Genomic DNA, 288,358 nt, shown 5'->3' on the forward strand with positions numbered 1-288,358 from the left:
ACAATTGTTAGACAAGAATCTCGACAATGCCAGACTAATCTCTTCTGATTGGTGCTGTATTGATAGGGGTTGACAACATAAACCCATGCTGGAATATTCTAATCCATCACCTGGCATAAGTTGTATTTTACCTTGGGCTTTGTGGGAAGGTAATCCATTTGCATCTGTGTTTCAAAGTGAGTGTTTCTGGGGGCATGAATGTCCCAACTTGCTACCGTCTCTTTATAAGGAAGGATTACAACAGGCAATCTCGAAATTAAAGAAATAGCAACATGTCTCTATAGAGGTGTCTGTACTTTCATTCAGAACCACGTTTACCCTTGTTGTTATTGAAATCTGTCCTTTGTATTATGTTTCACAACGTGATCTGCATCACATGGAAAAATCTGGGCCTAGATAAAAATCTTCACACAATGACCCGTACCAGACTATTTTTCCTCTTTACCAGTCCTTTATATCTTTGTGGAAATGGAAGAAACCAGACATCATGAACTAGAGACGAGTCATCCCCCATGTGTCCTGTCAGAGGTTGTGACCTGCTGAATCCATGAGCGAAATACAGTGGTGGTGGTTTCATGCCACTAAGTGTGGGGAAGTTTGTTATGCAGCAACAGAGAAGTAGAACAGGTATTACAATGGGTACCCGGACAGTCATGGATAAGGAATCTACCATTATGAAGCTTATTTTTTTCATCTTTAAGCGGGCTTAATAATATTGATTATATGTTGACTACCTTTTACTTGCCAGATATTTGTATACACATACATACATATACTTACATACAGTGGGCCCTTGAACAACATTGGTTTGAAATCCACTTTCATGGGAACTTTTTTTTTTCTTCACTAAATATGTACTACAGTACTACTTGATCTGTGGTTGGATGAATCTGCAGTTGCAGAACCCCATGTACAGAGGGCTGGCTGTTAAGTTATATGTGGATTTTCAACTATGTAAATGGTGCATGCCTTTAACCCCAATGTTGTTTAAGGGCCAACTGTACAATGTGTATCCGTATCCATATATGCGTATATATCCATACATTATGGATATGTCGTCGATTCTCATTTTTCATGGCAGTTCTATAAAGTTGCTGAGAGCACTGAATTAGCAAATAGTAAAGCATTGTTGCTAGAGGGTTGGGTTCCTGTGAGTCTCTAGTCAAAATATTTTCACCAACCAATCAACATACACTCTGTTTCTGTTTAAAGACCCCTTATTTAATATATATAGTTGGTTGATCAACATTGAAGTCACAGCCAACGGCTGTCTAACATGTATTTCTGTGTAAGGCACACCATGGCCTTCCTGAACTTAGGAATACACGAGATAGCACTGCAGTGCTATGTTTTGGGGTGGGGGTGTGTGCCCATTTTAAACAGCAAAATCACAAACAAAAATGAGACAAGGCTGGCACTAAATAACCCTGAAAAGACACTTGTTTCCAGTATGAGAGCTGAAATAAGGCAGAGTTTGGCTTCAGCTGGGTCTGTGTGCGTGCGGTGGCTCATGTTTTTCATCGCTCTGTAAATGTGCATGAGTGACCGTGGAAGTGCCGTAAGTGTTGACTTTTCGGTTACGGATTCTAGAGCAGGAGAATCCGCAAATACGGGACCTGCGATAATGGGGACTGACAGACAGTACGTATGATCTCGTTTAATTCTCAGAATAGCTGTGTTCTTTTTTTTTTTTTTTTTTTTGCAGTGTCTCTGCCAGACTGATAAAGACTGTCAGTGGAGTAGGCTCTTGATGGAGAGAGAGAGAGAGAGAACGAGAGAGATAGAAGGGGGGAGAAACTGAGGAGGAGGGAAGGGAAAGGAAGAGAGTTTTGACAATGATGTTTTTGTTAACTTTTATTTTATATTGGAGTATAGTTGATTAACAACGTTGTGTTAATTTCAGGTGAACAGCAGAGTGATTCAGTTATACATATATCTATTCTTTTTCATATTCTTTTCCCATTTAGGTTATTACAGAGTATTGAGCAAAGCTCCCTATGCTGTACGATAGATACTTGCTGGTTATCTATTTTAAATATAGTAGTGTATATATGTCAATCCCAAACTCCCAATTTATCCCTCCCCCCTCCCACCTTTTCCCTTTGGTAACCATAAGTTTGTTTTCCAAGTCTGAGAGTCTATTTCTGTTTTGTAAATAAGTTCATTTGTGTCTCTTTTCTAGATTCCACATATAATTGGTATCATGTGATACTTGTCTTTCTCTCTCTGGCTTACTTCACTTAGTATGGTAATCTGTGGGTTCATCCATGTTGCTACAAATTAGATGCCTGTGTCCTCAGTTATTCCATCAGGCTGCTCCACCACTGACTTTTAACTTTTGAATGTTAAATGAAATGCGTGTAACAGAGAGATACTATTTGAAATATCCAATTCTCTTTTGCATTGTTTTGGGCATGGCTTCCCTCTGTTGTGCCAGAGGCATTCATGTGCCTCAGATGATAGGGAAGTTAGAGCAGAGACGCTATGTAGAGAAGAAAAAGCCGATGCAGGCATATTTCAGGGATATTACAGCTTTGGTTCCAGACCACAGCAATAAAGCAAGAATCACAATAAAGCGAGTTACACAATTTTTTTGGTTTCCCACTGCATATAAAAGTTATGTTTACACTATACTACAGTCTATTAATTATGTGATAGCATTATGTCTAAAAAAATCTATTACCTTAATTAAAAAATAGTTTATTGCTAAAAAATGTTACCTATCATCTGGCAGTGCAGGGTTGCCACAAACCTTCCATTTGTAAAAACTATGATGTCTGCAAAGCGTAATAAAGCAAAGCATCATCAAAGTCTGAGGTAGCAGCCACCACTTTTATAGTGCATAGCAGTTGGGAGGTACCGTTCTGGGTTTTATCTATGTTCATTCTGTCCTCACAATAGCTCTACAAGGTCGTACAATTATAAGAACCCTGGAAGGCAGGCCATGGTGTACTGCTTACCCTTATGCCTTAGGGTACCTTCCCACAGTCAGTTTTTTTTTTTTTTTTTTCTTTTTTTTACAGTGTGCGGGCCTCCTACTGTTGTGGCCTCTCCCGTTGCGGAGCACAGGCTCCAGATGCACAGGCTCAGCGTCCATGGCGCATGGGCCAAGACGCTCCGCGGCATGTGGGATCTTCCCGGACCGGGGCACGAACCCGTGTCCCCTGCATCGGCAGGCGGACTCTCAACCACTGCGCCACCAGGGAAGCCCCCACAGTCAGTTTTTGACAATGCAGAGTAAGATTTTATTAGTCCAGAACAAAACAATATGCTTAAATGAGGCAACATTAGAGAAGGAATTCCTGAATTTCCTTACTCTCAGAATAAGATCTAAGCATGATGATCATAGATTTCCTTTGTAATGTAGAAAAGCCACCTCTTTACTTTAAGGCTTAGTGTCTCCATGAAGAAATAGGATGCAAGGTAGCAGGGGAGTGCAGGCACATTGGAAGAAATAAAAAGCTTGTCCCTTCTTCCTTGCTGGTCTGTGGGGAAGGGAGACGGAAGGAGGCAGAAGCAGAACGGCATTTAATCACTTGGGTTATGGCTCTATGCTTATTGCCTCATTAGCAATCTAGGTCAAAATCCTGAAGAAGGGACATGTTATGTACTTTGAGAGGAAAACGGAAAGGAGGAGACTTGTAGGAAGCTGACATACCTACAGAGTGTATGCACAGGAAAGGGGATATGAGAGAATCTGGGCTCTCCAGGAATGAGTAGGATCCATTTCCTAGACGTAAAAGCAGTGCAGGAGTGCTTGGAGTTTGATGCTCTGTGGTCAGTGGTCTAGATATGCTTAGTAATCTTATCTTTGAATTTGTGTTTGGGAAGTGACGTTGATGGGACAATTGAGCATTTGCTAGGGGCTTGGAGGTGGCTTGCTCTTGGTCTCGCCTCCTATAGCCTCCCTAGAAGGGAATCTTGATCACCTGTTCCCCTTCTCCTGGCTCACAAGGCCCTGCCTTGTCTCCTTCTCCACTTCCTTCCTCTAGCTGGTGACCGCTGTCTCCCTCTGCCCCAGTGGGGGCCTCGGTGTTGGTGCCCAGAGGATTGGGGTAGATGCACATGTCCCACCACATCTTGGAGCAGAGCATGCTGGTGGTCATCCCTGCCCGGGGCTGGCAGCACCACAGGGCATTTTGCAGGTTACCTGGTGGGGGGGGAACCTCTTGACCATACCTGATCCAGATTCCCGTTATATTTTAGCCATGCCCACCTACCAGGGATGGAGGTAGCAGGTCCTGGGAAGGAGAAATGCCTGGCTTGACTTCTGAGACCAGTGCCAACACATAACGTCTCCATCCTGCTCTGGTGGAAGGGGAAACTGATAGCCAGGGGCTGCGCATGCTCCATGTCACCGTAACACCTGTGAGGGTTTGAATTCCCTGAAAGTATTCCCCTACCTGAGGGAGTACAACATTAAATAACAAAAAATAAAAACCCAGGCAGATCAAGAGAGATTGTGGGACACAAAATACCTTTTATTCCAGAACTTTTAATAATATCCCCCCCACTCCCACCTTTTTTTTAAAACAAGGGACCTGGCATTTTCACTTTGTACTAGGTTCCAGAAAGTCCTGGGTATAGGGGAATGAATGAGTGAATGAATGAATGGGAGGGGGCAGCTCTGAGTATAGTTCCCCAGCCACCACATCTTACTGTCCCCCATTTGGGTTTTAGGTGCTACTACTTCACAGGAACCCTCATTTCTCACTTTACAAATGAATAAGTTTCAGAACAATGATTCCAGTTCACCTGGAAAACTGATGAGAGAGCCAGTGTTAGAGGTCCCAGCTCCAGGATTAACCCTGCTTTTAACCCTGGAGGCACCTGCTCTTTCGTAATCCTCCATGGCCAGAGTGATGTAAAATAAAACAAAACAAACACAACAACAACCAAAACCAAATCAAACAATAAAACACAAGTTTAATGCAAAGGAAAAGGAGTACTGTTGATTTATTGCATCAGGAATGTGTTAAATCGTACCCTAGCGGCCTAAGAGTTAATACATCTTCCCAAGCAGGCAACTGAGAGAAAAAAATATGGGATCATAAGACATCAGCACAGGGGCCAGTGGTGGAGATGGGGAGTCTTTGAGCACACATAGCCCAACTGTTAACAAACAGTGAAACTGAGACTCAAGAGGTGAAATGACTCACCCAGAGTCACAAAGCTACTTCCTTCCAGGGCTGGACTTGACTCAGGTTCCCTGACCTCCAAGCCAATGCTTGTCTAGCTCCCCTGCCTTTGAGCCAAATAGCTAATAAAGGCGACCAGAAGTCTTACGGCAGTGAATTCATTTGTCATTTGTATAACACTTTTATAACTTCAGAGTGGTGTTTCTTTTTTCTTTTTTTCTTTTGTACAAGCAACTTCAGTGGCTTCCTATCTATGTAGACTAATGTTTTGACGATGAAATTTATTATAAAGCATATAAAATTGGCTCCTATCAGCAGGGATTCCTAGCCTGCATCCGAACACAGCTAATAAGAAATCCAGCCTGCTCATCTTGAAGTGTGACTGTCTCAATGTTGCAGAGGCAGCAGTACATTGACACAATGAGCCTGCTGGTGCCTTGAAGTAGGATGCAAGGGGTCAGCTGGTATGGGCCAGGTAAGAGCTGAGAAAATAGCATGGCTTCCTGGAATAACAGTGCAAAGAAAAAGATGTTCTAGCAACTAGTTCCCTCCCAATATGGTATATTTATTATAATGTGGGGTACTTTTGTTTGCTGTCTGGGGCCAATGTTTTCTCCCAGTAGGTCAAAGTAAATCTTTGACACTATGAGAACAGTCTCAGAAACCCCAACTGGAAAGAGTGGATGAATGATATGGCGGTAGCTCAGCACACTTGGCTAGGTGCTAAAGTGAGAAGTAACGAAGAATACATAATTTTTCCAAAAGAGTGGTTTTCTACCTGACAACTGTGTCAGTTAATAAAGCCCCGGCTACTTCTGGGAACTCAAATGAGGTGGACACACTTGCTTACACCTAAGAATATTCTTTCATTGTTGGACTAATTTCTGGGATGAGACTTGGAAGGAATTACGTGTCATGCCCCCAGTATGCTGACTTGGAGTTTTGGGGTTGGCTAGTTTCATTCTCAGCCCCAGCAGAGCTCCCTTGATCACTTTCTATCATTTAACATCCTGTGCTGACTGTATGTATTGCACCCTAGATAGAAGTTTTTTGACTTGGAGGAGACTTTGGGTCCTGTCAATCAAGCTCCTCATTTTATAGATGGGGAAATAGGGAACCAGAGAAGTTTAGTCACTTATTCCAAATGACCCAGTTTGTTAGTGGCAGGTCTGGGAGTAGAACCCAGATTTCTTTACACTATGCCATGCTACCTGGACAATGCTGAAAACATAAATTATAACAATTTCAGGAGAAACTCTTGAAACAGTAAACTTGGATTTCAGGAATAGGATTTACAATAATGTTTCGGAAGACTCTTTGCAATGGTTTCTCATTAACTGTGGTACCAGGTATCCGTAGTACCCTTTGGATCCATGTATGCTGTGATTATGAAAAGGACCGGTGGCTTGGCTTACGAATTCTTCAGTTAACAGGAAGAAGACAAATCTTCTCAAGGGCAGGACCTTGTCTTATTCATTATTAATATCCCAGTGCCTAGAATAGTGCCCAGCATAAAACAGCTACTCACAGGGTTCATGGATTTCTGGGGTGGGTCAGCAGAAACTTTTATCTATCACATTTTCACTAACTACTTAAATGCTGTTGACTAGAGGGCATGCTTTTGATCAGAGTATTTCAGAGTAAAGAGAACATCAGAGGAAAGATGGGTTTATTGCTTTTTGTTCTGGCAGAATTCATCTAACTCTTCTGAACCTCAGTTTCCTTATAAAAAAGAGTCAGACTAGATCACCAAATTTTCTTCCTGTGCTAACATTACTTGATCTCCCCCAACCCTCCCACAAAAGTATAAACTTTTCAACAATGCTTTTTAAAAAATTTTTTTTTTTAATTTATTTTTGGCTGTGTTGGATCTTCGCTGCTGCCTGCGGGCTTTCTCTAGTTGCGGCGAGCAGGGCCTACTCTTCGTTGCAGTGCACGGGCTTCTCATTAAGGTGGCTTCTCACTGCGGGGCATGGGCTCTAGGTGCGCGGGCTTCAGTAGTTGTGGTGCACGGGCTTAGTTGCTCCACGGCATGTGGTATCTTCCCGGCCCAGGGATTGAACCCATGTCCCGTGCATTGGCAGGTGGATTCTCAACCACTGCGCCACCAGGGAAGCCCTTAATAATGCTTCTGATTGAGACATTGTGTGTCTGTTTGTGTGTTAAGCTTGCTCTACTGTAGACATATTATATGGGAATGTGGTTTTTAGTTCTGAAAATCAAATGCACATGGGCTTAAATGAATCTCCAGTTCATTTAAGACTAATCATAGACTAATGATTAGTTCATAGACTAATCATTTCTTCTTGGTTTATTGAATAACAGTAATAATTACAGCATAAAAAAATCAAAAGTTTTTAGTAGCTTATAGAAAAGAAACCCCCAAATTAATCTTCAGTTAAATTAAAATGAAATTAGAGGGTGGTATTTATTTAGCTTTAAAGACACATTGCATCTATCTGTTTGGAAACCCCACCACTTATTCCTCTGTCTGCCATAAACCATTGTACAGTGACAAACAAGATACCATATTGCTTATTGTGCTAACTTGCATTCAGGGTGTTGGATTGGGCTCAGGTTCCAGGAGTTGATTTATAACTTGAGGTGAAACCATGAAACCACATGGACTGTTGTCTGGGAATAAGTATGGCCAATTGCACCTGTATTCCTCAAAGCAAAAGCTACTAAAATCTCAACTCGGCATACTTTTGCTCTCAGTGGTATTCAGAAGATATTAATCATGTACTGCTCCAAGGAAAGAATTCATTTAAGGAAAATTGACAACATTTTGATATATTTCTCCAAAGTATAAGCAGTAGGGGTCCAGGAATCAGACTTTTAAGAGTGGGAAGAGACCATTTAGTTCAACCTTCGTATTTGGTAGATAAGAACATTGAGAACTAGGGAGGTTAAGGGACTTGCTTAAGGGCACACAGCTAGTTTGAAACACAGTCAGAAATAAAACACGTCTCCTAACTCCCTAGTCCAGTACTGTTTACACCCCTGAACTCCTGAGGGTAACCATTACTTAAATCCTAAGGTTCATCTGCCATTTATTGTTTTCTATGTGCTGAGGGATATGCTGAGCATTTTACATGTTTCAAGTCATTTAATCCTCAAAATAACTCATTTTAACATTGAGGAAACTGGTTGTAGAGTGGTTCCTAACATTTAGTCGCATTTAGTGGTTGTAGAGTGGTTCCTAACATTTAGTCACATGGCTAATAAGCGGTGGGACCAGGTTACAAATACAGGCAAATTATTTTGGAGCCCAAGCTAGGGTATATAGGACCCTAAGCTAAATTTGAATTTCAGATGAGTAACACTGAACTTTTTTTAGTGCAAGAGATATGTCCCATATATTGCATGGGGCAATTGAAATTTAACTGATCATCCTATGTTTTCATTTGCTAAATATGGCAACTTTAGCTTAAGCTATCCCAGGGTTCTCTATCTCATGCTTGTTTCATCTCCTTGGCTTTGAGAAGTATAATAGGGTCATTTTCGTGCTGCCATTTCTCTGACCTTATCATATCTTGAAATTAAAAGCACGCTTTGTAACTAGTTTGTATTTTGATTTCTTACAGTTAGAGTTTGACCTAAGTCCATTGGGAGGTTGGGCTGAGAAGAGATTTCATTGGGAGTAAGATGGGGTAGAATGTTTCTGGGTGTAGGATTTCACAGGTACTGGTAGCAATACCGAGGGCAGCTGTGCAAGCAGTGTTCTAGGTTGGATGGTTTCTTTTCCTGGATAGGATTTGTTTAAGTTTTCCACTGGCTTTACTTTTCCCCTTGTTTCCCCAAGATAACACCATTTAATGGTAAACTAGGCACGTGACCTATTATGTCACTCAGTTTTACTCTGGGACATGGAGCTGGGAGTGTTAGTATAATAGAAATGTTTAGGTCAGGCAGTTGAAGACTCTGATTCTTTATTGTGTCCTGAGGAATGCATTTTCCCAAAGTGGGGAGAAGAATTTTCTCCTGATCTCTTTTTTTCAAGTCTACCTTGTACTGACATCTACATTGAGTCAGAAACCGATGAAAGCATATCCCGGGAATGCAGGGAAGGTTCACCATTAGGAAACTTCTTGACGGAATTCACTGTGTTTCCCTGCTGCGAGAGCATCTCAGTAGACATAAATAAGCATTTGTTAAAATTTAACACCCACTCCTATTAAAACAAACACTCAGTAATCTAAGAGCAGAAGGAAGTTTTCTTAACATGGAAAAGAATATATAAGAAACGTGTAATCAGCAACATACTTATTAATGAAATATTAGAAACATTCCAATTAAAGTTAAAAATAAAGCAAAGTTTCAACATTTTTCTGGAGGTACCAGTCAAGGTATTGAGTCGGGGGGTAAAGGTAATGAGAGAAAACTATGTTTACATATCAGCTAATTGTTTACCAAGAAAATCCTGGACAATCAATTGGAAATTATTAGAATTAATAAAAGGGAGTTCAGGGCTGTGTCCAGCAATAAGATTAATATGTGTAAAAGGATAACATTCTTATTTTTAAACAATTAACAGGAGAAAAGACCCATTCAAAATGGAAAAAAAAAGCTCAAATATCTTGGAATAAACTGGAGAGAGAATATAAGACTTTATATGAAGAAAATGGTAACTTTCCAGAAAAACAGCTGTAACAACAAAAGGCCTGAACGAAAGCAGACACACTTCCAGATGAGAATACTATATAGATATAAATATTCATTCTATACAAAGTAAACTTTCAAATCCCAACAAAAATCCTAACAGAGTTCTTTATGTAACATCATGAGCTGACATGAAAAACAAACTTCTACAAACCAATCTGTTTATCCATTGACAGACTCATAAGTTGTTTCCATGTCTTAGCTATTGTGAATAATGGTGCCATGAACTTGGGGGTGCAGATACCTCTTGAGGTTCCTGTTTTCGTTTCCTTTGGAGATACACACGCACACACACACACACACACACACACACGCACACACACACACACACACACACACACACACACCCTGAAATGGAACTGCAAGATCATATAGTAGTAGTAGTTTTAGTTTTTAAATTTTTTGAGCAATAAAGACATGTGTGTATGTATGTGTGTATATTTATATATTAAGTAATTGAATATATGTTTATGTACATATTAGTGTGTATGTATATGTGTATACACACACACATATATAATGGAATATTATTATTAATCATTTTGCAATATTTATGTATGTATCACACCACCACATTGTACACCGTAAACTTAAACAACATAGACCAATCATATCTTAATAAAGCTGGGGAAAAAACGTTCAACATAAAAATTCTTATTTTAAAATTTTATAAAAGATTTAAATGTGTGAGAGAAAACATAATACAGATGACAAGCATAGGAGCATCTGAAAAATAAGCATGCATTTATGTGTACAGTGTATGATAATGTATACATGCACACACAGGTACATGTGTAGAAAAAATATGGAAGAATACATTCTGAACTGTTTATCGTGGTTATTCTAAGAGTTTAGGAGACCAGAGTGATGAGACCCAGGGTTTTCTTCCTACATACTTCTACATTGTCGGAATTTTTTGTCATAAAAATATTAAAAAAATGGAATTCAAAATGAACTTGTATTTTAACATCTATATTTGTGGTTTCAAGGATTGGACTGAAATAAGGGGAATAGAATTAACACATGGCTAGTTTCTTTTAATACCTTTTGTCCTTGAACAATGAGAGAAGTATGAAGAACAGACCTGTTTTTAAATAATGACCATCCATTTGACATCACATACGTCTCTTTAGTGATAACTTCTTGCCAGAGCCTGGTAAATAAATGGGGGCTTCATGGATTCTTCTAGAAGCAGAGGAAGAAGGATCAGAGTTTCCCACAAACTCTTGGTGAACCTTGTAAAATTTTGTCTCTTCTGCAGGTTGAGAAAGTTGTGACTTCCATTTGTCTTTCATATTCTAAATATTTTCTGTGATTTAAAGCATTCATTGCTTCCCTTTGCTGTCAGGGAAATGAAGGAAATGCATTTCAGTAGCACTTTCCTGAATGCACTTATCTCTAGCTACTGCTATAAATATGTAGTGATCAGATTCTCCTAGTGCCCAATAAATCAAGATCTTTGGCCAGAACTTTACTGTGAAGAAATAGTCTCCTCCCCCTGTTATATTGTGAATTCTATAGTAACTTCTTTTCCCAGGGACAGAAAGGAACGAAAGGTAAATGTGGGTTTAAAAAATGCTAATTTCGTGGCTTGATTTACAACAGACTGTGGAACATCTGTGTGAACTGGAGGTTGGAGGATGCAATTATGTTTGAGAGTCACTTACTGAGCAGCAATTATGAGACAGGCTCTGTCTTTGATACAAAGATACGTGGAGTAACAAGTCATGGTTTTTGTTCTCAGGGAGATCAAAGTCTTGAGAGAAAAAAGACATATTTGGGTCAAGTCAGAGGGGTGGCAATGAGTAGGCTTAAATGGAGGAAATCAAGCTGATTAAGAGAACAAAAACTTGATTTAAAAATTTTGACTATTTCATGGCTTTCTCCAATTAAGATGGTAGAATGATGTTGCTGTTGATGTTTTATTCCCTTTGTGAGAGTTTGTTGACTTGAACTGTAGGCACCATATAAGGTCCTTGAGCACTGATGGGTACTGAGCTTCAGTTGCAAGCATTCTAGAAGACAGAGTACAGTAACTCCCTTTCTACATCCATCCCAAAGATTTCCATAGAAAATCCCTCTTAAACAGAATACGAGTCAGTTAAAAAAAAAAAAAAGTGTTCTCAGAAACAATGAGATAAGGGTACAAGTCTAGACATTTTTTTTTTTTTTTTTTTTTTTTTTTGCGGTACGTGGGCCTCTCACTGTCGTGGCCTCTCGTGTTGCGGAGCTCAGGCTCCGGACGCGCAGGCTCAGTGGCCATGGCTCACGGGCCCAGCCGCTCCGCGGGATGTGGGATCTTCCCAGACCGGGGCATGAACCCGTGTCCCCTGTATCGGCAGGCGGACTCTCAACCACTGTGCCACCAGGGAAGCCCAAACCATACATCTTAACGTGAGTGGGAAATCTACTCTTATAGAACCTTTCTGTCCCAATATACATTGTGGAGCCACAAGACCACTGGTATTCTTGAGGGGCCATGTCTGTAAACCTTATTTTTTTTTTTTAGTTTTTATTCATTTATTTACTTATTTTTTATTATTTTAATTTTTATTCTGCAAACCTTTCTAAAACTCTAAATTCACACTCGGGAGCAGGTTTTATAGATTCTCCATTTTTGGGGAATCGTCTTTCTGTTGAGAATCATTTGTTTTTTATGTATCTCCTCAGAGTCCAAGGAACTGATTTGCCAACTTTAACTGATGTTTAGAAGTTTCTAACTTATTGGCCGTTTTCTACAATAATGAAAACATTATTTTTCCTATTTTTTAATCACTACAGGGAGTTCTCTGAACACCCCTAAGTGGAGAGTGTTTTAAAATGTAGATTTTGTTATTATTCAGGTATCGTGAGAGCGACAGATCAGGGGATGGTTGAAAAGATACGCACAGTTCCCAAGAGGAGGGGGCACACCACTCCGTGAAGGGCTACACTGGGAAGCACCAGGGTTGGTCAGGAGGCAGAAGGAACAAGGAGAAACTGTGAGCTGCAGTTTCCCATGAAAAGCAAGGTAGTGTAAGCAGGTTCAGGGTTACCTAGTTTGAATAATTTTAGTGGGCTGTTGTGCAGAGGGGCTGTCTCTAGTAATCTGATACCTGGCCCCAGGGTAATTAGGGCAGGTGGATAGTGCTTGACTGTGAGAGCCCTAAAGGAGGTGGTTGGGGTTTGTGCTTTGGATGGGGTAGTTTGCATATGAAAGTTGTGTGCCCTGGTAAGCTGTTGGCTATCTCGAGGTATTACCTAACCCTGGGAGGGGTGGTCTCTCCCGAGTCACTGAGGCCCCAGAGCATCAAGTATACAGAAAATAAGAATATATAGTCAATACAAAGAAGGAGTGGCAAAGCCACTTTGAGGTGAGGCTGTTTGTGGGTGTCCCTCACTGGCTGGGTGACTCACACCTGCTCACCAGTATCTCAGGATCCACTCACTTGGTTCTTTGCCATTAGAGTCCTTCATGCCAGGGACCTCTGGAATAATTCAAATTCATATGGAACTGATAACGTTTCTTTACTAAGATCTATGAGGAAAGGGAGAGCATCTGTCTTTCCATTCCTCTTGTCAAGGATTGCTGAGTAAAATAGAGGATGCTCAGTTAACTTTGAATTTCAGATAAACAGTGAAAAAAATTTAGGCTAAGCATGTTCCAAATACTGAAAAAATATTTCTTGTTTATGTGAAGTTCAAATTTAACTAGACCTCCTACATGTTTATTTGCTAAATAGGGCAAGCCTACTCTCCTATTCTACCACCTATTCAGAGCTTGAAATACTTGTTGAATTGATCCAAAAATCCCATATTGGATTGAATAATTGTTTCACCTGTGCCTCAGTTGCATTCTCATTAAATATTGACCATTAATACCAATTTACGTATTTGTTCTTTTCTTCTGTTGACTTGTAGTTCCTTGTAGTCTTCCTTCTCTTATTTGAGTCTCCTCCCCAACTTCCATATCCCAATCCCAAGCCCAGATAGGACTGGGGAGTTTAAGGAGCTGTCGGGACTACATAGAAGTCTTGGCACTAAGTCAGGCTTGCAGCCCAAGTTTGTTAATTAAGATGATCTTAATAACCCTCCCCAAACCCCAGATTGTCTAAAGCTGAGAACTGAAATTCTCCTTGCAGAAGTTATCATAAACATTCATGTTTCCAAATCTAATAGCCATTTCTCCAACCTCATTTTTTTTTTAGAGCAATTGATTGGGACTTTAATGCATTTGTAGGAATTCACAGTTAGACAGCAATGACTGAGTGTTATCAAAAGAGGGCACTGACGGCTGCAGAACCATTTCACAGGCATTCCTATGTGATTCTAGTGTGAAGCCAGGTTGAGAACTTTGCTTTACCTTATGGGATTCCTTACAGATTGATCCTTAACTATATATTTTTCCCTCTTACTTCTCTCACCATGGTGGTCTTGTCCATACCATTTTAGACTAACACTAACATTTATATCATTAGCCAGACCTCTTATCGTAGCTCCAGATTCACAAATCTATTTCATATCTCTAGTTGGAGGCCTTACATATATCTCAAAGGTAGCATATCTGTTTTGCCCTTCAAATTTCTCTCATCCTTCTGGTGTTCTCCAACATGGAAATTGTTAGTTACAATTTTCTAGTTTTTCTGGCTTGAAATCTGGAACTCATCCCTAATTCTCCAACTCCCTAAGTCCTTACCTTCTATCCAGCAATAAGGTCTCAATTCAAACTCCAAAATATATCTTAAATTCATCCCTTTATCTCCATCTCCACCATTTCACTGGGTCTAATCTCCCACCATCTTTCTCCTAATTTGTTTTCCCACTTTTCTTCTTGCCCTCCTTTAATCACTTCTCTTCCTAACAGCCGAAGTGATACTCTCGTATTATAGGTGACATTGTATCCTTTTTATTCCATAAAAGGAATACCATTGAATGAATTTGGAATAAAATCCAAGCTTCTTACCATGCTTTACAAGACCCTTCATGAGCTGGTCTCTGCTGAACTAGCCAAACCACTTTTCCAATTTTCAGCCTGCCCGCCTATACTGATCTTATTTTATCTCTTCACACACCAACTACTTTCCTACCTTGGTGCCTTTGCACATGCTGCACCTCTGTCAAGAATGCTGTCCTTTCTCACGGCTAGCTCTTTCTCATCCTTTGCATTGCATCTTAAATGACACTGCCCCAGAGAACACGCCCTGACCATCAGTTCTAAATTAGGATCCTTTCCCATCACATTCTCTACCTCAGTGCCTTATTTGATGTTTTTCATAACACTAATGACAATTTATACTTATGTCTTTTTACTTACTTTTGTTCCCCTTAATGAGTATACATTTCTTAAAGGGAAGGGATCAATGCTTGTATTCTTCACTGCAGTACTTCAGGTCCTGGTACATAGCCCTGTACAGAATTGGCTCCAAAAATATTTTTGAATGAATGAATGATTTGGGACCTACTTTTACCACACCCTATCCAAAATCTGGAGTTTTGTCACTTAGCCAAACTTCGGCGCCTAGGTCCTTTATCTGCTTGCAGAACCTACCTGCTTACCTGCCTGCTTACCTAGATCTTTGCAGAGCGAGGACAGTAGTTCCTTCTCTGGGTTTAACCTGCTTACCTGTCAGATTGAGAGATTATTATATTCTGCTTACCAAGCTGAACTTTGTGAAACTAGATCTGCTCCCATTACCTAGACGTTTTTCCTCTAAAATATTTTTTCTCTTGGCCCTGCGCTGCTGCAATTCACTTTTCATGCCCAGTCGAGTCAGTGACAGATGAGATTCTTTTATTTTCCTGATACATTTGAAATTCATCTTCAAATGTCTAGGGCTGTAGGTTAACCGTCACCCTCCTTTTCCAGCTGGGCAAAGTGGTAGAATTATCGATAGAGTAGAACTTGAGGTCCCTTGTTATTGAGATGTTAACCTATATTCTTCTTAGTGACACTTTTTTAAACCAAAAAATTATGAGTGTCAACTGTGGCACAATGCGAGCCAGTTTGGACAGGACAACATGAAGCTGTTTAATAGGAAAGCAAGAAAAGTATGCCTTTGTGTTTATGCTGCCTTGAATTGTTCAGTCCTTGCTGGGATTTTTGTCATGCCTTCCCAGTGAGACCATAAACTTGAGAGTAAAAGCTGTATTACATAATTTGTTTTTCTAGAGCATTGACAGCAATACACTGGTACATTCTTATCTCCTTGACAGATATTTGAGGAGAGACTCCAGTCAATAAGAGATGCAGGCCATGTGTTAGAACAGATTATTGAAATAGCAAATTGTGGTGGAGGAGGGGCCTTATGGGGTGCCCAAAGTATGAATGGTACACTACTAATCTGTTGGTTTACGACAAGTTCTTAATAGGCAGATAAAATAATTACTTCCCCAAGAAGGATCAAGAATAACATAGAAGTGCTTCAAATCAATGATGGGACCTGCTGTTCATAAAAATAATGCAGAAAACACAGCCTTGTCATAAACCAACAGATGAAAGTTGGGAAGAGATATAAATAAATAAAAATGTAAAAAATAAAAACTGGTTTGTATTCTTCATTTATACTAGTCTTCCATGCCATTGTCCATTACTCTTTTGCCTGAAATGTTCTCCCCAGCTTGAAGCTGCCTTGTGAACTCTCATTTATTCTTAACCCCCATCCAAGAAAACTCTTCTCTCATAACCTTTAATGACCCTTTCTCCTCCCACAGATTTAGTTCGTTCTTCTCTGTACGTCCTTGTAGGGTACAAATATTAGGATATATACTGACAGAGAAAATCTGAGCCAGTTAACTTGGGTCTGTTTAAATCTGCCCAGCCTCAGGGACCCACTCAAAGGTGTGAGGGCAGAAATTAGCTTCGGAAGTCCCTGCCCTAAAAAACCTTTTGTCTCTGTCTTCAGGAGCATCCAATGTTCCCTTTTTGATGATGGATAGGTAGAGGGGGCAGTAAAAAGCATCTTAATGATAGCCATTTGGGGGTTACCGGATATAGGAAAAGAAGGTGGTTAAATATATATCTTATGAGACATCTGTGGTAGGTCAGACCTCCCGCTGGGCCTGTTTCTTGCTTGGAGGGTTCCAACAGGAAATTGGTTACTGTAGACTCACATAGCTGGAGAGCTCAAGGAGAGTTTTTAGTGCAGCTCCTTGACATGTGGTCGGAGGGCTCCTGAGCCCAGGTACTGCTCTGAGTCTCCCATTTCAGTGGCTCTTATGGCGTTGAAATGCAGCACTGGGTTTCCCCAAATTTGGAAGGCAACCTGTGGCTGCTTTCTTGGTGTTTGAAGGCAGTCAGCTGCTTCCGTATAATGGGAAGCAAAATGCTGTCAGCAGTAAGGGTATATCCGTCTCCTAAGCTCTCTGCAGACTATCATCATAGCACAGATCATATTCGTTTATAACTTTTATACTCAAGCTTCGTACTAAATCTGTGTGCTTCCTGGGTCTCTAGTACCAAAAGAATTCCTAACAAATCGTAAGCATTCAGTATACATTTGTTGACTTAAACATATAAATAATTGATAATGACTTACAGAGGAATTGTAATATATATATTGTGGGGTATGGTGTTAAAGTGAGCAAAAATTTCTTAAATCACCATGGGCACCATAAAGAATAACAGAGTATCTGCTATATAAACAGATACATGTCAATACATATCTTTCAGAAAAGTCTAGCACAGATATATTTTTTTCCTACATGTTTTAGACCAGTTCTACGAGTTGACAAAATGAAGTAGTTTGCTTATATTTTAGGGATATTTTACAGGGCGCATATGTTGTAGTTTTAAACATGAGGGTTGAACTTCGAGTGATAAGTTAACTCAGGGAGAAATACATAGGAACTAAGAGAGGAATTCTCATCCTCATTGTACACTTATTCTAGGACAACTCTTCAATGAAAGAAATTGTGGACAGAAGTGAACTTTAAAAATTGTTTCTCTTTTTCTCTCCTTAGCAAGTAAGTTGAAGTAGTAGTGTAAGCAAGAATGCACATAGATCTGCTATACCTTTCCTGAGGTATTTGCATTTCAAATTGCTCAAAATTTTGAGCTGAAAGAATTATCTTCTAATCATGGAATTGGGCTATTTCCTTATAAAACGCATTTATTGATTTTTGAATAGGCAGCATAGACGCTTGATTCAAAATTTGTAAGGTATGAAAAGGGAAAAGGGGGAGATACCAACAGTGACAAATGTGGCTGAGAAGTTGAAGGAGAAGATGGCTGAAAAGGATCATGTTGACTTAGCAAAATAGAGGTCATCGATGACTTTTGCCTTAGATTTTTTTGGTGGATCATTGAGGGAAAAGATGAGAGTGAGTCGAATTGTGAGTATGAGGTGAAGAAATGGACACCATAAATCTTTTAAAAGATAAGTGGTATCTAAAAGAATTTTGAGAGATTTGAGCTTTAAAAAATTCAGTGAAGAGACTTCTGGTAGTGATGTACAATCTGCTTTAGCCCTATAGTCCCACTTAGGACAACTAGAAAAGCTGTTCAAATCTTTAAAAATTCTTTTTTAAAGGCCTTTCAAATCTATAAGAAAGGCACTGAGATATTCCAGGGCCAGGATTTGGGAAAGAAGGCATGAAGAAGAGTGAGCATTTGGGACTGGTTTTACCCTGGAGGTATTTGCTTGTTTCACTTGATGATAAAGAGCTGAACAGAATTTTCAACAGGCTCATGTGTTTGTAATGCCAAAAGTTGGATTTCAGTGCCCTTCAGAGAGAAGGGGGCCAAGTAAACTGCAATCTTTGAGTCAAAACCACAGAGAGTTTAATATCACTATATGATTAAGGGTATCCAAGAAGTAGACCAGCCCTTGCAGAAGCTGAAGTTTAGTTTCTGAATAATCTCAAGCCCTAATTGGATTATGGTGATCTGGATTGCTAATGCCCCAATCTCCTTGCCTGCCAGTAGAAAATTCAATCCTCTCTAGAAAGCTAACATATTCACAGGTTCAGATCATCTCTACAGTTTTCAATAGTGTTAAAATTCCAACAAAAACAACCAGGCATAAAAGTAGACAAGACTTGACCATAAGTCAAAGGAGACAATAAGAAAATAGAAACAGCCTCCTAGGGCATCAGACAATGGGATTATCACACATAGACTTGTAAATAACCATGCATAAGGAATTAAGAGAGAGAATTAAAAATTTCAGAAAACCAGGACCTATGAAAAAGAACCAAATAGACATTCTAGGGATAAAAAATAATAACTGAAATTAAGCATGCAGTGGATTGAATTTAACAGCAGTTTAAAGCAAGCTGAGGAAAAACTTCAGTGAACTGGATGATAGGAAGATCTTTTAGACAAAACATGGAGAGACAAAAAGATGGAAAATAGATAAAAGAAACTAAACATTACATGGATCATCATGAAAAGCTGTAACACATCTGAAGCTGGAATTCCAAAAGGAGAAGAGAGTAGATGCAGCAGGAGCAATATTTGAAGAGATAATGGCTGTGGACTTTCCAAATACGATAAAACATGTGAAATCATAGATTTAAGAAATAATATAAACACCAAGCAGGATAAATAAAAATAAAACCACATCTTGGCACATTAGAGAGAAACTGCTAGAAACCAAAGACAAAGAAAAAAGTTTGAAAGACAGGCAAAGGGGGGAGAAAAGTTATATTACCATTAAAGGAGCAACCATGATCCCAACAGTTAATTTCTCAACAGAAGTGGAAAAATCAGAGAAGGGAATGATATCTTTAAAGTGCTGAAGGAAAATAACTGACCACTTAGAATTTTACGTTCTTAAAAATTCTTTCAAAATTGAAGAAGAAATAAAGATGCATATGCAATTAAAATAGCTGTCAAGTGAGTAGTAAATAGAGTTGAAGCGTTCTAAAGGCCTTGCATTGAGAAGTGGTAAAATATTTTAAGACATCAAAGATGTAATTGCTAAGGTAATCATTAAACAAATGACAGAAGAATGTATGTATGTAAAATTACATAATGGAGAGAGAAAGATGGAATAATATAAACCACTTAATCTAATAGAAGGGAAGAAAGGATAGAAACCAGAACACAGAACAGGTGAACTAATAAAGTGCAAATAGAAAGTTTATTTTAAAGCAAAAAGTATACTACAGATAAGAATATTGATAATGATAAAAAGTTTATTCACCAGGATATAATTCTAAATGTATATGTAACTAATAATTTAGCTTCAAAATATCACAAGCAAAAAAATGACAGAATTAAGAGAAATAGTCAAATTCACCATCATAGTGGGAGATTTTTAGTGTACTTTTTTCTTAGTAACTGATAGAACAATTAGAAAATTCAGTACAGATATAAAAGGTTTGAGCAACACAATGAAAGACGACAAAATAGGCGTACCCTTCATTGTACCCCGTGGCTGCAAAATCCGTTTTTTCTAAACGCACTTGAAAAATTCATCAAAGTTGAACATACGTTGTGTCATAAAATAAATGGGTCTCAACAAATTTTAAAGATTAAAATTATAGGAACTGTGTTATTTAAACCAGTGGAAAGAAATCATTAAACAAAAGAAAAGTAGAAAACCTCCAAATGTATGAAAGTTAAGTAGTACACTTCTAAAGATCTATGGGGCAAAGGCGAAATCACAGTATAAATTAGAATGTAACCACAATGTTCGTGGCAGCTCTATTTACAATAGCCAGGACATGGAAGCAACCTAAGTGTCCACTGACAGATGAATGGATAAAGAAGATGTGGCACATACATACAATGGAATATTACTCAGCCATAAAAAGAAACGAAATTGAGTTATTTGTAGTGAGGTGGATGGACCTAGAGTCTGTCATACAGAGTGCAGTAAGTCAGAAAGAGAAAAACAAATACCGTATGCTAACACATATATATGGAATCTAAAAAGAAAAAAAAAAGTCATGAAGAACCTAGGGGCAGGACGGGAATAAAGATGCAGACCTACTAGAGATGGACTTGAGGACACGGGGAGGGGGAAGGGTAAGATGGGACAAAGTGAGAGAGTGGCATGGACATATGTACACTACCAAACGTAAAATAGATAGCTAGTGGGAAGCAGCTGCATAGCACAGGGAGATCAGCTCGGTGCTTTGTGACCACCTAGAGGGGTGGGATAGGGAGGGTGGGAGGGAGGGAGACGCAAGAGGGAAGAGATATGGGCATATATGTATATGTACAGCTGATTCACTTTGTTATAAAGCAGAAACTAACACATCATGGTAAAGCAATTATACTCCAATAAAGATGTTAAAAAATGTATTTTCAACTGAATTAAAATGAAAATAGGACATTTTCATATGATGTATTGTGGGATACAGCTAAAGCTCTGCACAAAGAAGTTTATGGCCTTAGATGCATATATTATAAAAGAAAAATGTAAACATGATCTAAGCATCTATTAAAGTAAATGATTTAAGCATAAAAAGTAAGAGGAAAAAACAACAAACCCAAAGAAAAAAGAAAAAATAGTAAAAATTGGAGCAGATATTAATGAAAACATTTCCTAATGTACAATAGAGAAGATTATTGAAGCCCAAAGCTGGTTTGAATAATTAGTAATAAACACATTGGCCAAATTGAGCAACAATAAGGTAGTTATGAAAATGAGACTTTACTGTGTATCCTACAGACATTAAATGACATAAAAATATTATGAACAATATTAGGACAATGCATTAGAAAACTTAGATGAAATGGACAATTTACTAGAAATACGGAAGTACCAAATTTAGATGAAATGGAAAACCTACTAGAAAAACGCAACTTAACAAGACAAGAAGAAGACTGCTACAAGAATTAAAAAAAAAAAAAATCAGTAATTTAAAACCTTAACTCAAAGAAAACTCCAGGCTCAGATGGCTTCTCTTTTACTAATTACTTGAGAAAGAAACAATACCAGTTTTACACAGTCTCTTCTAGTAGGTAGGAAAGCGAAAACTTCCCAACTCAGTTTTTAAAAAAATCCACAAAGCAAATATCAATTCACTTGAATTTAAAACCTATCTTGTAGCTTTAACCTTCTGAAAAATTTTAAAATAAAGTCTGGGGTATTTAATTTTCCTTTTGGTTCTAGCACCTTTGATTTGCAAAACTAATTATTCTTCAAGTAAATTGATAGTAGACTAGGAACTTTTCATTGAACCAGTCATAAAATAATCTGATGTATAAGTTACTGCTTCCATTAAAGGTACAATTTTCCAATTTCAATAACTGAACAAGAGATAAATATTTCTTTAATAATGAATGCATCTTTCTCTATGTAGGAAGCCATTTATAACAACTAGTTCACTTGCTTTTTAGATAAGATACCTCATTGCTTAAAGAGACAAGATATTAACATTAGACACATTTCTCCATTAACCTATATAAAGTTGTGAGCCTCTCTGTTTTTGAGCAAAAGTAAAAACACTGATATATAAACTTAGTGACACATTCTGGAAGGTACTTAATTGAGCGCTATAACTTAGCAATTAATCTCCAAAATGAATACCCATTTAATTTACAGTGTTGGCAGTTTTTTTGTAGTATGAACTACAGCACTCCCTTGCCTTCACTCTAATAAAGGTCAGTGGTGAGACATTTTTATATAACAGAGACTCCATTCCTATATTCTTTAGAAATTATCATTTTATCTACTGAACACGAGTAAAGGCATTTACCTGCATAACTAAATTCTGCATTAAAAACATAGCTTAAAAGAAGAAAGTTGATAGAAGCATCAGTTAGTTCATTCTTTCTCTAAAACGTGGGATTGTTTAAAAAAGTTCATTAAGAACTTCAGAAATAACTTAAAGATGAGGAGATATATACAAGAAGGGGCTATCTTCTCCAAGAATAACCAGAGAAATCATAGAGTGTCATGAGCTTTGCAGCTAGTCTGTGAGGTTAAAGTTCAAGAAATATTGTCATCCACGGGGCTCTTTTGTTCCTATCTTGTTTACAGTCTCTTTCACAAAAATGGATTCAAAATAGAATGGAAAGTTTTCACTCTCAACAATTGTCTTTGAACACATGAGCAAGTTCAGTAATAAACTTTCATCTCTTATCGCTGTTGCTCTCAAAGGCAAGTTCATATTTCCAACCAAGAGTAATTTTATAATTTTTACAATAGATATCCACTACAGCATGTTCACCAGGGAGAGGGCCTGTCCTCTGCTGGGTCACAGCCCACATTCACCCAGAATTAAAGAGCTGGGCTTGATGTTGACTAACACGAAAGGACTTGGATATCAACACAGCATGATGCTAAATGAGCTTTGCAGTGGATATAGCAGTAAATTCAGTGAAGTTTGGCAGGTAACCTTGGAAAGTTACGGAGTTTGTCATTTTCATCATCTCTGCTGGAAGTTTTTTACTCAGAACTGCAACTCTGTTGGATTCTGTGAGAAAAGAAACCCTGGAATACTGAGGCAAAAGCTGTTATTTTGAAGGATGTATACAGATGAGCAGAGTAGAAGATGTCACAGTGCATGCTCAACTGTCTGTGGCCTGGCCAGCTCCCCTTCCCACAGTCCTAGCCCACAGCACCCATCTGGCCAGGTATGCACTGCCACCAGCTAGATCAACAGTCAGTCAGTTCACTGCATGTCTGGGTACTGCTTGCTCAGGCCATCACGCAGCCGGTGGCTGACGGCTCCTCCATGTGGCATGAAGCATTCTCCCTGTCATGGACCAAGCTCATTTGATAAGACCTGCTTAATCTTGATAACATCATCTGATGCGACTGTTATGGAAAAGTTAAATTACAGGCCAATCTCACTCATGAATATAGATTAAAAAATCCAAAATTAGTGTTAGAAAACTGAATCCAGCAATATATAAAAAGGCTACTATATCAGGGCTAAGTTTTTTTTTTTTTTTTTTTGGGGGGGTGGGTTTTTTTTTTTTTTGGTGCCAGAAATGTAAGGCTGGTTCAGAATTCAAATATCAAACAATGTAATACACTGTATGAAAGAACAAAGGAGGAAAATTATAAGATTATCTCCATAGATGCAGAAAGCCCATTAAAAATTAATATTTATGATAATAAACTCATGGAAAGCTGGCAATAGAATGAAACTTCCTTAATTTGATAGAGTACTCACAAGTAACCTCCTAGAAACTTTACCCTCATGTTGAAATACTGAAAGCTACGTCTCCTTTTTGAAATAAGAAACAAGACAAATATATCCACTATCACCATTGTCTATTCAACATTTGCATTAAAGAGCCTAGGCAGCCAGCACAATAAAGAACAAAAAAAAGAGAAAAGAATAATGTCTATAAAAGAAGAAATCAAACACTTGATACATCATAGAAAATCCAAAATACTTTATAGATAAATTATTTAGATTAGGCTAATTTAGCAAGCTTGCCAAATATATGGTCAATATACAAAATTATACATTGTATATATCAGCAATAATTTATGAGAAAATTATTCAGTTTTCAAAAAATCAACTCTATAGAACTATATCTAGCAAAAATTTGTGAGCTCTCTTCTCAGAAAATGAAAAATATTGAGAGAAAGCCTAAATAAATAGCTATATCATATTTCTGGATTGGAAGACTCAACAGTTTAAAGATGTAATTCCTATCAGTATGCCAGGTTTCTCTGTGTGTGTGTGTGTGTGTGTGTGTGTGTGTGTGTGTGTGTGTGTGTAGAAATTGACAAACTAATTGGAAAAAGTATATGGAAATGCAAAGGTCTAAGAATAGCCAAGACTTTGTTTAAGAATAAGGTTAGGAGATATCAAGGTTTGTTACAGTATATAGCTACGGAATTAAAGCAGTATGATATTGGTGTCACGATAGACATGTATCACTGGAACAGAATAGAACATCCAAAAAATACTCATGTGGTCATTTGATTTAGGGCAAAGGTGGCACTGAAGAGCAGTAGGGATAAGATAATCTTTTCATTAGCGCTTTTTTATTCTTTGATGCTTCTCTGGTTCCATATACAAAAGTTTTAGGTGCATCAAAGTCCTAAGTACAAAAAGTAAAGCAAAATGTCTACTAGAAGTTAACATCAGGAGAAGGTATTCTTGACTTTGGAGAATTATGTGACTTACCTGATAGATAAACTGAAAAGAATAACAGGTTCAGATTCTCCATTCTCTTTTTTCCCTTTTCCTGTCTTCTATTGGATAGCTGGAACTTATGTTTTTGTATTTGCTTGTTGAAAAGTTATTCTATATTTTTTGCTTCAGGTAGTTGCCTTCATCATAAGACTCATGTTTATTTATCTCCACTGATTCTTTAAACATGTCAATATTTATATACTGCCCTTAACAAGAGAACACTCACATTCTTTCTTACACTTCTTGTCTCCCCCACCAGCTCCATCATATTGATATTTTCTAGAATTTTATTTCTAGTTTATTAGAGTTATACATTCTCTTCTTCTTTGTCCTTTAAAATTGCTTGGATAGTAATATATCTTACCAAGAAATTTGATACACATTATTTCCCGTATTTCTTGTACTTCTGAATGTGTTTCAGAAGTACACAATCTTACTATTATGTTTGTGTGTAGCAAAAAAAAAAACTAGTGAAGACTGTGTGCCCAAGAATATTTATTATGTCTTCATATTTGAATGACAATTTGGTTGCTTGGAAAAAATCTAGTTTTGAATGTATCTTTCTTCAATACTTTAACTGCTCCATTAATTTCTTGTACCTTGTATTAGGGTTAATAGGTGTAATTACGATATGATTCTTATTCTTTTATAGGTGATCTTCTTCAATCCAGATGCTTTTAGAATTTTTGCTTTGTCTTTGCTAATCTTAAATTACACTTCTAGATAGAGGTGTACTTTACCTTATATCTTCTGTTTGAATTCTGTGGGTCTTTTAAATTTCAGATCTTTGATCTAGCTTTATTTCTAGGAAATTTATCCTCATTATTTCTTCAAATATTTTCTCCTCTTTATTTTTTGTGTTTCTTTCTAAGTCCCATTATCCAGATATACACAGTTTTCCCTTCTTCCACAGATCTAAAATGCTCTTATATATTTTCTATCTCTTTATTCTTCTGCCTCCTGGGAGAGTTGCTCAATTTGTACATTACAAATTTGTTCTGCAGCAGTACCTGTGAGCTCATATTTCCCTTGAGGTATAAGATACCCTGTCTGATGATGTGTCAGATAATATGTGTTGGGAGAGTTAAGGCAAAAGAAGAGGATGAATCTCAGGGCACTGAGACTCAGCCCAGTAGAACCATTGCCTGACACCCTTTTTTAAAAGATATCTTTTGTGTGTTATTTATTATTATTTTTTAAAAATTTATTTATTGAAGTATAGTTTGTACAATATTATGTTAGTTTCAGATGTACTACATAATGATTTGACATTTGCATACATTGTGAAATAACCACCACGATAAGTAACCATCTGTCCCCATACAAAATTATTGCAGTATTATTGACCATATTCCTTATGCTGTATACTACATTCCTGTGGTTTATTTATTTTATAACAGGAGGTTTTTACCTCTTAATCCCCTTTACCTATTTCTCATCCTTTCTAACCGTCTCCCCTGTGGCAACCACCTGTTTGTTCTCTGTATCTGTGAGTTTGTTTTGTTTATCCTGTTTTTTAGGTTGCACATAAAAGTGAGATCATATGACATTTGTCTTTTTCTTTTACAGTTGGTTTATTTAAATCAATAACCTTACAAGCTCCGCTCACTGTATTTTATTGTTTAGACCTAAAAGTTTTTTTTAATTAAAAAAACTTTATTTTTTAATTGAAGTATAGTTGATTTACAATATTATATTAATTTCAGGGGTACAACATAGTGATTTTTATAGATTATACTCCATTTAAAATTATGATAAAGTATTAGCCGTATTCCCTGTGCTGTACAATATATCCTTGTAGCTTATGTATTTTATACATAGAGTTTATACTTCTTATATAAACTTATATACTTCTTATATACCCTACCCCTATCTTGCCCTTCCTCTCTTCCATTTCCGCACTGGCAACCACTAGTTTGTTCTCTGTAAGTTCATTTCTGTTTTGTTACATTCATTTGTTTCATATTTTATATTCCACATGTAAGTGATAATATACAGTGTTTGTCTTTCTCTGTCAGACTAATTTCACTTAGCATAATACACTCTAGATCATCCATGTTGTCGCAAATGGCAAGATATCATGTTTTTAAATGGCTGAGTAATATTCCTGTGTGTGTGTGTGTGTGTGTGTGTGTGTGTGTGTGTTGTATCTTGATCCATTTGTCTGTCAATGGACACTTAGCTTGCTTCCATATCTTGGCTATTGTAAATAATGCTGCAATGAATATTGCTGTGCAAATACCTTTTCAAATTAGTGTTTTTGCTTTCTTTGGGTAAATGCTCAGAAGTGAAAGTTTTGACTTCTGTGGCAGTTCTATTTTCAAATTTTAAGGAATCTCCATACTATTTTCCATAGTGGCTGTATCAATTTACAATCCCACCAACAGTGTACTAGGGTTCCCTTTTCTCCACACCCTCACCAACACTTGTTATTTGTTGTCTTTTTGATGATAGCCATTCTGACAGTTGTGAGGTGGTATCTCATTGTGGTTTTGATTTGCATTTTCCTGATGATTAGTGATGTTGATCTTTTCATGTGTTGGCCTTCTGTATATTCTCTTTGAAAAAAGGTCTATTCAGGTCCTCTGCCCATTTTTATTATCAGGTTGTTTTTTTGTTTTGTTTTGTTTTTGACGTTGGATTGTATGAGTTCTTTGTATGTTTTGTTTTTTTGGTTTTTTTAAAAAAAAGCAGACATTATTTATTTATTTATGGCTGCATTGGGTCATCTTTGCTGTGCACGGGCTTTCTCTAGTTGCAGCCAGCGGGGGCTACTCTTTGTTGCGGTGTCCAGGCTTCTCATTGTGGTGGCTTCTCTTTGTTGCAAAGCACGGGCTCTAGGCACATGGGCTTCCATAGTTGTGGCATGCGGGCTCAGTAGTTGTGGCTCGTGGGCTCCAGAGCACAGGCTCAGTAGTTGTGGTGCACAGGCTTAGTTGCTCCATGGCATGTGGGATCTTCCTGGACCAGGGATCGAACCTGTGTCCCCTGCATTGGCAGGGAGATTCTTAACCACTGCATCACCAGGGAGGTCCTATAGTTTGCTTTTATTCTTTATTTTTTATTGGAATAAAGTTGATTTACAACGTTGTGTTTCAGGTGTACAGCAAAGTGAATCAGTTATATACATACAGATATCTGCTTTTTTTTTGATTCTTTTCCCATATAGGTCATTACAGAGTATTGAGTAGAGTTCCCTGTACTATACAATAGGTCCTTATTAGTTATCTATTTTATATATAGTGTGTATATGTCAATTCCAATCTCCCAAGTTATCCATCCCCTTTCTTCCCCCCTAGTAATCATAAGTTTGTTTTCTACATTTGTGACTCTATTTCTGTTTTGTAAATAAGTTCATTTGTACCATTTTTTTAGATTCCACATATAAGTGATATCATATGATATTTGTCTTTCTCTGACTTACTTCACTCAGTATGACTATCTCTAGGTCCATCCATGTTGCTGCAAATGGATTATTTTGTTCTTTTTTTTATAGCTGAGTAACATTCCATTGTATATATGTACCACATCTTCTTTATCCACTGCTCTGTTGATGGACATTTAGGTTGCTTCCGTGTCTTGGCTATTGTAAATAATGCTGCTATGAACATTAGGGTGCATGTATCCTTTTGAATTATGGTATTCTCTGGATATATGCCCAGGAGTGGGATTGCTGGATCATATTGTAGTTCTATATTTAGTTTTTTAAGGAACCCCCATACTGTTCTCCATAGTGGTTCTACCAATTTACATTCTCATCAACAGTGTAGGAGGGTTCCCTTTTCTCCACACCCTTGCCAGTTATTGTTTGTAGATTTTTTGATTACCATTCTGACTGGTGTGAAGTGGTACCTCATTGTATTGACAGTTTTGACTTGCACTTCTCTAATAATTAATGATGTTGAGCATCTTTTCATGTGCCTCTTGGCCATCTGTGTGTCTTCTTTGGAGAAATGCCTATTTAGGTCTTTTGCCCATTTTTTGATTGGGTTGTTTGGGGTTTTTTTGATATTGAGCTACATGAGCTGTTTGTATATTTTAGAGATTAATCTTGTTGGTTGCTTAATTTGTAAATATTTTCTCCCATTCTGTGGGTTGTCTTCTCATTTTGTTTATGGTTTCCTTTGCTGTGAAAAAGCTTTTAAGTTTAATTAGGTCCCATTTGTTTATTTTTGTTTTTATTTTCATTACTTTAAGAGGTGGATCAAAAAAAATATTGCTGTGATTTGTGTCAGAGTGTTCTGCCTGTGTTTTCCTCTAAGAGTTTTATGGCCTTACATTTAGGTCTTTAATCCATTTTGAGTTTATTTTTGTGTATGAGGTTAGGGAGTGTTCTAATTTCATTCTTTTACATGTAGCTGTTTAGTTTTCCCAGCACCACTTATTGAACACACTGCCTTTTCTCCATTATATATTCTTGCCTCCTTTGTCATAGATTAGTTGATCATAAGTGCTTGGGTTTATCTCTGGACTTTCTATCCTGTTCCATTGAGCTATATTTCTATTTTTCTGCCAGTACCATACTGTTTTGATGACTATAGCTTTGTAGTATAGTCTGAAGTCAGGGAGCCTGATTCCTCCAGCTCCGTTTTTCTCTCTCAAGATTGCTTTGGCTATTTGTGTTCTTTGGTGTTTCCATACAAATTTTAAACTTTTTGTTGTAATTCTGTGTAAAATGCCATTGGTAATTTGATAGGTATTGCATTGAATCTGTAGATTGCTTTGAGTAGTATAGTCATTTTGACAGTAGTGATTCTTCCAATCCAAGAACATGGTATATCTTTCCATCTGTTTGTATTGTCTTTGATTTCTTTCATCAGTGTCTTACAGTTTTCTGCATATAGGTCTTTTGCCTCCTTAGGTATTTTATTCTTTTTGATGCCATGATTAATGGGATTGTTTCCTTAATTTCTTTCTGAACTTTTGTTGTTAGTGTATAGAAATGCAAGAGATTTCTGTGTATTAATTCTGCATCCTGCAACTTTACTGAATTTATTGATGTGCTCTAGAAGTTCTCTGGTAGTGTCTTTAGAATTTTCTATGTATAGTATCATGTCATCTGAAAACAATGACAGTTTTACTTCTTTTCCAATTTGGATTCCTTTTATTTCTTTTTCTTCTCTGATTGCTGTGTCTAGAACATCTAAAACTATGTTGAATAAAAGTGGTAAGAGTGGACATTCTTATCTTTTTCTTGATCTTAGAGGAAATGCTTTCACTTTTCACCATTGAGAATGATGTTTGTCGTGGATTTTTCATACATGGATTTTATTATGTTGAGGTAGCTTCCCTCTATGCCCACTTCCTGGAGAGTTTTTGTCATAAATGGGTGTTGAGTTTGTCAAACACTTTTTCTGCATCTATTGAGATGATCATATGGTTTTTATTCTTCAGTTTATTAATATGGTGTATCACATTGTTTGATTTGCCTATATTGAAGAATCCTGCATCCCTGGCATAAATCCCACTTGACCATGCTGTCTGTTTGGCCTGGGGGTGGGGCTTTTGGCTGCTGCTAGTTTACTGGTGCGTGAGTAAACCCCCAGAGCTAATGGTTAGAGGGAGGATTCCAAGATGGTGCTTGCCAGTGCTAGTTTTATTGTGGTAGAATGAGGTCCCAGAAATGGCTGCCACCAGTGTCTCCATTACAGTTGCCTCCTGCCTCCCTAGGGGGCTCACCAGCAAGTGGGTTTGATCCAGGCTCCTTTCAAACTACTCCTCTACACTGGGACTTGGAGCCTGTGAGATTTTGCACCCACCCTTTAAGAGCATCTCTCTCTTTCCCACAGCCCTTCAACCCTCCTGAACATAAGCCCCCTTGGTTTTCAAAGTCAGACATTCTGGGGCCTTGTCTTCCCAGTGCAGGATCTCTGAGCTGTGGGGCTCAGACCACTTGCTCCTTGGGGAGAACCTCTGCAGTTGTAATTATCCTCTTGTTTGTGGGTCACCCAGCTGCGGCTATGGGTCTTGACTCTACTGCAAATCCACCCCTCCTACCCATCTTGTTGTGGTGGTTTCTTTATGTCTTTAGTTGTGGAAGATCTTTTATGCTAGATTTTGGTCTTTCTCATCAATAGTTGCTCTGTAAATAGTTATAATTTTGGTGTGCCCATGAGAGGAGATGAGTTCAGGGTCTTCCTACTCCACTATCTTGCCCACTTCTCCTGCCTGCCTAACACTCTTGTTGGCTGTCTTCTCACCAGGCAACTCCTTGTGCTAAGGTTTCACTTTTAAACCCTAGAGATGAAGCAGTTCTTGGAGGAAGGAGATTTCCTAGGTTGTAATTCGTAGCCTTCAGAGATGGGAAAGGCTGTGTGTTTCTTCCCTCTCTCAGGTCACCATACTTACCACAGGGCATTTCTTCAAAAACACTCCAATAAAAAATAACTACATCAAAATCAAACATAAAACACATGAAAAGCTGCAAGTTACTCAAAATGTTCAAACAAAAATTTGAACACACACATTCCTGGAATCTCAAACCAGTTGCAACATGAGAATTCTTTTACCATAAGCTGAATGTGTACAAGTTTGTGTCTGGTGCAGAAATCTTCCAAGAACAGTACATCCTCGGGTATGTACTTTATGGGTCTTGTTTCCAAGATCCAGGGCAGTGCCGTTTGCCACACTGGGTATGTGTTTAAGTTACTGGGGGATACCTGGCTGTGTAAAATGGGTGGGTTTTGCCGTTTAGGAGGGTATATTCTAGGCTGGTTAGTCTTATACGCCCTATCCCCACTTCTTGCTTCTTCCCCATCCTCTTAAAGAAAAACTAAACAACTCCCCTCCAAACAAAGAAACAATCAATCTCTAAATTCTAGAACTACTTGATGCACAATAGGCATTTTAGGATTTTTACAAAGGTAGTTTTTTATTTTTTAAAGAAGATGTTAGGGGTAGGAGTTTTTTATTAATTTATTTATTTTTGCTGTATTGGGTCTTCGTTTCTGTGCAAGGGCTTTCTCTAGTTGTGGCAAGTGGGGGCCACTCTTCATCGCAGTGCGCAGGCCTCTCATTATCGCGGCCTCTCATTGCGGAGCATAGGCTCCAGACGCACAGGCTCAGCAGTTGTGGCTCACAGGCCTAGTTGCTCCGCGTCATGTGGCATTCTCCCAGACCAGGGCTCGAACCCGTGTCCCCTGCATTAGCAGGCAGATTCTCAACCACTGCGCCACCAGGGAAGCCCTACAAAGGTAGTTTTTGATTCCAGTGGGCTTTTCCCACATTTCCACATCCCTGGTAATAAACATCCATCAAATCTTTCTATGACTCTAAGACTCAACTTACTAAATAGAGTTAAAAGCCTCAAAAATCAATGAAATCAAACCACAATAACAGAAGCAACAACAGCAAAAACACAAGAGACCAGACATGCAAAGTTCTAAGAATGGTAGAAGTCTGCAGAGGTCTTTCCAAGGGTTGAACCACAAACAGATGTCCCAGGGGCCTTCAGCTCAAGGTCATGGGTGCCATTTGGAAAAGTCTTGGGTATGTTCATCTTTGGTATCACTTGCAAGTAAGGGCTTTGCAATCGGGTGGAGTAGCCCTTCTGTCTTCATAGTATACTCCATCCTGTACAGCCCCGGGTGTTTCCTCTGTATGTTGCTCTATAACAGTGGTGTGATCTGTGGTTCTCCTGGCCCAGCCAGAGAGCCCTGTAGACACTGAACAGTTCTTTTGAAGGCAGTGTGGCAGAGTGGAAAGAGTCAGATGTGCTGGGCTAGAGATGTGTCTGACTTCCCGTAGGAAATTCATCAGGCTCAAGGCCTTGTGGAAAATTGCTGAGTAGTGACTTAGTGAAAGGCAGATTCTCTCTCTAGTAGAAGTTGGCAAACTTTTTCTGTAAAGGACCAGATAATAAATAATTTTGGCTTTGTGGACCATATGGGCTCTGTCCAAAATATTCAACTCTGGAATCATAGCTAAAGCAGCCATTAAAAATATGTAAATGAATGGATACCACTGTGTTTCAATAAAACTTTATTTATAAAACAGGTGCAGGGGGCTGACTTCGGCCTGTGGACCATAGTTTGACTACTTGTGTCTTTGAGCCTTGGGGAATCTTGTGTAAAATGGGGAGATGGATAGTAGTCCCTACCTAAGGTAACATGTTAGAATCCAGTTAGAATATAGGGATGAATATTTTATTTTTAAATAAACTATATGTGTAAGTGGTTGTGTCTGGGAGTTGATTTTTCATGTGAAATTCAAATACCTTGAGAGATACAATGGCCTTTCTATAGCTTAGGCAAGTCCAGTTTTCTGGGTGAGAGTAAAAATATTCATATATATTTTTTTCTGTCTATCCAATAGTCCTGATGGAAAGGGGCTTGCATGAGTCAACTGTCAATGAGTAAGAAACTTGCAGACTAAGTTTCTCCAGGAATGCGTGAGGAAGTGGGAGTGGAGAGAACTGAGAGGTGGGAGAAAGGAAAGGTCTTTGGCCGTATATGCCTGGACTTTGCTAAACTGCCTCTCTTAGCATAATGATTTGCACAAAGCCATTTGGCTTGGGAAATATCCTTCAGTTTCTCTGTCTCAAAGTGTGCACAGTAGCCTTTGGCTAGCTGTTAGGGAGGAGGGCTTAGCTAAGAATTAATTTCTCAGGAAGGCAGAGAGAAGAGAACCTTCCAGGAGGCTTGACCTGGGAAGTGGCAGAACTTCCAGGAGGGGAAGCTTGGCATGTGATAGTGCTGTCAGTCAAGGCTGTGCAGGGTGAGTGTGGGTGTCTGGGAGCAGCTGTGCTGTCTCCTGGGCTCAAATCCAGGAGACCTTCCTCATCCTGGGACCTACCCACAGAAAGAGAACCAGCAGCTGGTATTGACTGATTGGCTAGTCTTGTGTTGATTTGTCAGATTTAAATGAGAAATCTTTTTTTTCTAAAATGGCTGGTCAGCTTTTCCTTTTAAAGTAGGAAATAACAGTGCAGGACCAGAGGGTCACAAGCAGCTGGCTTCATTTTACTTACAACCCACGATCTAATTTTAGGAAGAAAGATTAGAAAGCTGCTTCTTTGCTTCTGTGTTTCACATATGTCCAGATATTAGCATTTAAGTGGTCAAAATGTGGTATCTCTCTTAAAAGCTGTGGCTAACATTTTTTTAAATTGAAGTGTAGTTGATTTACAATGTTGTTAGTTTCTGGTGTACAGCAAAGTGATTCAGTTTTATATATATATGCCTTATATATGTGTGTGTATATATATGTATATTCTTTTTCCTATTCTTTTTCATTATGGTTTATTACAGGATATTGACTATAATTCCCTGTGCTACACAGTAGCACCTTGCTGTTTATTCATTCTATATATAATAGTTCACATCTGCTAGTCTGAAACTCCCAATTCAACCCTCCTCATCTCCCCTCCCCCATGGCAACCACAAGTCTGTGAGTCTGTTTCTTTTCGTAGATAAGTTCATTTGTACCATTTTTTTAGATTTTACATATAAGTGATATCATATGGTATTTGTCTTTCTCTTTCTGATTTCACTTAGTACGATAATCTCTAGGTCCACCCATGTAGCTGCAAATGGCATTATTTCATTCTTTTTATGGCTGAGTGGTGTTCTATTGTATATATGTAGCACATCTTTATTCATTCATCTGTCAATGGACATTTAGGTTGTTTCAATGTCTCAGCTATTGTCCATGTCTAGGCTATGAACATAGGGGTGCATGTATCTCTTCAAATTATAGTTTTGTCCAGATATATGCCCAGGAGTGGGATTGCATATGGCAACTCTATTTTTAGCTTTTTGAGGAACCTCCATACTGTTCTCCATAGTGGCTGCACCAATTTACATTTCCACCAACAGTGTAGGAAGGTTCCCTTTTCTCCACACCCTCTCCAGCATTTGTTATTTGTAGACTTTTTGATGATGGCCATTCTGACTGGTGTGAGGTGGTACCTCATTGTAGTTTTGATTTGCATTTCTCTCATAATTAGCAATGTTGAGTATCTTTTTTTTTTTTTTTTTTTTTTTTTTTGCGGTACGCGGGCCTCTCACTGTTGTGGCCTCTCCCGTCGCGGAGCACAGGCTCCGGACGCGCAGGCCCAGCGGCCATGGCTCACGGGCCCAGCCGCTCTGCGGCATGTGGGATCTTCCCGGACTGGGGCACGAACCCACGTCCCCTGTGTCGGGAGGCGGACTCTCAACCACTGCGCCACCAGGGAAGCCCTGTTGAGTATCTTTTCATGCATGTGTTGGCCATCTGTATGTCTTCTTTGAAGAAATGCCAATTTAGGTCTTTTGCCCATTTTTTGATTGGGTTGTTTGTTTTTTTGTTATTGAGTTGTATGAGCTGTTGGTATATTTTGGAAACTAAGCCCTTATTGGTCGTATCATTTGCAGATATTTTCTCCCAGTCTGCAGGTTGTGCTTTCATTTTGTTTATGGTTTCCTTTGCTGTGCAATAGGTTATAAGTTTGATTAGGTCCCATTTGTTTATTTTTGCTTTAATTTCTATTGCGTGGCTAACATTTTTATATTGTTAAATGGCTCTACTAGAGTAAAGCAAATTGGCCCAATCTCAGAATATTAGACACAGATTCCCTAGAGATGTGTTTAGAGGATGTGAGAACATTTTTTTCTTTTTCTGTGACTTCAAAAGTCTACAGCTTTAAATTGCTTTGTGCATATCATACTTTATCTATTTAATAGACAGCCCAGTTGAAAGACACATCTCCTAGGTCTTGGGAACGAGTGTAAAGAATCTGAATCCTGCTTTCAATGGTGAGGAAATGATTGTGTGATGTCTACAGAACGTGTAGACACATCCAGACAAGCATGGGCACTGATAAAGGGAATCCCATTTATTACTGAAATGTATGCCACTTGGAAATGTTCTTTATTATTAATAATGATAAGTGGTTCAGAGACTTCTAATTTTCTCATTATCAAAAGCAAACAGAAGTAGTATCTTTCAAATAACAGCCTTGAGTTGAGCTGGGTGGGTGCTTCTGCTCCATTTGGTCATTTAGTTTTCCTCTATGCTGTTGCTCTACCTTCACCATCCTGTGATGTAACCCTCATCTGCTTGATGTAATCCTCATCTGTTTGGTGTGTGTTGTTTGTGTATGCATCATTATAAGAATATGCATTTATTCCATGGGGCTCTATAAAGCTATGTTAATTGTAAGTGGAAAAAAATGCAGCTCCATAACATTCTTTCCTGATATCTTTTCCAGGACAAACCTCTGATTTACACTGTCCTTCTTTAAGGGGTGAATCTTTTGTAGGCCCATCCTTACTGAGTCCTCACTTCCTCACAGCAAGCTACAAAGCTGGTGTTACAGAGGTTGGAGTTCTAAGGGGCTCAATGATGAGCCCACAATGCAGGGAAGGAGCTGGAAGTTGCTACGAATAATGAGAAAAGCAAATGGGATGAGAGTACCAGTGACAACAGATAGCTTGGTGTTCTGTAAATTAGGTTTGTCCAGAGCAACAGAAGCTAGGATAAACTCAAAGTGAAATTCCATCTTCAGGCTCATGTTACCTTCAGAAGCAATTGAAAAGGCTAAAAAGTAACCTAAGCCACTTTCTAATCAGGAATATTCTTTATGGGTAATGTCACCAGCGAGAGCTAAGACCTAAGCTGTTGCTTTCCGATGGTAGTAGTTGGCTTTGATCATGGGTACACCCACGGCCTGCCACCTCCTCATTTCTGAGTACCTTGGCTAGAGAAACTATCCATGATATTTTTCTATTTTTCTAGCAGAACCTCTGTGCTCTCTACTGCGCACATCTTTTTTTTTTTAACATCTTTATTGGACAATAATTGCTTTACAGTGGTGTTAGTTTCTGCTTTATAACAAAGTGAATCAGCTATACATATACATATTTCCCCATATCTCCTCCCTGTTGCATCTCCCTCCCACCCTCCCTATCCCACCCCTCTAGGTGGTCACAAAGCATCAAGCTGATCTCCCTGTGCTATGTGGCTGCTTCCCACTAGCTATCTATTTTACATTTGGTAGTGTATATATGTCCATGCCACTCTCTCACTTTGTCCCAGCTTACTGTTCCCCCTCCCCGTGTCCTCAAGTCCATTCTCTCCTTCTGCGTGTTTATTGCTGTCCTGCCCCTAGGTTCTTCAGAACTTTTTCTTTCTTTCTTTCTTTTTTTTTTTGCGGTACATGGGCCTCTCACTGTTGTGGCCTCACCCGTTGTGGAGCACAGGCTCCGGACGCGCAGGCCCAGCGGCCATGGCTAACGGGCCCAGCTGCTCCGCAGCATGTGGAATCTTCCCGGACTACGGCACGAACCCATGTCCCCTGCATCGGCAGGTGGACTCTCAACCACTGCGCCACCAGGGAAATCCCATTTTTTTTTTTTAAGATTCTGTATATATGTGCTAGCGTACGGTATTTGTTTTTCTCTTTCTGACTTACTTCACTCTGTAGGACAGACTCTAGGTCCATCCACTTCACCACAAATGACTCAATTTCACTTCTTTTTATGGCTGAGTAATATTCCATTGTATATATGTGCCACATCTTCTTTATCCATTCATCTGTCGATGGACACTTAGGTTGCTTCCATGTTCTGGCTATTGTAAATGGTGCTGCAATGAACATTGTGGTACATGACTCTTTTTGAATTATGGTTTTCTCAGGATATATGCCCAGTAGTGGGATTGCTGGGTCATATGGTAGTTCTATTTTTAGTTTTTCAAGGCACCTCCATACTGTTCTCCATAGTGGCTGTATCAATTTACATTCCCACCAACAGTGCAAGAGGGTTCCCTTTTCTCCACACCCTCTCCAGCAATTATTGTTTGTAGATTTTTTGATAGTGGCTATTCCGAATGGTGTGAGGTCCTACCTCGTTGTGGTTTTGATTTGTATTTCTCTAATGATTGGTGATGTTGAGCATCCTTTTATGTGTTTGTTGGCAATCTGTATATCTTCTTTGCAGAAATGTCTATTTAGGTCTTCTCCCCATTTTTGGATTGGGTTGTTTGTTTTTCTTGATATTGAGCTGCAGCAGCTGATTGTAAACTTTGGAGATTAATCCTTTGTCAGTTGCTTCATTGGCAAATATTTTGTCCCATTCTGAGGGTTGTCTTTTCGTCTTGTTTATGCTTTCCTTTGCTGTGCAAAAGCTTTTAAGTTTCATTAGGTCCCATTTGTTTATTTTCGTTTTTATTTCTATTTCTTTAGCAGGTGGGTCAAAAAGGATCTTGCTGTGATTCATATCATAGAATGTTCTGGCTATGTTTTCCTCTAAGAGTTTTATAGTGTCTGGCCATACATTTAGGTCCTTAATCCACTTGGAGTTTATTTTTGTGTATGGTGTTAGGGAGTGTTCTAATTTCATTCTTTTACATGTAGCTGTCCAGTTTTCCCAGCACCACTTATTGAAGAGGCTGTCTTTTCTCCACTGTATATTCTTGCCTCCTTTATCAAAAATAGGGTGACTGTATGTGCATGGGTTTATCTCTGGGCTTTCTATCCTGTTCCATTGATCTATATTTCTGTTTTTGTGCCAGTACCATACTGTCTTGATTACTATAGTTTTGTAGTATAGTCTGAAGTCCAGGAGCTTGATTCCTCCAGCTCCGTTTTTCTCAAGATTGCTTTGGTTATTTGGGGTCTTTTGTGTTTCCATACAAATTGTGAAATTTTTTGTTCTAGTTCTGTGAAAAATGCCATTGGTAGTTTGAAAGGGATTGCATCGAATCTGTAGATTGCTTTGGGCCTATAGTTATTTTCACAATGTTGATTCTTCCAATCCAAGAACATGGTATATCTCTCCATTTGTTTGTTTCATCTTTAATGTCTTTCATCAGTGTCTTATAGTTTTCTGCATACAGGTCTTTTGTCCCCTTGGGTAGATTTATTCCTAGGTATTTTATTCTTTTTGTTGCAGTGGTAAATGGGAGTGTTTCCTTTATTTCTCTTTGTATAAACATCACTATCTGAAGTTGACAGGCCTTGGGCTTCACTTCATACTCAAGAGGCACAACTCTCAGATTTTAAGTGAAAGGGTATAGTTTGTTTAAGCCTTATTCAGGATAAGTTGGAAGAAAAGGTGGTCTCTGGGTGTTTAAAATGGCTTGTTTTCCCTAAGATAAGCTCTGAGAAGCGTTTTCATTGGCTGACGTATTTCCTGGCAAAACAACACCAAAAAAAAATTAGTTCTAGGGGTGGGTAGCAAGGCATGGGGGGAGAAGTGTGGTCTTTAGAATCAGACAGAATTGGGTTCTGATCCTAACAGTTCCAAACACCAGCTATTCAATCGCTGGAGACAACGAAGTGTACCCAAGTATGCATTTCTCCTACCTTCTTTTGAAAATAGAGAATGGGACATCACTTTTCAGGTTGGGACTCTATTTCCCAAGCCCTTTGAATTTAGGTGTGGGCAAATAATTATGTGCTCCCAAAGGAATGTGAGTGGAAGTGGTATATCAGTATACCCTCCTTAAAGGAAATCACTAGTCCTTCATGACTTGTCTGTATTCATTCTGATGGGTTGATACACTGATGTGACCCTGAAGAGCCAACTCTCATCAGGCCAAGGAGCACTGCAATGTAGAGAAGCATAGAGCAACAATGTAGGAGGAACCTGGGTCCCTGAATGATCACATGGAACAGAGCTGATCACTGATGGTAGCCCACCTATCTCTGTACTGTTTGTTAACTGAGAGAAAATAGAACGGTCTTATCTTTGAGTCACTGTATTATTTAGTCTAGCTTATGTTCTAATGAATAATTTGACTGAGAAAGTTACTTGTCTGCCTCTCAGTTTTTTCATTTGCAAAATGAGGAAACTATATTGTTCATCTTATTTACAAGCTTATTGTGGGGATTACACAAATAAATGACTAGTAGTGTGTTTGTTGTATGTTCTGTGTTTGCCTAGTACTATTATTGTTTACACGTGCATGTTAAGTCTACCAGGAAAGCATAGAGTTTCAAGATGGATGAAATATAGGTCTATACTAGTTTTACTTTTTGTGCCATGACTAGGTTGACCAACCGTTCTTATTTTCCTAGGACTGATGGGGTTTCTGGGAGGTGGGACTTTCAGTGCTAAAACAAAGGCAGTCCTAGGAAAATCAGAAAGAACTGGTTACTCTATTCACAACACACCAACTGGAGAAGTTCTTTGCAATAAATCTGAATTTGAAGTAGCATGCATCCAAACTCTCTCTCTGGATCTGATGGGAATTTAACCCACTGATGCCGATTCTACAGTTTATATAATTTTCTTTTCTTTGAAACACTCATTATCATAGATAAGAAGTGCTTTGTACATACCTTTGACATTACTAAGTAGTGCATTGCCACCCTGAAGAAGTAGATGTTGTCATCCTTTTGTATTTAGGAAAGGTAGTGTGTAGCAAAAGGCAAATGGTGACACAGTCATTGAGTCCTTTGGGGAACTTTATGACCAAATCTAATTGACTACTAGGTGATCACATTGTTGGTTCCACACATTGAGAAGATAATAGAAATACTGATTTGCTTTGCTAGGGTAAATTTGTTTCTCTTATTATGAATATAGTTTCATTTAGAGGAGGAGAGGCCACAGTATAGCTTACTTATCCTTAAGACTGAGCTCACTGGTCCACTGTGCTTTGCTTATGCTGTATCTCAAATTGGAATTTAAATTTGCCTACTAATAAATTGACTTTGTGAGCTTTGACTTAGTGAGAGCCTAGAGGACAAAATCTAGGTTATTTTTTCTTAATGGGATTTCCTTCATATTTTACTCATTTCCCCCCCTCCTCCTGAGTATGAAGAAAATTACAGTTATATCCTAGGTCAGGTCTGAGCTCGTTCCTCCAAGCATGACTCAGTGTCTCCAGCAGTCACTTGAATACCAAGCACTTGCATCTTACATTCTGGAAGGGAGTGCACTGGGGCAGTGTGATGAACCAGGACCATGTGTCCTCTGGAATTGCTATTCACCTTTGATTCTGGAAGTTTTTTTTGTTGGTCTTTTTAACTGTTATAATAACTTGATAGTGATATTTTCCAGGATTTACTGGTATTATTTCTAGAAGTACCTGGAAGAAATCTTCATCTTAAGTGAAATCCTATGGGAACAGTAGCCCCTTTGGCAGCAGAAATGAATACTATGAAATCAACAGCAAGTGCAAGGCCAGTGTCACTGTGGGGTTGTGATGGTCACTGTTGTTCATTTCATTGGACTGGTCAGCTATCGGGGTGTCCCCCACCCCTCAACTTTCCCAAGCTTCGTGCTAGACCAAAAAGAATGCTATTTGCCAAATATAAGACAACCATGATTTGCCAAGGATATGAGTGCTGTACGTAGGGAGGCAGTTCATTTCTGTCTAGGGAAGGAGTTATCTGGCTTCACAAACTAAATTGCATTTTCATTGCCAAAAGCTATCACTTTCTTATCAAACAGATATTTGGGCTGTCTTTGCCAGAAAATCAACCTGATAAATGTTGCATACTTTTATAATGTTTCTTTCTGGCACCATAATGTTGTGACTTTAGCTTGTGCAATATTTATGTGAGGTGAAGTACAGGTCTGGGAACTAACTTTTTGGGTCAACAATCGGCAGACTGTTATTAACTAGAAAAGCAGAATGTAATTCCTCATAAACTTGCCTTCTCCATTTTTGATGGCAAGAGGATGCTCTTACACACACACACACACACACACATATACACATATAGTTTATGATTTATAAAGATCCCTATATGGCTAGAGACATGTTTTTCTTAAATTTGGGAGCTTAGGGCATTTCTGTTAAGTTTCCTGTATCAGAGAATTTGAAGTGAGATGAATCCCTTTGCTTCTAGCACTCTGATAATTTTGTAAAATTATTGAGAAGAAATATCTTAGAGGGTTGCATGTATTACCTTTGAGAATCTGAAAGAAAAATAGGTATTTTAATTTCATTGCAAAAGTTTATTAAGTAGATTTAAATATCTTGTTAGCGTTGTTTTCTATTGGAACTCAGTTTTCTTGTCTCCTGTATGTTTTATATGGTATTAATGCTATCATTGTTATCATTGCACTGTCTAAAAACTGGCGTGGAGCATAAAGAAAGAGCTACTATCAAAGAATTTATAATCTAGTTGGTAAGACAGGGCTTAAACTTGCAGCTTTTTCCGTAATATATTGGTAACATATGGGCCAAATTTCTGGTTCTATGTGAACTGTTAATATTGGACTGGGAAAGTCACATCTTAGCCTAGTGTGTGGACCAGAGAGCAGAGATTGAGAGATTAGGGGTAGAAGCGGACTACTCAGAAAGCAAATATGGATATTCGCAACCAGATTAAGCAATTGCGAGACCCAAAATTGAGGGAGCAGTCTATGGGGAAAACTGATAGAAGAAAATGAACAGCCTAGTCGGGGAACAAGACAGATTTACTGGAAAATTTAAATTGGACAGCTGTTTTTTTTTCCCCTTTTTGTGTTGCCTTTCTCCCTTCATAGAGCTAGAGATCCCCTTTTGGTCTTTGTCTTGTTGGCTACTGATAGCAAGTATATTGTGTGATTGGGAAAGGTTCCATAGAGGAAATGGGACTCTAACTTGAGTTTAATAGATTGGAAGAATTTAGACAGGATGAAGAAGAAACAGGGCTGCATATCAGATGGGAGGAAAGTGGGGACTAAGTGAAGGTGGGAAGAACATGTGCCTGGGGCCCAGTGATGAGGTTATAGTGGAGCAGCAGGGGATTTATGTAAGGGGGGTGGTGGGATAGGTGGGCTGGAGCCATATCGTGGTCAGCTTAAACAGTCAAGGCTGGATTTCATCACTCAGGCAGTGGAAAGTGTGGCTAAGTGTGAAGATTGACATGGTTCCTAGTTCATGTCTTTTATTAACTCTTATACAGTTACTTGCTTTCTGGTTTGTTGAGGCAGTAGCTCAGACAACATTTGACACAATAATGTGTGTCAAAGTGGATGACCATGAAAACTGCAGACCACCTTCATCTGAAGGACACTTCCAACAAAGGTGACTGATGTTGCCATTCTCATCCATCTTATAAGTATTTCAAGACAGCCAGCCCACTCTTCTTTCTTTTATACTTATTCTTTTAGGGAGTGGTATAAGAGTTATTCTTCCTTTTCTTCATACCACCACGAAGTCTCAACACAAGATGAAGGGTGCACTCCTTTTGAAGGCTGTAGTCAGAGTATGTTCAGTTTCCAGTTGCTTGCCAGTAAACTTTCAAATATGTAGTACGTCACCATGCTGTACATTACATCTCCATGATTTTATAATTGGAAGTTTATGCCTTTTGACCCCTTGTATCCCCCTGCCTGTGGCAACAACATATCTGTTCTCTGTATCTATGAGCTTGTTGTGTTTTTTAAAAAAACTCTACATACAAGTGAGATTATATGGTATTTGTCTTTGACTGATTTCACTTATCATAATGCTCTCAGTGTCCATCTATGTTGTTGCAAATGGCAAAATTTCATTCTTTTTCATGGCCGAATAATGTAATATTCCTCTGTGTGTATATTACATGTTATTTCTTTATTCATCTTTTGATAGTTTGTTTTCATATCCTGGCTATTATAAACATTGCTGCAATGAACATGGGGGTGCATATGTCTTTTTTTTAACATCTTGATTGGAGTATAATTGGTTTACAATGTTGTGTTAGTTTCCGCTGTACAACAACGTGAATCAGCTATATGTATACATATATCCCCATATCTCTTCCCTCTTGTGTCTCCCTCCCACCCTCCTTATCCCACCCCTCTAGGTGGTCACAAAGCACTGAGCTGATCTCCCTGTGCTATGTGGCTGCTTCCCACTAGCTATCTGTTTTACATTTGGTAGTGTATATATGTCCATGCCACTCTCTTCATCCCAGCTTACCCTTCCCCCTCCCCATATCCTCAAGCCCTTTCTCTACGTCTTTGTCTTTATTCCTGTCCCACCCATAGGTTCATCAGAACATTTTTTTTAAGATTCCATATATATGTGTTAGCATATAGTATTTGTTTTTCTCTTTCTGACTTACTTCACTCTGTATGACAGACTCTAGGTCCATCCACCTCACTACAAATAACTCAATTTCATTCCTTTTTATGGCTGAGTAATTTTCCATAGTATATATGTGCCACATCTTTATCCATTCATCTGTCGATGGACACTTAGGTTGCTTCCATGTCCTGGCTATTGTAAATAGTGCTGCAATGAACATTGTGGTACATGTCTCTTTTTGAATTATGGTTTTCTCAGGGTATATGCCCAGTAGTGGGATTGCTGGGTCATATGGTAGTTCTAGCTTTAGTTTTTTAAGGAATCTCCATACTGTTCTCCATAGTGGCTGTATCAATTTATATTCCCACCAACAGTGCAAGAGGGTTCCCTTTTCTCCACACCCTCTGCAGCATTTATTGTTTGTAGACTTTTTGTTGATAGCCTTTCTGACCGGTGTGAGGTGATACCTCATTGCAGTTTTGATTTGCATTTCTCTAATGATTAATGACGTTGAACATTCTTTCATATGTTTGTTGGCAATCTGTATGTCGTCTTTGGAGAAACGTCTATTTAGGTCTTATGCCCATTTTTGGATTGGGTTGTATTTTTGATATTGAGCTGAATGAGCTGCTTGTAAATTTTGGGGATTAATCCTTTGTCAGTTGCTTCATTGGCAAATATTTTGTCCCATTCTGAGGGTTGTCTTTTTGTCTTGTTTATGGTTTCCTTTGCTGTGCAAAAGCTTTTAAGTTTCATTAGGTTCCATTTGTTTATTTTTGTTTTTATTTCCATTTCTCCATGAGGTGGGTCAAAAAGGGTCTTGCTGTGATTTATGTTAGAGTGTTCTGCCTATGTTTTCCTCTGAGAGCAACATATATCTTTTTAAGTTAGTGTTTTTGTTTTCTTCAGATAAATACCCAGAAATGGAATTGCTGATTCACATGGTAGTTCTACTTTTAATTTTTTGAGCAACCTCCATATTGTTCTCCACAGTGGCTGCACCAATTTACATTCCCACCAACAGTGCAAAAGGGTCCATTTTCTCCACATCCTCACCAACACTTGTTATTTGTTGCCTTTTTGATAATAGCCTTTCTGACCGGCGCAAGGTGATATCTCGCAGTTTTGATTTGCATTTCCCTGATGATTAGTGATACTGAGCATCTTTTCATGTAACTGTTGGCCATCCATATGTCTTCTTTGGAAAAATATTCAGATTTCCCACTTTTTTTTAAGTCGAATTGATTGTTTTTTGGCTAATGAGTTGTTTGAGTTCTTTATATATTTTGGATATTAACCCCTTATTAGATACACGATTTGCAAATATTTTCTTCCATTCTGTAGGTTGCCTTTTCATTTTGTTGATGATTTCCTTTGCTGTGCAGAAGCACTTTAATTTGATGTAGTCCCACTTGTTTATTTTTGCTTTTGTTGCCTTTGTTTTTGGTGTCAGATCCAAAAAATTATCACCAAGACCAAAATCAAGGAGCTTATTGCCTATGTTTCCTTCTAGGAATTTTATGGTTGCAGGTCTGACATTCAAGTCTCTAATCTATTTCGAGTTTTTTTCCTATGTGTGGTGTAAGACAGTGATCCAGTTTCATTCTTTTCCATGTGGCTGTCCAGTTTTCCCAACATGATTTGTTGAAGAGACTGTCCCTTTTCCATTGTAAATTCTTGGCTCCTTTGTCATAAACTAATTGACCATATATGTGTAGGTATTTTTCTGGACTCTTTATTCTCTTCTGTTGATTTATGTGTTTGTTTTTATGCCAGTACTGTACTGTCTTGATTATTATAGTTTTGTAATATAGTGTGAAATAAGGGAGTGTAATACCTCTACTGTGTTATTCTTTCTTGAGTTGGCATTGGCTCTTTGAGGTCTTTTGTAGTTCCATATGAGTTTTAGGATTGTTTGTCCTATTTCTGTGAAAAATGCTGTTGGAATTTTGATGGGGATGGCATTGGATATCAATAGATGGCTTTGGGGAGTATGGACATTTTAATAGTGTTCTTCCAGTCCATGAGCATGGAATATCTTTCCATTTATTTGTGTCTTCTTCAGTTTCTTCCATTAACGTCATACAGTTTTCAGTAACACATGTATTTCTTTCCCACGATGTACATCACAACCTTAGGGACACTAAGCACTTCAGTGCTGTGGTTGGGGGGCATTTTAAACAGCAAGATCACCAAAGAAAAAGCACAGAAATAGAATGTGAAAAGAATACTTGTCTAAAGTTATGACAGATGAAACAAGAAGGCAGAGCACTGTTTTGTTTAACCTGAGGTAAGAACATGTGCTTTGAGTGACTCACAGTTTTCACTGGTCTGCACATCTGTTAATGACCATAAAGGCACTGTGAGTATTGATTCTGAGGTTACAAATAAATTTTATTGAGTAGGTGAATTCACAAATACAGAACCCACAAATAGTGAGAACCAATTGTATAACATTTATTGAGTACTTACTTGTAAGGCAAATACTGGGTTAAGAAACTAATTTTAGGTAAGCCCCATAATAAACTCATTTTATAGATAAGGAAGCTGACTAAAGGAAACACTGCTGGTAGGTGGTAGATTATGTACCCACACCTGTGGCTCTAGAGTGTGCTTATAAGCAATATGTTAGATGGAGGAGACTGAGACTAGAGGTGAAGTTATTCAAGCTGTCTCAAATAGGAAATGATAGGGCCAGGACTTAAATCCTTCCTCTAACTTAAAATCATGTTCATAACAGACTGTATCATGGATGGGATGGTGAATGGGAAGAAAGGAAAGGTTGTAAATATCAGAACACAGGGCTTATGCCAGTTGGAGTTTTGTCCCTGGAACTATGAGATGTAATCTAGCAGTTCTGCAGTTTGGCTTCTGGGTGTTGCTTTGTCAAGACTCTAATACACAAAGGTAAAAACACTCATTTTGATTTTTTAAAGTCAAAAGACATCTAATTTGAGTTGGTGTCTGAAGACATAGTGAAGTAGAACTGGGCATCTTGTTTTAAAATTTTTCTTTCTTAAAAATTTTTATTTATTTATGTTATACAGCAGATTCTTGGTATTTAGCTATTTTATACATGTTAGTGTATATATTGTCAACCCCAATCTCCCAATTCATCCCACCACCACCCCTGCTGCCCCCACTTTCCCCCTCTGGTGTCCATATGTTTGTTCTCTACATCTGTGTCTCTATTTCTGCCTTGCAGACTGGTTCATCTGTACCATTTTTCTAAATTCCACATACATGTGTTAATAAACGGTATTTGTTTTTCTCTTTCTGACTTACTTCACTCTGTATGACAGTCTGTAGGTCCAACCACGTCTTTACAAATGACCCAATTTCGTTCCTTTTTATGGCTGAGTAATATTCTATTGTACATATGTACCACATCTTCTTTATCCATTTGTCTGTTGATGGGCATTTAGGTTGCTTCCATGACCTGGCTTAAAATTTTTCTTGAAGGAGAAGGGGGTTTTATTCTTTTCTGTCCATTCTGTTGTGTCTCTTGCTTTTGACTCTTAAAAGTTTGGAGATACTAGAAGGGTTAAGTAAATCTGGTGACCTAGAAAATTCTCTGGATTTCCTCTTTAATTTGTGGACTTCCTCTTTCATTTGTGAACAGTGTTAAGGAAGATAATAACCTCTCCCTTTGAACAAGGAAAAATGGACACATTTCTTGTGGAAGAGCACATTTTTGTAGATATTTTGGGGGGTGATCTTGAAATAGGCATCAGATGTATTATATATACTAGGAAATGTAGCCCACGTACATAATCAAGGATATTCACCAATATTTGGCTCTAAGAATGTTCTTTGAAGAGAAATGTCATCTACATATCTGTATCTTAATATATCTCAAACACTGGAAACAACCAAAATGTCCAACAATAGTAGACTGGTTAAATAAACTATAAATGAAGCACCGTACGTATGATGTAATAGTAAATGCAAAGGCTTTTGTATTTACTTTACATATATTATCTCATTTAATCTTCATAGCAACTTTTGAGAACGTTTTAATGATATTAAAATATATTCATGATGTTTTTAAGAGAAAAAAGTTACAAAACATGTACATGTATTACAATTTTTATATAAAAATGTGTCTTTGCCTTTCTGAAAAAAACTAAAAGGTAAATGAATATTTAGTATGGTTTTCTCTGAGAAGTATGATCATAGATGAATTTTAGTTTTTCTTTTTACTAATATAATGGGTGAAAAATATAATTGCTTTCTTTTGCTTTAAAATCTGGTCTGCTAATCTTTGTCTTTTAATTGGAGCATATAGTTCATTTATTCAAATATTTGAATTTATTTGAATTTATATCATATTTGAATTTATACCATATTTTATAGCCTTTATTTGGTCTGTTAGTCTGATCTTTTATGTTTTTCTTCTTTATTTACTTTTTTCAGTTGATATTTTCATTTCTTTTTTCTTTTACTGGACTGTTTCTACTCCTTCAGTGATTACTTGTGAAATTAGTACATATACATCTCACTTATCAAAGTCTAAAATCAATCAGTATCTTCTTTTTAAACAAGACAAGGCCTTTAGAGATAATTTACTCCAGTTACCCTACTCTTGAATTATATAGTATCATTGTCATGTATTTTATTTTTATAACAAGACATTATCATTTTTATTTAATGTGGTCCATGTATGTTTTATTTACTCATGTATTTTTCATGTTCTTTGTTCTTCATTCTTTCTGTATCTTTAACCTGCTGTCTGTAATTATCCTTCCTCTGCTTGAAAGACATCCTTTAGAACTTCCTTCTGCTGGTGGCAAACTATCTTAGTTTTTGTTTGTGTCGAAGTATCTTTATTTCACTTTCATTCTTGAAGGATATTTTGCCAAATATGGACCTTGAGGTTACCAGCTTTCTTTCAGCACATTGAAGATATGGTACTTTTTTCTGGCTTCCATTATATCTTTCAGTCTAACAGACACCCCCTTGAATATAATTGTTTTGTTTGTCTCTGGTTACTTTCAAGATGTTCTTTTAGATTTAAGTGTTCTGCGGTATCTGTGTGATTTTCTTTTTAATTATCCTGCTTGGGATTTGTTGACCTTCAACATATGGATGACCTAAAAATAAACCTTTTCCCCAACCTACTTCCATTCTTCCAATCAGGACTGGAAGCAAAATGCTCAGCTGTTGAGTGGAGGAAGAAAAATAAAAGTTCTGAAAAAAAAAAAAGGGCATGATCATGGCACCGTTGAATCATGTTTGCAGCCAAACTACACACTACTTGAGTGGTCTGACAAAAACTAAGAAGTGAGTTTAAAGTAGTAGTAGACTGGTATCTCCCTCCTGCCTCCAGGCTCCTGACAGAAGCAAATGCAAATGCAGATCCCATCTGGAGGAAACCACTTTCATTCTATTCAGGAAAATAGGCAACTTACTGTCATGGTTCTCTAAACATTTTAGGGCAAAAAGTCATCCTAAGTGAGAACCAACAGAAACAACATGTAACAGAAATGGGTCCATAAAGACTACAGGTACTGGCATTCTTAGGCATAAAATATAACATTTATCGTATTTAAAGAAATAAAAGACAAATTTTAAAATTCATGGAGGGAAACCATAAAGAATATTAATCAGCTGTGTATTGAATCTGAAAGATGAATTATTTAAAAAAAATTAATCTGTTTAACACATTAAAGATCTGATGAGCACATATGTGCTCTTCTGTCTACTTGGATTCTAATTATATGGGAGTGGTGGTATTTGAGCCTACTTTCTATGAATGCCACTTAAAGAAAACTCATTGTATGTTACTTTGAAGAATGATAAACCATTTCACCCTTTTTCTGATATAATTCTAGAAATTGGGAGTCTTACATTGGCAAAACAATGTGCTAGGTACTTTAAGGGAATAAGTGAATATATGTGGTTTGTACTTGCAAGAAAACTCGAAACAATGAAAGAATAAGACACATATAAAAAGCTCAGATGAAAAATAGACTATATGTTATATGAGAATCAATGGCATGTAGGCATACAACATGGGGATTTTGGAGGGATATTAATTCCAAAGGCAATGCAATCGATAATAATGGTTTTTAGAGGAAATTTTTTTCAGGGTGAGTGCTGTTACTTTTTCAAAAGAAGTTTCTTGACAGATCATTGCAAGTGGAAGCTAAGATCCCAAGTGTCCTGAATGAATTGCCCTACTCAGGACAAAGCAAGAAAAAAATTTTTTTTTTTTGGTTGTAAGAGGGACAGAGAGAGAGAGAGGGAAGGAGAGAGGGAGGGAGGGAGGGAGGGAGGGAGGGAGAACTTGACATGGAGCTGGGAGGTGATGCAAGGTTGCTTACTTCTCAGTGTAATTCCTCCCTAAGAACTGCTAAATCTTCAGCAATGCCCAAAAAGATTCTTAAATGCTTAATATAAATAGATTTCCCTAGACTGAGTTGTATGTTCTGGCTCTAGTGAGGCAGAATGGAAATGTTTTGCCTACAGTGAAATGGGAAAATAAGTGACAGGGACTCATGGATATCAGTAGGTTAACTTCTCTGAGGAGAAGGAGACGCCAGATGACATCTGTGTATTTTAAGAAAGCTCTTGGGAGAGAGATGGTTTGAACTGGGACCTTGAAAGAGGGGTTGGACTTCAGCAGGAAGCTTATGGGGAGCAGTGGGGGATATTCCAGGAGGAAGAATGAGCATAAGCAAAGGCACCAAGGATGGAAGATGCAGGGAGTCGTTACCATAATCAGCAGCATGCCTGCTGTGTTATACAAATCAGTCTAAGGGAAAAGCAGAGACTGGCCAAACTTGACATGGGCTGGTTAGGACAGAACCCAGGACTCCAGTTCCCCTGCAGTCCACCTGTTACCGAGTCTAAGCTTATACTTCTTGCCACACGACAGGCCAATAAATCGAGAGATGAATTGTTGGGGCAAGGAATAGTGACTTTATTTGGAGAGCAAGCAGCAAGAAGATGATGGACTAGTGTCCTAAAGAACCATCTTGCTTGGGTTTGGGTTTCTTCTGTAGAGCAAAGAGGGGGAGGTGAGGAGGTATAGAGTAAAAAAGGTAGTCAGTTATTGCAGTATTTCCTGGTTCTGGCCAGACTCTGGAGGGGATGTGTTAATTTCCTTTTTTCTGCAACCATTCACAGGTGGGCCTGGTCAGGATGTTTCCTGTGAGCTAAACTAAAGTATTTCACATTAAGCTCAGGCATGGGAGGCAGGGTTCCTGGAGATAAGCCATTATCTATACTTTAAGCTATAGGCAACATCCCTTTAGTGATTACCTTGTAGCAAAAGCAATAGAATACAAATGTTAAAGTAAAAGAAAAAATCCAATATGGTGTCAGATTTGTTCTTCCCTTTTACACTCCTGGTGTGTAGGTGGTTCTTATCTTTCTTTTACACTTGGAACCTGGATCTTTGTGGCTTCTTCTTGTTAGGGCTGCTCCTAAAGGATTGCTTTCTGCCTCCTGCAAACAATAGCGACAGCAGACTGGGTTTCAGGAATGGGGTACCCACAGTGGCCCACCACGCCATGCCCCATCTCCTGGTTATGATTAAGTTATTGTTTGGCACATTTTTGCTTGGATATGGCTTTCTGGAGCACCTTGGGAGATGTCAAACTCCATAACTGAGCCCTGGAACCAAAGCACTCATGTACAAATAAATGAAAGCAGACCCGTCACTGGAGCCTGCCCCCTGAAATATGGCAGCCCACATCTATGAAAGTTACAAACCCCACTGTCTACCACCCGCCATAGACTCTCCATTGCTGCTGCTTGTCAGCTCATATGCAACCTGAATCGCTTGACACTGGGGAAAAGGTGAAGTAAAAGTGCAATAAAACCTTCTGTCGACTGGCATTGCCCTTGAACGTGATACTCCCTTTCAAAGAACAATGTTTGAAACAGCCTAGAGTTTCTGACAAACATGTAATTAATGACTATCAAATGCTTTTGATTAAAAAGAGCATGAATCTAAAGCCACATGGAAGGTGAATTTCTCTAGTTTTTTCCTTTTTAAGGCGAGGAAGTTGCTTGCATCTTTGAGGGTTATTTAATAACCCTAGAACTTTGGTTCAGGGCATTGGAAATTTTTCCAATGCTACATTGCAATCTATGTTTGATTTGCAAACATAGTTGCTCCTTCACCAAGTGGCCACTCAACTGAAGTCAAAAGTTATCTGATTACAGGAAACTAACTTGATCATTCTGGTTACTGTCAATATTTTGTAAGCTTGTTCCAACCAAACACCCTTGGAAAATTTTGGTTTTCATCTTACTGTGTATATACAACTTGGGTAATATTGCCTCAGTTTTGGAAAGAGTTGAAATTTGAGAAGATGTCTTTGAGGCCTTTCAAAGTGGTTTACAATTTTTTTTTCACTGTATGAAAGAGTTGCAGGCCGGCACACTATGGCCCCAGTCTAATATGATAAATTAGTGATGCATACTGTGTTTAGAGGCAAGATATAGAAAAGTTCCTTCATGCTAATTTCCTGCCCATTTGTAATCACTAGGTCTTAAAATTCCCCATATGTCTCTGTCAGGTAGATAAAAGGGCCCCGTTACTTAACTTCTGCTCAGACATTTCCCACACCTGGTTTTTGGTACAGTTCTAGAGTAGGAAGAGAGGAAGGTCTAAGGAAACAAAACAAGACAAAATGCTTCCAGTTTGCAACATCAAATTTCATTACACTGGATCATAAACAACCCCAATTATCAAAGTCTGTTCACAGTTAAAGTTACCTTTTGAAAAGCAGTTGTGTGTCCATTTCCCTGGGAGCAGATGGCAGTTGTGTGGAATCATTTCACTGTCCATTTTGGAGATTTATAAGAAGAGTGGGGTCATGTTTACAAAGCCTTTTGCTTTCCTCACCAAATCAATTCCTTGTCAGCTTCCAGCCAGATCTCTGGAAGGGGTTAAGTAGGAGTCCAGGGGGACCACTTGACATTTGCTCCACTTATGACTTTTTGATCTTGTTGTTTTTGGCTGTTGAAGGGCAGGCCCACATTGAAGTGTGTGTGTGTGTGTGTGTGTGTGTGTGTGTGTGTGTGTGTTAGAGAGAGAGAGAGAGAGAGAGATGGGGCTTGGTCGTTTGTGGAGGGGAGAGAGAGAGGGGGACTTGGTCCGCTTTGGTGTGGGAGAGAAAAGGAAAACAACCCCATGATAACAGGTCAGATGGAGTCAAAATAACTTATTTAAAAAATTTGAGTGGAATTACATGCTATGAAGTGATGATAATAGGCAGGAAAACACCAGGAGACTCATGTGTGAAACCCTTTGTGAATAGGAATGTAAACCTTGTGGGTGTTTTGCTATCATTAACCAACACTTTAACATGGGCATCAATGGAAACCAAATTACATAGTTCTTTCTGAGCCGTGGCCCAGTTAACTAAACCTCGGGCAGAGGTGGCAGATACTAATGCTAGTGGCTCTTGCCACTTACATCCTGTCTTTGTGCTTTCAGGCTGCTGTAACAAAAATACCATAGAGTAGGTGGCTTATAAACAACAGAGTTGTGTTTCTCACAGTCCTGGAGGGGAAGTCCAAAGTCAAGGTGCTGGCAGATTCAGTGTCTGGTGAGGCTGCACTTCCTGGTTCATAGACAATTGTCTTTTAACTGTGATATTTCTGGGGCTTCTTTTATAAGGGCACTAATCCCATTCATGAGGGCTCCACCTTAATGACCCAGTCACCTCCCGAAGGCCCACCTCCAAATACATCACATTGGGGATTAGATTTCAACATATGAATTTTCTGGGGAGAGGAAACACACATTTAGTTGATGGCACATCCCAAACTCAGGTCCTCATCTTCCCTGGTAGGGGGTGAGAAGAGAAATGAGGGAGAGGGAGTGGGGATGGGGAAAGAAAATTTGCCTAAAGCATTCCAAAGCCTAAGTGTGTTCTGAAGTACCTTGAAGAGTCGGGTAGAGAGAAGGTGACAAAGCAGTCATTGCTGCTGTAACATCGGGATTTGGGATGTCAGGGCAGCAGGCACCTCAGCCACTGCCTCGCCCGATACTGCCACTGGTTGACTGTACAGCCCTCCTCTTGATCCTGAAAGGATAAGATGAAGGCCTGGGTGTGATGAAGATGGTCTGGTTCACAAGTTTTGTTTTGTTTTGTTTTTTGGCATTAACAAGTCTCCCTGTCTTGACCACTCTCAAGTGCAGTCCCTGATTATGTTTTGTCCCTGACTTCTCTGAGGTTGAGATGTTCTCTTGGACTACAGTAAACATCCTATTCACTTATTCTCAGACATGAACAGAATTGGTTTATCTGAGTCTCCCCAGTACAACACCTAACCTAAGTGAGGGTGAGAAGCCATGTTTAGCTGTGGGGAGCAGGGAGAGTCAAGTCCAGGGTTTGGTAACAGGAAAGCTTGGATGGTGAAAAGGAGGATAGGATAACGCCACAGGCGGGCACATCATGTGGGCAACTGCAGTCCAACTTTTGCTGGGACTTGGATGGCGTAAGGGAATCTGATAGCTCCAACTATACCCTAGGACTTCACATTTATGCAATGTCTGCAGTAAGTAATTACCATTTATATACTGGTTTACAGATCATGAAGTTGGCTTGTCCTCGTCACAGGCCTAGAAAGTGGTCAAGGTGAGATTTTTTTTTTTTTTTTTTTTTGCGATACGCGGGCCTCTCACTGCTGTGGCCCCTCCCGTTGCGGAGCACAGGCTCCGGGCGCGCAGGCTCAGCGGCCATGGCTCACGGGCCCAGCTGCTCCGTGGCACATGGGATCTTCCCAGACCGGGGCACGAACCCGTGTCCCCTGCATCAGCAGGCGGACTCTCAACCACTGCGCCACCAGGGAAGCCCTCAAGGTGAGATTTGAACCCAGGTTACTCTAAGCGGGGAATCAGTATCCTAGATCCTTTTTCTTGGTCCCGAGGGACTTGTTGGCTGAGGAGTTTTTCAACATGTGCTTTAGAGGTCAGATTCCACCAGAGGCGGCGGCCTGGCCCTTTAATGACAATCCCATTTATACCTAGAGTTGAAAGGGTTTTGTTTTCCAGTGAATTTTCTTTTTTTTTTTGGTGGGGGAGGTATGTTATATGTGGCTGATTTAGGCAGAACCTGCCCTGGCTACATCTTCTTGATCCAGCTGCTGTGGACATCCATCTCCACACCCTGGGTTCTGAGTCCAGACATCCCGAGGGGGGGTGCCCCTCCTCTGCCTTTCATGTCACCTGGAATCTGCTCAGCAAGGTCTAGTGTGAGGGCTTAAAACTAATCTTCCATAGTTTACGAGCCCAAATCCATTTACAATGAGGAAGACCCCGGCTGACCAGCAGCTTAAACAAATGTCCGCCTCTATAGCATTCCTATGGCGAGACTCGAATTCCACATGCATGATGTAAGCAAGAGCCTGGGCAGGCCTTTCTCCCACACGTGGCTCAGAACTCACTTAGAAAGCAAACAGCAAAGACAGCGCTGGGCAGGCCACTGTTCCTTTTGCTCTGGGCCAGGCCTCAGCTCGCAGGCTGCTCCTGGAGGGCTCCTCTGATCTCAAGGTGCGATTGAAAACAGGTGTCTACCTAGTGCCTATAAAATATATACTGGCAATGGGGGAGATCCTTGGAGATTCTTTCAGCTGGTAGAAATATGGAGATAATTCCCAGCTCCGACTCTACCTAGATCCAGGCCTCCAGACCCATCTCTTTAAAAAAAAAAAAAATCCGAAAACTTTCAGGGAAACTGGGAGCATATGGTTCCACCATCCTGTTTTGTAGAAAGAAATGTGAAAAAGATTAGAGAGACTGTCAAAATGTCAGACTGGGCATGGCACTGCTGGGAAAGCGGCTCTCGTCCCTTGCCTTGTCCCCCCTCCTCCCCCGTCAGGGTGACCTAAGTGACCTTGGGCTGTACAGGCAAAGTGGTGACTGTGATTTGGATGCCAGATTTACCCGATTTCTATTTAGCAAATAAATCGAATGTACTGCTGCTCGTATTTGGGATAAATACCTGATTAGTCTCTTAAAATATGACTACTACTGCCCATAAATGAAAGGAATTTCAGCTGGGCAGTGTCTGTCCAGAGCGAGAGGATTGGGTTTCATCTTTATTTGTTGTCAGCAAGTGCTCCTGATGTTTCCTACCTTGCAAGCTCATTAAGCAGATGCTTGAACATCGGGATGCTGACAACGCAGCTGTATTTCATTTGTAGATAATTGATGCAATAAATGTAATAACAAACGAGATATGTTGACTCATGAGCTAATTTGGGTGTAGATGTTACAACACTTGTGCAGCTGGAAATGTTTCCATCACACAAATCTGTTTCAGATAAATGCACCCCATTCCTGTCCTCACTAAGACAGAACAGAACAGAAAAGAAAAATCAAGTCATCCTGTATATCTAAAAATACAAAAGTTCATAAGTTATGGTCGGTTTAACCGCTGTTTGAAAAAAAATTAATACTAGCAATTTATTACACAAACAGGTAACATTAACCCCTTACACATTGAGGGGGAGCAAATTGAGGTGCTTGGACCTGGTTTACTAGGCAATTTGGTCTCGGCACCTGAAAAACCTTGGTTGGAAATGTGTGGATCCAGTGTTTTTCTTCTGCTTTCGTTTACTGCAGGCAGAATTTCTTTTTCATGGTCCATATATTTCCTCACCTTTTATCTTCTCAGATATTTAGAGAAGGCAATCTGAGTAGTTCTGTGTGGGAGGCACGGTTCTGAGACTTTAAAACAGTGGCTCTTGGGATGGACAGCCTGAACAGAAAGGAGTTTGTAATATACGAGAAATACATGAGGAAGAAGCCATTATAATTAACCACTAATAGCCTAGGTCAGGGTTTGATATGCTATGGCCCCACTGCCTGTTCTTGTATAGCTCCGGAATTAAGAATGGTTTTTACATTTCTAAATGGTTGCAAAGAATCAAAAGAAGAATAATTTTTTTTGGTGACACATGAAAATCATGTGAAATTCAAATGTCAGTGTCTGTAAAGTCTTAGAACACAGCTACTCATTCATTTATTATTCTCTATGGCTGCCTTGGTGGTTAGTTGTAACATTTACCATCTAGCCCTTTACAGAAAAATTTGGCCAACCTCTGGCCTAGACTAAAACATGACTAATTCATGCAAGTGAGGAAAAGCTAGACTTGATTGCAGTGTATCTGAAATTGAAATGATCTTCCAGTTAAGTGCACAAAGGGGAAATAGGATAATCACCAGATGTTAGCAGAGGTCCTTCTCGAAGGAAGCGTTGTTATTAGCATATATCAGTAATAGCCTACCCTTTGTTCCTTATGCTGACATTTCAGTGGATCACACCCTTTGTATGCAGACACTATTTTTAATCTGCTTGAAAAATTTGGGTAATTCAAAATTTTATAATCTTATTTTTGTACTCAAACTGTTCAACAAATTGTTTTCTCAATAGATATTTTTAAAGGTCAGTTTCATGGAGGTATCATTTTCATATATTATATAGGTTTATAGTTCCTGAGTTTTGACAAAAAAGTTTATTTACTTCGTCACCACCACAATGAAGATATAGAACTGGTACATCACCTGAAGAAGTCCCCTCATGCCCCTTAGTGGTCAGTCACCTTTCCCCTTCCCTAGCCTCTGACTGTGACCGATGTATTTTCTGTTCTTGCAGTTTTACATGTTTCAGAATGTCCCAGGAATAGAATCGTACAGGATGTAATAGATATTTTAAAGTACATTTCAGCTCCCCCAACTGCAGTTTAGATGCCAATGAACTCTTAATTTTCCTTGGTTAATCTGGACAAGGAGTTAAGTTCATTATACTGTTGTCCGTATCGATACACTAAACTGGTGGGATTATGTTTCTGAAGTTAATATAAAATGTTCTTGCTAAGAAAGGAAGAAAATCTTGGTATCAGTTATACTGAATCTTCCTGGATGGATTTTTTTTTGTTTATATAATTTTAGACTTTTAATAGTCCCCAAATGATTTCTAAGATAGGTTTCTTTGTGAGTGAAAATGGAGAACAAATTGTTTTTACAGTCATAATCTGTCAGGCTAAACCTTTCTCTTCACTTTATACTTAAAAACAAAAAATTATTTCATGGAGTATAGGATTGTTCTCTAGGAATGGGGAGTTGAAGGAAATCTTTTTCACCATATGCATAAGCAAAAGAAGCAGAATACACGTGTATACATGTGCTTACACTAAGAAAAGAAAAAGTATTTCCTGTTTTTCTATATTGCACTGATTCTCTAGTCAGTTGAATGTGCTCTTTACAGGTAGCTGTTAATATGCTTATTTTCTTTCTAGACAATCCCACAACAAAGAGAGACGTTCCTATGTGCTGACAATGTTGTGTTAGTTCGTGTGAATAAACTTTAAGAGTACGTATTAAAAGTAATTAATATTCAAGATCATCGGCCCTAATCCAGCTTCTCCTTTCCTCTCTTCTTGCATTTTAGTGTCTAGTAGGGTCACATACTGTTGCCCTTAGGAGACCCTTTTCTAATTGTCTAGGATGGGGAAAATCCACAGGACTCCCTCAGTAGAAGCCAAGCATAAATTTGGGTAATGCAGTGGGTACTTAAATGCACCAAAGGTCTTGCTAGGTTTGATTCTCTACCTTAATATTTTTATGCTTTTGAATATTTTCCCTCCAGCTCCCAGAAGAGTATAAAAAATAAATTCAAGACACTATAAGTATCTTTCTCAGTGATAGGTTCTTATCCAACAGGACTAGAATTTTTGCCTTCTCTTTCTCGGTTGGGCTTTGGATTAAAACTCAAGGTAGCAAGTTCAAAAATTGGTCTTAAGTTTTCATTTTATTTCAAACTGAACTCATGTTACTCCTGTTGAAAATTGTACTGACAGGCCTATACATATAATTTATGATATTTCCAATCAAGATGTTTAGCTGAATTAGAAACATTTGTGAACAAGTCCTTCTGCAGTTGGTTAAAAGGCCTTTTTTGGCTGGGAAGGGAGGAGTGCGTGGAATGTAGACGTACAGAAAGAACCCAGCATACCTTTTATTTCAACAATTGTTGATCAAGTAATTGACCGTAAACTGTTTACAACTGTGACCCTTGTTGCAATCACAGAGGAGGTGTTTATGGATAGACATTAAGCCCTTTTTAAAGTTGTTTCACAAAGCGCTGTTTACAGAGCAAACTTCCCAAAACATCTTGTTTTTCTCTGAAACATTATGTAAAGTGGGTAACAAGGTTGGTCAGATAGCATCGAGAAGGAAAGGGAGATGAACAAGTGAAGCTTTGCTTGTATTTTGGGGAGAACCTGACTTTTTCAATAATAATTCCATTTTCACATTTCAGATCTTGGAAAAGGGAAATTTCAACATAAGGTCTGCTAGTAACATTTGAAAGAAAAAAAAACTCATCCTTTTAGATAGAGGCTATTGCATTGGCTTGTTAAATTGCTGAAAGAGAAAAATAAATTCAAGCAATAAATTCTCCCATGAAGAGAAATAATATGCCTGTGAGGGAGAAAATATATTTGCAACTCCATTTTCAGAGGGTTAAAATAAGATACAATAAGTTTACACAATGAGGTATCACCTCACACTGGTCAGAATCACCACCATGAAAAAATCGACAAACAATAAATGCTGGAGAGGGTGTGGAGAAAAGGGAACCCTCTTGCACTGTTGGTGGGAATGTAAATTGATACAGCCACTATGGAGAACAGCATGGAGGTGACTTAAAAAACTAAAAATAGAACTACCATACGACCCAGCAATCCCACTACTGGGCATATACCCTGAGAAAACCATAATTCAAAAAGAGTCATGTACCACAATGTTCACTGCAGCTCTATTTACAATAGCCAGGACATGGAAGCAACCTAAGTGCCCATCGACAGATGAATGGATAAAGAAGATGTGGCACATATATACAGTGGAATATTACTCAGCCATAAAAAGAAATGAAATTGAGTCATTTGTAGTGAGGTGGATGGACCTAGAGTCTGTCATACAGAGTGAAGTGAGTCAGAAAGAGAAAGACAAATACCGTATGCTAACACATATGTACGGAATAAAAAAATAAATGGTTCTGATGGACCTAGGGGCAGGACAGGAATAAAGATGCAGACATAGAGAATGGACTTGAAGACACGGGGAGGGGGAAGGGTAAGATGGGACAAAGTGAGAGAGTGGCATGGACATATATACACTACCAAATGTAAAATAGACAGCTAGTGGGAAGCAGCCACATAACACAGGGAGATCAGGTCGGTGCTTTGTGACCACCTAGAGCAGTGGGATAGAGAGGGTGGAAGGGAGACACAAGAGGGAGGGATATGTGGATATATGTATACATATAGCTGATTCACTTTGTTATAAAGCAGAAACTAACACAACATTGTAAAGCAATTATTCTCCAATAAAGATGTTAAAAAAAAGATACGACCAGTTTAAATCATACATTTACTAAAGAAAATACCAAGAGATTTTTATAAAGAGGTTATGTGAACTGTTAAATAAAAGAAAGGTACACTTATTTTTAAAAGAATGCATCTTTGGAAGGTGAAAAAACTTCTGGAACCAAATGCGTAGTACAAAGGGAAAGCACCGGTTCACATAAGAGCAGCACCCCAGTTGCCATGCATGGCTGACCTCACCTGGATGTAACAATGATGCAATTGATCTGGTATTTCTTGAGGACCCCATATGTGTCTGCACTTGCTAGTTGTAGAGAGAGACACTTTCCTTCCCTCTGATGAGGTTCAAAGAATTGAACTTGGTGAAGAGATAGCTGGCAAATTCAGGCATCACCACTAGCAAAGGAGTTAGGAAGCTTTGGCAACACTCTGTGTGTGAGGTGAAGGGAACCGAGGCTCAGGAGGTGGTTGAAGAAAATGAATAGACCAGGTAACTAAGACAGATTTGGGGAAGGGACGATTGGCAAAATTAGTGCCTGGGCTGGGAGAAAACACAAATGACTCTGTTTTTCAAATCAGAGGGACCAAAAGAAACAGGGTATTCCAGGGAAAGGGTTTTGATGAAGAGGATGCCAAGCTTAATTTCAGAGAAGGTGATTTTAAGAAGGTTCTGGAACATCCAAGGGAAAGTGCCCAGAGGTAGGAGTAATTAAACTATTGATGACTCTTAGGTTTATCTCAATAGTGTGTGGGTTTTGATGCTTAAAATATTAATCAGATGGGATGTTGAACTGAAAGGCAATCATTTTGACAGTATGATGCACTACTTAGGAGCTCAAGATCACAGTAAATCTCTGGAGAAAGAAAAGCAGATGGGGAAACAAATATTTCCCGAAGGATCTACCAACTACTGGGCAATAAGCCTTGTGTTTTTGCATGCTTTCTCATTTTCATCTTCAAGACACTTAACCCTCCTTTGATTTAGGTAAAGATATGAAGATTAGAAGTGCTCAAAAAAAGTGCTCAAGAAGGTATTATTCCTACTTCACAGGTGAGGAAAGAGAGGATCAGAGAGGTTCAGCAACTCATTCACAGACTGAGATAGAAAGTGAGGTCTCCCAGACCTCTGAAATCCACGTGCTTTTTCTCTGTACTCCGCAACTGGCCTGGCCTATATTTGCTTTCACCTCTCAGTTGTGGTATTTATGGCCTTCTCTATATCCAGAGTTGTTTTAATAATTGCTCACTAGGTTTAAGACTTGCAATCCCTATTGATGACATTGACTGGTACCCACAATTAAGTCCGAGAAAATGTGTTTCAAGGACCCAGTCATATCAAGTCTGAGAAAATGTGTTTCCAGGACCCAGTCATATCAAGCTGTCCATACCGTCTTCAGGCACTGTGCATACACTCCTCATTTCTCATGTGACTGAGCAAAACTTTCTTTTGGGCGACTTGCTCAATACCACAGGAAAGACATTTACTGAGCATACTATGTTCATGACCAGTTAGGTATGGAATATCAAAGTGTCTTCTGAGAGGGCTGGGAGCTTCTCCCTAGATGTGGACACGAGTCATACACGTGTAGCAGGAAACTTTATTAAGAGACTCATTTTCATCCCCTTATTGTATTTCTCCCTCACCTGATCTACGAAGGTAGTTAGGCCTTCATGGGCCCCTCCCACAAGTCTTGAAGCATAGGCTGACTTCAAGACCCATCTCTTGCTGACTTTTCTTAAAGTCTTGGCTCATTGGAGTGGATGGGGAAGAATTTTATACCTCATGACCTTGAAGGAAACAGTAGGGGGCAGGGAACTCAGAAATCCCTGACCCCACCCCAAAAATCAGAGGTGGGTAAAAGAAGAGTGGGGCCCATCTCTTGGTCTGTGGCAATGGAAAATGTCAGAGGGAAATAACTGCATCGTACCCTTAGTGAGGCTGGCTCTATGTTCTAGAACTCCTATCTCCGAGAATCCCTGTAGCCCACATGTGACTTGAATACAGAGCTTCCAACTCCAATGAAATAGACTGGGCTTGGACAATAAGGATGTTGGTGAGAACAGTGATGGGCTGGATGATTCATAATAACAGGCAAGTGTTCTGTCTTTGACTGTGACTTAGGAGTATCCTTCATTTCACATAATGACTGATGTCCACGGGGAACAAGCCACGAGTCAGATTCAGTGTTAAAGGAAATGGAGATATTATTTTATACATCAAGATTGTAGGTTGAAATTTACGTCTACTTTATATGTATGTAGATAAATCTCTATTAGATTCATGATTATGGATTGGACTTCCAGTGGGAGGAGCAGGGACAGTAAATGATGAAGGATTTTTACAGTGGGAGAGATCTTTATGGGAAAAAGGAGTTCAAAGCTTCATTGCAGATATTTGTGGCAGAAACTGTTAGTCGTCTATCCAATATCCTTTCCCCCAGTCTTTTGTTCTAGTCAATTCTAGCTAAAAAAACAAACAAACAAACTAGTCCCTTGCAGCTTAAGTGGTAAAATTGCATATTTCTGACCAATAGATGAACATAGCAGAGCTCCCGGGAAGCCTTTTTTGTTCTTTTTTTTTAAAAGAAAGATAACCAGACTTAGCATCGAAGACTTTTGCCTTTACTCCTCACCTCTGTCTTTTTGTTTGTAAGACACACGTGATGCTCATGGGTGGGATTAGCTATCTTACAACCTAGATGACAGAAGCCACATGCTAAGCAGGGTGGACCAGAGGAGGGAAGAGACCTGGGTCCTTGATCACATCCTTGAGCACTTGGACCAACTCTGGAAGGTACATTTCCAGACTTCTTTTTGGGTAAGAAAAGCCACAGCTTCTTGGGTTAAGCCATGGTTATTGGGTTTATGCTCTAGGTAGTCAAGTCCTAAGGATCCAGGAAAGCAGAGAGGAGAGGGGAGGGACATTCAGGGAGGCACAGAGGTGGGGTTGGATGTGGCATATCCGGGGAGCAAGGTGCAGAACAGTCTGAAGGGTTGTTCGTTCTGGCTGGAAAATGTCTAGTGAAAAGATGGGGAAGGACCAGGCCAGTATGGAACTGATTAAATATTACAGTGCTGTCCTTTTAAAATACTGAAAACAGGACTAACCAATATGTTTAGCGCTAATTGGGTTAGATCAGGCTTTCACTGATGATAGGCTGGTTATGGGAAAAATGGTTTAACTATCAATTATAAGAACTTGTCAAATATGCTTTCATAATGAAGATTCCACTGCATTATCCAACAACTGGCTGATGGGTTTATCAGGGGGTTGGGCCTGCAGATGTTATGCTACTGGCATGTGATATAGATTGTGTCTACACTACAGAAAACAAAGTGGAAACCTGGCGATGATTTTGACTGATGGAGTTTTTTCTCTCTGCTGACTTAAGCTTTATTATTCAGTTGAAATCATTCAAACAGAGGCGTGGTGAATCCCCAAGGAGCTTCAAGTAGCTTCCTTCATCTTTCTAGTGGTTCTTGGACTCGAGCAGGTGTCAGACTTACTGGGTGAATTTGTTCAATGCAGATTCCTGGGTCTGACCCTCAGAGATTGTGGTGTAACAGGTCTGAAATGGCTGTTGGGAATCTTTACTTTTAACAAGTGCCCCTGGTGACTCTGTTACGGATGGTTTTCTAAGTGTCGTTTGAGAAGCACGGATACATAGTCTGTTCTGTTCCCTTGTTTCCTTCTTCATACCAATGTTCTGATGATTTCCAGAAGGAAGGGAGTTTCTGAAGGAGAGGGTCTTATTTAATTTCCCATGACTTTATGTTAGTAGCTAGAAGGTGTCAGCACACTGTTTTTCAGATTCTCATGCCTCCTAAATATTTGTGTTGTTTCAAATTCCAAAAGAATGCTGTTTATTTCTTTATTAAAATAATTATGTTTATTAACTACTAAGCTTGTGAAAATTCAGGAAGGGTTAAATAAAAAGTACAAATCACCGCTATTGCTCTACTTAGAACCATTGCTAGTGATTTGGTATATTTTCTTTTCTTGTCCTTCACATAAAAGTTGGAATCAATATGCTTAAAGACATGTATGCTATTTTTCATATCCTTCATGTTTTATCTTCTCAGACTTACTGGTGTTAGGGTCCTGATTGCTAACATGGAAGTGAAGGTATTCTACTCTCTTCATGAATCTGCTGTTCATCATTACCTTATAAAACCTCTCTAGAATGTTTGTGCATACATCTTTGTTTTATAAGGATAAGATATACTTAATAAATGAATGAGGTCTTGTTGGTTTAAAATAAGCAGCATAGTCATTTTAGAAAAGACTCAGAAGTTACTTAATGCTTTTGTGTGAATCTAATTTATAAGCAGCTCTTCTTGTGTCATTTGCAGTTAAAGCCTTACCTCTTGTTGTGGAATAGGACACCCAAAGTACCAGGCCACCACATCTCTGTACATTTATGACAATAAATGGTGTTGTAGTGAGAGCCTAGATATTTGGCTCCTTGAATCAACTAGGAATCTTTGGTTGCAAGCAACAGAAACTGACCCTGGCTTATATAAAATGGGAAATTTACTGGCTGAATAGGAGCAGCTCATAGAATCAATGGGAATGCAGAAGAACTGGGCCTTAGTGAAGGTAGAAGGACAGTTCAGAAGCTTTAGGTGGCAGGTAATAAAGTGTGGTCTCTTTTGGGCACTCGTTCCAGAATGAGTCTGCACTGTTTTCCATCACTGGGTCCCTCCTCTAAAGAGACCACCGTGTTCATTGTTCATTCATCCATTCATCAGGTAATGGGTGCCAGGCACTCTTCTAGGTTTTATGGTTACAGCAGTGAACAAAACAGACAGAAGCCCTACCCTCATGGAGCTTGCATTCTAGTTGGGGGAGATGATAATAAACTAATAAGAAAAAAGGCCAAAAATATTTAGTATGTTAGGTAGCAGTAAGTGTTATGGAGTATAAATGAAGGAGGGTATAATGGGATAGGGACCTGCAGCAGGAGGGTGATGCAGTTTCAAATAGAGTGGTCAGAAAACGCCTGATCTAGAAGGTGAGGTTTGAGTCAAGACCTAGAGGAGATTGGTGTGGATGTTGGGAGATGACATTTCCTTGCAGAGGAATAGTGTTGACTTAATCCCGCTGGTTGCTCTGTTGCTAATATACTGAATATACCAAAAGCTGAATCATGGTCACTGATAAGAAAGCTTCTGCAATCATCCAGCGAGGAGATGATTTGGGCTTGGGCCAGAGTGATCTTAGTGGAGGTGATGATAAGAAGCGACCAGCTTCTGGATCTCTTGTGAAGGAAGAGCTGTCAGATTTGACGGCCGTCAGGATATGGAGTGTGAAAAGAAAGGGAAGAATCAATGATGACTCCCAAGTTTTTTCACCTGAGCAGTTCTTAAGATGGAAAAGACTGTAGGAAAGAGCAAGTCTGCAGGATTCAGGAGTGTGGTGTGGGCATGCTAAGGGTGAGATCAGGTGGAAGTATCAAGAGTTGGCAGTTGGACATGCAAGTGGGTGATCTGGAGTTCAGGGGCGAGATCTGTGATGGGGATATTAATTTAATTAAATTAAGTGAATGGTATTTAAAGCCATGAGGTTGGTTGAGATCACCTTGGGAGTGAATGTAGATGGGAAAGAGAAGAGGCCCGAGGCAGGTATATGGGGGAGGGGAATACTTGAAAAGGGGACTGAGAAGGAGTGATCTAATTGATTGGACCAACTTATGTCGTATGGCCATGCCTTGATCTGGGTTGGGAGCAGTCTTGCCTAGTTGACAGAGTCACCAAATAGACAGTCTCACCAAGACTGCAAGCAGTGGTGGAGGTGGTTCCCCAAAGTCATTATCAGAAGAAGGAATGGACTCTCTGCAAACATAAACAACACGTGGCCACATACTCCTCTTCCCAGAATTTATTAGATATGCATTTAGCTCTTTTCACAAAAGCATGTAATAGAAGTAAGTTGCGTCCTAAGTACTAAGGCACACTCGTCTGGATTATACGAAGTTGCTAGATACTTGTGCTAATCCATGCTATTTCATTTCTTAATAGAAATTCAAGAATCCTCATTATCCCTTGAGCTATTGAAACTGTGGATTTTGTTGCTAAATTGGATACTAGAATATAAAACCTTTAAGGCAAGGATTGTGTCCTATTTGTCTCTGTGTCCCTAACACCAAACATAGAGCTTGACATAGGTTAGGTATTCAATATGTATTTTACCATAAATCAATGTATGAATCATTTGGGACTGCTGATGCCTTTTATTTTCCTTAAGTTATTGGGCAGTGTATTTATCAGAGCTCTTTGTTTTCAAGAGAGAAGCCCAGCTAAAACTGTCTTGAGCAAGAAAGGAAATTTATTGGTTCTTATGATTAGAATGTGGCAGTGACTTCAGGCATGGCTGGATCCAGGTGTCAGACAATGTTATCGTGTATTTCTCTCACTTTTGACAGTGCTTCCTTCTGCAAGGGCACCATTTTCACATAGGATCTCCCCCACCCTCACCCTGTGGTAGCAAGATAGCCACCCTCAGATCCAGAGTTACATTTTACCAGCTTAGCAACCCCTGTGGAAAGGGATCATCTCTTTCTTAATTGTTCTTGAAGTTCTCAGATGTGGGTCACACGACTGTCACTGAATCAATCACTGTAGCCAGGGTGATGGAGTCTTCTCATTGACGAGGCCTGGTCAAATGTTCACCTTGAGTGCTAGGACCAAATGTTATGCACTAAGACGTGATCCTCCCAGGAGAAACTGAGGTACTAATAGCACAAGAAAAGGAATGACTATTGAGTGGGTTGAAGCAATACACAGCCACTGCAAGTATGAAGAATATCATAGGAATACTTGGAGGAAGCAGATTCTTTGACACTTCTATGGTATGTGTCTGTACAGAATCTGCCACAGATGGTTGTCTAACCATAGGTTGGAATGAGTTGGCAAATTGCAAGCGGTTGTGCTTGAATTTCATAAACCACAGAACCACTAGGATGCTGCTGATAGACTGTTTCCTGTCTCTCTCTGCACCTTGGGCCTGGGAGAGCAGCTCCAGGCATTGCCTGCCCCTCTGAAGGTTCGTAAGGCGGAGGCCACCTGGAGCCGTGCCCGGAGGACACCCTGTTAAATACAGAGATGAAGTTATCACAGGCTTGGCGAATCCTCTTCTTGCTGTTTTATGATAATACCCTCAGCCAAGGAGATGATCCAAGGTGTGGTGCTTCAGAACAATGAAGCCTCTTAGTGGAACACCACAGACCTTGGAAAAGAGAACTTCGATACCCCTTGGGGAAAGTTGCTGTAATTTTGAAGGTGTTTCACTCGGGAAAGGAGCCTGTGATTTGTGAAGCAAGACTAATCTGCTCATGGGAAGCTGCAGCATGAAATGAGACAAGGTGTGATAACCTGTCAAGTTCCAAAGGGAGATGATTTAGGGGGAGATAGCGGCTTGAAAACGTGAGGATGGGTGTTACTAACTTAATCCATATGATGCCTTCAAAACAAAAAGTATATTAGGGGAGAACGGCATGAAGCAGACATTATTCATTGTCTCCAGGTGATATTTCTCCCGTGAGTTTACAAGCAAGTGTTGGCATGCTGTGTGCAGACATTTGTACAATAGATTAGAGAGCCCAGATCACCACAGATGAAAAGTGGGGAGAGTGGGGGGGACACCTTTGACTCTTTCCCTTCCCCCTCTAATTTATCTATCTCATTTATTCCAGACAAGAGCTCCTTTGCTTTGTGAAAACTAGAGACATCTGTAGTTACACAACCTGAGTCGAGGATAATCAAAGCTCACGCTGCCAGGTGTGAACAGATTGCTTGTTGGGTCAGGAAGGTGGCGCTTTTCCTCCTTCCCCTCATCTCGGGCACCATCCACAATCATTAGGAGGTGTTTTCCAGGAGCAGATGGGGAAGAAGTATCCCTATTCTGGTGGGAGAAGCAGATGCCAGCTGGACCAGGATGACTGATGCAACCTGGCAATATGCTTCCACTTTTGTAAGACAGTTCCACAGACTTTCCTTGCTAATCTTGGGGCTCAGAGTGATGCTGTGGAGGGGGAGCATGGAGGTTTGAATGGTTCCATATTTGGGTGGTGTTCCAGCTGTAACAACTCACTTTTGCTAGGATGTTCATGTACATCCCCTCAACCGGGGAAAGGCTTTCCAAATCTAGGTAACAGATTCTCAGAATGGTCTTTTGCTCCTGGGAAGAAGGGACTATAAGAAGCCTCTAGTTAGAAAGAAATGACGACGAGGTTCTGTGGTGACCCCCATATGATTTTTGTTTTGAATTTTATTTATTTTTAGCTAATTTAAACTTAAAAACTGATAGGCAAGTACGTCATTGGAGAACTTTTAAGTATGTTTGGAACAACTTGAGTATGTGAACCTACTTTTTTGTTTTTTAAATAGACTTTTTTTAGAGTAGTTTTAGGTTCATAGCAAAATTGAACAGACGGTACAGAGATTTCCCATATAAACTCTGATTCTGCACATGTACACCTCTCCCACCATCAATATTTCCCATTAGAGTTGTACCTTTGTTCCATTTGATGAATCTGCATTGATGCATCGCCACTCAAAGTCCGTAGTTTACATCAGGCTTCAGCCTTGGTGTTGTGTATTCCATGGGCTTTAACAAATGTATAATAACAGGCATCCACCATTATAGTGTCATACGGAATAGTTTCACTGCCCTCAAAATCTTCTGTGTTCTGCCTATTCATCCTTTCCCCTGCCTCGACCCCTGGTAACCACTGATCTTTTTACCGTCTCCTTAGTTTTGCCTTTTCCAGAGTGTCATATAGTAGGAATCAGAGTATGCAGCCTTTTCAGGTTGGCTTCTTGCATTTAGTAATGTGCTTTTAAGATTCTTCCGTATTTTTTTTCATGGCTTGATAGCTCATTTCTTTTTAGTACTGGATAATATTCCACTGTCTGGATGTACCATTTCCATATGATTTTGAAATGGTTGGTTTACTGCTTGTGGACAAGGGATGTGACAAAGAGTTGGACAGATCTGGAGGACTTGCATGCGTCAGGAGCAGATAGGCTCTTCTGCTCGCTGACGTTGGAACGTCACTTGTTGCAGGGGTTTAGTAAGCATGGAGAACTTCTTCTGCCTTTTCACCTTTAATTTTTTTTTCCTCTAGTTTTACTGAGATAAATTGACATATAGCCCTGTATAAGTTTAAGGTGTACAGCATAATGATTTGACTTACATGCATCATGAAATGATGAGCACAAGTTTAGTGAACATCCACCATCTCATATAGATACGAAATTAAAGAAAAAATGTTTTCCTTGTGATGAGAACTCAGGATTTACTCTCTTAACAGCTTTCATATACAACATCAAACACAGATCCTTATGGATCCAAATTCCACATTCTTTTCCTTTTCCAACCACTTGCTATCTCAACTCCTCAGGTGGTAGCAAAGAAGTCCAGTCAAAAATTAAAGATGATTGGGCTTCCCTAGTGGCACAGTGGTTGAGGGTCCGCCTGCCGATGCAGGGGACACCGGTTCGTGCCCTGGTCCGGGAGGATCCCACATGCCGCGGTAGCGGCTAGGCCCATGAGCCATGGCCGCTGAACCTGCGCGTCCGGAGCCTGTGCTTCGCAACGGGAGAGGCCACAACAGTGAGAGGCCCGCGTACCGCAAAACAAACAAACAAAAAACAAAAAAATTAAAGGTGATTCAAGAGGAAAAGAATGTGGAATTTGGATCCATGAGGCTCTGTGTTTGGGTCCTGGTTCTGCCACTTATGAACCATGGGATCTTGAGGAAACCATTTTATCTCTGCCTCTGAGCTGTGGTTTTTCCATCTGTAAATAGGAGACAGGGATCCCAGCTCAAAGGACACTTGTGAGAATTAAATAGCGCATGTGATACTGTTTCATAAACTATGTAACACCTTTTCAAATGTTCATTTAGTAATTGTTCCAAATGAAGGGACTGAGTCCCTGGTATTCTTGTTCTTGGTTTCCTTCCCCTGTTTTCCCCAACTTTCCCTGTGGTGGGGAACTACAGAACCAGTTATTGCATCTTCATACACGGAAGGGCGTTTTTTGCTGAGCACAGTCTATCTCAGGGGCCAGATCTGCTCTTTAGCTCATGAATGAACCTTCCCTCACCTTCAAATCCCCCACCAACCCCCAAAGTCACACTCCAAACACTGGAAGTCTCACAGGCTGACTTAAATGGGGACTGCTCCAAACTTGATCTGGACCACCCCAAATTATCCAAATGGCTTGAAACTCAAAATTCCCTGCTAATTAGTCCACAGTTGATTTCTAGACCCTGTCATTAATTAAAAATATTTTCCTCTGAGTTCTTCTAGAAGCAATACAAGTTTTGGGTGAATTTGAGGAAGTTGTTTATGAAGACCCTCAGGAATGGAAACCTTCCACATTTCTCTGGTTAAGGTCCCAGGCAGCTCAGGTTCAACCATAGCACTTACACTTAGAGGTTTGATGTACCCATCACTTACCCCTGATAAGGGGCAGTTCGTGCCGTGGGAAAATACTCACCTTTTCTCTAAGCCGTTCCACTGAAAATGCAATGCAGAAAGTCAATGTCAAGTTGAAGGAGGAGCTCTCAGATCACCTCTCGGGTCACAGAGTTTGCTTGTGAATTCTGATTTCTGACTCGCTCAGGAGTGTAGATCTGGCCTCTCCAGGATAAGGTAAGCTCCATGCGACTAGGGGACATTATCTTATGCTACCGTTGTGTCCCTTACAATTTGTGGCACAATGGTTGGAATAATTTGACCTGGAGAGGTACGAAAGTGGCCCAGGGACTTCAGGAAGGGGGAACGGTTCTATAGATATTCAGTAGTGCAGAAGAGGTGATCATTTAGGCAGAAGGTATGTAGATTTCAGGACCATTGAACCAGCATGAAGGAATGGATATCAAAACTGGCTTTGAAGTTTTGCAGTGGGTCTGGGGGGAGGAAAGAAGCCCAGCAAAGAGGAGGTTGAGGTTTACAATCTCTAGAGAAATAAATTTCTTTGACCCCTTAGCATGTGCTTCAAATCCTTTCTTGGAAGCAGAAGTGGATATAAATGGTGAAAGAGTAAATACTTTAAGAAAAAATTGGAAGCTCCCAAAAGGAGGCATTTCTAAAATATATTCATAAAAATACTGGATCTTTGGGTTTTAGTTGGATATCTCAAAGGATAGAGGTTTTGTGATTAAATCTACCAGAGTAAATCAAGTTAATGTATGCTAGTGTCCATCTCCAAAGGGATTCCTATAGTGTGTATCATTTCTCAAAATTATTTAATCATGGACCCCTCTTAGTGCAGAACACTTACTATCAAGTCTTTCAAAGACTATGTATCAGGAAATGCTGCTCTAAGGTAAGCTAGGCCACTTGGGGATTCCTAAAAAGAATGCCTTTTAGAATATCTTTCCAATTTCACCTTCGTTTTTGAGTGCTTATTAAATGGTAGGCGCTGCTCTAAGCATGTGGTATATATTATTCCATTTTTTCCTCAAAACAAACCAATTAGGTGAGTATACTTAATGTTTTAAAGATGAGAAAACTAAGGTTCAGAGAAGCGAAATAACTGGAAATTACTGAGCTTGTACCTGAACCCAGTTGTTCTGTTTCAGAACCCATGCTACTAATCACTGTGATCTATGACCATAGCAAAAACAAAATAGAACAAAACAAAGCAAAATTCTTCAATACTTTATTCTGTTCTATGATGGTTTCAGGGGTTGTAAACTGGTTATTCCATTTTTCTTGGCACAATATTTAAAAATAACTGGAATTTAAATACCTTTGAGCAGTGCATGAACTTATTTGTTGTACACTGGACTCTCTATTCTGTATTGTTTAATTGCAGAAAATTAATCACCTGCCTATAGGCATTCGGGTTTTCACTTGTTGTCACAACTCACTGTGGCTGGTTCAGAAAGGAAAAGAGTGTAGCCTGGGAATATTGGAACTAAATTACTTTCATGTTTTTAGGAGGCAAGAGAAATCTGGGACCTCCTCAATGTCAGCAAAAGCAGCAGCAAAGAAAGTGGTAGAGTTTCTCTAGTGGACCGTCTCATTGTAGCTTCCACTCAATGTAGGAATTCTTCTTTAAAACATTTAAAAAAATATTAAAAATTTTATTGGGGTATAGTAGCTTTACCATGTTGTATAGGAATTCTTTCTAAAACATTCTGGAGGTAGACATTTCATGTCTGCTCCAACACTTTTAATGACAGGGGAATTACTACTTATAATACTGACTTAATACGCATATTAAATTGGGATGTTTTGCGTCCCTTGCCTAAAACTTGCACCTTAGTGCTTCTGCCTAATGGAGGAACATGGAAAAAAATCTGTCTTTGCTAGAATGTCCCTTCTATTGGATGGTCCTCTGAACATACTGATTGCTTCCATGGTTTTTCTTTCCTTTTTTTTTTTAAACATCTTTATTGGAGTATAATTGCTTTACAGTGGTGTGTTAGTCTGTGCTTTACAACAAAGTGAATCAGCTGTACATATACGTATATCCCCATATCTTCTCACTCTTGCGTCTACCTTCCACCCTCCCTATCCCACCCCTCTAGGTGGTCACAAATCATCGAGCTGATGTCCCTGTGCTATGTGGCTGCTTCCCACTAGCTATCTATTTTACATTTGGTAGTGTATATAAGTCCATGCCACTCTCATACTTTGTCCTAGCTTCCCCTTCCCCGTGTCCTCAAGTCCATTCTCTGTCTATGTCTTTATTCCTGTCCTGCCTGTAGGTTCTTCAGAACCATTTTTTAAAATCTATATATATGTGTTAGCGTACGGTATTTGTTTTTCTCCTTCTAACTTACTTCACTCTGTATGACAGTCTCTAGGTCCATCCACCTCACTACAAATAACTCAATTTCGTTTCTTTTTATGGCTGAGTAATATTCCATTGTATATATGTGCCACATCTTCTTTATCCATTCATCTGTTGATGGACACTTAGGTTGCTTCCATGACCTGGCTGTTGTAAACAGTGCTGCAATGAACATTTTGGTACATGACTCTTTTTGAATTATGGTTTTCTCAGGGTATATGCCCAGTGGTGGGATTGCTGGGTCTTATGGTAGTTCTATTTGTAGTTTTTTAAGGCACCTTCATACTGTTCTCCATAGTGGCTGTGTCAATTTACATTCCCACCAACAGTGCAAGAGTGTTCCCTTTTCTCCACACCCTCTCCAGCACTTATTGTTTGTAGATTTTTGATGATGGCCATTCTGACTGGTGTGCGATGATATCTCATTGTAGTTTTGATTTGCATTTCTCTAATGGTTAGTGATGTTGAGCATCCTTTCATGTGTTTGTTGGCAATCTGTATATCTTCTTTGGAGAAATGTCTGTTTAGGTCTTCTGCCCATATTTTGGATTGGTTTTTTTTTTTTTTTGATATTGAGCTGCATGAGCTGCTTGTATATTTTGGAGATTAATCCTTTGACAGTTGCTTCATTTGCAAATATTTTCTCCCATTCTGAGGGTTGTCTTTTTGTCTTGTTTATGGTTTCCTTTGCTGTGCAAAAGCTTTTAAGTTTCATTAGGTCCCATTTATTTTTGTTTTTATTTCCATTTCTCTAGGAGGTGGGTCAAAAAGGATCTTGCTGTGATTTATGTCATAGAGTGTTCTGCCTATGTTTTCCTCTAAGAGTTTGATAGTGTCTGGCCTTACATTTAGGTCTTTAATCCATTTGAGTTTATTTTTGTGTATGGTGTTAGGGAGTGTTCTAATTTCATTCTTTTACATGTAACTAAAAATATGGAATGCTTTACGAATTTGCGTGTCATCCTTGTTCAGGGGCCATGCTAATCTTCTCTGTATCATTCCAACTTTACTATATGTGCTGCTGAAGCGAGCCCCACGGTTTTTCCTTCATAATCAATTCTCTGTCCCTTCCTTAGCTTTATCCCACTTCTGGGGATGATCAATATCTTGACCAGGTGATACACAGAATTTAAGCAGGACATCCAGAGTTGCGTACATCACTCAGGATGTGCCCTGGTCGGTGGAGGCTGTCTTGGGACCTATATTCATGATCTGGGCACCATGCTTTTCATGACACAGGCCCGGTTTGCCTTGTCTTGGCTTTTTCAAGTGGCTGTGTTCCTCAACTGGTTCACTTAAATTTATGGTCAATCAATGGCCAAGATCTGTTTCATACAAAGCCAAGCTACGTGTTTTGATTCAGGAAAATTGTCCAGACTATATCATAGTTAATTTCGAAATGGATGTGTTGACTGAGTCCTATACACTGGATTCTCTGTGAAATGCAATAATATTAAACTTGTGTAATCATGAGAATGGTGCTTGAACAGTGATTTGGGTGGAGTGGTACAGACTGACAGGTGGGTCTTGTTGGTGAGGAGATTGGTGGAGGTGATATTGTGTAGAACAAAGGTGGGAGTATGGAAAGGTAGGATGGGGCCAGCTATAGGGGGCCTTGATACCAAGACAGAGGAATCTCACCTCAAGATTGTAGGTGTAGAGGGAGGTAGGAAATGGCAGAAGCGCTGCTGAAGGTGTGGTGTTCGGAATAGAGGGTCTAGATGCTGGAGGCAGGGAGCACAGCTCCAAGGCAGTTGGAATAAGAAAGTGATGATCAGCTACCTTGAAGAACCATTTTGGAGGAGAAAAAACAAGACTTACTGCATGGAGGTAAGGAAGAAGGGTTAGATAAATGACTGTAGTTTCCCACAGGGTTGATGTAGATATGGTGGTTCCATGGTGAGAACTGAAGAAATGTTTGGATGAAAGAGGACGGTTTTGTTTGGGACCGTTTTTGGGTGGTTGTGTGGGTTTGGGGGCAGCATGATGTGGCCCAGTAAACCTTCTGGAGATACAAGCTGGGGAAACAGCCGATGGGCAAAACTTGTGAATGTGTTCGTCTTCTTAGTACATGCCCTTGGTACCTGCCCCGTTCTGAGTGAACAGATAAGTGTGTACCTGGTGCAGAGGTTAAGAGCAGTCCAACCCCGCTCTGCCGTTTGCCAGCTGTTTGACTCGGGCAGTCAGTGTAACCTCTCTGGGCCTCAGGATAGTTATGTATAAAAGGAGGAATAATAATGCCAACTTCACAAAGATGTTAGGAGGATTCAATAAAACCGGGTACAGTTGTCTTTACGAGGAAGCGTACAGTGGCATGTAGGGCTCCACACATCACAGATGCTGTTATTGTTGGTGCTGTTATCACTACTGTCGACCCACCAGTGGGCTGGGGATTCTCAGGAGGTGGTGTTTAGGGACTGAGACCGTTCTGAGTGTGGGGATCTGGCTGAGAAACTTGTCATCACTCGGGAGATGCTGAGCAGAGAGAAAAGCATTCACCCCTTCCTGAAAGCCTGGTTGGAGAAAAATACCCACTCACCAGGGGTGTATTTTTTCAGCCTCTGGAGCCCCCAGTGCCGCCTACCTCCCCATCTCCCACTAACAGGCTAGCTTTATACAGCTGTCATACACACCTACCGTCCTGTCCAAGTCCTTACCAGCTTTCCCTTCCCCCAGCAACTACCCCTGAGCCCTAACACCCGAGGATGGCAATGAACTCAGGTGGCAATGACCATAAGCAGCGGCGGCCAAAGCACACAGCACTAGGATCTTCCCCTGATGCTCCAGGTCCCGCACAGACGTGGGCTTGAAACAGCTCTCCCGTGACCGGTCTCAGGTGCATTTCAGGTGCTTGTAGGTCACTTGGCATTTGCTGCAAGAACACAATGGAAATAACAGCACAGCTATTTCTTTTTTTTAGTCCTTTTAAAAAAAATTTTTATTGGAGTACGGTTGATTTACAATGTTGTGTTAGTTTCAGGTGTACAGCAAAGTGAATCAGTTATACACATACATATATATCCACTCTAAAGATTCTTTTCCCATATAGGTCATTACAGAGTACTGGGTAGAGTTCCCTGTGCCATATAGTAGGTTCTTATTAGTTATATATTTTGTACATAGTAGTGTGTATATGTCAATCCCAGTCTCCCAGTTTAGCCCTCCCCCTCTTCCCCTCTGGTCAGCAGAGCTATTTCACGTGCTGCAGTGTCAGAAAATGCTGCATGCACACAGGCCAGGGCTTTGTAGGCCTGTGTGTGGTAACATAAGCGAGGGCAGCCAAGCCTACCTGCGCTCAGAGAATGCTGGGAAACATGAATGGGGACTCTTGGCAGCTTTGGGACGAGTTGGACTCCTTAGCACAGGGCTTGGGAAGCTGTTTGTGCTTCGATGGATTAGTTTTTTCCTAGTGAAGTAAGACATGACACGTCTGATGGCGAACACCCTAGAACTGTGAGAAAGATTCCTCTCTTATGTTAACTTTCATGCCAACTTCTTGGGGAACGACACCTGCCTGATCCATCTGCTACCTGGTCCTCATTTGTGTGTGCGGCTCTTCAGTGGAAGGGCAGAGCATCTAAATTCCCCTCCTCTGGACAAATAACTCAGGCCAGAAGGGCTCTGGGCTGTATATCGGCGCTCAGCAAATCCCTACCTCTTTGGTCATCCTGACATGCTCGTTTGGCCACCAATGAGTGTAGCCTTTCGTGCGCTGAGGTTTGATTGTGGGTACTGTTTTGAAAGACAGATTTGCATAGGTAAGCATCTTAGAAATATTTTTCTGAAAGCAACTGTCAAGGAGAAATGTGCAAGCCCGAAGGCAGAAGGAAGCTGGAGGAGGGTGTGGGAGAAGAGGTGAGTGTGGAGGACCACAACATGTGCTTTTCAGCTGCCGCGGAGCAGCCCCACGCCTGTGGGAGGGAAGCTCTGCAGGTTGCTGTGCGCTCTGAGAGATTTATGCCCTGCAGGCTGAACGCATATCGGAGACTCTCCACGGCACAAGTTTGAAAAGGTGATTATGGGTCTGACATGAAGGAATATTTTATATGAAGTTGCTGGAAGATATCTGGGTACTAAGCAGTAATCACCTTGACGCTTTAGAAAGGGTTCCAATTTGTTTCCCATCGGCTTCTTAGCAGTTGGGATTTGTATGCTACTTAACATCCAATCTTGGGCATCCCACATGCCACCACCACGCTAAGCAGAGGGGCTCCCCTTGAAGAAAAATGCACTACAGTTTGGGGATAAGTCTCAGTAGCTTTAAAAACGTGCATAGACTTGGCATCCATAATTCTACCTCTTGGAATATTTTAAAGAAAAAAAAATCAGAAAAAGGATGTCCATTGAAAACATACATGTTCAAAGATGTTTATTGTAGTGCGATTTAAAAAAAATAGATATCCTTCCAGAATTAAATGCCATGCAAGTGTGTGTGTCTACATGTTCTAACAGAGAAAAGTTGGAAACACCCTAAATATGCCAACGTACAGGATTTGATGTTTTCAAAAGTATAGAATGTTGTGTATTACTAAGTCTGAAAAAATAAGTGTAGCATAGTATATATATGCTATAATTTTGTTTTTATAAAATGCAAGTTTACTTATATATTTGTATGAGAATGAATTCTATCAATACAAGGACATATATAAACATGTAAAGATGGTTGTCTCTGGGTGGTGAGGTTATGGGTGACTTTGCTTTTTAAAATATTATCCTGTCTATTTTCTGTAATAAACATAGATTGTTTATGTTGAAAAAAGCAGGGAGTGCTGCCTTAGTGAGCGACTCTCTTGTTTACTTTGGCTGTTGACATCTGGGCTTCCCCTGAAAGGTTTGTGCTCATGTGACCTTCACAGGGTGTCGAGAAGAGCCAGTTCTGTGGTTGTCCTCTGGTGTCCAGCATGCAGCCTCTTGCAACTGAATGGAGCTGCTGAAAGTAGGCCTAGGCTGCAAAGAAGATGACAGGCAGCACCTTAAATTCTATTCAGTGCCAAGGAAAGGAGGTTGCGATTTGTATGCCACTTAACATCCAATCCTGGGTATCCCACATGCCACCACACCAAGCAGAGGGGCTTCCCTTGAAGAAAAATGCACTAGTTTGGGGATAAGTCTCAGTAGCTTTAAAAACGTGCATAGACTTGGCATCCATAATTCTACCTCTTGGAATATTTTAAAGAAAAAAAAAGTCAGAAAAAGGATGTTCATTGAAAAATGGGCATCTTTCATCAGTTAGACTTGGGCTACCATATCGGACTTGTGGGGAGAACAGGATCTCTTTACCCCTGTTGTAAATGATTGTGTCTGTACTTGGGGCTATGTGTTGGTGCAGCAGGAGGCTGCATTCTTTTGTATCAGTCTCTTGTGTTTTTCATTAAAATTGTATTATTTATTTAGATAGTTGTTTCATCAGCATCGTGAGTCTTTGCCTCTGAATCTGAGTCAAGGAATGAGAAGCTTTTTGGAATCTGGTGTTTGTGCTTTGTTATCCCAATCAACTGAAATTTTTGGTGTAAAGATTCATATGTTGGGCTTCCCTGGTGGCGTGGTGGTTAAGAATCCACCTGCTGATGCCGGGGACACAGGTTTCAGCCCTGGTCCAGGAAGATCCCACATGCCGCGGAGCAGCTAAACCCCTGCGCCACAACTACTGAGCCTGTGCTCTAGAGCCTGCGAACCACAACTACTGAGCCCATGTGCCAAAACTACTGAAGCCCGCGTGCCTAGAGCCCGTGCTCTGCAGCACGAGAAGCCACTGCAATGAGAAGTCCCCGCTCACCACAACTAGAGAAAGCCCACGTGCAGCAACGAAGACCCAACGCAGCCAAAAATAAAAAATAAATAAAAAATTTAAAAAATATATTATAAAAAATAAAGATTCATATATTGAACTATCTTATTATTGCAGGAGCTGACAGAAAACCCTGTCCTGATTTCTTCCCTCTGTGTTCTTCTCTGTCAAGGTGGGGCAGGAAGGGCATAGTTTTTAATACACCTGGCCTCCAAAATGGCCCTAATTTTGAGTAATCTTTTCACATTCCACACTACTACCCTACTATTAGGGAAACGACGTTTGAGCAGCAAGAAGTGTTCTAAGGCTACCTGCAAGACAAAAAGAAACTCCCCTCACTTACATTGTTTTGCTTTTTATCATGCACGTCATCCTGGAGACAGATCAATTGAGCTCTTTCTAAGCAAAGGACCTAATGCTCATCTTGCACAAAGGAAAACTGAAGCCCCAAGTATCAGATCTCAGTTCCTGTGCCAGAAGACAAGGAAGCAATGAGTGTGTGCAACATCTGCCTTAAAACTGGGATTTCTTTTGCTATTGTTGGCATTGCATGGATGAGATGTGTTTCTGGAAGCAGATATTTGAGCAGCTTTCACTTTTTCAGTTTCAGGAGTACACTGAAGACCCTGGGAAAGACTGTATAAGGGGAAATAACATTTGCTTGGATCCGCCCATGTGCTAGGTGCTTTAAATCCATGTTTAATTGCAGGGTTAAAATTACACTCATCATTCTGCTCCTAAAGTCTACCATGGACTACATAGGAAAACCAAAGTGACATTACATCTCCAGAGCTAACAGTTTATTTTTCTTAATCTATTTTTTAAAAAGGAGGAATCTTTCTCTTAGAGTAAAAAATATAATGAGTCTGATCAGAAATCCATATTTTAGCTTTGGTCAATTCAGTTAACCCTGAAAATTACTGGATAGTGTCGTGGGCTTAGATGGAGACCATTTCACTGAATCCTATACTTTTACAAATGAGAACACTGAGATCAGAAGGATTAAGGGACTTGTCAGGATCACACAGAGTTATAGAGCAGATCCTGAAATTCCAGGATGTGGATCTCCCACTACTGAATGATGCCATCTGGGAGCAGTTTTCTATTTAGTTGGTTATCTACTTTCTGATGAGAAATGGTGTAGGGAGCAAATCTTCCCGCCTGGATACAAAAGAAAGGACAGGAAGAGCTGTGCTTTCTGTTTTCTGGTAACTCTACAACCATGAACCTATATTCTGGTTTCCTATATTAAGTTCATATCCATGTTGAATCTTGAATAAGTGATGATAAAATGGAAACTCACCACACAGGGCCCGGGAAAGCATTTGTTGCACCCCAAGTCCTTTGAAAGTTCCCAAGAGAGAAGAGACAGGGGCTACAGGAAGGTGACTCACCTACCCCCTGAAGAGTTAACAGAGGAATCAAACCCTTGTGGTCAGTGACACCAGAAGTTGTTGATGGACATGAACCATCTCTGGGCAAAGAGAATGACACTCCACAAGGGTCTTATATTCCAGTTCTTTTTCTAGGCCTTGGAGTAAATTGCAAGTTAAACTTCACAAATGACAATGTGGTATTAATGTATAGATAAAAATGTTGATGTATAGAAAAAGGTGTAGATTTCTTTTTTCTGCCATGACTTACACTTCCTTTTCTGTTGTGAATTAATGTATACATTCTATTTTTTACTGTTGAGTTGTCAAAATTTCCGCCATTCCCACCCCCTTGGCAGAGTCTTTAGATGGTGGATGATGGCAGATATGGTACACTTGTCTTGGCCAAGTGGCTCACAGACTAAATATCTCTCAGCCCCATACTTATCTCAGGGCAGCTCACCTTTTTCACACTGTTGTTTATAAAAGCTGTGTTGGAAAAGAAAAATACTTCACATTTATGTAAAATGTACTTTTACAGCTATTGTTCAGCTCAATCATCAGCTTTTTATACTAGTCATATTTTAACTTGAAAGCTGAGGAAACTGAGAACTGGAGAAGTGATAGGACCTTACCAAGGGCATACAACTAGCAGTTAGAATTGGGACTCAAACCCAGAACTTGGATTCCATTTTAAATGGTTTTCCTACCATGTCAGAGTTGATGTTGATCTTGTGATGAAGAAATGCTGAATAGAGTAGCTTATTAAGACAAGGAAAAGACATCAGGCATCATCCAATAAGTTCTACTAGAATAGAGGGTGTATTTCATAATATTTTTTTAAGGGTGGGTGTTATTGTGCACCTTTTAGAGATGAGGAAACTGAGACTTTTAGAGGTAAAGTAACTGCCATGTAATATGTAAGCTAGAACAACAGGGATTTGAACACACTGATTTGAATTTGATAACTCACTGAGTATCTCTAATGTAACCTACATGAGTATCTCTGCAATGCTATAAATAAATGAATGCATGCATGCATGCCACAGTAATCCCCCTTGGTGCCCCAAAATCACGAAGTAGATTTATCGGTTTAATGGAGTGATAGTTCTACTTGTCATTAAAAGATAGACCTTTTTGCCAGTGTTAGACACCCTTTAAATTGAATTGACAGTGTCAAAGATTTGGGAGTCTTCGTGTATATATTTAGGTAGATTTCACAAGTAAGATGTAAATTATATGCAAATGAATGTAAATTACAGGGACATTAATTGCTTAAGCCCCTCATCTTTGGTTATGATGTTTTACAATGGATGGAATAGAACGTGGGAGAGATGGTTGAAAATTTAATTTATTCTAAATTAAATTTTGCACTGCATTAGTGACTAATAGCTTTGAAATGCCTCTTCTGAGGTGTCCTACTTCCTCATTCAGTGGTGACTGCTCCCCACTAATCTTCATTTTACAAATGGCTTTCTTATCCCTACCCCTAAAGGCTTAGGTATATTTTCTCCAGCAATTAGCATTATATACAAGCCCTGATGAGTCTTAAAAACATGTTAAATGTGAGATTATCTCCCTCTGGAGATGGACTTAAAAAATTTTTGGCAGTCTGGTTACCCTGTGAGAAACAGCAATGATCCCTGTTAGGGTGACCTGAAACTTTTCTTTTCAAAGGACCAGAAACAGTGAGAAGGACAGAAAAGAGGGAAAGATAAGAGCAGGAAGATGAAGAATGGGGCCAAGTGGGGAAAAGGTGGAGGAGAGATGGAAAGAGAGGAAGGTGGAGAAGGGGAAAGAGATGGAATGGGGGAAAGAGAAATAGACAGATGCAGACAATGGAGAATGAGAAAGGGGGAGAGAGAGATGGGAATGAGAGAGAGAAGAGGAAAGAAAGCAGGAAGGCAGGACTTCAACCCCTCCTGGGCCCAGCCAGCAGGGAGCTGGCAAGAAAGAATTTGAAGCCAGAGGGACATATTATCCAGAACCAGGAGATGAATCTAATTGTAAGCAGACCCTTCCCACACCCTTCAGATGAGTGATGGACTCCTGGCATGTGACCTGGCTTGGCAATCTCCACCCCCTGTCCGGGCTGCCATAAGGAGATACGTAATGTCTAGAGTGATGGGAAAGTCATGCCTGCAGATGGTACAGATGGAGCTGCCTCATAAAATGACTCACTGTGAATCCTCACTGAAATCTCCGCTATAAAATGATAATGGAAAAAGCACAAGAAAGGCTAAACGAGCTTGAAAGAAATTTGTTCCAGCTTGTGTAGCTCCCTTCAAATTTTGAAAGGAGGAGAAAAAAAAGACCTATTAGTAAAATGCCAAGAAGATAATGTATCTTCTCTCCTGGCTATAACCCTTCCTCACCCCCACCTCCTTTATGACATCAGTATGTAAATGAAAGCAGCAAGAGAGAAAGAGGAAGTGTTGTGGAGGAAGATGTAAGAATTATTTATTAAGCAGGAGGGCTGATGTTCTGGAGGGGGAGGGCTGGGAGGCTGGGGAGAAAGGGGGTGGTGTTTTGGAGAGCAAAGAGGCAGACCCTCAGGGAGCAGGAGAAGTGGTGTTTTGCTTCTAGTCTGGGGTAGATGTTGCCAGAGTATGGAGTGGGTCTCCCAGAGAGTGAGGTCAGACACTGGATGAGGGAGGCATTTAGCAGTTAGTCATGAAGAACTCTGTAGCAAGAAGAGGAAGTTTTTAACTCCAAAGAACTTGGCATTCCAAGGATAATTATCATTGGCTATTTCAAAGTCACCCAAGACCATGATGCTTCTACATATGATGCCAAATATAGCTCAGTTTTATGGATAAGGAATCTGCCAGAATTTGAGTGTTTTTAATGAAAGGCTAATTATTCAATGGAAGGTCTTCTGGCTTTCATCTCCTTATGTCCGCTGACAGAGCTGGTACAGCAATGGATTACAATGAGGAGGTGCTAGCTGGAGCAGAGTCATGGGATGGAAGGGCAGATATGAGGGCAGCCTAGACCCTGAGTAACATTTGGAAGCTGGTAGTCAGGGTGGAGCTGGGCTTCAATACAGGGGGAAGACCCCAGAGCGAGGTACATCCGCCATCCTGATGGTGAGTGCAAGGTGGGTCAGAATCAGGATGTGCATGAATGGGATGCATTGGGATAGTCACAGGTCAGAAGTGGTCCAGCTAGATAGTGAAGTCATGGGTGTCTTGCTTGTATAGTTGGAATGTGCAGAGCCTAATGCCTATGTTTTATAGTGTGGTTGGAACGCTTGGTGGGATGCAGAGGCAAGGAATGCCTTGCGCACCAGACAGAGTTGGCCTAGATAGGGGGTGGAGAATATGGCAGATGGGATGGGGTGGCGGGAAGGATATGATGGAAGATATAAGTTGGGGAGCTTGCAAGAAATAGAATCCAGTTCAGACGGCTCAAGACACTATGATGAAGGGACAACTTACGAAGGTGTGGACAGGGATAAGTGAGCCAACAAAGCATGGTGAAGTATTCAGGGACTAGCGACAGCTGGGAGCTGTTACCATCCTATACCTGACGGAGCAAGGGTGGGGGCAGTTGTTTCTGCAGCCCAGTGAGAGTGGAAGCTGTGCTGTAGGGGTAGCCGGACCAGTGTTGTGATCACAGAGGACCACAGCCACTGCTAGGCAGATTGGGGAGGGCGTCTTAGTCTGTTCAAGCTGTTATAAAAAAATACCACAGGCTTAGTGGCTTATAAACAACAGAAATATATTTTTCAGTTTTGGAAGTCTAAGATCAGGGTGCCAGCTTGGTAGTTGAGGGCCTTCTTCTGGGTTGCAGACGTCTTCCTGTGTGTGTCCTCACAGGGTGGAAGGGCTAGGGAGCTCACTGGGGGTCTCTTTTAAAAGAGCAGTAGTCGCATTCATGAGGGTTCCACTCTACTAAGCAGAGGCCCCACCTCCTAATACCATCGCGTTGGACATGAGGATTTCAAATGTGAATTTCGAGGAACGCCAACATTCAGACCGTAGCAGGGGGAGTGTAGAAGAAATACCCTGACCTCTTGTCCTTCTCTCTCATCTCTTCTTGGCTCTTCCCATTGGTGAAACCCAATCTGAAGATAGAAGTGAGGGAATCCATGAGGTCAGCCTCCTGGGGCACGGAGCCAGGCATTCACTGAAGGGTGGAGCATAGCTGGAGTTGAGGAGAAAACAGAGACTGACCCACATATATGCAAACCTAGCCACATGGCAGTTGTTCATGGCCAGGTAACTTGTCTGTTTGTGTCTGGGCCTAGTCACAGGCAGCCAGATCCAGCCCACAGGGAAAAGGTGACTCCAAACTACGGGCCCACACTATGATGGGCACAGTGCTAGTGCTGCTGGGCAACACGAGTGCTAAACAGGGAAACTGAGGCAGGAACCTTACCCCCTGGAGAGCTTCAATATGAGAGATGGGGAAGGTTGTTTTTCAGAAAGAGGCTTACTAGTTACCTTGGATGTATACAACTGATTTAGTTCTTGGTTGCATCAGATGGGAGTGGAAACAAGGGTATGGACGTCTTTGTCTCCAACCTGATGGGCTCAAGAATTGGGCTGGGTCTGGGACCTGCCAGAGTTTCAGTTGTTGGAGTTACTGTGGGATATGCGGGGAAAGCCTTGGTGATAGGGATGGATGATTTGAGTGTTAGTGGACTTGTTAACACACAGAGGATACAGAAGCCTTGGGGGAAAGGCTAAGAGGGACCAAGAGCCTAGAGGGTTAGTTTCCAGGAGCTGAAAGGTCCATGTGCAGCAGGAAGCAGGCCAAGGCAGCATCCATACGAGGAAGGGCCTTGTAGACAAGTTGAATCTCCTTCACCCCAGAGCTCTTTTGGTTTGGTGTCGTAAGGGCCAGTCTCCATGTCGTGCGCCTGGGGCCTGTGGAAGGGAGCAGGAATGGGGAAGAACTTGCTGAGGAGCATATGGTAGAGGTGGGAGAAGTGTTCGTTTTATGGGGAGAGATCTTGATAGTCTCTAGTTTTCAGCCTTGCAGGTTCTTGGAAAACATCTTCTAATATATCTGCCTTGAATGAGGCTTACAGTTCAAGAAGGCACCTTTCTACCTCATGTTAAATTAAAGCCTTGGTCTGAGTTCATTTCTACATTAACTGAGGAAATAATTAATTGATTCTATTATGCATATATGGGATAGATTTTTTTTTTTTTTTTTTTTTTTTTTGCGGTACGTGGGCCTCTCACTGTTGTGGCCTCTCCCACTGTGGAGCACAGGCTCCGGCCGCGCAGGCTCAGTGACCATAGCTCACGGGCCCAGCCGCTCCGCGGCATGTGGGATCTTCCCGGACCGGGGCACGAACCCGTGTCCCCTGCATCGGCAGGTGGACTCTCAACCACTGCGCCACCAGGGAAGCCCATATGGGATAGATTTTATTTCATATGTTCATAAATAATACTAAAATGTTTTTTTTTAATTATTTACTTAATTATTTCTTGGCTGTACCACACAGCTTGCAGGATCCTAGTTCCCCGACCAGGGATCAAACCCGGGCCCCGTACAGTGGAAGTATGAAGTCCTAACTACTGGACCGCCAGCGAATTCCCTAAAACTTTCTTTTTTTTAATTGAAGTATAGTTGATTTACAATGTTGTGTTAGTTTCAGTTGTACAGCAAAGTGATTCAGTTATACATTCACTTATATATACATACATATATATCCACACACATATATAGATTCTTTTTTCAGATTCTTTACCATTATAGGTTATTACAAGATATTGAGTACAGTTCCCTATGCTATACAGTAGGTCCTTATTGTTTACCTGTTTTACATATAGTAGTGTGTACGCATCAAATTCCTAACTTATCCCTCCCCGCCTTTCCCCCTTTGGTAACCGTAAGGTTGTTCTCTATGTCTGAGAGTCTGTTTCTCTTTTGTAAATAAGTTCATTTGTGCCATACTTTAGATTCCACATATAAGTGATATATAATATTTGTCTTTCTCTATCTGACTTACTTCACTTACTGTGATGATCTCTAGGTCCATCCATGTTGCTGCAGATGGCATCATTTCATTCTTTTATATGGCTGAGTAATACTCCATTGTATATATGTACCACATCTTCTTTATCCATTCATCTGTCAACGGACATTTAGGTTGCTTTCATGTCTTGGCTTTTGCAAATAGTGCTACTGTGAACATTGAGGTGCATGTATCTTTTTGAATTAGAGTTTTCATCTTTTCCGGATATATGCCCAGGAGTGTGATTGCTGGGTCATATGGTAACTCTTAAAATGGATTTTTTTTTTTAAGAGCATTTATTTACTTTGGCCGCACAGCTCACGGGCCTCTGCGGCATGTGGGATCTTCCCGGACCGGGGCACGAACCCGTGTCCCCTGCATCGGCAGGCGGACTCTCAACCACTGCGCCACCAGGGAAGCCCTAAAGTGGATTTTTAAAGAAGTATAGAATATACCTTCAATTAATCCCTATAGTCTTCTTCTGGGATAGTCACAAAAAATATGATGGTTGATTATTTTCTAGTTGTGCCATAGGGCACATTCTGGTATTTTGAATCACGGTTGTTTCTGTCTTGAAAGAATCCTGTACTGTTATTTTTTTCACTCTCCCCGTGGATCAGGAGTGGGTCATCTTTGGGCTGCTGCCTTCCTTAGACATGGGAGCTGTTTCTCAGGTTCCTTCTCTGATTTCTCAAGACCCATGGTCAGTGTTTCAGGCATGGTGACTTCCATTAAAAGTTAATAATTTTGTATCAATTACATTTATAGCTTTAGATAGAGTCAAAGTTGGAAAATTTAGAATTGCCAGAATGAGTAAAAACAGCTCCCTAAATCTGCCCTTTCCAGCTTCAGGGATGTTACAGATGTTCCCAATGTTAATTCCTGGTAAACGTGGGTACAGTTGGAAAGATGGGTACAGCACATCCCTTCAGGGAGCAGCTTCAGAGGACAGGGCTACCCCTCTAAATGCATCCGCCTCTCAGCCTCATGCACATCCCGCTTCTGGTATTTGCATCTTTGAACCATTTCATCCTAGAATTTTTTGCCTTGTGCTGATATTTTGTGGCAGCTTGAAAATGGTGGAACCAAATGTCTCAGGCACCTTACAAAACAGGTGATACTTAAAAACAGTTATAAGCCGGTTTTAAATGAGGAATATAATTAATAACTTACTACAAGTCTGTGAAGAATTATCCAAAAGTCAAGTATCTATGGTAGTTTCTGAAATGACTTCCAGATTTAAGTGATTGCGTCAGCTGTATTAGTGAAAATTCAGATGAGGGGCCGTTATTCTGTATTTTACTATACTTTTTGAATTCACTGTATCCAGAATTAGGTCTTACTTTTGCTTCCAAAACTAGTTTATACTAAATTTTGGATCTTACTCTGTCGCTAACTATATCTCTGACTAATCTAAGCCAGAGCTGTACCCTATGAGCACCTGAGCAGTAGAAAATATCCTGGCTTACCTTAAAAGGATGGGTCCCACAGGGGCACCGGTTCGTACGTATACAGAAGGTGTCAGATCACACATGACCATGTGACTGGGTGTCCTGGAATAGTTCCAGTGTTAATGGTCTGTACTGTCATTCCTGTAAGTCAAGTGGGAGTGTAGATTCCATGTCTCCAATCTTAATTTAGAAAATAGTTCATGCTTCTTTTCTGATCTTGTGGATTCCCCTAGCTGAGCTGGTTCTCCTCTCCCAGGATGCTTGCCGACCCGTCTGATCTGGTCTGGTACTGGCTTCACGCTGAAACTTCCTGCGGCCCTTCAGACCCTTGAATTCCATTTTGTTCCCTGGATTCTGCCATTAGCTTTCAGGGAGGGGGTTGTTGTCTTGATTTTGGATAGGAGTAAATAACTTTGGGGTTGTTAAGACTATTGTCCTAGAAAGGATAAAACCTTTTCTCAGAGATCTTCTTTCAGTTTCCCTGGGGTATTTCTGGGAAGCACCCATTTTAGCCCAGGCTTGGAGGAAATCCTGGGAGTCCTTTAAAACTTTCCTTGCTTTTTTTCCCTGCACATGGCTGGTTTACAGAGGCATGTGAGCCCCTGGATATGCCCTCCTTTTCTCCTGCTTCGGAGAGCGAATATGATCACATGATTACCTCTCCTGATTTTCCTCCTGATGAGGCTGAAGGACAGAGTTACCTTCCTTTTATAGGTTTGTGACTTGTAGACTAAATATGCCTTCCTTTCCTTTGATTCATTCATATGTAATTCTAAATGTTTGGAGTGGGCAGTATTATATTAAAGCAGTCCTGCTGGAAGATTTGCTTGTGGCCTCTTTTTCCATTAAAACTTTATTTAGTACTTTCGTAATACCTTTGTTTTTCTGCTTATAAAAGTAATACAGAAAAGTATAAATTACTTCCTTAGACTGATTCCTACAAGTACAAATACTAGTTTTATGTATAGTTTAAAGACCCTTAATATACATATTGTGAAATTATGTTTCAGAAAGCTTGTACCAGTTTACCTTGCTGCTAATTAAGTGAATATATTGTTATTGGAATTTATTATTACTAATAAAACCTTTGCTAACTTGATAGGTGAAAATATTTTTACTGCATTTATTTAATTACTAGTGAGCTTAATAAAAAATACATAAGCAAACAAATGCATATTTTTCAGTCTTATGTACCCACTTCCAAGGTATAGAAATGTAACATTTTGAGTGCTAAAGTATATTTATCTTGTTTTTTTTTTTTGGTGGTACGCGGGCCTCTCACTGTTGTGGCCTCTCCCGTTGCGGAGCACAGGCTCCGGACGCGCAGGCTCAGCGGCCATGGCTCACGGGCCCAGCTGCTCCGCGGCATGTGGGACCTTCCCGGGCTGGGGCACAAACCCGTGTCCTCTGCATGGGCAGGCGGACTCTCAACGACTGCACCACCAGGGAAGCCCAGTAAGCAATTTTTGAGTACCTTAGTTGTAAATAACAGAATGCACTCTAGCTAGCTTAAGCAGATGTGGAATATTCTGAGGAATTTAGGTGGCTTACAGAATTTCTGGGCTCAGGGCTAACTTCTGGTAATAACACCCAGAGCGGTGCCACAGGACTGGCCAAGTGAGGTATCTACTAGCTGCCTCTGCTGCCACCTGTACCAGCAAAACTGAGGTCAGGACATGCTTAAAGCTGGTTTCCCCACTCACTTTTGAGGAAAAGCCTTATGTGGCTGCATTTGATAGAGGAAGCAATTTTTCTGTAAAGTATTTTGGGAAGGCAGTCCTGACAATGTGGGAAGTGATCAAAATATAGGGAGAATGTATACCGGATTGGGTGACCCCAAGTGACTAAACCAGGTGTCTCAGCACCTTTCACCACTGATTAGTGTTGAAACCTTCATCACATATTAAATTTGCATTTAAAAAAAAAGTATAGACTAGTAGGATCAGTTTCTGGTGTGTGTGTATTCAATTTTATCTGATTATTTTTATATTCTTGTGCTATTGCCATAATTTTTTGTTGTGTTATATTTTAACTACTATGGTGTATATTGCATTTCTTTTTCAGTTCTTAGTTATTGCCTATTTTTTCTTCCAGATGAACTTTAATGTGATTTTATTAACTTACAAAAATAAATTAAATTGATATTTTGGTTAGAATTGCATTAAACCTTCACATTAACTTGGCAACTTTTAACCTTGTTAGAATATTCATTCTTTCCCTCCAAATATGTGGTATAAATTTTCATCTAGTCAAAAAATTTTAACTTTCCTCAAGAAAGTTTTGTAGTTTTCTTTATAAGCATATTCCTATTTCTCACTAAAGTTATTCTGAAGTGTATACTATTAAAAATATAGATTGATTCAGTTTTCCTTTTATTTTCTGTGTCTTTTTCTGCTAGGCAGGAAAGCTATTAAATTTTGCATATATGTTTTGTGTTAGACACTTAAAAATCGTATTAATTCTAAGAAAATTTCAGTTAATTTTGTTGAGCTTTCTAAGAATACATCAATGTATGCAAATAACAGTAGTTTTGGAACCTAAGTCAAGCAACTAAAAGAAGAGACATGAAAAATGATTTATATATAACTAATTCAATAAGCTAGGTGTAAAAATACCCCGAAAGGGGAGATGGTTCTAATGTCGTAATAATGCTTGAGTTCCCTCTGTACAGATATTCTAAGTAACATGTGTACAGATGGTGATTTATAGCATCCAGATATGGTCTGTAAAGTAAGCCACATGCCTGCCTTGGTTTCCCTGTCAGTCTGTACCACATACCCAGACACACATGGTGTTTTCTCCCCAAATGTAAGTGCTTAAGATTTTGGGTAGCAACACATTAATTCAAGCAGATTGATGCCTCCAGAAGTTTCTGTAGCCTCACCTCTCCATTGGTCCACTGGGGGAGAGGTTTCATAAATGAAAACAGGCCAGGGCTCATTTGGTTCACTCTTCCTGCCCTGAGCCGCTCTCTTCCTTTCCACAACTAAGCCACGTGTTTGGAGAACAGTGTCAGTGGGGTTTATGGAATGTTACACTTAGAAGGCTAAAAAAAAAAAAAAAAAAAAGGTAAAAATTCTCAGACAAGTGGAAAGAATTTGGTGAATGCCTGCTTTTAGGACTTCAGAGACTCCAAATTATCCTGTTTCTCCCAGGCAAGCTAACGACTAACAAAAGGGCATTAGTTATAAAGAAATTCACTGAAAAGCCATGGGAAGATTAATGCCTGGAGTTGATAAGAAGCATCATTGGATAATAGCTTCTAATTCCATGGGATGTAAAATACACAGAAACAAACATGTCCTGAATAGGGACAGGATCCTGCTTGACAGATTTTCTCTGGGACTTTCAACATTTTAATAAGTATTCATTTTTATTTGTAGCCTTAAAAGCAATTACCAGGCAGCCCACGCCTTGGTTGTTCCTTGGTCTTTGAACTATATACTCAGTAGTTTCTGCACCTTGCCTTTTGAGAATACAAATAGAGAGGCTGAGCAGACCGGATTGAGTCACTTACCTCACTTGACCATTCTAAGACCCACTTAGAGAGAAGGTGGGATTTGGGAGTGTTTTTGTCATAAGGCAGTTGAAGGTCCTATCTATTTCTTGAGGTTTTCGACCTCTGGGACTCTTGTGATTTGTCATTTTAGATTAATGAACTTAGGAATTTGGCTGTGAGCCTAACCCAAGTAGCTCAGATTCTGCTCTTGTCAGTGATGGACCTGAAGGAAAGGCCTTGTGGTAAAGTGAGGTGGTGTGTTAAGTCAAACTTATGTAAGGCCAAGGTATGAGCTTTCTTAATGCTTGAAGTATTCCAGGATATTTGAGGTTGGAGGAGGTTGCATTTACAGCAGGAAATGCAAGGAGTCCTGTCACATCTTGAGGGAGCGCTATAGGAGCTGTAACATTCTCCTGCTGGGCTTAAATATTAGAATCCTTATGCGGTCCTTTCATGCTCCCTTCAAAGTCTCCTGGGTCTGACTTTGGTATTGCCACAAAACAATGCTCCACACATTTCTTTCTGGCTAACAAAGGCTGCGTGCACAGTAGCTGAAAATTTTAAAAAATAATAACTTTGTGTGTGGGGGTAATATCTGGTGGTGATACTGCTTTAGAAAAATCTATGTAGTTAACCGTTTTTGCTATTTAAAAATGTTACAATCTGATCTGGAAAGTAGGACATAATCCCCTTAAAGCTTAAAGTTCATTTTGGAAATGAACTGCAAATCTGCTACAGTAATGGCTAATTATCCAATATTCAGTGATTTATTCTGGTAATCTACTTCATGATGGAATCCTGCCTTTCCGAGAAGGGAAAACAACTTATTTCTGGTTGGAAAAGTGCTGTAGGGGTTTTGACATCAAGGAGAGGTAGATCAAGCTTTTGGAGTTGTGAACCTAAGGTTTCCTGCTTTTAAAATCTTTTCGTAAATGATATTCTTTAAAAACTTAAGCAATGGCAGGTTATTTTAAATTTATTTATTTTTGGCTGCATTGGGTCTTCGTTGCTGTGCGAGGGCTTTCTCTAGTTGCAGTGAGCAGGGGCTACTCTTCATTACCGTGTGCGGGCTTCTCATTGCAGTGGCTTCTCTTGTTGCAGAGCACGGGCTCTAGGCGCATGAGCTTCAGTAGTTGTGGCACATGGGCTCAGTAGTTGTGGCTCGTGGGCTATAGAGTGCAGGCTCAGTAGTTGTGGCGCACGGGCTTAGTTGCTCTGCGGCATGTGGGATCTTCCCGGACCAGGGATCGAACCTGTGTCCCCTGCATTGACAGGCAGGTTCTTAACCACTGTGCCACCAGGGAAGTCCCTTAAATTAATTAATATACTAGCAAATTATACTCTTACATAGAAAATGGGGTTGAGTGGAACAATATTGGTCAATCCAGGTGTCTGTGTCTCATGAGCTTGTACGTTTGGGTCACCAGGTTCAGGTCCCACTGTCTTCCTGTGGGGGGTGGTCCAGGGTGGCAGAGTGAAAGCTATGCTGTCCATGAAAACTCAAACAGAGGCACTGAGGGCAAAGTCACAGGCCACATGATAGCTTTTTCCTCCTGGAATGAACTGATTTTGACGGTGTAACTAGATGTATTTTGGGATAGTCATTTGTGATAATTAGTTTCCCCTTTCTCTCCCTTCTGTATCCAGTCATTTCCTCAGGGAGGTCAACAGCAGGGTTGAAAGTGACAAAGTCATCAATCCCTCCTAGCTTTTGTTTTCAAAGGTCAAGACCATGTTTTCAAAGGTCAAGAGGGGGCTTAAAGTATCCACCAAGGATGAGAAAAGGAGAGAGTTGTTCACAGGAAGAAGCAGAGTGACCTGGCAGATGCAGGGGGTTCATAGAAGGGCTTACTGCAGACCAGGAGAATATTCTCCTGGGCTGGATAGGGGAGAGTGAGAGGTGGGTGGGCCCTAGAGAAGTGGGATCCTGACAGCATCCTGCAGAGGAAGCAAGACACTAGCAAGCATGTCTAGGTAGATAAGACCAGAGAAATTCTCAGGGAAACAAGTGTTATTGGACTATCGAAACAGCAGAGAGAAATGGGGCCCCAGGGAGCCATAGGGGCAAGACTGCGGCCACCTCTTTGGCAAACTGTGTGGGTAAATGAATGATTGCCAACAAACCATCTTCCCTCCATGCCTTAGGAACCCAGATGCAACCTGAGGAAAGAGAGGTGACCACAGAACCACTGTGATTGTTTCCTACTAGCTGTATGAGCGATTAATTTCAAAATTGATTTCTAGAAAAGACAGATGTACTATTTCTTTTAGATTCAATTTTGTGGACTGAGATAAAGCTCCACTACAGTTGCTTAAGCCGATCAGTTATCATAATGAAAACAATGAGACTATTTTGGGAATAAACACAATTTAAGGATAGATTCCTCTTATTACGAATCTGTTATTCTTCCCTGAGTCAAGGTTACTGTCACTGGTGGAAATGATGTTGAGAAGAAATTCACATACTATTGGTAGAGAACCTTGGACATTTATAAATAGAATTAAAATAAATTCCCTACATGAAAATTAAGTTATACCCTCTGTGGACTTTCTTTTACTTTACTCTTTTTTTGGGTGGGGTGGAGAATGCTGAAATTCTATTCTCCTAGCAAATTTTAATTCTGCAATACAGTATTATCAACTGTAGTCACCATTAGATCCTCAGACCTCTTTCTTTTGACCTTAAATGTATTCTGTAAGTCCCAGAAAAAAACAGGTGGAACACTCAAATTGGAGAATTTAAGAAGAGACTAATAAAAATGCCCTATTTACAAAACAGCAGGCAAAATTTAGAGAAAGCAAGAAAGGATGGTGTCATATCTTGAGGCTGGTAACAATGGGAAGTCATTCCCATCCCTAGGCCCGAAGGGGAAAGGGACTTGTTGGTTACTGGAACCCACAGGGAGAGAGGGAACAAGGGAAACAGAGAGAGGAAGACGGAGGTGAAAGAGGAAGAAGAGGTAGAGGTTGAGGGATAGGACGAGGGGCAAGGAATAGGAGAAGAAAAGGAGAGGGAGTTGGAGGACCAGGCGGAGGGGGAGGAGAGAGCTTATGAAAAGGGCCACTTTCCAGGAGTTGCCTTCAGTTGAGGGACATAGTGAACTTGCTGTAATTGCCTGGGAGGGAGGGAGTGGGTCAATATCGCACCTCAAACACATCCTCCCCCCCCTTTTTTTTTTCTAGTTTCTTGCTAGTGCCTTTCTTTGGCCAAACTCAAACAGAAGCTAGAGGACAGAGAGCCCAAGGATGCAGTCCAGTATTGGTCAGCTCTTGGTGCCCAGAGAAGAGGAAAAAAGGGGCACAATAAACACTCTAAGAGAGTGATAGTGATGATCAGCAGCACACAATCATGCAGGCAACTTCTTACTTTTCATTTTTAATTTCTTTGCTGTCACCAACAACATAGAGCAGAGGTAATTGGCTTAAAATGAATTAGAGGGAAAAACAAAGAGTAAGGAAGGCATCTGAAAAATCAGTGACTTCAGATATTCATTTTCTGCCAAGCTCTTGCTTTAATTTTATCATGTTAATCAGTTTGCTCTTGTTTTTTGCCAAAGTCATCTGGAGACATTTGTAATGTATAGACACAGGTTCAGACATGGATGACTATGATTAGTCTCTTTGAAGGAAACAGTAGGATAAGCAATAAACGGGACTGACTCAGGTAAGGCTTCCCAGGCTCACAACCCAGTGAGGGTTACACCACAGCGTAAATGGCAAAGGCAGAGTGTGGATGGAGACGCTGGAATGTGCAATACTCTGGCACTGGGCACTTCTTGGGAACTTGTATTCACTCGTCTGATGTTTGACTATAAAATGGGATTACGTATTACTAAATTTAACTCTAAAACACAAGCCTTGAAAATAACCATAACAACAGATGTCATTATTTGAACAGTTCCTTTGTGTCAGCTATTATACTAAGTGCTTACATGCGTGAGAATCAGTCTTCACTAAAATAAATAGTAGGGCTAGTTTTTATCCTCATTTTAATGGTTGAGGAAAGCAAGGCTTACAGAGGTTAAATAATTTGCCTGTTTACTCAGCCAATAAGTGGCCAACCTGGAATTTAAACCCAGGACTCTGTCTCTCCACAGCCCACACTGTTAACTGTCGGCTTCTAACTCTTTATATGAAGGAGAAACTTTTACCTTTATGTGTTCTGATGAATTTTAAAAGAGTGAAGTCACACTTTGTATGCCCATTGGAGACATGGTCCCTTGTGAGGAAATATTTTTGTAATATAGGATACCATACTCCCGTGGACCAGTGGGAGCCATTAGCACTTTAATACTTAGAGATCCAGGATTTCAGTTGAAAGGCAAGGATGGAGCACCAGTTGTCAAGTGTGGTCAGGTGGTCTGAGTTTCCATTTGGTTAGCCTGTAAATGAACTGGTTGTTACTGGAAGGTGAGAGAGTGCATTTTCTGCTACTTGCCTCTCTCATGGAGGGGATGATGTATCTGAATTGTGATTCATACATTGCTGCGTGAAATATGGCCATCACTTCTACTTTCCCGACCTTCTCTAGATTCTGTTTTGGTTCATTATTTGTCTTTTCTACACAAGGCAGGGAGGCCACAAACAAGGGAGAAATTAAATGGTCAGATAATCAAATTAAAGCATAATGTGAAGGTAGAGATAGAGCAGCACACTGCTATAATTCACAGAATGTGTGAATGATTGAACAATGGATCCTTCATCAACAAGAAGGGAATTTATATCTTGTAATAACGTATAATGGAAAAACTCTGAAAAAGAATCTGAATTCAGTTATCTATATAACTGAAACACTTAGCTATACACCTGAAACTAACACAACATTGTAAATGAACTACACTTCAATAAAAAAAAAAAAAAAGAAAGGAATTTCATTGACCAAGACAGTGCATCCATTGGAATCATTGATTCCTCCAACTGTGGTTATAGAAGATACGTGAGGTATTTTTAAAGTGGTGAGAGTTTTGCTGTAGACATGGTGACCAACATACAAGAAAGAGCTGCTAAGAGGCACTGGAATGTCTCAAACGTACTTTTTCCTTTCTGACTTCCAGCTCCTTGACTTAGGATGGGCCCCCCAGAAGCAGAGCCTGAGATGGAGAATGTTGTGCTAGTGGTTTATTGAGGGTTTCAGGAAAAATCAGTAAAGCAAGTAAGGGAAGCAGGATGAGATAGGGGAGAAACTAAGTACACTCTGGCTTCAGCTGAAGTGCAGTTTCAGCCTGATCTCCAGGGGCTCTGAAGGAGAGATGCACCACAGAGTTGTCTCATTTTAAGGCAGTGGGGCTGGGCTTTTGACCCCATACCAGTCAGTCTTTGGCTGTGGGCTGCACCTAGGGTGGACTGTCACCTCTGAGCATTTCCTGTCAAGATGGCTTCTGTAGGCCAAGAGCAATTACCCAGAGAAGGTTCCAGCTTTGAGCTGTTAGCAGCCCCCAGTCACAGGTGCTGGTGGATGGGTGCATAGGCCTGCTGAAAGGGGTGGGGCACCAACAGCAAACATTGCACTCTCATACTTACACGTTGCTTCCTTCCTAACCCATATATATTATGGAAGGTGAGCAAAGTGGATCTCTTGAAGTGCTTTACTGCTTTACATGAAGTAAGGGTAAGAATTGTTTTGGAAAACCTTTTTTAGTTTCATTTTTGTGTGTGGGGCATACACAAGGCCATCTTGTAAATATATTTCTTATTGTGGACTACAGTTGAGAAAGTTTGAAAGCTCACTCCTCCATGGGGGATGATTAGAAAGATATTTTTGTTTTGGTTGTGTACTTAGGGTTTATGGACTGATAGACTCAGCCTTTAGATGGGGGAGAACCTGTCCTGTTTGTCCTTCCCTTCAAGCAGATGGTTTGAAATGGGAATGACTGCTTTGCTTCATTCTTTGCACATAGGTTAAGAAAGTCATTCAGACGACACAGTGGTTTTCTTCCCTAGTCCCTTCATTGTGCATCCCTGACCCGTGAACTTTCTACATAACAGCTTCTTCAACATGTGCAAAAGCCTCATCTTTAAAATAGGGTATACTTAGGAAAAATGCTTTTTCTCTCACTTTTTTTTTTAAACCCTCTGATGGAAAGAACCCTGTCGGGCCCTTTACTCACTCTACCTTAGGGGAGATAAATTGACTCACCTGACTGGTAAATTTTGGAAATACCATTGGTCATGCTTATCTCAGCTTTACTCTCCTTTCATTTAGGGCTATGCCTTTCCACAGAGGACATGAGTTCTCTGCTCCGATGCCAAATACTGTGGAGGGGTCTCCCCTGTGAGGAGGGTATGCTGTTGAGATCCTTCTTTTCATGACTGGATGCCTAAGTTTATGTCTTTTTAATTCTAGGTTTCAGTATTAGCAGTCCCATTTGGCTAACAGAATCATTTAGGATAAAAACTCCTAGCAAACTGAGAATAGAGGGAACTTTCTTAACCTCTACAACTACAAAAGCTTAGATGAGAAGTCATAATTAATGGTAGAATGTTGAAAACTTTCCCTCTGAGATGAGCAGAATAGGAATGTCTGCTATAACCACTTCTGTTCATCATTTTACTGTAGGTCTAGCCAGTGTAGTGAGCTGGGCAACAGAACAAAAAGATTAAAGATTAGTGATTAGAACTTCTTTTTATTTTTAAATTTTTTTGTGGTACGCGGGCCTCTCACTGTTGTGGCCTCTCCCGTTGCGGAGCACAGGCTCCGGACGCGCAGGCTCCGGACGCGCAGGCTCCGGACGCGCAGGCTCAGCGGCCATGGCTCAAGGGCCCAGCCGCTCCGCGGCATGTGGGATCTTCCTGGACCGGGGCACGAACCCGTGTCCCCTGCATCGGTAGGCGGACTCTCAACCACTGTGCCACCAGGGAAGCCCAAGATTAGTGATTAGAAAGGGGGAATTAAAACTGTCATTATTGAAGGTGAAATAATTGTATAAAAATGCAAACGTGTTTTTGAGTAAGTTATTCGAAAAAGTAGGTACACTTAAGTTGCTGCATATTACATCGATATTCCAGTCAATTGAATTCTATAAACCATCAACAATCAGTTGGACATGTGATTTCAAAGAATTTTGTATTTTACAGTAACTGTAGAATTATAAAGTACACAGGGATCAATGAAAATGAAATGTAAGCCCTTCATCCAGGAAATTATGGTGCTAATACATGGTATTAAAGCGCTAAATAAAAGGAGAGACGTTTCATATAGTTGGAATGAAAGATGTCAGTCCTCTTCAAATTTTTTCATAGATTCGTAAATTACAATCAGCATCCAAATGATGTTTTTTTCTTTTTTTCTTTCTTTTTATTTTTTGTGGTACGCGGGCCTCTCACTGTTGTGGCCTCTCCCGTTGCGGAGCACAGGCTCTGGACGCGCAGGCTCAGCGGCCATGGCTCACAGGCCCAGCTGCTCCGCGGCATGTGGAATATTCCCGGACCGGGGCACGAACCCACGTCCCCTGCATCAGCAAAGGACTCTCAACCACTGCACCACCAGGGAAGCCCCGATGTTTTTTTTTCTTTTTAAGTGTGATTAGTTAAGAGGCTATAAACTTTATTTGGATAAGCAAAGTGTTCCTGAAGAATAAAAATACTCCTGAAGTAGGGCAGGATAGGGACTTGAGAAAGAAGAACAAGACTTGCCTTACCATGACTTTTAATAAAGATGTGGTAATTAAGACAGTGATATTGTTGCAGGAATTGACAAAAGACCAGTTGCACGGAATAGGAAGCTCAGAACAAAGTCAGGGTATATATAAATGTGCTTATAATACAGTTGAATATGTGGGTACGCTATGAACCAGCAATTTCACTCCTAAGGAAAACCTTTAGAAAACTCTTTGCTCTTGTACACCAGGAGACAGGTTCAAGACTGTTCACAGACACAGTTTTTTAAAAAGCAAGCAAACCCAATTGGAAACATTTTAGTAGGACAAAATAGGATTATTTAATGGAATACTATACAGCAGTAAAAAAGAAATGGAATACAGCTATAGATATTGAGAGAGATGAAATCTTGAAAAAATAATTTTACTTCTTCAGAAGTCAGAAAAGACTATGTTTAATATCATTCATTTATATAAAGTTCAAAACCAGGCAGAATCAAGCAATACATTTGTTTGGACATGTATTATTCATAATAAAGTCTTAAAGAAAAACAAAGGAACAGTTATTAATTTTTGAGTGGTCGTTACCTCTGTGAAGTGTGAGGGTAGTAGTAGGTGAGGGGAAAGCTATTGGGAGGGAGCTTTCAAGTTATGGGTATGTTCCTTTTCTTAAGCCAGATGTTGGGTAAATGGGTATTTATTTTTTTATTCTAACTGTACATAGGGATATTATATATTTTTTGTATGCATAATATATTTCAAAATAAGCCTAGCCACAGATCTTAGCTGGCAGGATTTGAAACTGTGGGGAGAAAATCCAACAGGCAACAGATGACATTTGGAGAGTGCAAAGGAGTAAGCATAGCACCTTTGTGCTGCTTGGGCCTTGAACTGCAGCTGGCAGCAGCCTGGTTCAGCGTCCCCACTGAGCTCTTTCTACTGGATCTTGCACTTTTATAACCTATGATGGATGTTGCTCTCGACAAGAGGAGGAACAACATGGGTTTGATTCTATAGGAGTATCAGCCACGGAAAGAGCAATGGGAACACCCCATGGGCTTTGCAAAGAAGTGAAGATGGAAGCCACAAAGGACTAAACCCATCTTTACCCATTTTTATCACTCTTAAAGCAGGAATGGAGCTGTTCTCATATCTTTAGAAGTCACAATGCATTCTGAGCTGCTGAGTGGTTCAGGCAGCAAGTCTCACCTAAAGTATAGCTCTGCATTGTGTCATAGTCATTTTTTATTACTAATAAATGCAATGTCTGTTTTCTAATAGTTTGGCTTTTAAACAAATTTCAGTGACTTGAAAGTTCCCCTCAAGATATGTCCCTGTGCACTGATGTTCTGTATGCCTTCCTGAATGGGACAGGGAAGGGTGGCATTTCACTCAGAGGTACTGTGAATAGTAATGGTTAAAAATTAGTTTAGTATTTAGCTTCTCTGCCAAATATTCTTGGGCAGGAAAGGGGAATTCTTCAGATCTGACTTTGCCCATAGGTACAAAATGTCATTGGTCTTCTGTGTTGTTGTTAAAGTGTTGAGAACTGCCAGGCTAAAGTACTGTTAGCCACCTGGCTGCTTAGAAAAATACCTGAGCACTTTAATAACCTCCAAGAGGTGATGTGAACAAGTGGGACTAAATCTTAACAAGCAGCTGAAAGCATGCTTACGACCCTCTGGAGAAGATGAGGGCCATTGTACTGTTCAGTTTCATTAAGTCATGGCTCTTAACTAAACTCAAAGACCTAACTGTCAGCCAGCCAGCCTTTTCCTTAGCTGCTTCTTTTCCAGTTTATCTCAAATGCATCTTGAAAACTGTGGTGCTGAATAGAGAATAGCTCAACATGGTTGCTAATCAGTTTTTCTGAGTCCTTCCCTTCCTCCTGACGTATAGGAAGAGCAGATACCAGCTGGATGCCTGCAGATGAACCTGTCATGGCAAATGCCTCCTTGCTTATCTCCAAGGGTGGCAAGGAGAATTCCATTTCCTGAGAATTACCGGTAGTTTACAAATCCTGTCGAACACTGTGCATGGATGGTGAAAGTTCAGAAGCCACATGTGAGCAGTTGGTACATTGGAAATACTTGCTGAGTGAAGAGAGCAGACCTAGAGCAATCTTTTTTTTTCTTTCATTAGTTGGACTGCAGGCCAGTGGAGAATAGAAAGTTCCGTATTTTCTTTTCTGGGACCCAGGCCAGGCTTGTGGAAGACTGATCATAGAAAACTGATTATGAAATACTCGGGAACTAGGAAGTGCCCTGTGTCCTTTCTCATGTCCTTACCTCAGGAGTTTGGCTAGTTAATGCCACTAAGAAATTAGTTTACAGGATACTGTCTGTCTCCCTTTCCTATATTCTTGTCAAAATCATTGCCAAGCTCTTTTCTGTTTCTTAAGAAAAGTAAATGCTGGTTAATGATTTTTAGTTTTTGAACAGAAGAAGAAAAATGATAAATTTAGATCTAAGCTTCTTACTCTTGATATTTCACGGACTTTAAAAAATTTTTTTATACAGCAGGTTCTTATTAGTTCTCTATTTTATACATATTAGTGTATACATGTCAATCCCAATCTCCCAATTCATCCCGCCCGCCCCCCACTTTCCCCCCTTGGTGTCCATACGTTTGTTCTCTGCATCCGGATATTTCACAGACTATTATTTTGCTCTGAAAATACATTTGTTGATATATTATCATGCTGTACCACATATACTTTACATTTCTAAATGAGTTATTTTTAGAGAATTATACAATTTTGGTTATTAGATGGACTAAAAATTCACCCATAAATCCATTATCATAGCAGACAATAGTTTTCTTAAAAAGTAGTAGGTTGTTGCAATCTATCTATATATGTACATACAACCGAATATACATTCTTCAGATAACATGGTATTATAATTTTCCATGGTGGTACATAGTTCTTATAGCCAACACTTAATATAGGTGATTAAAAATACATATTCTTTAATTAAAATATTGACAATACTTTAAAAATTGTTAATCGTTTGAATATATCTGTGTATTTTGTTTCGGTCTGTTTTTTATCTGTACTCTAAAACTACCATGCAATTCACTATCCTGTTTTTGGCACTTAGCAGGAGACTTTTTCTTGTTTATTACATAATCATCAATCACAGAATTTTAATGATTGCATTATATACCATTTAGTAGATTTACCAACAGTATATTTAAGCATTCTTTGTTGACATTTAGGATATTTCCTTTAATTTGCTATTATAAAAATGCTATTATAGACATCCTCCTGCCTGAAGCTTTTTCTTTAATTGGATTGTTTCACTAGAACATTACTGGATCAAAGGCTAACCAGTTTTCCAGCTTCTGATGTTGTTGCCAAATGGGTTCCAAAAGTATTGCATTGATTTACACAGCTACGAACATTGTACAAGAGAGCCAACTTCTCACAATTCTCGATAATAATTATTATTATCTATTAATAAACTATTAACTATAACTATAAACTATTAACTATAAACTATAATTAATTTAATAGTTTTCATTTTTATTAAATTAATAGTGAAATTAATTCCTTAATGTGTTTACTGTTTTTTTCCATTTTGTGAATTGTCTGTTTACATAGTCCATGATCTTTTTCAATTTAACTTTTAGAATAGTGTTTTTCTGATTGGATTATATGAAACTTGGTATAAGTATTACTGTGAATATTATTTTTCCTCAGACTTCTTGCCTTTTTATTTTTTTGACACTACAAAACTGTCATTTTTGGTAAATAATCAATCTTGGTGATTTCTATCACTTAGAAAGTCATTTCTTCTTTGAAGAATGGGTTAATATTCAATCCCATATTCTTCTAAATTATTTGTGACATATAAAAGCAACTTCTCACGTAATGTGAAATCTCTGTGGAAAGCTTAAAATATAAAAATATTCAGGAAAGGGAAAAACCCAATAAAATAATCAGAAATCCTGCTTCCCAGAGAAAATCATAGGTAACGTTTTTTGGTATGAATCCTCTTAGACTGTTTATACTGTAAATATAGAAAAATAGACAATTATACACATTTTACAAAAATTGTATTGCGTACAGAGCATGTATTGTTATATAAGCTAAACACATGTTCCTAAATCAAAATATAACAACATCTTTCCGTGGCTATAGATGTTGCTATAGATGTTGCTCAGAGCATTTCTTTACATATCTGACCATTCTTTGAGCATTGGACATTTGGATTTTCTTCTATTATAAACAAATCTGAGGTCAACCATCTCGTACAAACATTTTTCTTACTCGTCCAGTTCCCAGCAGGGGGATTTCTGGGATCAAGGTATTTTTAAAAATATTTTTGATTATTTTCCCGAATTGGCTTTCCAAAGGTTGTACTAATTTAACTGCAGTCAGTTAAATTTGACAGCGCCTTGCTTCCTATATCTGCATGACTCTTTTTAATCTTTATCAGTCAGATAAGTAGAAGATAAAGATGTCTTATTGCTGCTTTAATTTGTATTCTTAGGTGATTAATGAAGTTGAACCCTTCTTCAAAGATATTGCCCATTTGTATTTCTACTTTTGTTCATATTCTTAGCCCACTTCGTATTAAGGTTTTATACCTTTCTATAACTTGTTTTATAATTTAAAAATCTGGTGCAGAATGCTCACCCCGACCCCTTTTTATGGAGCATACTGCCTTGCAATCAATTTTTAACCTGAGAATTAAGGGAAAAAAGTACTCTCTGTGCACAGAGCAACTTTACCATTGCTGCCATCTCCACGTGTAGGAAAACCATCGTCCTGTTATTCTGAGCATGGAGTTACAATTTCTATCAAATTGTGGGAACTGTTAGCAAGTGAGGGCAAAAGCTACATTAAAGTATGCATGGGGAGCCATTTCCTACTAAAGGTGATGTTATCTTTTTATGTCAGTCACGTGAGGGAGAGAAAGGTATCAGAGCCCCAGAAGCCAGGATTGAGAGAAGGGATCCTAAGTGGGAAACAGAGGTGGTAGGTGGCTCTTGACCACAAAGATGTCAAGACTCTAAGTTGTGGGTGTAAAAAGGCCCCGTGATCATAACTCAACGTGGAGCTTCCCAGGGCACCTTCAGCGGGAAGGATGCCTGGAATAGTTGGACTAATAGATGCCCTGCCGTGGGGGAGGAACACTGAGGATCAAATTGGCAACTTGGACTACAGACTGCTAATTTTTAATAATTGAGCCACCAGTTTACAGCTGGGCAATAGTTATCCATAATAAAGACTATATACTGCAATTTCCCTTGAAGCTGTTTGCAGCCGTGGGACTGACTTCTGACAAAAGGAACATGACGTGCAGAGGCAGTATCCACCCTTTCTGGGAAATGCCCTTAAAGAGAATGAGGATGCTCCTTCCTCTTTTTTTTTGCTGTCCAGAATATGGATTTGATGGTGGGACAATGTAGTGGACACTGTCGATGTCCTGTTTAGCTCCCCTTTACTGGACTGGGACACCCATCCTCCAGCAGCTGAGTGTGTTGGCAGCTAGTATATCGCTGTCTGCGTCTCAGAGAATTGTCTTCCGTCAATCTTTCTTTTTAGAAGGTACACAGCTGTTTCAGGGCCTCTGTTTTGGACTTCAAGGTGGAAACCATGTATTGAGGATAGTAGAACAGCAGGGTTGACTCTTTCTCTGAGGATTATGACTGTCTGCCTCTAGAATTTTATGTGTGAAGGGCCTTGGAAGTACTTGGAAAGTTAAGAAGAGTGACCACAGCCTATTGGTTCCATTTGCTTTTGTGAGGGGAAAAAAAAAATCATTCCATGCTTGTGCCAATGATTGCAGGCTCTTTCCAGCAGAGGATTTTCCTGGAGGTGTCACCTAGTAGATGATTTCAGCAGGCAGAAACTTGACCATCTGACTAGGCATTCAATATAGTGATTAAGCATGAGCTTCCGTGCTCAGGCAGAGTTAGAATCCTGGCTCCGTTGCTTTCTCTCTCTGTTATTTTGACATTTCTCACTTGTAAAATAGGCCTAATATTACCGACACCGTAGGGCTGTTATTAGGTTTTAGTATGTAAAACATATCATATAATGCTTAGTATAAATGGGTGTAAGTAGAGCCATTTTCCCCATGAGGATAAATTCCTTTGCAGTTTTAGGACAAGAAAATGAGATATTTGGAAACTTTTCAGAAACTCTTTCCAAACTAGTTGTTTTAGATCATTCCCATTCTCTTTAAGGACATTTCCCAGAAGGGGTACATTGGATTTGCTGACAGCTTTTCCCATAGATGTTTTTTCATGGAAGAAAGGAAGCTGGAACTTAAATCTGTTATCTTCACAGTTTACTGAACCCTGATTAGCAGCTGGAAGAGCCTCTGAAGTAGCCAACCCTTTCTGTTGTTCACTGAATAGCTGCATATGAAGCCACCACTCTGTCTAAATGAAAATCTACATCAAAATCAAGAGCTGTTGAAGTTCCCAAACTTGATTGGACAATGTGAATTTGAAAGAAGAGCCATTTCTTAAGAAGATTCAAAGAGCCCAGTGAGGCCATAGGTTGAGGAGAGAATGCAATTGAGGGTTAGGCATTAGGCCTTAAAGGTAGGTGGCATGAGTCTGGGTCCCCTGTCCTTGAAATTTACTAGGATTTTGTTGAGCCTAATCGTGAATATACCATTTCCATTATACAAGAAATCTGTGCTATGCATACTCATACTCATACCTTGGTGGATATGACAATACCCAACTCTTGAAACATAGCTCCAGGTGCAGCATCATTTGCTGTCCTGCACAGTAACTGTTTTTCAAATGGAGAGTAGTTCTCTGCTAAAGAAGGCCTTGTCCTGGAACCTCTGGGACATGTGGAGCAACTGTCCTGTTGAGGCTTGCCAGAGACTCCATGGCGCATCCTTATCCACTACAGCTACCCTTATCAGCATTGCTTACACTGGGTCACATAGACTGTACGGGGGCAGTTTCTACCACGGGCTGGACCTCCTCTGGGTTCTGGCCGCATCTGAAACTGTGGCAGCCTTACAAGTCACCACATAGAGCCAACAGTTGCAGTGCCTGGCTCATATATCCTTGGCAGTGACTTGTACACATCAAAAGCTGTTCACTCTGAATACCCACGACCCTCTGCAGGTTTAGAAGCATTCACAGCCCATGCACAGAGCAAACCAGAAGTGTCAGAGAATTCATTCCTCTGGAAGCAACTCTCAAGCAATTACAGATGGGTTAACCACTTGTTTGGGATGATTTTGAGGTGTGTTCTACATATTCTCCCAGAATTCCCCAGTAGGATTGAGCCTCAGGTGCCCAAGATGGTAATCTTGATATAACACATCCTTTTTTTAAAATTAATTAATTTATTTATTTATTTTTGGCTGTGTTGGGTCTTTGTTTCTGTGCGAGGGCTTTCTCTAGTTGGCGGCGAGCGGGGGCCGCTCTTCATCGCGGTGCGTGGGCCTCTCGTTGCGGAGCACAGGCTCCAGACGCGCAAGCTCAGTAGTTGTGGCTCACGGGCCCAGTAGCTCTGCGGCATGTGGGATCCTCCCAGACCAGGGCACGAACCCATGTCCCCTGCATTGGCAGGCAGATTCTCAACCACTGCGCCACCAGGGTAGCCCATAACACATCCTTTAATGATCCTTCCCTTTCCCCTCTAATTTTCTTAGTTTGCCCTTTCAAATAAACTGCTTGTACTACTCACATATTTATCTTGGCAACTGCTACTGGGGAACCCAACCCAAGACATGTGATAAATAAATAAAAGCAGTATTTTGTGGACAGTAAATGCTGCTTCCAAAACCCAAAGACACTCAGAAATCACTATGCCACTTTCTTGAATGTATGATGTGCATGATATAATGACCAGCCCAGAGCAACTAGCCCTTAGCCTTAGAAGAGATGTCCTGGGGGGCCTGGAGATAGTACCTGTATCTGTTGTATCTCTAAACAACTTCAATGATGTGGCAGCTTTCCAAGACTCTTAGGCTCTGGCATACAGATGGTTCTTGGGCATCTTGCTAACTTGGTCCAGCTAACATGTTGTCATTAATATAGCGGACTACCATAAAGTCCAGTGGAATCTCAAGAAGATCAGGGTCCCTACAAACGGTATTAGGATGGAGAACAGGAGAGTTATTGATAACATAACTCTGGGGTAAGATAGTCAACATGTATTGCTGTTCCTGTGACATGAAGCTAAGCTGCCTTTCATTCTCCTTAGTGTTGTGAATTAAGTAGAATACATTTGCCACATTGATGGCTGCTTACCAAGTGACAAAAGCTGTATTGATCTCACTAGTGAAAATGGCACATCTACTAGAGCAGCTGTGATGGGGACACTTACCTGGATGAGTTCATGGTAATTCACCACCATCTGTCTCAGTTAATCTCATTTATTTAGGAGTCAGATGATTGAATTGAACAGGGATGTGATAGGGATCCATCTACCTGTATCCCTTAATTTTTTTTTTTTTTTTTTTTTTTTTTGCAGTGGTGAGGTATTGCTTCTCATGTTATAATCTTGGTTGGGCAAGGTTGGGGGTAGTTTCAGGTGCTTCCACTTGGCTTTTCCCACCATAATGGCTCCTACTATACATGTCAGCTTACAAATGTGATGATTCTGACAGCTGCTAAGTACTTTAATTATACACTCAGGGCTTGGGGACATAAGCCGTTGTAGTAAGTGTGAGGTAAAATTAGGATATATAGTAATGTAACACCTGACCTTCAAAGCCCCTACTCTAACTAGAGCACCATGCTGGCATTTGAGTCCTCTGCTATTAGTATCAGCTCAGACTCTGTATCTATTGGTCTTCAAAAAGCCCGTGTTCCCTTTCCCCAGTACACAGTTGCCATGGCAATTAACTTAAAGTTCCTTGGGGAAATATCAGAGGAACATTGACCATTGTACTTATAGTTGCACTGCAAGATCTTTCCTCAAGAAGACCTGATCTCCCCTCCAATAAATGATCTCTGGGAGGGTAAAGAGGTTAGATCTGGGTGAGGGACTTTTATTTTCTGTTGTGATGGTTGATGTCAGTTGTTTGCTCTCTGTGGCACTGTACTCAGCAGCCTATCTCAATAAGCTTTTATTGGTCTAGTGATTATTTGGCTGTGCTGTCAAATGCAAATTCTGGACATCAGAGTAATATTTAAATCAACAGTGAGGGTTATTTTATACCTATAAATGTATAATCCACAATGCAAATGTAACAATTGTGAATATGTATGGAATAATACAGGCTAAAATTAGTTGAAGAAAAAAGTTAGAAACACAAGGGTCCACTGGTAGGTCCTTTAACACAGCTTTATCTGATGGATCAAATAGCAACAATTAAATACATTTGGGGAAGATTTTCATAATAAAATGATTAATAGCACTGTATGGAATATTAAACTCTAGGAAGAGAAAATGCACTTACTTTTTAAGCACCTGTTAAGCATACTAGGCTAGTGAGGACCATTCTTAATGTGGAAAATATTTATGTATTCCTTGATTGTAAAATTTATAGTATGGGCAACCTACTGTGAGTTCAAGTGGATGAGTGAGTGGATGTGTTTGTAAAATGACAGAGCCAGGGTAGATATCTAGTAGGCAAGGAATATGGTGGATGGGTGTTTTTGGAAGGCCGATTGGGTTGAGTCTGGAAAATTGGAGCACATTTTGTCTTTCTTTTTTCTGCTCAGCCCTCTTCAAAATACTGTTTGATGAGTTGGGGTGGATTAATAAAAAGGTGCTTTTCACTGGAAAGCTACAGTGTAGTTAAAGGTGTGGTCTTTTTCTATGGTTGAGTTTTCAAGTTGAAAGCTGGTTCTTTGAGCTGGTAACATTAACCCCTCAGATATGGTGCATCTCTGAGCAGAAGGATTGCATCCTGTTTGGTTAAATTAGTTGGCAAATGTAAAGCTGTTAGTAAGTGCCCAATAAAGGATAATTATCATTCATCAGTGCCCTGCCTTCCTATCTTCCAAAGCCCCATCATCCTCAGCATCTGGCTCAAGTCTCTTCCTCCAGAACACTTCTCTGGATGCTCCAGCGCAATCCACTACAGTATCTGTCATGCATTTCATCATTTACTTGTCTTCTAATTGTTTCCCAGTGTTATTATCCCTTGTGTTATACTGCAAGCACTTGAAGGCACAGTGCCAAGTTTGTACAGACTCTGTAGCTTAGAGCAAGTAGTATGGCATTGTAATTAAGTGTATGTTGCTGGTGCAGACTGCTTGGGTTCAAAACCTGGCTCTTCACTAAATAGTTGTGTGATCTGGGGCAAGTTATTTAATACATATCTCAAAGCCATTCATATATTTGTGTATACAGGTTTTTCTTTCTTTCGAGTTGTTTTCTTCCCAGCAATGGGATTACTAGGTCAAAAGATACTTCTTACCATCTGTGTGATGTAGTAGGTTAGATTTATCTCTATGCCTCAGTTTCATCTAAAATGGGGATAACAGATTCCCTCATAGTGTGACTCTGACAATTAACAGATAAAATGCATAGTCTATGGCAAATAGGAAACAAGTGTTTGGCTATTATTGCTAACTATTATTAGTTTTGATTGATTGAAATAGTTGTGCTAACATTTCCTTTTAAACAGATGCTCTTTTGGTCAAAAGATAGAGAGGAAGTTTGAAAAAGAGAAGTAAACGCAATTATTCACTTAAGTGAGGCTTTTGTATCATCTCAGGTTTGCTGCAGGGACCGTGGTGTGCCATGATCGTACTCTGCGTTGTGCATTATCTAAGGTTTGAAATTTTGCATTCATTCCTGACTATCCATATCCACAGTTAATTAAAAGAGTGCTGACTTTGGTATGGTGGCAGCTTTTCACAAGGTCTACTTAAAACATGAGCTATAAAAGTTGTTTAGGTAATCTAGAGGGGGGTAAAAGGAAGAAAGTAAAAAACGATTAGATAGAAAATCTTAAATCTTTTTTTTTTTTTTTTTTTTTTTTTGCGGTACGCGGGCCTCTCACTGTTGTGGCTTCTCCCGTTGCGGAGCACAGGCTCCGGACGCGCAGGCTCAGCGGCCATGGCTCACGGGCCTAGCCGCTCCGCGGCATGTGGGATCCTCCCGGACCGGGGCACGAACCCGTGTCCCCTGCATCGGCAGGCGGACTCTCAACCACTGCGCCACCAGGGAAGCCCCCAAAACCTTAAATCTTTCTCTGCTTCATTATAAGACCAACTTTCTTCTTGCCCGTATAAACAGTTCACTTTTAGAATAGAACTTATGGAATGCAGACCTAAGATGGGAAGGCAAGATTCAATTTGTGGGGTCATGCTTGGTGAGAAAAATGTTGCCAGAAATAATATTTGAAGAAGGATTACATTCTGAATCCTGCTCAGTTTCTTACTTCCTGGCAAAATAAATTACGGTGCTGGGTAGGTCTTAAGCCCTCCCTGTGCCAAATGCCAGAGTTGCTATCTGATGAGGTTCTATTCCGGGCTTTTTACACACATTTTAAATGGCTGCCAGGACACTTGCCTTTTCACTACATCTCTGTTGAGCAGTAAAGCTCATGGCTTGATGTGCCACGAGCTGCAGAAGGGAGTGGATTTTGACAACTTGGTGGGTCCAAAGATTCAGCAGAGGCAGAGATCAGCTGGCAAAAGCAAAAGAGACACAGTCCCATGGTGGGACACTTAGAAATGACTTTCATTTCCCTTATGGGGGTAAGGAAAAAACTCTGTCCCTGCTCTAAAAAAGGTAAAGGAATATGGTCAGTTTTTTTTTTTTTTTTAACATCTTTATTGGGGTATAATTGCTTTACAATGGTGTGTTAGTTTCTGCTTTATATATAGTCAGTTTTGGTGAGGATTTGAAATAAGCTTTTATATGTATACACATATAAAATATATGTAATTATGTATACGTGTCACTGTATATCATATATAATATTATACATATTATAATTATTATATTACATATAAATTGCATATACACATATATTATACAATAGAGATGTAGTGAAAAGGCAAGTGTCTTTAAAGGCAAGCCATTTAAAATGTGTGTAAAAAGCCCAGCGTAGAACCTCATCGGATATCAACTCTGGCATTTGGCAGGGGGAGGGCTTAAAACCTGAATACATTCATACACACACACAAATATTCACTTACATATACTTTTTATCTTTTGTGTTTTTGGCCATATTCAAAAAGGAAAAAAGACTGAGCATAGATTAAAACATTATTTGGTAACATTTATTGCTAAATACTGAACTCTGAATCTGCAGCTACCAAACAGGATTATAAGCCTGTTTAATTCACATCATCAGTTTGTTGAACGTCCACTGTGTGGGCGCTGATCTGGTCTGTTGTCAACACTCTTTACAAGAATCTTGAAGCCAAGTCAGGATGGTCAGCCTAGATTATGTTGTAATATGATGCATATGTAATTGAGATCATTGGAGGAATAGGAAATATTTTTTCAAATAGTTGAGCAAAAGAAATGCTACAGCATGCCTAATGACAACAAAAACATCACCAAAACAATACAACTTCAATCAATGGATTTGGTCTTAGGAGAGAAGGCAGATTTATGGCTAGTACTTTGTGTCCTTCAGAATTGTGAGGCAAGAGGCACGTGAAAATATAGCACGTTCAGCAAAACCTCTCTATTTCTGTCAACTGTTGGACAGAAATGCGTTTCCTGAAAACTCATGGAAAAGCCATTCTGAACCCTAACTCCTGGACCCTTGTTATGATTGTGAAGAAAATAACTTTTAAAACCTGATACATTCACTTATGCACAAAGGTATATTTTTACAGTATTTCAAAAAAGGTAAATTAGGAATATTCTTATATTCCAAATGCCCTGGTATTATTTTATTTTGCCATAAATTGCATGTATCCCAATGTGATTGAAATCCTACCAGGGTTTGAAGTTATAACCGCAGCTAATGTATTTGAAAAAATAAAAAGCTTTTTGTCAGTATGGTTTCTGCTTTAAACTGCAAGACGCAGTTATTCTCCAAGATAGAAGGACCTCCCTTTTTTTTTCCTTTTTTTTTTTAGACAAAAACCTTAAAAGACTAAGTAGGAAATAACACACACTCAGTGAGACATTTTAGCCAAAAAGGAATAATTGAATACAAGTGAGAAAAGGGATTTATTTTAAATTAAAGACTTTTGACAGGCCAGCCAAAGAACAAAGGGCTGTATTCTATATTACATATTTTCCCAGGGGTTCCAGCCTCTCATGGACTTCAATGGGAGGGCTACTCACAGGAGGGAGGCCTGGAGCTGAAGAAATGTGGATCAAAGCAATCAGCTTAAAGCATCTCAATCTGCCTTCGATAGGCCGGCTGTTCAGAAAGTTCTATGGCCTTCCACAGTCATGCCGGCTTTTTCTGAAATGGCAGTTGCAAGATAGTTAAGTCCCATTCTGAATGACTAGGTCTGGTTTAAAATACTCTGCTAGGTTTCTTTTATATTTACACCAGTTACATGAGGTCTTAATGGGTTGAGTAGTGATGATGGACTTTTGGTTGATGGGAAAGAGGGAAGCAGCCTAGAAATGATGGTTTCCTGGCTGAATAGCATTAAGAAGGTACTTCTTACTTGGGACTAGGTTTGGCTTTGGCCTCTCTGTGCTGACAAAGTGAGCCAGAGAATGGGTGTGATGCTGAGGATAGAACGAAAGATTTGGGACCCATCAGATATGCGTCCGAGTCTAGCTTTGCCAGTTCACAGCAAGATGATCTTAGACAAGCCTCCCCCTCTCTCTGGGGGCTCAATTTTCTCACTTAAAGTGGGGCTAATAATACCTACCTCAGGAAGTTGGGGTGAGGATTAAGTGATAGAAAGGACTTGAGAGGGAAAAGCAAAATGAGCGCGACTTAGTATTTTACACTAAATACGCATCAAGTTTTTCTTAAGACTTCAGCTTCTGTGGCTTCAGAGCTGGGTTCACGTTCTAGCGCTACCACTGCTTCAGCCGTGACCTTGGTAAGGCTCTGATGTCTCTGAACTTCGTGTGGTGCCTCAGTAAAATGTAGATGCATCAAAAAAGTGTATATGCTACCTCAAGTATTTGTTAAAAATAGTAAAACAAACACAAAATGTACAATTAAAAACCCATAAATGAATGAAACAAAAAGTATTTAAGACAGAACTTGGAACACAGTAAGGTCTCCAAAAAAGTTCTATTACTGTGATCGAGCTCTCCGTTAGTCTGTTTGGCTATTTTTCTAAACCAGTTCCCAAACTCTTCTCCAGAACCTGAATCTCCTTTCTCTTTCATTGCATCCTCTTTTCCAGCCCTGATAAAGAGACAGGCTATGGCATCTGCATTGTAGAACAGCTCCTTGGTCTACACTCAGTGTCTGAAAACAACATAAGCATCTGCAGTGGAAGTGGGTGCAACATCATGATGCTGCACTTTGCAACATCCAACCCCTTCCCTCTGGGCCGTTCTGGTTTCATTCCTTTGGGATAACAGAAATGATGGTTTCCAAATTAAATAGACTGGATATTAGTTTATAATTTTGATGTGCTCCTATAGAAAAGTATATACAGAATGATTATGTGTTCTGTATATTCCAGATTTTCCAGAGTGACCATGTATTGCTTCCTTACTCATGACAAACAACAACAAAAAAGACAATAAAAAAATATGCATAAACTCAGAACAGATCTTCCCTTACTCTTCGCTTCCTCCCAGCCAAACACCTCAAAATTAATGCATTCTATGAGCTGAAGGATTTGTTGTGCCACTTAGCAAAAAAAGATAAGCATGTAGATCCTTTGCATAGAATGATGGTAGATGCCGTGACTGCGGTATCTGCACCAGCCCTCCATGTCTGGCTAAACTCCTTTCAGGAAATGACGGTGTATATATATTTTCTGAGAGAGGTAATGATGACAAAATGACGTGGGAGAGACTTTCATTTTTCCATTTCTCTTAGTCTCTGTAAATCCCAAAGTTTCTTGAGAATAGTTCAGGGTAGAGCAGATGAAGTCAACTTCTTGTGCTCTCTATGTGGTGTGGTGGAATTTATGATGGACTTGTAGGAAGACAACTTGAATTCTATGAAGTTGTTGCTTAGTAATCACAAAAGCGTGCATAAGTCACTAAATTTCTTTGGGATGCAGTCTTCTCATTTGTAATTTTGGTATATTAATTAATATTTGTCTTTCCAAACACATAGACCACTTGTGAGATTCAAATGAGAACACCATTAGGGGAGCCATATTACACAATGGTGAGACATCATTCGGTTGTATATGCAGTATGTTTATTCTCTGCCAGTGCCTGTTTATCATCATGTGAGTATCCTGTGCACATAACTCATGCGCGCTTAAAGCTCGTGAGCATTATGAACCAATGATGTGTAAGTCTTAGATATACCTGAGTAGAATTTTATGCACTGCTTGGGATCTAGTGGCATTAAATAGCTTACGCAAATGAAAGTTACCTTATTTTTATCACTGGGAAAGTTTCCAGGACGGTATCAACGCATGCTAAAATTTCCTACATGGAATGTAATCCTGAAACCTCTGCTACCTTACACTTGGGCTCACGACTTCCATATGATTTGCCTCTCACTTATAAAAAAGCCACAGGTCTTGTCAGCCAAATTCCAAAGTGACATTCAGCAGTGAATATTTGGATTCAGTTTTGGTTTTGCTTTCAGCCTGTCACAGAAAACTACAAAAAGCCTGGACACGCGTATGCCCCCCTTTCCCACTTTTTTTCTTCCTCTAGAGCTTGACTAACATGTTCGTTTCAAAACCACTAACACACATATTCACATAGACACCTTCAGCAGGATTCTTAAGATATTGCTTCCCACATGTGGATCATAGATCAATCTAACTATATAGCACTGCCCTTGGTGATCGTCCCTCCTGAAACCATGTGGAATACTCATCTTCTCTAATCCTGGTCTATAGTATTTCCAAAGTACTTTACAAGCCCAGAGTAATGGCTTCTAATGCTTTGCAGCAGCTGAGCTGGTAGCACACATGATATCTTAAATGTAACAATCAAAGGAGCAGGCAGGATCTTGGTATTTCCGCAGGCTTGCAGATGTGCTGTGTCCAGGTCCAGAATCTGTAATGTCAATTTTAGACAAAAGAAGTTTAAAACAAAGTAAAGTCTCCCTGCTTTGTGTCAACAACTGAACTAGGGTGAGAGAAGGCTTCCCAGTAGGGAGACTACATGTATTGTATATCAGTTATCTGACCCATACAGTAATTTTTTTGGGGGTGTGTATCCGTGAGCAGCCTTGCTCAAGATTTATGTAATGGAGGGCATTGTTTTATTAATCTACACCATGTGGGACTCTCCAGGTGCTAAGCTTTGATCTGCCTGCCCTCTGGTGCATTAAGTTTTCCAGTACTCATTGACAGTGATGTTTGTGATTTAAAGCACTCTTTTCCTTACTGCAGAGGGGTGGGGGAAGCAAAAAGGGTTCAGATAACTCTACCTTAAACCAGAGACCCTTGACTTCTTCCCTTGTTTGGTCTCTGTTTGGTATAAAATTCATCCTGATTCTGTTTAGGAGAATTTGATCAGCACTCCAAGGAGTAAAAGAATATCTTTCTGAAACATTTTATGGCACATTAGATCACTGCTGGAAATGCTGGACGTGGCTAACTAGGGAAGCTTGGCTTTGGTCAAAGTGGTATGAGAAGACGGAAAGTGAATGGCAATTTTCTATTTTTCCTAAGAGTGAAAGGGATAATGGGGTGGGAGGGATAAAAAGAGATACAGACATTCGGAATCCAAGTCTGCCATGACCCTAATAGCATTAGGAACAAAAGGATAACATTTTTCTAATAAAGAATAATGATGAAGCTATCTGATTTGTTGTATTTCAGGGAATACGGTATTACATTGGAGGAAAATGTAAAGAAATATCAAGCAGGTTAAGGGCAATATAATATATACTCATCACGGGTACAGACTCTGACATCAGACTGTGTGTTCCAAGCCCCATTTCTGCTGTTTACTAGTGTCAGTTTTCCGACCTGGAAAATGGGGATAATAATAGTACTATCGCCCAGGTTATTGAAAAGATTAAATGAGCGCTTAGAATAGGGCTTGTACATTCTAAGTGCTTTGTGTTTGCTAAGACCTTTGGCTGCAGTACCTGTGATTTGTGAGATGGATTCCTATTTTCCTTATTCTTTTTTCTATTATGAAATAGTAGAGGCACAGTGACATTCTGGGGTCATGGAGTCCTTATGGTTCTGCGAGGTCATCCCTCGGTGGAGAATTCGAGGCCATTCTCTCTTGAAGGTAGTGGGGACACCTTCTTCCCCAAACCTCTCCATAGGAGAATACAAAAAGTGTGCTCTCACATCTATCACCACAGATTCATTTCACCTCTTCTTAAACTTCATATAAATGGGATCATACACTAGATACTCTTCTGTGTCTGGCTTTTTCATCCAATAACAAAGATTCTTGCATATTTTTGCCTATCTGAGTAGTTCACTCTTTCCCACTGCTGTGTAGAATTTCCCTATGTGAATACATCACAATTTCTTTGCCATTCCACTTTTAAGTTGTTTTCAATACTAGAAATAAAACTTGAACATTACTTTAAGAAAGACATTTTAATAGTATCCTCTATCAACAGTGTAATTTTGTAGTGATGTATATACTAACGTCTTCTTGTTACAGTCAAGTTGAGTTGAATTCAGGAAGCCTTTATGTTCTATAAGCATTTTTTTTGGTCTTTCCTGTCTAAAACAGGTTGTCTTTTAAAGAAGGGTTTAATTTTCATTGCTTGGGTCAGTGCCAGCTACCTTCATTAATAGTGGTAGTTGGGTGAACAGTAACGAATGATGATCAGGTGAGATTCATCTTGCTGTTTGCAAAACTGTCGAGTGATTTCATGACTCATTTGGTCTAGCTCAAAAGAAAGATGGAAAATGCCAAGACGGAAAGATTCATGTTTCTAAACTAGTGTATATAGGATAATCAGGGTCTTTCTAGTGAAGGCTCTATATCTTTATTCATTTTGGGAAGGTGAGTGTAGGATACTTTGAAGCCAGCTCAGTTGCTAGACACAGGTATTCTAGGATTCCATTGCTTGTTCATACAATGTTAGGCAGAAATTGAGGCAGTTTTTCCCAGAAGAGTAGAAAGAAGGGAGAGAGGGCATATCTTACACTCAGACAGCCAGAGCCTGTCCTGCATTCTTCATCAGCTGTCAGTGCTGGAGACCCAAGTCATGGGGGTAACACAGTTGGAAATGAATGGAATGGTTGAGGGGGGTGGGTACTAAAGGTTAGGGTCTAGCAGCCCCATTTTCCCCTTCAGGATGCACAGAAATGGAGAAATGGCCTCATGAGACTTCGTAGTACTTGACAGTGGCCAAAGAGAGGAAAGGAAGGCAGAGGAGAGTGCCAGAAAGTCCTGAAGCTTTTTCTTTAGAAAAGTGCATTAAATTAGACTGCTTTGTTAGGCCCTGGAAGAGGGTTCTCCATGAACTTGGGACTTTAGTGCAAAAGCTGGGAAAGTCCTGGGCAGAGCAGGGCCTCAGCAGCTCCCTCAGTGTTCTAGATGATGTGCACTGTAAGGGATCATCTAATCCAGTAGTTTCAAAGTTTGTTTTGCGGAAGACCAGCCTCCCTTCTTTTGAATACAAAATCTTAGGCATCGTTTTTAGAAACTCAAACTGATGAAGCAAGCTGCCCTGTTCAAAGCAGGATGGGGGTATGGAAGTTTAGGGACGTCTCCATCTAGCCTAATCAGTTATTTATCACCACAGTAATGCTCCACAAGCACCCACCCTAAAACTCAGTGGCTAATTCAGCAGTAATTTCTTCTCATGGTTCTTCAGGTTGGTGGGGTGACTGTTTCATGCTGTGGGTCTGCAGGTAATCTGGCGTGGCTTTTCTCCCTGTGTTTCATGTTGGGGACCAGGCTTCCCAGAGTAGGTTGTCATGGTGATGCCAGAAGCAGATTTAAAGCCTCTGTTAATGTCTTATCTATCAACGTCATGTTGGTCAAAACAAGTCACATGGTCAAGGCACAAGTGAGAGGACAGGGAAGTACACTCTTCCCTTCATTAGGGCATGGTGAGGATGTGGGTATGTGCTACTGCCATAGGGGAGTGCAGAAGTGAAGCCACCACCGTACCCATGTAGCACAGTGTGATCACCAATGGGGAAAATGACACACTCCTCCCCTCTGCCCACTCTACAGCCTACGTTGAGGAACCCGAGGTCCAGACCTGCCTTGGCACCTGGAGGCTCCAGGCAGCACCTGGTGGAGGTGATGGCAGTGACTAGCAAGATTGATGGTGCTTGGTAAGGGCAGCTGGACTGTGTTCTGGAAACTGTGACAAGTGCTGCAAGCGGGTTAGTATAGCAGATATTCAGAAGACGGCATTGGTAACAGGAGGTAGAGCAGGAGAGAAAGGGCCAGACCTTACATGGCTGAAGGGACTTGGAAGAACACATGAAACACTGCTAGAGACGCCTAGAAACAACCAGGAATGACTTTGGGTGGCTGTACTAATTGTTGAAGGTCATTTATTGCTGTTAATGTAACACCATATATCCCAGGCTGACATGGTCTGGGGAAACACGAATTTCAGTAATCAGACATAGAATCTCAGAGTTGAAAAGGACCTCCAGCCCATGTAACACAACCCCTACTCCATAATATCACAGGCAAGTGTCATTCACCTTCTGTTTGGACACCTCTGATGACAGACGATCCACTCCCCGTAAGGCAGCCATTCTGCTCTAGACAAATGACATTGACAATGACCTTGAGTGTGTGAGATGCAGGATTAGAAAACATGAAATAAGATATCAGGGAGGCAAAAGTCCAGAATGAGAGGAAGCTTGTGAAAAATTGCTAATTTAGAGAAAAGATCTTTTTGTTGTGTTTAGAGAGAGGATGAGGGAGAGACCAACAGAAGCCAGAAAGAATGAGAACTATTTTTCTCTTTTCATTGCATGTTCGTGGTCAATTTGAAAATTAATTAATGTGATTAAAAGAGAGTAGAACCTGGGAAGTGGAGAATGCAAGGTCATGATTGTTCCTAAGGGATTGTGTCTATGGGCATGTAGGGTAGAAAAAGACTTTTGGGGTGAGATCTGCCAAGTGATTCTACTACGGATAGACACATCTGACACGTAGCTTAAGTTTGACCCTGGTTTACACATTCTCTTTCCTATCTTATGAATTCCCCTCATGGGTAAGGGAGCATACAGACAAGGATAAGTCTACCCCGGAGTAATGTCAACTAAGGAATAGAAATGTTACCCTCTAGTCCTGCTCTAATAAGCCCACCTTGAGAGCTGATACAAACTTGATGATCAGTGCAGGCTATAAGCCTGAAGGTGGTTTTCATAGTTATGAACTTTGCCCTCGGTATTTAACTTTTAGGGAGTTGGGAGCCAAAGCAGCTCTCAGGTTGTTTCAACAATAGCACCAAGATCAGCTGTCAAATCAGTCAGGGGGAGAACTAGTCAGACTGGTTATTCAACTTATATAATAAACTGACCAAAGGAATAACCACCACCAACAATAAAGTTTAAAGACTGATATTTTAAACTTTTCAGCAAGCTGTGATGACATGTAGCTACAACCTTCATGTGCAAACCACTTCAAGCAGAGTGAGTTTTAAAAGCTGTAAACTAAAATCACATTTCTTTTGCAAGCCCTCGAAACCTTTGAGAAACACATCAGTCAGATATTCTCTATGGAGAATTCCAAATTTCGTCAGCGAACTTAGAGTTCAAAAAGAAATTAAAGCAGAAACTGAAACTGATTTTAGACTAGCGATTTACTGCCTGCCGGGGGCATGACCACTTGTTGTTTACTCGATTTCATAAGGCACCCTCTCTCCTAAACCTTTCCTCTCAAGACCTGGGTTCAAATCCAGTCACCACGCTAATCAACTGCAGATGGATTTCTCTGGTATGTCCTATGCCTCCATGTGGGGATCCATACTAGAGCCAGACCCCAGTGTGTTCTGGCCGGGGTGCAGTAGAGTGAATGCTTAAGGATGCTGACGGCAGCAGGCTGGCTCTTCGGAGAGATACAGCTTCATAAAAGTGGCCCAGAGCTGAGATCTTTTTCAAAATCAAAATTAATAACGTCAATTTTGATTAGCTATATTTCTGAAATATCCATTGTAAGAAATTTCTCAAAACCAAGATTGAGACATAAATCTGTGTTGAGAATATTAGGAATGATTATTACCATATTAAAACATATATAAACTTTTAGTCAACGATAAACTTGGCTAAGCTAAATATCTGTGGTTCTAACCACATTAGCGGAGACCTGAGGTTGTCTCCAGGATCCAGTTTGTATATGTTCCTGTTTACTGTCTATGGAAATATCCATGACGACTTTGGGACTGTGGTTGCATCCTGATTTGGGGCAGTGCCTGGGTGCTATGATGCTCTCTACTGTGCAACATTTTGAGATGGTCAGAGTCACCTCTATGATCAAAGGAGAAGCAGAGGACGTTCACCCTGCCTCCGTGGCCTGATAAGAATATGATTTTTATGGGATTCACACATTCTTCAGGAGCCATTACCTGAAAGAACTAAAAAACCTTGGAGCTGCTATTGGTGATTAGCAGAAATATTGCCCTCTAGAGAAGGGCTGAGAATAGCTGTGAAATTTCCCATCTACCAAGAATGGTTTAAGCTGTATCTCATGGTTGGGTATTATTAAAGAGTACAGTGGCTGACATAGCCAATGAGGCAGCAGGAATGGCCACTGGGAACAGAGAAAATTTAGAACCCAGAAACCTCTAGCCTGTTGCTCCATTTCAGCTGGAGTCATCCTTTTGAAAGCAAAGAAGAGGGAATGTTGAAGGGGTTTGTGGTGGTAATGGTGGTTGGTAGGGTGAGACTGGTAATGGTGATTAGCAGGGGTCCCCGACTGCTGGACCACAGACCAGTACCGGTCCGCAGCCTGTTAGGAGCTGGGCCGCGTGGCAGGTGGTGAGCAGCGGGCCAGCGATCGAAGCTTCATCTGCTGCTCCCCATTGCTTCCCATCTCTCGCATTACTGCCTGAACCATACCCCCTGGCCCCGTGGAAAAATTTTCCATCCGTGGAAAAATTGTCTTCCATGAAACCAGTCCCAAAAAGGTTGGGGACCTCTGGTGATCAGTGAAAGCAAAATGGGGATGAGTTATAAATTTATTGCAACTGGGACATCTTGAGGTTTGGGGGCAGGGCTTAGGATACTTGTAAATGATCAGAAATACCAAGTAATACTCCATTCCTGCAAATACCTCAGATTCTCAAAAGGGAGAATTCTGCAGTAGGAGCGGTTTGAGCTGTATAAGTTAATGAATAATTTTGTTGTAGTGTGGATCATTTATGTGTGTGTATGTGAAACATACATACTTTTACCTACATGTATTTATTCATTTATTAATTGGACATCTATTGATACCTTTGTATCAGTCTTTGCAGTAGTGATGAGGATAAAAAGACTGAACTGAACAGGGCTTAGTGCCTAACTTGAAGCAGCGCACAGCCTAGGGAAGGAGGGAGGCAGACTAGTAAACCAGTATTATAGTAGAGTGTGATCAGGGCCATAAGGAAGGGGCAGTGCAGGCAGAGTAGTGGGGGCACCTGACCCTACCAGGGGAGAAGAGGACATTTGTGTGTGTTTAAGGGGATGAGTAGTTACCCTCTCTACTGACACAATTAAGGAGGCCAAATGCACTGAAATATTGCATAAAGGGACAATAATTAGCTCAGTGCAGTCAGAGTATGTAAACGTGGTGGGGGACAGGAGGGAGGTGAAGCTTGAAGAGGTGGACAGGGGCCAGATCCAGAAGGGCCCTGAGTACCACACTAAAGAAAGCTTGAGAGGGCAGTGAAAGGGGTTAAGCAAGACAGTGAGGATGTGATCTGAATTATTTCTACAGTTATCTCTGAGTGTTGATTATAGTGGATGTGTACAAGTGTGGTTCTGTTTAAGCCTGGAGTGATTCCTCTTCATCTGGACTGCATTTACCATGGCAGCTTATGGTAGAACTTCAAAGGGAAGTTCATGGTCATTCTGAGAAACTAGTGCAAGACCAGAGCATTAAGGCCGCAAGAAGAGGCAGGACACCCTCATAGGTTGAGCCCTGAGTGCTTTTAAGAGCCAGCTCTGTCTTCTCATATCCTTATAGGCATGAGAGAGTGAGTGCAAGAGGACACAATATGATGACATATTCCACACCTGGGAATATTGTTCTGGACTGTACCAGGCGGAGCATCAACCTGCTAGGCTGGGGCGGGCCTCAGAGAAGAAAGAGCTCTGCACTGGCCACTGGCCTAGGCTGTGGTACAGAGTCCTGCCTCCTGAGTCATATGAATTTGCAGATTCCATGGTCTTAGAGGAGTCTGTGGTAGGTAAAGAAGTCACATGGAGCTTCTGTCCAGCCCAGGTGGAGCGTCACAGCACGGACCGCTAGGATTCTTGTGCTAGGCCATATCATCTGTGGCAGAAAACTATTACTATTTGAAAAGCAACTGTTGGCAAGCTTTGAGACCCGAAAGGAGACTGAGTGTCTAATTATGGGAGAGCAAGTGACCACATGGTCAGAACCATCCAATCATGAGCTCGGTATGTCAGACCCACTGAGACAATGACCCATTGTAAGAAGGAAGTGTTCCATTTAGTGTGGACTTGAGTGAGTTCAGAGGGCACAAGTAGCACAGTGAGCAGATGGTGCAGGTCCCATGTCACCTACCACTTCTGCACTGATGCCTCTCCTCAGTTCACCCCTGTGGGTTCTCCATGACCAACTGATAGAAGAGGAAAAGCCTTGAGCTTGGTTCATGGAGGGATTGGTGCAGCATGTTGGTTCAAACCCCAAATAGCTATTGCACTACGACCCCACCGAGGAATGGACCCAAAGGAGGGAAATCCTCATGCAGGGCAGAGCTTCAGTTAGGGAAGCTGATCACTCATTTTGTATGGAGTGAGAAGTGGTCAGACGTAAACATAGACACAGCCTTAAGGGCATTGGAAAATTAATTAGTGGTCAGGGGCCTGGAAAGAGCATGGTTAGAAGACTGGGGACAAGGCGGTCTGTGAAAGAAGCATGTGGGTGGGCCTATCGGGGTGGTAAAGTGTGAGGGGCTTTGTGGTGCATAGTGATGCCACCAGAGAATATCCATGGCAGAAGTATCACTAAATAACCACGTGGACAGCATGTCAGCCAGCCCTGTCCTTGGCCAACTTACTGACAATTTGATTACCCTGAAACTTTTCCATATGAAAAAAAAAATCAACAATTTATCCTGCACAGAATTAACACATATTCTAGGTGTGGGTTTTCCTTTCCTGCCCACAATGACTCCGTTGGTGTGGCAATCTGAGGGCTTACAGATTGTCAAAAAAACTAACAGGGACCCTGAAAAACATTGCCTTGAATCAAGGGGACCCAGTCTACTGCAAAATAGCCATGACACTGATCTTGGGATACACTGGTCATACCTCACGCCATACCCTCTAGAAATTGCAGGCCTAATATGATGGTGGAATGACTTTTTGAAGGTAACAGCTGAAATGTCATCTTGTAGATTATATCCTTGGGGCTAGAGTGATACCCTTTAGAATGTGCTATACATCTTTTTTTTTTTAACATCTTTATTGGAGTATAATTGCTTTACAATGGTGTGTTAGTTTCTGCTTTATGACAAAGTGAATCAGTTATACATATATCCCCATATCTCTTTCCTCTTGTGTCTCCCTCCCTCCCACCCTCCCTATCCCATCCCTCTAGGTGTTCACAAAGCACCGAGCTGATCTCCCTGTGCTATGTGGCTGCTTCCCACTAGCTATCTATTTTACATTTGGTAGTGTATATATGTCCATGCCACTCTCTCACTTTACCCTTCCCCCTCCCCGTATCCTCAAGTCCATTCTTTAGTCGGTCTGCATCTTTATTTCCATCTTGCTCCTAGGTTCTTCATGACCATTTTTTCTGTTTGTTTTTTAGATTCCATATGTATGTGTTAGCATACGGTATTTGTTTTTCTCCTTCTGACTTACTTCACTCGGTATGACAGACTGTAGGTCCATCCACCTCACTACAAATGACTCAATTTTGTTTCTTTTTATGGCTAAGTAATATTCCATTGTATGTATGTGCCACATCTTCTTTATCCATTCATCTGTCGATGGACACTTAGGTTGCTTCCGTGTCCTGGCAATTGTAAATAGAGCTGCAATGAACATTGTGGTACATGACTCTTTTTGAATTATGGTTTTCTAAAGGTATATGCCCAGTAGTGGGATTGCTGGGTCGTATGGTAGTTCTATTTTTAGTTTTTTGAGGAACCTCCATACAGTTCTCCATAGTGGCTGTATCAATTTACATTCCCAACAAGAGTGCAAGAGGGTTCCCTTTTTTCCACACCCTCTCCAGCATTTATTGTTTGTAGATTTTTTGATGATGGCCATTCTGACTGGTGTGAGATGATATCTCATTGTAGTTTTGATTTGCATTTCTCTAATGATTAGTGATGTTGAGCATCCTTTCATGTGTTTGTTGGCAATCTGTATATCTTCTTTGCAGAAATGTCTATTTAGGTCTTCTGCCCATTTTTGGATTGGGTTTTTTTTTGATATTGAGCTGCATGAGCTGCTTGTAAATTTTGGAGATTAATCCTTTGTCAGTTGCTTCATTGGCAAATAGTTTCTCCCATTCTGAGGGTTGTCTTTTCATCTTGTTTATAGTTTCCTCTGCTGTGCAAAAGCTTTTAAGTTTAATTAGATCCCATTTGTTTATTTTTGTTTTTATCTCCATTTCTCTAGGAGGTGGGTGAAAAAGGATCTTGCTGTGATTTACGTCGTAGAGTGTTCTGCCCACATTTTCCTGTAAGAGTTTGATAGTGTCTGGCCTTACATTTAGATCTTTAATCCATTTTGAGGTTATTTTTGTGTATGGTGTTAGGGAGTGTTCTAATTTCATTCTTTTACATGTAGCTGTCCAGTTTTCCCAGCACCACTTATTGAAGAGGCTGTCTTTTCTCCACTGTATATTCTTGCCTCCTTTATCAAAGATAAGGTGACCATATGTGCGTGGGTTTATCTCTGGGCTTTCTAACCTGTTCCATTGATCTATATTTCTGTTTTTGTGCCAGTACCATACTGTCTTGATTACTGTAGCTTTGTAATATAGTCTGAAGTCAGGGAGCCTGATTCCTCCAGCTCCATTTTTCTTTCTCAGGATTGCTTTGGCTATTCGGGGTCTTTTGTGTTTCTGTACAAATTGTGAAATTTTTTGTTCTAGTTCTGTGAAAAATGCCATTGGTAGTTTAATAGGGATTGCATTGAATCTGTAGATTGCTTTGGGTAGGATAGTCATTTTCACAATGTTGATACTTCCAATCCAACACCGTGGTATATCTCTCCATCTGTTTGTATCATCTTTAATTTCTTTCATCAGTGTCTTATAGTTTTCTGGATACAGGTCTTTTTTCTCCTTATGCAGGTTTATTCCTAGGTATTTTATTCTTTTTGTTGCAGTGTTAAATGGGAGTGTTTCCCTAATTTTACTTCCAGATTTTTCGTCATTAGTGTATAGGAATGCAAGAGATTTCTGTGCATTAATTTGGTATCCTGCTACTTTACCAAATTCATTGATTAGCTCTAGTAGTTTTCTGGTAGCATCTTTAGGATTCTCTATGTATAGTATCGTGTCATCTTCAAACAGTGACAGTTTTACTTCTTTTCCGATTGGGATTCCTTTTATTTCTTTTCCTTCTCTGATTGCTGTGGCTAAAACTTCCAAAACTATGTTGAATAATAGTGGTGAGAGTGGTCAACCTTGTCTTGTTCCTGATCTTAGTGGAAATGCTTTCAGTTTTTCACCATCGAGAACGATGTTGGCTGTGGGTTTGTCATATACGGCCTTTATTATGTTGAGGTAAGTTCCCTCTGTGCCTGCTTTCTGGATGGTTTTTATCATAAATGGGTGTTGAATTTTGTCGAAAGCTTTCTCTGCATCTATTGAGATGATCATATGGTTTTTCTCCTTCAATTTGTTAACATGGTGTATCACATTGATTTGCATATACTGAAGAATCCTTGCATTCCTGGGATAAACCCCATTTGATCATGGTGTATGATCCTTTTAACGTGCTGTTGGGTTCTGTTTGCTAGTATTTTGTTGAGGATTTTTGCATCTATGTTCATCAGTGATATTGGCCTGTAGTTTTCTTACTTTGTTACATCTTTGTCTGGTGTTGGTATCAGGGTGATGGTGGCCTCGTAGAATGAGGTTGGGGAGTGTTCCTCACTCTGCTATATTTTGGAAGAGTTTGAGAAGGATAGGTGTTAGCTCTTCTCTAAAAGTTTGATAGAATTCGCCTGTGAAGCCATCTGGTCTTGGGCTTTTGTTTGCTGGAAGATTTTTAATCACAGTTTCAATTGCACTGCTTGTGATTGGTCTGTTCATATTTTCTATTTCTTCCTGGTTCAGTCTCGGAAGGTTGTGCATTTCAAGAATTTGTCCATTTCTTCCAGGTTGTCCATTTCATTTGCATATATTTGCTTGTAGTAATCTCTCTAGATCTTTTGTATTTCTGCAGTGTCAGTTGTTAGTTCTCCTTTTTCATTTCTAATTCTATTGATTTGCGTCTTCTCCCTTTTTTTCTTGATGAGTCTGGCTAATGGTTTATCAGTTTTGTTTATCTTCTCAAAGAACCAGCTTTTAGTTTTATTGGTCTTTGCTCTTGTTTCCTTCATTTCTTTTTCATTTATTTCTGATCTGATCTATATGAATTCCTTCCTTCTGCTAACTTTCGGTTTTTTTTTGTTCTTCGTTCTCTAATTGCTTTAGGTTTAAGGTTAGGTTGTTTATTTGAGATCTTTCCTGTTTCTTAAGGTAGGATTGTATTGCTATAAACTTCCCTCTTAGAACTGCATTTGCTACATCCCATAGGTTTTGTGTCGTCGTGTTTTCATTATTATTTGTTTCTAGGTATTTTTTGATTTCGTCTTTGATTTCTTCAGTGATCTCTTGGTTATTAAGTAGTGTATGGTTTAGCCTCCATGTTTTTGTATTGTTTACAGATTTTTTCCGGTAATTGATATCTAGTCTCATTGTGTTGTGGTTGGAAAAGATACTTGATACGATTTCAATTTTCTTAAATTTACCAAGGCTTGATTTGTGACCCAAGATATGATCTATCCTGGAGAATGTTCCATGAGCACTTGAGAGGAAAGTGTATTCTGTTGTTTTTGGATGGAATGTCCTATAAATATCAATTACATCTGTCTTGTTTCATGTATCATTTAAAGCTTGTGTTTCCTTATGTATTTTCATTTTGGATGATCTCTCCATTGATGAAAGTGGGGTGTTAAAGTCCCCTACTATGATTGTGATACTATCGATTTCCCCTTTTATGGCTGTTAGCATTTGCCTTATGTATTGAGGTGCTCCTATGTTGGGTGCATAAATATTTACAATTGTTATATCTTCTTCTTGTATTGTTCCATTGACCATTATGTAGTGTCCTTCTTTGTCTCTTGTAATAGTCTTTGTTTTAAAGTCTCTTTTGTCTGATATGAGAATTGCTACTCCAGCTTTCTTTTGATTTCCATTTGCATGGAATATCTTTTTCCATCCCCTCACTTTCAGTCTGTATGTGTCCCTAGGTCTGAAGTGGGTCTCTTGTAGACAGCATATATATGGGTCTTGTTTCTGTATCCATTCAGCCAGTCTGTGTCTTTTGGTTGGAGCACTTAATCCATTTACGGTAATTATCAATATGTATGTTCCTATTACCATTTTCTTAATTTTTTTGGTTTTTTTTTTTTGTAGGTCTTTTCCTTCTCTTGTGTTTCCTGCCTAGAGAAGTTCCTTTAGCATTTGTTGTAAAGCTGGCTTGGTGGTGCTGAATTCCCTTAGCTTTTGCTTGTGTGTAAAGGTTTTAATTTCTCCATCAAATCTGAAAGATATCCTTGCTGGGTGGAGTAATCTTGGTTGTAGGTTTTCTCCTTCATCACTTTAAATATGTCCTGCCAGTCCCTTCTGGCTTGCAGAGTTTCTGCTGAAAGATCAGCTGTTAACCTTATGGTGATTCCCTTTTGTGTTATTTGTTGTTTTTCCCTTGCTGCTTTTAATATGCTTTCTTTGTATTTAATTTTTGATAGTTTGATTAATATGTGTCTTGGCATGTTTCTCCTTGGCTTTATCCTGTATGGGACTCTCTGTGCTTCCTGGACTTGATTAACTATTTCCTTTCCCATATTAGGGAAGTTTTCAACTATAATCTCTTCAAATATTTTCTCAGTCCCTTTCTTTTTCTCTTCTTCTTCTGGGACCCCTATAATTCAAATGTTGGTGCATTTAATGTTGTCCCAGACGTCTCTGAGACTGTCCTCAGTTCTTTTCATTCTTTTTTCTTTATTCTGCTCTGTGGTAGTTATTTCCACTATTGTATCTTCCAGGTCACTTATCTGTTCTTCTGCCTCAGTTATTCTGCTATTGATCCCTTCTAGAGAATTTGTAATTTCATTTATTGTGTTGTTCATCACTGTTTGTTTGTTCTTAGTTCTTCTAGTCCTTGTTAAACGTTTCTTGTATTTTCTCCGTTCTCTTTCCAAGATTTTGGATCATCTTTACTATCATTACTCTGAATTCTTTTTCAGGTAGACTGCCTATTTCCTCTTCGTTCGTTAGGTCTGGTGGGTGTTTGCCTTGCTTCTTCATCTGCTGTGTGTTTCTCTGTCTTCTCATTTTGCTTAACTTACTGTGTGGGGTCTCCTTTTCACAGGCTGCAGGTTCGTAGTTTCCATTGTTTTTGGTGTCTGTCCCCAGTGGCTGAGGCTGGTTCAGTGGGTTGTGTAGGCTTCCTGGTGGAGGGGACTGGTGCCTTTGTTCTGGTGGCTGAGGCTGGATCTTGTCTTTCTGGAGGGCAGGTCCACATCTGGTGGTGTGTTTTGGGGTGTCTGTGACCTTATTATAATTTTAGGCAGCCTCTCTGCTAATGGGTGGGGTTATGTTCCTGTTTTGCTACTTGTTTGGCATAGGGTGTCCAGCACTGTAGCTACCTGGGTGTTGAGTGGAGCTGGGTCTTGGCGTTGAGATGGAGATCTCTGGGAGATTTTCGCCGTTTGATATTACGTGGAGCTGGTAGGTCTCTTGTGTACCAGTGTCCTGAACTTGGCTCTCCCACCTCTGAGGCACAGCCCTGAACCCTGGCTGGAGCACCAAGAGCCTGTCATCCACACGGCTCTGAATAAAAGGGAGAAAGAAAGAAAGAAAGAAAGAAAGAAAGAAAGAAAGGAAGGAAGAAAGAAGAAGATAAAATAAAATAAAATGTTATTAAAATTAAAAAAAAGATTAAAAAATTTTTTAAAGTAATAAAAAAAGACAGAAGAGAGCAACCGCACCAAAAAACAAATCCAGCAATGATAACAAGCACTAAAAACTATACTAAAAAAACAAATAACAAAACAAAGCAAAAAAAATGGACAGACAGAACCCTGGGACACATGGTAAAAGAAAAGCTATACAGATGAAATCACACACAGAATCATACACATACACACTCACAAAAAGAGAAAAAGGGAAAAAAAAATATATCTTTGCTCCCAAAGTACACCTCCTCAATTTGGGATCATTCGTTGTCTATTCAGGTATTCCACAGATGCAGGGTACATGAAGTTGATTGCGGAGGTTTAATCCGGTGCTCCTGATGCTGCTGGGAGAGATTTCTCTTTCTCTTCTTTGTTTGCACATCTCCCGGGGTTCAGCTTTGGATTCGGACCCGCCTCTGCATGTAGGTCGCCTGCGGGCATCTGTTCATCGCTCAGACAGGATAGGGTTAAAGGAGCAGCTGATTTGGGGGCTCTGGCTTAGTCAGGCCGGGGCGGGGGGAGGGAGGGGCACGGAGTGCGGGGCGAGCCTGCAGCGGCAGAGGCCGGTGGGACGTTGCCCCAGCCTGAGGCGCGCCGTGCGTTCTCCCGGGGAAGTTGTCCCTGGATCCCGGGACCCTGGCAGTGGTGGGCTGCACAGGCTCCCATGAGGGGAGGTGTAGATAGTGACCTGTGCTCGCACACAGGCTTCTTGGTGGCGGCAGCAGCGGCCTTAGCATCTCATGCCCCTCTCTGGGGTCTGCGCTGTTAGCCGCGGCTCGTGCCCGTCTCTGGAACTCCTTTAAGCAGAGCTCTTAATCCCCTCTCCTCGTGCACCAGGAAACAAAAAGGCAAGAGAAAGTCTCTTGCCTCTTCGGCAGCTCCAGACTTTTTCCCGGACTCCCTCCAGGCTAGCTTTGGCGTACTAACCCCCTGCAGGCTGTGTTCATGCCGCCAACCCAAGTCCTCTCCCTGGGATCCGACCGAAGCCCGAGCCTCAGCTCCCAGCCCCGCCCGCCCCGGCGGGTGAGCAGACAAGCCTCTCGGGCTGGTGAGTGCCGGTCGGCACCGATCCTCTGTGTGGGAATCTCCCCCGCTTTGCCCTCCGCACCCCTGTTGCTGCGTTCTCCTCCGTGGCTCCGAAGCTTTCCCCCTACGCAACCTGCAGTCTCCGCTCGCGAAAGGGCTTCTAGGGTGTGGAAACCTTTCCTTCTTCTCAGCTCCCTCCCACTGGTGCAGGTCCCGTCCCTATTCTTTTGTATCTGTTTTTTCTTTTGCCCTCCCCAGGTACGTGGGGGAGTTTCTTGCCTTTTGGGAGGTCTGAGGTCTTCTGCCAGCCTTCAGTAGGTGTTCTGTGGCAGTTGTTCCACATGTAGATGTATTTCTGATGTATTTGTTGGGAGGAAGGTGATCTCCAAGTCTTACTCTTCTGCCATTTTGAAGCTCCTCCAGGATGTACTATACATCTTGACCCATGGCTCTTGGGTAAAATATATGGGTCTTGAATCCTGGGAATGAAAGTAGGAATGGCCCCACTCCCCATCAATTCCTGTGATCCACTTGTGGAATTTTTGCTTCCTATCTCTGCAGTTTTAGGTTCTGTGGATCTATGGGTTCTGATTGCAATTTAAAGCTATGGCTGTGACCAGTCACTTTGGGTTCCTCTTCCCAGGAGAAGAGCAGGCAAAGATAGGAATTAGGGGTAACTGATCATCGTAGGAAGTGGGGCAGCTGCTTTGTCATGCTGGTGGGGAGGAAGATGCTTTGCATTCAGATGATTGGGACTTGCCTTCTGTGTTTGGTTCTAAGTGGAAATGGGCAATTAAAGCAGCTTGATCTGATTAAGACATGATAAGCAGGGGCTCCGATTTTTCAAGGGTGAGGTCTGAACCCTCCACCAGTCAAATCACCTAGCTCAGCAGAAGTGCTAGCTGAGGGTGAGAGGTTCTAGAATGGTGGTAGAGGAGGGTAATGCATCGATGAGTATCAGTTTTGGTTCAGGACTGACTGAGCAGCTGGCACTGTACTCGTTCAAACTGTTCTTCCTTTTGTGCATAGAAACATTGACTAATCTGACTCCTGGAGAAACTGTGTCTGGAGGGATGAACTTAATATGGGAAGGACAGGGCTCTGAGCAGTACAAGGGGCAGGTCACATGAGCTACGGGTGGTACCCTGCCTAGCTCCTCTTTCTGGGCCAGAGCACCCATCTCCCGCTGCTTTAAGTGTTGGCTCCTAAGGTTCACAGTTCATTCATGTGCAGGGAAACCCCTCAGGAGATAGGGGATTATGCATCTCTCTCCTCCTGCAGGCATGACCCACAACAAATGACTGCATGTTATGGGAGTAGTAATTGGGGGTAGCTGAGTTGCAATTCATGCTTCAGGGCTGCCAGTGACGTTAGGCCTGAAGCCTCACATTAGCTGAAACCACATCTGTGCTTAGCTTCTTCCCCTGCACAATCCTGTTCTCCTCAGTCCCTTACAGATTTCTCCTGAGACTCCATAAGAATCCCTCTCTTCCTTTTGCTTTTAGGTGACCCAACCTAGGACAGGTGGCCAATAGAAGAGATTGGTTGGGGGTTAGGCAGCCCTTTGCTTTGAGCTCAGACAGTAGTATGCAGGCTTCCAAGACACCCCTGAGGGGTGTGTGTGTGTGTGTGTGTGTGTGTGTGTCTGTCTGTCTGTGGGACACTTAGTCAGGCTTCGAGTCAGGTAACTCCCTCTTAACACTGACCCTGGGATACAGCCCTGGCCTCACCAAGTAGGTACCTCATTGATATTCAAGTCCAGTAGGGTGGGGTAAAGGGAGCCTTGCTTCCTCCACCTGGCATCTTTTGGAATAATGTGACAGCTCCCTGTGGATGCCTGGCTTTTCACATGCCTCAGGCTACTCTTGTCAGCTTGAAAACAGGAGGGCAGTGGGTGGACAACACCTGGTGAATAAATTTACACGGTGAAATAATGGTTTCCATGTTGTTTTTTCATAATTAACTAAACAGGCTGGAGTTAAGTTTCATGTGTAAAAAACTCGGGAGGAACTCTTGACAAGAGATGAAGGTTGATGAGGGCAGTTAAGGTTTATAAGAACTTTTTTTTCCTGCTTGGGCTCTGTTCTCTGTCTCTCTCTCTCTCTCTGTTTCTCTGGCTCTATTCCCTCTTCTCCCTTCCCCCTCCCCTACCCCCTGCATCCTCTTTCCTCTCCCTCTTCCTCTCTCAGCTCATAAAACCCTCCTTGGTCCTGTTTGGCTTTTCATGTATCCCTACAATCTTCACTTCTCAGCATGTGTGTGAAAAGAAAAATAGTAACATCAACAGATTATATTGGTGCTTCCATAATTTGACAATTACATCTGCAGATGTGTCTCTGATGCTGAAGGGAAACAAAGGAAAGCTTTTGTTAACTTTCTAGCAAAAGAGATTTGGGAAATAAATGGGATGGCAGGTGGTGGGAGCTGAGCCATTCAGGCACAGTGGAGGGTGACACATCCTTACCTGGGAGAGAGAGCTCAGCCTTCACATCAGAACTCTGCAGCCTGTCTAGGGTGGGAGGGGAACATACTGGAAAAATGTCGTGTTTGTGAAAATAAACCTCGCACTTCTCCCTTATGAGTCTGCCATATTTGCTGAGAGAACAAAGGGCTTTACTCCAGCGTCTGGGTCAGATTTTGGTATTTGAAACCTCACAGCTCACACGCTGGCTGGGGGCCTGCTGCTCTTCTACGTGATTTACATGAAAAGATGGCCCAGTGAAAATCTGCATAAGAACAGTGAACTTCTGCCTTTAGGAGATTCTGCCTTTGTGATTCCATGCCTGGTCAGCTGAAAGCATTAGGAGAACTGTTAGAACAATGTTGACATTGGCAATGATCAATTATATTTTCTCATTGGATTGTTCCCTCATGAACACAAGCCTGAAAACATTAAGACCTACCTTTGCAGATGCCAGTGAGGTCTTTGAGTCCCTCGATTCTCAAAAGTCTTTCTGGGATTGGGCCTCCGTAACTGAATTATGTAACAACTTTCTCATTGTATAAACTCTCCATGCCTGCTGGTTTTTTCCAGAGGGGGGTTTTGTGAGTAATGGGGGGTTCTATAGCCTTTACTCCAGTCCTTTTTTACTCTGACATGGGAGGCCTCAGTCAGGGTTTTCCTTTGGCACTGGATACGTGCTGTAGACTTCTACAAGTTGTCCCTTGGTGGTTTGGGGTAGAAGAATATGGACATATTTGGTGCATTGGTCATCTGAAGTGTCCCCAGTTCTCATCGAACACTGGTGTATTGAGATGCTGTTTAAGTAAGTGGGTGTGGAAGTCTTACTTACTGATACAACAGAATTACAAATGATAATTAATGTATTGCTTCAGAGACCCAAGTTCCTGAAAATAATGCAGTGTTGAGTGCTTAAGAATTGTAGGACCACAAAGTCTCTTTACCTTCCTCCCCATAACTTTTCTTTCTTTTTTTTTTTTTTTTTTTTGCTGTATGCGGGCCTCTCACTGCTGTGGCCTCTCCCATTGTGGAGCACAGGCTCCGGACGCGCAGGCTCAGCAGCCATGGCTCACGGGCCCAGCTGCTCTGCAGCATGTGGGATCCTCCCAGACCGGGGCACGAACCCGTGTCTCCCGCATCGGCAGGCGGACTCTCAACCACTGCGCCACCAGGGAAGCCCCATAACTTTTCTTTATGACAACTCCTTTTATTAGAGAAAGTCTCAACCTCATTCTCTAATTTTGATGCATTTAGGAAAATCATTGCTCAGGAAAAAATCAAACAGAAAGCCTTCTTCTAGCTTATCATTGAGAAACTAGGTGTTCTGCTTCTAACGTGGTCCCACCAGCAGTATAGCCCTTTCCTCTGCTTTTCCTTAATGTACATCCTTTGCTCCCCTGTACCCATCATTCACTCAGCCACCATCTTTTGTTAGCTTTGCTGGCCTCTGCTCCCACCATCACTGTCCCTGCTGAACTTGCCTGCTCTTCAAGGTTCAGCTCACCTCCTTGCCTTTTCTGTAAAGACTTACCTGACCACTCTAGCCCACCTCTCTCTAGACTCCTATTGCTTTTGTAGACAGTTCTACATAATTCAGTGCTTGTCTTGTGTATTCTATAACAATTTTACACTAATTTTTCCAAACCGTTGTATCTGGTAATAGTAGTGATAATTTTTAGGTACCTATTTGGTATTAAGCACATTAATTATGTATATCACCTCTAAGTTTCACAGTAACTCTGTAAAGTACATTATTATCCCATTTTAGAGTTGAGAAAGTTGCAGCTCAGACTGGTTAATAACTTACCCAAGTAGCAAAGCCAGACTAGGAGCCCAGAACTGTCTGATTCCAATTTTTATGCTCTCGACACTTGTCTCAGCCCTGCCTCTCAAGAGCAGATGCTGTATTGTATATTTCTCTTGTAGTTTCACATTATTGAGAATATAGTTGGGTAAAGAAGAGGTAGCATATAAGTTCCCGAATGGTTCTGTGGTAGGCTTTATTTAGCATTTTGTGGATGCTTAAATAAACGTGGATGTTTAAAACTCATATTCTGTTTATTTTAATGTTTATTGAGCATCAGCTCCATGCCAAGCCCTGTGCTTGGTGCCGTGGATATAGGGATGAGTTAGGTGGAGTCGTCATCTTCCAGGTGCTTACAAACCAACCATGTACTCTGGTACAAGGCAGACATAGAACTGGTCTACCATATGGAAGAATTGCCCTTGGGTCTTATTTCCAGAACTGGTATTGGATTTCTGAATGCAGCCATTTTCTCCCAACTTCATGATAAACATGAATTTTCATGATGCCTGGCTAGATTTAACCTGTAAAGAACAGACAAGAAGTAGAAAATCCACATGGATAGAAAGATTCATGGGAACTTTAACCAACTAAGCAGCCACACGTGATTGGTCTTTTGCATTTTTGAGATATTTCTCTGTAATGATATACATGATGGGAGTTTGAGTGAGTTGGCTAGGGAGTTAAACAAAATACAATTTTACTTCAAATAGAAGTACTAACTACTTTGCAAGGGTAGTACTTTAGGAATTTTTTGTTCAGTGAAATCTTTATGTTTCAAAATTCCTTAACTTTTTGAACTCTTAGGAAATTTTTTGAATGATGTTTACAGAGTCTTTACTGCTCTGCCTTTCCTGAGAATAAAATGCTGAAGATTAGTGAAATATTTTTTTCCTTAAAACTCAAGGCCTTTAAATTTTCCAGGTATATTCCTAGATATATTCTGCATAGCTTGTGACATTCAACTAGGGAGGTAGAAAGTTACATCCAACACAAAATGCTGGAGAGTTTATAGTGTATGAAATGAATTTTCCACACAATATTCTTTAAGATGGGCACGCTTTTAAGGGAATTCCAAAGCTCAGAATATCTAAGGCATACCAATTAAGGGTTACTTATTTAATTTATGAAAACAGTTATTCTATGAAATGAATAGTTTATCTTTAAATATTTAAGCCATTATCTTTAGAAAACATTGAATAAACACCTTTTTAAAAGAATATGTACACACACACATACCCCCCCACATATATGTGTGTGTGTGTGTATATATATATATATATATTCCCCCCTTGAATATATTTTATTTGATAATTTTCTCAGAACCTATTCATTTCATTTTATTTATTTCCAGCTTTATTGTGATATCATTGACATATAACATTGTGTAAATTTAGGGTGTACAATGTGTTGATTTGATACCCTTATATATTGCAAAATAATTAGCACCATAGCATTAGCTAACACCTCCATCACATCACATCATTAAACATGTCTTTTCTGTGGTTAAAATATTTAAAATATACTCTCTTAGCAACTTTCAAGTACAGTTGACCCTTAAACAATGTGTGAGTTAGGGGCGCTGACCCTCTGTGTAGTGGAAAATCTGAGTAAAACATATGGTCAGCTCTCTGTATATTAGCTTCCTCCATATACACCATGATTCCTCCATGTCCATGATTCCTCTGTATCCGAGGTTCTGCATCTGAGGATTCAACCAACCTCAAATTTTGTAGTACTGTAATATTTACTATTGAAAAAAAATCTGCGTGAAAGTGGACCCTCACAGTTAAAACCTTTGTTGTTCAAAGGGCAGCTCCGTGTGTGTGTGTGTGTGTGTGTGATATTTATATCACATCTTCCTTATCCATTCATCTCTTGATGAACACTTAGGTTGTTTCCATACCTTGATTGTCATAAATAATGCTGCAGTGAACATGGGAGTGTAGATATCTCTTTGAGATCCTGTTTTTGTTTCCTTGGGATATATACCCAGAAGTGGAATTGTTGGATCATATGATAGTTCTATTTTTAATTTTTTTAGGAACCTCCATACTGTTTCTCCCAGTAGATACACTAATTTACATTCTTATCAACAGTGTGCAATGGGTCCCTTTTCTCCTTATCCTACCAACACTTTTATCTCTTGTCTTTTTGATGGTAGCCATTCTAACAGTTGTGAGGTGATACCTCACTGTGGCTTGATTTGCATTTTCTTGATGATTAGTGATGTTGAGTACCATTTCATTTACCTGTTGGCCATCTATATGTCTTCTTTGGAAAAATGTCTGTTCACTTCCTCTGCCAATTTTTAAATTGTATTGTTTGTTTTTTTGCTGTTGAGCTGTATCACTTCTTTACATATTTTGGATATTAACCCTTTATCAGATATACTATTTGCAAATATTTTCTCCTGTTCTGTAGGTTGCCTTTTCATTTTGTTGATAGTTTCCTTTGCTGCCAAAACTTTTTAGTCTGATGTGGTCCCACTTACTAACTTTTCGTTTTCTTGCTCATGCTTTTGGTGTCATATCCAAAAAATCATTGCCAAGACTAATGTCAAGGAAGTTTTCCCTGTGTTTTCTTCTAGGAGTTTTACAATTTCAGTTCTTATGTTTAAATCATTAATTCATTTCAAGTTAAATTTTGTGAGCTGTGTAGACAGGGGTCCAATTTCATTTTTCTGCAGGTAGCTGTGCAATTTTCCCAGCACCATTTATTGAAGGGACTCTCCTGTGAGCATTGAGTATTCTTAGCTCCCTTGTCAAATATTAGTTGACTCTGTAAGCAAGGGTTCATTTCTCTGCTCTCAGTTCTTTTCCACTGGGGAGACTATATATATTTTGAATATACCACGGTACCCCCCTGTGAGTTCTTTATGATATATAGGTGTTTGTAGAATGTACAATCCATGGGCTTAATTAAGAGACATACTAAGTGGTAATATTTTATTTTTTGTCGTTTGTGTATCATCACCCACAAAATTTTATGGTGCAATTCTGTTCACTCTTTTTAGCTTCTGGCTTGCTGCCACCAAGATTTTCCTTCTAAATTTGCCCTCTTTTATTGAGTTGAAAGATTTATCCCTCTCACTTACCCTAGTCTGGCTGTCCCTATAAGAAATTTGCAGTTATGCCATGAAAAATGCCTATAACACAGACATATGCAAAGTATTACCACTCTGCTTTAATCACCACAGCAGCGTCACTCCATGAATAATTTGAGCCACAAGCATCCTGTTGAAAACCAAGACCTCTGGGTTGTGAGTTATCTGTTCTTTCTATGGCAGGTGTTGGGGTCAAAGCACTTCGGATCTTTACTATGGCTTGTAGAAAGGACAGTTAATGAAACAAGTCCCAAAGCTACTGCAGTAAATGCACTTCATGAGACAAATGATCATTTGAACTGCTTGTATCCTGGACTAGAGAGTTTGTCTTTCTCCCTGCAGACCCGGATTTTAGGTTCTTTCTGTAGTATTTCATGTGGAAGCAACTGTTGATGGATTCTTGTCTCTCAGAGCTGGATCCTTAATCTGAATCACAAAACCACCAAGCATATTAACATGCCTCTAAACCTATTAAGGTCTGTTTTATGGTAAGCCAGGTATGGACAAAGGTTGGAGAGGCCTGTGCTCCTACCATCTAGATCCCACATTTGATTTGGTTCAGTGTTATTGACATTAACATTTAACCAGTGTCATATGGAAAGTAAGTGGGGAAAAGGGCTATAATACAGTATCATTATTTGAGAGCACAGCAATATGAATACACGAAATACTGATTTGAAAATTATATAACTGTGGCTGAAAAATATCATCCATTGCTGCATTTGTTCCTTTGTTCATTTACCCATTCATTCAAACCATTCTGATTAGTAGCAATCAGCAGGCTTAGGGTAGGATACAATGCTAATTTGTAAGTGGCATATTGATTGATTTTATACGTATAGATATCTCAGAAATTCCTGAGAATGCTTAAAATTTCTCCCTGAAGATATAAAATGCGTGCAAATAATATAATGAGGGATGATTTCTTGATATGCCATTTTTTTCCTGCTTTCTTTTTGGTTAGGAGACTGAAGAAAAGTGGAAAAGCAATGATTCCACCCTCTTGCAACCACGGGCAGTATCTATATTCTGGCCTCCCTCATCTCCAGAGAATTAGTTGCTTCTTTGGATTTCTGTGATCAGCTAAAGGAAGCCCCTGGCAAGTCTTTGTTGGGAAGCCCTAGGATTTCTAAGGGAGGAGGCTGGAATTTCCTGTGATGTGGTGAACAAGAAGTGTGGCTAGCTCTAAAAGCTGAACTGAGCCCTTTCCTGTGTCATGTCACAGAAACAGCAGGCCCACTGATGGGGGGATGGCAGTATAAATGTCCAGGATGGAACACTAAGTAATGTTTGTCCACAGGCAAAGGGTCTGGGGTATAAAGATGAGAGATACTGCAAGCACAGCAGTTGTCACCTTCAAGTGGATTGTGCTTGCTTAGACAAGGGGCCTCTCAGGGTGACCACCAAGATGCTTCTTCAAGCAGCAGAGGACCTTCTCCAGTCCTCCCAGACAACGTAAACCCCCAGGTGGTCCTAGGATCCCAAAGATGAGGGAAGAGTCCTCAACAGATTAAGACAGTTGGAGTTCCTGCTCATTCTGCCAGGCATGGACATAGCTAGCTTTATTTCGATTTAGAATAGTGTTCCTGTAACTTTACTGTGCACACGCGTGTGTATTATGTGGGATCTCATTAAAATGCAGATTCTGATTTAGTAGATCTGGGATAGGGCCTGAAATGTGATTCTAATTAGTTCCCAGGTGACACAAATGCTGTTGGTGTGTGTGTCATATTTTGAGTAGCAAAGTATAGGAAAATAATCTTGGTGTTTTCTACACTGGCCTATTTAGGAACAAATGTCTATGTACACACATCCACACATATGTGCCTGTACATATACCAATGTATATACATACATATCTATGTATTTTCTATAGAGCATACTAATCTTTAATCGAATGGCAAGCTGTGGACCACCTGCTTCAGAGCTAAACTCTCTGAAGCGTGTGTGAAGGATGCAGATCCCTGATGCCATCCAAGGCTCGATGCATCAGAATCTGGCAGAGCCTCCTGGCAGCCATAACTACTAGCTGAGAAACTTTGGCTAGACTTGCAGATTCTCAATCTGGCTACACCTTAAATTTATATGGAGAGTTCTTTTAAGAATCCTTGTCTTTATTCCCAGAGATTCTGATTTAATTGTTCGAGGGTGGGGTCTGGACATTGGATTTATTTTTTTAAGCTCCTCTGATTGTTGGACTGTGTAGTCAGGCTTGAGATCCATGAAGAGGTCAAAAGCTGTGCAGCTGGAGTCAGTCTTTACTGTGAGGCCTGGCAAGCATACGTCCTGGCAGGGTGACCTTTAATAGCCACTTAACCTTTTAATCTCAGTTTCCTCCTCCATAAAAGGGGGCTTCATAATGAGAACCTCATAGACGAGAGAATGCAGGGCAAATATTTGGTTAGAGTGCTTTGCGCATGGTAAACAATAAGCATAAGCCTTTATCTTTCCTTTTATAATTGTATTCATGCATATTCATGAATTATGTCTTTTATGAAGGATTTACCAAGCAGTGTCACACTTCAGTCTGTGTCCAAATTTTCAAAAATGCAGAATTACGAAAAATTTGAATTTGGGTTATATATATGTTGTCATTGTTTATGTATTTTATGGTAAAGTTAGTCACTGCTTTACGTCTTTTACATTTGTCAGTTGAAAGCAATTCATACCATAAAAATGTTTGGAAAACTTAGAAAGGTAAAAGGGAAGTAGAATTCACCCATGATCCTTTTACTTGAGGTTAACTATTATTATCCTTCATTTATATCCTTCTAGTATTTTTGAATACACGTATAGAATAATACGCATATATAACAGAGTTGGATATATGTGAATATTACAAAGTTGGAATCATTACTATATATAATTTGTACCATGTGTTTTTAACATTAATATTTTGTCATAAACATTTACGTATGCTATTAAATATTCTTCAGAAATATGACTTTTAATTTCTACCTAATATTCTATTACAGAGCCTTACTATAATTTACTGAATCTTTTCTGTATTGTGGGATTATAATTGAGTGATAAATAGTTTTGTACATAAATCTTTTACTACATCCCCCATTTACTTAGGATAGATTTCTGGAAGTGGTATTATTGATTCAAAAGTATGAACACTTTTATGGCTCTTAATACTTATTGCCAAATAGCTTTCCAAGTTAAATTTCCAATAGCAATATATAAAAATACTTGCTTTTCTCACTCCTACTAGTATTATGTAATACCTTTAAAAATATATTTCCATGTGATAGGAATTTTAATTTGTATTTAAAAAAAATAAGTCAAACATGGTTTCCATTTTTCAGATGCTTAGCATCTACTTTGTTGTTTTAAGAATTTTCTGCTAATGTTCTTTCCCCTCTTTTTCTATTGACCTATTAGTGTTTTTCTTGTCGACAATTTGTACGTATTTTTTCATTTAGTACAGATGTTAATCCTTTATCATATTTATCGCTAATAATTTTTACTAATTAATCATTCAACTTTTTTTTTAACTTAGATTCTCTTTTAGACATACAGAAGTTAAAAAACATCATTGTACTCAAGTATGCCAATACCTACTTTGTGATTTGACTAATTGTTTCGTAGTACGAATGGCTTTCCTCAGCCTCAGATCAGTTAAACAGCTTCCTGTGTTTTCTTGGACTATATTTTAAGAAGTATATGACTCTTTTAACTGTTACGAATGTTATTTTGGCACATGATATAAGACAAGACTCTACCTTTGAGCTGACTGGCAGAGAACCAAGCTCTGGAGCTGAAGGTTTGCATTGGTCTCACAGGATGGGCTGCAGAAACTTTCTCCTTTATTGTTGAATTATTTGGCACAGAACTAATCGAGAAAGGAGTGATTTTGTTTTAAACCTGATATGGGGTTATTTATGACATTTCTCTTCTTGCCCCGCCTCATTTTCTAGGAGTTTGTATTAGGAAAGTTTGTTAATTTTATTTTTTTTAACATTGGTTTATAAATATCTAATTTCACTGTATTATGTTTAAAGAACGTGGCCTATATTTTTAAGATTTCCCTGTGCCTCATCATGAAACAAAGTAATTGTCTCACTCATCTTGCTTTTAACACAGCTGAGTGAATCGGATAGTTCAGTGGAACTTGTTATGGAGAGAAGCAGCCACCATCTGGCCCCGACTTCGATCATTTCTACCTTCTCAGAGGCCACCTCTTCCAGCTTTTTGAGTAGATTCTCTTAGCATTTACCTCTGTGTCTCCACAAGACATACTTATATCGCTCCTTCCCACAATGGAGGGTGAGGATTTATCCTTCTGATTTCCCCAGACAGACACTCTCAGGGGTCCTCACCCGACACGGACACACATATCACACTCTTTCCATTTCCCCCGATATATTTACATATTTATGGGGCAATTTTGGTTTTATTTCTATTCAGTATTTATGTTCTCAATACTCCATCAATACAATTCACAGCCAAGGAGCATTTGGATGGGGCTTATAGATTGTTGGTGTTGCTATATTTTGAGCTGACTGGGCTGTTGCACTGGGGAAGCCCTACTGTTAGTTAAAGTCTTTCTCTTTGAACTGGTCAGATACACCAGATAAAGCTCTTCTGATTTCCTGCTTGGAGAGGGCATAAAACCTGGTTGCCTGCATTGTTGGAACTGCTCAAAGAAGGAGAGGTTGGTGGTATTCAGAATGTGCTCAGTCCCTTTATTTTCAGTATGGCCCGGTACCCTCATTCTCACCTATCTGACCCTGTTATGTATAGGTTGGGGAAGCTTGGGAGGAGGGGTACGCAGTTGCCCGGCCACACAAAGTAGTGGAAGTAGTGGAAGGGACTTGGGGATCTCATTACTTCTAAACAGACTTGCCCAAATCTTTCATTAGTCTGACCTTCACCTCCCATTTCCAGAGATACCTGGTGCTGCCAATTTCTGAGTCTGTTGGGTGTTCTTCAGGGTAAATTGGGTTTTTCATGGGTTTTCCCACTGTCAGCTTAGGATTCTGCTTTCTTGGGTCTGCTAAGTCAATTACCATGGGCCATCTGCTTTCTAGCTTCCAAAATTTGGTTGTTGTTGTCTTTTCTCCTGTTCTCTTTATTCTAATGGGTTATATCTTTATTGTCATTTTAGTGGAGAATGTTGGGGGGGCAGTGTCTGCAAATGCAAGCACCTGCTCTGCTTTCTTTACCTAGCAGCCCATTGTTTTCTTTATTAAAGAAAGCTTATTTGTTCATTTTAGAAAAATCAGAAAATACAAGGTAGCCAAAATAGTTTAAAATCACTCATAATCTCCCTTGCCAGACATACCCATTGTTAATGTCATTTCGATATACAGCTTTAAAGGTACATTTTTGAGTATATTTGTAAAGAAATGGGATTATTATATGCAGACTTCTGGTAACCTAATTCAAGATCGTCTCAAAGTGGTAATAAATATAAATTTACTTAATTCTTCATAATATTCTTAATTAAAAAACTAAAAAAGATTGTCTAAATACTTTTGTAAATTTGGTTACAATGCTGAATACAAATAATTGTGGAAAGGAAAGATATGTTAAAATAATTGTCCCTTCACTATATTTGAGCTTTTAGCTACTGCAGAGACTAGGAAATGGAAGTACAGAGGACTGCAGAGCCTAACCTGGGAAATCCCTTGTTTTAGGTAAAAGGATGTCAAGAAATCCCAACTTATTCTTGATTTTGATAACTAGAAAAATGTAAATTAAAATTTTTTGTTTAATTTACAAGCAAACACCATGTGGGGAAAAAAAGAAACGGGACGAAACAAATACAATACAAAGGAAAAACTCAATGACAAAATAATTGACAAAATAATGATTTCTCATGCAAAGTTTTCTTTTTCCTTTTGTGTAATTTCCTTTCAGTCTCTCGCAAGTCAGTTAAGTTGATTGGACCGTGGTGCAACCACGGTGAAAGCCAATTTTCTTATTCTAAAGTTATTTCATGTAGGAATGACTCTAGTCAATTGTTTCTAAAAAAAAAATGCCATTTCTCCGAAGATCTCTGGTAAAAATGGGGATGGCTGGCAACTCAAAGACATTCATAAATAATGGAACAATAGATTAGAATACATACCTTTCTCATTGTGGGTCAACTGTATTATGTTCTATATTTTAAAATAGACACTATTTAATGTGCATTTGTTTGCCAGGCATTAAAAAATATATATGTATTTATATATGTGTATATATTTATACATATATACATACACACATACATACATATATAATACCTCATCTCTAATCTTTCCAATAATAAGTGCAAGATATGTATTATCCATTTCATTTACTACATAAGGAAGGGAAGGCTCAAAGAGGTTAAGTAACTTGTCTAAGTTTATTTAGCTCATATACAGCAGATTATAAACCTGAACCAAGGTCTTCTGATAATAAATTCTGTGCTCCTCTACAAGGTGGTACTTTGGATTAAAGGTCCATATATTTTTCCCCAATCAAAGTATTAAACTATGCCCCAGTGCAATTCTCCCTCCAGGTGCTAATATTTGGAAAACTCAAGTTATTCCAATGTAGTATTCCAACGACTGAAAAAGTTTTGGGGGTTACTGGCTTGAGCGATGTTAAATAAGTCCTTGTGGCGGCCTTTCAAATGCTGATTGCTCTGTGAATCATTGGAGGGGAGTGTCATGTACCCAATTTGACGAACTTGACCGTGCAACCAGTTCTGTTTCTGATATATCTGGAATTGACTCTCCTGGAATAGTCCTCCGAGGAACTCTGATTTGGGACATTATGGTCCAGTGACCATCATACATTGCACTATAGGATCTAATGTACTGAGTCTTGTAACTTCTTTCCTCCTCATGAATGAAAGACATGGAAGGAAGGAGCGGGGGAAGACAGAAAGAAGAAAAAGGAAGAGAGGGAGCATTAACCATAGGCAGTGTCCTCTTCTTGCAGTCATTAGGTTATGTCATTCGACAAGATTTCTGTGGTTTTGGAAATTACAACAGCCAAATGATAAAAGCTTTCATGAGTGAGAGAGTATGTTTTATTTGTCTTAACATCCATGGTGCCTAATACAGAGCCCATTACTGAGTTGGTTGTTCAATAAATCTATGAGCACGTGAATGAGTGAGTGAACAGAAATGCAAAGTCTGAGGTCTGAAGTCCTGGGTGAGCTTGGGCATCCCCCTTGATCTCTTTGCTCTTTTTGGGTGAAATGGAGCTGAATCCTCTGTTGCAGGGTGTTGTGAGGATAGCAGAGATGGTGAGGTCCCTACCACAGCATCTAGAACAGAGTAGCGGCCCGCTACAGCTCAGTTACCTTCCTTTTCTCTTCCAGGTGAAGATGTTATGCTTTATAAGATACTGGCATCTTATTTTGGAATCCCTGTTTCTTAGAGACATTAAAGGTGAGGTGAACAGATATCTATAGATTACTGTGCTCTTAATATTCAGTCATCATCTGACTCTCTCAAGGATTTTTTCCTTCAAATAAGTAGTCTCCATCCCCTCCTGTTAGACTTTTTTGGCACAAGATAATGGGCCGTCTAGACTTACACTGAGTGTTGATTGAGGTTCCAGTGTGTACACATTTCTCTTCAACATAAATACGGGGATTGCTTTTTTATAACTGTCACTCAGCTGGTAATCAGCAGGGAAACACTGTGTGATGTTTGGCTCGGAAAGAGGAAAGTTAACATGTAAAAAATAATGGGCCCTTCATTACATGGGGCACCAAAGGAACCCCTTGGGAAGTGACAGGCAGGAAACAGTAGGAGGTGGGGCGAAGTTCATGCACTAGCTCATAACTATCATGATTTCTTTCTAAAAACGAATGGAGTCTATGCAGATACTGAATCTAATGTTTTCATTCTACTATGTTTTTTCTTTCTTTCTCACCTGCCTCTGTTCTCAGCCATGGTCGTGTTATGAAGGACTGAAACTTAGCTGGCTTTCCCTTCTGCCATTTGCTTAACATTCTGAAAGAAAGCAGAGAGGAGCGGTCAAGAGAACACCTAGTAATCCTGCAATGAAAGCAGTGATTTTTTTCCTTTTTCCTTGTCATCTGGTGGAATAATTCTATACACCTTGTATTTGTGTGTGTGTGTGTGTGTGTGTGTGTGATGACACACACAAAAGGAAAATACCTTTCAGAATAGACCAGAGACAGAGTGTCTGATTTCTTAACCTGATAATGCTTACGAATAGAAAGAGGAGAAAGAGAGTTAATTTTAGGTGCTGATTGCAAACACTCTTTGTTGCCTCTGTGGCCTTGCGATCTGAAATACTGCAAGATTGGATTTCTCAAATTTCCTTACACTTCATAGCTGGGTTTTTGAGCTGCTGGTATGCTGATGTCTCTCTCACCAGCAACAGCAAAACTACCTCTATGTATATACTTCTTTCATCTGCACAGATGGATTGCTTTCTTCTAAAAGGCTTTAGCTGCTGGGGGTGGCTATGCTCTCGAGTCAATGTTTTCATTATTTTTCACGGGAGAGGGAGGGTAGGGCCCTCGTCTGAGAACATGTCTATCCTTTAAGACCTAGTGAACCACACAGCACACATGTTTAGTATGTTTGGGGCTATCTCCAAGTGGTAAGTGCTCAGCTAACTAATTGCTTTCAGGATAAGGGCTAAACTCTCCTCCTTCTGTTCTCCATGGTTCTATCAACTGGACTCCCCTTTCTTATTACCACACCTCTTGTTCCTGCCCAGAGATCTTCCTTTCCTCCAGCACTGTTCGCTGACCTCCCTCCCTCATGCGCAAGCTTTGGAAGTCACCAAGTTCAGTGCTGGAGGATGTGAGGGGCTCAGCGCATCCCAGCTCCTCTTTAGGGACAAGTGTCGTGGAAAGACTCCCGAGCTGTGAATCAGAGACCTGATTCTTCCATTTATTGGCTCTGTCCTCTGAGCAAGCCTTGGAACTAAAACTTCGTTTTCTAATCTGTAAAATGGGGTAGCAATATATGGATATATGGTTTCGTGAGCATGAAAATAATAATGATAATGGCTATGAAAGAACTTTGCCCTTGGGAAAGTCCTGGGTTTTTATAGCAGTTATGGCTTAAAAGGAAAGATGTCTCTGCTCATATTCTTTTTCCACATCTCACCAAATCGCCCCCTTCCTCTGCCTATAAAATCCTTTCCACCGTCAGGGCCCTTCTTGGTTTTATCTACTTTATAATGGTTTACCCTGGTGCTCTGGCCATGCTGGTCTCTCACTGTTCAGATCGCCTCTAACCTTGACTGACAGAAGAATATATTTTAACACTTTCACAAATAAATACAGCTCTGTGTTTGATTTAACTTTTCTGCTTGTAACTCATAATAAATTGATCCTGTTTCTGACCAGTCCCAACAGTGCCATATTCAGAAAATACATAAGTTTGACATCTAAAATAAATTAAACATCCATTAGATCTTTCCTATAACCTTTCTACAAACACCAAAGGGCATGACATCGCGTGACAAATACAATGTTTCCTGCTCATCACAGCGTCACGGAGACTCAGCTCCCTTTTCCAGACTAGATGTGCGCCCCAAGCTGGCACCTGCTTCATGCAACCCTTTCTTCCATCCTTCAGGGTCTATTTTTTTCAGTGAGTAGCTCTCTGATGTTTCTAACGTAGACAAAGTTAGGCTCTGTGGCCATCTGGAGAGAAGGGAATCATTTCAAATCCTTCAGAGTACTAAGCATGGGGTAGGTATGCCCTCAATAACTGTTGCATTGAATCCATCCTACAGTAACCATGTGGCTCTTGTGATGCAGGAGGTCAGGCTGGTGGTGCCACGGTTCTCGGGTCTCCAGATGACTACAGTAGGGCTGGGCATGGCTGTGTCATCGGAGGCTGGAGAAATGGAAGAAACAAGAGTCTCCCTTCCACAACCATCTCTGTGTTTCCAAGCTGGCAGCCAGGCAAGGCCTGGTGCCCACTGTGGAGGCAGTGGCCGGTGGGCTGTAGGAATCGGGTCCAGCAGCCTTGATCTGCTGTTTCTTCCTCCTCCTCAGCCCGTCTCCAGTTCAGGCTGCCCCAGTCGGCCAAGTGATTGGGGCTCTCGCCAGTTGCTTCTGCTGGGGAGAGGAACCTCCAGAGCACGTCTCCCACAAAGGCGCGTTACTGCCCAGCCAGGCTCTTACGTTTGTAAGGAGTCCCTTACATTTGTATAGAATTCCCAGTTAGCAAGCCAATTTCACATACATTGGTATGATCTGATACTCAAAACAACCATAGAAAGCAGACAGTATAGGGCTCTGAAACCCCTGTTTCCTAGATGAGAGAAGGGAAATAGAAGGACGAGGTTTCCTCTGTCTTTCACCAGCGACAGACTGTCTTTCTGAAGCCCCCTCTAGTATATTCCTATCCCAGTTCTTTAACTTAGTTTATCTAGTGCTTACCTTTTCTTTACTAGTTTAAGTGATGCTGTGGTCCGTATGTCTTCTACCCTTTAGGTTTGTCAGCACAGGTCTGCCTTACCTGTATGTTCTCTGGGCAAAGTCCTACCCATCTAATCTCAGGGAAGGGAATGCAGAAGAAAATTCTGAATTTATTGTGTAAAATGCTTCCTATTGAGGTGTTGACAACTGCATACCTGTTAGAAGCAGGGTTTGGGAGCACAGATGGTAGCCAAAGGAATGAAGATCACTTGGAAAGAGTCTCTTCTTTGACATATGACAAAATGGAAGGCACACCTGGACTTTTATGAGGGGAGGAAATGAAAGGGAAATGGTTCCCAGGAAAGAAGCAGCTTTAACCAGCTCCACCCAGGCCATCTGGGTTAACTCTTAACTGCAAGGCCTGCACTGTCTACCTGTGGTTTTGGGAACATCATCTGGTTAAGAGACTCAAGCCTGTCCTTTCATAAGTTAACCAAACCTGTCACTGTTTGGGTTCCAGCTGTATTTCACTGTTTTCACTCTTCAAATTGGTGTTTACAGATTTGAACCATGAAAAATGGATTGTTCCTTGAAATCATGGGTCACAAGCTGGTAAGCTTGGGGCTTCATTGAACCCACAGATGTGTTTTATTTAGCTCATTCAAAATTTTTAAAAAAAAGTAAAGAAAGGAGTTAGTTTCCAACATTTACAGATTGTGACATTTCAGGTAAAATTGTATTTTGGGCCTCTTTAGAAAATTACTTTGTCTGGGGCCTTTGGGGTTGAATAATTACATGTCAGTGCTTGGTCAGAACCAATGAGGGGCTGCGGGCAGTTGTTTGCCACAGTCCCGGAGGGCTGCCTCCCTCATCTGTGGGGCTTGCTGGGCCCCTGGGCACTTTAGTTTCCTACCCCTCCCCTAAAAGTCACTCTGCCCCGAAACTCTTTTGTTTGAGTTTGGCGTCAGGCAACAGAGAGACATAATTTGAAGCTGAGGGACTGAGGGGAGGAAAAAGAGGAAAGGTTGGCCAGGAAATCTCTTTAGGTTTCACTTAACTCCTCTTTTTCCATTCCTACTCTCCTCTCTCGTAGGTAACTTAATTCAGACCAGAATATTACAATGCAGGGATTGGAGGCAAGCCAGGTTTGTCCTGGGAACAATAGGTTATGACAGTGGTTTTCAATGCTGGTTGCACACTAAAATCTATACAGACATTTAGAACATGCCGCTGCCTGGGCTCCACCCCAGACCAATTGAATCAGAGTCTCTGAGAGTGGGCCCTGGACATCAGTAATTTTTAAAGCTCCGTAAGTGCATTGAGAGTTGAGAACTCTTGGGTTAGGCCTTTGAGGAGGTTTATAGGGTCTTTCAGGTCTTTGAACTTAAGAATGCTCTTTATCATCATGCCAGGGAGACGAAGAGATGCTTCTTAGATAATGAACATCATAAGTATCTACGTGCACCCATGCGTTCTCCTCATTGCTCTACTCTTCCTTCCCGGAGTTCTCTGGGAAGATTGAGGACAGATTTCTTCTCCATCAATGTAAGAGGTCAAGTCCAACATTTAACTTCCTTCCACAGTGGAACTGGTACATGTAGCAGCAAATGTCATTTGTTTTCACTATCCACCCGCCAAATGCTCCATTCAAGTTCATGAAACTTTTTCAAAGCACTAAGAATTCTTTAACTCATACACTGAACTGCCAGTGGAATAATAACAAGAATATGTTATCTCCCTCCCCATCCCTAAATAGAGCAAAACAAAGCATTCTTTTTTAGCTTCAAAACAGATCCCAGCAATACAGACTGGGAAATTTGACAGCTATTTGTAGGGAAGTAGGATTAGCAAACAGGCTTCTCTTTCTGGCACTAATTCTAGCTGGTTTTCAAATGCTACTTTTCCCGACACAGGTCAGAGCCACGTGTGTGCGAAATTTCTCGGTAAGATGAATAACTGATAATTATTCAGGTATTATCTGAACTGTAGCTAATGGGGTACCTCCTGCAAGGGTAGATGGTTTACCTCAGAGGTTCCTAATCCTGGCTGATCATTCTATTTCTTCAGACACTTAAGAAAAAGATAGATACTCTGGGCCCCACCTCAGACATACTGCATCAAAATTTCTGAGAGCATGGGACCTGGGCATCTGTGCTTTAAAAAGAATCACCCCTGCTCATCCCTAGTACGTCTTCTCATATAATTGGTAGCAGAATTGTAAATTGGAAGAACCTTGTTTTAGAGGCCAATTTGATTCCATCTATCAAGATGTGAAATACACTTCCCTTTAAACCAGCAATTCTCCTTCATCCTTTGGATGTATTTGCACAAGTATTAAATATATATGCAAATCTGCGACAGCAAAAAACTGGAAACAACCTCAACATTTATTAAAGTGGAGTTGGTTAAATAAATGAAAATATATCTGCACAAATGCTAACTAGTTGTTAAGAATAAGTTAGATCACTGTGTGTTGATATGGAAAAATATGCATGTATATTTAAAGTAAAAAAGGTTGCAGAATAATTTGATTACTTTGATTCCATGTGTGAGTGTGTATGTATATCGGTGTGTGTGTGTATATATACACACACACACACATATACATATTCAGACATACAGTTGTACACATGCATATACACATTCATATACATCTCTATGTCTATTTAGTTAGTTTCTGGAAGAATATACTGTTAACCATTTGAATTTATTTACTTTGAGTGTATCTCCTATGCCTTTCAGTATTGATTAGATGTGTATGAGAACCAGTGGTTGAGCTGCCGAAGTTGGATTCTCAGGCCAAGCCCATGATCCTTGGCACCTCCTGGGAGATAGTCTGTGACTGTTTATTGTTAACTGAAGAGAGAGCCACCTCTCTGGTCCTGTTAAGGTAGCAACTGGATTGGTTTGGGGATCACTGTGAATGGTGAGTGACGGTTGGTCAGGTGACAATTTCTTCTCCTTTGTTTCATGGGTGAATCAACTTCAGAAATAAGTTTTCAGAATCAAAGAGGTGATCATGTTCTCCTGATAGAAATAATATTTAAATGACTTTGACCCTTGAATCTTATTTCCTAGGATTTATTAACAGAGCTTCTTTTTTCTTTTAGTCAGTGTGAGGAGGAGCTTTATGATGATGAAAATTCATCTGAGTCCCTTGTTTAATTTCAAGAAAGCAGGGGGTATGGGAAGGTCCTTATTCTTGTTGGTATGTAGGATATTAGTGGATGGGGCACAAACATAGTTTCTCATTGAAATGAAAGGGCTATTTCATTGATCCTGCTACCTACTTTTTCAGGGGCATGAAGAAAGGAAGTGAAAAAACATTTAACTGCTTGGCACTGTGCTTCATATTATTGATAAATTGTTTTATCACTTCCCTGAATAATGCTGCCAAAAGATACTATTCTCCTTTCACAAGTGAGAAAACATACTGAGAGGATTTTGTGTTGCCCAAGGTCCCATCCAGTTAGCAAATGTTGGAACTAGTATTGGGCCTTCATAGCCTAGATCTCTTCCACTGCCTCTACCAAGCAAACCCCAAACTAATAATTTTTATAATAATATTATCTTGGGTATTAAAACAACCCAGGAGTCACTTTATCGAGATTGGAAAATGCTGATAGCATCCCAAAATGCTAACATTTTCGCAGTTGAATTCCCAAGTAATCCTTTTTGTATAGATCTTTCTTACATTATATGAAATGGTAGTAGAATCATATTTTATTTTCCCCAATGCATTTTATCCCTAGTTCAGCCATGTGGACTGGAAGTATTGATTGCCTTAGGAAGGATTATTATGGTTGCAATAATAAAATCTGTATTAGTTTTCTAGAGCTGCCATAACAAAGTATCCCAAGCTGAATGGCTTAATTAACAGTTTTGTTTTCTTATAGTTCTGGAGGCTGGAAGTCCAAGATCAGAGTGTTGCAGGATTGGTTCCTTCTGAGGGCTGTGAGAGAGACTCTGTTCCAGGCCTCATGCCTCACTTCTGGTGGTTGGCTGGCAATCTTTGACCTTCCCTGGCTTGTAGATGCGTCATCTTCACGTGGCATTCTTCCTGTGTTTGTGCTTCTGTGTTCAAATTCCCCCTTTTTATGGGGATACCTTCATATTGAATTAGGGGCCCACCCACTCCGGTATGACCTCATCTTAACCAATTACATCTCCAACAACGCTGTTTACAAATAAGATCATGTTCTGAGGTTTGGGGGTTAAGATTTCAACATATGAATTTTGGGGGGAGCACAGTTCAACCCATAGCACAGTCCCTGACATGTTTGGGGGATCTGAGGGCTGAGGAGACCTGTGCCTCATTTTCCCCTTAGATGCTAAGACCTCAAAGTAGAAATGAGCAGGTGGTGGATCCATACAGAGAAGCGTCAGCTTACAGGCGCGAGAGCAGCAGAATGGTCCTGTGTGGCTGAGCTGGACCTGGAAGAGACATGGCCTTCCAGGGCCCATGATGATTCTGAAACCCCATGATTGTGCTGGAGCCATAGGCTGCATTCAGGTACTGAGAAGATGCCCCCAGACTCAAATCAAGATCCAAACTAGAAGAGTCTTTTTGGACAGGAAGGAGAAAGAAGGGAGCTGCTGTCTGCATGGAGCATGGAGGAAGGAAAGTGACATCAGTTTTTGGCTGACTGTGGAGAACACTCAACCCTTCTCTCCTCCCTCCACAGGAGGAGTTGTGTCTGGAGTGTGAGCTTGAGGGAACCCAGCTCAGCTCGCTCCAGGCCAGATGTGAAGTGAAGCCCAGAACTGTTCATGCCATCAGCACTTAAAGAGAAAACACACTAGGAGGGCAGGGGCAGCTGGGCCAACCTGAGGCTCTGGGGTGTGGTGTTCTCAGACAACCCCAGAGGGAAAATGGGGACCTTCCCAGGTGGCTGCTGAGTGAAACAAATTGATCGGCCTATTAGCAAACAGTTCACTGCACGTTGGGGAAAAACAAATGCGAACTGTTTTCCTCCCCATTGCAGTTTATGGTTCGAAACTCTTTCATCGTAATAATGCCACGAGACACTAGAAGCCAGGTAGATCAGTGAGTTTTTCAAATAAAAGCAGACTTTTCTAAACATTGGCAACGATTTCCTTCGTAAATAGGTTTAACCTTAGACCTTCTGTCATCTTGCGTTTTTACACAGGAAATGAATTTTCTCCATCCTCTTGGTGTTTGAGGGGAGAGGGAAAAAGTTGAAATAGTCTCTGGGATTTCAAAAAGCTGCCATATAAACCTTAAAATTAAACAGACGTTATGTGAATCACATGTAAATTGGAGCCGTGGGAACCTGGGTTGTAAACTGAATGGGATGTTCTGAAGCAGGAGAAGTGGATTTTTTGGCAATTACTGGGGGCTGCGTGGATCAAAAAAATACCAAATGGAGATGGATCTTTGTGTCTCAGCAGGAGTTAGAGAATATTCCAAGCCATAAATCCTTTCCAGGAGATTCTAAACTTCCTGAGGGCAGAGGCCATGTCTTGCTCCACTTCATAGTCTCAGCACCTAGCAAGTGCCTGGCACACAACAGACACCCAGACCATTTACTGAACTTGATCCTCTGGGAGCAAGTGCACGGTCATAGTAGGTAACATTTAAGTGCTGAGATCCTTGTAGCTGACCTCAGTTTCACTCTTTACTGTTTTAGTCTAGATTTTCCCCAAAGCAGAGCCTGAGGCAAGGACTTGGGTGTAGGTAGTATATTTTGGAGGTGATCCCAAGAAGCGGAAATGGGGGAGAGGTGACGAGATGGGAAAGGAGCAAAAGAAAACATTATAGAGAATTATCGAGGCCTCTGCTATAGGCAGTTGGGAGGATTTATTTTACAGGAACTCTTTTGAAAGGTACAGAATGCCCCCTAGGATTGTCCATCCCAAGGACGGAGGTTGGTCCAGCATCATCATGGGGTTTCAGGACACATCATGGGTCCTCTTTATCCAGTGTTTCTGGTCCCTCATGTCTGCAGAAGTTTTCAAAGCAGAATGGCAGAAAGAGGCACCTACCATGCACTTGAAGGGGGACACTCTTATGATTTACCATGGAGGGGGGCCTGGAGTCGGAGGTGGGTCAAGAGGGTGTGATGTGGGACACCAAGAACAGTTTTTCCACCTACTGTAACAACTTAAGCTTCCTCCTCCTCTGAGTTATTTGATCTATCCCAGATGCTGTGTGTGGATGCCGTTGAACACTTTTTAAATAGAAACAGATTTATCCTTTATTTGAAGTGATTAGCTTTGCTATTTAGAGTCACAGCAGGAGACTAAGGCTATCAGAAAATCTCTGGGCATGTTCATAGTCCTTAGGTACCTGCCACACCCTTCGTGGGGAGAGATTCCTGGAGGGCCTTTCCATCCCAAGTTGGGGCCGCTCGACCTTGTCACTCTACCTTTCTCACCACTTCCTGCAGTAAGCATTGGCTCTGCCACACCAATCTCTGTCTCTATCTTTGCTGATTCGAGTTATTCATCAATCAATTCACTGAAAAGCTGTCTTTCTATTTTTATACCCCTTTCTAGCTGTTATGGGTTGAATTGTGTCTTGCCCCCTCTGCCTCGCAAATTCATGTTTGAAGCCTAACCCCCAGTACTTCAGATGTGATTTTATTTGTAAATGGGGTTGTTGCAGATGTAATTAGTTAAGACGAGGTCATACTGGAGTAGGGTGGGCTCCTAATCCATTAGGAATGGTGTCCCTAGAAAGGAGGAAATGTGAACCCAGAGACAGACAGGTATAGAGGGAAGACATGTGAAGAGGTGCAGGGAGAAGACAGCCATCTACAAGGCAAGGAGAGAGGCCTGGAACAGATCCTTCCTCATATCCCTTAGAAAACCAACCCTGCCAGCAACTTGATCTCATACTGTATCCTCCAGAATTGTGAGACAGTAAATTTCTGTGCTTTGGCTACCCAGTGAGTGGTACTTTGTTATGGCAGCCCTAGCAAGTGAATACATTTTCAGCTCAAAGCGTTCATCTCTTGGACTTCCCTGGTGGTCCAGTGGTTAAGACTCCATGCTTCCACTGCAGGGGGCAAGGGTTCGATCCGTGCTCAGGGAACTAAGATCCCACATGCTGCGTGGTGCAACCAAAAAATAAAAACAAAAACGGAAGCGTTCATCTTCCATGAATTTCAGTGGATTATAAAGACCCCTGGACCAGGAGTTAGTCCTAATACCTATCACTAAGAAATTATATAAAGGCAAGTAAGTGTCTTAACCTCTTTGGGTCTCTTTCTTTATAGTGCAAAATAAGAATAATAATCATCCTGCCGCTGTTTCCTCAGAGTGGGGCTCTGAGGATCAAATGTGATCCTCCCATGTGTGAGAAAGGGTTTGTAATCTAGAAGGCAGTATGCTAATGCACGAAGGGAGTGTAAAAAAGAGGAGTGTGTTGAATCCGGATCTGGGAGTCAGTGTGACCTCGGAACAGTTGTTTATCTCCTTTGAGACTCAGTCCTGTCTTCTGTAAATTGAGCTGATTTTAAGGCACCCTCCCAGCTCTCGAGCTCCAGGATTACATGATAGTGTTATTAGTCATTTATTGATTCAACAACATCAGTTGTCTGTTCCATGCCAGGCCCTGGACAAGGCACAAGGGAAACAAGCTCTTCCAGGAGCTCTGTTCCTCCAAAATTTTCCATCTTGGTAAATCTTACAGTGGCTGTCTCCACCCTTTGATGACGTATTTTTGTCAGCCTTAGAAAAACAAAAGTTTGGAGAAAGATAAAGATGGGAGCAGGAAGGGATGGTTTTAGAAAGAGACTATTTCCAAAACCATGTTGTTTCATCAACAGTTAAGGAAGAGGTTGGCTGTGGATTCCCTTTACATAGGCCAACAGTGACATTAAAATTTCATCTTCCCAAATGTCCTAGTTTAGCCTGGCTTCATTTTGTTGGCGTACCTCTGGGTTTACTAACAACATGCAGCTGTTTAAGGTGTGGGGAAAGCACATCCTTTCCTTGAATTATTCCTGATGACTAGTATTTGTGTTGTAAATTGTGTTACCATCTCCTCTTTAGTTTGTGTTTTATTTTTGTTGTATTGTGCACCATGGACACTCCATTTACAACAGACATAAGCTGTCTGCCCTCATCTCATGTAGGCATACCTCTCTGCACGTCTGTCCTGTGTCCAAATCTCAGTGGCTGGACACTAGTCTGAGTCTAGACACTGGACTTGAGGTATTTAACAAAAATATTTTTAGAATGTCTGTACTTGGCTCTCTGAGTATAGCTGGGAATATAGCAGTGACAAGTACAGGAAGCTACTGTGCTCGTTGGAGCTTCCATTCTGCTGGGAAATCAGTAGATAAAGAAACAAAGATATAAAAAAGAAAACCGAGATAAGTTCAGATTATGAGTGCCAGGGCAGTGTGCTAGAGAATGACAGCGGTGGGCAGGGAACATAGAATGGTATGGGCAAAGAAGTCCTCTTTGACAGGTAATATTTGAGCAGATACTTGAATGAGGAGGACGAGACATGGGGGAGATTTGGGGGGTGAAATGTCTTCCAAGCAGAGGTTATAAAATGTAAAGACCTCGGGCTTCCCTAGTGGCGCAGCGGTTGAGAGTCCACCTGCCGATGCAGGGGACACAGGTTCGTGCCCCGGTCCAGGAAGATCCCACATGCCGCAGAGCGGCTGGGCCCGCGAGCCATGGCCGCTGAGCCTGCACGTCCAGAGCCTGTGCTCCGCAACGGGAGAGGCCACGTCAGTGAGAGGCCTGTGTACCGCAAAAGAAAAAAAAAAAAAAAAAAAGTAAAGACCTCAAGGAGGGCAATTTAGTGTGTTGAGGGAATCATAAGAGGGTGTGGATAGATTGTATAAGCAGCTAGAATACTGATATTATTCCTGAGAGTGCCCGCCCCCCCCCCCATTCGTCTGCTTCCCTTTTGTTTGAATGATTTCTTTGGACCAATTCTTCACCTTGCCTGGCTGTCTCTGTTTCGTAGATTTTCCACATTGTTTATAAACTTGGATCCCCTGAGAATTGCATTTATTAAGTCTGAAGCTAAGGGGAAATGTTTTTGGGGATCATTTTACTTAGGTAAATGGGGGAAGGTTGAATGGAGTAGATGAAGGGAGCTAATATGTATCTCAGGCAGGAGTCATTTAATTATAAAAAAGATGAGCCTATTTGAATTAGCCTGAGAAAGGGGGGATTGATTGTGAGAAGATAAGGGATGCTCATGGAACCCAGTGGTAGGGGTTCAGCTGGGCCTCATTGTCTTTGGCAGCTCCTGTCTCCCTTGCTCTCTTTTTGGGGTATTTCTCTCATGTCTACTTTTCTGCATGCCTGCTCCATTCTGCTTTCTGCAGCATCTTCCTCTGCAAGGTTCCTACTTACTTTTCTCCCATAACTTTGGGCTGTACTTGACTTAAGGATGGTTTTGTGGTAGGCAGGCAGCTTGACCTTTCATGTCCAGGGCTATAGACTTTGTAGACAACTACAGATTCCTACAACAATGACTCTGCTTGGTTCAATCCATCTTTGGTCAGTTCAGATACAGCTGGTATGGGAAGTGTTTTCTTGGTTCATAGAAGTGCCCCCCTTTGGTGGAACAGTTCCTCTAATGAAAAGGTATTGGTGGGGATAGAGTCAAGACCATCTTTAGAAGTTACAGGTAGAATTTGCTTGGGATAGGAGGATTCACACCAAAGGAGGAAATGTGATCTGGAGAGAAAACTAAAGCATAGAAGGAATAGATTAGGCATCGAAGGAAGAGGTATGGTGGCCATAAAGACATAGGTTTAGGTTTATCTGATATCTTTTATAACATACTCATGTGTGCACACACATACATACACTCCATCTCCTTCTACAAATGATGTGACACAGCTTACAGAAAACATTTTAAATTAAAATTCAGAGCTAGTTTAAGCTACTTCATTCTGCTTTATTGTCAACCTTCTTTCTATAAGTAGAGTATGCCTTAATTTTTACATATGATTCTTCCGTAATCAAGATTTCATTGGTTAGGACTGCTATGGTGCACAACAAACCCCATTTAAAAAAAACTTTCCTTGGCACACAGAAAAACTAAATGTCCCAACCTTCTCTGCAGGTAGGTGGGTCCATGTAAGTAGGTTGTGGTCAATGGTGTATGAGCATAATTCCATCCCTGGCCCCTGAAATCTTCCCACCCAATCTCCATGCTCTGTCATTCTTCACTTGTCTACCACTTTGATCCCAAGGGTCAAGTAGAAAACCTCACATCCCTAGAAGTTGGTTCAGCCATGGGATGGAAAAATCCTAGGTTCCTGAATGGTTCTGTGGAGCAGAGACCCTCTGTCTCAGAGACTCCCATTTAGATAATGACATAAATGACGAACAGGTAATGCCACAGAGTTTTTAATGTTAATTATTATGCTGTCAGTTTTATCCTTGCCAGTGTTTTAGGCATATTCTCTTCTGCCTTCTCATTTAATGTGTGGCAAAGATGGTATTGTATTTTAATATAAAACAAATAAATCCATAAGATAGAATGATAAGGTTATGGTAGAGTAAAAAGTAACAGCAAAGAGGATATATAAATTTGACACTAAAGAAATTCTTTTGAAAGTAAATTATCCAGTAATGTGCCTGGATATTTAATCTTCAGGGAGGGAATAGAATTCATTTAGTGATTTATTTTTTGACTACAGATGTTGTTTGCTTTACACAAGAATGTTTGAATTTCATCAGTCTTAAGTTCATCCAGAATGCCAGCTACAGAACACCCTTTTATTTGCTGCTGTAGTGCAGGAAGAAATGTTCTTAAGGGAAAGAAATCCTTTTCTCTTACAAACAATTAGCTTTTAGTAATGGAAATGTAAATAGAAGCGCAATTCATTAATGTTTAAATTTTTTTCCTTGCCACACATATAGCTGACATAATACAGATGATATATGCAACTACACACACACACACACACACACACACACACACACACACACACACACACACACACACACACACACACACACACACACACACACACACACACCCCATGCTAACACATCTCACATGTTAGTAATGGTGTATGATTTGTTTTATTTTGCTGCTTTGGAGTTTCTAACAGTCTTGTACTAACCTGTTTGTTTTGTTTTGTCGTTAATTCTGAGTTTGTAAGTTATAGCATTCTCTAAAAGTTGTAGAAGTTGTAGAATTCTCTAAGAGTCAGTGATTCTGGTCTCATCTCTGGCACTACTTGGTCTGTGACCCTAGAGGTTACCTCATCTCTTTGGATCTTTATTTAACTATAAGTTGAAATTGGACTAAGAAAATGGGCTTTGGAGTCAGATGGATCTGGGTGCCTTTGGGCAACTTCTTCAGCCTCTCAGATCCTCCATGGAGATGATACTTTCTCCCTCTCAAGGTCAAGGTGAGCATTAGTGGGACATATCTCAAGGCCTGGTTCACAGCAGGTATTGGATTACTTGCTTCCCTTGCCTTGTCTTCTGGTTATTGGAGACCTCCACTTTCTCCTCAGAAGAGCAGCAAATATGGAAATCCACTTTTCCTTCTCTTGTTGGAGGTCAAGTTATTGTAGCTTCTACTAGGCTTCTGTCCGATTCTCTTGGTGATCAAAGAAAATATGCCTGGAAAAGGAGAGTGTTGGAGATATCACCTACCACACATACTCACTGTGAGCACCTATTCCAGGTGATACCCAGTCCTGTGCAAAAGCGTGCACACACACACATACACAGTTTGAACGTCTCTGTGGGATTCACTCAGCCCTTACCTGTGCCTTTCTCACTCTTGAATAATATCCACAGGTGATTGGAGGATGAGAGAAAAGGTGGGACAAGGAGCGGACGCCTTGTATTTGCTGCATGGTGCTCGGATACTGTCAGAGTCAATCTATAAGGAAGTCATCAAAGTGAAATTATCAAGAAATGTCTTTATAATCCACAGTTTATAATCTCTTTTTAGAATATTGGTCTTTCTCAGTAACTTTTAAAAGGTCATAAAAGCAAAACCACCACTGTCTTCTTTAGCAGAACTTTTGTTAGTGTGATTGAGCAGTGTCCCAAGTGACCTGTGAGCTGAGCAAGGTGAGAAATACTTCCTGCATCATTTACCTTCTGGAAAAGGAGAAGGTGCAGACTGCCCAGTCACTGTCCTTACCATCGTCATATGAATAGAGAACTAGTCTAGAAGCGGGAAACCTCATTCTTGTCCTGGCTCTACTGCTAACAAGCTTGTAGCCTTCAGCTAGTATTTTAATTTTCCAGGCCTCAGTTTCTGTATGTTTAAAATGAGGGAGTTGCACAACACCAATCTTTAAGATCTTTAGTTCTAGTATATATGATTTGAGCATAGGAGTTTTTGGAAGTATGTTCTAATATATGAGTCTCCAAATTCACTGATTTTCATGTTACCTCACTCCATACTTTTGCCTTTGTCTATACATTACCAAGACTAGACAATTATTTGCTCATTATTATTTCAGTAACTGTTAAAACTTATTCTTCTCAGCAGTAATATTCATGAACTTATAGACTTGATCACACACATACACACAGTCCCCAACTATTAACATTTTTTGTGTGTGTTCTTCTGTGAAATAACACATTTTGGGAAATGCTGTTACAGTAATTTTTTGAGAGAGATTAATATACAACTACTCAAAATTAAATTTTTCTATCCCATATAGCTTATCTGATAGGAATCATAGGTTGATGTGCCAATATTTATGCTGGTCCATAGGCTTTTTCCCATTACCATCGCCCCCCAAATCGGAAGTGTATCATTGTTTTTGGTCTATCAAACTTTGAGAAATGGCAACTTTGCTCTTCCCAGTAACATCTGTTGATCTATACCTAGAATTCAGAGCAACAAATTGTTTTATGGATTGTAAGATCAGAAGAACAGAGAAAGGGGCAAAAGGAGGGTTAGAAAATTCATTCAGATCAACTTGTGGGTAATAGAACTTTGCTTTTTTTTTTTTTTTAACTAAGAAAGTATTGGATCCTATGACAAGACATCATGTACATCCTATCTCTTCCATATTTCTATATTTTGGCATTTGAGCTGAGTTGCTGCACACCTCTGCTAAGCCCTCTTTTAGATATTTAAAATGTCTAATGTGCTTACATTTATTTAATTAATCTTCAAAGATGAATTCCTTGCATGTCTTGGTTTTGAAAGAGTTCCACAAGAATTGGAATTTATGAAACACACAGCAAGTTTAACCTAGCCTTTATTTTGCAATCACCTGATATCAATTAGCATTCCTCCAGTTTGGGGCTGATTTATGATGCCCTTGTAAGGCCCTGAAAATATGAAAGCAGAGAAGCAGTATTTCAAAATGCAGCATAAAATCAACAATAAAATGTATATTTATAACCTGAAAAGTATGATTTCATCTTGGAGAATTACCAACCCAATAGCAGTAATAAGCATGATTTTCACTGTACCATATTGTACTTATTAAGCACTTCAGGGGACTTGTAAATAAATCAAATTGTGGGATCAGTTTTGGATATCTGAACATATTTTTAAATATTGTAAAAATGTGGAAAAGTATCACAACTGGTTATCATTTGTTCCTGTTTTCCAAAAGGGTTTTAATCATAAACTCATTCTTACATCCTCCTACAAGCTGGACTGAGGCTGGAATGGCCTGTAAAATGACATACTTTTAATAAATGCAGATTTAATATGGTCATGAGATAAGATTAGACCCTTCAAAAACCCCATTCATGTACCACATATTCTGATTTATGCTTATAAAAGTCAGGGAGAGCTAGGTGGTTTAGAGGATGCAGTATTATCAGAGAATTTAGGGTGATATATATACCTGCTTTTGATTTAAAATTTTAATTAAAAAATTCAGTATGGGAAGTTAAGGCACTGAATTGAACTGCCTCAACTTGCTCTTGTTGCTCGCATTATATTGGCCTCCACAAGTCAAGTCAATTCAATCTAACGAACATTTATTGACAGTGTATGATGTGTCAGACACTGTGATAGGTATGGGGGCTACAGTGTCAAGAGATTGTAGTCTGGGAGAGTTTTCCCTGGCATACCAATCATTGTGAGAGAGCTGAAGTTCCAGGCTGACCACAGAGCGTGGCCTTCCCCAGTTTGGTTAGCATTCTGAATTTAGATCAATGATCATGGAGTCCAATGGGACAGGGATGCATGGGTTGGCCTTGGTCTGTAGAGGTCAGTGTCCCTGGCGAGTCATTTTAGTGTTGCCCTAGGTTAAAATTCAAGTAGCAGCTGGGTTAACTAGGAGAGTCTGGCTCAAGTAGCCTCATAAAGATGGTTCATCTGATGAGAGGTATGGTGACAAGGACATCTTCAAGCAGTTTTATGATCAGGACAAAGAAACAAGATAAAAAACGCCCCCATTTTATTGACATTGCTTTTTACAGGGCTGTGAGTTATAGGTTCTGTAACTAAAGGCAGAACAAACAAACCACTTTTGTTTCTGATGTACACATAGCAGGGTGTGAAGTTCCCTCCAGGTTTCCCAAAGGAAATGATAAACCTAAAAGAACCCCAAAGAATTGGCAGGTGAATCCTCCAATGTGGCGCTCTGGAGGGTGATGACATTGAATGTCAGCACTAAGATGGGTTCATCTCCAAGCTTCTCAGTTACTTGCTGATGTTGGGTCTCCAGTTCAATGATGGGAAAGGCCGTAGTCTTTGATTATCAGAATAGCGTATTAGGAATCCAGGCTCTGCTCGGGCTAATATGGCTCTGCCCTGTATCACTCCAATTTAGGAGATTCGAAGACTCTGTTTTATAAGCCTTTGGGTTCTTGGCTTCAAAATAGCTGACCCATAGCCTCTACAAGCCACTCTTAACATCACTTAGTGATGCAGTCATGGAAGTAGCTTTTATCCCATTCTTTTGTTTCTTCAGAGAAGGGGAAGAATTCTGGGAGGTGATGGGGGAACAAAGGAAACCAAGTGAAAGTTCATGGAGGTTTTTTTTTCCCTAAGATTTATTTATTATTTATTTAATTAATTTTTGGCTGCATCGGGTCTTCATTGTGGCATGTGGGGTCTTTGTTGCGGCATGCGGGATCTTTCATTGGGGCTCACAGGCTTCTCTCTAGTTGTGGCGTGCAGGCTCCAGGGCACGTGGGCTCTGTAGTTGTGGTGCATGGGTTCCAGAGCGCATGGGCTCTGTAGTTTGCGGCAGGCAGGCTCTAGTTGAGGCGCACAAGCTCAGTGGTTGTGGCACGTGGGTCTAGTTGTCCGACGGCATGTGGGATCTTAGTTCCCTGACCAGGGATCAAACCCACGTCCCCTGCATTGCAAGGCGGATTCTTTACCACTGGACCACCAGGGAAGTCCCTTCATGGAGGTTACTTTAAATGTTTTCTATTTGTTTTCCAGTGGGTTGTGTTTTCAGTTTCTAATTTGCCTGGATACCTAATTCTGGTTCTAAGCAATGAAATGTTGTGATAGTTTTGGAAATAAATTAAAAAATCAAGTCACCTCTCACATTTAACTATTGTATTCTCCCTTGGTAACATACATGGTGGAATTATCTCGCCAGAGGGGTGCAGACCACAGACAGGAGCCACATTCCAACTGCACAGGCTAATAAAAGCAACCAATGGCACAGATAGCTTCAATAAGCCAGATACTTCAAATATCATTTGCATTTGTGAATAATAATAATGATAATGGCCATCATTTGTTCTGTACTTACTTTGTGGGGAAATGCTGCATTAGGTATTTTACATAATATCCTTATTTTGTTTAAGCCTCGCAGTATTCCTGTGAATTAGCTATTATTGCATCAGTATACTTGAAAGGTAACTGAAACTTAGAGAAGTTATCAAGTTGAAGCAAAGATCTAAATCTAGCCATTTTTCATTCCAGAGCCCATACATTTTTCTTATTACACTCTATTGATTACATTGGGAGGATATGTCAAGCTTTTCTGATGTAATTTTCATGTTTTATGAGATTGGAATTATGCTTCTCAGCAAAACCCCTTGATGGGCTATTTGAATCCTGGAAGAAGAGCCCTTCATGGAATGTTTTCCAAACTGAGGGTATTATAGACTGAATGCATCCCCTTAAGTTCATATGTTGAAGTCCTAACTCCAATGGGATGGTATTTGGAGGTGGGGCCTTTGAGAGGTGATTAGGTTTAGGTGGGGTCATAATGATGAGGCCCCCAGGATGGAATTAGTGTCCTTATAAGAAGAGGAAGAAAGCCTGGAGGTCTCTCTCTGTCTCTGCCATGTGAGGACGCAGAAAGAAGACAGTCACATACAAGCCAGGAAGAAGGCCCTTACTGGGGAGATGTACCAGCTGGCATCTTGCTCTTGGACTTCCCAACTTCTGGAACTGTGAGAAATAAATTACTGTTGTTTAAGCCACGTAGTTTATGGTAATTTGTTATGGCATCCTGAGCTAAGACAGTGGGTTTTAAGTGATTAAATCCTGAAATCAATTATTAGTATATTGTGACCAGTAGTTTTTTCAAAAGGAAATAGAGGAGAATAGAAAATATCAGAGTACATAGTAGTAACTATTGTTCCATGAAACTTTTGGGAATATATATATATATATATATATGTATATATATAAAAATATATAAATATGTATATTTTTTCTCTCATACACACAAACATAATTTAATTTTGGTATATAGATGTATATATATCATATATGTGTGTGAATATGTGCGTGTGTGTGTGTTCACAATAGAAAATGTATTTTCTATTATGGATTTCAGTCAGGAAGTTTGAGAACCGGTGCCTTAAGATACAGGTAGGTTGAAGAAGTGGTCGGATTAAGAGAGAGCTAGCTCATTCTGTGTAAGAAATGAAAAGGTATTTGGGGACGTTTGTGGGGTTAAGCTAGGGAGAAGTGAGAAGGAATTTAAAAAAAGAAAAGCAAAGGGGTTCCGGAAGCATGGCAAGAGGCCCCTGAGTGGGGAAAAAAAGTGAGTACAATTTCCCATGAGAAAGAAGTGGCTGAGGTACTTTTAATAATAGGAATATCTAACTCTGAACGTTTACATTGTTTACTGTGCAGTTTTGCACTGCCCATTATTTTACCTTCACCCTCTCTCCTTTGCTGGAAATCTTCAGTAGAGTCTTTTAAGTCCACAACCGGGAGCCAGTGGTGAGGCCAGGTGTAAAGTGAGGTATCCAGCAAAGCCCAGTACAGAATGAGAGAACTGAGCAGAAGCAGAAACTTGGGGCCTGAGGTGACTTGGGGTTAATGGGAGGAATGCTGGGTTTTCTACTGTAGGAATGAGGGTTGAAGTCAACTTTACTTACATCCAAAAGAATAATGTGCCTCTAGAAAGGTGGTGACTTGGAGACATCTAAGAAGTTGACATTAGGATCCTGTGTGTTTCCCCCATCCACTCATGCCTCTTCTTCTCTCCTGCCATACCAGTGGGTATCAGAAAAGAGTAGGCAAGAAGGACGGGAGAATATAAGATCTGAAAGACAGATATAGTGACTCAGACCCAGTCTTGGGCACTGAGAGCACAGTGTGTGTATATATGCTTTTGCATAGGGCCGGGGGCTCACACGGTACCAAGAATTATAGCAAATGTGATATGTGGTCTGTGGTATCTCCAACACAGTTCTTTTCTAGGGAGATTTGATTTTCATTGGGTGGCAGTTTGGAATAGGGAAAAAGCACATTGATCTGGCTTCCAGGTATGGATTCTCATCTGCTTTTATTGTGTTTCCACTGTGAGTTTTTGAGCAACCTATCACTTTGGCTTTCTTCTTGTAAAAGGGAGAGGAGGAATGTCATTTTCCTCTGGTCTCTAGCAGTTCTAATGTTTGTCCTAGACCAGTGGTGTTTGGTATGAGTCCTTGCTACATGGAGTCCCTTAAGCAGCTTTTAGATGGCCTGGGGGAAGGAGGATCTCTCCCCACCATCCCCCATAGCTTCACCAAGAGCAACCCTGCATTTCTGCTCTATGTATTGAGATTTTTTGGGTAAAAAACAAACAAAAAACTAAAATATGTGAAAAACTGCTGTACTAAACAGTCCACAAGGATAGCTGTTTACCTTTCAATGACTAAAAGGGACTGAAATCTGGAATCAATAGGAAAAGAAGCCATTGAAAAATATTTTCCATGGAAAATTTTCAAAGCAACAAAAGGATATGAAAAAGACCTGACAGTCCTTTTTATGGCAGGTGGAGAGCAACATTATTAGTGGCCAATATGTTCCAAATGTTTGGACTATATATGATAGGCTATCTTTGCGTCTTAAATTTTTAGTGGGTAACATCAATAAACTGTCTTGCTGCAATTAGGAGATGATGTAATAAGTGAATATGGCAAATGGAACAACCAACATTATGCTGGGACTGGTCTAACTGAACACACAGACTTGGCCCAGGTCTCACACAGATGAAAAACTCTGTGGCTGACTTGAGATGGGAGAACTTCCCACTCTGAAAGCCTGAAACTGGCCAGTTAACTCCAAACCCATGTTGCTGTTGAGTGGATTGCAGCTGACTTGAGAACCAGAAGGGAAGCGGTCAGTAAGTCAGTCATTAATACCACAGCCGCTAACATTTACTGAATACTTAACTAGGCATCCAAATCTGGCCCAGGTGTTTTTCTTATAACCCATATTACAACTCTGTAAAGTAAGTAGTGCAGATAAAAGACTGAGGCTTAAATCATTTCCCCAAAGTTACTGTAGCTGGTGAGTGAATGCCCATTAATGGCTCCAACTTCCTTTCTTCCTTCATTATGCCTTGTGGCTGCTCATATCAAAAGACATCTTGAGCCTTATCCATTCTAAGCATTTTTGAGCCATGATCTGATAACTGGTCTTTAAATCTGAATTTATAATTTATTTGTTTATTCAACCAAAACTATTCATAGAGCATCTGTTATGTGAAAGCCATTATATGTGGAACTTGGAGGATGAAAGACAATTTAAATATTCTGTTTTAACCATAAAAGCTTATAGTCTAGTAGAATAAATAAGCTTATGCACATAAATACTTAACAATTCAAGAAAGCAACTGATGGCGTGTCCTCTGAGGCGGGAGATAAAACTTGATCAGCAGAGAAGTCTTGTGGAAGGAGGTGGCTTTGGGATTGACCCTTCAAGGGGGTTATGATTGGTACATGTATATTTGTGGTCAGTAAGGAACTCTGGGAAAAGGAGGTATATGAATAGAGGTATATGTTGCATGAATAATGCGGAGTAGACAGCGAAAAAACTATTGGCTGGAAAGTAAGGCATATGAAAGGGAGCAGTAGAAAATAAAGGTGGGAAGATAAATTGGATCAAGTTGGAACGTGTGTCGGGGGAGTCTTGACTCAAGCTAAGAAATGCGGACTTTATTCCCTGGGAATGGATGGAAAGCTGTCAAAAGTTCTCGAGCAGGAATGTGACATGACAATGCCTCAGAAAGATGAACCAGGCTATAGTGCATATGATGGATGTGCAGAGACCGGAAGAGGGTAGACAACTTAGGAGGCTTTTGAAATAATCCAGGTCAGGGACATTGATTACCTTGAATGGGGAGGTGAGTGGGAAGAGAGAGGAGGAAACTCTGGGAAACATGAATATGGAAGTAGACGTAGATGGGCTGAGCCTTTGACTGAATAGGGAATGGGGAAGAAAAGCAGATTTTGAGGGGAAGAGGATGAGTTTGGTTTGGGACAGGCTGAGTTGACCTGTAGGGGACAAGAGCAGATGATTACAAAGCAGGGGGGCATGGAAGCATGAAGCTTGGTGCAGTGTAATGGACTGAAAAGGGTAACACAGTTGAGAGGCTGCAATACAAGTGTCCAGATAGGCGCTAAACTGACTGTTCTATCTTGGTGATGGTGGCAGGATTTATATTTTTCATCCTAATTTTCCCCACATCATTGTTGAATGCCCTTAAAGAGCATTGAGGCATTGCCCACTGGCACGTGGGATAGTCCAGATTTTGGTATTTTAAGACTGCATTAATACAAAGGATTTGGTTTTGGTTGAATGACTATTAGTATTTTTAAACATGGATGTATTTGTCAAACATCTGTTTTGTTTTAGAGAAAAATCTTTCCCAGCGAAATGACTGATGGTTTTAACATCCTTGGGACACAGTTGTCTCTGTCAGGAGAGAGGAGAGGCATCAGCCTCCTGGCTTTGAAAACTGCCCAACAGTTTGGCATCAAGGAAATTTGCCTCGTCTTCTCCATGGAAACCACCGCAAGGGTGGAAACAATTGGTATCTTGTGGTAGGATTAGGTCGGGGGATAATGTATCTTCCATTTGGGTGTTTTTTTATGGTAGGATAGCTTTTATTGCTCCTAAGTAAAGTTTAACTTTGTGGCCTAATTTACAAGCATGAAACCACATGCTACTAAAGACATATTTACTTTCCTGACTTTGTCCTTTCTTTGGCTTTTCTGGACCAGGTTTATTCACATTATTCAGTTTCTCTGCCTTACTGCCTTCTGGTGCTGATGGCAATGCTTCTGCTGGAGACTGGCTGGCGTTCTCCACCAGAGCACTGATTGACCTCCACATCGTGCTTATGATCAGATGTGTTTTACAGCTGGAGATCCTGAGATGTAGTTCTGTTCTTTGATCAACGGCATGCATGATGATAACGACCAGGCCCTGGAAATGGACCTAGCTCTCTTAGCTTCAGTAATGGCATTTGAGGTGGCTTGTTCTAGGAATCCCTACAGAAACAAAGTTCAGTAATTTGTGGGCCTTTAGCAGACTAAGTCACTTCTTCTCTCATGTCTATCTTGGTGTTATAGTCCTCAGACTTCGTTGTTGGGTGTCATACCCAGCAACCAAGCAGCTGAAAACAAAGCCTTGTCAGGCTTCTCTGCCATTAAATGCATTCCCTAGATGGGCCCTTGTAATCAATCTGTGTCCCCATGATTGGCCAGTTGCTGCACCATAAAACCTTATCTTACTAGCTGGAAGGAAGTGTCATGAAAGTAAGGGAAAATCCTGAACCACATGGGACATGTCTGAGTATTCTGTAACCAATTATTTATTATTTATGCTCTTAGAAAGTTTGAATGTATTAACTGGGAATCAGTTGTGAAATAAAGCAAATAGAATGAATGTGTTCTTTGTATGCCTTACGCTGGTTAAGTCTTACTTGTTGAGTTAGTTTTGTCAGAAACTGTTCATGACCCCAGAGATTTAACACTCAGAAACCGGTTGAATTTCTAACAATATGCGGTCAAATGTGATCCTTGTGGGGCCTGGAAGGTTAGAACAGGAGCTGGAGAGTGGGTGGGCGTAAGATGGGGACCAGACCAAGAGGAATAAGGGTAGTAGCCAAGGGAGTATGAATCAAGGGAAACTGAGGACGTGCAGGCCCCCTTGAAGTAAAAGCAGACCTGTTTGTGGCGTATGAGGAGAATCCTGTCAGCTAATCAACACCAGTGTGGGTCCAAGGGGGATTACCTGTAGAATCCATGTAACAAAGTATAAATCTTGTTTATGTTTTCTGTACGATTTTTATTCCTGTTTTTCAGATGAGGAAACAGAGAATCAATAGGTCATATAGCTAGAAAATGATGGAGCCAGGTAGTTTTGATTTCAGAGGTTATACTTTTTGTCTGCAGAAAAATATTAGTATCTATCTATCTATCTATCTATCTATCTATTTTAATGTTCTCTTAATTGGTTAGCTTCCCAAGGCAATAATCTATTCCTAATCTCTATTGTGTGGCCTTCCATGGCAATAAAGAATGAGGGTTTGTTTGGTTGAGTTACTTCATAAACTTAAAGACCACTGTGAAGTCATGCACTAGACTTCTTTTTCCAACTTAAAAATATGATTTTAAATTTGGGGGCTCAGAAGCCTTAGAAATTTCATTCTGGGATCTTCTAGCACCACTCCGGTAGATCTGGCCTTCAGTTCTGGTCCCCTGCAGTGCTGTGTGGTGTAACTCCAAGGGGCACCATTTATGTCATCTATGTAAACACCCCCAATGCAGTTGATGCCCCTGGAGTTAAGTGATGTCAGGGTTCTGGTCCCACGTGGCCCCATTCTGTTCAACTACCTTCCTGATATCAAAGCTGCCATGTGTTCTACCCTCTCTCAGGAAGCACAGATTGGCTCCTTAAGGTATGAACATCAAGTGTGTATGGACCCGATTCTGCATGGCTCCCAAGGCATGGATGGTAGAGCTCTCTAGATTTTGAGGTGGAGAACTGAGGGGCAGGTGAGGGGCCACCCAAAGGTGGGATCCACTTTGGAGTCACAAATAGGTCATACTTTCCCTATTGGTTCTACAGAATTTGCCACTGGTGGACATGTATGCTTGCATGATTTGGTGGCCATTTCTTTCCAGTCTCAGAAATGGAGAATTTTAAGAGGGGGTTGAAGTGTACTAATATGACATCAGATATTTCCATTATTGACTGATATGTATGGAAGGGGGGCAGGGGCAGCAAGTTTCCAGGGAACGTTTTGCATTTTAGTCTTACTACAATCAACAGATTCCTATAGGGCTATTGCATTTCTCTTCAACCTAACTTCCTCTTTCAGCCATTTTTGCATTACTTGTTGTGTGCAAAGAAGGTGCTCAGCTTCCTTGTCCTGTAGGAATTTAAAATCCACTTATCTACCAATGGATGATATTTCCCCCCCCCCCCCCCGAGGAGGGATTTACTGAAATTCTGTTTATTTACACTGATAGTATACATGGATCTTTCTTCTCCTAAGGCTCTAGGACTTTGGGACTTCTCCTTTTCCTCTTACCAGCCAGGAGCTAGTCCAAAACACATCTTTTAACTACCCCCAGAACTCTATTAACTCTATCTCCTAATCTGTCAAATGCTCAGTAGTTGAGTGGACCTGGCTTGGTGCCCAGTCTGCTCCGGCAGAATTCTCTGGACAAGCTGAAGCAGAGTCTATGGTTTGCCTCCCCCCTTAAGCAGGATATCCCCACTGGAGCACTGCATTTGCAGCCTGTATAAGGATGCACAGGCACGTTGACGGCAGGCCTCGTGGTCCCAGCACCCAGTACAGCCCTTGGCAGCATTTGTCTGTCTGGCTATGGATTGTTTTCTTTGGCAAACGTCAGTATTAGATTTTGAAATCTCTTCTGGCTTCCTCTTCTCATCCAGGATGCCATTAACTATCCCCCTCTAGATAGATGTGTGTTCAAAGACATAAGCTAATATGAACTCAGCATATAAATTGTAGATACAGTGGATCTGAAATCTACATAACTTGAAAACTCAAAAATTGGAGAATTTTCTGCTCTTTCTCTCAGTCTCCGTCTCTCTTTTTTAATAGGAAAAAAAAGCGCACGCTGAGTTTTTGAGATGACCTTGGTGTCCCCCTCTCTCCACCATGGGTCTTTGACCTCTTTAATGATATAGGGCGAGAGGGTTCAAAGATACTTGGTGAAGTCATGGTAGGACCTTCTAGTAAGTCATGGGCTCACTGGCTTAGGGTATCTGCTGTGTTCTGCTTTCTGTACAGGACCCCATGTAATACCACCAAGGTTCTCTCTTGTGCCCTCACTTAACTTCACTGGTTTGGGAGCTCACCAAGCTCTGACTCTCTTCTGTTAAGTCTCTTACTTTTCATAGGCTTCCTATGTGATTATCTCTCCTTACCTCTGGAATCCTTGTTCCTTTTCCCATCCCTCCTCATACTTTAGGCGTGAATACTTACATTGTACTCTTTTGGGCTCACAGCGCTACACACCTCTCATAACTCTGGAAAAAAATGGTGGTTATTGTGCTTGGAGTAATGTTTTGTCAGGAAACAGTAATATGTCATTTATTCATTTATTCATTCACTTGGCAGTTGTGAGATTATTGAGTACCCTCTCTGTGCCCAAGAATGGCCTAGAGGTTGAGAGTACAGGGTTGAAAATCCAGACCAAATAGAATCTGTATAGTTTTGTTATTGGTCTTCAGGTGTGTATGTGTCTTATGTGTCAACTAAGAAGACTGGAGGGGAGAGGCTGCCTTCCATAGGCAGCTGAATTCACACAGTTATGGCTTTCTTCCCGTCTCCTCTGGAGCTGCACAGCCTCATGGTGATCTTGAGAGACCAGCAAGACTTGGGATCCTGTCCAACCCAAGTGTAGCAGTGTATTTGCAGAATAACTGCTATCTGAAGTCACATGGGAGGACCAGTTTCCTGAGGAAGCGTATTCAGGGTGTCACATGTTTCCTAGGATGATCCAATGACAATTTCATGTAATTTTTTTTGGGGGGGAGGGAGGGTCAACCCATTAAATAGGTAACTAAATATGATTTTATTTTAAAATCTTTTAAGTATTTTCACAAGTCAAAATGCATTCTTGTCAAACTAGGAATTCTAAATTTTGGTTGAAAAAAGGAAGCCGAGACATAGTGTAAATGTACGTTGATAGTTTTCAGTACTGTCTCAGCTCAGTTGACCTTTCCCTTGATCAGCAATTAAATTCTGACAGCAATTTCCAACTTAAAAAGTTTGCATGGCCAAGTACACCACAAATGGGAAGGTGGGGGAAGTTCCAGCCATGGGTTCATTTCTGTTAAATGGAGCCTTTTTATGGATCTCATTAAAGATCATGTTTACAAAAAAAATTTTAGGGGGGATTATTTTGCCATAAAAAAAACTTGAAAGTAGTTCCCCCTTCCCTCTCCTACTCTGTACGAGCCTGAGCAAAAGCAAATGTGGTGAGCTAGGGAAGCACAAAGCGGGCTAGCTATGCTCTGCAGAGTCTTGACATTACCCAGACAGGTCTTACGCATTTAGATCTCTGTCGGGTTGGGATGGAGCGGGTTGGAGTTTTTGTCCTGGTGACTGATGTGCTCGATTAACCAACAACATCCAACCAGATCAGGCCAAGGCTTGGCCATGGATTTCACTACCCCCTGCAGGCTTATCCAGAGTCCTCCTAAATTGACTGGAAGCATAGAATTGCTGTCTTTTGTGTGGCCAACCTGCCTTTCCGCTGCACTCTGTGGCTCATCACTTTCCCTGCGAAAGAAGGAAAGTCCCGTTTCTTTTTTCTGCCCCTCAGGAAAGGCCCAGCTCTTATTCTGTCTTCAGTTCCTTGCAGCAGCCAACTATGCAGGCTTAGAAAGAAAAATGAAACCGTAAAGGAGAGTGGAGTCTGCTGGAGTATTTACGCCCACATTTAATGCCTGACTTGGGTTAGAATAAATCAAAAGACAAAGGTGTTTTATTTTCTGATAAAAATTTCTCTCTTACTTTCCTGGGCCGGGGGGAAGGATGGTGGGATGGGGTAGGAATATCCAGCAGGAGTGTGTACAGTGTGGTTCAGAGCTTAATAATTATGAGACACAGTCTGGAAACAGAAGTTATACATCTCTCCTAGGCTTCTAACAGAATTTGTGAAACGTCAAACAGGCCTTGAAATATCCCAGATAGGACTCACATGGACTTCTGATGTAGGTTACTACCCGTGACTGAACCAGTGGTCAGTACCACACGCTGTATGAACACTTCACGTGCATCTCATATAATCTTTACAGCAATCCTATGGGGTAGATTTTGCATCATTGTAAGATGAAGAAAATGAAGTTCTGAGCAATCAAATAACTTGTCAGTATCACAAAGCTGGTAAGTGACTGAGCTGGGATTGCTGCCTTCTTCAAAGCCTCTTGGATTTCCCCAGTGAGGATCTCATAATCCTATTGAAAGCAATGCCAAGATAATCTTGAGTAGACTGGATACAAGCATCCAGCTACACATCCCTAAAACCAAATGATGCTTAGCATTGGTGAGTAGAATGGCTCCAACAGTGGGCTGGAGGAAGCAAGGAATATATATGTGAGGACGGTTTATGATAGAATTAAAAATAGGTAGGGCTTGGGCAGAGGGTCTTGCTTAGTGTCCCTTCATACCTGTGGTCCCAGGCTTCTTTGGAAGAGGAGAGCAGCTAGTTTTCATTTTCCTGAAACCTGAAGGTCCTAGGGAGGCAGGGGTCTGACAATACAGTGGTTTGCGTGTGAAATGCTGAGACTCAGGTGTGTGTAAGGTGTGTGTTGTGTGGGCAAGGGCACTAATGCTGGTTGGAATCCTTTCCCTCCAGAGCACCCAGCAAACCTCAGAGAAGAAGGCTTCTTGGCCAAAATCTTTCTGTAAGGAGGGAGAGATCAGTAGCCAGCAGTAGATGATGCCAAGATATAGGTTGGGAAACCCAGCTTCATATGCTCACTGATTTCGCCAACCCAGAAAATGATGTCATGTATGATACGGATCAGCAAACAGAAAAAGAGTGAACTCTGGGAATAACCACAAGACCTAGGCAAAGGCTGAGGGTATTCGAGAAATTACTTTGAATCAAGTGTCAGAGTTAGACTTGAAAGACTAGGCTGTTCAGCAGTGAACTATGTGCTCAATTTGAGTGAGGGTCTCTGCTTTTTTGCTTTTCAAAATGTGGTTCATGTTGTTGGCATCGACGGGAAGCTTCTTGGAAAGGCAGAATTTCAGGTCCCACCCCAGATTTACTGAAGTAGGGTCTGCATTTTCAAAAGACCCCCCCAGGGTGGTTTGTATGCACAGTGAAGTTTGAGAACCACTGTGCTAAAACATACTAGATATAGTACAGGGTATCAGGTACTGGTCAGTGATCTCAGTCTTGCCTACACATTCGCATCACTTGGGCAGCCCCACCCCAGACCAATTAAATCAGATTCTTTTGGAGTAGGGCCCAAGTATTGACATTTAAAAAAAAGTTCCATAACATACAGCTAGATGGTGGGTGCCCCATATGAAAATGGGAATGTTGCTTTACTGATTGGAGTTCTGAAAGAATTGGCCTCTGGTGTGGTGCTACTTAATGTGTTTGTCAGTGATGTAGAAAGGTATAAGATATACTGATTCCATCTGCCCGTGATCGGGAATTGCAGAAGACTGCAAGCTAACATCCTGAAACCCATCAGGACTAAAACGTTCAGTGACTGTGACAAGAGGGAAGAAAGTGTGGACAAGTATAAGAGTCCTGCTACGTCTCAGAGGGCCTCCATCCTCCCACATCAGAAAAGTATCCAAAGGTTAGAGTGAATTGCAAGTGAGTGATGATTCGGCAATGGAGGGAGGGGCATGATTTAAAAGGCAGAGAAAAATCAGAACATGTGAAATGCAGGGAGCAAGAAACCATGATGTAAACTTCCCCTGGTACTTGATGTGGTTAGGACCTTGTATAATATTGTCCAAGTTAGGATGCTAGCACTGAAGTGCAACTATGATGAACTTTGGATACTTTCAGAGATACTAAGGCCTGAAGTAAAGTAAAAAAGGTTGATGTTATTTAGCACGTTGAATAAAAGACTAAGGGGCAAACAACATTTTTTAAATATAAAAAAGTGCTTTTGTTTGAAAGATGGTGATTAGCCGAGCTCTTTAACAGAAGGAGATTAGAATGGAAAATAGATACTAGGAAGAACTTTGTGATGTAAAATGTGAGGAGACTGTGAAAAAGGGTATGAGGAAAAGAAACTTTTATGTGCTAATGTTGCTTCGGGGCCTGAGAGGCAAAAATGGATCTTAATAATATACCTGGAGAGTGAGGACCCTACCAAAGGGTAAGTAAGAGGTTCCTGCTCTCTCCGTATTGGGAGTAAGATAATTGTCCTGGAATTCTGAAAATTGACATTGACGAAGTTGGCGTTTCTTGAGTTTGCTTAAACACCCTGAACCAACTTTGTTTGTACACATCCAGTCTTAGCTGTCTAGGATTATAGGAAACCTTATTTATTCTGAGAAAGGGCATCTACAAATTACCACAACAAATTATCAGACTTGATGGAAAACATATAAGCATTATCTTTAAGATTGTGAACAAGACAAGGGTGCCCTCTATCACCATTTTTATTCAACATTATTTTAGAGTTCCCAACCAACATGTAAGGTAAGAGAAATTAAATATATGTAAACACTAGAAGGGAAGAGACAAAGCTACAGTTCACAGATAACATGGATAACTAGGGTTTATTAGAAAACCCCAACGAATCTATAAATAATTGATTGGAATTACTCAGAACTTGGTGACGTTGCTGGATATAAAAAAATTAGTAAAACCAATCATTTCTACACACCAACTACAATTGAAAATTAGTTGTAAAAGGATAGCATTTACAAGAGCATCAAAAAAATCTTAAATACCAGAGTTTCATTTCCAGTAATGGCTGACTAGAATATTTTAAACCAATCCTCAGAGAAAAGCTGGACAAAATACAAAAATAAATGTTTGAAGGTGCAGAGAGCTATGTAGGCAGTGATAATTTTCAGATTCAAGATCTGGACTAAGAGGGAAGCCTCAGGAAAAGTGAATTCAGCATTTGGGGGTTGCTTTTCATTTTGAGGCAACCACACATTCTGAAAACAAAAGCAATAGCTGAGAGATCCAGAAGCTGACCAGAGCTGTTAGCAGCTTTACAGAGCTGGAGGAATGAAAAGTAGAGTTCAGGGCCCATCAAGAAGAGGATGCCTTGTTAAACATCCCAAGCTTTTTTTTTTTTTTTTTTTTTTTTTCTTTTTTGCGGTACACGGGCCTCTCACTGTTGTGACCTCTCCCGTTGCGGAGCACAGGCTCCGGACGCGCAGGCCCAGCAGCCGTGGCTCACGGGCCCAGCTGCTCCGCGGCATGTGGGATCTTCCCGGGCAGGGGCACGAATCCGTGTCCCCTGCATCGGCAGGTGGACTCTCAACCACTGCGCCACCAGGGAAGCCCCAACATCCCAAGCTTTTTGTTAGGACCCTACAAAGCTACACTCTAGGAGTAAAAGTGAACCAGAGCTAGACAAGTCCAAATAGGACTGAAGCTCAAATCAGCTTAATCCTGATTCGACCTTAACTGTATGTAAAATTAACTGCAAATTAAATTCTCTGGAGGATAATAATATCCAGAGCAGCGTATTACCTCAACAGTTTTTCCTAAAAAATGTCCTCCATGCTATCAAAAATAATTGGATATATAAAAAGACAAGACTAGACTGAAAAATAAGATAAAAAATTATAATAAGGACAGACCCTAAAGGGAGGTCCAGATATTTAAGTTATCAAATATAGACTTTAAAATAACTATGATTAGTACATTGAAATAGTTAAAAGAAAACAGAGAGACTGTTGGCAAGAATGAGAAACTTAAAAAATATCAAATGGATATTATAAATGGAAAAGTGAAGTACTAAAGTTAAGGACTCAATGGGTGGATTTAACTTCAGATTAGACACATCAAACAAGAGAAAGAAAGTGGTAGATCAGAAAAAAATACCCATATTGAAGGATGAAATGGAAGCAGATGTACAATTTTAGAAGAACATAAGGTATATATATGTGACAGAGTGAAAATGTCCAAGAAGAGTTGACGAGAGAAAGTGACAGAAGCAGTAGTTGGTGAAGGGTAGTGGCTGAGAATTTTCCAAAACAGACGAAAGGCTTCAAGCCACAGGCTCAAGAAATGCTATAATTTTTCTGAAACGGACAAATAAGCATATCTGGGCACATTATTTCCTCCTGTCTCCTTGCTTCTAGTGTTTCTTTTAGATCAGCTCTCAGTCTTCCTATTGCTCCTGTGAAGGTCCTACATTTCTTTTTCTCTGACTTGCTCTACCCAATAGATGGTTATTGGCAGAGGGATAGAAAATGGACCACTTGAATAGGATAGAGAGACCAGAAATGGACCCATGAGTATAAGGATATCTGTTATAATTATTTGGGAGAGTGGAAGAAAAAGGATGTATTTTTAATACACGATGCTGAGATAATTGATTATACATTTGGAAGATACATGAAATTTGATTCCTACCTAACATGATACTCAAAAATTAATTTCAGGTACACTAAATAGACCCTAAAAGGCAAGACTATTTGAAATTAATGTAGGAGAATGTCATTGTGACATTAGGGTAGAGGATTACTTAAATAAGACACAAAAGAATAATCTAAAGGGAAATACTGATTATAATAGTTTATAATAAAATTAAAAAGTCCTTCTTTGAGATATTACAAATTGTGTGAATACATTATTCAGAATATATGAACTCCAACTAATGAATAAGAAAGAGAAATAACCTAATTGGAAAATGGACAGATGAAATAAATAGTAATTTTACAAAATCAGTTTCACATGACTGATGGATAAATGGTCAATTTTATTACAGTCAGGGAAATGCAAATTGAAATTGCAATGAGCTACCATTTCATAATCAGCTGTTGAACAATACCAAGTGTTAACTAGGATATGGAGGTATAGGAATTCTTATCCACTGCTGTTAGGAGTAGAAATGGGTATATCCATTTTGGAAATGTGTTTGGCAGTGTTGAGCCATGAGCATGCCCTGTGATCTATGAATTACATGACCAGGTATTTACCTTAGAGAAAATCTTGCATATGTGCACCAGGAGGCATATACAGAAATTTTCATAATGGTGTTTTTTATGAGCAGAGGTAATATAACATATATGTTTATATATGTTAAACACATAAATAAAATATAGATTAATATAAAAATAACCTACTGGTTTATTGTGATGGTTAATCTTATGTGTCAACTTGACTGTACCATGGGGTGCCCAGATTGAACATTTTTTCTAGGTGTTTCTGTGAGGGTGTTTCTGGATGAGTTTACCATTTTAGTTGGTGGACTCAGTAGATTATACTCCCCAGTGTGGATGGGCATTATCCAATCTATTGAAGGCCTAAATAGAACAAAAGGCAGAGGAAGGACGAATTCACCACTTTTGCTCCCTGCTTGCCTGTTTGAGCTGGGGCATCTGTCTTCTGCCTTTGGACTGGGGCTTACACCATCAGCTCCCCTGGTTCTCAGGCCTTCGAACTTGGGCTGGAATTATACTTCCAGCTTCCCTGCGTCTCTGGCTTGCAGAGGGCAGGTCATGGAACTGTTCAGCCTCCACAATAGTATGAGCCCATTTCCACGTGTGTGTGTGTGTGTGTGTGTGTGTGTGTGTGTGTGTGTGTGTGTGTATAACAGTAATAATCTATTTATAACAGAGCCGATAGGATATATTTTGGTTCTGTTTTTCTGGAAAACCCCAATGGATTTATCAAAAGAAAGACACATACTTATACAGTGGAACACTATACAGCAGTGAATATGAAAAAATTTACGTGCACCAACAGTGATCAATCTCACAAATACAGTATTGAATTAAAAAGAGCAAGTCAGGGCTTCCCTGGTGGCGCAGTGGTTGAGAGTCCGCCTGCCGATGCAGGGGACACGGGTTCGTGCCCCGGTCTGGGAAGATCCCACGTGCTGCGGAGCGTGCGCGTCCGGAGCCTGTGCTCCGCAACGGGAGAGGCCGCAGCGGTGAGAGGCCTGTGTACCGCAAAAAAAAAAAAAAAAGAGCAAGTCATAAAAGAATAATATATTGGTTTAACTCCATGATTGTAAACTTCAAATATAGACATTAAACTATATAGTGTTTCAGGAAAGCTATCAATACATAGGCAGTAAACACTATAAATTACCAACACAGTTACCTCTAACGAGGAAGGAATGGGCTCTAATCCGTGATGTATATAAGTGGCTTCTGGGGTGTGGTGGTATTTTGTTTCGTGAAACGGAGGGTGGGTGTTAAAGAAAAATACCACATCAACTTCTCTCCCCTGTGTGGGGCTGGATGGCGTTGCCCGGTGAGTCTGTAGTCACTACATCCTGGCGAAGGATGTGCATTGTGAGTGAACTAAGTACGTGAAGCCAATTTTGGCCAAATCTCCATTTGCAGATCTCCTTTTCAAAACTATCAACTCATATTCATTTGTAAGCAAACCTAACCCATCATGTTTCAAATCATCTGTGATCAGATTGTCAAAATATGGTTTTTGGTACAGCTACTTGTTTTCACAAGGTCTTTGGAGACTATTTGTGACACTGTTTAAAATTGTTCTCCTTCTGTCCTGCCTTACAAATTCTGAAACGTTTGGGCTGATTCAGTTCTTCTAAGCTGAAGGCCTCCATGCAAGGTCAAGTTAAGGTTTTCACTCTATTTTGATTCCATGAACATTAAGGTTTCACCCTCCCACACTGCTGTATTGTTGTTGTTCTCCCCAGTCCAGGGGAGGAGCTTTCCGTTTGGCTGTAGAAGCCCAGGTCACCTTCAACCCAGAGCTTTGGAGAACTCTCCTTGAAGGAACAGCTTGGTATCACAGAGTGGCTTTCAGTTCAAAGGTGACACTATATTCCTGATCTTTCTCCTGCATCATCCTTTGTTTGTACAGGCTACTGGTGGAGAGCAGGAGGGGTGTATGCGTGATTCCATGGGGGAGGCTGGATTCTCGCAATGACTCAGTTCTCTTAGCATTTGTTTACGCCTGCCTACTCCCAATCTTTAATCCTTACAAACCTTTCCCCACCTTAGTAAAATATAGTGGATTTCAGCCTTTCTCTTGCTCCTGGTGCTTTGCAGCTGGGATGCACCTTGAACAAAATATGCCCCCCTCACCAGTCTGGCGAGGAGAGATGGTGGAATTACAGGGCCCTTGGGTGAGGGGAGGGTGAGGAGTGGAAGGAGGGAGGTTTGTTTGTGCTTCTCAAAGAGCTGCACGTGATACCAGGCTGCCTGCCTTTGCTGGTTTGAAGTCCTTGGCAGTAGCCTTTGCTTATTTCCTTGTGAGTATTCATGCATTATCATGAGGTCTTTTATTTGAGCTGGCGTAGTGGCTGCTCAGTTTTCCAGTAAGGAAGCAGACATTGCCTCATGGCCTTAGGCACTTCTGGGGGTAAAAGAATGTAAACTGCTAAAGCCCTGCCCCTTCATGTCCCACCTCCGACTCCATTATGGGCTGAAAATAGGAACTAAAAAACAGCCAAAACGCTCTGAATTGTTACAAAAGGAGAGCGCAGCCCCAGCTGACAATGATGCGGGCTTTATGGGAGGAGAAGGTCTGCATGAAGAAAGAGAGAAAAGAAAGAGGGGACGCTCAAGTGAGCCAGGGAACAGTATATGTGGCTTTTTGAGGCTTTGTGCTAGTATATACTTCTGGATTCACTTGGGGTCCTTTATTGACTTCGACTGTGTGTAGAAGATCCTGTCTAAGTACGTATCAAGTACGTTAACCCCTCTCTGATTGGAAATGTGTGAATGCATCAGTATAGAGGGGTGTGTATATTTGGCAGGGGTGGGAGAGCAGTAATTCAACAGTCCAGCAACAGAACGCGAGGGAGTGGGATGGAGTGGAGCGTGGGCCGCTGAAAAGCTGTCACCCCAGGCCGAGCCCTGGGTGCCTCCTCTCTCCCCCTGCCCAAGGGGCTTCTTTGTCAGGACCTCCAGAGGGGGGTCCAGAGGGTGGAGAGCCTGTGACAGCTAAATCACTGGATGCCTGCCTACCGGGGAAGACCCTAATGTTGGCCTGGGCCCGCTTCTGTTTTATAGCCTGATAGATTTGGGCTCTCCCTTCCCCTCTTCAGAGGCCTACAATCTGCACCAAATGTTTCACATTACTCAGTGTGAAAAACCTCCTATTCTTTCAGATTTTTTACAAGTTCATACATCCGTGGAAACCCGATATTCCATATTTCATTCTGCTTCGTGGATGTCATTGTGAGGGATGCGGGTTCACATGCAACAGGCCTCTTTTGGCTTTGATCAGCTTGACCGCAACTAATTGTAAATGGAGAACAAATGAAAGAAATATTTACAAATTTCATGGGAATTCAGGCAGGGCCTAAGCCTTCCCTAATGCTTCCATTCACAGTAAATGTTTATTGAATACTTTGACTCTACTGTGCACTTCAGTATTTATATAGTATTAGGTTTTAGCTTGTTCTGGAGGGATCCAAAGAGTTAGTAAACCGACCTTCCCCTTCTCCCTGCTTTACCCCCTTCCCTTCTGCAAACTTCCATTCCTTTGCATCGCAAAATCTGCTGCAGCCTAAGGAAAACCAACTCAGATTCCGAAGCTACAGCTGTAAGAAGGGGTAGGAGAGAAAGGGGGGGGGAGAGAGAGACAGAGAGAAGGGGGAAAGAAAGGACCGTAAAATTTAAAACAAATTTTGAGTTGCATAGTCGAGTTGGGAAAAGTCAAATGAAATTGTTTGAGATTTGTTCAAAATAAAGTTATAAAGTTTTGGAGCCAGGTTAAGCAGCTGTTGGGTCAGGCAGGCTAAGGCCTAAAAGGCAGCACCGACTAAGAGCTGAATATTATGCAATCAGCCAGCAGTTGCCTGGATACAGAGAAACACCCACAGCCCTGTAAGAGGATTTCTGATTTAGGACTTTCCACTTCTAAGCCTACTTTTCCAGAAGAATTTTTGTTCACTCAGGAAGCAAAATAACCTTGGTGATTTCTCCTTGGAGGTAATAGAGACGGGTCACGCTATGGCTAGGAAGGGGTTGGCCGACCCTCCCCTCCAGCTTCCCCGCCTCATGGCATAAGCTGGAAGTCCTCTCAGACCCTAGCTTCTTCCAACTGCTGTCATGAGCTGCTGACACATCCCAGGGCAGCTTAGACAAGTGACGGTCCAGATACTGAAGATCAGACAGGAGGTGACTTCTTTCCAGAGAGTCCTTTGGTTACCACCTTGGACGGCAAGTGCTTCTAGAGGTTGGCCAATCGATGCTCCAACAACTGCTCTTTTAATCAGGAGTATTTCACATCTGTACCTGCTGTACCCTAGGCCCGTTCCACGCTAGGAGTTGGAAAAGGCTAGATTCTGTTGTTTGTGGACCCTGGCTTAACCTGCTCTTCTCCACCTTCCCACCCAGGCGTGAAAGACATGATTTAGGGATCACACAACCCTGAAACAACCCGAAAGTCTAATGAGAGAGGTGTTTGCAAAGGAGGTGGTCATAAGACAGGATAGACGGCTTGCGATAGAGGAGAGGTGGCAGAGAAGAGGGATGGGGCGTTGGAGAAGGAGGTCAACTCCAAAGCTAAGAAAAAGTGGGAATGGGATCCCAGAGAAGAGTGTTCAGAGCGTTTTATTACAAATTTGCTATAGAAAATAATATTTTAGCTTTTACTCATTGTTCTCCTTCCAGTGCTCTCCTCTTGCCTCTGGAGCTGCACTTCTCATTCCCAGGAGTCCTCTTTTAAAAACATGTGTTTTTCAAACAATAGCTTCCCATCACAATGTGCTCTTATAGCCCCCCTGCATCGGCAGGCGGACCCTCAACCACTGCGCCACCAGGGAAGCCCATAGCCTGCTTACTCTTAAATGTAAGTGAACAATAGTATCAAACAGTTTTCATTTTTAAAGATTATTTGCAGAAAGCTAAATGGACAGAGCTGGAATGGTGGGGTTTCTTAGCCGCACAGCAGAGCACAGAGCTGGCTGGAAGTGAACTAAGTGACCACATGCAAACAGCTTGACCTTGCATGTAGTCAGTTAGTGGGGGACATTGGTCTTGGTGGGTAAGGTACTGCTCTGTAGCCTCAAAGGGTAAGATAGTATGGTGTTTAAGGACTTTAATTTTGGAACCAGACTAGCAAGGTCAAATCTTGTCTCTGCCGCTAATAAGCTGTGTGATGGGCAAGTTTCTCAACTGCTGTCTACCTCAGATTCCTCATCTAGAAAATGGGGCAAATAATAGTGCCTATGTCATAGCATTGTTCTGAGAACTGAATGAGTCAATGTACATAAGATGTTTAGAGTAGCACCTAGCACATAATACATGGTGCATCAATACTGGCTGTTTTATTATCTCAGGAGGCAAGAGGTATTTTCTTTATCAGAGAATTGAATTCTCACTGCCATCTTAGCAACAGAAGTGTTTATGCAACTTAGATTTCTTTGCTCTTTTAGAAAGATACTCTACTTTAGGGCCTTTCTGGGACTAACAATCCTATCAATTTACATTTAGTACTCAGGAGTGACTGCTGTGTTTTCATGTTTTAGTTATTTCTTATGGGTTTTAATTCAATACTATATGTATTTTAAATCATATATGTATTTTTAAAATGTATGTTCCCCTTAAGAATCGAGAGGAGAAAATCCACCTGCAGTGCATTTGCGGAAGAATGCTCAATTAGAAAGATCTTTAAACTTGCCCTTAGTGCCTTAGACCAGTTTTCTTCAGTGTGCCTTAAGCAAGAAAATGGTCGTTTTCCCTAATTATCTGTTTTAAAGATGGTGATTATAATCTTCCAATGGTCAGATATTGAATGAATTGTTCAGAAATGAAATTAGAGTGTGTGTTAATCAGTATTAATTAACGGGAGCAGAAGGAGGGAGGTGGTGGACAGCTGTAAAGAAGTGTTGTCTACCTTTCCTATTAAGGACTTGTCTGGACTTCCACGAACAAGGGACAGAAGACATTTATTCTACCTGAAATTTGAGCTATGAAAATTGTCCTGTGTCTAAACATTCTTAATGCCTCCAGCATTTTTTCTAAACTGCAATTTAAAGAAGAACAAGAAAGCAAGTAGTTTGCAAATGGTGCCTCTGAACAAATGGCCAACATTCCAGATGGGGTTTTGTGGGGCTCCACCCACACTAAGCTGACCGAAATGGGGGTGACCCAAGGACAGTACATCCTTTTGTTGTATTGTTTTGATGCAGAGCAAGTGACATTCCTCAGGCCCCTTTTCATGTAGCAGTCCACCACAAAATACGTTGCTACTCTTCTTACCTGTGGGACTAGCTTGTATCAACTCCAGCACTTTTAGGCTTGTCTGATGGCAAATGAAAACTGATACTGGTGGGCAGCGTTATGACTACTTGGTTACTGGACAACCTCTGTTTCCAAGTCCTTTTAGCAATTTCAGTTTAACCCTGAAAAATTGTTTATGAGCAATGATATATACCCATATATCCAAGAATATATACAAGAAAAATAGGAAAATAGGCACCTATGTTCTCTTCATATGATATATATTACACATTCATGCTGGGATTAGACATTGTATCTTGATGATGGGTGCATATGGGTTTGTTTGTACACCTGTTTATGTGGTGTAATGTGACTCTGTTTGTATAGGTGCATGTCTATGTGGATATAGATACATGTAGACACTCTGAAAACAGTGCTTCTGTGACTATAGAGTGAACAAAGCCCCAAACCCATTGATTATGTGACTATTGCTCACATAATACACAAATCCTAAAGCACTGCTAAATGTCAGAATTGTGGGAAAAGGGAGATGGTCTTAGAACGTCTTCTGTAGCATTCCGTGCGACATTGTGATTTAATTGTCCTGGAATGTAGCACAAGAGGTTTGCACTTCTTACCCGCTTGAGCCCTGAGAAAATTATAGGCTCAACCAAATTACAGTGAAACAAAATCTGTTGAAAACGAACAATCTGTTTTATGAATTATGCCACAATATAAATATTCAATAATTAATACATGCTAATACACGCATTCAATATATTCAACTTTTCAACTGCAAATATTTTCTAGAATGCCTTTATGTAGTTACATCCACTGTCTGTGGAAACTGAATTTTAGCTTTAGCCTTGGGTCAATTTCAAACAATGACAGTTCACTGGAAGTGACTCCAGATGCCATTGAACATGGAAATTGAAAACTGGCAGCTAGCATGCCAGATTTTGCCAACAATTGGGTTTTGTTTGGCCGCTTGGTATCTGTATGTGTTTGTGTGTGTGTGTGTGCGTGTGTGTGAACATTTTATCGAGGTATAATTGTGACACAATAAACTGCACGTATTTAAAGTATGCAATTTGATATTTCACAGGTATATACCTGTGAAACCATCTTTACAATCAAGATAATTAACATATTCTTCACCACGGAAAGTTTTCTCATTGCCCTTTGTAATCCCTCCTTCCTGTCCTTAGCCCCTGCAGGCAATCACTGATCTACTTTCTGTCACTATAGATTAGTATGAGTTTTCTGAACTACAAATTTCTGAATGGAATCATACTTCATGTACTCCTTTTATGTCTGGCTTCTTTCACTCAGCATAATTATTTTGAGATTCATCCAAAAATCATAATAATTACAAAGGTTTTCTCCTCTGTTTACTTGTAGAAGTTTTATAATTTAGGTTTTACATTAGGATCTACATCCACGTTAAGTCAATTTTTGAACATGATCTATGTTCTGTATCTATGGTTCCATAGATGGAAGTTCATTTTTTTTTCATGTGAATACTGAATTATCCCAGCACACACTCTTTGTTGGAAAGACTATTCTTTATTCACTGCATTGCTGTGACAGTCTCAAGCTGGGGCAGTTGTAGGGCTTACCTCATTTTCCATTTCTCAGAGGTCAGTGTCCCTCATTGACTGATGTCCAGTGTCCATTGTTTCATATATTTAGTCTATTTTTGTTTATTTCAAGTGGGAAGGTAAGTTTGATCCCTGCTCCTCCATCTTGGTGAGAAGTAGAAGTCCCATGCTTAGAGTATCTTTGAAATTTAAAATGTGTTTCCAATAGATAAAAATTAGGAAATATCGTATTCAATCTAGATTTCTGGCTTCTCATGGAAAATCTGCAGATTCGGCGAAATGAGATACACACTCCACGTGGCATCAGTCGATTGCACAGTTCCCTCTTTCTTTGTGGCAGGAGCTTCCTAGCTTCTCGCAGTCCCCATCTTGCTTGCTTCACTCATTTTTTTTTTTTTTTTTTTTTTTTTTGTGGTACGCGGGCCTCTCCCTGTTGTGGCCTCTCCCGTTGCGGAGCACAGGCTCCGGACATGCAGGCTCAGCGGCCATGGCTCACGGGCCTAGCCGCTCTGCAGCATGTGGGATCTTCCTGTACCGGGGAACGAACTCGTGTCCCCTGCATGGGCAAGCGGACTCTCAACCACTGCGCCACCAGGGAAGCTCTTGCTTCACTCATTTAACTTACCTACTCGACCCCCTTAGGCCTGATCAGTCCAAGTCTTTCATTTCATTCAGGAGGAAAGGGAGAGAGGCAAAGTGAGATGGTATTAGAATCTGGGTTATCTGGCTCCAAATCCAATGGTAGTTCCACTGAGATTGAACAGTCATATTGTATTACTGGTATGGAGATAAGCAAACTGAAGGTCTCATGAATTGCTGACAGGTTTAGATGCTCAGTGCCTATCACTCACACTCTTCTTACATCTTGATATTTATCTGTGAAGTTTATTATAATTTATCTGTTGCAGTATTTGGAAGCAAATTATGTAGTAGGGATTTAACTGTTAATTTTTTTTAAAGAATTGCTTATTCAACAAAACCATCTTTTGAGGATTATCATTTTTCCTTATTAAATAAATTGCCCGCACACCTATCAGAATGACCAAAATCTGGAACAGTGACGACACCAAATGCTGATGCGGTTGTGGAGCAGTAAGAACTCTCATTGATCGCTGGTGGGAATGCAAAATGGTGCAGCCACTTTGGAAGACAGCTTGGCAATTTCTTACAAAACTAAAATATGCTTACCGTTTGATCCAGGAATCATGCTCCTTGGTATTTACCCAAAGGACTTGAAAACTTATTTTCCCCCCAAAACCTGCACATGAATGTTTATAGAAGCTTTATGTATAATGACCAAAACTTGGAAGCAACCACGATATCTTCAGTAGACGAATAAATAAACTGTGGCACATTCAGACAATGGAATATCATTCATTGCTAGAAAGAAGTGGGCTGTTAAGCCACGAAAAGACATGGAGGAAGCTTAAGTGCATATTTCTGAAGTGAAAGAAGCCAATCTGAAAAGGTTACATAATGAATGATTCTAACTATATGACGTTCTTACCCCAAAACTATGGAGACAGTAAAAAGCTTAGTGGTTGTCTGAGGCTGCGGGGAGGGACAGATGAATAGCCAGAGCACAGAGGAACTTTAGGTCAGTGAAAATACTTTGTGTAATACCATACCGATAGATACGTGTTGTTACACATTTGTCCAAACCCATAGAATGTACAACACCAAGAGTGAACTGTAACGTAAACTATGGACTCTGGGTTATAACGATATGTGAATGTAAGTTCATCAGTGGTAACAAAGGTACCACTCTGGTGGGGGATGCTGATAATTGGGGAGGCTGTATATGTGAGGGAGCAGGGGTATATGGGAAATCTGTACCTTCCAGTCAATTTTGCTGTGAACCTTAGACTGCTCTAAAAAGTAAAGTCTTAATAAAAATAAATAAATTGCTGGCAGCATTTATGTTGAGTGTTGCAAGCTCTGAGTTCCCACCATAAGCTAATACTGAAATGACAACAATGTAGAGAATATGTTTATGGTATTTCTCATCTATTCATAACGGTTTTTAGATTATTGAAGGTGTTTATATATATGTATATACATGGAGAAATTCAATCTGTTAGCCTGGGAAATGACCTAATAACAAGTTATATTTACCCATCCCCTGTCTCAATTGATTAGTCAAAGTATTATTAAACTGTTGTGCAAAATATAGGAATAAGGGTCAAGAAACAAATCACAAAACCACTAAGGATCATGTGAAGTCACACTTTCTTAGTAGACATGTTGTAAAAATGCGTACGATGCATTTTTGGAAACGAGTCCAACATCTTACAAAAATCTGTCTCTTTACTGTCAGATGTTAGAGGCGATGGAAAAATACACTACATAGAACAATTTATAACTTTTGATTTCATATTCTGGCTTAAAAAATAGACCCTGTAGAAAAAGAGCTGAAGGCATAATACGGAATTATATTGGTATTATTTTACTGACTTACCACAGATGACTATTTCTGATTTAGAAACAAAAAGGAACTGTCAAACTCTCTTATGATTTCCATGTGTTGGATTATATTAGATACCTAACAGAAACTTGTTTTACCTGCTTGCAAGAGCTTTTAAAACTGCCTGTGTGACAAAGAATACCATTCCAAAAGCAAAGTGGGAACATGCTTTTACTAAGATAGCAGATAATAGCAAAGCTTGGGCTTCTGGGGAATATGTTCCCTTCCAGCCCAGCAGCTGGAGAGCTGCCCTTGACCGACAGAACGGAGCAAAGAGCTCAGGATGTGGGTTTCCGCTTTTCGGAGCTGACAGTATTGGGGTGTAGGGTACTTTATATATTGGTAAGTTCTCAGACAGTAAATTCTGCTCTTCTAACAGGTTTTCAAAAGAGTGTTGTTTAAAACCACTGAGCGCTTTTTCTGTTTCTTTCATGCTTACCTGTCTTCATTCCTGTTTTCTCTCTCTTCCTCTCTTTGCCTTTTCCCCTCGTCCTCTGCACCTTCTTAGGACTTGCTTCTTTCTGGACTCGAGCATGTCTATGTTAGCCTCTCCTTGAGAATCCTCACTTAACCGCACCTCTCCACACATATCCTTCTCCCCCTTAGCATGTCTCTTTAGAAGCCTTAAACAGAACATTCACACCCACTGTGTCTCCTCAAATCCAGCAATGTGACCAGTTTCTGTCCCCAGTTCCCTTCCAAAGCTTCCATTCTGGCTAATATCTCCTGTGGTCTGTTCATGGAGAGAAAGATTGATCAGACTGAATTTTTTAGTGATCTCATGCCTCCTTGGGCAGAGTTTGTTTCTCTTCTTTCTAAGCCAATTTGACTACTGGAGACATTTTTTTCACTTTATTTTCTTCTCACTTCATTTTTCTTACATCTTCTCCACCTCCTCCCTCCTGACTCTTCATTAACCTGATCATCGACTCCTTTTGGCTCTACACTCCACATGGATTTCCTCCCAGATCGTATCTCCTCTTATTGCATTTCCTACATTTTCATAGACAATCTGTAATTTAAAGTTTTGTTTTGACCCCAGAGCTTGGAAATACGCTGATAAGTTTTTGATAGTCTGGGTTTCTTTCACCGTCTTCCTTCACTCACCATCACTCTTGGTTTTCCTTTATTAAAACAAAAAATGTTATTGTCACCACTGGAGAGAGCATTTACTCAAAGTTGATTTTCTCTCCTGAAGACATCTTTCTTTTCACACATAGTTGTGCACATCTCTTTCCTTGTTGCGACTCCTGGAGACGATTCGTGATGAGATGTTTATTTTGTGTTTGTGGCTCTTTATCATTTTCCTCCCAGTCATCCTTCCCTATCTCCATTCTAAGCCTAACTTTGACTTCCTTGCCTTGAGGAAGGTTGTAGATGGGTCTGAAGATGAGGTGCTTGAAGTGGCTCCCTGGCCCTCCTTCAGCTGCTGGCTTTTGCTTTTCTGGAGAGGGTAGGCGAGTAGAAGGTTGGGGAGATGGAAAGTGATGGACAGAGAGTCTCCTCCTGGCCTGGGGAGGAGACAGAGGGTCATGGTCCATGGCTCCCATGAAAGCTGATGACCTGTGACCCACTCTCACGTGCCTTAAGGGAAGGACAAGGCTGGGACTAGGGTGAGGCAAGTGAGGCAACTGACTCAGGCATAAAATTTGAGAGGACTCTAAAAAAACCCTCAGTAATCAAGGTAATTATATTTTATTGCAATATTTTAAAAAGTAAAAATTAATGCAAAAAAATCCATGATGAACAAATATCAATATTTTAAATAAAGACAGGATGTGGAAGGGGTGGAACTCCAGAGGATGGTAGCTGGTGTATCCCAGGCATTGTTGCCCCCAGGCAGCTTAGCAATGATTCCCAGGCCCCAAGGGCACTGATGTAGCGGAGTCCCTTGATTGCTAGGAATCCTGGGGGTTTGGGCAGGAGCCATCCCAACAACAACGAGTACGGAGAGATGGACAGAGGGGGCATCTGTAAAAATTTTTTGATGTCGAAAAACCCCTGGAGACCTTTGCGTAGCCATGGGTAGGAGCCCAGATAATGGTAGAAATGGGGCCTTACTTTTGGATAGATGTTTTATTTCAAATAAATAGAAATAAGGCACTTACTGCACTCACAGCTTTACTGTTGCAAATTCATACTGAGTACACTGCCTCCATCGGGAGCTTTGTCACTATCTTGAGTGAGGAATGGGAAGCTGAGATTCTTTATTTTCTCTCCCCAGTTCTGTATTGCCTTCCCTTCCCTATCACAAAGTCCACTCCTGTTATTAACCTGTGACTCACTGACCCTGGCTTTCATACGTTTAAAGATCTGGAAAGAGTATATAAAAAACCAAAGACATCCTCTGCTGCTTGCTTTCACATCCTTAAGATCTGACCTTTTTTTTTCAGGTCTCAGAATCGGCACCTTAATATGGGTTCTGCAAGGCAGCTTGACTTGACGGAACGGTCATGGGCCCCCTGAATGCTAGGCCTGACTCTGCTCTGAACGAGCTGTGTGAATGTGGATAAGTGAGTACCTTTCACTCTCTGACCCTCAGTTTCCTCATCTGTGCAGAGGGGCTTAAACTAGATGAGTCCTAAGGTTTCTCTCTGGCCCAACATTCCATGCATTCTAAGGATGATTTTATTTGTCACCGAAATGCGGATTTCCTGCCAGTTCACTTATGATCACTGTAAAACAGCCCAGCTCTGATCTTACTTCTCACCCTGTACTTTGGCATTGTAGTTTCCATTTTCAAAATCTGTTGGCCTTTAGGTGTCATCTGTGTTAAAATCAGATTCTTCACTCTCGGTTTCAAGATGCCAGCTTATCAAACGAAAATCTCTAACAAGGTCTTTGCTCTGCTTGAATGTAAACTTCGCTGAATGATAAAGCAGAAAAAGAAACCATAAGACTTTGGGCCAACCATAAACTAGTTTCCTCGTCTGTGAAATAAAGAGGTTTTATTAGATGCTCTTTTAAGCCCTTTTCAGTTTTAAAATTCTAAATTACGTCAAGAAGCATGATGTTCTTAGATTCTGAATAAGTTTGATATCTTTTTTGTCCCAATCATCAGCTTTTAGAGTATTCCAAGTTTCTTCACCCATCGATTACCTACAGATTTACATAGAAGTATCAGCTTCTTAGTTCTTGCGTGGCCCACCAAATTTATGTAACTTGGTGTTTGACGAACACTGCTGTTTTATAAAGAGGTTGGGAGTTCCCCTAATCCATATTATTTTAAACATTTAAAAATCTGAAAAACTTTTTTTTTTTTTTTTTTCAAGTGTAACGTGGTCATTCTAGCCACTACAGAAAAGAAAGCTGTGTATGTTCTCTACTTCATTTGCCAAAAGAACTGCATAGGCTTTATCATTCTAATGCTTGGGGACTGTGAGATTTGTCTTGTTTTAAAGACAATGGTGGAGGTCTCCTTGCTTCCTGGTGTGGTTTCACTGCCAGGTTCTGTGAGTACTTCTGGGTCACTGACCCAGCTCTGCAGTCTCTGGGGCTGCTGAAGGGGCCATTGGGGAAAGCAGGCACCTCCTGTTGAGTCATGGCTGTGTTGCTCTGTCCCACAGGACTTCAAGAATTTCTTTCTCTTAAGTGGTAGCATATCAGTTATACAGAAATGCACTTTAGGAAACAGTCTTCAGGAGGGTGCAGATAAGTTCCTACCGTCTTAATAGATCGTCCCCAAGTCACCCTTCAAGTCCCACTTCAGTGTGGTAAGGCTAAACATTGAGCTCTGGCGCCGACACTCAGGGACAGAGTCAACATTCCAGAGGCTCTGCACATATGTACACATTCTGTGATAACGTGTGGACTTCTGTATGGAGTGAGGCTGGATTCAGAGAGATGACAGAGCTTATTAAAGTGGATAAAGTGAAAATTGTAACTTATGATGGTAAAAATACTGGCTTTAATACTACAGAATGCATAGAGGAAAAATGGCTTTTTAGTGCCGTCTTCTGTCATTAAGCAGCACTTTTTGAAGTGCAACAAAAAGAGACTTTAGAAAACATTATTCTAGAAATGCAGGAGTGATTACACTGTGCTGCACGGATTGGAGGATGTCAGTAGAGAGAAGCTTATAATTCTGTGACCTCTTACATCATTTTCATTATGCAGCATGAAGAAACTTAACTTTTTATGACAAGTCAAAATTGTTGCCAAAGAACAGTATTTAATAAACTCATTCTAAAACTCAATGTGACTAATAATAGGTGGCACTGTTAAGCTAGCAATATAGAGATATTAAATAAGCATTTTATTAGCTTTAGATAAAGGGTACCATGTTCATTGTAGGGAAGTTGGAAAAATATATCATTTCAGTAAAGTCATGTCAGTTTTATCAGTTGTAACTTTTGCAGTTAATAAAAAGCATTAGCAAGAGGTTATAGCAAATTCTGGATAAATTTTACTTAGAAAATCCATTTTCTAAAGTAATACAGAATCAGTGGTAACATTGGTATGAGAAACCTACTAAGAAATAAAACTCTGTTAGGAAAAAGTAGATAATCTTCAGACAGAGTTCCCAGCCAAAACAAAGCAACAAAATCAAACCACAAAACCCTGTTCCCAATAAGATAAAATAGTCCCATTTGACAGTAAGTCATTTCTTGAACTGGCTATATTGATCAAGATTCATACATTTAAAAATAACCTTACATCCTAATGTGTGTTTGACTTTTAGTTTAAAAACCTTATTAAATGTAAAATAAAAGGGACGGTGGTGTGGAGACTCTTGAAGTCTTCGAGTTGAAACTTTCAGTGCTTGGATTCATTTTGCTGAATAGGAAGAGAGCAAGTTGGAGTGAGATTATATGTTTTCTTAATCCTTCTTATGGTTTTAGTAGCTATCTCTTCTGTAATGTTTTCTGCTGCCTTCTCTTTTGAAATACTGGCATGCCTTGAAGATATGACGGGTTCGGTTCCAGACCACTGCAATAAAGTGAATATTGCAGTAAAGTGAGTAAAGTGAGTCATTTTTCTCAGTGCATACAAAAGTTATGTTAACACTATATATATCTATATATTCCTTTTCAGATTCTTTTCCCATATAGGTTGTTACAAAATATTGAGTAGAGTTCCCTGTGCTACATAGTAGGTCCTTGTTGATTATCTATCTTATATATAGTAGTGTGTATATGTTACTCCCAAATTCCTAATTTATCCCTCCCCTCAACAGCTCCCCTTTGGTAACCATAAGTTTGTTTTCTGTATCTGTTTTCTGTTTTGTAAATAAGTTCATTTGTATCATTTTTTTTTAGATTCCACATATAAGTGATATCATATTATATTTGTCTTTGACTTCACTTAGTATGATAATCTCTAGGTCCATCCATGTTGCTGCAGATGGCATCATTTCATTCTTTTTTATGGCTAATTAGTATTCCATTGTATATATGCACCACATCTTCTTTATCCATTCATCTGTTGATGGACATTTAGATTGCTTTCATGTCTTGGCTATTGTAAATATGTTGCAGTAAACACTAGGGTGCATGCATCTTTTCTAATTATGGTTTTCTCTAGATGTACGCCCAGGAGTGGGATCACTGGATCATATGGTAGTTCTATTTTTAGTTTTTTAAGGAAACTCCATACTGTTCCTCATAGTGGCTGTATCAATTTACATTCCCACCAACAGTACAAGAGGGTTCCCTTTCCTCCACACCCTCTCCAGTATTTATTGTTTGTAGAGTTTATGATCATGGCCATTCTGACTGGTGTGAGGTGATACCTCATTGTAGTTTTGATTTGCATTTTTCTAATTAGTGATGTTGAGCATCTTTTAATGTGCCTTTTGGTCATCTGTGTGTCTTCTTTGGAGAAATGTCTATTTAGGTTTTCTGCCCATTTTTTGATTTTTTTTTGTGTGTGTGTGTTGTTTTGCTATTGAGCTGTTTGTATATTTTGGAGATTAACCCCTGTCGGTTGCATTGTTTGCAAATATTTTCTCCCATTCTGTAGGTTGTCTTTTCATTTTTCTTTATGGTTTCCTTTGCTGTACAAAAGCTTTTAATTAGGTTCCATTTGTTTATTTTTGTTTTTATTTCCATTACCCTAGGAGATGGATCCAAAAAGATATTACTGTGATTCATATCAGAGAGTCCTGCCTATGTTTTCCTCTAGGAATTTTATAGTATCTGGTCTTACATTTAGGTTTTTAATCCATCTTGAGTTTATTTTTGTGTATGGTGTTACAGAGTGTTCTAATTTCATTCTTTTACATGTAGCTGTCTGGTTATCCCAGCACCATTTATTGAAGACAGTGTCTTTTCTCCATTGTATATTCTTGCCTCTTTTGTCCTAGATTAGTTGACCATAGGTGCATGGGTTTATCTCTGGACTTTCTATCCTGTTCCATTGATCTATCTTTCTGTTTTTGTGCCAGTACCATACTGTCTTGATTACTGTAGCTTTGTAGTAGAGTCTGAAGCTAGAGAGCCTGATTCCTCTAGCTCCATTTTTCTTTCTCAAGATCGCTTTGGCTATTCGGGGTCTTTTGTGTCACCATACAAATTAAAAAAAATTTTTTTCTGGCTCTGTGAAAAATGCCATTGGCAATTTGAGAGGGATTGCACCAAATCTGTAGATTTCCTTTTACTTATCCACAGTAATTAAAAATTCTTTCAAAGTTGGACTCAGTCCTCTCAAACTCTGCTGCTGCTTTATCAACTAAGTTTATGTACTATTCTAAATCATTTGTTGTTATTTCAACAATCTTCATAGCACCTTCATTAGGAGTAGATTCCATTTTAAGAAACCACTTTCTTTGCTCATCCGTAAGAAGTAACTCTTCATACATTAAAATTTTACCTTGAGATTGCAGCAATTCAGCCACATCTTCAGGCTCCACTTTTAATTCTAGTTCTCTTGCTTTTTCCACCACATCTGCAGTTACTTCCTCCACTGAAGTCTTGAACCCCTCAGAGTCGTCCATGAGAGTTGGAGTCAACTTCTTCCAGATCCTTGTTAATGTTGATATTTTGACCTCTTCCCATGAATCACAAACGTTCTTAATTCACCATCTAGAACGGTGAATCCTTTCCAGAGGTTTTCAATGTACTTTGTCCAGATGCATCAGAGAAATCACTATCTATGGCAGCTAGAGCCTTATAAAATCTATTTCTTAAATAATAAGACTTGAAAGTCAAGATGACTCCTTGATCCATGGTCTACAGTATGGATGTTGTATTAGCAGTCATGAAAACGTTGCTAATCTTGTTGTACATCTTGATCAGAGCTCTTGGGTGACAAGATGTCAGTAATAATTTTAAAGAAATCTTTTCTGAGCCGTTGTTCTCAACAGTGGGCTTAAAATATTCAGTAAACCATGTTGTCAACACATGTGCTGTCATCCAGGCTTTGTTGTTCCATTTATAGAGCACAGGTAGAGTAGAGGTAGCATCTTTCTTAAGGGCTAGGATTTTTCAGAGTGGTCAATGAGCAGTGACTTCAACTGAAAGTTGTCAGCTGCATTAGCCCCTAAAAAAGAGGGTCAGCCTGTCCTTTGAAGCTTTGAAGCCAGGCATTGACTCCTCCTCTCTAGCTATGAAAGTCCTAGATGGCATCTTCTTCCAATGCAAGGCTGTTTCATCAGCATTGAAAATCTGTTGCTTAGTGTAACCACCTTCATGAATTATCTTAGCTAGATCTTCTGCATCATCTCTTGCAGCTTTTGCATCAGCACTTGCTGCTTCATGTGGCACTTTTATGTTATGGAGATGACCTCTTTCCTTAAACCTCATGGAACAACCTCTGCTAGCTTCCTCACATCTTTCAGCCTTCATGGAATTGAAGAGAGTTAGGGCCTTTCTCTGGATTAGGCTTTGGCTTAAGGGAATGTTATGACTGGTTTGGTCTTCTATCCAGACCATTAAAACGTCCTCCATATTAGCAATAAGGCTGTTTCACTTTCTTATGAGTCATGTTTTCAATGGAGTAGCACTTTTAATATCCTTCAAGAACTTTTCTTTGCACCTGTAACTTGGCTAACTCTTTGGCACCAGGAGGCCTAGCTTTAATCCTGTCTCAGCTTTCAATATACCTTCCTCACTAAGCTTAATCATTTCTAGCTTTTGATCTAAAATGAGAGATGTACAACTCTTCCTTTCACTTGAACACTCAGAGCCCACTGTAGGGTTATTACTTCAGGATTGCTGTGTCTTAGGGAAGGGGGAGACTTGAGGAGAGGGAGAGAAATGGTGGAATGGTGGAAATGGTGGAGCAGTGAGAACACAATTTATTGATTAAGTTTGCCATCTTATTTGGATGGGGTTTGTGGCACCCCAAGTCAATTACAACAGTAATATCAAACATCACTGATCATAGATTATCATGACAAATATAATAATAATGAACATATTTGAAATGTTGTGAGAATTACCAAAATACGACAGAGACATGAACTGAGCAAATGTTGTTGGAAAAATGGTGCCCATAGACTTGCTTAACACAGAGTTGCCACAAACCTTTGGTTTGTAAAACACACAATATCCATGAAGCACAATAAAGCAAAGTTCAGTACAATGAGGTAAAGGGAGAAAATACTGTATCGTTCATGTTGAACAACCCAGGCAGAAAGAAGCCATGAGAGAAACATTCTCCAAGGAGTAGCAGCTGCTGACCTGCATCGGCCCATTCTGGGATTCCTGACCTTGACTGTGACATCTGGGGTTGGCCCAGTCCAGCTATGCATACATAACACCTGGAGTGATATCTTTAATGTGGAACTTTTTGAAAATTAGCAAAAGAGGCGTTATGGTCTGGTGAAGCCATCAGCAAAGTGCGCTCCCAGACCACGCCCACCAGAATCATCTGGGGGGTGCTTGAGATCCTGGACTCCACCACAATCCCACTGAATCTGAAACTCGGGGGGTGTGGTCTGAGAGCCTGCAATTTTCACAAGATCCCCAGATAATCTGTACTGGCTTTTGAAAGTGTCTGCTCTTGTAGTTAGTTTCAATATCTCTGGGTTCAGATCCTGGTTCTGTCCCCCTTTATGTGACCTAGAAGAGCTCTTTAAGCTCTCTGAGTCCAACTTTCCTTCTCCATGAATTAGGAATAACGATGGTACCCGCTTCCTAGGGTCCTGTTGAGAAATGAGATAGGCTTTGAAGCACTTACTGCAGTACCTGGTACCTATGAAACATTCATAAATTTGAAAAGCTATTCTTACCATTATTTTTAAAAATTGTATAAAGGATGGCAGAATCTCCACTCTGATTAGAGAGCAACATAGAATGTTTGTTTATTGGAGTGAATACTAACTATACAGTAGATTCTGATATTAAATTATAGCACCTCTTTACTAAAGGGGTTAAAGCAATGGTCACTTCTCTAGCTTTGCCTGCACTTTTCTTGTCCCAGATTTTGCTAACATTCTTTTGGCTGCTCTGTTTGGTTCTTGTTTCTCAAAGGCAAGGGTGTAGCCCTCTTTGGCTGGTTTTAAGGCCATTGCTCCTGAGTTTCTGCTTTTGAACCGTTTCCAAGGGGAGTCTTCAGCAGATGATTTACAAAGAGGGCTTTGATGCTCTCTAGCTTGTCCTGCAAAACGCTGTCCGTTTCCCTTAGCTGTTAACCCTGGTGGCCTTTGAGAGCACGGCCCTGCAGCTGTCTCTCTCCAGTCACTCTCCTGTCCCAGCCTGCAGCCTCTCTTTGCTGTGCTCAGCTTTCTCTGCTGACCACAGCCTTTCTGGGATGGTTACGGGATCCCCATTTTCTGAGACTGGTGGGACGAATCACTTTCTTGTGGGCATTTGAACAGCAAAGGGATTCCTCATTGCAAACACGGTGACGTTTTCTGGATAACACCAGTAAATATCATACATACTCCCTTCTTCCCATAGATTATTTTCTTAACTGTTTATATTAGTTGATGTTTAGGGGTTGTTAATGGTGAAGAATCACTGATTCTGAAGGCTAGAAAGGTTCTTGAGTCATAATTTATTTGTCTCTTTTCCAGAAAATATTTTAGGACAAAACCAAGTACAGTCTGGGTGACTTGAAAAGAATTGGCATTTACTTCTCACAGTTCTGGAGGCTGGGCTGTTCCAGATCAGGGTACCAGCAGAAGACCTAGTGCTGGTGAAAGCCCTCCACCTGGTTTGTAGACGACTGTTTTCTCATTCTCACCTGGCAGAGAGGGGGTTGGGGGGAAAACCTTTCTCTCCTCTTTTAACAAAGGCACTCGTCCCATTATGATCTAATTACCTCCCAAATGCCCCTCCTCTAAATACCGTCACATTGAGGATTTAGACTTCAACATACGAATTCTGGGGAGAAACAAACTTTCAGTCTATGGCCTGTGCTGCAGCTACTGTGAGAGTTTATCAGAGACTTTCGTCGTATAACTTGCAAAGCCAGGGCACTTCCAGTCTTGTAGTTCGGTTTGTGGTAAAAGAACAGGCGCTCAAGGCTCGTGGTACAGATTGGAGTGAAAGGGCAGAACATGCCTCAAGTCCTGGACTCACTCAGTTGAGGGGGCGCTGCAGGTCCTCGTGGAGCCACAGCGAGGGGAGCAAAAGGACAACAGATGTCTTTGGCCGGAGATGCCAGGAGGCAAACAGGCTCTGAGAGAGTGGGAGGGAGTGCGTTCACTTTTGCCAGAGGATGGAGCTTCTGAGACTAAGTCCCACATAAGGCGGCTGTGCGCACGGACAGACTCAGGACCAACAGAGATTGGTAGATACTTCCAAGCCAGGTACTGCTTTTGACACTTCTTCTTCTATCACCTTGAGCTTCTCCAGGTTGTACCAATCAGTAAGCCCCCTCCTCTGCATAACTGAGCATCCTGGGAACCAGAATAATCCCAAGGTTCCTTGAGGAATTTAGGATTGGAGCTGGGAGAGCTGGAAGGTCTGAAGGAGATTCCATGAGGCTGAGATTCCATGAACAGAGGCCCCTGTATTCCCTGGGAACTCTGTGCCACTTGGGACAGGGTGGCAGCATGGCAGAGTGGTAAGAACATTTGAATTTGGGGTTCAAAAAATCTGGAATCAGTTCCAGGCTCCTATGTGCATTTAGGAAGTACACAGTGCCCACAACTAGCATTTATTAAATGTCTGTGTCAGTCACTGATCAGGTATTCACACCTGCAAGTATTAACTTACAAGTATTTTTAAGTATTTAAGAGTATGCTATGAGGTTGATATTATTCACTTCATTTCACAGATGAAAAAGTTAGGCACAGAGGGGTTAAGTAACTTGCCTAAGGTCACACAGCAAAGACTGGAACCCAGGGAATGTGCCTTCAGCACCTTTGCTCTTAACCAGTAAGCTCGCCTATTTCTGTTTCTTTATCTGTCAAGTGAGGTTAACAATAGCTTCTTTAGTGTTGGGAAGATGAAATTTTCAATGAGATGGCAACAGATGAAGCACCCTTCTTTGCCTGGGTCACCAGGTTAGCAGTGCTCAACCGCCAACAGCTGCAGTTCCTCTCTTCCTTTTTCATGTTATGCAGGACCACTCCCTGTTCTGGACAAAGCTGGAGCTTCTCGTCTCGCATATGTCCAGTCCTCCTTTCCTCCCCTGGGCTGCCTGCTGCCCTTCTGTTTGCACTTGGAGCTGCAGCATCCCTCTCCCCATTTCTATACTCGTCCATAACTCCTTACGGTTCTGAGTATGAGGCTTATTTTACACGACATCCTTTCAAGCAGTCTGCTTCCTGGCCGCGTCTCTAAGGCACCTTAATCTCCTGCATAATGCTTCTCGATATCACACTGTAGGGATTACTGCTGGGAAGAGCATCTCTCTTTGTGTGGCTTCTTGCTGATTTCTCTTTCAGGGACCATCCCATTCCTGACCTTTTCCTGGTGCCCCTTTCCCACTTCTAGTGGCCTACCTGAAGCCTACCTTATTTTTGCCACTGCTCTAGCTGTACCCCAGCAGCCCCTGCGGTATCTGAGACTCCTTTAGAGAAGGCTCCCTAGCTCCCAACGTCCGTAGCCAGGGTGTCTCTGTCACTGTCCTGGAGAGGGCCCTTCCTGGTTAATTTCCACTGGCCACTAACTGCATTACCTGTGGTTCCGGGCCTTCTGGCTTCCAAATGGGCTCGGTCAGTGGGAGGCTCCGGTAACAGGTGGAGAGTGGTGCGCTAGCTGCCGCCCTCCCTCTGTGACAGGCCCTGCATCTCAAGGGGCTCCAGTGACATTATCTCCTCCTCTTCAGCCCCTGAGGTGCCCATGCCTGCTGGTCTCTGGGTGTCTCCCCACCCTTATTTGTTCCTTCAACCTTGCCCTCACCGTTATATGTAGTCCCTCATGAATATCTCATTTCAGTGACATGGGATAAATTCTGTGCCGGTTTGGGACACTACAGACATGCGTGACTAGAACCAGAAGGCCACTGGGCCGTCTCTTTTATCATGCTCACCTACACAAGCATAATTCTTACTCTATTGAGTGAAAAGATGAAATTTACAAGAATAACACACTGTCTGCAAGTTGTTGGCTCTCTCTTTACTGTTAGAAACAAAGATGATTCTCTTATCAGGGCCTGATGGAGAGCACAGTTCAGTAGAGAAAGTTCTGGTCAGTAGGGAGCGTTGCTTTGGATGACAAACTTGTTTTCCTCTTTTTTTTCTTTTGTTATTAAAAAAATATTCTGACCATGTGACTTCGGGCAAATCATAAATCTCTTAACCTCAGTTTTCTTGTTGAAAATTAAGAAGCCACTGAATTTATGACGTCAACAGTTGCCTTTAGCTCTAGAAAGGTAAGTAGCAGGAGAAAGGCTGCTCCCTGGAACGTTGAGAATTGGCTGGGGGTCTGAGCAACAGGTAGAGGCTGCCTGATGCATTTCCCCATCTGCCCCTGATTTCAACCTCTGGTGTTTCTACTTCATCGCTGAGCACCCCTGACTCGGATCTGATTTCTTTGCTGCACTTGTTTCCCCCTGGTTGATGAGCCCAGTCGGGACACTGGGCTGTGTACTGGCTTCCCCCACTGGGGAAGGAAGGACCAGTACCCTTTCCTGAGACAACCACGCAGCAGCAGTTGGGGTCTTGCTGGGAGAACTGACCTCTTTCAGGGATTGACTTCAGGGATAAATTCATGGTGCCCTTAGAAGAGAATAAAGGAGAAGCTTGTAGATTAAAAGCCCAAACCGCATTTCTCTTGGCTTTCCTTGTTCCAGTGTGGATTTGGAGAAGGAAGGAAGGAAGGAAAGAAGGAGGGAGGGAGGGAGGGAGGAAGGAAGGAAGGGGAATTATAGAGTGATTTCTCTGTGTCAGGCAGTGTGCTAAGAAACTAACATGTAAATCCTTTATAACATATAAATCTCATCTAATCCTTGCAGGCACAGATGGTGAAACTGAGGCTAAGAGGAATATGGTACATTGCAAAAGGACGCATGGTTGATAAATATCTCACTTGTGTCCGTGCCAAAGGAGTAGGCCTATCTTTTTCAGTTTGATTGAATCATAAAGTTATTTCTCATCTTCCCAGGCTTTGCATGTAAAATGGTCCTTACTTCCCCACAAAGTTTAAGAGAGATGGGATGTTTCATTTATGCTTGTCTTTGGGCCTGCTTTGGTTCAAGTTTACTTCCTCTTTTCTATTCTGAATTCTATTTCTGGTCTTTTGCCACCTGGAAGATCACGCAGGTATCCGCTAGTTTTACTTCCCTGCTTACTGGCTGTCTTTGTGCTTTTTCAGAAATTGCTATACTAAGGCAGAGACAAGGAATGAGAGAAACAATAGGAAAGGATTCCCAGCAACGCAGGGTTATATGGAAATGCCTCTTTGTGGCGGGAACCCAGAGGAGAAATGTCTCTGCCCTATGGGTCATGGCCAAAGCCACTCTGCCAGTAACCCAACACCTTTCCCACCTCCGGTGGGCAGACCATGTTAGCTTTTTACTCAAGATAACATCGCTCACCTTGACAAAGTCAAATCTCTTATTTCCATTTTCTCTCAGCCCTCACATTCTTGTCCACACTCATAATATCATGGCTAGCTCCTTCATCTAGCAGTTGTTAAAATACTTTCTAACTGCTTTAATTTGAAGAGTTGAGCCAAACATTTATAACCACTCCTCAGGGAAATTATGGGCCATTTGTAATAGAAAAGAAATTTTTTTCTTTTCTATCTCCAGTGCTAAAATGGAATCATCTCTCACTGAGCTGGGTGACAACTGTGCACTGGAAGAATTTGAGTTCAATATATACCGGGGCAGGAATAACTCAAGTATGTTTACAAAATACCCTGTGGGTTATTTGCTTTCAAATGGTCTCATCTAAACATAATTACAGTAAACTCACACTTTCTGTATCTCGTGATGGAAACTGTTGATATTTCATGCAGAGCATGTTTGAAACAGTTGGCCCCAACAGGCTTTTCAAGTTCTTGTTTGTTTATATTTATTTTTCTGTTCCAAGAGGGACAGAAGAAAGAATGAAACTCACCTTCCCTCATTTGTAAAATTGAGAGAGGAACATGAAGAAATCACCAGAATAAGAGTCAGGCCATATATGTATTTTCTTTTCATTCACTTGCTTGTTTTTGTCTCTTCCCTCTCACCTCCCCCCACCCCAATTCTGCCAGTTACTAGCTCATGTGTCCTTCGGTGAGTTGCTTAACCTCTCTGAACTTAGTTCTCTGATGGTTGTACGATCTCATTTTGTAAACAGCTATACTTCAATAAAATTAAAAAAATATATATATATATGATAGAAAAAAAAGGAACGATGCTCTCAACTGGAGGTCCAGTTTGTCCCCCCGGGGATGTTTGGCAGTGTCTGGAGGTATTTTTGGTCGTCACCACTGGTTGTGTGGGAGTGCTACTAGCGTCTAGTGGATAGAGGCCAGGGGTGCTGCTAAACATCCTGTTGATCCAATGCACAGGACAGCCCCACAGCAAAGAACTATCCAGTACCAAATGTCAGTAGTGCCGAGGTTGGGCATCTCTGCTTTAGAGGGTGTGGTGGGGAGAAATGTTAGAGTTAAGTGCTTTTCTTGTAAAATGTTTAGAACACATATAAAGTGTTATTAGAGCTTCTTCCAGACGTGGGTGCTAATCCTGACCCAGGTTAGTATCCAACATGTCCTAAGCAGCATTTAAATTCAGGGACTCCATTTCTTTACTATTAAAATGCATGGGGCTTCATGATCTCCAAGATCCTTTCTGTCTCTGAGAATCTACATGGGAAAAGGATTATATGGTACAGGGGCCCAAAGTTGACAAAATCGATAGTTGCTAATTTCAGCATTTTTTAGCCCTCATGCAGATCACTGACCTGAATCTTTTCTCTCCAGATAAACCTGAGATTTGCTAAGAGGCAGGAGACAAAGAATTCTCAACTTTGCCCCTCTAATAGGCAGAGAAGATTTATCTGTGGCCATGTTCCCTTTCGTACCACGTAGAATAATGTCAATGTTGAGCGCTTACCTGGTGCCAGGCACTTGAATACCTACTGTGTGCCAGGCCCTACCCTTGTGCTCTAGCTACAAGGTCTCATTTCATCATGACAGCATGCCTGAACTGTGGGTATTATTGCTCCAATTTTACAAATGAGAAAAATGAGGCCCAGAGAGGCCAAGTAACTTGTCTGAAGTCACACAGCTAATGAGTCATCAAATTGATAAAAAATACAAAACTTGACTGTTTTCCATTTCTCTATAGTTGTACTCAAGGTGCTCATTTAAATGAAATTGCAATGGAGGATTAAAGAACGGTAAAAAGAGTACCAAGAAAACAGATGAAAGCCCTACCATTCTGTAAAGTTTCATGTTCTGCAGGCAGATGTGGACACTGGAAAAGAGACTCTTGCAGTAAATGTTGCCATCAGCCGAAGCTGTCTGAGAGCAGTGAAAGCTCAGATAAGTGGCTCTCTCTGCTTCCTTTCAAGTAATAAAATAGCTGCTGTGGATAGGGTTAGGGCAGAGCTCCAGGTACTACTAGTGATAACATTATTGATAATAATTGAGAAAACAATGGTAACACTAAAGAACTGTTGGTTTTTTCCAAGGTTTTGCCAATTATTTTATTCTTTTAATCCATGACTTCATTATATTCTTATTTATTCTTTTTTAAATTGAAGTGTAGATGTTATACAGTATTATTTAAGTTACAGGTATACAATATAGTGAGTCACAATTTTTAAAGTTTATACTCCATTTATAGTTAGTATAAAATATTGGCTGTATTCCCCATGTTGTAAAATGTATCCTGTTGCTTATTTATTTTATGCCTAATGGTTTGTAACTTTTAATCCCTACTCCTATCTTGTCCCTCTCCTCTTCCCTCTCCCCACTGGTAACCGCTAGCTCTCTATATCTGTGAATCTGCTTCTTTTTTCTTGTATTTTTTAGATTCCACATATAAATGATACTATATAGTATTTGTCTTCCTCTGCATGACTTATTTCACTTAGCATAATGCCCTCCAAGTCCATCCATGTCACTACAAATGGCAAAATTTCACCTTTTCTGTGGCTGAGTAGTATTCCATTGCGTATATGTGCTACATCTTCTTTATCCATTCTTCTGTTGGTAGACACTTAGGTTGCTTCTGTATCTTGGTAATTGTAAATAATGCTGCTATTGACTTCATTGTATTCTACTGAATAACAGTGATGAACACTGCCTCTAGGTTTCTGGATTCTGTCTTTAAACATGGCAGATAAGAATACGGATTTCAGATGATGATTGAATGGGGTTTGGGATATATAGGAATGGCTTATTCTCCTTTGAGGACAGCAGCTCATCTTCTCCATCAGTGGCTGCCCCTGGGGACCTTTGAAAAGTTCTAATGCCCAGGCTATACCCAGGCCAATTATATCAGTCTCTGGGAGGGACCCCATTAGTAATTCTTACCACTCCCCTGTGATCCCAACAGGTAGTCAAGTCTGAGAGCCAGCGCTCTGTTTTAGTGGCCTTTAAACTCCTGTGTGTATCAGAATAACCCGGAGGACTTGATAAAAACACAGGGACCCACCCCTCCTCCGTCAGTGAGCTGGGGGCCTCCAGGTTCTTTGTAAACTCCTAGGTGACTCAAGTAAATACCATAGTTGAGAATCATCACTTATTTCACTCCTTTTTAGAGTTTATTTTTAAAATGAGAAAGTGACCTTATTCCAAGATGAGGAAATTGGCCTAGGTTAAAAACTGTATGCACATGGGTGTGTTGTGGGTCCACAAGACTCTTATTGGGCTGTGAGCCAGCCATCAGTCTACTCCCCATATCTTTTAGATGCCATCCTTGGCTTCTTCAGCCCTTTCTTTCTAGATCCTTCCTGACCATGGCCCCTAGTCCAATTTGGAAACATCTCTCTGTTCTAGTTTGAAAATACAGTAAATTTGTTGTTTATAAATACAGTTTATCCATGATACATATTGATACTTGGTTCATAGGAGATATGACAGTTGCTTAGTTACGAACTTAAAGTAAGGCCACTGCCTATAGACATTTGTATTGGTTGGGGTTCTCCACGGAAAAGAAGCCAATAAGATGGATATATATATGGCATAAAATTATAGTTAATATATATTAAATATATTTATATGTATTTGTTATGAGGAATTGGCTGGTGTGATTATAGAAGCTGAGATCTGTTGTCTGCAAGCGGGAGACCCAGGAAATCCAGTGATGTAATTCAGTCTGAGGGCAGGAGAAGATGAGATGTCCCAGCTCAACAGCAGCAAAAAAGGGGCAAATTCCTCCTTCCTCTACTTTTTGTTCTATTCAGTCCTCAGTGGATTGGATGACGCCCACCCACGCTGGGGAGGGCAATCTACTTTACTGAGTCCACCAATTGAAATGCCAGTTTCATCTGGAAACACCTTCACAGACACACCCAGAAATAATTTTTAATCAGGGTACCCCATGTCCAATCAAGTGGACAAATAAAATTGACCATCACAGCACCTTACACCTAAGTTTACTTCTGGTTGTTCCCACAGCATTTGATGCCTTCTGACCTGCCAATACCTCTAAAAGAGCCTCTGTTCTTGTTGCAAAAATTCCCACATTCTAGAAACACCTCCCCAACCTCCCAGGATTTGTATAGTAATGTGCCTCATAGGGCTCTCTGAGAATGAAGATCTGAATCCCTAAAGCTCAAATTAAGTATATTATGGACATAATTTAGTCCATAGCAGGTTGGCTGCCCATTCATAAACTTCTGGGTTGCTGGGAGAGGGGACTTTACTAGGCTTATTCCACACCATGTTTGGATCTTCTAAAATAGGGGTCCCCAACCCCTAGGCCGCACAGCAAGAGGTGGGCAGCGGGCGAGCAAGTGAAGCTTCATCTGCCGCTCCCCAGCGCTCACATTACCACCTGAACCATCCCCCCTTCCCCCTGTCCGTGGAAAAATTGTCTTCCATGAAACCAGTCCCTGATGCCAAAAAGTTGGGGACAGCTGTTTAAACCCGTAATTCAGAATTTGCCTTTCCTCTGCTGAGAGCCCTGAACTGGTTTTCTGGCTCTCCTAGGGTGAAAGCCAACTTTCTGACATAGTTTGCAAGGCCCTTCAACATCTGGCCCTTACTGCTCTTCCCCTGATTCACTGTGCTTCAGCTACCCTGGCTTCCTTCCTGCTTTTTTGAACACACAACCATAATTCCGCCTCAGGGCCTTTGCGCTGATTCTTCCCTTTGCCTGGAGCACTTTTCTTCCAGATACCCACATATCGTTTTCCTCCTTTAAGTGTTTGCTCAAATATTACCTTTACACCTAGACCTAACCTGATAACCCTGTTTCAAATTACTACCTGCCTCTCTGGTTGGCACTGATCACCCCACTTACCCTGCTTCATTTTCCTCCATAACACCAGAGTCTAGTAAACACATATTTACTTGTTCATTTTCTTTATTGCCTGTCTATCCCCTTTAGCATCATAAGCTGCATGGGGGCAGGGATTTTTGTCTGTTTGGTTCAAGGTTGTTTTCCCAAGGTCTAGATTCTAGATAGGGCATGGCACGTGATCGGTATTAATAAATATCTATTGACTGAAATGCTAATAATACATACATTTTCTTGCTGAGACAGAAAGAGGAGGCCCTGGAGCTGTGGTAGACCTGGAATTGCCCTGTTAAATGGTCTTCACTCCCAGTTAAATGCTTTCTGTCTGGTTGTGCTCCACTTTGAAGTAACTGAAATAAGCCTCAGATACAGAATCAACCTTACTGAAGTGTTTATTCAATCCCCCAAATGAACTGCATGCTCCCAAACATCTCCCCACTGACCTGCCAATTGCCCCAAATAGTCATTCAAGCATATTTGTCCAAGGGAAGCTATCTTGCTGAGAAAACCAATAGTGAACATAATGATAGACATTTGTTCTGTGTTCGCCACTTGCCAAATACTGGACTCTGCACTAATTAGTATTAGCTCATTTCATTTTTCTCATAACCTTATATGAGTAGGGATTATTATTATTCCCGTGATTTGGTTGAGGGACTGAGTCTGAGTGTGTGGAGGCAGACTGGGGCTTGTTTGGGAGAAAAGCATCCAGGGGAAGGAGTGGTAAGTTGAAGGTTTAGAGGGAAGGGAGGCTGCAGTGTATTGGAGGTCCTAGAAGGCATCCAAATGGTGGGAGTGGCGAGTGCACGTTGAGTGCACTCAAGCTGAAGATGGGGGACTCCTAGTTGTAAATACTTTAGATCCATCACCTTGGAAATTCTTATACATATATTTTGGTTACTATTGATATTTCACCAATCTTTAGATTCTGAAATGCATGAAATTCTTGTTATCATTGTAGTTGTTCCACCACGTTAGGAACTCGGTCAGTTGTTTTCACCTAAAGTGCTAGTGTTTTTCTGTGCACCTCTAAAAGCAGGGAAATGCAGCCTTTCTTGCTGCATTAAACAATGTGTTCACCCTCCCCCTACGCTCATAACTTTGTTTTTGCTGATTATCAGAGACCTTTGTTTTATAAACCAAAGTTATATAATTCGTAGTTACTATTCTGCTTGACTCTGCTCCCAAGTCTTAAAATGCAACCTGGTGTCACAGAAGTTTACGTAATAACCTATTTATTAGGATTATTACATCACTCTAAGGTCAAGTAGGAAAACTAAAGGGGATGGATTTTACTTGATTGCAAATGTCTAAAACAGGGATGAGTTGGAAAAAAACCCCCACGAAACCTAAGTCAGTTAAAAAATACCATTTATGTAAATAAAGTCTTTCTAGGTTTTTGTTTACTTATAGCAAAGGCGTTTTTGCTGTATGAGATGTATTGATATTTAAGTTTACATATATTTTATTGTTATAAGTTAGCAATTTGTTTAGAAAGATAGGACAAAATATAAAGTAGCACAGGACAAATACAAAAAGTTTACAAAATTGCAACCATATTGCAAGCTGAAAACATAATTCGTCGTTATACTCCAGAAGATATTATCAGGCTTCACAAAATTAACGTGATGGCAGAATTTTTATGTCAACTATTAGGAAGTCAGTTCTCCAGATTCACTTATTTATTCACTTAGCAAATACTGAATGTCAATCATGTGCCAGGAGGTGTTATAGACACTGGAGATACAACAGTGAGCAAAACAGATTTTGCTGATGTCGAGTTTACATTGTAGTGGAGAGAAACAGGCAATAAACAAACCAGTAAATATAAATACAGATGAAGTGTCAGATGGCAATAATTTCTAAGAAAATGGCTGATGACAGAGTGATGTGAGTTGAGGTGGCTGTGGCTATGAAAGGTATATCTCAAAGGGCAAAAATCAGATTACCACCAAGTGGCTAATAACACAGCTGACAGAGTACCCTGTAGTGTCTGGTAGCTCATTACAAGTCTTGTGACTTCTGTTTTATTTTTATCTCAAACTCAGTGCTACCCTTGGCTATATGATATTTTCTGAGCTCCAGTTTATTCATTTGTAAAAGGAGAGGGCTGTACGACTGGGTCTTTGAGACCCTCTCTGGATGTAATTTCTGACTCCATCTGAAATGGAATGAATGCTTAGCTGAGATGGGCACAGTGCTCAGAACCCTGTGTCTGTAGTTGAGAAGGCTGGTGGGAGGGGAGACTAAAATAGAGCATGATAGTCATTTGGGCTGTTCATCGATACAGTATTCTTGTTCTCTTTCCTTAGGCTGAATAATGGCGCCCCAAAGGCACCAAGTCCCAATCCCTGGGACCTATGAACGTTACCTTTGGGTCTTTGCAGATGTGGTTAAAAGAGGGACCTTGAAATGGGTAGATTATCCCGGTGGGCCTAGATGCAATCACATGTATGCTTATAAGTGGGGAAGAGGGAGATTGGACACACACAGAGAAGGTCGTATGAAAACACAGCAGAGAGAGATTCGAAGATGCTGGCTTTGAAGATTGAAGTGAGGTGGACACAAGCTAAGGAATGCTGGCAGCCACCAGGAGTTGGAAGAGGCAGGAAAGAATTCTCCTCTAGAGCCCCCCAAAGGGAACGTGGCCCTACCAACACCTTGGTTTCAGCCTAGTGATATGGATTTTGAGCTTCTGGCCTCTAGAACTGTAAGAGAATAAATCTGTGTTGCTTTAAGACATCAGGCTTGTGGTAATTGTTACAGCAGCCCCAGGAAACTAGTCCAGTAAGATTTCCCTTCCCTTCCCTGTCCACTGGAACTTAGATGCAGCCATGTGGCTGCTGCAGCTGATGACACACGAGTGGAGGTGATGTGTCTTTAAGGGCCAGTGTGGACTTTACCATGCTTTCTTTTCTGTCTGGTGATGAGCAAACAGGTGTGGAGATGGTCTGGGTCTCAGAGTGACCATGTCGAACACAGCTCCCCAGTTGACGCCTAAAGGACATAAGAGTGACTGCAAAATTAACATTTGTTGATGAACGCTCCTGAGCCTTGGGGGTTGTTCTGCTAGCCTCTCGTGACTGGTGGCAAGGAGACAGGATGCTATGAAACATTCCTGGTAACACTCTCTTTGTTGTACTTTCTGCTATTCAGTGGTCCTCTGAACCCCTTCTGCAAGCATCCCACCAAGGCCAGGACAGTCTCATCCGTGTTCTCCAGATCACTACTGTCCCATGTGAAGCTGATGCGTATTCCAAGGTTCTGTGGTTGAGTAAGAGGAGAAATGCTGGGCTATGCAAGGGGAAACAGTTTCCTTTGCTGCAAGACTTCTCAGTGACTTCCACAGGCTAAGGTGCAGCGTGCCCCTCTAGGATGAGGGTTGGTATTGTTGTGGATGGAAATTTGTGCACGCCCCCCCCCCCACAAAGTTCAGATGGTGAAATCCTAATTCCCAGTATGATGGCATTTGGAGGTGGGGCCTTTTGGAGCAACTTGGTCATTAGGGTGAAATCCTTAAGCTCAGATTAGTACCCTTATAAGAAGAAAAGAGAGCTTGCTTCCTCTCTCTCTCTCTCTCTGAGGGCATAACAAGAAAAAATCCATCTGTAAGCCAGGAAAAGTGTTCTTACCACAACCCCAACCATCCTGGCACTCTGATCCCAGACTTCCAGGCTCCAGAAATGTGAGAAATAAATTTCTGTTGCATAAGCCATGCAGGATATGATATTTTTGTTATAGCAGCACAGGTAAGACAGGTATAACCTGTTTTAAAATGCTTTTTTTAAGTATGTGGCACATCCGAGGTGAATCGGGCTATGACATTTCCCATGTCTGTCATTGACACAGCACACCCATCACCCAATAACCCAGAGGCAACACAGGGTAGGAGAGTTTTACGACAGCTTCCTGTTCAGTAGGTAATGGTCTCTATAAAGTCATTAGAGAAGCAGTTTACTGCATCTGACAAATGAGGGAGGCAGGCTTTAGACACGATGATGTGGACATTCACCTGACTGATCCTTATTCCCTTTATTCCCTGCACACACACCCTTGGGCCTCCTTAAAACGCTGATTGTTTGAAGGATGCAGCCAAGGGCTTGAGGTTGTGAGACTTCCTCTCAGCTCTTACTTGTTTGATTTTGGATAAATTCCACCTCTCAATTCTCCAAGATATTTTTCCATCTCTTCAGTGTTTGAGATCCCAACCTAGAGCTCTTGGATCTCACAGGCACTAAGAAACAGGTCCCTGCTTTTTATTAGCTATAGTACTTGGAAAGACTTAAAATGTTCTTTTAACATCCAAGACCACATTAATCTTTATGAGAAGAGGAAAGGTTGCCAAAATGAAGAATCAATATGACACTTTAAATGACCTGACTAGTAAAAAAAAATTAAAAAGTAAGTAACAATAAAAAGTGACTTGGGAGGATTGGTTCAGGATGGCAGAGTAGAAGGACGTGTGCTCACTCCCTCTTGCGAGAGCATTGGAATCACAGCTAACTGCTGAACAATCGTCGACAGGAAGACACTGGAACTCACCAAAAAAGATACCCCACATCCAAAGACAAAGGAGAAGCTGCAGTGAGATGGTAGGAGGGGCGCAATCACAGTAAAATCAAATCCCATAACCACTGGGTGTGTGACTCACAAACTAGAGAACACTTATACCACAGATGTTCACCCACTGGAGAGAAGGTTCTGAACCCCACGTCAGGCTTCCCAACCTGGGGGTCTGGCAACGGGAGGAGTAACTCCCAGAGAAACAGACTCTGAAGACTAGCAGGATTTGATTGCACGACTTCGACAGGACTGGGGGAAACAGAGACTCCACCCTTGGAGGGCACACACAAAGTAGTGTGCACATAGGGACCTAGGGGAAGGAGCAGTAACCCCACAGGAGACACAACCAGATCTACCTGCTAGTGTTGGAGGGTCTCCTGCAGAGTTGGGGGGCGGCTGTGTCTCACGGTGAGGACAAGGACACTGGCAACAGAAGTTCTGGGAAGTACTCCTTGGCGTGAACCCTCCCAGAGTCCGCCATTAGCCCCACCAAAGAGCCCGTAGGCTCCAGTGTTGGGTTGCCTCAGGCCAAACAACCACTACGAGGGAACTCAGCCCCACCCATCAACAGACAAGCAGATTAAAGTTTTACTGAGCTCTGCTCACCAGAGCAACACCCAGCTCTACCCACCACCAGTCCCTCCCATCAGGAAGCTTGCTTAAGCCTCTCGGATAGCCTCATCCACCAGAGGGCAGACAGCAGAAGCAAGAAGAAATAAAATCCTGCAGGCTGTGGAATGATAACCACATTCACAGAAAGGTAGACAAAATGAAAAGGCAGAGGACTATGTACCAGATGAAAGAACAAGATAAAACCACAGAAAAACAATCAAATAAAGTGGAGATAGGCAACCTTCCAGAAAAAGAATTCAGAATAATGATAGTGAAGATGGTCCAGGACCTTGGAAAAAGAATGGAGGCAAAGATCGAGAAGATGCAAGAAATGTTTAACAAAGACATAGAAGAATTAAAGAACAAACACCTAAAAGAATTAAAGAACAAACAAACAGAGATGAACAATACAATAATTGAAAAGAAAAATACACTAGAAGGAATCAATAACAGAATAACTGAGGCAGAAGAATGGATAAGTGACCTGGAAGACAGAATGGTGGAATTCACTGCTGCGGAACAGAATAAAGAAAAAAGAATGAAAAGAAATGAAGGCAGCCTAAGAGACCTCTGGGATAACACTAAATGCACCAACATTCGCATTATAGGGGTCCCAGAAGGGGAAGAGAGAGAGAAAGGACCAAGAAAATAATTGAAGAGATAATAGCTGACAACTTCCCTAACATGGAAAAGAAAATAGCCACCCAAGTCCAGGAAGTGCAGAGAGTCCCAGGCAGGATAAACCCAAGGAGAAACATGCTGATACACATAGTAGTCAAATTGACAAAAAGTTAAAGACAAAGCAAAATTATTAAAAGCAACAAAGGAAAAATGACAAATGACATACAAGGGAACTCCCATGAGGTTAACAGCTGATTTGTCAGCAGAAACTCTACAAGCCAGAAGGGAGTGGCATGATATATTTAAAGTGATGAAAGGGAAGAACCTACAGCCAAGATTACTCTACCTGGCAAGGGTCTTGCTCAGATTCGACGGAGAAATCAGAAACTTTACAGACAAGCAAAAGCTAGGAGAATTCAGCAGCACAAAACCACCTCTACAACAAATACTAAAGGAACTTCTTTAGGCAGGAAACACAAGGGAAGAAAAGGACCTACAAAAACAAACCCAAAACAATTAAGAAAATGGTAATAGGAACATACATATCGATAATTACCTTAAATGTGAATGGATTAAGTGCTCCAACCAAAAGACACAGGCTCACTGAATGGATACAAAAACAAGACCCATATATATGCTGTCTACAACAGACCCACTTCAGACCTAGGGACACATACAGACTGAAAGTGAGGGGATAGAAAAAGGTATTCCATGCAAAAGGGAATCAAAAGAAAGCTGGAGTAGCAATACTCATATCAGATAAAATAGACTTTAAAATAAAGAATGTTACAAGAGACAAGGAAGGACACTACATAATGATCAAGGGATCAATCCAAGAAGAAGATATAACAATTATAAATATATATGCACCCAATGTAGGAGCACCTGAATACATAAGGCAAATGCTAACAGCTATAAAAGAGGAAATTGACAGTACCACAGTAATAGTGGGAGACTTTAACACCTCACTTACACCAATGGACAGATCATCCAGACAGAAAATTAATAAGGAAACATAAGCTTTAAATGACACAATAGACCAGATAGATTTAATTGACGTTTACAGGACATTCATTCTGGAAACAGCAGATTACACTTTCTTCTCAAGTGCACATGGCACATTCTACAGGATAGATCACATCTTAGGTCAAAAATCAAGCCTCAGTAAATTTCAGAAAATTGGAATCATATCAAGCATCTTTTCCGACCACAATGCTATGAGATTAGAAATAAATAACAGGGAAAAAAATGTAAAAAACACAAACTCATGGAAGCTAAACAATACATTACTAAATAACCAAGAGATCACTGAAGAAATCAAAGAAGAAATCAGAAAATACCCAGAAACAAATGACAATGAAAAGACGATAATCTAAACCCTATGGGATGCAGCAAAAGTAGTTCCAAGAGGGAATTTTATAGCAATACAATCCTACCTCAAGAAAGAAGAAAATCTTAAATAAACAACTTAACCTTATACCTAAAGCAATTAGAGAAAGAAGAACAAAAAATCCCCAAAGTTAGCAGAAGGAAAGGAATTATAAAGATCAGAGCAGAAATAAATGAAACAGAAACAAAGAAAACAATAGCAAAGATCAATAAAACTAAAAGCTGGTTCTTTGAGGAGAGAAACAAAATTGATAAACTTTTAGCCAGACTCATAAAGAAAAAGAGGGAGAGAACGCAAATCAGTAAAATCAGAAATGAAAAAGAAGTTACAGTAGACACCGTAGAAACACAAAGCATCATAAAAGCCTACTACAAGCAACTCTATGCCAATAAAATGGACAACCTGGAAGAAATGGACAAATTCTTAGAAAGGTATAACCTTCCAAGACTGAACCAGGAAGAAATAGAAAATATGAACAGACCAATCACAAGTAATGAAATGGAAACTGTGATTAAAAATCTTCCAACAAACAGAAGTCCAGGACCAGATGGCTTCACAGGTGAATTCTCTCAAACATTTAGAGAAGAGCTAACTCCCATCCTTCTCGAACTCTTCCAAAAAATTACAGAGGAAGGAACACTCCCAAACTCATTCTATGAGGCCACCATCACCCTGATACCAAAATCAGACAAAGATACTACAAAAAAAGAAAATTACAAACCAATATCACTGATGAATATAGATGCAAAAATCCTCAAAATACTAGCAAACAGAACCCGACAACACATTAAAAGGATCATACACCATGATCAAGTGGGATTTACCCCAAGGATGCAAGGATTCTTCAGTATATGCAAATCAATCAATGTGATACACCATATTAACAAATTGAAGAATGAAAACCATATGATCGTCTCAATAGATGCAGAAAAATATTTTGACAAAATTCAACACCATTTATGATAAAAAACTCTCCAGAAGATGGGCATAGAGGGAAGCTACCTCAGCATAAGAAAGGCCATATATGACAAACCCACAGCAAACATCATTCTCAGTGGTGAAAAACTGAAAGCGTTTCCTCTAAGATCAGGAACAAGTAAAGGATGTCCACCCTTGCCACTCTTATTCAACATAGTTTTGGAAGTCCTAGCCATGGCAGTCAGAGAAGAAGAAGAAATAAAAGGAATACAAACTTGAAAAGAAGGAGTAAAACTGTCACTGTTTGCAGATGACGTGATACTATACATAGAGAATCCTAAAGATGCCACCAGAAAACTACTAGCACTAATCAATGAATTTGGTAAAGTTGCAGGAGAAAAAATTAATGCACAGAAATCTCTTGCATTCCTATACACTAAAAACGAAAGATCAGAAAGAGAATTTAAGGAAACGATCCCATTCATCATTGCAACAAAAAGAATAAAATACCTAGGAATAAACCTACCTAAGTAGGTAAAAGACCTGTATTCTGAAAACTATAAGACACTGATGAAAGAAATCAAAGATGACACAAACAGATGGAGAGATATACTATGTTCTTGGATTGGAAGAATCAATATTGTGAAAATGACTGCACTACACAAAGTCGTCTGTAGATTCAGTGCAATCCCTATTAAATTACCAATGGCGTTTTTTCCAGAACTAGAACAAAAAATCTTAAAATTTGTATGGAGACACAAAAGACCCCAAATAGCCTAAGCCATCTTGAGGGAAAAAAATGGAGCTGGAGGAATCAGACTCCCTGACTTCAGACTATACTACAAAGCTACAGTAATCAAGAAAATGTGGTACTGGCACAAAAACAGAAACATAGATCAATGGAACAGGATAGAAAACCCAGAGATAAACCCACGCACCTATGGTCAACTAATCCATGACAGAGGAGACAATGATATACAATGGAGAAAAGACAGTGTCTTCAATAAGTGGTGCTGGGAAAACTGGACAGCTATATGTAAAAGAATGAAATTAGAACACTCCCTAACACCATACACAAAAATAAACTCAAAATGGATTAAAGACCTAAATGTAAGTTGGACACTATAAAACTCTTAGAGGAAAACATAAGGAAGAACACTCTTTCACATAAATCACAGCAAGATCTTTTTTGACCCACCTCCTAGAGAAATGGAAATAAAAGCAAAAATAAACAAATGGGACCTAATGAAACTTAAAAGCTTTTGCACAACAAAGGAAACTATAAACAAGATGAAAAGACAAACCTCAGAGTGGGAGAAAATATTTGTGAACAAATCAGCGGACGAAGGATAAATCTCCAAAATATATAAACAGCTCATGCAACTCAATATTAAAAAAAACAAAAAACCCAATCAAAAAATGGGCAGAGGACCTAAACAGACATTTCTCCAAAGAAGACATAGAGATGGCCAAGGGGCACATGAAAAGCTGCTCAACATCACTAATTATTAGAGAAATGCAAATCAAAAGTACAGTGAGGTATCACCTCACATTGGTTAGAATGGGCATCATCAGAAAATCTGCAAACAACAAATGCTGGAGAGGGTATAGAGAAAAGGGAACCCTCTTACACTGTTGGTGGAATATAAATTGATACAGCCACTATGGAGCACAGTATGGAATTTCCTTAAAAAACTAAAAATAGAATTACCATATGACTCAGCAACCCCACTACTGGGCATATACCCAGAGAAAACCATGATTCAAAAAGACACATGCACCCCAATGTTCACTGTAGCACTATTTACAATAGCCAGGTCATGGAAGCAACCTAAATGCCCATCGACAGATGAATGGATAAAGAAGATTAGGTACATATATACAATGGAATATTACTTAGCCATAAAAAAGAACGAAATTGGGTCATTTTTAGAGACATGCTTGGATCTAGAGACTGTCATACAGAGTGAAGTAAGTCAGAAAGAGAAAAACAAATATCATATATTAACACATATATGTGGAAGCTAGAAAAATGGTACAGATGAACCAGTGTGCAAGGCAGAAATAGAGACACAGATGTAGAGAAGAAACATATGGACACCAAGGGGGGAAAAGCGGGGCAGGGGGGTGGTGGTGGTGGGATGAATTGGGAGATCGGGATTGACATATAAACGCTAATATGTATAAAATAGGTAACTAATAAGAACCTGCTGTGTACAAAATAAAATTCAAAAAAATAAATAATTGAAAAGTGATTTGACTGGTCCCACACTTAGTGGAGCCTGGAAAAGAAATGGTTCCTCTGGTGTGGTTGAGTACCTGTGATAAATTGTAAAAACGGGCCCAAATCTTCACCACTCCCCACGTCCACTCCCTTTTCCGTGTAACTTCACAGAGTCCTTCCACACTGGCTGGGTATTTCTGGCTTACCTTTTGCTCTGACCTTAAATGCGTGGTTTGCTTTGTGAAAGTAGTGTAGCAGCTCTCTGGCGGTAAAAAAGAAGTCATGATTTGTAGTGTTGGCAGATTTTTAAATTTCAATCTATCAGTGATATAAAAGGTGTAACTCACAAGCTTTCTGAATATTTCACAGTTGGCTCCTGCAAGCTGGAGGAGCCAGCTCCGGCAAACTGTTGCTCTAGGCCTGTGTGATGTTAGCGAATATAATGCAAATAGAGGGTTAAAAAGCATTTGTGAGATTGGGCTCGCTCACTCCTGCTCCTTTGCCGTTGCCGGGAGAATTGCCTGGATAGACCCCTTTAAAGATTAGAGACATATGGAGTATGGAGCCCCAGTGGCCCCAGCCGATAGCCAGCTGACTCACAACTGACCTCAGACACACAAGTAAGGAACAAACTGTTACATGTCACTGAAGCTATGTGGTTGTTTGTTACACAGCGTTATGGTAGCAGGAGATAGCGGATACAGCACTTAAAATCAGCAACTTACGTAGGATAGAGATTTCCGCACCTGTTCTTCCTTTTTGACTCCACCCTAGTCAGGATGGGCGTCTTATAAGCATCGAAGAGTAATTTCCTATCCTGTTCCACCTCTCTCACTGGAGGTAGAACCTCTGGTGGAGAAGCAAAGTTTTTCCTCCCTTAGAAATTCTTTTGGAAGTTCTTCTGCGAGGTTACTTTAGGTGGTGAGGCCTAGGGCCTGTCTTGGGGGTGCTTTTGCATGAGAGGAACTTCCAGCGAGCTCAGTTGGCCAGAGAGAGGCCTCTGGGGAAAGGAGAGGAGCAGTAAATTGCTTAGAGCTTTCTGTTATTACGTTTTGAAGATAGAGTTCTTTAAAGAATGACCTGCAAACATTCCAGGTAGAGGGAACAGCAATTGCAAAAACCTTAAGGAGGTTTGTTTAAAACTGGCCTACACCCCACAGCAGGCAATGACAAACATTCAGTAGATTCTTTTGGTGCTGCTCACCTAGGTTAGATAGAAGTACACACATAAGGTGTGCCTTTGGTATGTATGAGTCTTCACTCGTGATGGTTCAGGAAGGTGGGATGTTATGCACAGACATGGTCACTGCCTTGCCCGTAGCCCTCAGACCTTAGGCACATTTCATTGTGCTCCATCAAGTTCCTCCTGTTGGCCTCTGCATCCTTGTGCCTGAGGGCTTTTCTCCAGAACCTAGCAAGGCTATCCATCCATGCGCATGGCAGGCCACAGGAGCAGTCCTCAACCTACAACTCTTGGGAATCAGTGTACAAATACCCCTGTTCCCTTGCATACTGGGTTGGGATGGTTGTGAGGTTCCCATTTTACATAATTTCTCAGAGTTTCCTTGCGGGATTAAGCTTCAGGGGCCCACAGTGCTAGCTGGCTTGATAATGTACTCTTTATTGGTTGCCTTCCTTTCCCCATATCCCATACTTCTATCCATATTCCCTGCACCCCTCAAATAAATTACTTGTACTGAGATCTTTGTCTCAGGATCTGATTCTGGGTGAACTCCAACCAAGACTGTCAGAATAAAAGCAAACTCAAATTCTAACAAGTGGACAAACATTTGTCAAACAGGCAGAAGAAAGGTTTACAACCAGTTCTGTAGATCTACCCTTGGCACTCTAGCTAACACCTGGCATGCAAGACTTGCTCTGTAGCAGATGCAAAAATAGTCTTAGAGCTGGACCAGGTCACAGGGCATCTAAGTGGAGGGATCCAGGACAACCAGACTAGGACCTTGAGTGCTGAACTGATGATGCTGAGTATATCTCTGTACTTTATATATGTCAGGGCAATGAAGCCTTAATGATATTTCTGACTAATTACCTATACTGAAGTTCTTTTACCAATAATAATCAGATATCTCTTTTGGTAATTAACTCAGCTTTTGGATAACAATATTTTAAGTGCTAAGTAACCACCAGTTAACATATTAATTCTTGATTAGGTTCTCTTATATTGTAGTTAACTCCTGGGGTATTAAGATCTGATATAGGAAATTTAAATGCTAACTGCCTGTAGAGATGCAGTGTAGCAGTAGGAATGACCTTGTGTGTTCAGACAGTAGAATGAGGGGAGTGTGGCCAATGTGTAGGGAGCGTTGTGAGGGAGATGGGAGGAGCCAGATCACACAGGGCCTTTATGAGGAAAGCCAGGAGTTTGAGTTTGGTTCAAAGTGTAATGACCAGCCATTTCAGCAGGAAGAGATGTGCTGAGCAAAGAATGGATTTTTAGAAGTAAGCCTGGGGAAGAAGGAAAGCACGGGACTCATTAGGAGGTGAGAGGTGGTCATGGTTTGGAATTGGGGCAAGCTGGGGAGATGGAGAGAAGCAGGAAGATTGGGGATATACTTTGGTAATAGAAAAGCACAAGTTGCTGATTCATTGGCTATGGGGATGACACCAGGGCAAGTAAAAATGATTCTGAGGGTTTGGGCTGAGCAGCTGGGTAGATGAACCGAGTATGGAGGAAGAACAAGTTTGCAGGGGAGAGCAGGGGAAAGCTTTATTTTGGCCATGTTATGTTTAGACATCTTTTAGACATCCATTCATTCATTCAACAATTATCTGTTGAGTGCCTGCCAAGTGCCAAGTACTGCTTGTTTTTGGTGATTAAGGTACATCATTAAACAAAAAAGACAGATCCTTGAATTATTGAATGACATTGAGTATGAAGGTGGATAAAGGAGGCTGGAATTTAACGCTGTGGTCAAGGTAGGTAATACGAATTTAGGAGTCATTCCCAGGTAGATTGGCCAGGCATCCTCACAGGCACTGGGAATGCAATCCTGGGAATGAGAGTTGTCATGGAATCTGCATTCCATGGTATGGTGTCATCTGTATGTAGGCTTATTAACAAATTCATAATTTATCATCTCAGATGAAAACAAATGTATGCTTTAAAGGCTGGTGTCTTTATGGACGTAGTTTAGCATAACATACTAGCTCTGGATCAGACTGTCTGGATTCAAATACCAGCTTCACCTTTCTGAGTGATTTTAGGTAGATTTCTCAACTCTCTGAACTCTAATTTTCTCATTGAAAAATGGAGATAATACTGGGACTTACCTTTTAGAGTTACCTTAAGGATTAAATGAATTAGTACATGTAAAGCACTTAGAAGAGTTGTGACAAATAAAAATTATTCAGTTAATGCTGATATTCCTTATTATAAATGTTGCTAAGATTCAGCATCAATAGATAAGACAAATTCCAAAATGACCTCTGTCTTTAAATCAAATGGGGGAAAGGGAAGAATTCATGGTCTAATTTCGGAGACCACGTAAACTTTTTAACAAGGATGTGGATTTCACCAAAAATCTCAATCCATGTATGAGGAACTGGAAGAGGAAAGAAAAGTTTAAAAGTGCAGCTTATGGAGATAAAAAAAAGGAGAATAGACAGGCAGGTGGACTGCAGGCTCTAAGCCTTCTTGGGTGATCTGTGTGTCTGATTGCATTCGCGTTCTCCCCTCATTCTCCCCCAGTGCTCCTGTGAATCTGCACACACACACAGAAAGAGCAACCAAATGCACAGTTTGGGATTAAATCTATTATCTTGTCCTGTGTGGCATTATCTTGCCTTGTTTTGTCTGAATAAATGAAAGAGCATGGCTAGATGCTCCTTGAAAGACAGAAGAACTTCTGTTGGGGACAAAGGTTCTAATAGGCATTTTCGAAGATGCTTCTAAGTGAAGTCAGGATTTCTTTTTGTTTTGTTTTTATTGTTATACTTAAAATATAATATTGTATTAGTTTCATGTAGAAAACAAACTTATAGTTACCAAGGGGGAAAGAGGGGAGGGATGAATTGGGAGATTGGGACTGGCATATACACACTGCTATATATAAAATAGATAACTAATAAGGACCTACTGTATAGCACAGGGAACTCTACTCAATACTCTGTAATGGCCTATATGGGAATAGACTCTAAAAAAGAGTGGATATATGTATATGTGTAACTGATTCACTTTGCTGTACACCTGAAACTAACACAACGTTGTAAATCAACTATACTCCAATAAAAATTAATTAAAATATTGTATAAGTTTCAGATGTACAACAGAGTGATTCAGTATTTTTATACATTATGAAATAATCACCCCAGTAAGTCCAGTTATCATCTGTCACCATACAAAGTTGTTGCAATAGTATTCACTAAATTCCCCATGTGTGCGTTATATCTCTTGATTTATTTATTGTGTAGCTGGAAGTTTGAATCTCTTAATTCTCTTCACCTATTTTGTCTGTTCCCCTAACCCCTACCTTTTTGTTCTCTGTATCTATGACTCTGTTTCTGTTTTGTTGTGTTTGGTCATTTGTTTTTGCTTTTTAGTTTCCACATATGAGTGAAATTATATGGTATTTGTTTTTCTCTGACTTATTTCACTTAGCATAATACCGTCATGTTCCATCCATGTTATTGCAAATGCCAAGATTTCATTTCTAATGGCTAAATAATATTCCATTGTGTATATGTACCACATCTTCTTTATCCATTTATCTACTGATGAAATTTAGGTTGCTTCCATATCTTGGCCACTGTAAATAATGCTGCAATGACAGGAGGGTGCATATATCTTTTCAAAATAGTGTTTTTGCTTTCTTCAGATAAATACCCAGAAGTGGTATTGCTGGATCATATGATAGTTCTATTTTTAATTTTTTGAGTAACCTCCATACTGTTCTCCATAGTGGCTACACCAGTTTACATTCCCACCAACAGTGCAAGAGGGTTCCCTTTCCTCCATGTCGTCACCAACACTTGTTTCTTGTCTTTTTGATCATAGCCATTCTGACAGGTGTGAGATGGCATCTCATTGTGATTTGGGATAATTTTGGCTTTTAAATCCAGTTGATTGAGGGAGTTCTGCTTCTCTGATCTTCTTGAATCACATCCGCATCCTACCTCCCAAACTATTGCGCGGGAAGATGGGAGAGGTGAGATGGTAGGTCTGCTCCTGAAAATAGTCCTTTCTGTTTGCTTAAAAAAACCACCATCACATCCATTTTTTTACTTCAACCTGAGATTACACGAAGTATACTCACCTTAAAAATGTACAAAGTGGCCCAGATATGCATTTTCTGTCTTATTCTTTTATCTTTCATTTATTGTTGTTATGAGGTCATGAAACCTTAATGCTTTTGCTTCACTAGTGGATAAGTTAAACTCCTGCCGAGTTTAATCCCAAGAACAGAAAATTAAGTTCTCATTATATTTATGCCTATAAACTGGTTTTTGTCTCTGCATCAGTTATTTTTAAGAACTGAATGTTAAGTATGTGAACTGTGACATCAGATTATGAGATTGCTATTTCAAGAAGCATACTGAACTTGGACATGAAGATGTTACATTTTTTGGAAGTTGAATGCCATTTCAGTAATACTATCATTGTTCAAAATGTTTTGGGATTCTTTTCTTGAATTTCTTTCTGGTCTGATTTACTAACCTTAAAAGTAAAGCCTCAAGTTTGTAGACACTTTAGTTGACAGCCCCTTGTAACCCTCCCCGTCAGAGTGTCAGATGTGTGAGTGAAGCAGAATTGGCATCCAGACAACCCCGTATTACTCTGAATGTCATGTAGTAACTTCCATGGATGCCATGTGTAACAGAAGAATCACCCAGCAGAGACTTGCCAGAATTCTTGACCTCCAAAAGTGAGAAAGACAGTAAGATTCTTACTGATATAAATCACTAAGCTTTGAAGAAATTTATTATGCAGGAGTAGATAAGTGGAAGCGAATTCCTGAAAACAAACAATTGTTAGGAGATCATTTTCTGTTACCTGATTTAAATACTGTGTATTATTAGAAGGGTATAATTAGTTGAGTTTAAAGAAATGTAAATTTGTTGTGGTTGGCTTGCTCTAAGTCAAGACCTGGGTGTAATTGATTCATTGTTTATATAACTTGGCAGTGAGTTTCAGAGAAACTTGCCTATGTAAAGCACCTGGCACATAGTAGGTAGTCAATTGCAAACATCCACATAAGCACTGCCTCTTACCAGAGATTGTTTTAGGTTCTAGGGATATGACAGTGAATAAAGTAGAGAAAAACTCTGCCCTTATGGAGTATACATCCTTGGGTGGGATGCAGACACCATATAACAAATGAGTGTATATTATTTTGCTTGGTAATAAATGCTACCGAGAAAAATGAAGCAGGGAATCCTGGGGCAGGATGGAGAGGACCCTTGTGATTTTAGACAGGGAAGCCCTCACTGTTAAGCTGATATATGAGCAAAGATCTGAAAAAAGTGTGAGGGGAAGAGCATTCCAGACAGAGGAGATAACTAGTTCAAAGGCCCTGAGACAGAAGCGTGCTCTGCTTGTTCCAGGAACAATACAGAGGCCATTGTGGTGGGAGTGGTGTGCAAGGTGGAGAGTCACACTGGTGTGTTTGGGCAGAGAGCAGGGACTGGGCCATCCAGGGTCTTGCAATGAGTGCCATGGCTTCCATGTTGGGTGAAATGAGTGCCAGTGGAGGCATGGAATACAGGAATCACCTGATCTAGTTGTTATTCTTATTGCTTTCTATTATTAGAATTACATGCTAGCAAATGACAGGGCCAGAATTAGGCTCTGGATCTGTTTAGCCTCCAAGTCCATGCTTTGGCATTCTACTGTGCTGTCCTGTTACCTGGCCTGTCCATGGCTTTAGGGACCTTGAATTTACAGTGGAAGACAAAGAAAAAAAATCTGAAATGCCAAAAACCCTCCCACCCACAGCTCTTCAGTGTTTGCCATCCAGTGCCATTTCTCAGCCTCCTCTCATTCCCCCCATTCTCCAGTTTTAGCCCAGTTTGCAAGAAGAACTTAGAAATATTTGTATCAACTTCCCACAAAGGCAAAGGAGGTACTCTCACAGAAGGTTTGAATTTTTTTTTCTTTTGCCCCCCCCTTCTCTTTCTTGGGACTCATAAGACTATCTGGATGAAGAATATCTTATTTCTCAAAGGCAAAATCCTAATGATATTTGGCCCAAATAACCTTTCCTGCCCATGCAACTTTCACTGAGCTCATCATAGGGGGGACACAATTTACATAAGAAGTGGATCTGTAAAAAATTTCCCCATAAATTCCTTCCAGCAGCATGCAAACCTTTTTAGTTCCACGGTGTGTGCTCATATAATGATCCTCCACCTGGCTCGGGACCTTTTTATGTGGGAACATTAAACTAATTTCGCTTGGAATGTGGGATGGTTTCTCAAGATGGCACACCTGATGCTGAAGCACAGATCACAAGGCTCCTTGGGAAGATGGATGGATCCCTGGAGGCTCTTTAGGCTTTCTGTTGCTCTCAGAACTTCTCTCAGAGCCCAGTGCACCTCTGACAAACTTCTGCTTCACATTTGGTATCCCTGTGACAGCCACCAAATGATTGGGTAGGGTCAAGATGTCAACTGACTTCCTCATATGCTTCTGCCATCACTCCGTGCCTGGGTGGGGGTGGAGGCCAACCAGGGTGCCTTGGGTCTCTGTAAGGGTGTGAGAGTAACAAGGGTACTGATCAGAATAAAAGATGAGGTGGAATTCTTCACCAGGCTTGGGTTAAACGGCACATTCCACGAATGGCTTTTGTCCGGTAGCAGCGGAAACACTGAGTCGTGTGATCTCTCCTCCATTGCTTATGACACGAGGATATGCTTTCCTTCTGGTAACAAGTTGATTCTTCGCAGTGCGTAGAATGGTGCTACAGGAGGACCTGACAGGGGCTGATTCCTGGGGGTGCTGTGACTACAGATGATGTGCATTAAATGATTTCATCTATCAGCTACCAAATGCCAGCCCTTACAGAAGCCAGGGATGCATCCAGGGGAAGCTTGGCATAAAGGGTTTGACTTAATGAAAAGGATCTAAGGAAGCATGCAAGTCCTATGTTTGCAACTGGAGGAAAAGCTAAACCAGGAGCTTCTGGTATTTGCTGCCTAAATGGTAACTCCTGTTGCGTTCTTAACTTTTGGAAACCTCAGCTGAATCTAAATCTGCTTATGCTTTGTGGAGTAGCTCAGCTTAAAGCAAAGCCACATTATCCTGCTTGATATAGTGGGATGATTGCTGGGTTATGAGTGTAGTCAGAAAACCCTGGCATGAAAGAGACTTTAAATGAACACATGAATAGAGCAATCAAAGGGCCAGCCAATCAGACCTAAGCAGATTAGGACTTCACGCAGCCTCAGGCACAAAAATAGATCGAGTCCTCTTTGATGTATCAAAGTCACTCATTCGAGATGCTCATGTATCCCTGACCCTCAAATGCTGCTCTTGAGACTGACCTTAGCTGCATTTTTCACAGGCATCGGGCAAATAGAGTCCATGGAACGGGACCCTGACTTTTAGTATTGCTGTAGTGTGTGTCTTCCTGTTGTTCATTTATAAATATTTCTATGTTTAGGTTTTGATCAAGCCTTTTACAATGATTATTATGATCGTTTTCTAGCTGGTGATTCTCAGCCTGAGGTGACTGTTGGGAGATATTTTTGGTTGTCCCAACTGGTGGTGGTGGGGGTGCTACTGACATCTAGTGGGTACGGGCTAGGGATGCGGCTACACGTTCTATAATGCAGGGGGTACCCTGCCCCTTCCCAACAAAGAATTATTCACCCCAAATATTGAGAGTGCTGAGGTTGGAAAACCCAGACTTAGAGCGATGCTGTTGGAAATTTTTGTTTCAGAAAAAAAGGTCCCAAATTGCCACTGCCTTTGGCCAAGTCTACATCATGTCTTAAGTAGAGACTTTTTCAATAATTTCCAATTTTCAGTACTCTAATTACATCACATTTTTGCTTGAAATCTTTTAGTGTCTTCATGTCCCTTACAGTATATGGTCCAGATCCTTAACATGGCAGACAGAGCGGGACTTCCCGTCAAACCTCCACACTCAGTTCAACGTCAAGATGAGTCAGTACTGCCTATGTTACATATCTCCGTCCATTTGCCATCAGCCAGCTAGGTGATGCTCTCAAATCATGGTAAAGAACAAGGGCTTTGAAGTAGACAGATCTGGGGGTCCGGTCCTGGTTCCTCTATTTACTAGCTCTGTGACTTTGGGAGAGCTCTGTAACTTCTCTGAGTCTCTACGTTCTCCTGTCCATAAAGTCAAGATATAGAACCCCACGAGGTTGTCTGGGATGACGCCTCCTGTGGCCTCATGCATGGCACATGAACATGGGGCACTATTTTATCTGCTCAGACACTAGTATATTCAAACCAAAACTATTGCAGTAATTTCTTGACTGCCCTTGCTGCCTCTTTCCTTAGGATAACCTAGAGAATGATGTGTATACTTTTTTCAGGGAGATGAATTGAGGGAAACTTAAAAGAATTCATTGGTCAAAGTTTTTGTTTTTCATTCACGAAGAAAAAAGTAGCTTTATTAAGTTTCAAAGGAAAATATATGGATTCTTCCAAGGTAGAGGAATTGATTTATGAAATTGAAGAATTTCAATGAGAAAATTGTGTTTTTTGAGCTACTGGCAAGTGAACAGCTAGATATGTTTGAGAGTGGTAACATGCAAGTGGCTTTCTATTCTTTCATCCTATGAAGTCTGTGTAATTAAATCACAGACTTTATTACCAAGCTAGGATAGCTCTGTGTGGCCCCTAGGTCCAAGTCGCTCACTGCTAATCTGGTGTGTCCATCACACGGCTGACTTGGATATCACCCTTAGAAACAAGTGAGGTTGTGCTCGGGCCCACCATTCGCGAATCTCCGGTTTCTCCGTGTTGTGTCCAGTGCCTCCACCACTCAGCCCCATCCTACTTTTCTTGTTTTCTCTTACTTTGTTCACTTACTGACCTGCTCCATCTATACTGAACCATTCTTCAAACACACCCTTTATTTTTCATACATGTATGTGTCATGGCTTCATGGTGTTGTTCCCTCCACTTAGACATCTGCCGAACTCCCATCCCTGCCTGTAAAAATCCTACCCTTCACTTCTCTGAAGCCTTCCTTGAATTCCTTCAGTCAGACAGGATCACTCAGTTCTCCGTGTTCCCATTGCAGTTTTAGTTGTATTTTTGTTAAAGCACGGATTTAATTCTCTTAGGAATTATAAAGAGCGCTTCATTCTTGCATCAGTGGTGCTCCGTAACAGACCAGAACTGTGTCTTATTCTTCTCACCTGTTGTCCACATTTATGTCTTAGTGCTTTGAAAATGATACACATTCAACCAGTGCTCATTAGTCTTCTTTCCAACAAAAACAGAAAAAAAAATCCTATATTTATTAACAAGTTATAACTGCCACAGGATTGTCAGGATCAAATGAACTAACGTCTATTAAGACATTTTTATAACCTGTACACTATTTTTCAAAAGTATTTATTGCTATAATTATTGCACAACAGTAAACCCAGATACTCTTGTCACATAGATTTAAGTTCATTCTGTCCCCACCATTTCCTAGATGCCATATTTTAGGGGTTAAAAGCTTTTGGAGCAAGTTACATCACTCTCTTTGCCTTGTTTCCTTTTTTTTTTCATTTTATGGTCTTTATGATGAAGATTTAAGTAAATGAGATAGTGTGTCTGTAATTTTCTTGGTCTAGTACCTGGCACATTAGAAGTGCTCAGTGTTAAGTGTCATGACAATTAAAAACATATAGATTATCGCTCAGTTTGGCAAATAATGACAAAATGTCAGAGAAACATATTACCTCTCTCCTGCATGCATTTCTCTAAAGAAAGGGTAACGTTTTGACAACAGATAAGCTGTTGGCTTACAATAGCCCCCATTATAGAATGGGACAGTTTTCTTTTGACCCCCACTATGGCCCTATATGCCCAGGGCTTTTCCTTTTGCTTAACATTGGAAAACCTAGGCTACTAGCTGGCTAAAGAGGGTCCAGTCGGCTAAGATAATAAAATGCTTCAGAATTTGGCCCACAATATAGACAGATGCTGTCTAAGTTTGAGTGCAGAAACATGATCTCTCTTTTGGGCAATTTTTTTGGTTACATTTTTTTTCTTATTACAAAAGAAATATGTGTTCGTCTCTAGCTACCATGAAATTATCAGTTGCCACTTACTGTCTGTCCCACTAAATGTCTACTATAACTACTTTGAAGTTTTGGTTTTTCCAAAACTTTTAGATTTTATGATCTTTTCAGGGCATGAACTATTTCCAGCACTACTTCTTTATCTTTCATAGGGAAGCCATTGATTAATGGGTTCCTGTAAATTCCTGAAATCATTTTAACAGTTAAAAATATTTTTCTATTATAGTTGCATATATGGGAATAGGTGGAGGTTCATAAATCCAGACACTCCTAGCCAGAGGCCAGGCAGATACTTCAAATGAGATGGTGCGTAAGGCTGGAGCTTCACGAGGAGGAGGGGGTGTGCCCAAGGAGTGACACAACTAGCTACAGATGAGAGTTGTTACGTACAAATACAAGCTAGTGTTGCCGTACTCTAGGAATCTTCAAGGAAAGGCAGAAACCAAGAATTTTGAGTCAAAGTTCCTGGTTCTTAAATGCTGACAACTACTTTATTTTTTCATTTTTTTATTTTTTGTGGTACGCGGGCCTCTCACCGTTGTGGCCTCTCCCGTTGTGGAGCACAGGCTCCAGACGTGCAGGCTCAGCGGCCATGGCTCACGGGCCCAGCCGTTCCGCGGCACGTGGGATCTTCCCGGACCGGGGCACGAACCCGTGTCCCCTGCATCGGCAGGCGGACTCTCAACCACTGCGCCACCAGGGAAGCCCAACTACTTTATTTTTAAAATGCCATGAGGACTAAACAAATGTGTTGGTGGGCTACTCTGGACCGTCACTTTGTGACCTCTGGTGTGTGCGATTCTACAACTTAATTCTCAGTTTAAGTAGGCAAATTAAAAATCTTGACCAGAGCAGAGGAGTGACTATTTCCTAATGCAGAGCAAACAGAAGTTTCTCACCAAGCAATATTCTTAGACCATTAGAACTAAGGTAATACTCAGGAAGGATATTTAATATAGTAGTAGGGCTGTCTCTGTTAACTTCTTAAACTCTTTAATATAGATAATTACAATAGGGAAGGGAGAGAAAGGGAATAAGCCAGATAATAGCCCTGTTTTTTTAATGCTTTTATTTTTCTTGAAAGTTCTTTTTTTGACCTGTTATGGCTTAGGAGCTGTCTTCTGTATTTCAGTATATGATAAGGTTAATAGATGGTGGATCCGTCCAGTGAACTAAAAATCAAGTATTTGCTTATGATCATTGGCAGCTGGTGCTTCTAGCTGAAGCAAAGGGCTGTTTTTCTCAAACCACTAATCATCAGTAAACAGAAATCCCTCTCTATGAGGCTGGATTGGATTTTCACTCTGAGGCAGATCCTGCTGGTTGCTTAACCAATATCCATTTCCCCTTCTTCTTTTGCACTAGAAATAATCAGGATTTTGGGTGGGAAGAATAACAACAATGTCCAGGAAATGAACAGCTCAACAAAAGACACACTCTGCTTCTACTTCTTACCCTAGAGTGGCCGTGTGACTTGCTTCTGGCTGAAGAGAAATCAGAAGAAATTGCTGGATGATGTTTCTAGAAAAGGCTCTTAGGAAGGGACAGATTCACTCGACATGCACTCTTTGACTCTCATCTTCTCTCTTCTTTCTGTCTGAAACATGTAAACAATACTGTTCAACTATTTTTATCAATTTATTGTCTGGTGCACCTCTGATACTTTTTTTCTTACATAGTTTGGCTGTTATCTTTCGCTTTGCCTTTTCTCGTGGCCCTGATTTTGTAATATTATTTTGACAGGGAGCATAGAAAGTTTTCAGTCTTACTTATAGAACGGTTCATCACAATTTGATTATTAGTATTGGTAAATAGTAACAATAAACACAGACTCCGTGATTTCATACAGAGATGCCCTCCTTCCTCATAGCACTGATTAAGATCGCATCAAACCCAGGAATTCATTTTTGTTAGATTTAATTTCATATAATTACCATCAAAAAAAGAACAACAAAAAAATGATGTGTTTATGATGGCATCAGTGCATTTCTGACATTTGTTCCTGAAAGGAGAGAACTTCCATTCTGACTGTGTCAATAAGATCCTAATCCTCTAATCCTCTGCTTATAATTTTACACGTTGGGTGACTGGCAGAATATTCCATAGACCAACATCTGGTGTGGACATTTTATAACATGGCCTCTTTCATTCTAGAGTTCATCCAGTGCTGGGCCCCGTAGGACACATTGTGATGTGACCTTTGTCCCTGCATCTCTGTATTATAGTGTTGGGTGAGTTCGCATTTTGGGCTGTAGGAGAATTCCTGGCTGTTACTCCTATACCAGGATGGCTAGTGATAACTAGATACAAACGTGACTGTAAACCACATAAATATAACTCCCTGAAGTCAAACAACATCTATGCTCATCTATCCCTTTCATCAGACCCCAAAATATCTGTGGCCACTTGGAAGCCACCCTTTCATTAGGGGAAGTGTAACAGAGAAGCAGCTAGAGTGGAAATAGCAGCATTAAGAGATTACAGTTAACATATTCTGTTTTGAACACAAAGGCAAGACCATGGATGGGACCTGTGCAAGTGACCTTAAGCTTCATTTGCTTCGGGGTAAAATTGCCTCTGCTTAAACCTTGAACTGACTATAGACATGCTGCCTTTTAAGGGTAGCACTTTAATTAATATCAGTGGAGAAACAAATTGCTGTCCTGTTCTTTCTCAGAGATACCTGTAGGTAGAGTGTCAGGAAAAATATAAATTTCAAAGCATTTTTCAGTTCTGTGCCACTCAGAGGTAGGTTTGGAAATGAGGATCTATGTTTTAGCTAAGTGTGTGTGTGTGTGTGTGTGTGTGTATGTATACACACACACACACATACATACATACATACAGAAGGGATTGAATATATAAAAAAAGAAATAAATTACCATAGCATAATAAAGTAAAAAGAATTGAGTTTGAGGGAAAGAAGCATTTCTATTATCTATCATGGGGGACTAGAGCATCTCAAACACAGAAGCTTAAAATAAAATCTTTCACTTATTCTTTCTCATGATTTTGTGGGTTGGCTGAGCTCAGCTGGGATGTTCTTCTGCTCCATGTTATGTCAGTTGAGGCTGCAAAATCTAGAGGCTTGACTGTGCTGGTACATCCAAGGTGGTCATTCACATGGTTGGCAGTTAGTGCTGGGAGCTGAGCTGTTGGCATAGTGCCTTGGCCTTCCTCCATGTGGCTTGTCAACATTGTATGAACTTCTTACACCATGGTTTCTGAGAGACTCTAGGAGGGAGTGCTAGAACAAAAATGGAAATTGTAGACCTTTTAGGACCCAGCCTTAGAAAGTTGCATAGCATCATTTCTAAAACGTATGAATCAAAGCAAGTCACAATGCAACATAGATTCAAGGGGAGGAGAAACATTCCACTTTTTGATGTCATGAGTGGCAACGAATTTATGGCCACCACAGGAGGTAAGGATATCCAAAGTTTTGCATTCTTACTGGGTTGAGACTTTACATATGGATTATAAAAACAGAAAAAAGTAAAGATAGGAAGACAATGACTGACACATAGTAGGCGTGTAAAAATAGTCTGTTGACGTAAAATTTAGGAGCCAGGTTTTTTAGTAATAACTCTTAACGACTGTGATCTTACATTTTGCAAAATATTTATACTTTCAAATGCTCTGCTCTAGTCTCACATCATTCATCAAATTGAATCCTATGTTTTGGTTCAGAAAATTTGGTCACTGTACTTATAGATCATTCATCTGTGGTCTTAACTTGGCTGGCTCTCTGGTATTGGAGTTTCATGGGGTTATTTAGAGCCCTGTTGCTTTCTTTTCCACTTTTATTTGCTTAATAGACATTTTTGGGCAGAGGCAGGTGAGGGGGACTCTAAGGTTGAGGTTTCCTGTAGACCGTGGGCTTGAAGGCATTCTTCCAGTCTGAGACAATCTGTCAAAAGAGGCAAGCAATCTTACAGTGGGAGTAACATCCCCAGCCATAGCACATGTTTGTATTTCTACTGACAATTAAGAGGAGGGGAAACCAATTTTCCAAAAAAAAAAGTTTGGAAGATGGAAAGGGAATAAGGGGTTTGTTTGTCTACATGAAATATTAGTTTGAGTGTAAGAGGAAGCCCTGAGAACCATAAAGATGAGGTGGGAATAAAAACCCTTGATGCAAGCACAACTCAGCTGGGATTAAAAGCCCAAGGCCTTCCTAGAACCTGATATAACCATTCATGTTGTAATCTAAAGCCTTGTCAATGTATCACAGGTGCACACCACATGACCAGGTGGGGGAAAAGGAGGTGAAGCCATCGGGGAAGAAATGTGGCAGTTTCATCTTCATAATACATACATCCCAAGGTGCGAGTGTGCATCTGGTTTCTATTTCAGAACTCTTTACTAGTAGCTTTACCAAAAGTAGGGCAGACAATTCTGTGAGTTAGGGAGACCATATGTTAACAAGGGGCTAGGAGGGACATGGCATGGTAGTGATGCTGAGGGACCTAGGAGGGATGCTGGGAACCAAAAGGATGAAACGAAAGGATCTGGGAGGAGGTGTTCAGACTTCAGTTTGGGCCACCTGAACAGTCATCTGTTGCTTGGCACTGCTAAATCTTCAGGGAGTCCATAGAATTTTGAAGACATGGATTAAAAAAAATTGTTTCAAGGGTGACTGCCTTTTGGATAGAGCTAAAATGCCTTTCTGATGCGGAACAGATGAAAAATCACTGAATTCTAGAGTTGGAAGGGATTTTAAAGTCATCTAGTGCAGCTCTTCATTGACAGGAAGGTCCCTGATGGCCTCATGTGTCCAACGGGTTATTGGACCTGCCCAAGGTTACAGAGTTTGTGTTCAAGGCAGTCTGGAGACCCATATTCCTACCCTCTATGCAGGACTCTTTTCTTAAATGTATGCTGCTCTGTTGAGCACCAGCCATGTGAATGTGTTAAGACCCTTCTGGTCCCAGATTCCTGGGCCACTGTCCTGGTAATCAACTAGCATTTGTCCAGTGGCCTTCATCGAAATTCACATCTGGAACATTTTTATTAGTCTTAGGTGAAGTGATGCCATGGTTGTAGTGGTGCTGAAAGCCTCTTTCAGTGGTTTGGCAACATGGGGAATATACTGGTTTTCCTCTGGAAAGTCATTGTCTCCACTTTTATAAAGTGACACTGCTCCCCTCCCCCCACCAATATAATCACTCTTCACCAGTACATCCGTGGGGTTACCCCTGAGATCTTCATTTGGTTCTAATTTATTTATTTGTGTATTGATGAAGGCTTTGTTGAAGACCTGCTTTAGGCAGAGGACCGTGATGGGTGCCGTAGGGGTGACGTGTTAAATGAATTTGAGCCCTGAACTTAAGAAACAGACTGTTGAGTAGGGTTGAAAGTATGACAGTACTTTAAAAAAGTGTTTTAAGTGTTTAGCCAGAAGGAACAAGAGGAGTTTGGTTTTACAGCTATGGGTTATGACGTGGGCCTTGGAAGATTAGTAAGATGTGGTTGTGCAGGTGGCAGGAGAAGCATCTAGATGGAGAAGGCTGTGTGAGTGAAGGCAGCACCTTCTCATCTCCAGAAACAGAGTCTCAGAGAAGAGGATGACTGTCCCTGCTGTTGCTGCTGCCGGCCCCCCACTAACAATTCTCCCAGCTCTTTCACTAAAATGAGAATAATTTTCCAAAGTTCCCTTTTCTCTTATTTTCCCCCATCTCTGGCATTTTGACTAGACATCAGTGACGAAGAAACTAGGAAACAAATTAACTTGCCTTTTTTTTTTAAACACTTACCATCATATTATCAACTGAATCTTTAAGAGTGCCTTAAAAAAAACGGTACAACCAGTGCCTTCTAAATGTCAAAATAGATGTTTTCCCTGAAAGCATCTAATCTTGCAGCCTCTGAGGCTTTCCCACGCTCTGCTTGGTTTTATTCACCTTGAACCTTCCATTGCATGCTCTTGAGCATCTAGCAAACTTGATGACATAGGACTGCTTCTCCGAACGGAGAAGCTCCTGGGAGCTACTTCTTTATGTGACCCTAGTGGGTTCAGAAAGGCTTACTTTGCTTGTCCTGGAAGGACACCCAAACGAAACCTTCCAGTGACATGTCAAGGAGTGGCGGGCCCGGATGTGTGCTTTTGGCAGTGTTGAGCTGACACGAGCATCTGTCAGGTCTGCCTTTTTATGACTCCCTCCAGACAGCTTGAAAAGAGATGAAAAGGTTTATTGGATCTGAGGAAGAAAGTGGTCAGGAAAGAGCGTGAGGAGGGTGAGGCTCTTGCCAAGCTCAGGTTCCCCTCTGATATCTCAGAACATGTGGTTTTTTTGCTAGCCAAGTAAGACGTGTGGTTTGCATTCTCTCTCTGTCTGTCTCTGTCTTTATCTCTATCTCTCTCCCTCTCCCTCTCTGGGAGCTGTATTTGTACTTCTCCTTGGAATCTATTGCCTTTTATTTCTTTGTTTTGGGGGACTTGTAGTCAGCCTCTAAACCTTCCTATTGATATTTCAAATAGGGGCAGGCTTCTTAGCCCTGTGTTTTTGGAGTCCTTTCTGGAAGGTATAAGAAAGATTGAAAGGCTATTGTCATCTTTGTGCAAGCTCCCTACCCTCCTCTTAGAATTCCGTAAAGCTATTTGCTTTTCTTCTTCTGTAGCTCCTCGTGCTCTGTGGCCTCTTTTGATGATCCTCTTACTGAATTTTACCTAACTAACCCCTCAGTCCCAAACTGAAGTCTCAGCTTTATCCTAGGCTCCAGGAGCAACCTAGTCTTTGATTGGAGCAATTTTAGAAACACTGTTTAACTCACATTTCTCAAAATAAGGTCTTTTTGCTGCCACTTGAGATCTGACTCTGGGACTGTTCATTTGTTCGTACATTCATTCAGTAATAAGTATATATTGATTATATACTAGTCTGAGGCATTGTCTTAGTATCTGGGGACATGGTAGGAAAGAATTCAGACAAATTGTTTGCCCTCAAGGAGACGGATAACAACTCACTAAGCAAGTAAACTGTGTGTAGAGCATATTAGATGGTAATCAGTTTTAAGGAAGGTGAAGGCAAGGATTACTTCCAGAAAATAGAGAAAAAGTTGAAGAGTTACCCATAGGAGAGAATACTTAAGTAATTTAGAGAATTGGTGCAAAAAATTAGAGAACGGCGCAAATAGGATTTTCAGAAACAGAAATGGAAGAGAGGAACATTTTTGAGAAACGATACAAAAAAATTTTCCATAATGGAAGGAACATGAATTTCCATGTTGCAAAATTTCACTTAGTCCCTAAAACCATGACTAGAACCAGGATACATTCTCGTGACATGGATGAAGAGGAAATTCTGAAATCTTCCAGAGAGCAAAATACAACTCACTCATAAAGAAACGAAGATGGCATTGTCCAGTAGCAACACTGGAATCAACCCAGAAGATAACAGAGGAAAGTTTTCAAAATTTGGAGAGAAAATGATTAAGATAGAATTTTCTATCCCGAGAGACTCATAATTGAGTGTGAGGGTACAACAAAGACAGACATTTTCAGATATGCAGGTTTGCAAGCAGTCTTCTTCTCATGCTTCTTAGAAGCTACTCGAGGAGGACATAGGATGCAGGAAATAGACAACGCATCATGGAAAAGTAGTGAGAGGGATTTCCTAGGTGACGAGAAGAAACCTCCCAGGACATCAACTCTGCAGCAGGACTGGAGAGTGACATTTCAGCCTGGAGCAAGAAGAGAGCACATGAAAAAAACGTAATTAATGAATTTACTTTATATATTTGAGAATATGGAAAATTGTATTGAGAGGTTTTGACAGAGTGTAGGGGGGTCTGGTCATAAGTACCTAGAAAACTAAGCAAATCTTAGGACAAGCAGAAGGTTCTATGAGAAAGGAAATGTAATCATGCTTAATACTTGTCACAGCAGTGAACAATATTCAGTAATCACAATAATGTGTATTATATTGTAGGTTGTGTATTGTAGGTTGTGTATATAAAGTGTATTATATTGTAAGTTGTAGAGAAGGTTAGTGGAGGTATGAGGAATGGAATGTAAATGAGCTAACCAATTCTCTACCATAGTGAGAAATCGATACATAGTGGTTAAAATTGAAATTGGCACTAAAGCACTGTTTTTAAAAATAGTTTCATATCAGAAGAACAGCTCAGGGAGCTGAAAGTGGTTGTTTTCTAGGAAAGAGGATGGTGGCGAGTCAAGGAGTCAAGGAGTGGTGAGTCAGGGGACTGTTGTTATTTGTTATCTACCTTTTAGTATCATTATCTCTATGACTGCTAAGTAAGCATCAACTTCAGGAAAATTAAAAATATGAATGAATGAAATGGGACGAAGAGCAGAGGGTTTGCTGCATCTCTATCTTGGCATGTGAGTGGGGAGAAAGAAAGGAAATCTGCTTCCCAGAAGGTACCACTCAATTTACCCAGGGTCAGTAGAGCCGTTCATAGGAGTTGACTCTTTCCTTCGTTATGGCTGCTTGACCTCGCCAGGTCAAACAATGATGTGTGTCCTCCTCTCTCTGAATCAAAGGCAATAAGTAATATACATCCCCACACGCACCAGAAGGTTTGCAGGATATTTTTACATGAGTAGCATGGTAGCAAATATGATTTTTTATTCTAGGGAATTCAGATATTTGGCCTGGATTATAACACATTCAAAAGTCCCTCTCAAACCATGCTCTTAGCATTTTAAAATGTAATGATCTGGATGGGAAAAACAGAACTAATTGCTGGTATGGCGGTCAAGGGGAATTTGTTTAGTCTTTGCTCTACTCTGACCTAACCCACATACTTGGGTCTCGACCCCCTGCACATGCTTATTGACTTTAAACAAAAAAGGTATATGTCCATATTCAGGGGCCCACAAGGTAGCCAGATGGTTAGATTCTTTGGGGGTAGTGATTCACTTCTCAACTGAGAGAGGAAAACTGCTGTCATGACATAGATGTGTATGGAAACCAGAGCCCTGTTAAACTCATAACCTGAGTGAACGTTCTTATCTCCCTATGCCCCTTTTAAATCAATATGCCCATTTTATGATTTTGTAAAAATTTCATGTGATATCACCAAGGAGAAGAAACTTGATACTTTTAACAGGTCTCTTCTTGGCGAAGTGTTATGCTTGGCTCCTACAAGTGGGCTCCACAATATAATTCTGGATACCTTGTACATATCTGATAAAGAGTGAAAAGCTGACATCTTTTGTAGACTGAAGTGTCATTATGCTTTTGGAAAACGTGTGTGTAATTGATAGGACAATGGGTGTCTGGATAGATATACCGTGTAGACTGATTCTTATTTCATCATAAATTGTAGTTCGAAGATGTGGTAAATGGGGCAATGTTGTGATCTCCCATGTGTGGGTATGTAGAAGTGTGTGGACACTCATACACACATATGTTTAAGGTAAGAGTAAATATATACACACATAAGGCAAAAACAAAGCCATGATTAAGAAGAAAGGACATAACATTGCTGGAGTGAACCGAGGGCAGGAGCTTCAGGAATACAGCAAGGGAAGGGGATTAGAAGAAGTTGGAAAATCTACGCTAAAAGACGAAAAGTGAAGCCTTTATGTGAGCTGGAAGAGTTCTTGTTCAACTGCCTTCTGCTTATGAACAAGGAAATGATGGCCCAGGAGGAAGGAAGGGACATATTTAAGTCACACAGCTAGTTAGTGGCGGAGTCAAATCTAGACCACGACTTGACTAATCCTTGGTCCAGTGTGCTTTGCAATTGACTCTTTGCAATTACTTGAGCAGTCAAGTAGGGAAAGGAGTCAGTGATCATGATCATAGGTCCCTAACAGAGCGATTAGGTTAGGCTTCCCTATACCCCTATGGGCATAGTTGATGTGGGAAAGGGTGAAAGAGTTAAGCATTGATCCAGCAGAAATGACCTGTTGTCCATCAGAATTCAGGCTTGGAGGCTAAACGATTCAGAGATGACTAAAAGATAAAAAGAATTTCCTCTTGAATACATTGGTCTTATGTATTAAGTCATACCAAGTGGGAGTTTGGGACAAAATGGATCAATTGCAATTTTTCTAATCACTTTTTAGATCTCAGAAATGATCACAGCGTACAATAGATACTGCTTTCAAGAAAGACTGGGAGTGTTAAGAGTGGCTGATGATGAAGCAGGGAGAAGGGGTTAGGAGAGGGCCCGGGGCTTGGGGCTCAGCGGGAGGGTGCAAATGTGGAGAGGAGACAGGTACTCCTTGAGCCAAAGGGACGAGCATTTGTTGAATGTGTTGTGTAAGTCACAGTCCCCACAGATAGTGTAAGGCACACTCAAACTAGGTAATTGATAATTCAATAAAGGAACTATTCGTAAAGGTGTGGCCAAGAATTAAATAAAGCAGCACTGATGCTGCCACTGCTTGGACCTGGCTGCGGTGGGGCCCTTACCGCCCTAGGCCAAAAGGAGCAAGTAGATGGAAACGGGAAGATGGTAGCTCCAGCTGCAGGAAAGGCAGGAGGAATGGGTGTAAGGATGTAGTCAAACTATGTGATCTGGTAGCAAAGGAGCCAGAGGGGGAAACATAAAACTAAACAAAACAGACCATCACTCACTCTTCTCCACTGCTCTGATCTCCTCCCTTTATCATCCCCACGTGAAGCTGGAAGGTATTGCAGATCATTGACACAGTCTATATGGGTCAACCTCTCAGGGCACAGGGCAGGGCAGAGGAGGGCAAAAAGTGGATCTGTAGTGGTGAATGCAGTGTATCCAGGGCAGGGGTCTTGAGTGATTGTGACACAGTTTCTACAAGCTGCATATTGATTTATTCTCTATACAGACCTCTTCCTTGAGAAACCACTTTTTTTTTTCCATGTCAGTAACTTATCCTCACATTACCAATAACTTATGCTAACATTTTACTTTTGGAAAAAGTAAAACCCAACTCTAAGAGTACTTCTTAGCATACTCCCATGATCCCTGCTGCTGTGTGGCACGGTCCCTTAACATAGTGAAATGACTTTCCCAGGCGTGTTTATAAATTCCAAAGCCTTATTTGACATAATATGCTTTTAAAAAATTCAACTCTCCTCACTAAATGTGTAATGTATTGTTCACATGGCAAAGTCTACCCTGATGACTTAGGCGTTTCCCCTTTAGTCTTGACCTGCAATAACCACTATAGTTTCTGGGTATAAAGGAATGTGAGACTGTTTAGTTTTGAAAGTGCATGGAGTTCACTGAAGGCAGGAGAGCTTGTTCCCATAGAGCCAGCTTCTCCAATATAAGGGGAAATCCTGCCTCAGTATTTTAAGTTCATTAATATGTATCAGCTCACCTTGGGGTATTTAGACCTATTAACAGGTAATTGATATTATAAAACCCTAGTTAATGAATAAGAATGAAAAGTAATTTACATACACTAAGAAATACAACTGCCGAATGAATAGGAATGCTTATTTGGACATTAAATGGATTGTTGTAATTCTCTCTGGAAATTGCCCTTGGCCAAAGGGACCTGTCTCACACAAGGTTACATCCTTCCCTGAAGGAAGCCCACATCCCATGGCTGGTCCAAAGGTCTCTAGGAGCTTGGGCTCTGTGACTCAATTAAGGACCTCCCTCAAGAGCGATTTCAGCTTCAGACCTTCCCATGAGGTCAGCTGAGGCCTCAGTGGCAAATGTGACCCACTTTAGTCTCCCCACACCCAGTCCTGTTTCTTGTGCTCCTCACAGGTGTTGCTCCCAAGACAGTTCACCAGTAAACTTCCTTCATGCAAATCTTCACATTAGAGTCTGTTTCAAGGAAAGCTGACCTATGACACTTGGTACCAGAACAGTCCTAGGAAGCAGTTTCCAAAATGGGATTTTGAAACTAGATCACCTGCCAGCTTCCTGGCAATAAAGCCTCCTTCACTGGTGGTAGATGGAGTATTAATAACCCTGGCATGTAGTTGCAAAGCATTTGTTAAAATTTTCACTTGTATTGAACTTGAATGAGACATAGGTGGAAGGGAATGAACTGCTGGGTGCAATATTTCAAGTTTTTGAGAGGTTCATATAGTAGTTATCAGGACTATGGAATTGAATAGCTCTTTCTAGGGCCTATTGAGGAACTGGAAAAAGACAATGATAGGCCAAGGGCGATTAATTACCAATTTAATCCTAAGTGTGAAAGCGAGAGAGCCCATGGCAGCTTATAGAAATATTCTCATCTCCTGAAGTTGGAGAACAAAAAAATCAGATGACCCATAACTTAATTCTCAATTCTAAGGGTAGCAGAGCACCAGGGAGAGCTAAAATCTCGACTCTGGCAAGTCTGCTCTACCAAGGTTAGGACACAGATTGAAAGAAAATGAGACCTTGAAATTTGGCACGGTGAAAATACACTAGAGAATTTTGTACCCTCAAAATATTTTCTTTTCTCCCTGAACACTCTGGGCCTACAGTAGGCCCGTTCCTCCCTGTATAGTCTTGCATTCTCCCCTCTTTGAAGAAGATACAGAAGTATTTGTCTTGGATGACAATACGTAGCTCTCTCAGGATCTAGCTTCAACACCTTTCTGGCTAGCAGGCCAACAATTAGGGTCAGATTACAACATAACCTAGCAGGGAACCTAGCTCTTAGGTTTAAGGAGGAAAGGAACTATACCCCTAAGAAGCTGCAGGACTTAGTCAGCTTATACCAGCAGGAACTAGGAAAATATGGATCCTTTAGGTACTGAATCAAGTGGGAAGGCGGAGATGCAGTTGAGTAAGGGATGTTTACTGATGTGGGGACATTCTCCTATGATGTAGGATTTAATGCGTGGAAAGGACCCAAGAATATGATCTAACATGCTGCTAGAATTGCTCTTAAAGCTTGCAGAAAGTGATGGGGCACACTGAGTGAAGCAGAATTGCCAGAACTGTCGCACATGGTGAATAGATCAAAACGTTCAGAGAAGGGGGCATGCTAGTCTGCAAAACCTGTCCACCAGCTCCATTCTGTTTGAGGGCTTAAAGAACACTCCACTTACCAAAAGGATAAAGAATGTACTGGTGAGAGGGGCCACGGTACTGTGGAGAGCCTCCGTGGTGGCTGCCCTCTGAAACCAGGGCTGATAGAAGGGGTGCTAGAATAGAACCGGGCTATGAGGCAATGGGATTGACTGGAGCCTGATAATATAGGCCAGGTAGGGGCACTTGCCCATCAGAAGCCAGATGGGAGTGAGGATGGTAATGCACAGCAAGGTTGGAATGGCAGCTGGTCAGCCTGATCCACAGAGAGCTATGGAGATAGGTAACAAAATACAGTATTTTTAGGGGCAAGATAGATGGGCAGCCATTGATGGTATTACTTAATCGGAGGAATCAAGGATGATCATCTGGAGTCTGAGGGTAGCTGGTCTAATAGAAACTCACAATTCCTGGCTCTGCTTCAGGACCTGAGCCAGTCTTCAGACCTGAAACTCAGTGACTAAAGGAGAAGCTAAGTATTCAGCCTTCCAACACCACTGTCATTGTATACATTAATTATATTCTCAGTCATTTCCCGAAGGGAATTATGGCCACTTACTTGGGAAACCGTACACTGGGGAACGGGCATAAACCACATACTCTGTGGGCTGTTGGACACGCAGTCCAAGTTGATATTGATTTATAGGGTCCTGAAACATCATCACTGCCCTCCTATTAAAGTAGGAACAAATAGGGGCCAGGTTATAAATGAGGTACGGGCTAGGTTTGGCTTATAGTGGGCCCACTGGTCCAGGGGCCCATACAGTGGTCATTTCCCTGATCTCTGAATGTGTAATTGGAGTGGACACCTTTGGCAATGAGAATAAATACCCCAATAGTTCCTTAGACTATGTGGTAAGAGCCTTCCTAGAGAGGAAGACCAATTGGAGACCTCTGAATCTGCCCTATGACTGATGTTTAAGATAGTAAATAAAATAATGGTTCATGCCACTAGAATTTGATTAATGCCATCCTTAGAGCCTAAATAATACAGAGGTGGTGGTTACCATCATATTTCCAATTAATTCACACCCTGGCACATAGAAAAACCAAATGATCCTGGAAAATGATGGTGGACTTCCACACATTACAGTTTCCCCAACTGTAACTGCTATGTCAAATGTAGTAACCTTTACAGAGGAATATGACCTCAGGTATGTGGGATGTACACATTGATTTGGCAAATAGTCTTCTTTCTAGCCTTGTGAAGAAGGAAGACCAGATGCAGTTTGCATTTATATGGAATGCTCAATAATGTCCATTTGTGGTCTTGCCCCAAGGCTGTGCTTACTCTCCCACCCTCTATACAGTCTGACAGTTTGCTCTTCCACAAAACAGTCCAAAGAAAACAGGACCATTTGCATATTTTGTAGAACATGACATGGGTCCACAATATTGATAACATCTTGTTATTTGGACCAAATAAGAAAACTATGGAAAATACACTGGAGGCCATGGTAAAACACATGTAGTCCAGAGAGTAGGAGAAAACATTCAGGGTCCTGCAACATCATTGAAATGTAAGGAGTCCTGTGGTCTGGTACATGCTAGGGCATCCACTTCAATAAAGGGAAAAAATATTGCATCTTGTTCCTGGCATCACTAAGAAGAGAACACAATATCTGGTAGGTCTCTTTGGGTTTTAGAAGCAGCATATTCCACATTTAGGAATACTTCTCCCACCCATTTACCAAGAAGGCTGCCAGCTTTAAGTGGGGTTCAGAGCAGGAAAGGGTTATGTAGCAAGTCGTGGTAACCTCTTAGATCATACAACCTAGTAGATCCTATGGCATTAGAGGTGATTGTTTGATGGGAAAGAGGCCATGTGGAGTTTATGAAAAGCCACAAGGGCTCTGGAGCAAGGCCATGCTATCTGCAGCAGAATATTATGTACTATTTAAAAATTGGCTCCTGTATTTACAATAGCTAAGACATGGAAGCAACCTAAGTGTCCATTGATGGATGAATGGATAAAGAAGATGTGGTACATGTATACAATAGAATATTACTCAGCTGTAAAAAAGAATGAAATAAAGCCATTTGCAGCAACATGGGCAGACCTAGAGATTATCATATTAAGTGAAGTAAGTCAGACAAAGACAAATATCATATGCTATCACTAATATGTGGAATCTGAAAAAATGATACAAGTGAACTTAGAAACAGACTCACAGACATAGAAAACAACTTTATGGTTACCAAAGAGGAAATGGGGGAGAGGGATAAATTAGGGGTTTGGGATTAGCAGATATACACTATTGTATATAAAATAAACAACAAGATCCTACTGTATAGCACAGGAAACTATATTCAATATCATGTAAAAACCTATAAGGAAAAGAATCTGAAAAAGATGTATATTGAATCACTTTGCTGTACACCTGAAATTAAGACAATGTTGTAAATCAACTGTATTTCAATTTAAAAAAATGGCTCCTGGTGTACTATTGGGGCCTGGTAGAGATGGAACACCTGAACACAGAGCATCAAGTGACTATAATGAGCTCAGTTCTGTCAGAACTACCTGATTATCAAAGTCTGACAGGCCCAGCAGAAATCCATTGAAAGATGGAAGTGGTACATCTAGGGTTGAGCATGAACACGGCCAGAGGGTGCAAATAAGGTGCTCAAGCACACTCCCAGACCGCCATATCATCTACCACTGTCCCAGTTTCTCTGCCTCAGCTTGTACCTGCAAAGGGAGGGTACCTATGTCCAGCTGACAAGAGAGGGAAAGTCTGAACTTGACTCATGGGTGGGTGCAAGATGAAAATGGTTTAGTGCTTCACTACAGCCCTACTCATGGGCAGCCCTGAAAGAAAGATCTAGGGGAAATCCTCCCAGTGGCCAGAGTTTTGGCAAGTGTATCTGGCATCCACATAGTGAGAAAGAGATGTGGCTCTAAGACTGTATATACATGGATATGAGTAGTAGTGGATGGTTGGTGGTTTGCCAAGGGTTGGAGGAAGAGAAAGATTAGACCATTAGAGACAAGGAGATTTGGGAAGTAGCAGGCATGTGGATGGACTTTTGAGAGTGGGCATGAAGTTTGAAGGCCTTTATATCACTTGTTATTTACCACCAGAAGACCTCCTTCATTGAAGAGGCACTAGACAGTTGATGTCAGCCAGAGTGTAGTTGGCCTCTCCATTTTTGGCACAATGGGCTCAGCAACAGAGCATCCTTGATGACAGGGACAGGAAGCTATGCATGGGCCCAAAAGCATGAGCTCCCACTCGACAGTGCTGAGCTAGCTTTTGCTGCTGTGAATGTCCCACCTACCAACCTATCCAACTGGAGCTCCTGGTATAGCACTGCCCTTCAAAACCAGCCAGTCACTGTGGACGCCCCCTTCACTGTAAAAGGGAACAGCGGTTCCTCTTGACTGGAACTGATATAAATTCCAGGTATGGGTTTTCCTTTCCTGGTGGCAGAGCAGTGCACCCCACGCTATCTGATACCTTACAGAGTGTTTTATCCACTGAAACAGGACACCACAAAATAGTGCCTGTGACAAGAGGCTCCTATCAAAGGAGGTGTGGCAGTGAGCATACGACCAAGGGTCGACGTGTCCTGTCTCATACCACACTACTCAGAACCATCAGCTTGCAAGGCAGGTGGAATAGCCTTTTGAAAATATAGCTGAGATGATAGTTTAGAGGTGATAACCTTCAGTGATGGAGTGCCATACTACAGGTTGTGGTACACACTCAAAATTCATTTACATAGGCTGTGTCCTTAATGGGTGAAATAATTGGGTCCAGGAACCAGGGGTTAGAAATAGAAGGAGCCCTGCTTATCATTACTCCCGGTGACCTACTTGGGGGAATTTATACTTTGTGTTGCTGCAACTCTAAGCTCTTTAGTTCTAGAGGCTCCCAGAGTCAGAACGCTGCCATCGGGGGACACAGCAAGAATCCTATTACATATTAAGCTTTAACTGCCACTGAGCCACTTTGGGCTCTGGTTGACAAGACATCGGCAGACAAGGAAATAAGTCATCATCTTAGCAGGAGTGTTGACCCGGATCATTAGAGATAGGGCTGCTCTTATATAACAGGGGACAGGGAAGAGTGCCTTTGGTTCCCAGGTGATCTAAGGGGGACGTTTCTTGGTTCTCTACTGTAAAATTTTGATAGTAAATGGGCACATGCTCAAGTGCTGCAGTTACAGCCTCAGAAAGGCAAGAGGATCATGGGCTTAGACCCCTTAGGGATGAGGGTCTGGGTCTCCACCTGGTAAACCACCAAGACCTACATAGGTGCTAGCAAAGGTTAAGAGGAGTCTAGATTGGGTAATAAAGAAGACATGGCTACCAAGTGTGTCCTGTGAGCAGCAGCAAAGGCAGAAGTTCTAATTTGTCTTAATAACTGTCCCCTTAAAAAGTTCCCCAGGAAAAGATACAAACTAGAAAGAATGTCATGAGAGTTGTTTCCAGATGGAATAGACTCACAATTCCGAAGCAAGTGGTTTGGGTGGCAAGGAGTGCTGTCTTGTGGACCTGTGGTACACCCGGATACTGCTTTAGGAACTAAAGCACCGGAAGTGATGGCTGCTGACCACTGATAGCTGAGTCCCTTTTGGGGAAATGCCCTCAGCTGGATAAAGCTGCCTCATCCAAGCTCACACCCTCCCTCTGGGTGTATCCTGCATTCAGTGACTGATCAAATCATGGGGACAAATGTTTGGCCCCCTTTGTCTCAGTGTGGGACACCTATGATCGGCCGTTCCAGCTTCATGCCCCCTGTGGAATTGTCTGAGGCTGTTGTCACAGCATTGCAGCTCAACATCTACTCTGCTCCCTCAAAGAAGTTAGTCCCCAATTAATTCCCTTCATGCAAATCTCCGTCCCAAAGCCTATTTCCTGAGAAACCCAAACTACAACAGATAAACAGGGTTTTTTTTTTTTTTTTTTTTTTTTTTTTTTTTTGCGGTACGTGGGCCTCTCACCGCTGCGGCCTCTCCCGTTGCGGAGCACAGGCTCCGGACGCGCAGGCTCAGCGGCCATGGCTCACGGGCCTAGCTGCTCCGCGGCATGTGGGATCTTCCCGGACCGGGGCACGAACTCGCGTCCCCGCATCGGCAGGCGGACTTCCAACCACTGTGCCACCACGGAAGCCCGATAAACAGTTTTTAAATCATAAAACACAAGGGATACCTACTGTTCCTGGCCATTGTAGGTTAAGTTTTGTTAATTTCAATTTTTTTTTATAAAGTGGCCTTCCCTGACATTGTCGTTGGATTTTAAGTGTACTCTACATGTATTCCAGTAGTCCTCTATCCCCTTATTGCATTAATTAGAGGCACAGAAATTCTCTGAATTCCCAGCTGCAGGAAAAGTGTCCACTGAGGAAGACATCATCTTCATGTGGATTTGCCTTTTTCTATGGGTTTACTTAGTGGCCATGCCAGCTGTCATTTTCAGCTGCTTTGAGTTGGCCAGTGTTGTCATTATCCTCCGGATGACATTAGAAAACAATTTGATCCATCATTATGGATTGTATTGGCTAGGCATTTCCACACAGATTGTTGCATTTAGCTTTTGAAACAAGATTGTGGACTACTATGATTTCTAATTAACAGATAAGGAAAATTGAAGCTCACTGAGGTCGAGTATTTTTTATTTAACTGGCTAGAAAGTTTTAATAGTCCAGATTCAAAGTCAAATCCTGACTCCAAGTCTAGTATTCCCTTCTCCCCCTAATAAGATAGCCACTCATTGTGTATAGACTTATAACTAGTGCCTGCACCAGGCCTGGGTGACTCTCTACATTAAACGATCACCTGTAATGAACTAGGATCTCTTGAAAGCCTTTGAAACTCCCCACATCCCTTTTCTAGCTGATGTGGGTCCACCCTAAGTCATGGATGCTGTTTTCTCCTTTATTGGCAAGCCCCTGAAGTGTGGTTGAGGAGTTGCATCACCGTCCTGGCTAAACTCTTCTCTCTTACATGAGACCGCCCAGTGAAGTGCTCATTTATAAGCAGTCTTAAATATGCAGTGAAGCTCAGCAAACTCTTTCACTGATTTAGTTGTTTGTCTGTTTATTTTCTTCTACCATCAGTATTACCTGGAAGGTCACCCTGTTTAGTCACAGTGTAGATTTGCAGTCCTTGTCTGGGAAACGGCTTATTGGTGAAGCCTGATACTGAAAAGTAATCTTCTTCAGGATATGAGTACCAAAGAGCTGTTATTGTGTGTAATAACAAAGCAAAACTAAGGATCCCAAGAGAGAAGGTAGTTTGGCAACTGATGGACCACGGTCGTTATCGACAGAGTGCTTAAATAAGAATACCTTCAAACCCTGAGGAGTGGGTTTCTGTGTTTTAAATATAGATTCTTGCTCTTCAGATGGGACTCTTTCCAAATGACCTCCTGACTTAAAGGGGTAGACTTAAAGAACAATTGAAGGCAGTTTTGTGTCGAGAGGAAATGAAATGAGACTAGATCTGTGGAAACTGCAGAACATGTCTTCTGGTGTTTTGTATTTGAAACAAAGAATCTTCAGGTATACATATGAGAATACGAAATGGCAAGTGTGTTGTATCCAGCTAATGTTTGGTGGCCAATTATCATCAGTGTCATTGGTTTGGTCTAGAAGGCTCAACAGGACTCCGAATGGAACTGGCCCCTTTGGAAGATAATGCGGGGCAAAAATTATAGGCCAGTCTCACGATGTTGAAAAGTCCATGTGGTTATTTACTTTAACGATCGATGAACTTTTTAAAGAAAGAAATCACTTTGCCATACAGCATGTTATCTATGCAAGTCAATTCATTTGTCTCATGGAATAAACTCAGGAAAACAGCTGGTGGACTGATCTCACCAGGATGGCAGATTCCTTGGCCATTCTTCAAAACACATTTAAAAAAAGCGAGAGTGATTTTTGCCATTTGCCCTGGAAGTGTGACTGTTTTATGTGGCTTCCAGGAGAAGAGATGATGGGGAAATAGCCCGCATTAATTCCACACATGAATTTTGGCTAGATGTTCCTAAAAGATTTGAAAATTCTGTACACATTGTTGCAATCTGATTTATTTAAATAGCGCCAAAAAGGTGAACACCAAAGCCCTTTCCTTAGTTGCTACATTCATCACATTTCCACTTAAACATAACTATCTTAAAAAAGATTCCCCTCAGCCTGATTTTCCCCTTTTTCCTTATTTCTAGCTAGGATTTTTTTTTTTCTTTTGGGAAAGTTTCAGGTTTAAATAAATCATTTCTATAACCAGTTATTTAAACTAAAAATCTCTTTCAAATAAAGAGGTACCTTTTGAGTGTTATTAAACATTAAAATATCATGAAAATGTCTATTAATTGATTCTTCAACTCGATATGTGTTGAGTGACTGCTCTGGCCTGGGCACTGTTCCAGGTCATGGATGACAACCTAAGATAAAAAAAGTGGCAGAAAAATTGTTAAACTACCCTGCACGTCAGCTTCTGGCCTTTGAATGACTAGATCTGCTGCTGGAGGTGATAGGGGAAAATGAGTAGTGTTGATAAACTATAACATTTTGATAAGTGTTCAGTTTAATTAAGATCTCACTTTGGAGGTATACTTAATTTAATTAATTTATTTAACATCTTTATTGGAGTATAATTGCTTTACAGTGGTGTGTTAGTTTATGCTTTAGAACAAAGTGAATCAGCTATACATATACATACATCCCCATATCTCCTCCCTCTTGCGTCTCCCTCCCACCCCTCTAGGTGGTCACAGAGCATCGAGCTGATCTGCCTGTGCTATGAGGCTGCTTCCCACTAGCTATCTGTTTTACATTTGGTAGTGTATATATGTCCGTGCCACTCTCTCACTTTGTCCCAGCTTACCCTTCCCCCTCCCCGTATCCTCAAGTCCATTCTCTACAGCTGCATCTTTCTTCCTGTCCTGCCCCTAGGTTCTTCAGAACAAGTATTTTTTTAAGATTCCATATATATGTGTTAGCATATGGTATTCGTTTTTCTCTTTCTGACTTACTTCACTCTGTATGACAGACTCTAGGTCCATCCATGGAGATGTATTTTAAATGTTTAAACGGAGAACTCCAAACTAAAAGCATCTTGAGTCATCTGAAAAATATACCTCCTCTTTGAGCAATTCCCTAAAAATAATTTCCTGTCTAAAAATGTTGGTTAATTAAAAATGGTAAGTAGGTACTAAAAATACTAGTTTTGGTCATAAGCAACAGAAATCAATGCCAGATAGCTTGGGGGACAAGGAGAGAGATTTATTAAAAGGAAATAGGGGTTTTCTCAGGAAATCCAAGGACAGGAATGTAGCTGGGCCTTAGGAATAAACTGAACGTAGGTCTCACCATCAAGATCCTTCCTCCATCTGTCTGTCGCCTCTGTCCTTCTTCCTGTGTTGGTTTCATTTTTCTCCCTTTGCAGACTGTTTTTCCCGGCTTTTCCTGTCCAGGTGGTAGAATCCATGGCCACTGAAAAGCCCCTCTTTCATTCGATATAGACTCCCAAGCAGAATGATAAAGAATATCACTCATTGTAAGGATTCTCAGTTCTCTGACCCAGATTTGTTCACATGATCACCTTGGACCAATCGACTGAGACTGGATGGGTGTGTTCACACAGGACTGGACTACCAGGGCTCAACCATGTGATGGTTAAAGGGTGGAGAAGATATGTTTCAGGAAAGCATGACTGGTGGGTCTTTGAAAGAAACTGTGCAGTCAACAAAGTAGTTGTCCGCAAAAAGTAGAGCTATTTTTATCTACAGGTATTGCATGTACATTAAAAAAAATTATTGTTTGAGAAAATTTGGTAATAAACTTGGGTTGGCAAACTACGGCCCACAGACCAAATCTGCCATGAGGCCTGTTTTTGTAATGGCCCCTGAACATTTTTAAATGATTGTTAAAAAAGTAGAAGATCACGCAACAGAAATTGTGTGTGGCTTATGGAGCTTTAAGAGAAAAGGGGCAGAAAAACTGACCCCTGATCTTTAACATGATAGGTGGGCAGGAAGCCTCTGCATCTCATCTGCTGGGTACTAATCCTAACTCAGTCATCCTAGAGTGAGACCTAAGGCAAGTTACAGAACCTCTCTGCACCTCTGTTTCATCCTTTGTTGATGAGAACAATAATAACAATCACAACTATGCCTATTTTATATAGAATTTTTATGCATAGTAAATGAGTAGATATCTGTAAGTCATTTAGAATAGTGCTTGATATATGTTAAGAATGTAAGTTATTATTACGTCAAGTCACATATAATCCTAGTCATCTTTTAATATATATATACACACATATAAATGAATATATATGAATATATGTAAAATATATATATTAAAACACACATATACACTATGTATGAATAATTTCTTTTTGTGAATATAATTGTCCATGAAGTGTACTTTTGGAGAATATTGGGTTGGCCAAAAAGTTCGTTCGGTTTTAAGTAAAAAGACATTTTTCATTTTCACCAAGAATTTTATTGAGCAATGGATTCACTAACCGAACGAACTTTTTGGCCACCCCAATACTATTGAAAGGAACCCTATAATGTGATGATTTGTGAAGAAAAGAGCTATTTTTAAAAAAGAAATCCTCACCTTTCATATATTGACATATATAAGACTCTTAAGGAGTCTTAAAGCAGGAGAAGTCTATTTGGCTGTAGATAAACTTAAAACCAATAGCTCATACCAAACCAAAGGATATGAATTTGACATTGTCCTCAGTGTTACTCCCTCCTTTAAAAGCAAAATTTACTTTCCAACACTAAATGGGAGTATTCGTATTACAGCAATACAAATGTCTCAAAATTAAATTTAAAACATTTACGGAACTCCACAGATGTGACTTTGAACCTTCAGAGTTCTTATTCAACATAATTGTATGATACAAATACCTATGTATGGATTAAAATCCACATGAATGTGATGATCTATTCTGAATGATTGCGTTTTATCCAGAAACCATCCTAATCTCAATCTCTTCCCTCTCCTGTTTTCTCTCTCCTCTCATATTAACATGTGTTTGTATACACACTGTGCACGAGGACTTAGAGCATGTAAAGAGAAAAATATATAGGCACAATCTATGTTTATCCGTAACCATATATTACATCACATAAAATCTACAAAAAAAACCCTTGTAGTATTTTTACCGGAAATAACATCTAGGGGTGAAAAAGACTTTAAGGTACTTCATTTAACACATAGGTATAAAGCCCCATTTGGAAAAGATCTTTCTGAAAAGGGGGTTATCTCATCAATCAAGCGCTTCCTGTGTATGTATTGTAAATAATAAATGTATGCCACATGTGTGGCTAGAGGAATGCTGAAAAAAACTCTACTGGTGTGCGAAGGAAATACAGCTGAAATAACTTCTACCAATCGAGTTCATCCCACTCAGCAAAAATTGAGCAAGCCACATTCATCAATATTGATTTCAGGTTTCATCAGCAGGAACTTTTTGAGCAAGACCTTTTCAGTTACATTTTCCATTTGACATTTCTCATTAGACTCAAAGTGTTCACTGTGTGTAAGTCTTGTCATGTAATTCAAGACTGAACTCATCAAGCAACCTTTCCAACCGAAAGAAACAGTAGACGCGGTTGCCTCTTGAAGAAGTAAATTTCTATATTTAGACAGCTTCATATGTCAGCTTGGAATCCTTGCTTCCTCCTCATCCTGTTTTTTGGAGTAAATATTGTTATTTGTTTGGTTTTGTTCATCAATCACAAAGAAAGGTACTCTGTGCCTGTAAGCAATATTGGAGATATCATGAAACACTAGTTCTGTGGAATTGCTCTGCTGGCTGTTCAGTGGAATATAATGTACTAGTTAGGGCTCTGGAGTGAACCTCATTCTGGCCCCTTGACTCTAGAATTCTGATCCGTTTGTGCCTCTAAGTGACTCTTGTTTTTCCTGAGCTCTCCATGTCTGTAGATGAAGAATAAATCTCAAAGTAGTTCTTACATGTTGAGATGAGTGTAGAGTGTCAGGTTCTATGTTATACTCGTTCTTCTTTTACACCTTCGTGTCTCCCATCTTCCTTCTAAGCAGTCCCCATAATTGTTTTATCCACAGAATAAGCATTAAAAAAGAAGCAATGTGCTCAACTTAGAAACTTAACTCCTTAAAGAGGATGAATATTTTTTTTTTTTTTTTTTTTTTTTTTTGCGGTACGTGGGCCTCTCACTGTTGTGGCCTCTCCCGTTGCGGAGCACAGGCTCCGGACGCGCAGGCTCCGGACGCGCAGGCTCAGCGGCCATGGCTCATGGGCCCAGCCGCTCCGCGGCATGTGGGATCTTCCCAGACCGGGGCACGAACCCGTGTCCCCTGCATCGGCAGGCGGACTCCCAACCACTGCGCCACGAGGGAAGCCCGAGGATGAATATTTTAAACACTTACTTTAATGCAAAAGACAACTGTTCTGTTCACAACCATTTACCTGTCTCTGTAAATAGACATAATGTGCACTGATGCTGCCCCTTGATTGATCTGGCGGCAACTGTTTGATCTAAACTGGGCCAACTAGATTCTTGCTCCTGGAAATCTGAGACATGGACTGGAAGAGTCAGGAGTCCAGGGCTCCTTGGGGCCAAGTTAGGAGTAAATTAGCTCATTAGAGAATTAGTTACGGAGACTCTAGGGATGTCTTGGTGTCTTTCTCAAGGCTTAGCTGTTCAACAATTCCTTTGGTTGCAGCAGTTACTGTTCTTTTGCATAAATTAATCAGAATTGATTTCTGTTGCATGAAACCAAAACAGACAAACGTATCTTTTAGCAATTGGTTATATATACAAGATAATCAATTTAAGATTTATTTTAATGTATATGTGTTGGGAATGGGAAGGATGGAGTAATTGTTTAGGTAAATATTGATGAACTGAAAATGTTTGCATGGTAAAGTTGTAACATACTTTACTGGAACTGGATCAAGTATAGCTGTAGAACTCTACCAATGAAAATACTTTTAAGGTGTAATTTGCTGATTTATGGTGACTTTCATTTAAACTGGAGAGACTTCAGCTTTGTAGCTCCTTGACATTCCTGGGTAATTCTGAATCAGTAGCCCCCCACCCCCCTGTTGGGATGGCTTTTTGTGCTGTATGAAGATGAACCCAGACTTAGAATCCTTCTGTGTAAGAAAGCAGCAGAGTGAGAGAAAAGGAAAAAAAAATTAGGCTATAACTCATACAACCGTCGGTGAAACCTAGTGTTTTTGTCCAGGAGTTTACTTTCCACAAGCAATTGTTCATTTCATTTATTTCCCTTGTGCTTATTTATGAGATGCGATTGTGTGAAATACTATTATAGTGAGGTCTGCATCTTATTCAACTGTGTCCCTAACACCAAGAGATTCCTGGCACATGATGGGTATACACAATGAGCGTTTGTTGAACAAGTGAGCACACATATATATATATAACACAAATCATCTTACCTCAATTTGTATATTACTTAAGATCCTAAAAATTTTATGAAAACAATTCTTCTTGAATCAAATTTTATTATATTTAATGTCATGTGTTATTTCAAAGAGTTTCATTATGATTCCTTTCGTGATAGAAATAGTCATTTCCCATTTATACTTCTGATAGTTTGTTATGTCTGTCTTCATGTCATGTCACAGCTTTGCTTATGTCAAGGTACAGGGGTCAAATACTTCTCACTTTAAACAGTATAGCTTATCTGAATGTGATGCTAGCTGCCTAGGCCCCAGGTTTGCACTTAGAAAAATTAAAACAGGAAACTCAGAATAGCAGGAGTGGGGGAGGTAGAAGAGGGACCCACCCAGCAGGGGAGGGTCTTACAAGGGATTTATTGGTCAGTTACCAATCCGTATCACAAGCCAGGTGGGAGGAACACCAGAGTTCCTTTTATATTTCATCTTGTATATTTGTTGACATGGAAGACATCTTTCATAATAAAAAAGTTTTAAAACTGAAAATGAGAAGAGGTTTAACATTAGATCATGGGCATTTTTGACCTGTAAAATCTAACTGCTGCACTTAATTGCATTTATCAGATTTGACTGTTCGTTTTACTTAAATTGGATTCCTGTTTATTTCCTTTTCTTGCAGAATAAAAATGAATATCCTAATGGTGAAACCCATATTCCCCTTTGAATCCCTCACTGAAATGAGGGTACTATTCAAATGTATACTACTTCAAGAAATATTTTAAATTTTATCACAGACCCTTAATAATAAGAGGCTAATTGAATTTAGTGGCTTATGAGTACCACTGGGTTGGTATTTTGAGAGGGCATTTTAATTACCACAGTATTCACTGAGGTTAAACATGGAAAGTTCTTTTTAGGGAAATGGAAATGTGACCTAGTTCCACAGAAACTTCAGAATGTACTATGTTGTCCTTCCCCCTGCAGGAACATGAGCTTTTGGAATCCTTTTACATGGAGATCATTTATTCCTTTTAAACATTTTTTTAAAGCTTTTTGACTTCATGCCCGAAACCAATTAATGACCTCTTTCTGTGAAAGGATGAGACACACTGAGTGATGGGGCCACATGGCCTGCTGTGACCTAGAGATTGTTTTGATGACACATTGAGACTCAGTTTAGAGATGGACCTTGTTCCTTTTGAAGGCTGGTGGGTAGAAGGTTCACTCATACCTGGGCAAAGATTGGATCATCTTTCAAACTCCTGCAGAGAAAATTAAATTAAGATAAAAGAGCAACCTTTGCAAGGCTCTTTTTCATCATTTGCAAATTTAGTAATTGTATTAGTTTCCAGGGAATGCCGTACAAAGTACCACAAACAGCAGCGTAGCTTAATATGACAGAAGTTTATCCTCTCACAGCTCTGGAGGCCAGAAGTCTGAAATCAAGGTGTGGGCAGTTTTGGTTCCTTCTGAGGGCTCTGAGGGAGAATTTCTTCCATGCCTCTTTCCTCGCTTCTGGTTGTGGCCAGTAATCGCTGGCATTCTCTGGCTTGCAGCTGCATTACTCTGTCATCACATGACCTTCTCCCCCTGTGTCTTCACATTGTCTTCCATTAAGGACACCAGTCATAGTGGATTAGGGGCTCATCCTACTCCAGCATGACTTCATCTTAACTAATTACATCTGGAACAGTCCTCTTCCCCCAAAAGGTCACATTCTGAGGTACTGATGATTAGGACTTCAGCATATGTTTTGGAGGGACACAATTCAACCCATAACACTCATTATTTGAAATCACTTTTTAAAGAGATGAGGTGCCTCTGTTTGATCTATTATGGCAAAGAAATTGATGAATACCCTGGAATCTGGTGTGTGTGTTGGGGGGGAGTATCTCTTCTCTGATGCACTTTAGAAGTTTCCCATAGAAAGTGTGGAGGCTACTGATGTACTACATGTATCTCCTTCAAGTTCAGTGTGTCTCACCATGAGCTTTCTGGACTCCTAGACATTGGCTTTGCACAGAGCATTAGAGGACATCTAGTCCTCTGCTAGATCTTAAATGGCACTAAGCATTCCACAGGAAGGCTGAGCTACTTTTCTGAATGTGGTGGTAAAGATGGTAGGGCCCTTTTCACATCTACCCCGTCACCTCAAAACTCTGAAGCTCCCTCCACAGTCCTTGCATCAGAATCAGCTGAAAACTTGTTAGCAGTTTAGATTCCTGGGTCCCCCTTTCTTCCTGACCTACTGAGTCAAACTCAGAAGTGGAGGATTATGAGTATGGATTGTGAACGCACTTCTTAGATGATTCTTTATGCTCGCCAAGGCTTAGCAACCTTTTCCCTACGAACTTCATGAAGCATAGTTTAAAAGTCTCTGATCTAGCCCAACCCCTAGAAGACGAGGTGGCAGAGGCAGATGGGCCAGCTGAAGCTAGAAGGCAGATGAGGCTGGATACGAACAGGGCTTGGGCTCCATCCTGTTTCTCTGGCTTCCAGCCTCTTTGCAAGTTCTGTACGAGAGATAGCTCTTTATTTTGTAGCAGAGTCGGGGAGAAAGTCCACTTTTGAGCTCTTCCAGAACATTTCCCACACATTACTTATCAACAAAAGGTATTTATTTCTTTATTTTAAGGGTGAAAAATAAATCCGTTACCCATGTTTTCACCTAAGAGAACACTGTATTCTCCAGGGTCAGCCTTTAGGTAACTTGTAAAAATCAATCTCCAAAAGCTAATGGTTTCGATGGGGAGATGAGGATTTTGGTTCTAAGCCTTTTCTTTTACCTAATGGCTCAATAACGAGACTGAAACCATTTGGGATTGAAAGGAATTTCCGATGATGAAGGAACATCTTAATAAGACATGAGTGGGATAGTGCTGTAACCCTGAAATCTTGGCGCTTTCAGCCTCGTAAACCTGCCTGAGTTCCTGAAAGCAGCTTTTGTGCCTTGTCTGGCACCACGTGTGAGAAAGATCCCAGATTTCTCATGAACTGAAGTGGCTGGAGGGGATGCATCCAATCGTGTGAGGTGACACACACCAGGCCTTGGAACTGCCCATAAATGGAGGTCCCTCTTAGCATTCAGGATTGAACCTTGGGCAGGCAAAGTCAAAGAAACCCTTTTCTTTTTTCTCCAATTGCTTGGTTGGTAGAGGCATGCAGTGCAAGCTCAGAGTGGATTAGAGAAAGGGGAACTTGTTTCCATTAAGTATAGGTGTAATTTCAGTTTGTAATAAGAGGTAAAATAAGACTGGACCTTCAAACCTCATCATTTTCAACAGTTTGAGTCCCCCTTCAAGTCCTACTTGGATGAGGGTACACTGGTTTAACCCTAGTCGATTAACGAATGTTTTCATGCTGTGTTTGTTTTTCTGGCAAGCGTGTGGGTTGCTAGCTCTTTCTGCACCCCTTGCTCTTAGGGAAGTGGCCCAATGGTTTCAAAGAATATGGGCCCATTCTTTTAAGATTCAACATCGCACCATGTCTTAGAAGCTACCCACATGTTTATTTCTTCTTTTTTTTTTTTTTTTTGCGGTACGCGGGCCCCTCACTGTTGTGGCCTCTCCCGTTGTGGAGCACAGGCTCCAGACGCGCAGGCTCAGCGGCCATGGCTCACGGGCCCAGCTGCTCTGCGGCATGTGGGCTCTTTCTGGACCGGGGCACGAACGCGTGTCCCCTGCATCGGCAGACGGACTCTCAGCCACTGCGCCACCAGGGAAGCCCCTCCCTTCATTATTCTTTATTACATAAGTAGTTCTCAAACTTGAGTGTACATCAGATTGCTTGGGCCTATCTCTCAAGTGTCTGTTTCAGAAAGTCTTGAGTGAAGCCTGAGAGTTTGCTTTTCTAATGAGTTCCCAGATCATCGTGGTACTGCTGATTCAGAGACCAAACTTTGAGAACCACTGCTCTATTTCATCCCTTGCTTTATTTTTCTTACAGTGTATATCTCAAATTGTATCTATATTTATTTACTTGTTTATTGTCTCTACCACAAGAAATTAAGTTCAATGAGAGTAGAAATTTATTCTATGTTCAGTACTGTATCCCTAGGCTTGGAATATACCAAATGATAATAGGTATTAAATACATATTTGTTGAATTTATAAGGGGATATATGCCAGGAAGTTCAGTGGTTAAGAGGTTATATTAGATGGTAGTAATTGGTGTAGGGTTGGGCCACAGAAACACTTGTACCTGTGCCCAGATAGGAGGTATTGCTGGCCAAATTTGCTTCTAGGCAAATAAAATGCAAAGCTGCAGATCTAGGGGCAGGGAGCAGTAATCTTGAAACATGATTTAGGGAACCAACTGGATACTTTAAATGGTGGAAATAAGAGGGGCTTTGTAATTTCCTTTCAGGCTTGGGTATTTGGTCATGGCTAAAACAGAATGATAGGCAAGGGCCCAATTTCTTGTCTGTAGGTGGATTCTAGAGTCTCAGGAACTCTGCAGGTGAGGGATCCCTGCATTGCTTTTGGTTGAACAAAAGCAAATATTCCAGCTAGATCATATATGGCAAATGCCTTAGACCTAATACCTGTGAGTTTATGAATTGAGGGGAGTGATATTCCATGATAACCCCTTGGAGAATGGCCGTGGCTTTCCCAGATGCCCCCTTTGGAGGTTGGTACACTCTGACTCTGCAGGCCCAGGAAAAGCCGCAGGCTCTCAGGGCTAGTAACTCACGATACCTCATGCTTAAACGTATAATCCTTGAGCTACTGAGCTGCTTCAGCTTTCCATCTCATAGCAGTTGTCCAGCATTTTGGTCAACTTGACCTGGTCCTCTTTTCTCCCTACATTTTTTTTTTTCAAGAAATAGATTTTCATGTCATCTTAAAATACCCATCTGTGTTGTCTTTCAAATAGCTTTGACAGAAGCAGGTTCTGAGGAGAGAAGTTCCTTCGAAACTCCTAGAACAAAAATGTGGCACTTATTTTATAATGAGTCCAGTTAAAGGGAAGGAGGAAGAACCAAGGCTCCACCATGGATACCTAGGAGTGTTTCCGTGGCAAGAGTGGGCCCAGCATGTGGCCATTGTCAGAGCAGGTCAAGGTGATGGGCAACCTGGGAAAGCTTGTTAGCATCTTGGGAAGAAGTCCACGTTGGTGGTTCTCAAACTCTGTCTGATGTGTGAGGCTTGCCTCTGCCCCCAACCTCCAGGGATTCTGATGCACTCTGTCTAGGGTGATGTATTAGTCAGTTTGGGCTTTGTAACAGAGGACCACAGACTGGGGGGACTAAACATCAGACGTTTATTGTATCACAGTTCTGGAGGCCAGAAGACTGAGATCAAGGTGTCAGCAAGGTTGGCTTCTTCTGAGGCCTCTCTTCTTGGCTTGTAGATGGCTGTCTTCTTCCTATATCTTTCCATGATCTTCCCTCTGTGCTTGTCTGTGTCCTAATCTTTTCTTATAAAGACACCGATGGTATTGGATTAGGGCCCACTTGACCTACTTTAACCATAATTACCTCTTTAAAGACCCAGTCTCCAAATCTAGTCATATTCTGAGGCAGAGGGTTAGGACTTCAGCATGAGAATTTGGAGGGGACACAGTTGAGCCCGTAATGGGTGGGAACCCAGGTTCCCAGCAGTGTCTTCAGGTAATTTTGATATAGCCAGGTTTACAGTCAGTGTTTTGTATCCACTGCAAACACCTGCTAGACCTGAAGCCCAGTGATCACAATCCTCATTTTTCCCCTTTGCAAATGAGAGCTTCTCTGCCAAGCCAGCTGATTTTCAACAGGATTGTAACCAATATGCTCCGGAAGGACTTGGTAACTCAATACATTGCTGCCTGCAAATATAATCTGGCTTCATCTGTAGCTGGACTTTTGGGTGTCAACTCAGAGACATTTCATTTCATGTCCAGTGAATTACATTCTTAAAAGCAAAACAGGTTTGGTCTTGCAGAAACACATGAACCTGAAGACAGGTCATGAGTGAAGCTTAGTGTGCTGGAAAATGTATCAGATGTAGACCTAATTGCCTATAGTTTATTTTCTGTGGCTACAATTTCGTCTCTTCTCCAAGAATCCTCATTAGATCTTAACCCTCAGGATGTACCCCCTGTCCTCTAAGGAGCAGTACAGCACTAACAAGCATTTGTCTGAAAAGTCTATCTTCAGTATATATTTCCCTCAAATAAACCCTTCTTTCTGCCAACTGTCAAAACTGTCTATATGAGTGCAAATAACTCATCTACAGGGGGAGCCTCCTTCTCTGCATGTGTGTTTTTCGGGGTGAGGTCAGTTAGGATTAGCCTCCCTTTGTTTGTCTGAAGAGATTTTAACTGTAGGAACACACTCCACTTGCCGTTTCTTGAGTTTATGAAGTGGTAAATCTGCTCCTAAGTGGAGATAATATTTTCATTAGAATTTTGTGGGGCAAGAGCAGTTTTTGAATCGTGCCTCCCATGTCTCAGAGTAGTAAAAATGATACATTTTCTTGACTGATCCGGCTGTATTAACAGTAGCAGTACCAGTACCACAACCTAAATATATAACTCACTATTTGTGTGGGAGATTAAGGTTCAGCCATCCTCAGTTTGGATTTTGGACCAAATCAAGCCTTGACACAGAGGCTATACCATCTTTCTAGACAGTTTGGAAATGTGTGAGGTTTTTTTTTTTTTTTTTTAACATCTTTATTAGAGTATAATTGCTTTACAATGGTGTGTTAGTTTCTGCTTTAGAACAAAGTGAATCAGCTATACGTATACATACATCCCCATATCTCTTCCCTCTTGCGTCTCCCTCCCTCCCACCCTCCCTATCCCACCCCTTCTAGGTGGTCACAAAGCACCGAGCTGATCTCCCTGTGCTATGCGGCTGCTTCCCAGTAGCTATGGTTTTACATTTGGTAGCTGGGACAAAGTGAGAGGGTGAGGGTTTTTTTAGTGCTCGCAATGTCTGGGGGGCATTCCTGGAATTTAATGGTGGGAAGCAGAGAAGTGAGACATCCTACAATGTTTCGAACAGTTTCACACAATGAAGATGGATGCACCCAAAATGCTTTTAACAGCCTGTTGAGAGGCACTGATGTATATCAGGGGGTGAGCTTTACTAACAACAGAGGTGGAATGAAAATCGATGTGGTGCTTCCCTTCAGTTCCTCCAGTGCTGAAAGCAGGCAAAATGGAAAGGCTGGCCTGGCTTGTCCTACCTAAACTGTTCAGGAGGGGAACCAGAACCGAACAAGAAGAAGATCTTGGCTGCACCTTCCAGAAACAGGTCCCGCCTGGTCTGCATTTCCCACAGAACCTGCAAACTCAAGGAAGTTCTGGTCTGGGAGACAGATGAGGCCACCCAAGGATACATGAACCCCTCAAAGAGAAATGTAGTCCCATGAAGGCAACTCAGAGGGCTAAGAAGTGTGGTGTCGGTGGGGCACGGGAGCAGAAGTTCCAGAACTTCCCTGAAATGACAGCAGAGTTTGCATGATTCTGTTTACTAAGGTGCATGGATGGAATGTTGGAGAGCTATTCTTCCTTATATATATATATATATATATTTTTTTTTTTTTACTTGGGCCTCTCACTGTTGTGGCCTCTCCCGTCGCGGAGCACAGGCTCTGGACGCGCAGGCTCAGCAGCCATGGCTCACGGGCCCAGCCCCTCCGCGGCATGTGGGATCTTCCCGGACCGGGGCACGAACCCGCGTCCCCTGCATCGGCAGGCGGACTCTCAACCACTGCGCCACCAGGGAAGCCCTCTTCCTTATAGTTTGAACTTCATCTAGTATAGATTTGTATATTATGTAGATTCGTATATGCTATCTGTATGGTCTCCTATAGATAGTATTTTCCTCCTGACTTCCTCGGGTCCTCAGCGTTGTCCTCAAAGACTAGGTCCTCATCTTTGATTCCATTAAAAAAGGAATTTCTCCTGCAATGGACATTTTTACCCTTAACATAAAATCATTCATTTTTAGTTTAATTCCACACACTGTTACCTTTGACTAAAGAGTTAATGCGAGTAAACGTGTTTTTTAAAATTCATTTTGTTTCTGCTAAAGTAATCATAAATGATCATTTAAAGCAACAGTTATCTTCGCAAGCATGTCGTAGCTATTTGTTGATCATACAAGGACACTTCAAATAAATTTTGAAAAGAATCTTACCCGAAGGTGACTTAAAGTTGGAAAGAAGATAACTTCTCCAGTAATAAAAAGTATATATTATTTCTACAATTTGAGACTTAAGAATATCTTATTTTGTAGGAGTGGCCAACAGTATGAAAACAACATTAATTGCTGACTATGGAAATAGTTATTTCAGTTTTAAACCTTAAAATTAAAGAATGTCAAAAACCTAAATTTTGTTCCATGAGTTTTAGAGATTTCTATTTTGTATGTGTAGGTGATTCCAAGTATTAATTTTTTTTCCTTTGTGAAGAAAAAAGTATCTTATTGGATCCAAATCTTTCTTTTGACCTCAAAAGGAATGAATACACTCAACTGTTCAGTTTCACAAATATTTATCATGAATCTAGTTTGTTTAAACCAGTCTTCTAGGTGCATGGAAGATGCCAAAATTAATAATATTCTTATTCAATTCCTATTGGGGGTTAGATATAAGAACTGACATGGCTGGAATCTAAGGCAGGCTGTCATCAGTGCTTCAATAGACATGTAGGGAAGAAATGATGCACTGTGGGGTGCACAGTTATTCAACAGATACATATGGAGCATGTGCTAAACCAAGGTCTCTCCTGAGTACTGGGAATACAGTGGCCAAAAAACAGATGCTGTGCCTGCTTTCTTGGAGCTTATAAGGGAGGGAGGCCATTTGTGTCTAGAAGTGGCTAACTCTGGGGTGATGAAGGGCAGTAGCATTGCAAAGACCATGTTAGAATTTCTTGGGATTGCTAGGTAGGATTTCAACATGTAGAAATATCAAGGGAAAAAGCATTCCAGACAGAGAGAACAGAAGCTCAAAGAAGAGAATTTGGAAATGGAAAGTAAGTCCCAGACACCGGATCCAAGACACTGGAGCATAGGGTGAGTGTAGAAAGATCCTTTGGAAATTTTTTCCATGTTGTGAAAGATTCCCAGTGAGCACATTTCACTTAACATTTCATGAATCACAAAGTGACATTCATCTCTTAATGACAGAAGTATTTCCTATTAAATTTTGTAAGCCAAACATTTTTTTTCTTCCTGTTCTGGGTAGTCATCAAAGTTTTGGTGAGTTTTAGTCGGGAGGATGCTATGGTCATATCTGAGTTTGAAAAGAATAGCTGTGGTTGTAGGGCTGTTTAAAGAGATGTCAGTTATAAGCTATCCTGCCCCCTCTCAGTTCCCAATGAACAGGTCATGGGACACATATTATTCACAGGCAGTTAAGCCACAGGCAATCAACTTAACGGTATAGCAAGAAAATATAAATGGGCCCAAGTCTTGCTTTTGTGAACTTGATCTATAAGATACAGACATTCGTTGGTTATATAATTGATGGTGAAAGGAGGCCAAGAAGTTGAGTGTGAATTCAAAGCCTCACGTGAGCCAAAAAATGAGAAGCTGGTGAAAAAGAAGGTAGAGATTTGGGTAGTGTGGATGGACAGAGAAGGGCAGAAACTGTGTGAGAGGATGCAGTGACACTGAGAGCAAGATTCATGGTCATGAGAGTTAGAGGGGATGGTCAGGAAATCCGTGGAGGCAGACATCTGTATTTTGATAACGTGATGGAATTGGGGGAGGGAAGATTATGGAAAGGGAAGAGCTTAATAGGACTCTGAGATATCAAGACAGTACTTAGGATGGTCATGATTCCATCGCCTGTGTTAGAACACAGGAGAAAGGGAATTTTGTAGAAGCAAAATGTGCCGAATTCTGTCTTGGACGAACTGGGTGAAGGTACGTGTGGAATAGTATGGAGAGATGCAGAGATGAATGACTCTGTGAATCTATAACTCAGAAGAGATGAGTGAAGGGCAGGGAGCCAGCGTTTCGGGGATGCCTATTATACGGCAGGCACTGTGCTAAATGCTTTATGAATGGGCCTTCATGTAGTTAACATCCTCTGGGCAGGCCGTGTCATTCGTCAGGCATTTGTTCTCAAATCCATCCCCCCACCCTTTTTTGCTCTGTTCTCCATTGAAGGAAGCTGTCCTTTGTAACAGCATTTCCACGACTTCTTCGGAAGTGGCTCCTGGCTAGTTTAGTCCGTGGGAGTCATAGTGGGAGATGGGTGGACAGGAGAAAGGTGTTTCTCTCCTTTTTCTTCCAGTTGCATCTCCAGTGTCAGTAGCTGCTGTATGTCTTTTGTGGGGTATTTTTCTCACTAGATAGAAGGAGGAGAGGAAGAAAAGACATGGTAGATGTGCTAGATTTGGCTGCCTATGTATATAAGAAAAGAAACTTGCCAAAGAGTGATGCCCCCCACCGCCCCCCTGCCATTATATAAAATGTAGGCAGTTCAGGTCTGTTATGGTGGTTTTGCAGTCTCTTTGGAGACCCAGTCATATATCTTTCTGCCTGGCCAACTCAAACATCTGGCTTCTACTCTCAAGGTCTCCTCATGACCCAGAATGGCTGATGAAGCTCAGCCATCACATGTGCGATCTTGAAAAGGGAAGAGGGGAGTAGAGAAAAGGCTTTCCCTTGGATGCCTCAGCGTGCCTCTCACTGGCTAGAACATAATGACATGAAGCCGAAGGGGAGGCTGAGAAATGTTGTTAGAGCCTGGCAGTAAAGTACTCTGCTACAAATCAGGACTCTGCTACTAAAAAGGAGGGGAGAATGGACATCAGAGCCCCTGGAGATCTTGACCTCAGCTGCGAGATAAATATTCTTCTCACTTTAAGGATGCGAAATGGTTCTAGACCGCTGAAGAAGGTCTCACAGGTGCTGTGGAGCAGTGTTGATATTTCACCCCAAGCCTGTCTGACTCCCAAGTTCATAAGCTCAAGTGTAGGGCTGGAGGGGCAATGGAGACTCCACCACATAGAGCTGGTGGTTAAAGCACGAGGGATAATGCGATTTCCCAGGAAGAACACAGAAATTAAAAAAGCAGAGGGGCCGAGGAGAGAAATAACAAGCGAAAGGGGCTGGAGGAGGCCTGGAGTCCAAGGTACAAGGCGAATAGCCATTTAGGGAAAATGGGATGGAAGAGCTGAAGAGGAAAGACGCCAGGGAACCAAGGTACCGAGCAACCGAGGGAGGAGCAGGCAGAGGCAGCCGTTCTGTAATGGAGGAATATTGGCCTTGGAGTCGGGGAGTTGTGGTTCAGAGCTCAGCTCTGTCATTTTCTGATGACATCACCTCGGGTACTGCTTCTGTGGCCTGAACTTCAGCACACTCCCTTCCTGGTAAGCAGAGACTATGCTCGGGCCATTGTTGGAGGACGTCGGGACAGTTTGTATATCGACACAAGTCATATTGGTGGGGGGTGTTTCACAGGCTATGTACCCTGAGTGAAAGCACTGCTTTCTAAACTCTTGCTCTTTTAATAGTTTCCACTACCTTGGCTGGGGCCTAGGAATATGAGTTGTAGTTTATGGTGCATGTCTTAATTCTGGGTCACTATTTCGACTTCTGTTTACAAAACAAGTGTGGAATAGCCAAAGGCATGGAGAGGTCAAGCTGTTCCCTCCTGTAATCCACAGCAGCGTAGAGGACCTCTCATCCAGCAGAATGTGACAGTGTCTAGAAAGGGTCCCTGACTCTGGACAGCTTCAGCTGTCCATCCATCTTCCTGCCCTTCTCTCTCCTTGGATGCCTCTGCCATTGGACTTGACTTGCAGGTCCTTTCCTAGGCCTTGGGAGAAGGTGTTGTTATTGCATTGGCCCTTCTGTGATACTGTTCAGTGCTCTGCACATTTATAGCTTGCATAAATATTGAATAATAATAAATAACTACAAGGGAGGAAGAATATTGTAGACTGGGGAGAGTGAAAGATGCTGAACTCATTATTTGAGGGCCAATCTTGGGCCTCTTGGCTATCTCCTTTAAAGAGATTTGTTTGCCAGCTGTGTTGAGAAATATACTTTCCATATGATGAGCCCAGAGAAGCAGCCAGTTTCCCTACAGTGCTCTTTCAGAGTAGCCCCAGGAGGGCCCACAGAATCCTTAATGGTGTTTCAGAGAGGATAACCCCTCACGCCTCCTTGGCAACTGGGTTAGAGGAAAGCCCTGGGGAGAATGGCTGTAGCAAGATGATGAAATTAGAGGAATGGGATGGAATCTTTTTATTTCATTTTATTTTCTGATTCCATGTGCAAATAGGGCAGCTTTCCAACCATTTTATGGATGCATCATCAACTGAGAAGGTCACTTGCTTTTCACTTCACAGTGATCTTGGCTCAAGGAGGGCATTTCTCGTTTAATACGTAATCCAGTTTCAGTGTGTCAATCAGATGCTATCACCTCCGTCTGAAGAACTGGTTTTTCCGTTTGGTGTTCATAAACCAGTTAAGAGAGACAGCCGAATTCTTCAATTTAAGTGCAGTAAATATTGAGTAAATGTTTACAGAACCTGGGCAATTGGAGGAACTATAATTAAAAAAAAAAAAAAAGCAATATGCAAACCAGTTGGACTCAACGTTTTTATAGTTCTGACCGGCTGCAGCCCAGGCCAGCCAAGGGGGTGTTTAGTAAATAGGATTAAAGCCTTCTTTATAGCCTGATCAATATCTGCCTGTTGTGCTGAAAATGTTTTCATCATTTGTGAACAGATTGGTTTCATTTACTCAGAATGTCACAGATACCCACCTTGGGTTGGGAATGCGGTTCTTCCTGAAGCTAAGTAAACAGGGTTGAGCAATGCATCCCCTCGCCTTATTTCTTGATGGACCTTTGCGATAGCTCAGCTGTGGGTGAAGCACAGCAGGGGCAAGGAGGAAGTGGAAGGGGAACTGGACGGAAGTCAAGAGCAGGAGATAAAGGTGGATGAATGGTGGTTTTAAGAACAGAAGCTTGCTGATGACTTTGGATATCAAGTCCCTGGAAACCCCAGGGCGGGTCTGGCTGCCCAGTGGTAGTTGGTAGCAGCTGGCGCCATGAGTGTACTAAGCGGGAGATTTTCTTTTGCAGAGACCCAGGACCATTTGCACTCAAAGATTTGAGAATCAGATTTCGGGATTCTAGCTTTTTCCTAATGACAGTAAATGATACAGTATCAAAGCTTTTCTGACTTGTCTGTCGACTACCCCTGCAGAAGAAAGTCTCTTATCTTTTGGATCCTTTTCTTATTATGAAAGACCCATGTCTAGAAGTAGCCAAGGAAGATGTAGAGGGGACCCTCCCTGAACATTTTATCAGGGGACAAGCCGAACAAACAGTGAATGTTGGGCCCAGAAAAGAAAATGTGTATTCTTAGGGCTTAGCTGTCTTCAAATTTTTGAAGGAATATTACAGAGAAAAGAAAGAGAGCCATCTTTCAAAAAGACCCTTCCTGAACTTCTTAACCTACAAGAGGCTTCTCCTGCATACCTGTCCTGGTTGGTTCCCTTCATGTCACTTCTTAGAACTTTCGATTATTTTACTTATTTCTTTGCTTACCATTTGGGTCTGTTTCCCCTCCAGGAGGGCAGGGATCATGTTTGCGTAATTTACCTCTGTCTCCCTAGCCCTGGGTGTAGTATCAGGTGTGTAATTAACACTCAGTAGATATGTGTGGAAAGAATAAGGAGGGCAGCTTAGGAGACCCAGCGTGGTAATGGTGTTCCTGAATGTACAGACTGATCCCATTGCGAACCAGTGGGCTGGTTGCTCTCTGCCCCAGAGTTACTAGCTGCTCCTAATTTCACTCGTATTCCAGTCGGTTGAAGTATAAATTCATATAGTAGGTTGCCTGGGGGAACAGGTATAAGAAAATATCAGTGGGTAGATGCAAATCTTCATTATAGGAAAAAAAAAACTATAGAAATGTGTATCTTGAGAGTAGTTTCTTTTTTAATAGAATCAATAAAGTAAAATAGTTATCCCTTCTACCTCAACTCTTCAAAAGAGTGGTAGCTCAACTTTACTTTCAGGCATTAGTGGTAGAGAGCAGAAGACTGTAACTCCAGCCTGGAATTAAACAGACTTTGTGCTTGAAATGGCTGGCTACTTGGTGAAATGCTGAATAGTCAGTTATCCATCAATCAGCTTCCTTGGGTTAGTGAGACGAGGAGCTTTAACTTTATTTTGAAGCAAAACAAAAACAAACAAAACATAGTCCTGAGTAAAACAATTCTCTCCTTCTAGCTATTTGTCTGCCTCAAATATATGATATGAAAAGATCTCTTTCAAACCAGACACTCAAAAAACTAGAGACTTTTTGGGGCCAGAATGGTGCCATCTGTCTCAAAGTGGCAATTTTGCAAGAGTTCTTAAATCGGGTGGTGTCCCTCTGCACCTGTGACAGATGCATTCTCATTAGCTCAAGCCGTGGCTCTGCCTTACCTCACACCGTAGGATTAAAGGACAGCTTCTAATGTATATGCTGCCCCCAGTATGCATGTCGAGAGAGTTTACCAACGGCCTGAGTAGAACATAGGAAACAGAAGCTGTGTAGCATGTGAATATCTGATTAAACCCGTCAAAGTTTATTCCAGATGCAGAAGTTACATAAGTTTTCTTCCAAAAGATGCAGGAAAACAAAATGCAGATTCTGCAAGAGAAAAAGCCATTCAGCAGTCAGTGGAATGAAGCCCAGGGCCTGTGGTGGGAGTTTCCATCACTGGTAAAAAGTACTCTCACTGTTTTCATAGTCACAGAGCCTAAAAATATGGCTATAGTTTGAATCCAGGACAACATGCCTCAGAATACCCCACTGTTGACAGTTCTTCCAAAGTATCCCAATGGGACTCATCTTCTTAAGTGATCAGTATTTTTTTTAATATGATCTTATTATTACAGGAGAATAGGAAGCCCCTCTCCCTCTTCCTATCCACTAAAGAGAATTTGCTGGGTTTCCCAATCCTCTGTTGAATAGATTCTGGATAATGGAGGAAGGGAAGAATTGAGGAGAATCAAGACTGACCTGATTTGATTTTCATTAGAAAGTGCTGAAGGGAGAATGATTCAAAAAATGTGGAAAGGAGAAGAGCTGCTGAAGTCAGTGTGGCCAGGATTTGGGGAGGTTTAGAGTGAAGTGGAGAGTCTTTGGGAAAAGTTCCCCCTGGTGTGAAATGAGATCAGCAGGTATGGAAAGAGGATTTTAAGGATTTGGTCATACATTATGAATGTATGATCCTTCTTTGATATTGTATCAAGATGTTGCAATAAAGTACCATATAGCTCTGCAATTTTCTTATGACTCTAGGCTGACTGATCTTTGAATGAAAACCTGTGTCCAGACTGGGTCCCATGGCAGCTAGACTTTTTAAGGGTTGCACTTGTTATAAGCTTATAGGTAAATGTGCAGAGTGATTCTATTTTGGACAAGATCTCGTGCATCATGGCAGGGAGAAGGCACAAAGATTCTCTTAATTAGGAAATAGTTGTCACTACTCAGAATTAGGATTCAAGACATTGCTGTCACCATAACAGCCTAACATGGACATTTTCATTTTCTCAGAGTCATTGAGGGACCAGAACTGTCCCTCAATGAGGGAGTTGGTGTTGTTCTATCTGGGCACTTTTTGTATTATAGCAATCAGTTTAAAAGTTAGAAATACACTTTATGCTGTAAGGGAAAATTTTTTTAAGCAGAACTTGATCATCTAATTAAGCAAAGTGACCTTAAAGTCATTATTATGACATTGTGGGCTAAACAAATGCTGTAGATGAGATTAGATTAAAAGTGGATTATAAGGAGGCCAAATTAGCTTCTTTATTAACAACTAGAACTTAGAGTCTACCAATTCCTTAGTAATTTCACTGGGGAAAGCGGGGGAAGCTTTGGTGAAGACATTTGGGGAAGTTTTCCATTGCTTATGCCACTAGAATTTCTTTTGCTTATGGTGTTTTCAGAGCTTCATGGAATTTCCATTCTCTGTGCTTTCAGGAAGTTACTGACATGATATCAGCAGAGGATAAATTTCTCAAAAGACTTAAGTAAATCTTTACAGGTGACCCTTGAACAACTCAGGCTGGAACTGCGCAGGTCCACTTCACTTATACGTGGATAGTTTTCAATGGTAAATACTACAGTACAATATGATCTGCTGCTGTCATTTGACTCTGTGTATGCAGAGGAACCACAGACAAGGAGGGTCAGCTAAAAGAGTGTTAAGTTATATGTGGATTAACCCCCCCTGTTATTCAAGGGCCAACTATGTATAAATTTGGAACTTCCAGTACCAAGTCCTTAGCTTACCTTGACAGTGCTTTGGAATTTTTTGCCGCCCCCCAAAGTGGGAGGTACATTCAGCCCCTTGGAATCTGTTCTAAAATCAGTGCAAGTCCTTCTGGCCTTCCTGTGGCTTCCCAGTATCTACTGTCTTTTCCTTACATTCCCTTCCTCCATTGACGAATCCTTTAATGTCAACCATCCAGCAAAATGAGCATCACTTACCTTTTATATCTTATATGCTTCGTCTTACTGTGTAGGGTCTGTGCCTCGCCTCAGAATATCAGATCTCATAACGTATTTGTCGTCTTCACTGGATGTTAGTAGTTTAAAAGCACTGAGGGGAAATTCATGTTAAATGTGCAAGACCAATAAAAAGGAAGATCATCTCAAAATGATTCGAAGTTCTTCCCTTTCCATCTCAGGTCTTTGTCTTTTTGCTTGCTGCTCCACATTCATGAAACGAGGATTTGGCAGGCACTGTGGTTCCCAGGAAAGTTTCCTCATTCAGCTCGAATGAGTCTAGTGCATGTGTGTTAAGGAATCTAAATTGAAACCCTTACCACTTCAAGCAAAGGAACAAACTTGAAAGAATAATATTTGCAATCTACTAAACATGCCCAGCAAAGTGGATTAATAGAGGAGACCAATCGATAGGACGTTACAGGTTTGTTATTTGGCAACGTGTCATTCCGTGTGCAATAACCATCGTCTCTGGTTTATGCAAATTGCTAATGACAACACATCCACAATTAACAAGACTTCCTTCTGACTTTGATGATGATTTTTAAATTCAACAAGAAAAGATTAGAGATACTGCTCTGTTACCATTCACTTTTTAGCTCATTTTAATCATAAGAGCAAGCCTTTGCCTGTTAGTCCAGGCTAGGTTACAGACCTAAAAAAAAAAATTCCAGCAATTACATCTCCAGATATGCCTTTTTATATTTTCTCTGGAGACCTATTAGTTTTGTTTGAGTTCCTCAATATATATTTTATATATCAGCTTTCCTTTAATAATTTTCATCTCATTATCTTTCTGTGCTGGGTTCTGAGTGATTTAATTAATTGTATCATGTAACTGACTAATTATATCTTTATGTCCAGTCTCTTGTTTATCCCATCTGCTGAGGTTTTAAAAAGATAGGTTCTAAGGCATCTATTCATGAATTTATTATCACAAGCATTGGTTTTATAACCTGTTGTTTTTGTTTTATAGATACGGTTTTCCTCTTAAATGTTTTAGAAACCTACAAAGTCATTTCAAGTTGCTTTATTATTTTTGGTTTCTTGGCTGCCAATTTTTTTTATTACCTACTCTCTTACCCAGTACTAGATTATTTTGGTGTGCTCAGTAACTTTTATTTGAGAGTTATCTTGAGTGGGTGTTTTATTTTTAGTTATCCTTATGCTCGCCCCTCCCTTTAAGACTTCAGTGATGTCTCAGCCTGGCCCTCAGTGATATTAAGTAGGTGTAAAAGTCAGGATTTTATATGTACTAAGTCTTCCAGCTTCCTTGAATACTAAGTACAGTCACTAATAACTCTTCAAGATTTATTATAAGTTTTCCTATTTCATGTAACAAATATTCAAGTGAGTCACTGCTGGTTCCATTATTTCTTGGATGGGATTCCTACTTTGTGAGATGATTGTGAGGGTTCTCCCTGCAATTTCTACTACAAAAGAGCAACAGTGTATTAAGTGGGTGTGGCTCCAGGGGTGTATGATACCGTATGTACTCTCCTTTCTTCTGCATCTGTCACCAGCCTGCTCAAGTGTTATGGCAAATCATCAGTAGCAGCATGGCTCCATTTTAAAACGTGAATTAGGTGAAAGAAATTGATTCCATGCCATTTTAAGCTTTGTAAGATAACTCCATCAATCCAGCTCAATGGCCTAAAGTGACTTAGAGAGTTACCTATGCAATACATATGAGATAGAGGGAGACCCTTTATAGTGAGGGGGTTCAGGGAGCCTTATGAGGGTGCATTAAATTGCGATATGGGACCTTTATTGTTAGAACTTCCAGACTCTTTCCCACCTCTACCTCTATCCCCTCGTGAAGGGAGCACCCTTTTCTCCCCTCAATACACCCCTGAGCCTCAGGGTCTGATTCACGCCTTGCATTCTGCCTTCTTTATAAGGTGGGCCTTATTCGAAACAAGTGCTGGGGGACGTGGAGCCCCCTGTCGGCAAAGGTCTGAATCTCTGAACTCGATGTTCTGAGAACATAAACTCTCTCTCTCTCTGTGTCTTTGCACATTGCCTTTCCTAAGACTTCACTGTCGTCCTCCATGTACCCAAACCAGTCCAGCAGGTACGTGCCTACTCGTCTTCTCTGTGTACCCTCAAGCACTACCTTCTCCGTGAAGATTTCCCTGGTTCCACCAGGCAGACGGAGGGGCTATTCCCCTTATGGGCACCTGGTACACACTTCTCTCATTGTAATTGCCACTTCAGGTGCGTCTTTGCTGTCTGGTTGGGCACTGTGTAAGGACAGGGACCGTGTTTCTTCATCTTTACGTCCCCAGGGCATACTACAGACATTAAAGTACTTGTTGAATAAATGACTGAACCATGGTATCTGGAGAAACAGCCAATGTGCCACCATCAGGGCCAGAGACTAACTTTGGGACAAGAGTTGGGAAGGGAATCCCTAGCTCAATAGCTCCCCTTTGTTCAGTCACTGGCACCCAGCGTCTGAATCGGGGCATAACAGAGCGTGGCACGGTGAGCACAAGAGAGAGTTGCATACAGGTCACTGGTAAAAAAAAAACCCGGCTGAAATTGTGTTTGATTTCACTGAAACCCAACTCTCCAGAAAGAAGTAGCTATTTCAACTCATTTGGTCAAATAGCCTCAGTGAGTCATACTTCTTAAATGCTTACCAGATATCTAAACATTCTAGTTTGTTAGCAGGCAACATCTAATGATTAATAAAAGAGCTTTTTTCCCCTAAGTTGTGGGAGCCTTTGGGGTTAAAAAGCTCCAGCTCTTTCGAGCTCCCCTCCTCCCTTCCCCCGCCAGTGTTGACAGTTAACTTGGTTGGGTTACATTCCAAAACACGGTGACAGCTGGGTACTCTTTAGCACAGGAGTTTCTACTGGTCTCTGTCCAAGGGGGATTATGAGTAAGCAAACTCTGGAATTGGTAGAGGGCTGATGAGTGCCCCGAGGCCCCATATTCATAGTAATCCTCCGGGGATGGGGGCCAGGGCTGTGCTGTCCGGCCACGGTGTTGGGCGGACGTCCCATAGCCTAGGCTGGAAAGGACTCTGGAAGCACAGATGTGGTGACAGTCATCTTGGGCTCCCAGTGCCCCCCTGCACAGATACTCTGTCAGTTCGGCACTGCTGGGGAGGGAGAGTTGAGGTGGTCATACCTGTGGCTCATCGTGACTTTTGCTGGAGGAAACAAAGGAATATTGGCTTTCCTCCACAGTGGTAGATTCTTAGAGGCACTTTCACAATATGGAAAGTAATTGTGTCTCCGTCTTCTCTCACTTACATCCTCATTTTGTTTTACTTATAATTTAGATATGATATTTATCAAAAATACTATTTCTGAGTTTAAAAAAAAATTCTGAAATTTTCTCTTTGTGGTATACATTTTAAAAAACGTGCCTGGTACATTAGAACGAATATGTTACAGCTTGAAGGGGCCCTAGAGATCACGGAGTTTTTCACCTTCTTTGTGGATAGAGAAACAGGGCTAAAAAGTCGGGTGCCAAGATTTCTGGAATATCACCTGACTGCAATATCATTCTAAAAGTGGGGTGTGAACTCAGATCTTTTTTCGTGGACCCCAGGCATGTCTTTAGTGCACAGGGAAACTTGACATATCTGTGTTCATAGAAAGTCTTAGGTCATAACCTCAGTGAAGCAGGACTCTGGAAAAAATATTTAATTAAATTAGTTTGCACTATAAACAAATGGAAATCAATCTGGACCTAGGTTCTGAGTGTTCTAGAGTGCAACTTACTTTTAGTTTCTATTGATGGTCTTTGCAACAACAAATATATCTGTGAAATAGCTAGTCAACCTCAAGAAAAATATTACGTATGGAGATAAATGTTTTTTCTTCTATAGTAGAAACAAGGAAAATTGAGATGATGACTGTAAGTCTCTGAATATTCCATATAGGAATATAGAATGATCTTGTGGCTGATAATTATGCTGTCTTATTTTCCATTAAGAGTTCTAAATTCTAAAAATGAAATAAAGTCATCAGTCTGGAACCTTTTCACAATATTTATCAAATTTCTCTTTTTTTTCTTCTAATTCAGAAAAATGGATGGACAGAAGTCCCAAAAGGCAAGTATCACTGGGGTTCACTCCCTCTGTACTTTGCACAGGGCTACACGTGAACTGTTCAGTTAATGTTTGGATGTTTCCCAGTCTTCCGTCTTGCTTGAGTAAAGGGAGGAAGGGGCTGCAACTGGACTGGCCAGGTCTTCAGCAGTCAGAATCCTCATTCAAAGAGAATAAGAGTTTGCCTTTGAAACCTAACCACAGGCTAAACACAAAATGTTGTAGCTGTGTCTAAGAGATCGACATGGATGCCAATGCCCTGGAAAGCTGTCAATCTGAAATTCTCTTTGAAAGTCAGGTGACTTGCTTTACACTTTACACAGGCATGAACCACGGGGAGTCGGACACCCAGAGCTTTAAGGAGAAAGGCTTATGCTCTTTATAATTCTACATCTCTTTTTCACCTCTCTTTGCAATTCTGCATTGGTCAGCTGGAATGTGGGAGCTGTAAGAATCTAGGGCCATGCTGCACTGCTGTATATTCTGAGAATTCTCTGGGGAAAATTCATATTCTTGATTATGTCTTTGCTAAAGACACTGGCCGAGATAAAGTGATCCCAGAAACACATGGACTGCACTGAAAAATGTACACTTGCTCTTACATACCTGTGATTATATACACATCCAGGAACTGAATCTATGTAACTTACGTTACTGGTATTGAAATCAGTCATTATAGTAAGAACCTCCTTTTTCATTAAAATCAAGGATGCCTATCATTGAACTCAGGGAAAACAACATTTATTATAAAAGTGAATGTCACATCCAAAGTTGATATCAAGTTCCTTTCCCCCGACTCCTCCCCCCATCCCCCCCGCCAAGATCCTTTAAAGAAGAATGGAGGGAATACATTTCATAAGCACTGGGATTGCCCTTTCTAAAGCATGTATTTTTAAAAATTATTTTCGGGACAATAAAACAGGAAAAGGTGACATTGGAAATGAATTAGTGAAAAGACCACAGGCCTCACAAGTAAATGGACTTAGGTTAATGTGCTGTAGGTAATAAACTGGGTGACTTGGCACATGAGTTAGCTAACCTCTCTGAATCTCAGTCTTCTCATCTGTAAGTGGGACTAATAAAATTTTTATCACAGTGTTCTTTTTTTATAAATTTATTTTATTTTATTTATTTATTTTTGGCTGCATTGGGTCTTCGTTGCTGCACACAGGCTTTCTCTAGTTGTGGTGAGCGGGGGCTACTCTTCGTTGCAGTGTGCGGACTTCTCATTGTGGTGGCTTCTCTTGTTGTGGAGCACAGGCTCTAGGCACACGGGCTTCAGTAGTTGTGGCTTGCGGGCTCAGTAGTTGTGGCTCACGGGCTTTAGAGCACAGGCGCAGTAGTTGTGGCACGTGGGCTTAGTTGCTCTGTGGCATGTGGGATCTTCCCGGACCAGGGCTCGAACCCGAGTCCCCTGCATTGGCAGGTGGATTCTTAACTACTGTGCCACCAGGGAAGTCCCCACAGTGTTGCTCTAAACATTCACTCAGATGCTCCATGTAAAGTGCCTGGCTCATAGTAGTAATTTAATAAGTGCTCATTTCTGTCCTGTTAGCAACTTGGCTATTGCTTTTGAATTATCTGCTGGATTTGCCCTGAAAGTGTTTTTTAAGTTTATCGGCTTTTGTTGGCTCAGTCAGAAGCTCCAAGGGAATGACTTTGGCTGGGTCAAAGATCCGTTCCCAAGATGATGGAGGAACCAGCACCTTGTCAGCCTATCCTCAAAGTGTAGAAGGATGGGTGTTGCCCTAGGTTCCGATGCTCAAATGTACAAACACCAGTGCAGTGGTTTCCAACACCTGCCTGGTGTTGTATTATTTCTTATGTTCAGTATCATCATTTTGCAACAGCTGGAGATGAACTAACTTTTGAGAGTCTGTGGAAGGTCAACAAACTGGCACTCTGTTAACATTGGACAGAGATGAGGTTAGGTGTGGGAGTCAAATGAAGAAACAGCTCCGGGGAGGACGTTCACAGTAGGGACTCAGCTCACAGAGCACAGAGCTTGTGTAATGATGCCGTGGAGCTCTGTTTTAGTGCAGACTCAGGCACCAGATGTGCACAGCTGTGCGAGGGAAGCTAACCCTGCCAGAGCAAGAAAAGCCACACGCCGGTTGTTTTACTTCTGAGCGAGAGGGAAGGGGAAATAAATCTCTCTCAGTAGAGAAAAACAACATGGTTAACCTTTATATTTATCAGCTTATCCTTTTCTGAATCAAGTCTAATTGGGCCATTTGTCTTTAACATGCCTTTCCTGATTTAAAAGCACAAAAACAATTTTGCAAAAGATTTTTCAATTCAAGTGGCCTGTTTAAAACAGGCTCCATTTATTCAGTAATATGTGCTTTTAAAAAGGCTATGCTTTTCTTGAGGATTTCTTAATGTCATGTCATGAAAAGCAGTGAGCGGCTGATCCTGGCCACGGAAGTATTGCCTTTATAACCATGTATTTTTTTCTCTTGTGAAGAAAGTTATTTTACGTAAACCACCACCAACAAATACCGTTGCTAATGGTCGTGTATACAGTGGGACTCTGGGGTAGTTAGTCCATTGAAACTGATCTGCTGTGACTTATTCCTTGCTGTAGGTAATGTCATGGTCCCTAACAAAAAAGCATTTAAAACTTTGTCATGTGTTATTGAGGAGTATTTATACTTGTGGGTTGTTCTTAAGAAAACCAGTGCTCTTGTCACTGAGTTACAAGTGAAACACACTCTGCCAGGATTTAAAGAGAAGAAAGGTAATGCACAGAAACCTTGTTTTTCAAGTTTCCATCTATCAAGTGTTAAGTTACCTGGGAAAATTGGCTAGAGCTAAAATATTGCTTAATTTCAATTCCTTTAAAACTGAGCTTTCCAGTGTGTCTCTACACATACAGAATGGTGCTAAAAATGCAAAACACGTAAGAAGACTGTATATTATGTTTTGTGAAAATGTCTTAGTTTTTATGATTCATTATAGTGACAATTCAAGGTGGAGATATGCTAGTACATTATGATCATACTAAAAGAAAGATTAGGGCTTCCCTGGTGGCGCAGTGGTTGAGAGTCCACCTGCCGACGCAGGGGACACAGGTTCGTGCCCCGGTCTGGGAAGATCCCACATGCCGCGAAGCAGCTGGGCCGGTGAGCCATGGCCGCTGAGCCTGCGCGTCCGGAGCGTGTGCTCCGCAGCGGGAGAGGCCACAATAGTGAGAGGCCCGCGTACCGCAAAAAAAAAGAAAGATTAGACTAGTAAGGGAATAAAATTAGCAGCAAAATCGCCTTTTCCTCCCTGCTCTCTTATTTGAGGTAGAAGACTGGAAAAGGTACTTGATTTACTCTACATGGGAAAAATACCTTTTCAGTTGCAAACTGACCTTTAAGTCTCAGCAATGTAAACACATCATGTGATCCACAAGGGCCTGAGTTCCTTTCTGTGTAAATACTGCACATGAGCGTTAACGTCCAAGAGGTGGAGTGATAAAGGCAGACAAATTGCCCTGGAATACAGATATCATCTCCCCGGGCCCTTGATTCCAAGGCACAGAGACAACGTTGGCATGTGGGGCTTTTGCAATAGTGAAGGACCACTGCCACCTGTGGACAGCAGTAAGCTTCAGCGCCGACATGGAGAAGTGGAGAAGTACCAGCGATGAATGATGAGTGCAAGAACCGGGCCACCTTCTGACTCTGATGGTCTAAAAATTTCCCAACAGCCAATGTTGCCATGGGTACATTTGTGGCCTGGGTGGGACTTTTTCTCCCACAAATCAATGACTGTCCTTATAACCACACAAAGGATATGATTGTCTTGTATTAATATAAAGCACAGAGCAGGCATCTTAAACTCAAAGGCCTTTAAGGGGCAGGTAGATAATGTAGTTGTAAATAGATAAGAGCCATAGGGGCAGGGAATTGGAGACCACATGCCCCAACAAGAGACATTCAATTTTATTAAATTTTTGGGGGGGAAGACTCCATGAAGCAGCACACATTTACAGCTCAGATTCAGCCTGCAGCCATCTAGCACTGGAGGTCAGTGGGTGGATTTACAAAATCCCAGGTGACGTTTGTGCACCTGGGAACAGAAGTCTAAGAATACCTTATTCTCTATAAACTATTTATTGAATGTTTCTTTTATTTCAGGCATCACTCCATATTGATAGACAAGTTAGGAAAAAAGATATTAAACAAGTAATTACCCAAATGGAATTACAGTCACGGTAAATGCAATGAATGAAAAGTAGTATTCCCTTACTAGTCTAATCTCTCCTTTAGTATGATCATAATATACATGCATGAATATATACCGTGTTTCATAAAACTTGCTTATGTCACATCACTATTTTATATTCTACTAAGAAAGATAAAACCCTGCCACTTAAACTACAGCGTTATACTTCCTTAATTATAAGAAATTAATACCCTATGCTTTTGATACATTTTATTTCATACTTATTTAAAGAGCTCATTTTGGATTAATTGCAACATAGATTTTTTTTTATCACATCACTCTTGTACATACTATAAATTAAATAAGATATTACATTGAGAGTTGTACTCTTTTGGGTCACTTTCTGACTCAGAGTCATCAATGTCCATACTTTTCTATACAGTGTCATTCTCTGGTCATCAAGAGAGCTGGGGAGCAACATTTCTTAAAGACTGCCTGACTATTGTCTAGAATTTTCTTCCCAGCAACTGACACTAGTCCTCAGAGTTTTGATGCTGGTGCTTTCTTCATCTTACCAAAAGGTGTCAACAGAAGCTTTTCAGACATTGACGAGGACTTCTACTCTTTCCTCATATGGTCTTTAACTGTTCTGTAGACTGAAACGGCAAGGGGCTTCAGTGTGCTGTCATATTGGCAGGGCTGACACCCACATTCTCTCGTGTGCTGGCGTGACAGCCGTGTCAGGTTGCCCATCTGACCTGCCCTGAGTATGGAAGACCCCACTGTTAGAAAGTCACATCTAATTCCAGAGATGTGAAAATATACAAATAATACAGGAGCAGCGAAATGCAGTCAGTTAATGATCTGACCTGATCTTTAGGACCAGAGACCTTCTCTTGGAGAGGGTGACATTTAGTGTTAGACCTGAAAACTAAGAAGTTATGCAGAAGCTCAGATGGAACAGTGTCATCCCAGTAGAGGCAGGGCAGGGTTTTGGAGCAGACTAGCTGGACAGCTCATCAGGCCACCAAACTACAGGCGTGCTACAGCATTTCCAGACTCGCTATGAAAGGCAGTCCCTGCTAACTCAGGTTTCTACTTGCGGCTTCTTCTCTTCCTGAAGAGATGCAAGGAGATCTCCCTTTCACTGAAGCTGAGGGGATTGTTGAGTGCAAAACAGAACAAAATAAAATCAAGCCATCACTGGTTTGTTTCTCGGTACTGCAGGTATGTCTGAAACTGGCAGTTGTCATCTGAAATTCCAAAACCACATCATGCATGGCGTAGAACAAGCGATAGTCTTCGTGATCTCCATGGGAAGCCCTTTTAATATCCTGTTCCGCCCCCTAGGAAATTGTTTAATAATTGATGAAAGAAAACCAAAGAGAGACAGAAAACTAGAGAACAAGTGAAACTATGGGGAGAGGAAGGCTGGAGGCTAGTGCAAAGCCATGCCTTGTAAATTCTCTGTGAAGGATTTTGGTCTTCATCCCCAGGGAACGTGGGAGTTATTAAAGAGTTTTGAGCAGTGAAATAACATGATTGTATTTGCATCTTTACTCTGGCTGCTATAAAGCAAATGGATTGTGGGGAATGAGTTATCTTCTCTCTGGGCAACGTAGAGTTCTTCGTGCATGCAGCAATCTGGATTTCAAACATCAGTGAACCAGCTTTCAGGCATTTTCTCAAAAGGGATATGTAAATTATTAATCATTCACAGAATCATTTGGAAGTATTGCAGAGCTGAAATGAACAGTTAACTACAATGACAATAATAAATCTACAAGCAGTCTGTTATTGGAGTCTTCAGTGGTTTTATTTCTTTACTATTTTTGTTTTGGATAAATGAATTCAATAAGAAGTGAACAAAATCAGGGTCGGGGGCCAAAAGAAAATTTCCTGTGAAACAGGGTGAGAAGAGATTCAGCTCAGCATACCATGTGAATAAACCCCTGGATAACACACAGTACCTTGAGTCTTACTACATAAAAAGATGTTATGACACTGAGACATTAAACCATTAATGGTAATTTTGGTTTAGTTGGTGGTAACTGCTTTTGTTGGAAAATGATGACTTTGATTTTAGGGACACTGAATGATGAGAGCTGGTGGCAAAAGTGGGCTTTGGCTCCTTAGTTATTCCCCCTAAGAACTCCTGTACATAGCATTTGAGCTAGGAACTGTTGTTCTTCATCTCTTTTAATTCTTTCAAACACTTTTTGGGGTAAGAACGTGATTCTCACTTTATGAGCTTTACCTCAGGATTCCAATGAAATAATTTTAATAATAATGATGAAAGCTAATACTAACACAGTCTCCTTAGTATCAACCAGGAACTTGTTTAATCTTCGTAACAGCCACAAGAGAAGACACTATTATGACCCAATTTTTACAGATCGGGAAACTAAAGTACAGAGAAGTTAAGTAACTTGCCCAAGGCTACACAGCCTGTAGGGAGTGTGGCGCTGGAATTTGGTCTTAGGGAATTCAGCTTTGGAGACTATGTGCTTAACCACTATACGCATCACCTGTTTAAAAGTAATGTTTTTGAAAAGTCAGTTCATGATACATACATATATGTACACACAATATTTTTCTTTTAAACATTTTCATAAACCCCTTTCAATGGATCACCCCAAAAGAAAAATATGGGAGATTTTTGAAACTGAATCCAACTTTACGGCACAAGATGAGTAAAGTTTAAAAGCAAGCAGATGTTTGCAAAGCATATAAAACTCAAAATTGCTCTACACTAGACGTTATTTGGAACACAGACATAATTCTTTTCAAATATGATTTTTATCTAAATGGTGTCCCTTAAAACTTCATTTTAACACCCAAACGATTCCCAGCTGTTCGGGTAGATTGGCCCCTGCTGGGTCTGTTTCCCAACACTTCCCATATTCCACCATAAATATTCATGATGCAGCACTGCTGCTCCCCAAAGGGGGGCCAGGCTTCATTTTTATGAACCTCTCTCAACTGGGATTAGCATCTTTCACCTATTACCCAACTCCTGAATTATGGTTTTGTTCTGCTGTGCTCTCCATTTTCTTTATTTTTCCTGATATTTGAGAAGTCTGAAGAGACAGTGGAGTGTGGAAGAAACTTCTAATCCCAGGAAGTTGGCCCAAGTAGTATACAAAATCAATTTTTAAAATACAATATCTTATTCTAACTTTACACCCAGACCTCTGTGAAACCACTGTTTTCTTCCTTTGCCAGATTTCCTAGGCAACAGCAATGACTTTGTAATAGGTTTGTAAACTTAATTTGAGGGCCAGGGGTGGGGATCCTGGAGCCGCTACGTGGAGGGGATGCTATTTCCACAGATAACACATGCGTGGGGTACCAAAATGATGATTCTTTTTCCCCATGTGATTTATGTTTGAATGTGTTTAGATCCCAGAAACTACTAGGATTAAATCTGCCTTTTTGGGGATTGAAAGGTGGCAGGAGAGGTATGAATTTTCCCACCTCTGCAGCTCTCTTTCTCTTCCTCTCCCTCTCCCATTTTTAGAGTTTCTTAAATCAGGTCTACTCATTTGTCATATTTCTAACCCACCCTTGTGCATCCAAAGATTCTCTTGGCCTCATCCAGGCCCAAATCAGGAAACTATGACAACTTGCCTTGTCAGTGGGCAGAACGCTTGCTCTTTGACATTAAACTTGAGTTCCTATATCTGCTTAGCACTAACCAGTCAGATATAATTGGACACAGTATATAACTTCTTGAAACATCTATTTTTCCATTTGTAAAATAGGGGAAATATCAGTCACAAAGGCTTCTTATGAGCCATAAATAAGTTTGTAAACTGAGGGCTCGGCACAGGCCTAAATAAGGAATTTTAGCTTCCTCCCCTCTTCCTTTATGTGACACCAGCTACTCTCATGTCAGAGGAAGAAATGCATAGGGGAAGATTGATGGTGGCCCTTAGTGCACTGGGCACAGTGGCTCTTCCCACATTTTGTGGGTTTGCCACATCACACAGTGGCAAGAGGTCAGCCTCTGAATGTTTTGGAAATGTCATCCAGTTCTGCAAAGGTTTCTGCCATAGTATGAGTGGGTTGTGAGGAGAGGCAGACTAAGTTAACTGCCCTGTGTGGGTTGATTAACTACACAGTTAAGTAGGCAGTACCTTTAGCTGATCTTTCTGTAAATGGTACCCTTCTTGCTTTGAAACCCATTGGAGCCAACCACTTACCACAAACCATCCTTTTCAACCCTGCCGAGACACTACTGCACATGAGGAGATGCTGGAAGAACAGTTACTCAAGGAGGATGGATTATTGAGTTCCTGGAAATGGACTCCAGAAAGAGACATCTATTAACACACTGACTGACTGTCCACGTCAGAAGAACTGGCTAGAACAGAGTCATTGAACCAAAAATCTGGAGGCTGTACCTTGGAGTCATTTAAGACGTGAGATCTGCAGTCAGACTGCTGGGGGTTGAATCCTGCCTGTGTTGTGCCCAAACACTGTGACACTGAGCAAATCCCTTCACCTTTCTAAGCCGGGTTTCTAATCACAATAGGACCTGCCTCTTATGGTTGTGATAGGGATTAATGAGATATTCCAGGTAAAACATTCAGTACACAAAACACAGTGTTGGCACAATGCACTCAATTTATATTACCTTAAAAATTATTTTTGAAAGAACTAGTTGAGAGCAAACATTAGGCCCCATCTCATATTCTTAGGCCTGGATACTTAATTGACCATGCTGGCAGGGCATTGGGCAGATTGCAGCAAAGGTATTGAGTGTCCACTGAACATAGAGTACATTTTTAACAAAACTGAAGGCTGCTTTATATTCGTGCTCATATTTTTAGGGGTGATACTTAGTGGGTTGCCCTGTGTGGGGAGATGAATTATGTGTGCATTTGGAAGGTGCAACAGTGCTTTCCAAGGTGTGCACATGGAAAGGTCATTTTTTGATGTGAAATAGCAATTACTCCAAGCGGAGCCTGGTGCCACTTAGAATTTCATTTCTGAAATGTAACTGTCTCCCACCAGGCAGAGATGTCTGCTATTTCAATCTCAAGCATCTTCAGACTTACCCTATTATTTTAAGCCATGCTTCAGTGTGTATTTGGAGCATTTCTTCAGCTTTTCTTGCTTCCAGTTACAACACTTTGGTCCCTCTTGGGCTGTCTTGTGGTGTCCTGTGCCACTGAGGAATCCAACCTGGAGAAGGGGGGGGTAGTGAGCATTGTGTAGATGCATTCCAGTACCATCTGACTGATGAACATTTTGCATCAATTAAAATGAGCTTAGCTGAGTGGCAACGATAATAAATTTGTTCAAGGACTGAGGCATAACATTGTAGTGCTTCTGACAACTTGACAAAGTGGGGTCAGAGACTAATGAGGAGAAATATCACCATCACCTCCTTCCACATTCTCACCTTATCTGTTTGCCTCAATACGTAGGCATATAAAAGAATGTTATTTGGATAAGAGGCAGAAATGTTGGATGAAGAGACTTGTATAGTGTCTTTCATCTATCTGATCCCGTGCACTGGCTTTGAACCTCTTTTGATAGAAGATGACTGTCAGAAATGCACTGAATTCATGGGGCACTCTGGGTCCATTCTGGGCTATTTTGGCCTCAGGTCAGAAAGTGGAGCACAGCAAGGTGGGAGAGGCCAGTCTCGTCGACTCTGCTCATAATCTAGCACAGTCCTGACTTGTGGAGAATTGGCAGCTCTTGGACTCCAAGAACCATTGCTCAAGGTGGCACCATCAACATAGTATCGGGGTGGTTCCTTCAAGTAGCACCACTCGACATTGATAGGTTCAATGTGGATAGGAGAGAAAAATTGGAGGCCAGTAGTGACTGCAGCTTATAAAATGGTTCACTCTGGGGACTCTAGAAAATACTGGTGGAAACTTTGAGGAAGTCTCAGTCCTTCCCTGGTGTGTCTAACTGTTGGGGAACAGGAGCTGCTAAAACTATTGTAACTTAGGTGTTTGAATTCAATGTGATCTTTTTTTTTTTTTTTTTTTTTTCTGTACGGGGGCCTCTCACTGTTGTGGCCTCTCCCGTTGCGGAGCACAGGCTCCAGACGCGCAGGCTCAGTGGCCATGGCTCACGAGCCCAGCCGCTCCGCGGCATGTGGGATCCTCCCGGACCGGGGCACGAACCCGCGTCCCCTGCATCGGCAGGCGGACTCTCAACCACTGCGCCACCAGGGAAGCCCATGATCTTAATTTTTATAAATAAAATCTTTGGAGGAAGGGATGTATTATTGTAACCACTTTTGGAGGATTCTTTTAGACTAAAAGAGAAAAGCATTCTGGGTTATGTTTACAGAGATAGTAGCCTGCAAGGAATTTCTTAACTGCATCATTCATAAGTAAATTATTACAACAAAGTAGATTAAGTCAAACGTTCACAGCTTTCTAGATAATATTATTTATGTGTTTGGTTTTATTTTTAAAAGACATTTCAAGTAATGGTGAATCTCTACAATAATCTATAGTGAGATGGTGAGTGACCTGAAATACTGTTGTTCCATGCTGCAATGTGTTGGCTATTAAAAGAGCTGTTCGATATAAAGATCTTTCCTGATCTGTTTCCACTTCTCAAAACATGCCCATGGTGTGAGGATAAAATGAGCTTGCATGTAAAGGGTCTAGCACAGTAGATTCTAAGTAATTGGTAGACTGCTACCTGTAAGTTATGAAGGGCTTTACTTACTATATCTGTAAAGGCAGGATTTCAGGTGAGAAATTCTGTTTTAAGTTTGGAGTCTTACTGTTAGAAGATTTGGGTACCAATGTCTGGGTGTAAAGGAAACTCTGAATGCACAAGTTAGAAATGCATCCTTTGAATTTGGCGGCCATAGTTTGGAGTACCAGTCTGCCCATAGACTCTTTCTCTGGATACTGCTCCCACCGATAACCTCTCCATCAGAAGTCTGGGAAGCCATATTATACCATGATCTGTTCCCCTAATCACAGAAGATTGGATAAGAATGGTCATATGACTTGAGTTGGGCTAATCACACTGCACCCCTAGGGTTCTGAAATCAGGGCACTGAGAGAGATTAAGTGTCTTAGTTTGCTTTCCCCAGGCAAGGATTTGAGTGCAGCAGTTTATTTGAGAGGAGTTTTCAGGACACATCTGTAGGGGAGGGAAAAGAGAGATAGGAAAGGGAAATATGCCAGTAAAATGTAACTGATCAAACATGTGACCACTGGGGACTAGAGCTTAATTCAATTAGAAAATTTAGTGTCGGAGTTATCCCATGCTATGGGGCAAGGGAGCCAAGGCCTTTATCCATCAGTTGGTGTTGCCTGTTAGCTAATGGCTATTTCCAGGAGGTGCTAGTTCACAGGCACTGTCTGGGGGCACATCTGGCCCAAATAGCCAGAGATAACACTGGGGTCAAGAGTTGTAGGTAGTGGCAGGAAACTAGGCTAGATTTCAGGAGTCTTAGGTACAGAAGTCTTCAGGGCTGAGAGGATATGAGAAGGGCAGTGACAGAGCCTGATTACCAAGTCAGTTTGCTATCAGTAGACGAGTGATTTCAACAGAGGGGCTGAGGGCAGAGTTTTAGGTTTGTGTAAGCTGATGAATAAGAAGAGAAAGCTGTTTTTCTCTTTCTGACTTACCTCACTCTGTGTGACAGACTCTAGGTCCCTCCACCTCACTACAAATAACTCAACTTCGTTTCTTTTTATGGCTGAATAGTATTCCATTGCATATATATAGCTGATTCACTTTGTTACACAGCAGAAACTAACACAACATTGTAAAGCAATTATATGCCAATAAAGATGATGTTAAAAAAACTAATATAGGGAGAGACCTTCAAGATGGCAGAGGAGTAAGACGTGGAGATCACCTTCCTCCCCACAAATACATCAGAAATACATCTACATGTGGAACAACTCCTACAGAACACCTACTGAATGCTGGCAGAAGACCTCAGACTTCCCAAAAGACAAGAAACTCCCCACGTACCTGGGTAGGGCAAAAGAATAAACAGAGACAAAAGAATAGGGACGAGACCTGCACCAGTGGGAGGGAGCTGTGAAGGAGGAAAGGTTCCCACACACTAGGAAGCCCCTTCACTGGCGGAGATGGGGGGGTGGCTGGGGGGAAGCTTTGGAGCCATGGAGGAGAGTGCAGCAAAGGGGTGCAGAGGATCGGTGCCAACTGGCACTCACCAGCCCAAGAGGCTTGTCTGCTCACCCGCTGGATGGGGGCTGGGAGCTGAGACTTGGGCTTCGGAGGTCGGATCCCAGGGAGAGGACTGGGGTTGGCTGCGTGAGCACAGGCTGAAGGGGGCTGGTGTGCCACAGCTAGCCAGAAGGGAGTCTGGGAAAAAGTCTGGAACTGCCTAAGAGGCAAGAGACCATTGTTTTGGGGTGCACGAAGAGAGGGGATTCAGAGCACAGCCTAAACAAACTCCAGAGATGGGCACGAGCTGCGGCTATCAGCGCGGACACCAGAGACGGGCATGAAACGCTGAAGCTGCTGCTGCAGCCACCAAGAAGCCTGTGTGCGAGCACAGGTCACCGTCCACACCTCCCCTCCCAGGAAGGAAGTTCTCTTCCTGTCAAACAACTAGCAAGACAGGAACACAACCCACCCATTAGCAGAGAGGCTGCCTAAAATCATAATAAGGTCATACACACCCCAAAACACACCACCCGACTTGGTCCTGCCCACCAGAAAGACAAGATCCAGCCTCATCCACGAGGACACAGGCACCAGTCCCCTCCACCAGGAAACCTACGCAACCCACTGAACCAACCTTAGCCACTGGGGGCAGACACCAAAAACAACGGGAACTATGAAACTGCAGCCTGCGAAAAGGAGACCCCAAACACAGTAAGTTAAGCAAAATGAGAAGACAGAGAAACACAGCAGATGAAGGAGTGAGGTAAAAATCCACTCTACCAAACAAATGAAGAGGAAATAGGCAGTCTATCTGAAAAAGAATTCAGAGTAATGATAGTAAAGATGATCCAAAATCGTGGAAATAGAATGGAGAAAGTACAAGAAAAGTTTAACAAGGTCCTAGAAGAACTAAAGAGCAAACAAGCGATGATGAACAACACAATAAGTGAAATTAAAAATTCTATAGAAGGAATCAATAGTGGAATAACTGAGGCAGAAGAACAGATAAGTGACCCAGAAGATAAAATAGTGGAAATAACTACCACAGAACAGAATAAAGAAAAAAAAATGAAAAGAATTGAGGAAACTCTCAGAGACCTCTGGGACAACATTAAACACACCAACATTCGAATTATAGGGATCCCAGAAGAAGAAGAGAAAAAGAAAGGGACTGAGAAAATACTTGAAGGGATTATACTTGAAAACTTCCCTAATATGGGAAAGGAAATCGTTAAATTCAGGAAATGCAGAGAGTCTCATACAGGATAAATCCAAGGAGAAACACGCCAAGACACATATTAATCAAACTATCAAAAATTAAATAAAAAGAAAAAATATTAGAAACAGGAAGGGAAAAACAACAAATAACATACAAGGGAATCCCCATAAGGTTAACAGCTGATCTTTCAGCTGAAACTCTGCAAGCCAGAAGGGAGTGGCAGGACATATTTAAGTGATGAAAGGGAAAAACCTACAACCAAGATTACTTTACCCAGCAAGGATCTCATTCAGATTCGATGGAGAAATTAGAACCTTTACAGACAAGCAAAAGCTAAGAGAATTCAGCACCACCACCTTGAGAACAAACACTAAAGGAACTTCTCTAGGCAGGAAGCACAAGAGAAGGAAAAAACCTACAATAACAAACCAAAAACAACTAAGAAAATCATAATAGGAACATACATATCGATAATTACCTTAAATGTAAATGGTTTAATGCTCCAACCAAAAGACATAGACTGGCTGAATGGTTACAAAAGAAGACCCATATATA

General features: G+C 40.8%; 1 non-coding gene and 2 pseudogenes across 1 annotated transcript; 1 reads left to right on the forward strand and 2 right to left on the reverse strand.

Moving 5' to 3' along the window:
* Positions 1 to 22,761: 22,761 nt before the first annotated feature.
* LOC132522630 (protein yippee-like 1) lies at positions 22,762 to 23,106 on the reverse strand (annotated as a pseudogene).
* Positions 23,107 to 65,266: 42,160 nt separating this feature from the next.
* Positions 65,267 to 192,114, forward strand: LOC132522631 (transcription initiation factor IIA subunit 2-like; annotated as a pseudogene).
* Positions 73,858 to 73,964, reverse strand: LOC132523983 (U6 spliceosomal RNA). The gene has a single exon (XR_009541748.1). It is a non-coding gene; the product is annotated as a U6 spliceosomal RNA (small nuclear RNA).
* Positions 192,115 to 288,358: the final 96,244 nt, after the last annotated feature.

The sequence above is a fragment of the Lagenorhynchus albirostris genome, chromosome 7 (assembly GCF_949774975.1).
Source record: "Lagenorhynchus albirostris chromosome 7, mLagAlb1.1, whole genome shotgun sequence".
NCBI classification, from domain to species: domain Eukaryota; kingdom Metazoa; phylum Chordata; class Mammalia; order Artiodactyla; family Delphinidae; genus Lagenorhynchus; species Lagenorhynchus albirostris.